A 243698-nucleotide genomic window follows, 5' to 3' on the forward strand; every position below is an offset into this window, starting at 1 on the left:
CCGTGAGGTCCCGAAAGGTAGGGAAGCAAGCTGATCAGTGAAGCACAACCAGAGCAAGGTTGCTTTTAGAAGAGTAGGGACAGATCAGGAATGACATGACTTTGGCCTGGACAGCTGCAAAACTATTATTTGCTTCGTGAAGGTGGTTCTGAGATGGGCGAGAGGGACGATGGGGATGTAATGATATGTCCTGTGGATCTGGTGTCCTGCAGCAATGTCTCTTCTCTGCTCTGCAACAGAATTCTGTAAGAACACCCATCTTTGTTATAGTTCACTGATTCAAAACCTAGTAAATTCTTTGGACCTTTCCATAAGCACTGCCACTGCTACAGCAGGAGCTACAGACTTTGAAGGCTCTGGTTTGCCTTCACTTTGCAGTCACCTACAAGTTATAGTGGAATTTGCTTCTGATAGCACCTTGATGAGTGCAAGGGCAAATGTGCTTTGGCAGTTTCCTTGCTGGTGACATTGTGCACTCATGTATTGCTTCCTGGAGCTGGGAAGTCAAACGTGAAATCTTGTCCAGCTGCACATGGTTTCTCTCAAAATCTAAAGAGCATTTATGTACTGGGTGTGTGGAAAAGTGGATCTTTTCCAGGGCATGAGACAAGTTCATGTCCCTGCCTTGGACAAAACAACAGTTTACTGGCTTCCTTCCCACTTAATAGCAGCTGAAGCTTGTCTGCTTCTGGGGCTCCTGTAGCACAACCAGCCCAGCAGCAGGGCTGTCCCTGGAGCTTGGGAAGGAATACTTCAGGTCCTAACCATTGGCTGGGGTAGACAACCTAGGAACCACCTGGACAGCGGTCTGTCAGGTTAATGAAAGTAAGACCGGCTTTTTAAGAAGGTCCTGCACCTCACCCAACTACTTCAAACTAGATTGTGTAAGGACTATGCCTAAAGAGAACATAAAATCTCCATGTTTTAGGGTACCTGTCAACCTTTACTAACTGGATTTTGGAAAGAATTGTTCTTTGCTTTTACAAAGTTTCTAGTGTTCTCCTTGGCATCATCTGATGTCCAGCCTGGCTGTAGTCATGGTGCAGGGCAGCTCTGTTGAAGCATCCTCTGCTGTTGCTGTCATCACCTATACACTATACCAGTGTAGCTGCTATTTGGAGACTCTAAATACTAATTTTATCCCATCAGCCATGGCCATGAGCTCATCAGAGACTCAACAAGGCTTCTTCTCTGCAAGCCATAATCTTAAATGCTTGTTTTGTCATAGAATCATAGAATAACAAGGTTGGAAGAGACCCACCAGATCATCGAGTCCAACCATTCAAGGTGTTCTTGTGTGCTTGTGTTCATGAGTTGGCAGAAAAATTGTATCCTCCAGGCCAGTACTAAGTTCATGTGGTTTCCAGCTCCCCTGTTTGTTGTGTGATCAAAACAATGCATGTGCTAGACTATTTGCAACTTGCTTCAATCCCATCCCTACCCTGTGTTGCCATATCATCCCACATTCCATAAATGTTTTAAAATTTGAAGAAATTGGGCATTTTCCCACAACAGGACTGGTCAGGAGACAACCCCAAATCCAGAGAATATACATAGGTTGTTGAATATGATGTGCATCAAATTTTATGCGCTTCCTTAGAGCTGTGGAGAGGACTCACAGCTAGTGGGATGTGTTGCTGTCCATGGAAGGGGGTTCAGAACTGGATGATCTTTAAGGTCCCTTCCAACCCAAACTATTCTATCATTCTATGACCCTTCAGCCTTTGAAAACACTACAACAGTGATTTTCTGGCATGTTACTGAAGGAGATCCATTTAGAAAGCCATATCCTTTTTTTTGGCTCATCTTCCTTCCATCTATCTCCACCCCCCATGCCCTCCCTGGCCTCAGTCCTTATTCCTTACAGCTGTTCTGGAGTTTGGCCCTGCAAAAATCCAAACTCATGATGTTAGGCAAACAATCATGCATAAACACAAACATGAATATGCTTTAATGTGCTGGGCATGGTATCCAGTTATTATTCACGCCACTCCCAGTGAGCATCTGCAATGGGGGTTTCTCCTCCCTTCTTTTCACTGATCCCTAATGATGTTGTAGTTGCATTCAACCCCCCGTATCTTGAGATTTTGCTGCCTCCAACCTCTATTTGCCTTCCTTTTAGTTTTCCAGCTTGTCTAATAGCCAGTTGAATTCTGAGATGACAAAGCTTAAAAGCCAGTCTGGGCTTAAGAGAGTGCTTATTTTTTGTACTTATTTCTCCGGAAGAAGAGGAGTAAGCAGAGAGAAAAGGGACTTGGGGATGCCCTGGGCTCCCAAAGTGACTCTGTAGTGGCAGGGCTGACTGATGGGCAGCAGGAGCTGTCTCTCAAAGGTGACCTGCTGGGTGTCAGAAGCTATAGACGAACTGACAGTATCAAGATTTAAAGATGTATAGGGGTAACCGTGACAGTAAATCAGTTGCTGACTGCATACTTGCTTTCATGCAGAATCAGATGTAGCTTGGAGGAGATGAGTTGGGCTCATTCATACACTCACTGCAGAAATGAGCTCATTTTATTTTTAGTTTTATAACATACAGAAGACAGTGTTCCTTTATGAACTTCCCCATTACATCATGCAAATAGCTGCTGCTAGATGCCTTGGGACACCAGAAGCATGAATGTGTTCAGCAGGCAAATAGAAAAAATTATGGAAGGATAGTCCACGAAGGACTGAAGCAGAAGCATGGGCAGATGACCTCTGGCTCAGGAAGCCCTCAAGATGCAGAATGGTGGCAGCTGGGAGACTGCAACAGGGAAGAGATCATTCTGGTGGCCTGACTCGTCCCCTGCATGTGTTGTTGTGGACTGGGCATGCTATGGCTGCTCTGCTGACCCACTCCTGCCTCCCTGCATCAACAAAGGCAGATCTGGGGCAAGACGGATCCTTACCTGGGGGCAGCTTCGGAAGTCAGAACATGAAGATAAACCGTTTTTTCTCTGCTTCTCTCTTGCCTGCAGAAGGACAGGGAAAAAGGCAGATGATGCTCCCGGTAGATAACAGCATGATCCACTGAATAAATCATACGCTTACACTAACTGAAAACTAGTTTCAATGGATGTTTCACCATTGGTAGTTTTTCAAATGAGGTTAGATTATTTTGAAGAGCAGCAGAACAAGGAATAAGCTGTGTTGCTGTCTCCTGCTCGAAAGCCACCTATGGCTGCCAGCCATGGCAGGGAGGACATTTCCCCATGCTGACAGACACACCTCAGTGCAGAGCAGCTGTATGAAACTGCATTCCATGCTTTTTCTTACTGTCTGGTACCCATGAAAGATAGTAGTAGATTCTGGTCAGATCACACAGGTGAGTACAGAGCCTGATATTACTCCTGGGGATGAATTGCCCACCAGTCAGCCACTGTATTTATACATCTACTAAAAACCCAACAGATCCTTGAAGATGTACGATAAATGTTGGTTTTGGTTTTTTTTTTTTTTTTGGAGATTCTGTAGATATAAAGGAGAGTTTTTCTGTTCTCCAGGAGGGGGTGCTTAATGCCATACCTGTGCAGATTTTCAGCTTCTTCAATGGTCTCAGGCAAAGTCTTTCCCTTCATCTCAGGCAGAAGCAAAACTAAACCGCCATTAATTAAACCAATCACAGCTGTAAATACAGAGCAAGGATCACAAAGAAAATGCAATGGTCATGATAGAGTTTAATTCCAAGTCACTACTTAATTCTCATTGAGACACAGCTACCTCAGCAGTTGAATAAGAATTCCTCAAAGTGATGATAACTCTTGGCTTTTCATCTATGTGATTCTTATTTTTCAGAGTAATTGCTGATGTTTCTGAGGTACATCTGAGGCCTGGAAAGCCATCGTGGGTCGTAGTCTTGAGGTGGTCTGGCTCCTTTGCTTCATTCACACAATGCAAAGGAAACAGGTTTCGTCTCTGGCTGCCTAGCGGACATGGAACTGGGATGACACTAGCTAGGTGGTATCCCACATTTGGCTAGATTTGTACATGCACAAAAGGTTGCTACCAGTCCACCTGAATAATTTCACCTGCTTAGTTTAGACTCAGCTACGATCATACTCAGGACAGAGGGTTCATGCAGGCATGTGTGCAGTAGCAGACATTCAGGCAGCCCCTTTTTTCAGGATAGCAGTCTTAATGTTAGGGCTGCATGCTGCTTTGCCGTCCTAAATTGCCATGGGATCCTTGACAGACTGGGCCCCCCGAGATGCCAGCAAGGAGTGGAGTGTGACTTTTGTGTAGGGAGATAGGAGACCATCCTGCTTGGCCCTTGAGTCCCGTAACCATATTCAGATGAGAGGGGCAGAACAAAAGACATTTCTCCCTTGGGAAGTGATCAACAGGAGGAAATCAAAGGATGGAAGAGTTGTCCCAAAGACATGAGGACCCCTCTGGTGTAAAAAGGGCTAAGGGGTGATTTTGGCACAACTTCCAAACATGCAGATGAAACAGACTTACCAAGCCATGCCTTCCATGTATACACACTTACACACATATATATGTCTCTTTATATTATGTGAAAGACAAGAAACAGACCACCAAACTAATTCATTTGAGCTGTGGCCAACCAACCCGTCTCACAGCTCTTACCAAAGATGACCAGGGGCAGTTCGTGCCAGAGCTCTGCTACTCTGTACACAAGGAAAGGTGTTATAATCCCACCAAAGTCACACATGGATGAGCAGACGAGGACTCCCAGGTTCCTACAAAGCAGGAACACACACACACACACAATGTCACTGGCTCTGCCTGGGGATGCTTCATGCAGCTCTGCACCCCAGTGCCCCTGCAGGACCCGCAGCAGCTGAGAAATACCACAAGATGAAATGAGTGTGGAGGAGAGAGTTAGACAAAGCTAGACATGAAGACCAGACATGGAGGAGAGATGTTAATAAGCGTTTATCTTCTCCTGGTTCACCAGACTGTGCTGGAAGGAGAGCCTGGAAGGTGTCTGGAAAGGTTCCTTCTATATCCCCCTCAGAAACCTGCTGCCCCAGCGCTGGGCTAAGAAGTGGGGAAAAGGGCCAGGGAAGGTGGTGGGCTTCTGCTGCGCAGCCCAGCAGCTCTCCTCCTCCTTTGCAAGGTGAATTTAATACAAGCAAACGCCTTTTCCAGGGCAACCACATGCACACCAGCTGCATCCACAGCCCTGAGTCGGCCTCTTGTGGTCTCTCCCAGAGAAACACCCAGTGCTTTTACCAGCTAACAGAAGATGGTGCACTTACCTGAGAAACGTTGGATACAGCTCGGGATTTACTATGCAAAGAATTTCATAGCACATGGTAATCCCCATCCTGCCCAAGCAAGCTGCAGTCATTTTAAGCCAATAAAGAGCTGGAAAGATATTGTGCACATTAAGTTTTCAATATAAACCTACATTTCTTTCTGCTCTTGGCGCAAAAAAGCATTAAATATTTAGTTTAAGGAAACAGTAAGTTTGTTGTCATGAGTGGTTGGGAGAACAGCATATGACTCAATAAAGAATTCATAATACAGTTGTCTTGTGATTCAAGCTTGTGATTCAAATTACCAAGGCTCAAGACAAGGGAGGAGAAATCAATGGTACGAAGTAGTTTGGATTATTCAATGCATTAACCAAAGCTTAAGCAAGACACAATATCTCTGCTGCTGAGCCTGGTGGGGTGTTAAGCCATGGGCTGAGCCAGGTAGGCAGCAGCATCTTCACCAGCCCAGCTTGTGCAAGCTGCTCACCCAGGCACTGCTGCTCCTCATTCCCTGGCACAGGGAGCGGTTGCTGGGCCGTGGGACTCCCATCCCTGTGCTCCCCCAGCAAAGCCCAGCTGTCCTTTCCATAGTTTCTGCACTCCACAGTTGCTTGCTAAAATTAATTTTCATTGTCTGGACATTATGATTTTTTTGCTTATGATGTTTTTCTGTAGCATTTTGTCCTTGTGCCCTCATGAACTGATAGCTGTCTGGCACTATTATATTTGTGGTTTCACTCTGGCTGTATTCCACAAAAAAAACCCAACCAAAACCCATTTCATTTGGTGTCCTTAAGGGACACATTGCTTTGAGAGTCTAGCCTTCAAGAGAATGCTTAGCTAAACAAAGACCAAATGCCTGTCAGCATGATTGCTCCATATCCTGTATTTATGGCAGCAGCACTGTTGATGTGTAGATACAAAAACCACTTACTGTCCCCAGATGGCATTTAAGTGTGTGCACGTGCCCATATATTTTTCATTTTCAGGAAGAAACCAAGAGGAGTTGAGCATGAAAACCCAGAATTCCGTATTCAAATCCCAATTTTAGGCCAGACAAAAATTATGGACTTTAACATGGCATGTCTCATGATCTAGCCTTTACAGACTTTCCATATGATTTGAAGCCACTTAAAAGATGTGATTCACCCAATTTTTCCAGCGCTTCATCAGCTGGTATAAATGCATTAACTTTTGGGACATGCATTAACTTTTGTGATATTGAGCTTCCTTGAATTCTTTTCAATGAAGTTTGATTATTGTGTCCAGTTCTGGAATCCTCAACATAAGAAGGATATGGAACTGTTGGAACAGGTCCAGAAGAGGGCTACAAAGATGATCAGAGGGCTGGAGCACCTTTCATATGAGGACAGACTGAGAGAGTTGGGGTTGTTCAGCCTGGAGAAGAGAAGGCTCCAAGGAGAACTTATAGCGACCTTCTAGTACCTGAAAGGGGCTACAAGAAACCTGGGGAGGGACTGTTCACAAAGTCTTGTAGTGATAGGACTATAGTGGAATGGCTATAAACTGGAGAATGGAAGATTTAGGTCAGACATTATGAGGAAATTCTTCACAGTGAGGGTGGTGAGGCCCTGGCACAGGTTGCCCAGGGAAGCTGTGGCTGCCCCATCCCTGGAGGAGTTCAGGGCCAGGCTGGATGGGGCCTTGGGCAGCCTGGTCTGGTGGGAGGTGTCCCTGCCCATGGCAGGGGGGTTGGAATTTGGTGATCTTTAAGGTCCCTTCTAACTCAAACCATTCTATGATTCTATGAATCACAATACTAACATGGGCCAGGTTAGCAAAGATTTTTTTCCCCATTTTCCAGGATAATAACCAAGAGACAGGGAGAGAATTCATTGACGGAGAAGGTTTGAATGACTCACTGTCTGGGACCAATGCTGTAACAAGACAAGTACTGCCTGCCACCACATTTGCTGCAGCCCAGGGGTAGCAACGACCAATGCGATCCAGTGTTAGCATGAGGATGAAAGCAGCTGGGAACTCGATGAGAGCAGAATATAAAAAATCCAGATACATGTTTTCAGAGGCTATTCCCATGTGCATGATCAGCCCTTGGTAGAGGACAGAGCTTGTGAACCTGGTAGAGAACAGGGTGCAAATGAAGCCAAACCTTTTGGGAGATATTTTATGCAAAGAACTGAGATTTTCAGCTGTTCAGGAGCAAAATAGCCCTAAATCAATGCTGACGATTTAGACCACTGAAACACACACCTCCATTTGGGCTGAAAAAGCCTTTCCTTACCAACTGTACATCAAAATTAACGTGTATTTTCTGATTTGAGTTGTCCTGACCAGGTCTAGAAATGAAGGTTTTGGCTTTTCTCCATCTTCATCTTCAGAGCTGAGGTTCTGGGAGCACAAGCAACAGAAGAACAAGAGATTACAGTGGGCAGGAGAGAAGGCAGTGAGCACGGCAATGAATATTTTCCTTTGGATTAATAGGAGGATGAGGGTTTTCATTTGCCTGTTACGTAACTGAGGGCAAAATAACATCTCCAAAGTGTTTTGGGGAAAGGAAACAAAAAAATATAATTATGAATAGTTTTCATGCCTGTGGAGCCTCATATATGAGGCTGTTGCAAAGGACATTCTGCAATTTTCAGTTACGAGATTTGATGAGTTAACTGTTGATTGATACTGCTTAAAGGAAGACTTCACTGTCTACTGGCTATTTTTGCAAGAGTCTTTTCCCAAATACGCTTTGCAAGATTCCTAGGCAGTCAAAAAGAAGAATACTCACTTGCCATTGCTGTAGAGAACTGCAGTGCTTCTTATCGCCAAGCTGCTCCGTACTCTAAACCCATAACAATCCCAAACTCATAGTATTATTTGCCCTGAGGTTTGCACATACTTAGCAAATACAGTGTAGTCACCTGGAAAGAGAGGGGCAGCTGCCTCTTATTTCCCTTGGCAATGTGCTTAATGACTTCCATAGCTTTGTCATTTTGCTTTTGAGCTATTAGCCACCTGGGAGACTCGGGCAGACACCTGCAACACATATAAGCATGACAGCTAAGGGAAAGGAAAATGCACCTTACTGCACATAGAAAATGAAAATGAAACTGAGTTTCTCGGGCTGGGATCCTATGATGTATATTGAACTCAGTGGTAGCTATGGGTGTCGGTGATTGCACTTGGATTTGTGCTCTACTTGAATGACAAAGTAGCCTGATTTTTAATGTTTGTTTTTCAGGCTAAGACAAGTTTATTATAGCTTGCAAACATCACTCAGATAAATAAACTGGAGCCAATAGGAAAGCTGGGGAGGGGCTCTTTATCAGGGATTGCAGTAATGGGTGAGGGGTAATGGTCTTAAGTTGAAAGAGAGGAGATTTAGATTAGATATTAGGAAGCAATTTTTTAGTGTGAGAGTGGTGAGGCACTGGCACAGGTTGCCCAGAGAAGCCATGGGTGCTCCATCCCTGGAAGTGTTCAAGGCCAGGTTGGATGAGGCTTTGAGCAACCTGGTCTAGTGGAAGGTGTCCCTGCCCATGGCAAGTGGGTTGTAACTAGATGATCTTTAAGGTCCCTTCCAACCCAAACCACTCCATGGTTCTATGACTCTACGATAAATTCTCTTGACATATTTAAGAAGTGGTTAATAGTCCACAGATATAAAGAAGAACAGTGGTAAACCTGATCCTTAAGCTCTTCCATGTTAATAAAAACCTTTGAAAAAGAGGCCAAACAAAAGAACGTATTCCAAATCTGTACCCCGGTTATAGAATTTTCTAAGGAGAATTTTCACACAAGTTTTTTGCAAATAGTCAACAAAGTGTGTTGATTGCATTAAAAACAAAAAGCCATTTTAATCAGTGATTAGAAAAACTCACTTCTCACAGTAGATCAAGTATTGTTCAAGAAATAATGACTTATCATTTTGTAATGGGTGGCAAGGACTCCAAACAGAAGCTTTACAACATATTGCGGATAGCCCCTTGCTTTGAGGTGATTCAGGCTAAACCCTTGGTCAGAGGGAACAGATCTTATCTGATGTCATCTTGGAAATCCCACATGTAATGCTACAGCTGATCTCTACAGAGAAATTTCAGCTCTCAGCTACAGTCTCCAGGTGTGGTTTGGTGTTGCTTGGAGCTGTAAGAGCAGGCACTTACCAATAGCAGAGCAGAAAGAAGACATTGGGCAGTGAAACTGTGAGCTGGAGCCACCTCCATTGTGGAAGTGCGTAAGCCAGGGCAGTGAGGACAAGGAGCCCTATGGTGAAGGCAAGCTGGTAAATGATGCCCACTGCCTTCCTATAGTTTGAGCCAACAATCTCTGCAACTGAAAGGACAAGTCATATGAGCAAAAATAAATTGGTTTGTATAGCCAGGGGAACATACCTCCCACCAATGAAACCATGTGGAGCCCCTCTGCTTAGCCATGCCCTTACATTGTGGTGTGCAAGTGTGGGTTTGGATGGGAAAAACAGAGGAGATCTGAGTCCCTGGTGTAAATCACAAGGTAGGTTCTGACCCTTCCTCCTCCGCTGGTGAGCTGGGGACTTTGCCCCTGCCTTTGAGAGGGTGTCAGCTCCCACCTGTCAACACCGGGAAATGGTTGCTTTCTTCCTCCCACTCCCTCTGTCTAAGTGGGAAGATAAAATAGACAGCTGGCACTTGCTTGCCCCCATCTCCCTCATCCCGTATGTCTTGGAAGCAGAATCTCCCCCCTCCAAGAACGTGAAACAGCACATCAAAAATTGTTTCAGCACCGAGAGTGCGAAACACAATTGTTATCACTCACAGCACCACTTGCTGCATTTCCTAGAAAAGCATCATATATCTTTGCAGCATTTTCAATTAGTTCTTGCCTCTAGACCCTGTCCTTCATTTTGGCACATGCCTCTCCAGGTATGAATGCTCCCTAGTTTTCACATCTGCCTCCTAATTATTCCATTTATGTCTATGAGGTGGTGCAAGCTTGGGTTGTAAACACATGCATTTAAGCAAAGAAGTGAGTTTAGCAGTGAATAGCCTAATGTCTGCTCTTGTTACACTGGTTCCTTAAAAAGTTAGGTGGCAGTGGTGGGGGCCAGTCCTGCTGCTAAATCAGGGGGTTCCTGCCTAGAAAGTGTAATTACAAGCTGCCGTAACTGAGGACGTAGCCTGTCAGCCAGGCCCCCTTGCTGACCAGCCCCTGTATCAGGCGGAAGATGACTGTCCAGGTGTAGCTTGGTGCAAATGCCATGAGAACCCCTGAGACCATATTGATAAGGACTGTGACCAGGAGACAGAGTTTGCGGCCAAACCTGCATAGGGAAACAAGAAAAGAGAAGAAACAGGCTCAGCTGCTGGCAGGGTAGTGTGGCAAACCAAAGGGTTTGAAAAGGCTGGAGATGGCTCCTGTCCTCTTCTCTGCTTGTTTTGAGTAGGAGTCTGTATATGCTCTTCCCTTTGCAACAGTTTTCATCTCAATGGAAGCTCAGGGGACTTTCCTGTCCTGTGTTTTCAGATTGTAGCTTACTTCTGGTTAATGACTTGGCTAATGAGCTCAATAAAGGATTAGATATGGCTCTTCAGCTTATCCTTCAAAGCTGCAATAGCTTTGTGATGGGGATCTTGTTCAATAACTGTGGTCTTTATTATTTTCTCACCAACCCTGGCTGTCTGTTGAGCTCTTCTTGAAGATGGTTTAGTACATCCCTGTAATCTGTCATTCCTTGTACCACCATGAATCACTAGTATTCAGAAATAAATTGTTTCCAAAAGAAACTAGCTTCCTGGAACACTGGAGAGGCATTTGTTTTCTAGCTGACAGATATAAATATATTCAGTTGGAAGTATGATTTATAAAAATCATTAAATAGTCAATGTCCACTTACAAAACCAGCATGAAAATAAATGCCAGCCAAAATAAAAGCCTTCTCTTTTCCACAACAGCATCAGCAGATCCCATCACTCAAACTTCCCTTGTGTCATAAGCCTTACGTAAAGATATTTTTGACTTGCCTCAAAGTGCAGCCCAAGAGAGCCTCTCCTGCAAATGCCCTTTCCTAGTGCCTGAGCTCTGAATGACAGAGGAGCAATGCTGCATGTTAGCATCGACCTTGGCTGCTGTCTAGGGAAACAAGAGTGCCATTTCCAAGGCAACTATGACTCTCAAATGTCAGAGTCAACATCTAGATAGGTGCCCAGGGAATGATCAAATCAATGAGTGGGTCTAATCCCTCAGAGAGAAGCACGTTTGGAAAGAGCTTATGAAGCCTCCCCTGAAGCACTTAAAAAGATTGCAGGAGTTGTCCTGAGTACAGTGGGTTGCAGCAATCTCATGCAGAGGAACACTTGCACTCTGACTTCACTCAGGCTGCGTGACAAGAAGTGTATAGGAATCTCAAATTCAGGAAACACAAAACTCATAGGCCTTTTTCCCATTCCCTCTACTAAATTTAAGGCTTCTGGGATTGATTTTGACCGAAGAAAAACTCTGCGTGTATGGGATTTTGCATTTCTCTTGGGTGCTTGCAGTGCTCTAGGGCTGCATTGAACTAGGGCAAGATGTCAGTGATCATAGCAGCAGAAAGATCCTCAATGCTGTGACGTCTGTGTGTGTTATCTTAGCAATGATATCCTACTCCTTCATGCCTTTTCATACTTTTGCTTGATAATAAGCTTTGGTAAAAAGATCCTTCAATATTTTGACACAGAGAGAGTGCATTTCAGATATAAATGGCTGTCAGTTTGAGAGCTCCGGTTTCTATTAGCTCACACAGCCATACACTGCCAAGAAATGCCATTGCTTAATCCACCTCTGTGCTGAAAAAGTGATCTGAAGAGTGGTGCCTGTGATGGGCATGGTATCTGCTTGCTGCTGTTTCATGTCCTGTCGAGCCTGAATGAGTGGCTGATGCACATCCACTCCTTTGCTCCCATGAGCTAATGCATCATTATCCGAGCATCTGTTCTGGGAAAAAGGATGGAATACTTTCAAATTCATTAGAAGACTGGCCAGAAAACAAGAAGCTGGGTTTAAGGGAAAGAGAGGATGAGGGGTTGAATATGTTTATGATGCAAAAAAGTACAATGGTACAATGACAATTGTAATAAAAAAGAAGAGGTGAGGGATAATAATGTCTAGATCCAGCTACTTGCAGAGCTAGCTGACAAAAAGGAGAGGAAATAAAATTTAGGAAGGAGAAACTTCTATTTCTGTATTTGAGAAAAACACTCCAATTCTGAAATTGATTTATGGCCATCTGGGTAATGTTAAAAAGGATTTGAAACAAATTTATCATGAAGATGGGCAAATAGTTCTTGGTGCATGAGTTAAAATTCCATCTCATACTAGGAGCTTGCGAATACTTGTGAATGTGCAAATTCTGCATGGAGCAACTGAGAAGCTGTAAATGTGGAGCAACACCATGGCATTTATGTAGATTCCTGGATCACAACAGCCTTTTAAAGTTGGGGCTTAGGAACCATCATCCACTCTTTTGTAAGTGACAAGCAGGCTTTTTGTATCAAGATTCAAGTGCAGTCATTTCCTCTCTGAATCGTGAATGTTTTTCAGCAATATGCAGAAAGTGGATTACCAGAGGAAACAGTTCATCTCACACCTGTCTACACACTACCTACCTGTCTGCTATGTAGCCAATGCTTATGGAACCAATAAAAAATCCAGCATTCACACATGACTGGAAGAGGTCCAGCTTCCAGGAGTCATCACACACCAGGTTAAACTGCAAGGACAGCCACAGTCAGAAGAGTGGAAACATTCAACACAAACCATGGCTTTTTGAGGAGAGATAATGAAATGAAACCAAAGACACACAACTAGAAAACAAGCTCCAGAAAAGAAATCTTCTGATCTCTTATACTTTCATCTGCAATGCATTTTGTCCAGATTTTCCCAGGCTTTGTACAAAAGTTACACCCTGGGAACTGATTGCACCATGCCACATAAGGAGAGTGGAAAAGGGAGAGAAACTTTGAGTGAACAAACTATAAAGTTCAGAACAGTCTCACCCTCTCCCTCCCAAGATCCACTTGAAGTTTGGAGGATGTTTGCAGCATTGCTTCTTTCTCAGATGCTAAGGCCTGTCTTTAACTGCATATTATCCCACTGTATGAAAGCAGGTGTGAGAGATGGCAGAGGCTGCCATGAGCCCTGCTGGAGGGGAACCAGGATGGCTGTCCTACTCCTCATTAGCACTGGGAAAATGCCCAGGGTTTGGTTGACTTTTCTCTGCAATGAACCAGTACTATGTAATTTGCTTTTGATTTACAACTAATGGGTTTCCAACCTGCACACGATGAGGAGTTAAAACTGGTGTTAACTTCTCTACAGCTGGAAATATTTGTTGAGGGATAACTAGACTTCAACCCAAAAAGAAACATGAATGTCTTTGGTTCTTTATTTAACCTCTTTCCAAGCTGGAGAAGTTTGTTGGGACTACACCAAACAGCTCAGATCTGTTTCCCTGGCTCAACTGACAATGAGGATGGCTGGCAGATCTCTTCTCTGCCCCAACTCCTCTCTCCCAAAGGAGAGTTAAGCAGAACTGCTTTGTAACAGTAATGATACAAAAAAAAAGAAGTAAATACCCTACATGAGGAAGCTGTGAAATATCCAGTATCACAGGCTTCTTATGAATGCATTACAAAAACACCTACTAGGCATGGTTTAGGTATTCTTAATAGAGATTTGAGGAGAAGTAGAGGAGATTTTTCTTGAGATCCTTCCCATGCTTCAGGTCTCCGCATGGCTTTTAGACTGTTAATACTAAATTGCACAGTTTTTCACTTTCTAAATTATTTGATTTAAATACTGTAAATTGGAAGAAAAGAACATCACTGTTGCTAACTCATTATCTGACAAATGTAGCCCTGCCGTCTGCTTTTTCATTGGAAGTGATTATATGTTTGGATTATCACCCAAATGTGCAGTTTCTCGGTTAGGGCTATGGGGTACTAACCTGAATTATGAGAATAGAAGTTGTGTGATTGATGACAAGCCTGCAATATTATCTCCCCAGGAAAAGCCATCATTTATCATTATTCATCCATATGAATCTTTCTTCTAAGTTCCTAGCAAGTCCTGATATCCACTATTCATTAGCAGTCAGGCTCAGACTGTGCATAAACCCAAACTTTACTAATTCAGCATCTTCTTGCTCCAAGCTGTGCAGGAAAGAGTGGTTTTGCTGGAAAAGCTGTGTCTTACCTCTGTCACGAGAGATGTCCCTGGGTAGTTGTAGACCCAGCCATCCTCACAGGGACCAAGGGGGATGGTGCTCTGGTTGACCACAAGGCTGCTGAGGGGGTCAGTGCAGCTGATGCCTGTCGCATTCCAATCCACCTCGTACCTCCTGCAGCGGCTGCTGAAACTGTCTGCGTGGTTGCCCCACTCTGGCACGGTGTGATTCAGCTGCTCCTCTAGGGTCCAGTGGCATCTGCGGCTCAGCTCAGCCACCCCAGGGCTATGACAATGATGTTCAGGAGTGAATCCCAGGAAAAAAATCCCAACGTAAATGGGAACAAAGGTAACAGAAAGCTGGCATAAGATAAAGAGAGCTTGTTTCTGGAAGAAATTAAATTCTCCAATCTGCTCTAAAATTTCATCCAGCATTGGCATCTTTGTATGCTGGAACTCATTAAAATATCTCAGCTGCTTTCCAGAGCTTTACAACTCACTGCATGTTTAAATAACAGCCAAAGTGTTTGCTGAAAACTCACAAACAAATAATTAACTTTGTCAATTGTCAAGCCATGCATCTCAACCTTTGTTTCTCAGTAGCCGTTTCTAAACACTCTTTGGCTCACCTGTTTTGGCCTCTGTTATTATTACATTTTGTATATGACACGCTTGAAATACAAAAGCTGATGTCTTAGATTATGGTCATTTTGGTCTGTCACTAAGAGTCTGTCAGTGCACAGTATGGGGTAGGCGATAATTCCTTTGTCCAGTATTTTCAGAGGTCATAGATATTACAAAATCAATGTTGTCGTCTCCCTCATATAAAGACAACTGAAAAAACTCGTACTTAAAATTAAACTGGTTATAAGTGACCACTTGTATGCTGCTTTGGTGATGTAGAAGCCGAAAACACAGAGAAGGCACAACATGGCAGATTTCTTTTAGGTTCCTAATAGCTAGAGAAAGGTTTTATGCCTCAAACAGGGAGCAGACCAGCTGATGCAGTATGAGTTGGCACTTCTGAATCAGAGGTACCCAGAATGAACTTGCCGGGGTTCACAAGCAGCTGCCCTGCACCTGAGGACCTCAGAGAGTCCCCCTTGCCCTCTGCCTCCTGCCCTGTGCCCTAGGGAGGCAACGTGCAGAGGCTGCCATAAACCACAGCCCCACCTCACAAAGAGTTTACAACTATTTCATGTGATTTTATTAGACAATGCTAATGTGTAAATGTGTGCTTAAGAAGTGGAGACATTCTCGGCCTCTTTTATTGAGGGAGATGGTTTATTTTATGTTCCAATAGCCGTGGTTGCATAAAGTCCTTTCACATGGTTCCCTATTTGCCTGCTCTGTACACAATTAGCTCGTGTCAAATAATGTAAGCAATGATCAAGAACTGGAAGACATTCAGTGCATCTGGACATCAAAAGTGTGGATTTGAGCAAAAAACCATCTATGTTTGCAAACTTTCTGCAGACAGCATTTATTACCCCTATTTCTAAGCCAGACTGTAACAACTTTGTGGCTTGCTTAGTGCTTCTGAAGAGAAACCCTGATGAGGCTGCTGTGACTGGGTTTAACTTCCTCCTGAGAGCACTTGGTGACCTCTCTGAGTTTTATGAAACACAAACCCACATGATGAACCTTGGGGGAAAACAGAGGTGATAAGTAATGTGATATTTTAAAGGGTTATTAATAACAAGCCCTGTCACTGACATATCTAGAAACTATCATGAATCATAAAAGGGTCTGCTACTTTGCAATACACACCTTTTACAGCTGAGAAAAGACCAGATTTTTGACCATTAACAATGAAATTATTTATCTGTATCTTTTTGGGTCTGGTTTACACCAGAATGAGGGGATGGACTACCCCACCCCCCGCTCACTGTACAAGCATCTTTTAAACTTTGCACCCAACTACACACAGACTACTCAGATAAATCCTAATTAGTGCAACAAGAAGTGCATAAAATATCCTGGAAATCTGCTTTACACCCTTTCCTGATTCTGTCTAGTGTAGTTTCAATCTGGGGAGAGTGACAAGAAAGACTGATTTGAGTATTGTGTTCAAATGCCAGTTATGCTGGCAGAAGATTGTATCTCTGCTTTTGAGGCAGATTATGTTCTTCCTCTTGTAAAATCTCCATTGTCACTTGGATATTCTGTTGTATTGCCAGTAAGCCAAGTATTGTCCTACAGTGGGAATGACTGTTCATCCATATTGAGAAATAAACAGGACTGTGCATGGGCTCAAGCACTGTCCCATATCCACCCTACTTAATCTTTACTTCCCTCCCTAGTATGGTTTTGCCTGATTCCTCTTAGTATAGGTGTTACAACACCCAGGCATGTCTGGGGTGGTGACACTGGGCAGGCTGTGTCTGTTAGGCAGAAGGGAAAATATGACTCTCACTGGGGAGGGTGTCTAGAGATGGTGTGAGCCATGCCATACCTGATGCCTCCAGCAATAAAAAATGGGTCTGCTCATTGTATTTATTAGCACAGATGCAGCACAACATCAATCAGTGTATAATGTGTAAGGCAGCCAGAGGAGCAAAGTAAACAAGGTTGGAGCACCTCTGTTAGGAGAGGGCGTCTGTGCCTCTGACAGAAGCCTCATATTGCCCTGCAGAAGCAAGTTCGTGAATAGTGTCAACTGTGACAAGTTTACTGTATATAATCAGTAATCCCTTCAGTTCATGGTAGTGAAGCATTACCATGCCTGCTTTAAAACATGTCACGCCTCCAAAAGCTGGGGTAAGCATTCCCATACTCTGACCTTCCTGAGCTTTAGATGTATACTTACAGGGCTGGAAGAAATGTGAATGAAGTGAAGCCTAAAACACTGCTGAAAAAGAATTACAGGTAGAAGACAGATATAATCCATCCATAAAAAGAATGCGTAATGATAATGATAGCATAAATAGCTCTTTGCAGTCAAAAAATAGCCCTAATTCAAAGATCTGAAAGCATCTCCTAGTGAAATCACCCCTGGGGACTGAGAAACTGAGGCAGAGATATCTAACAGGCTAGCTCTTCAGAGATACTGGTTTTCAGCAGTTTGAGGGTTTAGGCTAAACCGGTTTACTAGAGATGCCTCAGACACTCGTTTCCATTCAGGTACCCCCTGGGGTATTCTCCTACAAACCTTCCTGCACGAGTAAACTTCTGCATTTAATTCCTCCTAATGAGTCATTCTTCAATCCACACCATTTACTAATGATTTTGGTTAGGTGTATGGACCTAATCACATCTCTGTTTCCAAAGAATATAACAAAAGCACATCTGTTAATCAGGGAGTTTTGGGCATGATGCTCTCTGCCATAATCATGTGCTAACATGGACCTGAGCAGGACATGCTACTCTCAGAGGTATGTGGTGAAGAATCACTGGAAATACCCAAACCAACAGGGAGTTGCACTCCCACTGGGATTCACTGCCTGTTCATCAGGGCACAGGTACATGAGACAAGGTGAGCCAGTCCAGTTTCTTGGTGTGAAGGTCCTATTCTCCATCCCCTTTCTTATGACCATTCTGGAACTTGTTGGTCCTACAGTCCATAAATTAAGTCGACTCACTAAGTAGGCAGGGGCTGATCCTAGCAAATACCTGGATAGATTTACCCTGCAGTATTCAGTTGTAGGGGCTTGATGATGGCATGAGGAGCAACCACTGCAAGGGAAGGGACAGGACCACATAGCTGAGAGAGGGAAGAAGCAGGATGACCTCCTTGTAGTGGCGGGGAGACCTGCTGTCTTGTAGCTATTAGTAGGGCTTCACTTGAGCTAATGTCAGCCATACGAAAGTAGAGCATCTGGACTGAGCTAGTTGTCCACACCTGTTGTTCAGGCCTGTCCAGTCAACAGAGAAGGACAGGGATCACCTCATATATATCCAGATGTATAGCAGGAGCCTACAGTGGTGGTCAATAGTGGATCTGTGCACCCAGAGCTGTTAATAACAGGGCTTCACACAGTACGCAGCTAAACTGGACAAGGTGTTGACACGTAGGGACATTTCTGACAATTTAACCATGGCATAAAGTGCTGAGCACATGATGATGTTGACTGCGAGTGGCCAGACAACACCCGATCTTGTGTGAATCCTAGTGGAAGAAAGGTGCCCATGAAAAAAAGTTTAAGCAAATTTGAACTGCCAAAGAGTCTATGATACACCAGTGCTTTGTGTCACGGGACAGCACTAAGAGCAAGATATCTAAGAGCTGACCATAGAGGGAGCCTACACACCTTGTTTTTAGGCTGCTCAAGTTATTTCAAACAACATGTGTTTGCACTTCGTAGTTATTTGCACCATGAGAACGTATTTTATAACTGAGAGAAACAAAGTGTACTTTATTGTTGGCTCACATACTACTAACACATTTTTCTTAGATGATAATCAGACTGTATTTGGCAAAAGCCCTCTAGTTTTTGACTATTGATGTTTAGATCCAAAAGTCACAGCTTGAGCTCATTTCCTCTCTGAACACTAATTACCACGTAATATTGTGCAACCTAAAAATATCTCCCTTGATGACAATGTTAGTTCAGAGCACAGTCCTCAACTGGCTTTTGCTGTGGCATAGAGCATGACGTGTTGCTGGAGTTTGTTCTCGGAACATATAATTTCTGCAGTCATGAAGTGGCATGGCTTTTGCCCAGGGTGGGAGTGCTGCTGAGCCACTGTGCCACTGGCATTTGGGTCCATGAGCTGCCTGAGCACTGTGTAGGTTGCTTCTTAGGCCAGAGCAAGGGATACTCTAGCTGCCTGGGGAAAGGGCATTGGTGCTGGGGAAGTTTGGCTTGTGAACCTGTGCCATGGTCCCCAGGGTTCTGCTGCATTGCTCTGATTTCCCAAGGAGATGGCAAAGTCACCTCACAATGTACCTGGCGTTTGCACAGCTGGTCTTATCAAAGGGTGCAGTGATAACAATTTACCAAGGGGAAGAAAGGAGTACAGGCATTCCTGTAACTACTGTTACGGACCCTGGGGGGTGTGCTAGGCATTTCAGGGAAACCATGTAGTTTTGTCAAATGCTGATTAAAGCTTTTTCCTGAGTCCATCCACCTATTCAGTTCACAAAACTCCTCCCAGAGCTGCCTGGAGGGGGTGACTATACCCAGCAGTAGAGCTGAGGCTAGACCTGGCCAGACCAGCCTTCCTAGCTCTGGGGCAGTACAGCACAGGTACAGCACAGGCAGCCTGCAGTTATTGTCATATCTCAACCCAGCCTGTCGTCACCACCACTGACAAGACTGGGAAGCACACAGGCCCCAGAGCTTCAGCATCCTGGTGAGCAGGTGAAAAGAACAAGCCCCATCCCCAAGACCTACAGTTGAAGTCCTAGGTTTGTTATTTCTTTTGCATAGGTGAATCGCTGATACCCACTTTAAGGGTATCAGGATTCAACATGAAATGAGCAGTACAGACAATACAGGTATTATGAGGCTAGATCCTACATGAAGGACTTGATAAACAAATAGAATCATAGAATCATAGAATAACCAGGTTGGAAGAGACCCACTGGATCATCGAGTCCAACCATTCCTATCAAAAATATGGATGGAGTGAACCTGGGGACTGAGGCTGCAGCCTGACACGTTTCTGCTGGAGGTGAAGATAGGTTTTGCTGTCAAAGACAATGTACCAGGCCCCTGCACCTGCAGTTACCTGTCCACAGCTGAGAGAGTATCTATTCCACCATTCTCAGCCTGGGCATGGTCACTTTCTGGGGTGGTTTAAGCACATTGACTTTTTCTCTCCCACGTACAGATGCTCCTTATGACCTGGCAGCCCTGAAGGAGTGGGAGCTGCTCCACGTCTTAATAAGAGGAAAGAGGCCAGTTAAGTAGGCTGCAGGTGAAGCACAGCTTAAAGGAAGCTGGTGATTTTGAAACAGAAGAAGAAAAAAACATAGGAAAAAGCAAACAGGCAAGTAGAAAACAGGTTTGCCGTTAAGTTCTAGATTGCGCATATTAAACATGTACTTACTGCTGTGCTGAGACAGGATATCAGAGATACACAGCATGATGTGAGGCGTGGAGACACACCTGGCACCTTACTCCAGCTCAGAGCAAGGGTAAAAGAGGTGGCAGGGAGTGAGGCTGACCTGCCATTGGGGATCAGAGGAGGGGAAGCTCTCTTCCCTCCTCTGTGGGGCTCTACTACTAGCGCTGTTGCCCTGAACAGCCTGGGAGGAGACTGAAGATGACAAGGGAGCAGCACATTCCACCATTGTTTGTAGCACCAGGCTGCCCTGATCCCTGCTTTCTGAAGCCCTGCCCTGGCCTGTGCCTTTCTCCACCTCTGCACAGTGGGGAACCTTCCCAGCAGGGTCCCGCTGGGAACAGGAGAAGGGGGTGTTTCTCTGAGAGATGAGTGTCTGCGCGGAAGAGAAGGTGACTTTCTGTCTCATCAGACAAGGCTGCGCTCAGACAAAATGTCCTGATCCTGGGAACATGGAGAGGAACAGAAGGGCATGGGGAGAGAGTGCTCTTGTCCTTTAAGACCAATTGCTCCTCTTTGAAGACACCAAACCCACCTCCCTCACCTACCTCAACCTGTAGCAGAGCCTCCTGACCCTTTCTGCAGCTGCTGTCCTTAGCCTGACCTCCACTGAAATCCCATTCAATCCTTGAGTCAGCAAAATAGCATTACCTGGAGTGCTAGGTTGTCTCAAACCAATCCTGACAGAAGAAAAAGTGGTATAACATTACACGACCTGATTTTCTGAATTTCTGACAGCCCTTCTCCTTGAGTATCACCATACATATTAGAATTTCTGATGCGAATGCAGTCTAATGAGGGACAGGCAACTATTGAAATCCCCATCTATGCCATACCAGAAGACCTCAGCTTCAGTGTCATTATGCAGATTACTTTCGGGTTTCCTATACGGACCCCAGTTAAAGTACCATTTAATCCCTTCTGTGAAATGAATAAACACACTCCTCTCTTCTGGTGTGGTCATAAATTGCTTTTCATGTGACAGAAAGCCTGGAATCACACACAACGCTTATTAAAAAGAGCAGTGAACCAGTTAAAAATGACAGAAAAACAGTAACTGGGGATCAACTAATGTAAAAGATTTAGCGAACGACTATTTTACCTCTGAGTTTGAGTATATTTTTTCTGGATGCAAAAGGAGTTAAAAAATATTCTGCAAGCTCGAATCTTTGAGGAGTTAAGTATCATACACACAGAGCTGTAATGGAACTTGTCAGTGTTTGTTTACCTAATTGTTATCAGACCTGATATTTGTGCTTCTAAAAGGGCTTTCTGCTCAGCTGGGAATGAAGCTATTGCCTCTGTTCAAATTGCTTGTAAAATCCGCCTTTTTGTAGCTAGGAAACTGCACATTTTTCTGTGAGCTTCCATGTTCAGGTCTGTTGCCTTTGACACTATACAGATGCAAATGAGGTGCTTCCCAAGTAAAGCAGAACGTTTCCAACGCTACTTCTCAGGGTAGGCACTCTTAAGTCTTCCCTTCTGGACAAGCTGAGAATTCCTAGTCTTGAGTTTTATTTCCATATTTTAGACTGCACTGTAAATTTTTGAGTTTTGAAATCTTGTAATTTGGTTTTATGAACTTTTGGGCATCTATTTATAATTCTAGGAGATAAAGAAACATACCAATGGCACAAATCCAGTTATAACTACAAATGAGATAATGCAAACACAATCTCTCAGGGCCTGCAAGGGTTAAGAAAGCTGTCAAGGAGCAACAGCAAGAAGGCATCAGTATTTTAAGTCCAAAGGGAAAATATAGACCCAACATTCATGGACAAGTAGATGGTCTTTGGTGGAGAAGAAATTTCAGTGGGGCTAACTAGACTAAGAAAGGCTGGTCAGGGAAGTAAGGAAAGTCAGATTCAACAGCAAGGAAACTAGCTAGATTGAAGCCAAACATATACCATGTGGCATAGGACTTAGGAACTAGAAAACAGTGTTTTCTGGTTGAGTCTTGCACCGCAGTGGCTAATTGTCCTGCTTTGCTACCCAGCAGTCTTCGTTGCTCCTCTCCCTGGCACAGTTAGTGCCTTGATAACTGCATCCCGTGTCAGAAGTGAGACAATGAGTGGGCCAGGGATTTGCCAAGCAACAAGACAGTGATAGTCACCATTAGATATCCTGTTTGGGGCAATGGTAGGCGAGAAGAAATTGCCTACATGCTTCAGTGAGGTCGTGCTGTTACCCTTAAGCAACTGTAGGGTTAGTCGGCTCTTGAACAAGCAGCTTTTGAAGTGAAATAGCTATGGGAAAGCCTAGTCACTCTTAACAGTTAAGGGAGTGGGTGGAATGAGATTGTTGGACTTGGTACTTTGTATGGATGAATCATAAAACCAGTGCAGGTCACCGTTGGTCTGGAGCAGCTCTGCTCTTGAGTTAGAAGGAATTTGCTACGTGAAGGCAGGGGAGTTCCCTATGGAAGAGCCCTTTGAGTGGACTGAAACTAAGGCAGAATCAAGCATGTTCATTAAGTGACTGTGGAAGTCCAGCCTCTAAGTCAAATAAAGATAAAAACAAGGAGAAAGTGTAGGAAGCATTCACAGAATGAGCCACAAATTCAAGTACGGGAACAGCAGTGTGTCCCTGTGTGCTTGCATGGGGGTGGTGTGTGTACAGGAGGGTCTTGTGCTGAAAACAGCACATGTCCCACTCTGGTTCCCAAGACTGAGATGGCAGAGAGGGCAGTTTTACAGTGCACAGGCTATTCTCCAGGGAAGTATTTTGGACTGAGTGACCTTGTAAAATGTATGTCCTGACTCTCCTATGGAGCAAGCTGTCCATTCAGTACAAGAGATTCCCAATAACTTCTGAATTATTGGGCTGCTCCCATAAACACAGAGTAAGCGGATTATGAGTGTACCAGGAAATTGTGAGCCCACCTCACCATTAAATATATCTCCAGTGTCCCCAAGAGGGGAAGGAGGTGGGTCCTTAGTCATACCTGTGGGGAGCATCCAGGTGAGTGACTATTCTTACTCAAACATGCAATAAAGTACGTGCTATCACACAAACGATTGGGCCAGGCCATAGCTATATCACAACAAAGTTAATATTTAACTGCATCTGCCCCTCATTTACAGCAGAAGATGCAGTGACCTCAGCTTTTGCACCCGATTTCAGAGTATGCCTCTGCTGTGACCTGCATACTGGCAACACTAGTGCTGGTTCCCAGGTCACATAGCACACAAAGCTGACCTGAATCACCTGAAGGCAAACACACCTTTCTGTTGAATTAGTTCACATGACATGGGGTCTATGCCAACTTTATGCTTTTACATAGGTTTCAAGGCCAGCCCCAGGATGACAGGTGATATCCAAGCCAGCATACACCGAGGGCCCTCAGCCAGCACAGATACTGAAGGTCTTTTCAATACTTTCTGGACAAACCATAGTCAGCTGAGGTGATTTATGCCAGCTCAGTGTTCTGCATGATTCTTACTCAGCACTAGGAGCCTTGCAGCCACACTGATCAGATCTTTCATGCCTGTCATTGCTCCTAGTGGTGCATGGACCCTCCTGTGCATCAGGCATGTCTGGTGCCTGGATATGTGTGGCTCCACTTCTTGAGAAACATTGTTTTCTTGAACTCTGCAGGTACAAGGGGAATAGCAGATAGAAATGCAGCTTTCAAGGATCATACCCAGGAAGGAGAGAGCATCTGCTTCAATAAATTTGCGCAGGGTAGCTCCAACCAGGTATACAGACCTCAGCAGAGGCTGCTTTCCACGCTGGTGCTGGAGATGAGGTACTCTGTGGTGATTCACACACAGGTGCTCTGCTGGGCTGACAGGCTGCAAAGCTGTGTCCAATGCAAAGCAAATCTGACAGTTAATCAAGCAGGGAAAAAATACACTTCAGACTCCCAAACTCTGATCTTATCAAGAACATCCTGTAACACTCGTGTTTGCTCTTAGATAATTACAGGTGGAAACTGTTAAGAAAAAAAGCTTTTAAGTAAGTCAGATGATAGCATGCAAGAACTTTGTTTAAACTTCTGCCTGTACTGTGGTTATCTTGGGGTTTCCAGGCACAGTGAACTCTATGAAAAAATAATCTTAGCCTCTAGATCTGATAAATAAAGCTGCTTCATAGCAAGTGAGAAGCTGAAAAATGTTTGAAAAGTTTCAGAAGCTCCAAAGAATGGAGCTAATTAGCTAAGTTTTTCTAAGCAGGCAAAGGGAGTAACTGGGGATGCAGGATGCCCTATGGATGTGGTGGCAATTAGTTCTGCATTAACAGTCAATGATAATGATTTTCAGCATTGCTGGTGTGTACTTGAGAGTGACAGCCACTGGACAGGCAGTTGTGTTTCTCCTCACTCATGCAAATGCTTTTGACCCCCTCCTGGGGTTGTGCTTCTTTGCACACCTTTCCATTTGCCCACCTTAGATGGTTTCATGGTGCTTTAAGCAGAACATTTCTCCACAAGCTGCTCTTTGCTCTTAACCAAGTGTCCAATAGCCAAACCCACCTGCAGGCAGGGAGAGAGGCAGAGGCAGCTGCTAACACCAGCCTGGGACAAGGAGAAACCAAAGAGAGCTGATGAGGGTGAGCAGAGCCGGCCAGCCTGCCCACAGCAGAGCAGACCAGCAACAGACAATGCTGATATCCTCCCAGATTCTTTCCCATTGCCATCCTCATCCCCTCCCAAACAGACTACTCTGTTTGCTCTTAGCCCCTGCTCCTAATTCTTCTGTTTTTAGAGTGGTTCCTGGTATCTGTGGTATTACAGCATACAGTATAGCCTCAGTATTTTCTACCTGGGTCAGCGGTTCCTTTAAGCTACTACTTCTCTTTCATCATATACTTAATACTTCACTCTTCTGCCATTTCTCATATTGGTACCTTTTTATTTCTCATGCAGTTATTTTGTTTCTCTAGGTCAGCTCTGGCCTTTTGCCTGCATGCCTCAACATAGCAAACTAGACATGACAGCTGGGAGGTGATCACGGGTTAGTCTAGCTCAGGTGTTATTATCATAACTATCTCTATGGACATCACAGAAGTTAGGCCAAGGCTTGGTGAGCAAAACTACTGTGGTGCCACCAGAGCTTGCAGCTCACAGGAATAATTTTGTTATTTGACACTACTGTAGTGTTTTGGACACTCGCATGGTATTTTGTGACAAAGGCATAAGAAAGCAGAGATGAAGTTACACAAAATTTGTTTGTGTTTGTTTCCCAGCAGCAGTGAGGGGATTGGCTTAGCACAGATAAGGTGGGCTGCATTTCCTTGGAACTTCACAGGGAAAAGGAAATAGAAAATTGTCACAGACTGGTTGAGGTTGGAAGACACCTCTGGAGGTCGTCTGGTCCAACGCCCTCTGTTCGAGACTGGAGCCAGATGCCCAGCACCACGTCCAGACAGCTTTTGAATACCTCCAGGGATGGAGACTCTGCTGCTTCTCTGGGTAGCCTGTGCCAGTGCTCAGTCACCTCAGAGTAAAAGTGTTTCCTGATGTTCAGAGGGAATAATTTGTGTTTCAGTTTGTGCTCATTGCCTCTGAAAACATCGTTCCTAAGATCATGCTTTAATTCCCTCCTGGTAAAAAATCTGCAGCCTCTGTACACTGAAGGCTGGATACAGCCCGAGTCAATTAATGCCTAAAACATCTTGGCACAGTATAAACTATCAGGACTCGTAACCGGAACTGTGGTTGCAGGGTCCTAGGTCTCCTTATGAAGGTCACAAGGCCAGTGTTTCCTACTGGACTGATGGCTTTATGGAACAGGAGAGTAACAGGAGGAGGGATTTCTTATATTGTATGTGATGCTTATCAAATTTGTTGATTTGTCTGGGAGAAGACTGGATTTGCCTAAAAGGTTAATCCTCAGAGGAGGGAAAATCGAGGTGGAGCAGAATGAAATAAGAACAAGCAATGATGTGCTGGGAAAATCAAGGGAGAAAATTCCCTGAATATAGAAAAATCAGCAAAGGATTAGCTGGGAAGACCACAAAATTCCAGAAGATAAATAAGAGGCTTTCTTGCTGAAGGCTGACTTATCACTTAGCTAGTGCTACCCCGCCAAGCAAAAACTGTTAACAGAAAAAATGTGCATAAGATATTCTTAGTACTTTAAAATATTTTGTCATATTAATCATATTGTTAAAAGAAAGGAAGAGAGGGAGAGGAAGTTTTTTTCCATGTTAGTTGTGCCAAGGGTTCTGTCTGGTGCAAAATTTTCAGCCATCCCCTTGGAAAATGATTGTGAAGAGGATGAAGGCTGGTGAAGACGCCTTTAATCTTCCACCAAGGTTGGATGAAGGCTGGGAGAGTGACAGCCAGGACCTGCAAAGCATAAAGTGTGTGACAGACAGCTTTCCTCAAGTGGACAAACTGCTCTAATGCATGCATCACCTTGCACCCCAGCTCTGCCAGCCTGCGCTGGATTGGCAGTGGGATCAGGATGAGCTCGGGTCCCTCTTACCCCCATAGGAAGGTGGTGAGGCCCTCAGCCCAGCTGTAGATGAGGAGATTACGAGGGCCATGCTTGTGCCTGCTCGCTGTGCAAGAGCATAAAACTCTCCTTGGTTCTGCTGGCCCAGGCGTGGTTTGTTGTTATACAGAATGCTGGAGGGATGTAGACATTTGAATGATCAGGATAGTGCCAGCAGCTGCGCTGATTCATATATGGAAAGATATGGTAACATTGCTGTTTTCATTTATTAAACAAGCCCAAAGTAAATCCCTTTTGCTTTACTTCAGCTAACATTTTGCTAAAAATACTGTGTGAACTAATCCTCTAAACAACCTTCTCATAAAGCTCATCTTTGGACTAGTCTTCTAAAATGAGGTTTCAAGGAGCTGGCCGTTAGTTCAGTAACTGCTTGTTCACTGAAACTGGTCCATTCCCCATCGCCTCATCTGCGGAGGAGCAGAAAGGTAGGACTGGAAGTATTGTCTGTCCCAGGGGACTGATGGTGGGCCTGCACCCAGGGGAGACAACACCCAGACTTCCCACAACCTCACCAGTTCCCTATTCCAGTTCAAATGGCCAGTGTGAAGCTGGGGACAAAGCTATAGTCCCATCCCTTGTTAGTGGTTGATGATGTCCTTTTATCATTTGAGAGTCCTAGCTCTTGGCTACTGCATGCCTACGAGGGCTGAGTCAAGGATTGCACACCGTCTGCTGTGATCAATTGTCAAGGGGAGCAGCCTCATGGTAGGATGAACAGCCTTTTGCAGACAATGCCTTCCAGTTCTTGGTGCCCAGAGCTTTCCACCTGCTGCTGCCATACTTTGCATTTTGGTGACACTGCCAAGGTCCACCTGTCCAAGTTTCCCCACCTCTGCACTCACCTTACAAAGAGTCCTCTGTTAAGAGTCCTCTGTTTGACCTATAGACTCTGATGACTGAAAGCTCAGCCTAGGAATTACAGCAATCATCTTGGGGACTCCATCTTCCATGAGCATTATTTTTTCAGGTCCAGCTTCCCAAAAGGCGGGTCACTGCAGGACTATTTCATGAGGAAATGATATGGATGATTCAACCTTTTCAGACACACTCAGCTTGAACTGGCCTTTGTTTCAGCTCATCTGATTGCTCAGGATTTTAGGATCTTAGACTAATATTCCTTAATTTTCAAATGTTTGTTGAATCATTCCTGTTTTGCATCTCTACATCAGATATTTATGTCTTTGTATTTTTTTCTTAAATACATTCAGGAACATTTGCCAGGTAAGGGAAAATATAACAAATCCTGTTTAAAAAAAATGCACTGACATTTAAAAGCAAGTAAGCATTAAAGCAACTGAAAGTACTGAGCAATTGAAGTTCCCTGCGGTAGGTCCACATATAAAAAAATGCCCATTTTAAGTAGTATGCCAGGTGCTAGACTGTGAACATCAAGGATGTACACCCAGCTAGGCAACCTGATGAAAGTGGCCTGGTCCCTGTTCCTATTCAGAAAGCACACTAATCGAGCAAGAGGTGAGAACTGAGCTGTAAAGAATTGCTTTGGGTTGATATTGTCCAGCCACGACAAAGGACGCAATGTTATAGCAGAGATAAACTACAAAAACAGCGTCAACTATAAATAGATTGTTACCACTAAGGGTTTCCAAAAACAGCTACAGAGAGATTAGAGAAAGGCGCTGAGGAATTACTAGTTCCCATCCATTCTTCCAGGACAACTCAAACTTTTGCTGATGCATTTGGAGTGTACTAGGTCTCTGCTGCAGCTCTGAATTTAATCTGCTCCTGCACCTTTTTTATTTTCTGCAGAAAATAAAGAGCTGTATCTCACTTCCTTTTCAGTGGTGGTAAAAAAAGATGTTATTGTCTTGGAAATCCAGAAACTGTGGATTTAGCTGTGGCTAAATAATTTTCCACATAAATATGAGATGCATATTAATTCTCCCATGTGGAATGTGATCAGCTAGATATTCAGGCCCATGGAGTATTTTAAACCTGAATTGTCTTCTCTACTAAATCTTGTTGCTTCTACTCAAAGCTGTCTGTAAGATAGACAGTGTTGATCTGGGAGAATTGCTCTATTACCTTCTTCTCACGCTGACCAACTTAGTGGTCTTCAGGTCCTGAGAGTTCTCAGCAATAGAAATGATACTGTAGAAAGGTCACAAGAAAGATTGTTGAGAATATTTGAAATGAAAGTATAGAAAAAAGACTAATGTTAGAAAGTCTGCCAGAGGTTTTGCAGGTCTCGCTTCAGAAACAGCAAAGGAAGCAGGCAGCTTGCAAGTGGCACTCCCAGAAATCTTAATTATACAGACACCTCCCTTGGTACTGTTGAAAAGTTTCACACCTATTCACGCAAAACTGGGCTGAAACTTTCATGTGAAGCCCTTAATATTTAGAAATGTTTGCGTCCAAGTTTGAGGGAAACTGAGTCATTGGGGAGAGGTGTGCAACCACAAGAAATCACAAACAACACCAGGTGTGGTTGAGTGAGAAAGCAAGCTTGTGATTCACAACCGTTTGATAACGTGGAGGGATGTTTTTATTTTATCCAGGCTTTACACCCATCTCTGGAAATATTCCTGTTTTTTCCACTGTATAAAATAGCCTTTGGTGAACTCAGTTTGTCTTATCTCATGGCTGAAATTCGCAAGTGCCCTGACAAATGTGCTGTGGGATTATAGCTTATTTATCTGAACAGGAAAGCAGAACCTGATGCAGTGTTTCCACTGGCTTCCAGAGTGACCGGGTGAAGAGGAAAAGGATGAGGAAAGCCACATATAAACTATAAAAACGCATATGGGAACCCCTTTTACTCTGGCTGCCCTTCTTTCAGCTGGCCTTGGAGAAGCTGATGAGTCCTTTTGGTTCCTTGGCTTGTCCTAGGTACTGAAGTGAAATCCGGATGAGTAAGTGTTCCCAGATGTGCTTGCCAAAGGTTTCTGCTGCTTTTCCTGAGTGGAATTAAAGTCAGTGAGGAACGGACACAGGCTATCTGTGGGCACTCAAATGAGCGGCGCCTGATCTTCCCCAACAGGCAAAGAGGAAGAGTGTGTAAGCACCATGGTGGTGAAACAGCACTGGGTTTGGGTGAGAAAAAAACAGATCCACCAGGATCCCATTGCATTGTGGCAGAAGATGCTTTGCCCCAGAAAGGTCTTGTGCAAAGAGAGGTGTGGGGGAACAGGAAGGGAGTCCTCGTTGATGCCTGAAAGAGCCCTAGAGGCTGCAAACACATAAGCCCAGTGTGCTTCTCACCCTCTGCACCAGGGCAGCAGGAGAAAAGCAGCACAGGCTGCTTCCTCCCCTACTGTAAGTTTCTTTTTACCTACACACGTTCAAAATGACAGAGATATGGGCTGTCTCCAGTGTGGTCATGTTGTTCTGGTTTGGTTCTTTTCCTCTCCTGTGAGAAGAGAAACAGGAGCATCTTTGATCTGTTTTGCTTTTCCTTTTGCTTCCCACTTTATTTTTTCCTCACTAGGGTTTTCCCTTCTCTCCTTGTGTCCCAGTTTTCCTCTGCTGTTTCAGCTGCTGAACTAGTAATAAGTACAGATCCCCCTGGTTGTTTTACTCTACAGTTCCTAGAACTATATTTATTTATATTTGTTCTCAGAACCAAGATGGTAAAAATAGCCTAAAGGCCATGGAAATAGTGAGGGAGGGGAATATAATGCTTTGTGTGTTGCTTTCATGGATTGCCAAAAGATGGAAACCCTGTTGATTGGAATTGACTTTTCCCATGGCTCAAAGTTAGTCTGCATCTCAGATGATCTGAAGGCCTGGGAAAGGACATACTCCATTGAATAGAATTACCACCTTTTGGAAAGAAAAGAAAGAATCATAGAATCACAGAATAGTTTGGGTTGGAAGGGACCTTAAAGATCGTCTAGTTCCAACCCACCTGCCATGGGCAGGGACACCTCCCACCAGCCCAGGCTGCCCAAGGCTCCATCCAGCCTGGCCTTGAACACCTCCAGGGATGGGGCAGCCACAACTTCCCTGGGCAACTTGTGCCAGTACCTCACCACCCTCATTGTGAAGAAATTCCTAGTCTATGTCTAGTCTAAATCTGCCCCTCTCCTATTGCCTTATTGTTTATATCCATTGCCCCCAGTCCTATCGCTACAAGCCTTTGTAAACAGTCCTTCCCCAGCATTCCTGTGGGAAAGAAATGTGGAAGAAAAGAAGGGGGATTTAAAAGAAGATAATGAAAGTGGGTGGTGGGAGGAAGAAGAAATATTAATAAAGGGAAAGGATAAAAAAACAACAAAAACCCAAACACAAGAACTGTTATAGAAAATGCTACATGCCATTTAGTGTCCTGACTTGGAATGTGATTATACTATGTGTGGGAGAGAGGAGTGTAAACATCTCTAATTGCCCCATGAAGAGGCCTCACTCTGATCTCAAAAATCTGCTATTCATTTGATTTCTCAAACTGAGCTCGTGTATTCTTTCCGGGCTGGCTTCTTAATGGGTTATGTTGTAACACCGTGAGCCCTATGAACATGTGATATTTCTAGGGGTGGTGTCAGGCTTCTTCACTCATAGCATGGAAGACTTTTGCATGGTAAATGCACACACACAGGGTGCAGCTGGAAGGTGCATGAAAGGTAAAGTGAGTGGTGAAGAATGATGAAGGGCCCTGCCATCTCCTTCTGTGAACCAAGATTTGCCATTAAGATCCAGACAATGAATGTTGAGATACTACTGCCTGGTCCTTTGTGGCAGTCTCTGCTGTGGAGTCACCAGTTAGCAGAGGTACAGATAACCCTGAAATATGGAGCTGTGGGGATCCCTGCCCCTTCTCCTGGCGCAAAGAACGGAAGAACTGGCCTCAAGCTCCGCCAGGGGAGATTTAGGCTGGACATTAGGAAAAAAATTTTCACAGAAAGGGTCATTGGGCACTGGAACAGGCTGCCCAGGGAGGTGGTTGATTCACCTTCCCTGGAGGTGTTGAAGGCACGGTTGGACGAGGTGCTGAGGGGCATGGTTTAGTGTTTGATAGGAATGGTTGGACTCGATGATCCGGTGGGTCTCTTCCAACCTGGTTATTCTATGATTCTATAAATGCTTGGTGTAGGCATTCTCCTGGTCATAGGATGATGTGATACTGACTGGGCTGCACCTCTTCTGTTCAGGGCTATCTAGTCTACAGCAGATTTTTCTGGGGAGCAAATATTTGGTGCAATACAAAGCTGCATCAAGCAGCGAGATAATAGGGGCATGATAGCAGCTCAAGCTTGTTCCCAGGCCCTCTTTTATTTAACAATAGGTATATGTCTGTAGGAAGCCATACTTTTCTGCATAACTTCATCGCAGAAATGGTGCTGTGGTATAGCATGATGCCCCCATGTGTCTGCAAACCAATTGGTGTCACTGCCCAGGTACTTACAGTGCCCCAAAGGACTTTGAGGTTTTTTAGTGTTTGTCTGAAGCCCTGGAAAAAGTTATTCAGGTTGTTACAGTAAAGCTGTAACTTTGCAGGATTCAGTAAGAGCAGGTATTGATCCAAATGTCTCATGCTATCACCCAGACTTGTATAAATGGTAGTCTAGTGCTATGAGTGTACCAGGAGTGTATGTGTCTTCCCCTCTAGACTATATAGTTTTCATTCTGTTTCTGAAATGGCTATGACATTTGGACTTCTAAACAGACCTGCAAATGAAGATGCTCATGATTGCAATTTAGTTGCACCTCTATCTCTTTCTCTTCTGCTCCCCTTTCATCACCACTTCTGCCTCTACTCTTCCCTTGGCTTGCTGCCTTCTCGCTCTTTCCCCTCCCTCTCTCTGTTCTCTTCTCTACACATGTTTTTACTGCTTGTGTCTTCCTCATGAGTCAACATCTTCCCTGAGTCTTTCTTCCCTTGCTTCTTTCCCAGTATCAAAGAGCATATTTTTTTACTGTATGTATAGGACACAATGTTTAAAATGCTGGTTTGACCCTGGGATCTGTCCTCAAAGATTTAAAGGCATTCTTTCAAGATGTTACAGTTGCAAGCTTTGTATACAAACCCATCATCTTCCTGTCCTTGGATGTTTTCAGCTCTCACAGCATAAGGAGCCGAAATTCCAGGAAAAGCTCAAGGGACGTGGGGATTTTTCTGCTGTAGAATAAATGCATTAATGCACATTCTTATGATTCTATCACAGTTATTTTAGATTTCTTTGACAAACTGGAGTCTTGCAGCATGCTGATATGGTAGCAAATGTTGATAAATCATTTTTGGACAGAGAAATGAAAGAAAGGCTGAACACAGAGGGACTAAAGTCACTTTGATATCATCTATGCCAGACAGTTGAACTGATTTTTCTTCACGTGTATGACCAGAAGTGTAACTGTTAGGAATGTTAGGAAGACTCCAGGACATCCACTGCTTTGATATTAGTGCTGATCTCTCTCAGCTGCTAAGTTCTTTGGCTTCAGGTCTGGCAGACTGCAATGCACACGTTGTGCATAATGGATGAGATTTGTGTTGATAACTAGCTGCTAGACTATGCTTTCTTTTGGGAAAGAAAGTAGCTCCAGAAGCAATGCTGCAATAGTAAACTGAATTCTCACTCAACCAAATCTGGTCTAGCTCTATTAATTAGCTCAAGGTGGCTGACATAACTGCATCAATGGGTTTCTGAAACAAGTAAAGTGCTGAGCACAGCTACATTAGTACATAGGTTACCGGAGACTAACCATCATGATTGAGAGTTATCCCAATGGGGATAAAAGCAGCATTTTTTATTGGGGTAAGTCTTGTGAGCAGTGGAGGTTTAATATATCCTTAAGCAGAGCCGTGAGAGCATTGCACAGGCTGATTAGCAGGCTCTGTCCCCATTTATTTGTCTATGTGGTAGTCCCTACAAAGGCAATCTCCTCCTCAGTTGCTGGAAGCTGTCAGGGCAAATCAATTCACCTTTGATATCTCAGCATGATTGGCCCCCCCACTTAGCCCTTCTTCTATGAAACCAGCTGTCAGAGAGTGTGCCATCTCCTCAGGCACAGACCTAGACAAAAAGGTGATGTATGCACGGCTCTAAGTTTGATTACTGCAGAACAGCATAACCAGGAGTCAAAAAACCCCAACCAGTTAAAATCATCTTCTGATGCAAGCACAGCAGCGCACCTACCCAGCAAACCACGTTTTTGCTAAGATCATACCACAGCACCAGTCTTCATATCTGTCATAAAGTCTTTGTCAGATGGTCTGTACAGTAATCAAAGCCTTCCTTTGTCTAGATCTAACTGTTTTAGAAACTGAATTTTGCTTCAAAGCCATAGATATCCATGGTCAAAGCTGTAGGTGACCAGAGACAAGGGATTTCAGGAGATGTCTTTGATGGGTGCTGTCCCTGTGCTCCTTCTTGCAAAAGATAATTGTGGCCATGGACCTCACAATCCTGCACAAAGGGCAAAACACCTGTTATCGCATGTCTGATTTGATTCAGGGAGTTTTGCACATAGAATCACAGAATCATAGAATAACCAGGTTGGAAGAGACCCACCGGATCATTAAGTCCAACTATTCCTATCAAACACTAAACCACGCCCCTCAGCACCTTGTCCACCTGTGCCTTAAACACCTCCAGGGAAGGGGACTCAACCACCTCCCTGGGCAGCCTCTGCCAGTGCCCAATGACCCTTTCTGTGAAAATTTTTTTCCTAATGTCCAGCCTAAATCTCCCCTGGCGGAGCTTGAGGCCATTCCCTCTTGTCCTGTCCCCTGTCACTAGGAAGAAGAGGCCAGCACCCTCCTCTCTACAATCTCCTTTCAGGTAGCTATAGAGAGCAATGAGGTCTCCCCTCAGCCTCCTCTCCTCCAGGCTAAACAACCCCAGCTCTCTCAGCCGTTCTTCATAAGGTTTGTTCTCCAGCCCCTTCACCAGCTTTGTTGCTCTTCTCTGGACTCGCTCCAGAGCCTCAACATCCTTCTTGTGGTGAGGGGCCCAGAACTCAACACAGTATTCGAGCAGCGGTCTCACCAGTGCCGAGTACAGAGGGAGAATAACCTCCCTGGACCTGCTGGTCACGCCATTTCTGATACAAGCCAAGATGCCATTGGCCTTCTTGGCCACCTGGGCACACTGCTGGCTCATGTTCAGTCGGTTGTCAACCAACACCCCCAGGTCCCTCTCCTCCAGGAAGCTTTCTAGACAGACTTCTCCTAGTCTGTAGCACTGCATAGGGTTGTTGTGCCCCAAGTGCAGGACCTGGCATTTGGCCTTGTTAAACCTCATGCCATTGGACTCTCCCCAGCGGTCCAGCCTGTCCAGATCCCTTTGCAGAGCCTCCCGACCCTCCAGCAGATCAACACTTCCACCCAGCTTAGTGTCACCTGCAAACTTGCTAAGGGTGCACTCAATGCCTTCATCCAGGTCATTGATAAAGACATTGAACAGGGCTGGACACAGCACTGAGCCCTGGGGAACCCCACTTGTCACTGGCCTCCAGCTGGATTTCACACCATTTCCCACCACTCTCTGGGCCCGGCCATCCAACCAGTTTTCCACCCAGGAAAAAACATGATGTGGTTATGTGCACACAAAATGCGCCCCAGTCCTGGCTCCCCCTTCCTTTCTACTCCCACTCAAATGAATAGAATGGCTGAACAGAGAATTAAAATAACCTGTTTTCCATTCTTTATTTGAGGCAGAGAAACTGCTCATGTCTCTTACATATTCTGAAGACTTTGTGAAATTAAAATTAACAAGGTCATAAAAGCCTTGAATGGGTAGATCCAACTTTTAAAAAAATCCTGGATTTTGGACTGGTGCATGTTGTAAGCCTCACTTTATTTACACTACAAAAAGGAAAGATTCTTGAAAATTAGATCTGTGCAGATGGCAAAGTAATGCTTTGGAGAAGTAATTAAACAGTGCTTAAGTATTAATTTCCATTTGCTGAGGAAGACTTTATAAAGACTTTATAGCTTTCTTTGAAGCAAATTTCTTTCTGCCCCTGTCATCCCGCAGAGAGCCTGCATCATTTGCTGCTGCTTTTTTTGCAACAGCTTCTGTACTCTTTCCCATTTAACTCTCTGCTTTATGCGGGCACCTATTAATTTATTGCAGCTGGAGCAGGAGCTGGCATTTGTGGCTCCCCTATCTTCAAGGAGTTAACTGGGTTTATTACATAATCTGTTTAACATTCAGGATGAATAGGAAATGCACGCCCCTCCTCTCCTACAATATGTTTGTGCACTTTAAGTTGCACTCCTCCCCGGCTGTGTGTAAGCCCCACGCCACTTGACATGCCCTGAATCTCTGCGTGTGTGCTTGGGTGCGCACTTGCATGCCTGCCTGCAGCTTTGCCCCGTTCTGGTGCTGCTCATGCTACCAGCGTTGCGCACCCACATGTCCCTGTGTGTGTGTGTGTGCATGCACTTGAGAAAAGAGGAGCAAGGGGAGGTGAAACAGTCACATTTATAAGAAGCACCAGCAGTTGTTAAAGAAGTGTGAAAGTGAACTCTGCCGTCTCTTGGACTGCTCCGAGTGGACAGATCGCCTCACATAATGCCATCCTTTGATGAGGTTTTGAAGGAAGCTGGGGAATTTGGAAGATTTCAAAAGAGGGTCTTTTTCCTCCTCTGCCAGACAGGCATAACTTTTTCATTCCTGTTTGCCAGCGTGGTTTTCCTTGGGCAAGCACCGGACAGCTACTGGTGCAGGATTCCAGGGGCAGCCGAATTAAGTGAACGATGTGGCTGGACGCTAGAAGAGGAACGAAACTTCACGGTATTGCCCCTGCGTCAGGAGAATGGGTCCTCCAGTGGAGAGTGCGAGAGGCTGGACGTGGTGTGGGATACCTCTGTCAGCTGTGCCAGCCCACTCGCACACTACAGCAACCACAGTGCGGGTAACCTGCCGCTTGCCACGTGCCACGATAGCTGGGTGTACAAACAGCCCCACTTATCCATCGTCAGTGAGGTAAGCAAAATCCCTGTCCTCTAATCAGAAGCTTCTATCCCAGGGCAGAATTGCAGCAGTAAAATGGGATTGCTGCTGCAAAGGTCGTTGCTTTGGTGGCCAGTTTTCCTTCCCAGATTTGTTTCATTCCGAGTCACAAATGAATCCAGAAAATGAGTATGATCAAGTGTCAATGGCAAGCTTTTAGGGAAAAGTGACCTGATCTGAAAAGTGGCCTCTCCAAAGACTGATATCACTTGTTGATCTGGATGCTGGTATATTATCCATTCTCTGTATTTCTGGTACTGAACATCTAAGTCTCCAGGGAATAAAAAAAAAAAAAACCAACCCGGTGGTGGACTGCACTTCTGAGATCTGACAGGAGTCAGCAGAAATGATTCTGCTTACTAAGGAAAATAAAACCCCACACATTTTCACCCAAAGTTATCATTCAGATTTCCTGAAATGTCAGTCAGAGAACTGCAGACTGTTACTGCTAGTGGTAAGTGTTGGCAAATGGAGTGGCTTTTTAATGAGGCTGCAAAAGGCCATTTAAGATGTTTTCCTAGGTGATCCTCTGTGTTATCTGTAACAATGGCATAGATGTTCTGTGGTCTGGCTCCAGTACACAGGCTGCACACTAGGAGCAGGTATTTTAAGGTCAACCTGACAGTAACTGTCACCAATGCAGTTATTAAAAATATGAAGTGTGCTTAGAGAGGTTGGCTAGGAAATCAGCAAGGTGCACTGCAAAATGTGTCAACACAACCATGGGCTCTGGCTTCTGCCTCTCTCATGAGCTTCCTGCTGTGGTTTTGAACTGTTGCTAGGTCCTTGCATTGGAGCTGTGCCTTCTGAAACACAGAGCAAGCACAGCAGATGAAACCCTGAGCAAATCTGAGCTGAAAAGCAGTGCCTATAGTGACCTTTCAATTCACCACTTTGCCCCATCCAGTTGGGACCACTGGATCTGCCTACAGACTTCAGGCTCTTCAGAGCAGCAGCTTTGTGCCCCAAACACTGCATCTAACCTGCACAGCTTTAACCAGGATCTATGCTGAGGATAAGATAAATCAGAGTACCTGGCTCACCCTAGAGCAAAGCTTCAGAACAGGCTTTTGTGTGTGATAGGTGAAATCAAGGCTATTTGGTGTCATACTTTGTTCCCTGAGGATGAGGTATCCCTGCCTGCGGTGGCAGCAGCTGCCAGGGCTCGGTGGGCAGGAGGATGAATACTGCCCAGGAGCCACAGCCTGACTCTGGTGTGAACTACAGCAGAAGTCCAAGGTGGGAAGGTTATGCTGCTACCTCTGACATACCTCTGCTTGAGGACTGCAAGGGGTTAGGTCATGGAGTCTCTTAACTGGGCAGTTTGTGGTAGCCATTCCTCTCAGAGCTTAAAAATAAGAACATAGAGATTCCTTTTCTTCTGTTGTTTCCACTCCCCCCACACCCCCGCCTTCCACCTGTAGGTGAAAGCATGTAAGTTGTGTCCGTAAGATTGTGCTCAGAGTCCATTTATGGCAGCAGTTTGTGTATTTAGCAAAGCCAGTGTGATTTTCCAGCAGCCACTGGTTACAGCTAAGAGAAAATGAAATCAGTGTTTGTGTTACAGCAATGGGTGTGTTACAGTAAATGGACATGAAAAGTTCAATGTTCTCTGGCCAACACTTTGTCTATCTGCACCTTCTTCCTTCTCCCAGGGAGAACCTCCAAGGGCGGAGGAGGGAGGAGGGATGACGGGATGCTTGTGGAAATGCTCTCCACCTGTGTTCCCAAAGGCACGTATGGGGAAAGACAGGGACTAACACTCTGGGTGTAGCAGCAGGCTGTGATTCTCTGTCCCCTGTGCTGAGGCAAGTGGTCCCACCATCAGTGTCACTGCTGCTCCTGCTGGTCAGGGGCACCCCAGCAGGAGGGCACTCGTCTGTGGCTTGTGGCATTTGTGCCTTGCAACATTTGTGTCTTGCAACATTTGCCAGATAAATCATATCCCACGAGGCTCAGTTTCTTCATCTAAAAAGGAAGCTTGTGGCATGCACATCCTGGCTCAATTACTTTGAGATCATCTATTAAAAAGAACCTGATATCTTATTAATGCATCATACATCTAGCAAAGGCTATTTAAACCTCAGACTTAATTTAGTTTCCTTTTGCTCAGTTGAGGCTCTAACAAATCATGATTCAATTTAAGCAGATTTGTGCCCTATTTAATCAGCTCATGAAAGGCGTCTTTTCTCATGAATCTACTTGTAAATGCTTCATTTTGTCCATGTGTGCAGAAATGTTCCTGTTTCTTTCAACTGTCTTATGATTTCTGGCACTTTATGCCTGGCTGAATCAACAGTTGATGTTACCAGGCAGTTAAAAGGATGAGTTACTTGACAATCTGAAGAACATATGATCTGGTAGAAAGAGGAGGGGGGAGAGGGGAAATCATGGTCCTGGAGGAATTCTTCCAAGCCTAGGGCAAGCACGTATCTGGTGTGGATTTGCAGCATGGCAGGGAAGGCAGAGAGCAAACGCAGGTATGTAAAGCCTTCACTGGGAAAAGATGCAAGTCTTCTACAGAGCAAGTCTGGCAGCCAAACCACAGGCTATTGCGATCAGTTCTGAGTGCCCTGAAAAATCATATGGCTGAACGGACTGATTTATGAGGAGATGTGAAATGAATGGTATTGCTGTCTCTGACTTCATTGCTCTGATTTGTGCATGAATGAAAATGAAGCATGCTGCTTGCTGGCCACTCTCTCATCTTAGATAGACATCTTCTGCAAAGGTATTCACAGTAGCATCAGCAGAAGCAAGCAGAGGAAAAAAAACAGGAAAGGAGAAAAAAACCCAAACCCACGCCCACTGCTTTGTAAGCAGCACCTGCTGCTGCCTGGCTCCTTAGTCTCAGTGCTGGAGTACAGTGGGGTACATCTGGGTTCTGAAAGAATGTATGAGGACTTCCCTCCTTCAGGATTTGAGAAGAGCAAAACATATTGAGAAATCATCACAGGAGCAACACATGGCAAAGGCAGTTTGCTGGGTCTAGTCATGGGTGACAGAGTTCCCTTTTAAAAGCTCCCCTTTGAAAATCTTTCGATGTCTAACAGGCTCTGAGAAGAGGTTCCTACTTCTGCAGTGACATACCTAAGAGTCTTTCAGCTCTGTTGCTTTAGGTCAGGCTTTTCCATGAGGGCAATCCAGATACAGGAGTTGTCAACTGGTGGTGGACACACAGCCTTGTACAACAGTGCCTGAAGCACAGTTGAACAAATCAGAGCTTGGGTAATGCACAGGTTTCAAGATAACGGCAAAGTCCTCTGCTACGTGTAAAACTTGGCAGTGACCCCTCCAACGCAACGGTGTCACAGGTGGTGGATCTGCACAAAGGATCTTGGCCCGGCGCAATCTGCTCCCATTTAATTGAGTGGGTGTTGCACTGTTCCCTGTGAAACTGGAAGACGCAGCTGCGTGCGTCAGCGGCAGGACAGCAACCCAGTGGCTTCTCAGATTTTCTTGGGGAGGGAACCTGAGGGGGTAATTATCAAGCTAAATCCATGCCTGGCTCATGCCATCTGATGCTATCTGAAATGATGCTGGTTGTAGCAGGTGGCTGGCACTGCTTGGGAGGGAAGGCTGGTGACAACAGCACCTCTTATGGGAGAGAAGGGCAGGAAAGGCCAGCCCTTCTTCACAGCAGAAGGAGAAGGAGGAAGAGCAGGGGTGCTGGAGTAGAGGGGGTGGCACAGCCTCATACTCTGGCCTGAGGGTCTGGCAGTGAGCCCAGGTCACCCCCTGTGCTCTGTAAAACGAAGTCAGTATGTTGCCTGCTGTCTTCTGCTGGGTGAGCCTTGTGAGGGACATAGGTATCTAGGACATGCAGAAATAAATAAACATAATTTCCCCAAGAAATTAAGCTAAAGACTGAGTCACTGACCTTTAACACTGTGTGGCTTTGGCACTATGTAGTTTCGTCCCAGTGGAGAAAGCCCGGCACTCTGCGAAAGGGCAGCTGGTGATAGTTTGCAAAACAATAGTCATTTTATTTGACATTTTTGGCAGTGATGACTCCTAGAAGCATGTACATGAATTACAGTCATATCTGTAGGTCGAATGGTGGTAGATGAAAAGAAGAAGGCAGTCTACATGGTCATCAGCTACAGCACCGCTGACATATTTTAGGCTTATTAGCAGCCTTTGTTGGCAGGAGTTCGGCAGAAGGGAAAGACTCTGATATGCCCCGTCTGCAGCAAGTCTTCACATCATAGATGATGTCATTTTGAGACTTGGCAACAATTTGATGCCAGCGTGAGGTCTGAGGTGGACAAATGATCGTCTGAACATATTCTATTGCACCTGCTGGGGATAAATCTTATTCCTCTGCTTGCCAGCTGTCTCAGAAAATAAGTTAGGCAGCATTTACAGAGAAAACTGTAAGAAAAGTAATAATTGTCTCGCAATTTTTATAATTCCTCAGAGCATGAGATAACATGGTAGTCAAGCTCAGGGTGGAGAAAGCACAGCTGGTTCTTTTCCTGTCTTTCTCCAAGGCAAAAAATTCAATTCAGTCTCAAAGTTTCATTCTAGTGTGATTATTGTCATTGACATGACAGCACTTTGTATTATTTCCACCATAATGGTGGGATTAATATTAAGCAGTGGAGGGTGAGAGGAAAAGGGAAGAGGAGCAAAGGGAACAGCAACTGCTGGATTTCTTGTGAAGTTCTTAACTAAACTCTTACTGTTATGAGAGGGTCTGGAGCAGTTCCTGGCATCGTTATACCAGTGAGGCTACGTTGCTGTCTCTGCCATCAAGCCAGCTGATTCTGGCTGAGGGTTTGGGCTTTGTTTTTTCGTGTTTTTAGGACAACTACTGTTGTCTCCCCTTTAGGAGATGTTAAGTTTCACTTCCTCCCTCTTGCTTTGACCATGGACAGGCATAAGAAAAAAGGAAGGACAGAACAGGTCTTCTGTCCTATAAAAGCTCAATGAGTCCAGGTGATCTGAGTGTCAGGCGTGCAAAGTTACCAGATAGACTTTGATACCTGCACAGGAGAGATGATTTCAAAGGTAAGCTGTTAATTAGGCCTTGAGCTACAGTGCCTAGGGGCAGCATAGAGGCTGATCCCATTTGTTCTATTAAATGCTTACATTGAAACAAGAAATGGAGAAGGACAGTGTCCTTACTCAGTCACCTAGCACCCTGACAGAAGCTTTTACAGAGAAGGATAAAAAGGGTAATTTTCTCTCTTTCCTCTGCGCCCACTTGCAGTAAGGATGTGTGAAAGATAGCAGTCTGACAATCTAAAGGAGAAGAGAGATGGAGAAGAGCAACAGACCTCCCTGTCTCCACAAGTTTCCTTAAATGTTTGCCTATGAAGAAATGAGAAGTTGCCACAGCCCCCTTATTTCCCAGTCATTAGTTACGTATGAACATTTCTTCTGTTTCTATCTCTGCCAGTTTCCACTCTCTTCCATAGAGATTACTCCACTAGTGAACTACAGAGGCTCAGTGTAAAACCTCTTCCTTCACCCCAGAAGGTCTCCTTCAGGTGGTTTGCTGCTACTTTAGAGATCAGAAAAGTGCACCAGCCATACCACTGCTACTCTAAATCTGCATTGAGATTTCCTGTTGATGTTCAAGCCTCTAACAGGTTGGAAAACATTCACCATAGGGATGTATATCCAAGCAGGAGAGTATGGCTGCCCATGCTGCAAGGTCATTAGGGTAGAAGGGACTGATTTTTCCCCCACTCTATTAAGGACACTATAGAGATGGGCATGTCCTGGAGGAGCTGGTTCCTACTGCCTGTCTCTGTGGGCAGCACTTCACTTCTGCTCAGGATGGCAGCTCCTTGCCAAGACTAAGAGGACTGCAGATGTAGATTATTTACCAATTTGGGCAGTGCAAACTGTTTTAGTCAACTCCCTAAATGGAATGAGGCTGTATTCTGGCACACAGTGCTTTTAGTCATACAGTGCATAGAAATGGTGTGGGTGAGCACAGTGCTGAATGCAGAGATGAGTTGCAGGGTTGCGCTAGGTGCATGCACTTGCACAGTGAGGGGCTTAACAAGAAACACAGTAATGCTGAGGAAGAGGATGTGCCTGAAGCTGGACAGCTGAGCTACTTCACCCTCTTGATGTTTGCAATGAGGAGCCGGCTAGCCGGGTTTTAACAAGGACTAGGTATAGCCAGTGCTATACAGATCAACAAACAGGCTTAAGATCGGGGCAAAAAAATCCTAAGGGTTTTCCTTCCTTTTCCATATCCTCCCCATTGTCCCCACCCCCCAGCAGTAATTTTTTTAACAACTAAATTTCAATTCTATGGAGCAAAGGGGAATGAACACAGGCCATGGTGACATTCCCTTTCTGCCATGTTGTCCTGGGTCAGTTTATTCATGTGTTCACTTCATAGCATAGATATGCACTACGAGGACACTTTTTTGGACAGAGAAACCTACGAATTCACAGAAAGGACAGGACAGTGAGCTGTTCAGACTCCAAAATCTCCCAAATGTTCCTTCAGAATATGTCTCAAATTTTGCAGCAACGAGAGTGTTCTGTTGCAGTCACAGAAGTGATACTTTTGAAGTGAAGTCTCAGCTGGTTCTCAGTTTGCTGAGGGTTGTGTGATGCTCAGCAATGAGTCACTTGTCTCACATCTCTTCTGAAGCTTGTTTGCAATTGGTGTGGGCTATAGCTTGTCTACCCTGAAAGTGCCAAACTGGAATGTTTGGGAAGAAAACCAAGAAAACCATAGTTGAACAGCTGTGGTCTAGGCAGATAGAGAGCCCTAGAGTTTTTGATTCTTAATGTTACCAATTTTGGGAATAAAGTGAGATCCCAGGAAGGTAGTCTGTGACGTTTAAAGACCATATGCTGCTTTAGGTTTTTTTTTGTATGTTATAAGAAGAACATGAACTTTCAGGGAATGGAATCTCCTGGTGCACACAGTGGGAGATGGTTACTGATGGGGATAGTTCTTCTGCTCCTTTATGACACCATATATTTGCAAGGAAGTACTTCTGGGTGGTGAGCTCCTTTCAACGTGGACTTCATCTGCCTGGGCATAGAAACAACCTGTGTGGAGTGTAAACATCAGCTCACCCATGGACAGGCATACGACCAACATTCAGAAACAGGAAGGCAGAAAGGAGGCATCACTCCACTCCCTTTTGTGGAGGATGATAGCAAAGTATGTGGGAGATAATCTGGGGAACTGCACCCGTGCGGTTCCTTCCAGCCACACCACTGCTACTGCAAATTTGCACTGGGTTTTCCTGTTGATGTTCAAGCCTCTAGTGGGTGGGAAAACATTCATCACAGGGTTGTATTTCCAAGTCATATAGAAGGACTACTGGCTCACTCAAGACAGTCTGAAATCCAGGCTAAACATATTGAAGATGCTTCTCTTCCATGTGATGCAGATGGGGATAACTATCAGGCACAATCAGACCAGGTCGCAGCTGAAGTGGTGATGTGGGTCTGACATGCAGCCTGGATCAAAAAAAAGATCTCTGCAGGGTGTGCGATTCTCTTTTAAAGGTTACATTCCCCTCTAAAGGTTATGTTTGCAAATGAAAAGCAAGACATTAGCAGGGTGATGACTTAAACCCTAGGTGCTAGGTCAAGCAAACAGAAAAGGTCTGAGAATGCTTATGTGTACCAGAAGTTATTTAAATACTTGGAAAATAACAAAGTGTAGGACAAACTTGGGAGAGTATAGTTACCCCCTTGTCACTAATCTCTTTGGAAAGAACTCATAATTTCTTACAAGTTTTCTTTATTGTCCTATTTCTTAGAATAATTTAAATATTGGACTATATTGTTAGACAAGAGCTAGCTTCAGATGCCACCTAAATCATGAGAAATTGTTATTCAGATGAAAAAAATCCTCTTTGCTAAAGATGTTTCCCTTTCCGTTTCTGGCACACTTTCATTCTCCTGCCGTCTTGACAGCTTATTCCTTGTCTGCTTAAAGTAAAGAGGGATCCAACTATTTAAAAACAAAAAAAACCTTTGAAAAAGGATCAAAAGTATAAACCCTGAAGGCCAGTGCCTACAATGAGGGCTGGGGCAGGCTGGCTACTTGCCTGGGCACAGCTCCAGTGCTGCTCAGCACAGCCACCCACCACCACGCTGGGAGCTTTGGAGGCAGGTGCCCTTCCTGGGAGAGCAGCTCTGCAGTGCGTTGAGGGTGCTGGGCTGGCACCATCCCGCAACTGCGAGGGAAGCGTGCCTCGCCTCCCCGGGGGCAGCCTCCTGCCTGGCATTGCCAACAAATCCCTTGGGCTGTCAGGATACCCTCCTGGGTCTTGGGAAACCTGGCATGTCAGCTGGAGGAGAGCTGTCATCCCAATGCAGCTTATAGGGGTTAGAAATTTGGGGCTTGGTCTCCGAAATCAACAACAGAAATTAGGGGCAAACGGATTTTAAGTGATCTACAATGTGTTTTGTTTGTGGATTTTATGACTGTTAAAGCATTGTCTCATTCTGACATTGCTTTAATGATTTTGTTATTACGTGCACCTATTAATTTTGTTCTCGCATTGATTTATTGCTGTTTCTATTGAGGCAATAAATACTTTACTCTGTTTCTCATTCTCAACTCAACTATTTCAGCTTATGAAGGGGAATTTTTTGTCATGACCATCTTCTCAGGAACAATTCCAAGCATCAGAGGGCATTTTGCTCTTTGACTCAGGCAATCCTATGAAGGACTCAAGCCTGGTTGTGTACAAAGACCTCCCAGACCTCCCTGCTTATCTATCAGCCTGGTATTTCTCTCCAAGGTCTTGATCTTTTAAGGAGCTAAGGTGCTTTCAAGGTGATGAGTGATCTTAACCTTCACTGGGACATGACTAACTCTGAAGAAGTCATGGGCTTAGATCTCTCTGTTATTCCTGGGAGTTTCTGCTAGACAGGTGTGAAGGTTCCTTTCTGCCTCTCTGAGGAATGGTGCTTCCATTGTCACGCCACAATCATCTTCTGGAAGCAGAATGTAATGGTGTGAAAGTTCATGTTAGAAAGTGTTGAGAGCTGGAGCATGGATGTAGGTTGAAACTGACTTCTGTCATGCTCAGTAACTCTAATAAATTTTTGAAAAAAGGTGAGACAAGAAGTTATAGGAGTAGAGAAATGCCTTCAGCCTGGTAAGAGCAGGGGACAGTTTAAGGGGGCTGTTAAAGGGGACAGTTTAAGGGGACTGGAAGGTCGGTGATGTACAGGGATGCTGTGGAGCCTCCACCCTAGGAGATGATGAAAGCCTAGCTGGACAAGGCTTGCAGCAACCATCTTTGATGTGAATTTAGATGTAAGCTCAAAGCAGCTCCTGCTGTGAGTGGGGGTTTGGATCAGAGGATTCCAGAGGTTCCTTCCTACATAAAGTATATCATTGTTCCAGGAGATGTCAACAGAAGGAGTAACCCTAAGCAACAGGTGACTCTGTATTTGGAAGCACTAAGTGAAGTCACTGGATCAGTTCCCCAGTGCTGATTTTCACCCAGGCTGTGCTCAGCTGCCAGCATCTCCCACAGGAAAACACAAGAGGATTTTTATAGCATGGAACAGCTTGTAGTCAGCACAGCCCTCCTCTGAGAGCCCAGAAATGTGGCTGGGAAAAGCCAGCACATTGCAGCTCTGAGGCTATCAGTAGAAAAGGAGAATTTTGTAAAACAGCCCATGGTACTGGGCTATGAGCTCTCATTAGAACTGTCACTAGCACATCAGAGAATGGGTTCTCTCCTGCTGTCACTGGTCCTACAGGGAAGACTGCAGCTATGTGGTGAGGGAGGCAAGGAGAGTGGAAGACCTTTACTGACCTTTTTGGTCCTAGGCAGGCTGTTGCTACATGGTGTGAAAGTTCAGCTGAACAGCGACAGTCAGTACCTGAATGTATCAACTGCATAAGCTGGTCTGAGAAACCATGCCAGAGATCTGCTGGACAGGCAATGTATATACCTCTCCATGCATATACAAGTCCAGCACCTGTTCAGATGGTCCCCTTGGTGCATACATGGTGGGACCAGCACGTGCAGCATGGGGCCTGGCTGGGGGACTCTCACCAGACATGTGGTCTGTGCCATGTCTGGCTCAATACAACTCTAGCTCAGTCAGAAAAATTTCCTTAAGTTTACGTGAAGCCACTATTCCTGCTTTCCCTCTGTGCCTTTCTCTTCATGTGACTATTTCCTTTTCTGTTATACTTCAGCAGCACAATTTTGAAGCTGGTATTTTCTTGTATCTGGCTTCTAGCCCTCAGGTAAGCTTGACCCTGTTTAGCCCCCACTGGGCAGCAGCTAACACTGGGCAGTGTAGACTCAATTCCACCCCCCTGCAGGAAAAGGGGAAATGAATAAGGGTGGGAGAATTATGGGTTGGGGAAAAAAACTCTAAAACAGCTTTAATGAAAAAATAGCAATAAAAAGGAAAGATAATTATTGATAATACAATATAAAAATATACACAAATCCAAAATTGTGCTCCCTTTGTTATGATCACCTCATCATTGATGCTGCAGGGCAGGCAGCGGGAGAGTCGGGGATTGGACTCAGCTGCAGATGGGACTGGATTCAGGAACTGGATTCTGGAACACGTGGTTTGGGATGAAAGGCAGAAGAACAGATGGAGTCCTTCCAGGATACTGGTCATAGACGAAGGGAACTTGACCCTGGTGATCCCTCAGCTTTACACTGAGTATGACATATATGGAATGGTATACTTTGCTGGTCGTTTTTGGGTGACTTGCCCTGCCTGCTGCTCCCTGCAGGTGCAATCCTGTCTCACCCTTTTGACTTATGGCATTCCACTGACTTCAGCAATGGCCTCGGTTTCTATAGAAATAAGTATAAACAAGGGTCTTTCTGAATACCATTTATCCCGTTACATAGCACTAACTATAAATATTAGCTGTTATCCCTTCCAGAAGCAGATGCTGTCTGAAAAACATGTTCTTCAGCAAATGCAGTCACTTAACTGAAAATTTAGAGAATTAGTTCTGGTTTAGCTCAAAAGCTTTATCGCCTTGTTTAGGTGGCTTCAGATGCTTCTCTGAGGGCCCCGGCATCTACAATCAACAAAGACAATTGCACTGCCTTCTAAAATATATTAATAGTAATTTTAACAAAAAAGTTCTGCTTTCCAAAGCTGCATATTTTGGTACTCTTTGCCAGGGTTGTCATAGTTTCGAGAGGTTAAGCACTGTTTGAAGTCTGAAAGTGCTGCTCCATGTTCAGACTGTTTTAGGAAAACATTGCAATAGCCCTTGAACACGACAGCTCAAGACAGAGAAAGTTTTATTCCTCTCAGAGCAAGCTGAGGTTTCTGCAGCTCCTGCTCAAGATTTACAGAAGTGGAAACCAGATGCTGATGGTCTGACTTGGCTAAAAGCTGGCCAGTCAGGCTTCTTAGAGTAATGGGGTTGACATCAAAACCATGGATTTGTTTAAAGTCCGTGGGGTGGGATATCTATTAGGTTAGGGATCTATGAGATTACTAGACAAGTTTTTCTTAACAGCCGTGAGAGCTGGAAACCACAGTTCTCAGCCACAAAATTCCCTAATACGTGGCTTCAAGAAAATAAAAAAAACCACAAAAGTCCCCGAATCCTGGGCTTCCAGTAAAAGGATCATAATTAACAACAATAATTCTGTTGTAGTTACTGTCAACGACAGTGCTAATAGTACATCTGGAATCCAAACTGAGGAGTTTAATTTTAAAAAGTGAAGAATAGCCCATAGAAATGAGTGTGAGTGGCACCTATGAGGAGTTTAGAATATGGAAAGAAATGATTTCTTATGTAAATACATAAATAAGCATTTAACAGCATGCTTCAGGTTTTTGGGTCCAGATTCAGGCTCAGTGAAATCCAAGTCTGAGTACGCTCTGTATCTCCTGTGTAGGCACTTTGAGGTGCCTGCAAGGCAATATTCACTGGGCATTACAGAAAACAAATGGGCTAAGAGGGAGCAGAATCACAGAATTATTTAGTTTGGAAAAGACTTTTAGATTATCAAGTCCAACTGTGAACCAAACACTGCCAAGCCCACCACTAAACCATGCCCCCAAGTGCCATGTCTACCTGTCTTTCAAATTCCTCCAGGGATGGTGACTCAACCATGTCCCCGGACAGCAACAACCCTTTTTGGGAAGTAATATTTCCTAATATCTAGCCTAAACTTCCTCTGGCACAACTTGACACCATTTCTTCTCTTCCTATCACTCGTTACTTGAGAGAAGAGACCAACACCTGCCTCACTACAACCTCCTTTCAGGTAGTTGTAGAGAGCAATGAGGTCTCCCCTCAGCCTCCTTTTCTCCAGACTAAACAACTCCAGTTCCCTCAGCTGCTCTTCATAAGACTTGTGCACCAGATCCTTCACCAGCTTAATTGATCTTCTTGGTACATGCTCTGGCACCTCAATGTCTTTCTTGTGAGGAGGACAAAATTGGACATTATTTAAGGTGTGGCCTCACCAGTGCACAGCGGGGACAATCACTTCCCTGGTCCTGCTGGCCACACTATTTCTAACACAAGCCAGAATGCTCTTGGCCTCCTGTGCACACTGCTGGCTCATGTTCAGCTGGCTGCCAACCAACACCCCGAGGTCCTTTTCTGCCAGGCAGCTTTCCCAAGCTTGTAGAGTTGCATGGGGGTTTTGTGGCCCAAGTTCAGGACCTGGCACTTAGACTTGTTGAACTCCACATACTTGACCTCGGCCCTTTGACCCAGCCATGTCCAGATCCCTCTGTAGAACCTTCCTTTCCTCAAGCAGATCAACAGTGCTGCTCAGATTGGTGTCTACTGACTGAGGGTGCTCTTGACCTTCTTGTTTCATTAAAGCTGTTTTAATTTCCAACCCACTAGTCTCTTTCTCTCATTTTCATTTCTCCTTTTGGGGTGGCAAACTGGGAGTACAACTGCTCATATTTGGCTACCAATCATGCTAGGCCAGGGTGAAAACATGACAATGCACCAATATAATGTCATGCCAGGGGGTTATGGCTGCTGAAGTATAAGATATGAGAAAGCTTCACCAAGGAAATGCATATTCAATATGTCTGAAATTGATCTGAGGTTTGTTTTTATTTTCCCCAGAGACCATGTTTTTACTTTTATCTAGAAGGCACTAAGAAGAAGTATTAAACCATTTCTGCAAGCTGATGTTTTCATTGGCTAAAGCTGTATACCCTTATTCTGCACTAAACTAAGTCATAACTTTGCCTTGGTAACATATTTAACAGCATTGTTTTTGGTTTGCAAAAGAGCAATTTGCTTTCTGTATCTGGACAACTGATGTATGAGACACATCATCCTTCTGGCAAGGAGATTGCTCCCTCTGTCTTCATAACAGTTTGAAGAGTGCTTGCTATGTCTGTGCTTTCCTGGCCAGCTGGTGTCTGCTGTTGAAGAAGCACGTTTGATCTTCCTGTTTCTCTTCTGCTTCTCCTTCCCACCTGGCTTTATGCAGTTTTGATAATGTTTTACCCTCAGGTTGATGAATGACCCACCTGGGGTTTTTATGCCTTTCCCTTGTTCCCACAGTATAACCTTGTGTGCAGTAATTCCTGGATGCTGGATCTCTCACAAGCTATCCTCAATCTGGGGTTTCTGGCTGGTGCGTTCACCCTGGGCTACGCTGCAGACAGGTACTGTACAAGCCCCGCTGCCCTTTGATTTTTTCAGAGGTGAAATCACTTGTAGTGACCTGCAATAAGCATGAATCAACACTTTGGAGGTTTAGTTCACTTCGGATAAGCATCCCTGGCCTGGGTTAACAAAACACAGCCAATGTAATCTTTGTTTCCTTTTGGGCTGGAAACTTTGTGTGATCTTGCTGATCTTACTTACCGATCCTGTTTGGATGTTAAAATACTGCAAAAATAACTTGCGTTTTCTGATGTTTTATGTGCCTATCTGGACTCAGGAAGAGCAGAAGGACATAGAAATGAGAAGAAAGCATTCAGAGGAGTTTTATGGACTGGTGTTTAGTGGGAGACGTTTAATAGGTGTCATTGGTGAATAAAGCAGTTACTGGAGGAAACAAGGGAGGTATTCAGTAACTCTCCCCATTCACAGGATGGACTCACACACTTGCCATTGAGGTTCTAGCTCCCTCCAGACACTCCTCAGCTGCATGAGAGCTGGATGAGTACCAAGGAAAAGATGTGGGTGATAATCAGGCTTGAGTAGCTGATCTGCCCTTAGGCAGGGAGCTTCCATAATTTGTATCTTGCTCTTAGAGTGAAGGAGGGAGCCTCGTTTGTGCTTTGTTCTGAGGAACAATGGTAGTCAACCTATGAGTTGGCTGAGAGCACCACCAATGATTTCAATAGTGAAGAATATTTCTTCGGTTCATGAATTTTTTTCCTTCTGCTTGTTTAATTTATCTTTGGTATCTGTAATAGTAATAACAATAACTTAAAATATGATTTCTTTGTAGACATGAATACTTACAGAATTATCTGGAATGTCAGCTCAGATAACAAGCTATGAACTAACAAACAAAAGTACTGTCAAGGAAAGCCTCATCTTTCCAAGAGATATAGTAATAAGGGAAAAAACGAGGTGGAAAAATGCCATGACACTGGCTAGCTTAAGATATCTCTGCTCACTGTCTGGCTGGGCAGTTGTGATAGTAGCGCCTTAAGACTGTGTAAGAGTAGAGATATTACAGCAAATTATGCAAATAAAATAAAACAATAGAATATGTCTAGGAGTACTTGTGTATTAAGCATAATGTAGCTACCATAAAACTATGATTGTTGTACATTGATAGCACTGGGGAAATGTGCTGCAGCCAGACCAGTGGATTCCTGTCTCCTTGACAGCACTGATAAGAATGGACTTGGCTGAAAATATCTTGATTTTTGTCTTGCATAAATTCTTCACATAAAAACTTTTGAACAAAATGAACAAACAAATATTCTCTCAAATACTTTTTGATAAGACAGAAAGCTACATAAGTTTTCACAGTTTCTTCTTCTTAAAATAGCAACAAGAACAATTAAAATGGAAACTTTAGTTTTGTTCCAAGGGCACAGTTGCCGTGAAGATAAAGGGAGGTTTTGTTGTTTTGGTTTTTTTTTTTTTAATTATAGCCTACCTATCTTGGGCACACCTATTAATAATGGTGGATTTTTTTTTCTGGAAAATGAGATTCATGAATATATTAGGCAGACTTTGAAAAAAAAAAGTGATCTAAACCTAAACAAAAAACTGGAAAATCACATGAAGTAATTAAAGAAGAAATTACTAACTTTCACAGAGCTGGCTGTAATTTCTATTAGGAGACTAATAAGTGAAAACAGAAATCTCCAACAAAAATTGCCCTTTTTTCAACTGGTTCAAAAATCTGAACTATAGCATATGGGCCATAGTTTAGATACAAAAAGAATACACTCTTTTCCATTATAAAAGGGTGCCTGGTGAGCACATTACCAGTTTTAAAATTAATGACATAAAGGCAATGGTAAATACCACAGGAAAAAGAGTCTCATATCCCAAGGGTTAACCCTACAATGTTTCCGACAGCCTTCCTTTGGAACAAGGCTGATCTCAAAAAGGAACTTTCAGATCTAGCATTAAAATGAGGTGCCAGGAAAAAAACAAACCCTTTGGGTCTTTTAATGATTTTTACTTTGTTTTCCTTTTTCAACAGATACGGCAGAATCCTCATCTACCTGCTCTCCTGTCTCGGGGTTGGGATATGTGGTATCATAGTGGCATTTGCACCAAACTTTACTGTATTTTTGATCTTCCGTTTTCTCCAAGGTGTGTTTGGCAAGGGAACCTGGATGACATGTTACGTGATCGGTGAGAGCTGTTATCTTCTTTCTTTTCTGGTTAGAAATGAGGGATTTTTGAAGGACAGGAGACTGGTTACATCTGCTCTTGACAATGTTTTTACTTGGGAATAAAGCACTGGCCCTGGTATCAACAGACAATGAATAACCCAAGTCCATCCTAGTTATTGCATTTATCCTCCAAGACAAGGTACCTTCCTACAAATTGTAACTTGACATCATGTATGGTCTGGGCTCACGCCTGAACTGGATGTTTTGTGAAGGAGTTATTGGCCTTTGTCCAGACCATGCTAGGGACCTCTCCAGCACCTAAACAGTAGTGTTTTCTAACCTGGCAGTGTGTGCTAATTTCAGAGGTGGCCTCAGAAAATGGCAGCAAGGGCAAACTCTTTCTGATATTCAGCACTGATATAGGATGAAAATGAGCATCAGTGTACACGCCTGCCTGACATTATAGGATCCCATGGAGAAGCGTGAGGAACAAGTAATGCATGAGGGTAGACTAAGAAGAGTGACGTGTCCTTTAGAACATTCAGGCTCTCTTTTCATATGCATCACTGTGATACTCAAATATGCTTGTGAGCATTTTGCCACAGGCAATGCAGTAGCAATGAAACACTTTCTCACAATGTTATCTAAGAACTTTTACGGTTGTCTGTTCTATGAGCTCTAATGGAGAGGAACATAAATAATAAAGAGGGGAAAGAGTGGTATCTGTATATATGAATATTATCTTACTACATAGAAGATGACCAAGAGGATCAAATTCTACAGAGCAAGCCCTAGATAAACCAGATATACAAACAAGGACAGAGTTAATTTTGACAGAGTCCGGACATCTTCAGCAGATGCTCAGTGGAGTTTACTCACTGGAAGGACATCCACTTGGATGGTTGCTTCATTCTTTAGCTGAGAGGATTTGCTTAGTGCCAGGCTGGACACCACGGTCCACATCAGGTTGTTATTTCCTGAAAAGGGAAAAGGGAAAGGAAGCTTTTCTATAAATAGTATCAAAACATCAGGGATCCAGATTCTTTGATAGGTTATAGTCACAGCCCAACAATGAAGCTCCTCACATAGCCAGTTGCTTTTCATGAGAAAAGGGCATTGTTGTGGCATCTTGAAAGACTGCCAGGTTCAGAAAGGGAAACTCCTTTCTAGAGCATGAAATAACATGACATTGAGGAAAGCATCCTGCTAGAGATGAAACATTAAATTAACATCAAATTTACCTAAAAAAATTAAAAATCAGCCATTCAGTAATCTACTGTGATAATCCAAACCACTGTGATAACATCACTGCAAAAATTTGTACCCTCACTGTAATCTGTGAGGCCTGTGACAACTATTTTAAGCTCCTAGTCAAATTATTTTAACTCCTAGTAGAGTAAGAGTAGAATTGCAACCAGACATAAACAGTTCAAGTAAGTCCTGGGAACACTATGGTGATATACGCACAAACATACCTGCTTAGCCCACTCAGCATCAGAAGCTCAGGAGCATCTAAGTTTTTTGAGCAAAATTGTACTGCTGAGCAGCTCAGGTCCAAGATCCAGTGAAAGGGCCAGAAGCTACTTTTCCCCTTGCTTCCAAGCACATGGCCTAACTTCAGACTAAGATCTTATCCTAAAATTTTGGTAGCAAACTGATTTACAATATGCCATGGCTTCCTTAAAATGTCCGAGTTTTAACAGAAAGGAACATTTTGCAATGTTCAGATCAGATTACCTGACTTTACAGAAAGATTCATCCTGAGGGACAGCACATAACCACAGCCCTAAGAAAGGTGCTCAATTCTTAGAGAAAGTGATTCCATCTAAATCTCTTCAGGAATGTACTCTTGTGTCCCAGGATCACCCAACCTAGCACCTTTAAAGAGGCATATACAGATGATTGGTTTGATTGCACCAGGAGTACAGTTGCCGTTACTACATCTCCCGAGCTACTGATCTGTGCTTCAGAACTACAATAAGCTGCCACAAGAACCCAGCTCTTCCTGGGCCAGTGCTGAGCACCTACCTTCAGGCAATATTGTTGGTCCTGAGCCATGCAGATGTGATGAATAGTCAACAAAAACAGTAATGATGTCATATCTCTCTGCATTGCTAGCTGAAACAAATCCCTGTTGCTTATAAAATTGTGTCTCTTTTAGTAAAAATAATAAATAAATAAAAGAGAGTGATTTCTGTGTATTATAAACCAAGGTAAAACCCTCCGCTCTTACTCTGAAGGCTAAGTAGTGATGGTTGTTTTGAAACAAACAAGACATACTTCTTCATGCATTGCTCATCTCAACTATGGATCTCATGTCCATGAGATATTGCCTGAAATATGGGCTTACATGGGTTTCAGAACCGTCTAGACAAATTCACAATATAAAATATCCAATTTCCAACAAAGACTATGGTTGTTCTAGTAATTAAAACAAACTGTGGACCATACCTTACCCATCAGAGCAACCAGCATGGTATGGCTAAACTCTTTATCCCACAGACGCCTTGTCCATATTACCTGCTGGAAGCAGCCCCTGTCTGGAGGACCCTGTGGTCTGGGGCATGGGCCAAAACTGTGCCAGGGTAAGTGCTAACAATTTACCACTAAGCACGATCATGACACAGTCTCAAACCCCTGCTGTGGCCCTATTTAATTCATTAATTCACATGCAGTCAGAAAACCCTCTATCTGAAGAGCAGTGGGTGAATTGAGGAAGTGTCATCCATGCTTGCCCTGGAAAGCTTCAGTGACACACTTAGACTGCTGGAGGTAAGATGCTGGGGTAGACAGACTTGTGACCTGATATGGTACTATCCTTGGTTATGTTCCACCACTAATATTTTTCTTTCAAGCTAGGTTTGGTTTTGTGTTGTTTATTTTGACATTCTCTCTGCTCAGTGACAGAGATTGTTGGTTCTGACCAGCGGATTGTTGGGATCGTGATTCAGATATTCTTCACCCTGGGCATTATGATTCTCCCTGGAATTGCGTACTTGGTTCCCACCTGGCAGGGGATCCAGCTGGCCATTTCACTGCCCAACTTCCTCTTCCTGCTCTACTACTGGTAACATTGCAGTCATTGCCTTGTCATTTTTGCTGTTTGAGCACCTTGAGACTGCTGCTGTGGTCCCAAGTTTCCAGTGGGCAAGATGTTGTATGTTAAGAAGAAGATACTTGCATGTTGTTCATTTTGATAGTTTTAAGTCTTTTTAGCGAACAAACATACATTACTTGCCTTTTTCTGCCCAGGGTTTGCCTGTTTTGTCAGTCACAGCTGGCCCTTCACACAACCCGGTTCTGCTCCTGCTTAGCTCAGAGGTGGCTGTTTACCTGGTTAACTTGACCAAAGTTTGCTTTTCCTGTCAGCTATGGGACCTCACCTTTACCTCTAATTACGTACTTAGTTCAAGCCTGAACTTGCTTTACATGCCACACGTGTTGGGAGGTACAGCTAATGAGAGAGCGAAGCACTATGCTGTGCTGAACACCCATCCCAATGAAGTGTAGCTATCGCATGGGCTGGATCCAAAGAAACAAAACCACATAACCTCCTCCTGCACATTGTTTCTGTAAACATGGCCTGTTGTAAAGTTAAAAATTGTGAATCTTCTTCACTCCAGACTAGCAGAAGCTGAAACACCAATCAGTTGTAGCACTTCGCATTCAGTTTATAAAGTAGGTGTACCTTTGAGTGTGTGTGTTTATCTTACAACGACTCAGCTATCAGTTTCCTGATCTGCTGGTACTTGGTTTACGTGTGTTTAGTACCAACACCCATCGTTCCTTACTGTTCTACAGGCACCTTTTTTTGATTGTTGGTTATCATACTTTTGACATGCATTGTGCAAATGTAATAGGTATATTATTTTGCAGATTTGCAGAGTAATGATAGTTTTTAGAAGAAGATTCTTCTTTCTTGCCCACAAGCATCAGATATTTTACAGGAGACTGACTGGAAAAGCAGTCCCCAAAAGAGTTTCTGTATCCCAAAGACTGAAAAATCAGTGTATTGTGCATTAACACAGGCAAAAGGCAAAGGACTTTGGTTTTCTTATGATGTTATAGGGCAAAACCCCCTATTTATGACTTCTGTGTTCTTACAGGATGGTTCCTGAATCCCCACGTTGGCTCCTGACACGAAGAAAGGGAGAGAAGGCATTAAAAATCATGCACAACATTGCAAAACACAACGGGAAATATCTCTCACCACATTACTCAGAGGTACTCTCATCTGTCTGAGCTAGAGGTCTTTTTCTAAACTTTCTTTATCTTTTGAAGGTTCTGTTATATTAAAATGCATTCTCCTCATGTGATGGGCAACACTCTCAAAATGGCATACCAGAACAAGATTGTCAGTTCCATACCTACTTTGTTACTTGCAAGAGAATAAAAGTGACCTGGATGGAAAGACAATGGCTGAAAAAAGAATTTTGAAAAACAATGAATCAGAACTCTAACACTTTTAAACTTGGGAGAAATATCAGAAACTAGCCTGAGGACCAATGATGTTGCACAGCAGCTACCATTTAGCTCACCCAGTGAGTGTAGACAGCAGGATCCACTTCTCCAACTCCTTTGCTAAAACTTCTTTTTACAACTCAAGGTGAATATGATGCAGAAATTTGGAATTTAAGTATAAATTTGTTTCCTTTGCAACAGGGGGAAGGTATGCCCCAAAGTTCAAAACAGGGGAAGCACTACCTGAGATCACTATTTACAAAATAGGACTATATATATTAGAATTCCTGTCCTTTGTCAAGTGGTCTTGATGGAACTGAGAGGATTTATGCATTTAAAACTATACAGCCATGTCATTGCAGTGTTTGCCTTGTTCTTGCTGAGTAGCATTGCATGGCTCTTAGACCATTTTTATGAAGTTGGCAACAGATGTGGGCAAGGTATCTGATTTGTAATAAACCAGGTCTGGAGCCTAAATGCTAGCTATAGTAAAGTTAGTAATCTTTATTTGACCTGAGGAAAACACCTGCAAATTGTTAGCATACCGCAGCCCAGAGGTGGCATATAGAATACAGTACAAGTATTTCAGAAAGAAATTGGGATATTCTTATTGAAAATAAATTACCTACATAAAATATCTATCAGTATACAGTAGTATCCTTTACACCTACATATATGCATATGCATATACTTTATTTTTATCCGCATACGAATTTATCGTGTGATTTTTAATTAAATTTTCACTGACACTAAAAGTAAATACTTCGTGATGACAGTGTTCAGAGGAGACTGATGTGTGCCATCCTGTCAGGAAGGGGCATCATGATATGTCTGCTTTATAATAGGCAGCTGGCAACCTGTGTTCCCACAGTTTGGTATCTTACCTAGATCTTTCTCATTGCTCTTCTTTAGCAAGGTAGAATCAGATAATTTAGCCCTGCCTATCCAAAGAAGTGGAGTTGCTTCACCAAAATCCCAGAATATAATTTTGGACTAAACCCAAGCAGTAATTATTGGCACTTTTCTGAAATAAAATCATAGAATCATAGAATCACCAGGTTGGAAGAGACCCACTGGATCATCGAGTCCAATCATTCCTATCAAACACTAAACCATGTCCCTTAGCACCTCGTCCACCTGTGCCTTAAACACCTCCAGGGAAGGTGACTCAACCACCTCCCTGGGCAGCCTCTGCCAGTGCCCAATGACCCTTTCTGTGAAAATTTTTTTCCTAATGTCCAGCCTAAACCTCCCCTGGTGGAGCTTGAGGCCATTCCCTCTTGTCCTGTCCCCTGTCACCTGGGAGAAGAGGCCAGCACCCTCCTCTCTACAACCTCCTTTAAGGTAGTTGTAGAGAGCAATGAGGTCTCCCCTCAGCCTCCTCTTCTCCAGGCTAAACAACCCCAGCTCTCTCAGCCGCTCCTCATAAGGCCTGTTCTCCAGCCCCTTCATCAGCTTTGTTGCTCTTCTCTGGACTCGCTCCAGAGCCTCAACATCCTTCTTGTGGTGAGGGGCCCAGAACTGAACACAGTATTCGAGGAGCAGTCTCACCAGTGCCGAGTACAGGGGCAAAATAACCTCCCTGGACCTGCTGGTCACACCAGGTAGCTGTTCTCAAATCTGTAGAATTTTACTTACTTGGTGAGAAAGAGGCTTTTTATATCGTTTGGCCAGCCTAAGCAGCTCTGCTTTTCAAGACCATTCCTACTATAAATACAGGGCTTGCATGAAGTGCACACAAGAATAGGTGTGTAGCAACAGAAGAAATATAGAAATGTCCAGTTGAATTATACCAACATTCCATTATCTTTCCACTTCATTATGTGTATCTTAATTGCAATAATGACAGTCGTGGAAATTTAAGATTCACACAACAGGTTTCATAGAGAAGCTGGACCCTTAGCCTATAATATGCCTCTTAGGTTATATGACTACGGACTCTGTAAAGTCAAAACTAGACCTGTTGAGAGAGATGAGTCTGCTGAAACATACATTTCCACAGCCAGCTGCTTTATTCATAAGCAATTTGTTCAAGTCCCACAACATTGCTATAATGGTATTTCCGTGAATGTTAGAGAGCTCAGGGAGGCATATAAGAATTAATGACTGTGAGAATGTTTTGTCAAGTGAAAAAGTTCTATATAACTTCCTTGACCAAGGAACAGGATACACCAGATGAGACTGTTGTATGTTAGTAAAGCAACATGATGGAAGGAGTCTTGATGAGCTCTAACAAGCTGGGCCAGCAATTAGAGAATGATTTTTCTGATGGAAGTCAAGACATCTCTGTGATACCAGCCAAGGTTATCACCCTCAGATTTCCCAGAATGCAGAATGAGCTTTGCTAGTCACAATGGAGTAGCATCTTACACAAGTGGAGGACTGTAGCCTGAAACAGGTGGGAAAGAAACGGACTGCAAATACTAATGAGATAGAAGAGTGTAACTCCATTTATTGTCCTTGGTTGTGGCATATACGCTAGTGAGATTCCTTCATCCTGGGCAGCATTACCCAGTGGTAACGTCTCAGTGTGACCTGAGACATGTAGTAGAAAGGTTGTGAACGCCACATTCAGCCCTGCATTCCTACATCCACTTCCTCTCTCTAAACATCAATATTTTCAAAGCATCACATCAGAATGGTGATATGTATTTTTGCTTGCTTTTTGTTTTAAGTTGTATCTAACTTTTTTTTTCAGAACTGTCCCTGCTTATGACCCTAAGCCACTCACAACTGCAGCAGATTAACCTCCACACACTCAGATTCTTGCTGGATCTGTTCCTGGAACCTTTTTAATAGACAATGTCTGCCACTCTTGGTGCTGTGCCCAGAGGAGAGAGCATCTCCAGGAAGTGCATTAGTCATGGATCAAGTGTATTTCTCACATTAACTCAGATCAGGATTCATTTTCACAAAGCAACTTCAGAATTTCAGGCAAAGTCTTGCAGGTGTTAAGGGACAGGAATAAGAGAGAGGAATTATCCATCAATGCACTTTGGCTAAGATTTTCAAATAAGTATGTAAAAATTCCATTGGTGTTGTCACTTACATGGGCCTGGATCTAGCAGCATTGCGTTTTTAGTGGCATGCAGAAAACAGAGATGGCCATTGTGTGAAAACAGATAAACATTTGCTTCATTTGCTGTCAGTTGTGACACTGGTGCAATTCAGCTCTGTCCAGAACTCATCAAATTAATTGTAGATTATAAACTCTTCTTTTTTTCCAATTGCTTGTAATTATTCTAGCATGTTTTTTTTTCTCAAGCTAATTTTTTTTATTCTTGGTCTCTGTCCAAAAGTAGAATGAACTGCAACAGCCGAGGAAGAGTTGCTTCTTGAGACAGCTGTGGACCAACCCCCCTCTCTCTTTATATTTATTTCTGCTATACAGACATATGTAGACACATATATTTCTAGTACAGATTAACTTACATACATATGTATTATAGACACGCACAGATGTACTGTTTGCTCAGAATTAAGTATGTGCAGAAATGTATGTCTATGTTATGAGAAATCTTTAAAAATTATTGTAGGAAAATTGATACGTAATTTGATGGGACATAAAAATACTAGGGAAGCTGGTTGTAAAACTTCCTCCAGAATTTTCAGATATTGGATCTTTGGAAACATGGGCCCATTGAATCCCTGACTGCACTGATGTGAATAGCAAAGATATCCTTGATTTCAAAGAACAAAAAAAAGGACTTTTGTTTCCTCCACTTTACACTGTGATTTCTTCCTTCATCCATGAAACAATCACTTAGCTATACTTGGGGTTATTATGACTTTATTAAGACATAAAAATATACGGTAGCAGCCCTTCTGAATTTATCTTTAGTCCTTTGCAAAACTAAACTCATGTTTGTACAAAGTCATAACTGATGGTTGGCAGCCTACTCCTATAAACACAGACATGGTGCCTTTATAACCAAAGTATGAGAGAGTACAAGAGCAGTGCAGAAACCCAGCAATGTCTACCTGCCCCACAAAGGGTTCTGGCATGAAGCAGAAATGACAGTGCTTTGATGAAATCTGCTGGCCCTGATTATAGAAGAAAATCAAGAAGGAATAGAAAGCAAGTTCAAACAAACATGGGATTTCTCTGTCCACTTATAGAGATTTTTGTCATTCAGTTATGAAAAAGTCATACGTAAATACATCCAGCCTAATCTCACTGAAAAAAAATACCTGTGCTGTCTTATGTTGTGAAAAACAGAGGGTGAAAACCGTGCACAGCCCTGGCTGAGTTGATGAGATCCTAGGGCAATGCCTTTAGCTTTAGAATGTTCTCATCATGGATCTGCATGTCCTCATGTGCTTCTCCATCCTTTCACCCATGTCTCCACACGAGATGGAATCATTTCCTTGGGTTCCTGGGCCTGCAGTGGCACTGGGTGCTGTGGTTGTAGGGAGGGTTTACTCTTCTATTTGCTCTTAGGCTTCCTCTCAGGAGAGGGGCAATAACTGGGAGTCAAAGCAGCCAGGCTGCCTGAAATCCTTTTCAAAATGGTGTAGCAGGTTGAACCCCAAGTTTCCCTCAGCTGCTTTCAGAGCTGATGGCAATCCCAGCCACGGCTGCCATTTCTTGGGCAGTCTCGGGTTTTTTTTCCCTGCCTAAACCATCTTTGCCTTCTCTTCTTTGTCTTTCTCACCTGAACATACAAACAAAAGAGCTGCCACCAGGCTTGGACATCACAGTAAAAACTGCTGCCCACAGTTAAAAATGGCCTCCATAAATGCACCTAATCTCTTTCTGATCCTGAAAATATTCTGGCTCCACAATACTTTATGGCAATGACTACAATGTGTAAACACAGGCTGAGTGAAATCCTGCCCTTTTCTGTTATTGTTAAACACTCTAACTAGTGATTTCATTGATTGTCTTGTTGTGGTTGTATTGGAGGAAGCTGTGAACAGATTTACAATACTTTGTATGTAGTATGAGCACCATTAATTCATACTTCACAGGATTTTTTTTCCTTGGGTAAAAGCCATGTTCAGTATAGTGCTTATGTATTTTAAGACCCTCTGAATTTCACCAGTTGAATGTTTTGTAGCACCCAAGTACTTTCACAGATTTGCTTTTTCTCTCCTTCCTTTTTTCTTCCTGCTATCCAGCTGAGCCACCAGCCAGTTCCCAAGCCCGTTGATTGCTGCTTATCCCCTTTTTCCCTGTTTCCCATAGCGCATTGCTTTGCTCTTCCTTCCATGGTCTCCTTCTCTCTGTCACCTCTGGCAGAAGGCAACTCTGCTCCCAGTGACTGTTTACTGCCTCCCAAGAAATCCCAGGTCAACCACTCAGTTTATAATGAATAAATAATTTTTCCACTCTCAAGTTAAGATGGGAGGATTCTTTTCCCTGATTTTTGCACTCTCATCATTAAGGAAAGCCCACAGCTGTGTCCAGATATGAGCTGTTTCCCTTATTGGTGCACTGCTCTGGAGTTCTAAAAGCAGAAAGCTGACCTGTCAGCACATTCACTCGCTGGACTGGAACATTGCTGAGCACCATGTTTACATAGAAACTTTACCCCAGTTCCTGCTGGACCCCCAACAGCTGATTCTACTGCTTACTTTTCTCCTCAGATCACTGTTAACAATGAGGAGGTCAGCAACCCCTCCTTTCTTGACCTGGTGAGAACTCCTCGGATGAGGAGATACACGCTCATCCTGATGTATGCCTGGTGAGTATCCATGTCAGTTCAGCTTGTTACCAGAGTGTGGGGGTCTTGAAAAAAAATCACCCTTGTGATTTTTATGGTCTTTCCTGCTGTTTGTAGTCATTTATTTGCTTCTCAACTCTTTTTCCCCTTTGCTGTTTAGGTTCGCAAGTGCTCTGATCTACCAAGGGCTTGTTATGCGTCTAGGAATTGTTGGAGGAAACCTCTACCTAGACTTTTTCATATCAGGAGCTGTGGAGCTGCCCGCCGCTCTCTTAATTTTAGTGACAATTGATCGCATTGGCCGGCGCCTTCCCTTTGGAATAAGCAGCATTGTGGCAGGAATTGCATGCTTCATTACTGCCTTCTTGCCAGAAGGTAATTCCTCTCCCAAAGTCAGGCTCTTTAGGTTAATTACTTCTCTCTAATGCTCCTTAAACAATGACAGCCTCACAAAACTGTACATAAAAGTAAAAAGTATCTGATGACGTGAGCAGCATTGCAGTCATGGAACAACCTTCCTTGCTTATAGATCGTTCAGGAATATGTAATGGTCATATCTTTGATGGGTGGTGAGCAACAGCTGGGTGTAGGCTTAGAAAAACTGTGTATAAAGGCTATGTACTGGTTTTGAAGGCAAATGCAAGGGAAGAGGGCAAATACATTCCCTGACTTGGAAGACACTCAATGCTGTAAGAAATCATTGATTTAGCTGAGGCAGCTTGATTGTCTTCTCATTTCTAAATAAAATTATGCAAACCACAACACAATGTAGGGGCTGTGGCACACAATATGGAGCTTGTAGTCCTGACCTCACCCTCTCAGGGATCTGGACAATGTTAAGGGACTATAGGAAAGGTATGGCTTTTGATTAAGTCATTCTTATCTGGTTTCAAGGACAACTAAAAAGTCTGATATTGCACACAGGCTTCCCAGCACTCCTATCTTTTATTTAAATTGTTTTCCCTCCTCTGTATTTTTCTTTATCCCTGGAAAATCATTTGGAGGTGCTCGGAAGCGTGTGTTACCACGTCAGCATGCTTTGCCCTAGCACACATGGAGACTAGCACTGAAAGGGCATTAAAGAGGCTTACTCTTCCCCAGGAAATGTTCTTGTCGAAGTAAGGGACAGTACTGGACAGCCTCAGAGGTTTTAGTTCTTGAAGTTTTATTGTGGGGCCATCGTTTTCCTAGAGAAGAGCTATAAGAATCCACTTCGAGAGTATGATGTCCTCATGAAAACAGGTTTGTGGTGAGAGCAAAATTAAATTCTTCAAAGAGGTGTGTTGGTTCACCTCCATCTCATTTAAGCTCTGTTTAAAGGGATTCCTACAAAAGAACTTAAAATTAATACCATACACTTGAGGATCTTCGCTGCCTTAGTAGAAGTAGAAACAACAGGAGAGGGAAATGGAGAGGGAAGACCAACAGTCTGTTCTGGTGCTGCCGTGGTGGCTGTGTGATTGTGCCCTGGGAAATCCCTGTTGTAATTTGTTTGTATTTATCGGTTTGACCACTGAAGCCCGTGAGTACTAACTCTGCAGTGCTGGCAGATTTTCCCCAGCTCCCCACTGCTGTGTGCCTCTCAGAAGCGCCACCACATATCAAGCAGATACCAGCAGCCCCTGCTCCTGTGGCAGTGAGACAATGGCAATTCAGGCACAAAGGGCTTAGTCACCATGTCACCTGCTGATTTTTCTGGCATCGTTCTCTACCTGTTAAAAAAGTACAAAGATTCTGCTAGAACAGCAGGGACTGGGGACTTTTTGTCACGTGGAGCTAGGGCTGTTGCAGGATGAGGAAACAAAGAGTGACCCTGTGGAATCACTCCTGCAGGACTTCTGCTTCCAGCATATTCATGTAGTTTGGGGCCCACCATGTGCTAAGCACGGTGCAACAGGTCTGGGATAAGAACAGGAGCATTGTATGGGGCGGGTATGCTTAAGTGAGGGGCCCCCAGTGGCCTGGGGCCAGCAGGATGCTGCTACCATCCTGCTCTCAGGAGTGGTGAAGTGCTGAGGGGACCTTGTCCAGGTGAGGAGATAAGATTCTGGAGATTAGATACTCAAAGATAGGACACCTGAAGTCCAAGTCCTGCTTTCAAGAAAGGTTTGTTTATACAGATGGGAAAAGCTACAGTGCAACTTGTGACTGCTAGTTCATGCTGGGCTTCTCGCACAGTTTGAGTTCCCTGGAAGAGGGAGGAGGCACACAGACGTCACCCTTACCTTGTGGGTCTGATGGACTGAAGGGGTGCCAAAGAGACAACACAGATTTGTTTTGTTCTTTCCAGACTTTGCTTTTCTTACAAGTATTTGAAAACAGAACTTTTCAGGGCAAAGGCAGTGTCTCACAACATCAGATGAAATTTGATGGGGGTTTGTTTGGTTGTTTTGGAAGGGAAATAACCCCAAGCGTCTCATTTTTTGGTTTAGAGTAAGCCGAAATGTTTTCTCATTCTTCCTATTGACGTTTTGAGAAAATACAATCACTGCCAGAGCCCTCTCCAGTGGCAGAGCTCCCTTTCATGCCAGGTTCAGGCTTGTTGTTTCACTTGCCTCGCCATCTATCTGGTTGTTGTTAGACCATACAGGCGACTGTGCTCTCCCAAGATCATTGCAGAAGTGCTTATGATACTCCTCCAGAGGCCACTGGCTCTCCAGAGAGGGCAGTCAAAGTGCTGAGAGATTGTACATGGTGAGATGGGATGGCTCTGCCCGGTAATGTGGATGCGACCATTGCACCTTCTGCCATTAGGGCAGCATAAGGCCCTTGAGCCAGTCATGCCATGTACAAAGGCAAGGACCAGGGAAGGGAAGGGGGAGGATGGCCAGGAGTAGCCTTATTAGGAGAATTTCTAATGTGCAATGGCTAGGCAAATGATGAATTGTAGTTGACCTACTCTAAGGAGAGTTACCTTACCTTTGCTGCAGATACAGATGCACTTTTGGATGTTGCTTCTTTGTGGTCAGAAGGCTTCGAACAGTGACTCAATGGTGTTTCTTACAGCATAACATCCCTGTATAAAGAAATGTTCATTTCCAGAGCACAATTTGGGCATGGTCATTGAAGCTTTTACATTCATTCCCCCACCAATAGTTTTATGCCCTACCAGAATCTTGAATCAAATGACTGGAAGTGATTTCTGGCTCCTCAAAGCAGCCTCACATGACATTGGAAAGCAATCAACGTCAGTATAGATTGATAACTACAGAAGTGGTTTTTCAGTCTGATTTGCCACTGATCTAATGTTCACGTGACATAGCTTCTGCTGATAGATCCTGGGACTTTCAAAAATGCTTTGCTGGAGCAGCAAAGCATGCTTCACCTGGGTTTCTTTTTGAATGAACAGATATCCCATGGCTCAAAACGACAGTTGCCACAATAGGAAGACTGGGCATCACGATGGCTTTCGAAATTGTTTATCTTGTGAACACTGAACTGTACCCTACAACGCTGAGGTATGTTGAATGCTCCCAGCAATCTTTCAGCTTTTCCTTCCGCTTTTTCCCATTCTCCATTTCACCACTTTTTTGTAAAACTCGTCTTTCTCCAGAGTTTTCTAACTAAACAGCCATTACTTAAAGTTATTGGCATATTCTGACTGGATAATTTTAGAGCTAAGTCTATGTTCCGTTCCTCAAACTGCTGGTTCATCTGTTTAGTAGCACCTCTCATATATCTGGAACTATTTTTCTTTTGCAGAAACTTTGGTGTTTCTCTGTGCTCGAGTTTGTGTGACCTAGGTGGGATCATTGCCCCATTCCTGCTTTTCCGATTAGCAGCCATTTGGTTGGAGCTACCTCTAATTATTTTCAGTAAGATTTGATTTAAAATGTACTTTTGATTTAAATATACTTCTCCTAAAAGAGTTTTTCATTGTTGATGAACTATTTCAGATCAGCTGTCTATCTGAATGCTCTTTCCCAAGGATGAAATTTTATTCTGAATCACATAACTTATTTTGTTCATGGATACACAAAGTGAGTATTTCAGGAAAATCTCAATGGTCTCAAGGAACACAGAATCATCTGCATGACAGAGCCCTTGGAACAAAGGCATATATATCAAATATATATGAAATACTATCCTGGTTCCAGTACAGCTTGTATACACTTCCCCATGTGCACTTATCTCAGATTTTTAACTTCTAAGATTTCCCTTGAAGGCAATTGAGGGTGCAAATGAACCACTAGCCCTCAAGTTTTTTGCAATGTGCTAAATTAATGCAGCATAGAATCAAAGAATGAGAGAATGATAGAATAGTTTGCATCGGAAGGAACTCTTCTAGTCCATCTGGTCCACCCCCTCTGCAATTATCAGGGACATCACCAACTAGAACAGTTTGCTCAGAGTCCTGTTCAATACGACCTTGAATGTTTCCAGGGAGGGGGCTTCTTCCGCTACTCTGGAAAACCTGTTCCAGTGTTTCACCACCCTCCTAGTAAAATATTTCTGCCTTCTATCTACTCTGAATCTAACCTCTATTAGTTTAAAACCATTACCCCTTGTCCTATCACAACAGGCCCTGCTAAAAGGTTTGTCCCCATACTTCTCATGGGCCCCCTTTAGTACTAAGAGTATTTGATAAAGGTGTTTGATAAAAGTAGGGTAATCAGTGTAACGGCTGCTGCACTGTAAAAATCTCAATCTAAATAAAATTTCCTCAGTGGATAAACCATGAAAATAAGGAAAGTATTTCTTCAATGTCCATTGTAGGTATTCTCGCAGTTATCTGTGGGCTCCTAGTATTGCTTCTACCAGAGACAAAGGGAATCTCCTTACCAGAGACAGTTGAAGATGTGGAACAGCTTTCAAGGTATGATATGTATTTTCTTACATTTACTTTGATGAGGTTTCCTGAGGGTGTTCTTCTCCAACCTTGTCATCTGTCATAAATGACTGATATTTTCCAAGTGTCAAAGTAAATTCCCTGGTAAGGTTGATGTTATGGGTATATGAACTTTTCAATACCCGTAAGGCAGGTTGTTAAAAAAATGTGGAAGTAGAATCTCTATTTTTCTCATAGAGGTACAAAGTTGTCTTGTACACCTCTAGAAGCAGAAAGTAATGGTGTGCAGGAGAGATACTGCAAAGGATAGCCTGCAATTCTCTCCTCAAGAAAACCAGCCGTTACTTCAATCAAAGCATTTTATGAGGAAAGGCCCTTGATCATGGGAGCATTTCCATGCGCTACTTGTGAAGCCATTGTGAAGTCACTTACAAGATGAATTTATAGCTGAAGAGTTACAGGTCCAGCTTTCCCACTCCTGGCACACGGCAAGCCAGACTCTTCATTGTACTGCAGATGTACAGGGAACATTTGCAACTCGGCTTGCTTGGCAGTCAATTTCTTAAGGAGCTAGTGCTCTACATGAACATTTTAAACACTGGGTTTAGATATTACATCAACAACTTTTGCCTACTTCAATGTACAAACTAAAGAAAGAGGAAATTTTCCATACAGAAGGTAAATGTTTCACTGCTACAACTTGGACTACATTTTTTCCTGTTTCTTTCACCCTTATGCCCCTCTTCTCTTCTGTTTCTTTAGTGATTTTGGTAAATGTGTCAAGAAACAGAAACACCGAGATGCCAGCTCTTATATTTGACCTTTGAAGGAAAGCAGCAAGCAAAGAACAGTGTTCCCATGCTGGTAAATTGTTCTCCACCTGCACTACTTCAAAATTTACTGCAGAGAATGGTTTAAACTCCATGTTCTTCTTCTAAGCTTAAGGAAGTTTAAAACAAGCAGAACATTTTTCTATAATGTGGAATAAATTAATTTTTTCAGAATATGCTGTTTGCAGGAAGGAAAGTGCTGTTTGCACTCTATGGTTCTTGGTAGAGAACAAAGCAGCTTAAAAAAGATGCAGTATCCAGCTCAGTGAGCTTTTATTTATTTCTTTATGTATTTGAGCCATTTGTTTATTTCTATTGTTAGCATATATCTTTGGGTCTGGAGGGTTGGAAATGGTACTGCTTGTTTAAGATTTGGATGGCTTTGGGGAAGAGAGGATGAATATTTCTATCCATTCTTCTTTGTCCCCTGAGAATGTGGAAAACAGAAGATCTGGTGGCTTGGTAATGATGATGCTGATCAGGGCAGTCCTCTCTTTGATCAGGAGAGATGGGAATCACAGTCATACATCAGGACACCTGGTCTGCTCCTCTCCCCTGGAGAGCCTTTGCCACAAAAGTTCTGCTCCCTCCCCATTCAAGGGCTTTCTGAAATGTGTCAGCAGTCCTTCTCCGCTCCTTCCCAGGGCTTTATGTAGTTGGCACATCCTACACAGGGCATTAGCTCTGCAGGTCATTTTGTCCTCCTGCCCATTGGTGCCTCCCCAGTCCCAGCTGGGATTCATGTGTCAACCCACTGTCCTGTCCCCTGGCCAAGGACCCCCGTGTTTCCTGAGGGAAGGACTTCCGTTGGCTCTCCCTTGCTGGGTGCTTTTCTAACCCTCTCTTTGAAGATCTGATCTTTTATCTTCTAATACATGCTTTCTGCCATTACTAAATCTTCCTCCTCCCCCTCTCCTAGCCCCTCCCCCCCTTAAAAGCCATTCCTCCTCATCCTGTCACTCCATGACCTTGTAAAAAGTGCCTCCTCATCTTTCTTGTACACCCCCTTCAGGTACTGGAAGGCCCCTATATGGTCTTCCTGAAGTCTTCTCTTCTCTAGGCTGAACAACCCCAACTCCCTCAGCCTGTCCCTCCCTCAGCCTGGAGCAAAGGTGCTCCAGCCCTCTGATCATCTTTGTGACCCTCCTCTGGATCAGTTCCAACAGTTTAAAATCCTTATTATGTTATGGATTCCAGAACTGGACACAATACTCCAGGTGGGGTCTCACAAGAGCGGAATAGAGGGGTAGAATCACATCCCTTGACCTGCTGGCCACGCTTCTTTTGTTGCAATCCAGGATAAGGTTGGCCTTCTGGGCTCTGAGCACACATTGCTGGCTCATGTTGAGCTTCTCAGCAACTAGCACCCCCAAGTCCTTCTCTACAGGGCAGCTCTCAATCACATCATCCTCCATCCTGTATTGATACCATAGATTGCCCCAACCCAAGTGTAGAACCTTGCACTTAGCCTTGTTGAATCTCACGAGATTCACACAGGCCCACTTCTCCAGCCTGTCCAGGTCCCTCTGGATGACTTCCCATACTTCTGGTGTGACAACTGCACCACTGAGCTTGGTGTCATCTGCAAACTTGCTGAGGGTGCACTTGATCTCACTGTATATATCATTGATGAAGATGTTAAACAGCACTGGTCTCTGAGGGACACCACTTGTCACGGATCTCCATCTGGACATTAGACCATTGACCACTACTCTCTGAATTGGATTGTCCAACCAATTCCTTATCCACTGAACAGTCCACCTATCAAATCCATATCTCTCCAATTTAGAGAGAAGGATGTTGTGGGGGTCCATGTCAAAGGCTTTACGGAAGTCTAGATAGATTACATCCATTGCATTTCCTGTGCCCACTGATGTTGTCACCTCATCATAGAGAACCACTAGGTTGGTCAGGCAGGACTTGCCCTTGGTGAAGCCATGCTGGCTGTCTCAAATTACCTTCCTGTCTTCCATGAGATGTAGCATGTCTTCTAGGAGGATCTGTTCCATAATCTTCCCAGGCACCAGCCCTTGGCTCGGTACAGTGGCTGTGGTGTTACACTGTTGTGAGTGAGAGATGACAGATGAGGTGGTAGAAACAGAGGGGGAGCTTCAGTGAGGGAGTTTCCTGGGGGGAACCTGCTGCGATCATGCACACCACCAGACTGGCTGCTTGTATAAGAAGAGTTATTATAAATTCATGTGTACCTCAAACCACTTCATACATTGAATCTTACAGGGAAGTCCTACAAGCTTCTCAGGTGGCAAAGCAGTATTCTCCTAAACTGCATGGGCTGGTCCTAAAAGGGCTGTCAACATCCACTTCAGTAAGAGGCACCACTTCAAGAGGGGCCAAACATTTCCAGCTTTAGTTGTCTTGCGTGTGTTATATTTCAGAGTCTCAGCAAGAGATGTGATGTGCTTAGCAGACAAAAGATCACGTTAGTGCTGCCAAAGATATGTGTTCACCATGAATGCAGAAACCCAGGAGCCTGGGTTCCTGCTTGCAAAGAGATTCCCCAGACCAACAAATCAGTGAATGTGCTGTTTGGTCTAAATGTGCCTCTGTCACCAAATTTGCCTTTTTTCTTCATCTAGTCTGTGTCACTGGTTAGTGGTAGGTGGCAATTTTTATTGCCATTTACACTCTCATAGAAGGAAAAGATTGCAATTCACACATTTTAAGAGGTTATGAGGCAGGACTTCTGCTGTTACTTAGGTGTGCCTGGGCATTTCTGGTGGACTTGGCCATGACAGCAGTGGTGGATTTGTCTGCTTGCAAGCCAGGTATTAACCATGCCTGCAACAGTTCATGTTTGAGGAGCTTTACAAATCAAAGACCCAACCGCAATACAGAATTTCTGTTGTTGGGATGTACTGTGTGGATTTCTTGGCTGACTTAGTGATCCAGATTAATAGGCACGGAAAATATGCAGAAGGGTATTTGTGCTCAGTGAATCCCCCTAACCAGAGAGGTGGGTGGGGAATGTTCCTGCCTAGCAAGGCAATACCCCGAGATCATTGCTTCTTCCACAGACTCCCAAGTGTAGAAGACTTAAAAACCACCCTGCCATCTAACTCTGTTTTATAGCTCTTGTCTCCCTTTTAACCTGTGGGAGAAAAAAACAACTGCCAGGATGCAACCCATCCCTTTGTATGTACATGTATACAAAAAATAGAAAGTCAATCTAAATTAAATAACTTGCAGCTTGGCATGCTTGGAAGTGGACCTATGCACTGAAGAAAATGGGCTAGACAAATCCCAGCCCAGGAAGTAGCTGTGTTACTTTAAGGACACTCAGCACACCCTGGGGATGTAGGAAGGATGCCATGAAGAGCTGAGGTCCCCAGATGCCTGGGGGGTGCTCCCGGGCTAACATGCAAGGGGTGCAAGATAGGAGCCGTGGTTCGTAGTTGGCAAGTGTTTATCAGCAAGCACGAAGCAAACTTCCCTTGCAAAGCATTTTTAAAGGTCTAAATTTTCACTTCCTATAACCAAAAGCATATGTACATAATTTTCTTTTAGAGGATAAAAATGTACATATAATGGTTATATCATGACAAAAAGTTACATAGTGAAACAAATAGGTACTATGGACAACAAAATTTTATAATATGTTAAATGCATCATCATTACTTGCTGTAATGATTGACAATTTTTTCTCTGTCTTCACTATGGACTAACTTTAGGGTGAGACTATTTTTTATTCAGTGCTTTGTATGTTTGATGCAACATTTGTACTTTTGCTGACACACAGATTTCCATGTCAATAAAAAATAGGAAAATACAAACCAAATGTGCTTGCTTATTTTTTTTATCCCATGTATTTAATGCTACCAGATACATCAAATAAAACTTCATGTGCATATAAGACATGTACAATGAGCTTCTTCTTTAGTTGGCAACACTAAATTGATAATAGGGTCAGACAACTCATAGAAAATGAGGAGTATGCTCCTTTCTCTGTTTGTTGGAAGCATAGCCTCAGAAGAAAAAGTCATTGCAGAGCCTAATATAAGATTGAAATGGAAATGTCCAGTTAGCGTTGAGGTTGGGATTTCTGACAAGTATTTCAGAGATGGGTAAGTCTATTTTCAAACATAGCAAACCATGGAACATCTAGAAAGAGAGTAACGCATGATTAGTTTGGTTTCTTGGCAATAAGGGTTAATTCATAGCACTTTAAAATGGATGATCATATTTATTTTACTTTCTTATGAATGATCGTAGCTTTAATATTGCACTTGGAATCTTGTATTTCTAATGCGCATACTGCTTTCCAGAAGAGGGCAGTCCATACCCAGGATCAATTGTTTTCCATTACACTCCTAATCCAAGGAATGTAATTGGAAACTCGAACATAAACACCAGGTTTCATGGGTTGGGCACAGCCAAGGCCCCAGGAGGTGACTCCATGTTGGACAAATTTATCTTGGTTCAGACAGACTAGAGGTCCTCCGCTGTCCCCCTAAACAGAGAAAGAACATAATGATAACTTCATGGACGGTGTGCAACTGTGGCCTTCTCACAGGAGGCACAGGAACAGAAATACCTCTCAATTGTGAGGGCTGCACAAGTTATGAGAAAACACTGGAGCTTTATCCAGAGATTAGTTCTCTGTGCGTGCTGTTGAACACTTTTGTAAAGCCATCTGTTCCTATCACCCAGGTAACTAAATTTATTTTTGAAGTAAGGAGATATGGTGAAAAGGAATCTGATTGTCCTTAATAATTGCCTTAAGCTGTGCTTCCTCTATCAATCTCTTCTCTGAGGTCTTCACAGCTTCCTGTTGTTACTAGATGCTCCAAGATCAAGTCAACGCATGCATTCAAGCCATGTGCCTTAACACATAAGTGCACACTCCTCAGTGACCTGCTTGCCCATCACAATGCTTTTGCACAGGGTAGCAATGGCATTGATCTGCTGGCTGGGGCAGGTAGGTTGCTGTTTTCACATTTATTTACATAGTCATCTCTAGCTTTTCAGGAAGGGAAGTTTCCATCTTGATTCAGAATGTTAAGCTTTTCTAAGCCCTTTATTTAAAGAAGCTGTATTTAAAAAGCCCTGTATTTAAAGAAGCTGTATTTAAAAAGCCCTGTATTTAAAGAAACTGAAGAACTTAATTTCAAAACCTAGACTTCTGAAGAAAGCTTCATATCACGCTTGAGATATGAGCTATTGCCAGCCTTATTCTTCCTTTTCAGCAAAGGTAAGTGCAGCATGTGTTTTGCCTCACCCAACGGGATTTTCAGAGGCACTGACACTTGGAAAACAGTAGTTCCTTTGCCTGTATGACAGACTCCACTGCATTGTTCCTTGATTGATAACTGGGATGTCTCAGGCTGTCAACTGCGCTAGCTTGGATACTGGAGCTAGTCTAGTCGAGACAAGCAAAATGGTCTGGGAAAAAAAAAATCAGGCTGTTACTCATTCTAAGCTGCCTTCCATACACCTGTCTCATGCTGTCATGTATTACCACATGCTTTGTAGTTCAGGATTATTTGAAAAATTAGCTGCCTCACTCCTTAGCAGCCAACAAGGGAGCAAGAGAAGAGCAGAAATCAGGTGCACTTTTCAGTTTGTATGTCATGTGGCATCATCCCGAGGCTAATTCTGAGCCTCTAAAGTCCAGAAAACAGAGCACATGTGATTTGAATATGCTTACAATCAACTCTGACACTCAACAGACTTTCTTACCTGGCAGGTGTCTGTGCCACCATGAATATTCCCAGCACAGAGCTCATGTTTTTTGACTCTACCATTCAAAAATTCAGGGCGGTTGCATATTTTATTCTCAATTACAGGGAACCCAGTTTCCTTTAAGTAGCCATCACCACCAGTTCCTTTGCAAATAAAAACACAACGAAAACACAATTTATGGCAATGCTAAACTGACAGCTTCACAAAGCAAACATTGAGGTACAGATGAGTAGTAAGATAAGCACAGTCTTTATGCATTGTGCATATAATTTCAATGCATAATACAAAGTGATACCAAAATCAATAAATATTATCAGTATCATGGTACTTAACACCCTCTACTACCCATCAAAATTCACACTGCACTGGTTGATTTTCCTACTTCCACAGTATATCCATATGGATATCAGAACCCACTGATATTTGTGGGAGTCATTTCCAAGCCATTATGCACCTCTGTAACTGAGCTGTGGAAGAAAGGAAGTAGGAAGTAAACAGTTAAAAATGGCATGATGGGCAGAAGCAAGGAGGCAGAGAAGGTCCTGATGGTCTTCTCAATTAAGACAGTGTACGAGGTTTTCAAAATGTCAGTATATTTATATTTGAATGAAATCTGAATCAGGCTAGTTGAGAGCAAAGTGTTTCAAAAGCATGAGCAAACTTACCTTCATGTGATTAAGAAATAGCCTAGATCTAGAAAAAACTTTCCTACTGGCTGCAGAAAAGCCCACTCTGGAGAAAAGCAGAGTGGAAATACAGAAGTTAGCAGAGGTCTGATTCTCCTGTTCTAGTATTGGTTTAGGGGGCTTCAATTTACATGTCTCTAAGTGATTAAAGGAAATCTAAATCAGAGGGAGATAGTGGAAAGAATTGCAGTACCTGATGAATTTTGATGAAATACATATGCATGCAAGCTGGTGTGGGTTGTTTTTGGCACAGAGAAAATACACTTTGGATACAAGTATATACCAATCTCCAAACACAGAGCTTTAAGTTGTCTTAATGCCATCTCACCTTTTGTATCTCCCCAGCCTGTCACATAGCACTCCTCTCTTCCTCCTAACACAGAATTTTCTTTTGGCAAACAAACTGGGATTACATGATTATTGATGATTGCTGGACTGAAAGAAACAAACAAAAGGCTCATACAAGAGCAATCATTAGCACACTTATCCTTAATTTCACTTTCAGGTTTCTAAAAATGTTTTATTTACAGTCAGAGCCTGAAGTAGTTTGACTTGCCTTTGGGTGGACCTAAGACAAGGCTTAATTAAAAAGCCATATTAGTTCTGCTGACGCTGTGTCTGTTTTGGACCTGTGTTACAGCCATGGAAATAAAAGCACATGCATTTTATGTTCACAACTGCTTGCAGCAGTTTGGAAATGCTCTCTTTGGTTGCACCATGCCTAGGTGAGAGTTTCAGATGAATGAAAACAGATGCAAAAAGGGTCATACTGGGTATTGCATCAAACACCTACTGTTTGTCTGCACACTGGGCAGATCTGCTGGAGGCCTGAAGCTTTCAATCCTCATTACTTTATTGTGGTAGAAGCATGTAGGCAAAAACACAGAGTGAAAGCTCCTCTAGGCATTACATCCTCCTCTGCTGCCACTGCCTCACCTCCCGGCAGCTGTCACCTAGTGCATTGCCAGCCTGGGTCACTGTCCCTAGCCCTCCTCCTCTCCCAAAGCAGCCCTTTCCCTGTCTGAAGCCCTGCCCCTGAGTCACCTAAGTTTCCACTGGAGCTTCTGTAAAAAGGGAAGAAAAAGAGGGTCTTAAACTGCTGATTGAAAAAGTGCATGTATAGAAACACATTTCCGCAACACCAGCAACCAGTCTTTAGTTAAAATACAGACAGACCAAACTTGTTCAGTCAAAATGAAGGAGTGCTTCAGGTGAAAGGGTACCTGCTCAGTTTTAGCAGAGCGATGTCTGCCCTATGTGGCTCCTTGAACAATTTCTCAACATCTCGTTTTTGCACTGATGCCTCTAATGCTCTTTCTCTGTGTAATCCAAGGTATACTTTATATGCAGATGGCCGTGACGACCTATTGGAAATGATTGCACATGCAATGATAAGCACACATCCACAACGTAGACCACTTATGATCTTATTGGGCACCTTGTTCTGTCAAACTCAGAAAAATAAAGCAAGTTTTATCATAAACATAAATTCTTAGTCCCTTAATATGCCATATGAAATCAAGTTGGCAAAAGTTATCACTGTCACTCTTTGTTTCTTCAGTCAAAACTCTACTTCAATGGATGATGAATAGACTTGGCTCGGTTCTCAGCTGCTTGCAAAGTGAGTGGGGAGACAGCTCAGGTTGGCTATTTGACCCATTTTATTTCTTCTCTGATTTCCTAGCTAGTGTAAAAAATGCTAGTAGAGGCTATAGCAGATACTTACTTCTCTAAGCAGTGAGCAGCAGTAAGAACCCACTGTGGGTCTATCAGAGTTCCTCCACAGAAATGCAGGCCAAAACTGTAACAGAGCAGAAAAGCATGAAAAGGGCATTGGTTTAAGGCAGGAAGGTTAATTCTACTGCAGTTCATCAGGTAATCCTAACATGTATACCTTTACAAACTAAAGACCTTATTCTGCATTAGCATTAAGAATCAAACATTTTACTTCCCTTAGACAATAGTTTGTACAATGACAGTGGTGTTGTGTGGACATTTTTAGAAGACTTAGTATGAAAACACCTAGATCTTTGTTCCTAAAACTATTTCTATTATTGGAAAACCTTATATGCAATGACACATGCCTGTTTAGAGATCCTGTTTCTTATATAGCTCTGATCATAGCCAGAAAGCTCTGCAACTGGCCTTGATTCCTAATTTTGCTAGTAACTTTGCTAGTAGGTTCAAACACATAGGTATGAGGATCAATCAAGATCTGTAGTAGCCATACTTCAAGCTATTGCTTCTTCTCATAGGATACTGATTCTGCCATAGGATATAGCGACAGATTTAAATTCATTCTGGCTTTTAGTGAAAGGGGTTTTGAAATTAGCAGTTGCATTTATTCTATAGATATTTATCACAAAACAGCATTCTTGGTTGTCTAAATGACCTTCTTTAAGACTAGCATACATAACATATAGTCTTGACCTGTTTTTAAATTAAAATCAAGTTTAGAATGCTGCCCCCACATACTCTAGCACCCAGTGAGAGGCGGAGGTTGCTTGCATGTAAAATCTAATACAAGGGAGAATGGCAATACCTCGTTCGGAGACTGATTTGCCAGGGCCAGGAGTGTGGATGTGAAATACACCCAGCAACAATCCTTTGAGCGCACAGTTTTGGTCTGAACTTGGATTTTCCACACTCATACTGAGTAGGTGCTACAGAATAAGAAAAAGAAATCACTGCAACGAACTTCACCGTATTCGCTACATATTCATTACACACTCAGAAAACTAGAAGGTGATCCTGTTACTTTTATCAGTTTAGGTTTTGATTCTCTGCAGGCAATTACATACTATGCACTACGTATATCTTTCTAGGATACAATCCTCTGGAACACTTAAAAATGCCTGGGAAATTTCTCAGTGGTCAACAAATTGCATGTGAATAGATCTATAGATAAAAAAACAGAGGATAAGGACAAGGAAACAGAGAGAAATTAAAAGTAAATTCTCCCAGCATCATTAAATATACTCTTAATGACACCAGCAATGCAAAGCTGCACTGGTATCTGTATTCAAACTAATCTTGGTTGTACAACGCATGAAAATCAATCACTGTCTCTGTGGAATAAAATGTCCACTCTTATCTGGGGATCTTTTGATATTTCAGATGTCCTGATTAATAAAAGAAGGGTAGCTCCTATTTAGCCATGGGAAACTGACTCTTACCAACACGGAATTTAGAATCTGTTGTCAGCAAAAGGAACTAACTAATGAAATAAAAGACAAACCCTACATTGTCACTGTTCTTTAGCTGAACAACTGAACAAAAAAATATTAATTTTAAAAATAAATTGGATCTTCAAAATTCATACAATAGTCACGTGACAATGCCATTTTCCCCCTAAGAGTCACAGCCCAGCACTATCAATGCAGCAGTATTTTTACAGCTCCAGTATGTGTATGTTATAGTGCATCCTTCTTGTTTGTTTAATTTTGGGATTTTGATTAGAGCATATTTTCTGTTGCTCACAGCTGAGAGGATAAATGAAAGGATAGAGCAGCAAGAAAGTAAGTCATCGTTCTCTTGAGTGGAAAATACTTCTTGGCATAGATTTTGTTGTTGATACATGTGAAAGGACCAAAATGCAAAACTTGGTCATTGCACACCTCATCCAGAGTGTGGAATGGCTTGATTACTAGTAACAAAGACAAGGGAATTTGGTTAAATGTTTAGGGCCATATGCACTTTCCAGACATTTGATATGGTACAACATCAGAGGAGGGAAAATATAGTTTACATCCAGACAGAACCAGAGGCTCATGAGCAGGGTGTGCAAAAATTTTGCTGGGATAAAAGCATCCCTTGTTCAGTCTGGCCACACACAGTTATGCCAGGTGACCAGGCAGGAGCAGAGGACATTTCTGCAGGAATAGCCCTATTTCGAAACAGGTGGCAAAATCTCTGTGAGCTTCAGTGTGTGCCAGGTTCATCTTGTGCTGGGTTTGGGGCTTCTAAGGAATAAACACTATTCTTAAGACTTTACAAACAGATTTTGGACATCACTTCACCACAGCCTAAATTTCCAGTCTAAAGCAATTGCACTGTCTTAGATCAGTTTTTCAAATTAATCACTGAATGTCCTCCAGTTGTCATAACAGGTTGCAGGAAAGGGAGATGCCAGTCTTTAAAAGAATAATTACGGCACTTGGGAATGTCACAGTACTCCCAGGCTTTTCTTGGGTCTGTTGTGTAGCACCAAGGTCCGTTCACATCTCCATCAGGATTCCTGCAGTACTGTAAGAAAGAATAAATACACTAGCTATTAACCAAGGGACAAAAAGTCTACCAGTGTGTGTTTCAAAATAAAATAAAATTAAATTTGAGAAATACTTTTTTAGTTCCTTACTGATAAGTGATTTCCAATTCCTTTTGGCAAAATTTGTTTTATTCTTCTATTTGCTCCATGAGTTTAGGAAAAAAAAATTAAAAAAATTGAAACCTCTTCAACTGTCTTCATCCAGTGTTACTAGTGCAAACTTGAACCTCTGAGCTCTCAAAAAGTAGGAGATCTTGACCTATGATGGGGTTTTCTAAGGTGCTAAACTGTCTGCTCCTGTTTCCACAGCTGTTAGTAGGAGAAGTAGTGTCAGCCCTGATATATTTTGACACCCACTCTGGTTGCATGACTCTGTGGCAAGTGGGTATTATGTAAGCTGCTCTTGCACAACTTGGTGATGCCTATGAATCCCAAGGACAGGGGTGCAGTGTTCACTCTGATGGGTGCCCGGTTACCTGAATCACTCTCTAGGTCTGATTGGACATACTGACTTGATCTCTGCTCAGCACAGACACCTCGCACAACCGCATGCTACCAGATATTGTTCTAATTGCCTTCCCTACCCTGAAATATATCCCATGCCTTATGAAAAAGGAGAAAATATTTGCTTCCCTTCCCCAGGAGTCTCTGCCAAATGGAAGAACTAAAAAGTTATGGCAGACAGCTTTTTGGAGGGACATTCCGCAATCTAAGCTGGAATTAAACACAGATTATGTGATGCCTGGAGAAAAAACAGTTCCAGCTGGCAACATCAAACAAGCATTTTATATCAGATACAAAGTTTGTTACAAACCAGGCAAGTATTGTCTATGGGATGTTAAAAATCTAGAGAATTGGTGATGAGTACGTATGTCAGGACTAGGGAGCTGAAGGTTAGAGATGGAGAAAAACTTGCAGGATGGGTCAGAAGCATGTACATCCCTTTATGGTCTGCAGCATAAGTTGGAGGGCTGGAGGGAGAATTAGTAGAGGATGCGGGCTACAATCCATCAGCTGTATGTGTCAAGGAACTTGCATTGGGAACTTTGAACCCCTTGCCGCCTCATGCATCACTGTTACTACTGGAACCTATGACTCCAGTTACTCTTTCTGGTAGAGGAGGCACACACACTGCCCACAAACCAACTCAGGTTAGTCCTCACTAGTGAGGAAAAGCAAATACCCGTCTGAAGCCCCTTGGCTGTGCGGCAGAAGAATTCAACAGAGTTTCTGGGCATCTGTGTGTTCCGCAGAAGTACAGACCGCTCACATCAACTATTTGTACAATCAAGTTCCTGGTTTGAACTGAGGAAAATAAATCAGTTTACAAAGAATTGGCATAAAATGCTTGCTGAGAGACCATGAAAACGATGCGTACGGCTCAACATCAGCAAGTATTAAATGAACAGCTGCTTACATTTTTATCAAGACCTGCTCCAGGGTGAGTCATGGGAGTGAAGTAGTCATGGCTATGAGGTGTCTGAGAACTCCACTCCTGACAAGTCCTGCCTCTTGCTGTTTTTGCTACTGTGCCTCGATAATCTTTACCATTATCATTAATACAATCTGTGAAGAAAGAGGAAAAGGAAATGATTGTTAGCTGTGAGCTGTTAGGCCATGTCCATTCATGGTGGTCATGAAGCAGAAATAAATTTTAGGAAATACTACTAGGACATACACATCCTACATAATATCTATAAATATACCAGGAAAGAAGGACGATATAGGGTCAATGATGGCTAACAATTACATTTCATTTCCTTGCAGTTCAAATATTTTCTTCATGATCATGAAAGTCATAAATCAAATAAGGTTAGGTTTAGCTGACTCCTCATGACTCCAGAAGCCAGGACCACAAAATCTATGCACTCATAGAATTTTTTCCTTATAGACACTGATATGACAAAGGAAAAGATGTTTTTCTTGGAACACTTGCCAGGAAAATACCGTCACCTCTATATTTCCTGTCATTGCTAGTAGCCCTCCCACACTGAAGTGGAGGCAACTAGCCTCCTGTCCTTTGTGTTTCCAGTATTGCCAGCAGTAGTAGATAAAAGATGCTACATTAATCTAAAATTAAGTACAGAAACCCTGGTATAAAATTCTACAAGAAAGTTCAGAAAATGAAGAGAGTGGATACAGTGTTCCATTAAATTATCTAGAATTTCCTGTATTTAATCCTTGTTAAATTCTTGAAGTTTCCATTATAAAACGGCTTGCTGGTTATGAACGTTTCTGGGGGAAGCAGGAAATATTCTCACCAGGGTTTGGTTCCAGTGTTGTCTGAGGAGGTTTAGGTAAAGTCACATGTTCAGCACACCTCTTCAAGCTGCAATACTCCCATCTCACACTGGGGTCAGTGGTGTAGCACCATGGGCGGGTATCAGCATCTGGGTTTCTGCAATAATTCTGCCTCAGGTCCCTACAAATGTAAGTATGTTATATCTCCATCCATACCACTGCTCTGAGGAGAACTTGAAAGAACATTTTAGAAAGCAGATCTGCTGCAAAGTTAGCATGTATTGTTTATCTTGTACAGTGTGCAACAGAAATCTTCTTTCCAGCATAAAGAAATGAAGAAAAATAGGCAGACTATTTAAATACTCCAAATACTTATTCACTGGCTGGTGCTTATAGTAGAATACTGTTCTTACTTTTTCAAATCTGCTAATAGCTTTTAAGAGGAAATATTTTTTTTGTATTTCAGAATACATAAACAGCAAACACTAGGACTAAGAAATAACCTATCCCTTCCTCAAAGCTCTGACAAACTGCAGACTACGAAATGAAGACTTAAACTCATGAGTAAGCTCACATACAGAAATAGTTCATTTCAGTATAAGGAAAAAAAAATGCTATCTCCTAATTCCTTTGGAAGGAGGGTAGAAAAACAAAGTTAATTATTCTAAAGGACAATAGTCACAATTGTGGTTTGTTTCAAATAAGGTTAATAGAAAATGTTTCCATATTAAAAAAAAAAAGGAAAGGATTCCTTTTATCAAGTACACTCTCTTCCCAGCTTTAAAATAATTGCTGCATAAAGTTGATGCAAATCAAAATTAATGTATGATTATTGTACAGTAAACACAGAAATGGGAAATACACATACGCATTTGGGAACTGCTCTGCTGTTTTATTGTGTCGGTGCGGTGTCATTGAGCTCCAGGCTTGACATTTCTTTCCCGTGAGAGTGAAAGAAGCTGTGCCACGGTAAGTCACACCATTGCCGTGATAGCACTCCTCAGTAATTTGAGCCTGCTCAGGCACATCAACAGCTGTAGTGAATAACAGAAACCAGTCCCTTGCATCTTAATACTTTGATATTTATACATGAGCATAGAAAGCCAACAGAAAAAAGCAAGCCAAAATACTTCACTGACCACCACAGCACGCTCTCTGTAACAGATTCTGTCTTGGACTGTAGATCAAAAGGAGGATTTCCAAAAATGTTTGTAATAATTTCATGATATGCTAGATTAAAAGCACTTGTACATCAATTTCACTGTCATGCATGAGGATTTATTTCAGCTAACGATACAAATAGTTCACATGGGATCAAAACTTTTCCAGGGTAGGAAAATGTCTGTGGCTTTGTCACAGTTCTATGTGAGGAACAAGCTTGCCTTTTGTGAGGAGATTTTTCTTTTGATTGCTTTTTATGGAGTCCTGGTTCAGTGCTCTTAATTTATCTTAGGTTTTGCTTTGGATTCAGTTTTTCAGGAGCTGGCATGGAAAGCAAATTAACTTTTCCATGGACCATTTAAAAATATAGCGGTGGAGGGAACCACCCTGTGACTAAAGGAGAAGACATCTATTACTGCAATTTTTCCTGAGACGGGTCAGTAGGTGACTTAAAACCTTCTGCGCTTCTCCACCAGACTGAATGTAGCAGCCTGGGCTCCAAACCAGGTCCAGGGTATTAACTGATACATAGCAACACTGAGAGCGACAGCAGTGCTACAACTGAGCAGAGTCACTCAGGATTTTTCAAAATAAATCGTGATGATCCTCCCTTCAGATATCTCCTGTTGTTCTTACCAGGGGTCTCTGGCTCTGCCCCATCACAGGAGGGTATGGTGCAATATTCCCACCGGGCAGTTATGTTGGTGGTGTAACACCACGGCATCTTCTCACCATCGGGATTTCTACAGTAGTTTTCCTCTAGGCTCCTGAAACAGAAAATCTGGCTAAGGAAAGCCTCTCATGGAAACTTAGTAAAGGTTATGAACAACAGGGGAATGTACCTTGCTGCCTAGTTTGCTGCTGTATTTGCTATTTGGTTACTGCTGTCATTTACCGATGCCATTTACTAGATGAATTATAGCAATGTACTGTTGTTTTGGATATGCTAAACCTGACATCTGCTAGATTGATGGATGAAACAAGAGCCTGCATTTCATGTAGGACTTTGAGGCCAAGAGCAGCGCAGCAGAAACATAGAGTGGAAGGATCTAGCCGCGAGCAAATATCATAATTCTAACTTTCCTATTTCTCATTGCGTCACTGAAGCAACAATATAGTAAACCAATGAATTGGAGAGGGAAAATGTCAGTCAAGCAGAGCTTGAAAGTCAGAAGAGGAGACAGTAGTGTCCATGAACAGAGAAGTGGATATAAAGAAATGTGGGAAAACTTTGAAAAGATGGAATCCAGCAGGTGACAAAAGCTGGTGTAACCAAAGTTCTTTGCAACTTAGTTGAAGAAAAATGAGATAAGTCTATACCTTGATACTTCTCATGAACACGGAATAATGGAGAGGTTTCACTTACTTGCAGGGATAGTTTTCAGGAGTGCGAGCATGTCTGTGAGGAGATTGAGAACTCCAGTGCTGACAGGTATTTCCCGATTCAGTAATAGATATTGTGCCTCGATAGTCTTCTCCTCTTCCTGACAGACACTGACGCCCTGGTGCAGGAGGTGGCGGGGGTGTTGCTATTGCAGAAAAATTAACATTTTAAAAACCAAAACCAAAACAACAAGTACTTTGAGTTTTGTAATTAAGCAGGCTTTTCAGCGGTCTTCGCAGGTAAGGCTTAAAGACCAAAGTATTTGGAAAGTCCAAAAGGTTGAGAAAATATCTAAAAATGTCTTTTTTTCCTTCCCCTTTAACATATTCACAAAGAGTCAGATTGCCAGAAGAGCACTTGCATCTGCCCTTTTACAGAATCCAGGATACAACACAGCCAAGCACTAGCAGCCTCATCAGCACAAAGCTGGAGAGTGAGCAAGTGGTAATATTGTGAAGAAAACTGGGGTAAAAGTGGCTGGCCCATCCATGACAGGTACAGGTATATGTGCAGATATAAAAGAGGCATATTCTATCTAGTGAAAGCCAGAGACAGCAAGGATGAGGTCTGGTGAGAAGTCCCAAGGAAAAGTACTGTAGCAAGGACATGCCTCTGGGGGAAAGGGAATTGAAAAGGTGGAGAATTTAATCAGAAGAATAAAACAAGAGCCAAAAGATTTTCAGGAAGAGTCAAACTGTTTCACATCAAAAGAGGACTATCAGAAGAAACATCACAACCGCTGAATGCCTGGTCATGGAAAAACACATCAAGGAATGGAGATGTGTTCCAGGCAAAACCATTAGAAATGCCAGTGACAGTAATGTGTGGCCTCAAACGAGCTATCAGAAGTTCATTTCAAGGTTCATTATTTTTTCCCTTGGCATGAAAGTCAAGTCTTTTATTCTTTCTTTTATCTTTGGGGCCTCTTCTATTTGTTCTAGCTCCTTACATCACCCTGAATGGAAGCTATCTAGATTTCTTTGTGTCTAGAAGTCAGACTCACTGCAACGAGGAACATCACAATATTCCCAGCGTTTAGTTGGGCTGGTAGTGAAACACCAGGGCCGAGGTTCACCATCAGGATTACGGCAATAATTCATCTTCAAGTCCTTCTCTGGAAAACTGAACAGCAATCATAAATTAAAAAAAATGTTGCTAATGACTGAAACAATTATCCTGCCTGGGACAGAGTGGTCTTCAGGCCACTTCTGATGATAAACAAACCTTCACAGAGTTTGACTCACCTATCTGGGTGGTATCCATGAGAGTGAGGTTTCTGGGAGGCCCAGCTCTGGCACTCAAGCCCAGACACTGTTGTTGCAATTGTTCCACGGTAGTTTTCTCCACTGCAGTGCATGCACTCTACTGTAAGAACAGGATAGAATGAGGACAGACAAGAGAGACAGACATTCCTTGAGGAACTGCTCCATAAATACTTGTATCAGGTGAAACTCAAGAGCCTGACCAGCGCTCAGGGCTGAAGGAAAGTCTTTTTTTTGGGTCAAAGTGAAAGCTTATTTTTCTTGGCAAGGTGACTTCAACTAGCTGATTACATTCACAGTATTCCATTAAAAAAAGCAAACAAACCAACATTAGAGACTATAGATTTTAAAAGAGTTAAATTTAAACTACTAAGCTGTAAGTGAAAATCTATGCTGTCATGTTTTCTTGATTTTTGTACTATATTTTTGTACTATTTTTGATTCTATTCTAGGAATATGAGCTGTGAATACACCCATATATTATTATCTATGGAAGAAACAAGACTTTATATAGCTGATTTGGGAGTATTTTATTATATTCCTTGTTAATGTTGAAAACATCTTTGGAAAGTTTTAGTTTGAACTAAACTCAAGTATGGAACTAATATTTGATTAAAAATAAAACTATCTGAATAACTTCACATTCTTCAGCACACCTTCCAATAAGTTCAAGAAATTGACATAAGTATCCTGACCTTCACACTCTGGGATGTTACAGTAGTCAAATCTGGTAGCAGGATCTGTTGTGTAACACCAGGGTCCCTTTACATCCCCATCAGGATTCCTGCAGTAGTTTTCCTCCAGTCCCGCATTGGGATATTTTTCAGGTGTGTAACTGAAACGGAATTGAAATGGGATTAGAGAATAAGCAAAATGTCCCAGCTGTTCAGATGAAGACTCTAAAAATGAAATCTTTATCTGAGGATTATTTTGTAGATGCTGTTCATTAGAAGTTCCCCAGTTGCTACTGTGTGCCTTTGCTAAAGAGTTAGAGGTGCCATAGCTATAGGCCTCAGGAAATGTGGTGCCTCAAAGGCCAGTCGTATCTTTAATACTTGCATTTACTCCAGCTGCTCAGTTTCCAGCAATGTATGCTCTGCTGAGGTTCATTTTATCATGCAGAGGAAAATCTCCTCTGGGACATGTGCCCTGGGAGATGCAACGAGACTATATTTGCTGAAATGGGAGAGTTCTCTGTAACCTGAACACTAGCCATCTCAATATGAGTTTACTAAATAAACCCAGGGTGATTTCCTTTAAATACAAGAAATACTGCTCTGTTAATTTCCTGTGGATTCACTGATAAAATGATGTACTTTTACCTCATCTGCCAAATGATGTATCTTTGTTTCTACCACATTATACGTTTAGCCAAAAGAAGTTCTTGCCCTGAGGAGATTAGTGGAACATTCTTATTTCGGCAAAGCCAGTGTTTCCTTATTGAGCATTTTACTCATTTGAGAATAACAAAACTTAAAAACAACTGGCAAGTTTGACAATGTCCCTCTTGATCATGTAGCTGGCATTTCACATCTGTGAGTTACAACTCTGATTAGAGAATTATTTTATTCTAGTGTAGAAAATTATAAGGAGTCTTTATAAGAAGATTTTGAACACCAAAGAAATTGCTTATGAAACTAGTTAGCAGATAGAAATCCTTAGCAAAATTTCAGAAAAACATGAATGTATACAAAAAGGCCTTACTTGGGTTTATGAGGGGCAGTATCAGACCACTTCTGGCATGGCACACCTTTTTGGGTTTTAGCTTCTGTTCCTCTGTAGTCTGCCCCTATTCCCTCCTTGCATTCTAGAAGATAAACTGAAATGAAATATGCTTAATTAATCTGTATCATGAGATGTCCTTTGGGACATGTCCTGTTCCTTTGGGAATATACTACATATTTAAATAATAAAATAGGCTTTTAACATTTAAATATGCACTAGAAAAAAAACCCCAAACAGCCTGTTTTCACTGCCTTCTATGATTTTACTATAGTTACTCACAGTAATTAAAGTCAAACTTTGAAAGAGAATTCACCTGAATTCTGCTGAAGAAGATAACAAGACAGAATCACTGTGCATACACATAGACAGCATTTTACCAGCTTAGGTAAGCAAAATTGTTTAAGTTCCTATAAATGCTGGTGACGTTATTTCATTAAAATTCACTATGTCATGAATGAGACTGTTAAAACGATGAATCTCTGTTGTGCAAGACAGAATGAATGGTCGGTTGTGGGTGCATATTATATATGTCTTTTTATTCTCAGATTCTGGAACTTCACTGTACCTTCATGAAAACTGGAAAAGGACGAGTGAAAGAATTAGCAGTGAAATCCTGTCTTTTTGTCAGTCAAGAGGAATTTTAATGCTGAATAAGCCTGGGGTTTGTACTCGTAGCCTTGAAAATATTAAATATTTTAAAATTATTTATTGTTAAATTAAATGAGAACTGAAAGCTCAATGTTGTCATATTTTTCCCAGGAGGAGGGAGCAACCCTAACCTCATTGCAGCCTTTAAGATTATTCTCAGAGGACTGAACAATCACCTTTCCCAGCAAAGAGCTTGTGACTGGCAGGGGAGAGCAGGCTTTCAAAGATTGGCTCTGGCAAGGCATGGCTGAAGAAACTCAGACCTTGGGATGTTCTGTAAGAGCCTCTATATCTGCAGTTTAGGGACAGTCACATGTCGTATGGCTTAGAAAACTAAGCAGGAAACTCATTTAATTATTCTCTATGCATAGGGCATATTTCATCAGACAACTCCTCCTTTCTATCTGCAATGAGGCAATCTGTCTTCTAGGTCATGACCTGGTTTGTATCAATGTTTTAAGTAGTGTCCAAATCAGATATTTGTGGAGATCCAGTTTTGCATCAACTATTTTCAGCATCAGAGTTATACCAAACATGACGTACAAGCAGAAGATTAACATAAGTCTGGAGAAGTAGTGTCATTTTAGAGAGCTATGTCTTGTCAAAAGCAAAAAGAGCTAATATTTGATTCTGAAATAAGCTCCAGCTCTCCTGTGGGCCAAAAGGCAGTTTAGACCTGGATTTATAGTTGTATCTTTAGGCACATTTTTATTTCAATGTATACATATATATAGGTAAGTCTACTCTAAAAACTTAGTTGGAAGTCATTTGGATTCCTCAAGCACTTTTGCAATAAATTAACGTTAAAAACCCCAATAAGTGAACATTGAATCAGTCAAGTGCTGACTCTTTTTGTTTGCATAAACTTTTGACCATTTATATAACCTTTAGGTTTTTTTCTGTCTGAGGACAAATAACTAACTTTGATCCCCAAACTCAACCCATGTCCTTTTGGTTAACTATTTACAAACAGATGTGTGCGTAACAATTCCCAAATGCTAGCTTTAATTCTTATTACTTTTTCTATAAGCTAGAGAAGATTAGCTTTCTCTTTTATAGCACATACCATAGAAAAAAAAATTTAAAACTGAATTTTACACCACTTGTCTTCCTTATCTTTGAATGCAAATATAATGAGCAGTTAGGTGTCATCAAGTAATTGCTTTAATTGGAAAAAATAATGTTACTTTTAAGCAATAGTATTGCAAAAGAATCTGGGCATATTAAGTTCCTTGAAGCATCAGGATAGCAACAGCTGCTGGAGACAGCAATGTGATTTGCCCAAGTATAAGCTACATTTTCCTTTCTGTTCTGTGGCAATGGATTTAATTGATGTTATCATTATAATGGACACATAATTATTTGAATGGACACTTACACAATAGGCTGTGTTTTTCGTGTTCACGATACCTAGTCCATAATTTTTTCCTGTAGATAGATGTGCCGCTTCTTTGACATTTTGATCGTGTAAAATTACAGTTTTTCACACCTTTACTGGTAGGCTTCTGTTCTTCAAGAAAGTAAAATCCATGCCTATGACCTCAAAAGGCTTATAAGGATGTCACGACAATTCCTCACTGAATATTGCAGAACTCACATCCAGGTTCTAACCTCAGTGGATCCAAAGGATGTCTCAAAACCAAGCCAGAATCACAATCTAGATCCACATCACAGTATGGAAGTAAAATCAGTATGGATTATTTACATGTAAATTATTTGTTCAGTCTTTAAAATTTGTTACTTGCCAATTGATCTATTCGGTTTTCCTTCTACAAGAGGAATTGTAGAATTACTTAGCTTTACTTAGCCATGATTCAGGAAAATTCCCGCCAGGCTCTGGTTATAGTAAAAATACCTTATGTTCAAAACATCACGTTACTTATCAGTCACATACAGAAAAAAAGGCAGATGGCTGGAGGCTTCAGAAAAGGACTGTCAGTGGTCTTTGGTCCAAACCCCAGTAAAATTCATGGCCAGCTTCTGAGCTGGATGAAGCCAGTCAGAGCTCTGTCCAGACAATATCTGTAAGAGTGAAGGCTCCACAGCCTCTCTGGCCAGTGTGATTCAGTGCTTACCCACCTGCCCTGTGAAAACTGGTTTTTCCTTATATCTACAATATCTGAACAAAATCTCATTCAGATGCTCAGTGGCAATCCAGCTGAAGCTATTGAACTGTTTCATAAAATCTTCTTGCCGGTGTTATACACATAGCATTATTTTATCCTACAAGTCTTTGCAGGTCAACAGAGGAATAAGGATGTAGTTTTCTGGAGGTCATCTATATTTACAGTGCAGTTGTTTTGATTCTTGACTCTTGGTTAGAAACTGCTCTATTGAAACGACTCCATGAAGGAGTGCAGCAGCTGAGAGTCTGGTTCCTTTTTCCTCTGCACGCCCCTTTCTTTGTTAAAGGAGACTAACCTCTTGGTAGATACTATAGTTTCCAGTTTCTGAATATTCTCAAAGACATTAATGTTTTTTGAAAAGCTACCAATGAGCAAATGGTTAAAGACAATGTCCAAGAGGTCATTTAACATTGAGCAGTAGTAATTCAATTCAAAGTTTAACGCATTATCTTACTTGTCTGACTGATCAGAAAGGAGTTATTTTCTCCCTTGTGTTTTACTAAAGTCAGACAGCAACACAATGAAACTTATGTTACTTCAAAATTAAAGCACATTCCTTTTTCCCTCTTCACAGAAAGAGTTCAGTCTTGATTTTATTATTCAAAAATAGTCTTCAACCCCAGTCCTTTGCCTGCATCTGGCATAAGGTGATAGATTTTTAAAAGAGATGATAAAAAATCATATAGCTGCCATTTCTAGAAGACAGACTTCCTATTTTCAAAAAGAATAGGAGGTCAAACTCACTTGAGCCACATAACCCTCATCTATGACAAAATAAACATAAAACCCCCCCACATATAAAAAGGTAGAAATAAAACATGTAAAAAGTAGAATTAGAAAATACTTTTTGTCAATTAATTATATTAGAAATATATCTATTAGGATGAAATTTTCACCAAGTTCATATACTGAAGAGTATAAACATAATATAACAATATATATATGTATATACTACAAAAATAGATAATTTTTATTTGAAACATAGTTAACACTTTAAGACTTTTGACAATATACACAACTAAAAGAATGTTAATTTCAGCCCCATCCAAGTAAACTGTGAATTTTTTTTAGTGATAAAAAAAGAAATTATTTGGTAACTTCCACTGGTTTTCCAGTGGGCAAAGGTCTGTCTCAAAATCCATTGTAGCTCTTCCTAGTACTCTCAGTGGAGACAGAGAAGATGCAACCACGGGTTATTGGCTGGTTTAAAGGGAGAGGAGTTAAAGGACTCTTAAGAATCTCCATTGCTCCCAACACCTTCTGCCTTCCCTGAGGAACACTTGTCATTTCTGCCGTGTGAACCCTAGGATTTAGGTGTCAGGAAAGATGTTGGGGTACTAATCTGGGGGAAAAATATGGAACCACTGCTATACGAGCTATGTGGCAAAAAGTGTTAGGTAAGGGTTGACCTACCCACTCCGTCTGATCCAATGATGGCTTAGCCGCCATTTACAACAGGGTTATGTGAGTCCCACTGGAAAGTATATCTCAGTGAAATAATATATGAGAGACATAGACATAGACGTACTTCTTTTTTCATAAAGAACTGCATTCGGTCTTCTGAATATCACTGCTGTTTTGGTGCTCTCAGCCAATGTTAAACACTGTTGGTCTTTACTGGTGAATAAGAAGGCCCTGTTGAAATTAAGAAGAGAGAGCAACGTAAGGAACAATAACCAAATGTGTGCATTATTTTTCTAAACTACTTTTCTGGTATTCAGTTATAATTTTAGCAAGAACTGCACTTCAATGATATTTTAGACTGAGTAATGTTTCTCAAATCACTGTGTATCACAGCTCCCATTTTCAGCAGTGACTAATTCCTACGTCTTCATACCACACCTAGGTTGAAAGGGTGTTATGTAAACAAATTTTCACGAGGGATTAAAAAGAAGGATTATAATGTGTCATAGTCAAGAGTACGTGCCAAAAAATGATATATATGCACAAGGGACTTTGACATTATTTCAAAAAAGTTAGTCGTAAGTCAAGAAGCAAGATATTCTACAGTATTCAGCAGTTACCAAGGAACAGGTAAAACACAACATGCCAGGACCTTAAATTACCTTGTGATAACTGTTCTGAGTCATTGTATGTGAAGCAATGTACGCACTTCGGAAAACAGCCATTTGTCTTTTCAGCAAGTACCTACTCTATAGGTCTGCAGAACTGGAGCAGATGATGAAAGGGATCACCTCAACAGTCACTGCTGGCAATGGTGTCTATGCACTGTCTAGGGAGTGCTGGTTGCCTTGGTCAAAACAACACGGAGGGCTGCTCCCTCTAATCCAGGCCCAGCCCTCAGCAATGTTAAATTTACAGGTAGGGATGTAATGAATGAGCATGGTCGAACACACTGTAAGGTGATATAACAAGTCTGAATCTGAACTCATTGGTCTGAAGCACCGATGTAATGGTGCTGCAGTGCTGACTTGGTGTTAAAGCTCTGCCTAGCAGCCACCTTTCTTCACACAGAATTTTCCCTGCCAGGCAGCATCTATTTACTGATTTTAATAGATCTCACGCAATTGATTAAGGAGGCAATGACAAGACAACCCTGATGTTATTCCAGTGACTGCTGATGGTAGGCTCAGATCTGAGGCAGAGGCAAAGGAATGATATTGCATCTGAATATGCCTCCAAAGTGAACAATAATCCTCTGCAAACTGTAAACACTTAATCTGAATATATAGACCTGCCTCTCTTGCCTTCCTCCCTACTGAGACAAGTGCTGCTGAAGCTCTGTCCTCTCTGTGTGGTTTTCAGAGAGGGGAGCAGGATCAAAGGGAATGTGTGGTATTTCACACAGCCAGTCAGCAAATCCATCATTCTTATGGGTTACACCTCTTTAAAAAACATCTCACAGTCCCTTCTGATTTTTTTCTGATTGAAAAGTCATCACCAGGGTATCCTTGCCTTGAACAAAAGCCTGATGGAGAACGTAATGCTGGAAGAGCCCTGCACTTGGTCAGCTGAGTTCAAAAACCTCCCTGCCTTATATGTGAGGACAGCCTACCACCTCATTACTCCAGTTGCCTGCTGTACTGCTGAAGCTCAGCAGGCTCTGCCACTTTGGTACATAAGGCTCAGAATCCTTAGGCTAAAAGCAATAGGCTTCCTAAGGCAGGAGCCTGAGCAAAGGTACCAGTGGTACAGACTGGTCAATATCTTTCATGTTTTCTTGCCCCTTGGGCCTGGTTAAATGCAGGTGCAAAGAGAAGGCTTAACTGGAAGTAGGGTATAGGATCATCGACTCTTAGGTCTCTGTCTCTTTTGCAAAATAAATGTGTCATTTAAGTCCAAATTCCAGTAAAATTCAGAATAATGGATGTATCAGCAAGACAATAGGTAATACAATGAATATAAGCAATGCTATTATTGCTGTCCTAAATTTCCCAGCAAGTAATTATGACTCTTTATTGCAAAACAAATGTTAAGAGTTTTGATAAAACCATGCCAAGTTGGTTTTCAGTGTGCCAACCTGCGCATCAAGATATTACAATGTTTTCCAATGAAAAATCAACATAATTTCTCTGTTTCTGCTGTCTTCACCCATATGTCCCAGACATTCTGTTTCTATATATCTTTTGTTTTTTCCAGCAAACCTCAGAAATACATGCTCCTAAGGAATCCCTCAAAAGTTCAGACTGCTGATAAACGAGGCAAACTGCTTCATCATCTGCAATGAAAGATATATTTGGGAACCAGTGGAAATTACCTGCAAGGAAATTTACTTTCAGTTTCACATTGTTCTGCACATTCTTCTTCAGTATTTGTCTTATAAATTTGCTTCTTTGGGTTGAGCAGCCAAGCTCCCTCTGTTCTCACATAGCTGTCTAGTATACTTCCTTGCACTAAAAGGAAAAAAAAGAGAAAGGGTTGAATGCTAATACGATTTATTTCAAAATTATATGTTAAATTCTTTGTTATCTAGTTGAGTAACACCATGATTTAATTGCTGGGATAATTGGATTAATGGTAACAAAATATGGGTAAATCTCACCTTCCTAGAATGGTAAAGGATAGTGTCACTGAAAGCCAGGGTAAGTCAGGACAGAGAAATGGCTTGAACAGTGCTTTTTGTATCACTGTGAAGGTATAACAAGTAGCACATTCCTGCGTTATAAAGTGATGGGAGCAGAGTCAACAACACAAGAAGTGAAAAAAAAGAGGTGTTTCGGAAAGAAATTACTGGTCGCCCATACTTTGTAGGAAGTGGAGAAATGGGACTCAGGAAGTATGTGAAACGATGATTGTCCATTACTGATACTGACCCACATGGAATAACTTCAGTTTTATCAGCCACCCCATAAATGCCTCTTTTCGCAAGCTCCTTGTTCTTGCAAGAAACAAGCTATCCTCAATAACTGGGGCTATCAGCTGTGCTCATGTTTGGTTTATCATTATTCTAATAACTCTGTATTGAACTAAATTATTAAGTAAGTTAGCAGATGTTGCTGTCCATTGCAGTGAATTATCACAAATAATAGATAATGGTAGAAAAATTCACTTAACAACCCCTAAGACACAGCTGCACATGAAATATATAAGATGTTAAAAAGTAAAGATATGTTTGGTGGTAAACTCAAAAAATGTTGAAGTACATTCCTTCTTCTAAAGGACTTTGCTGTTTAGTATTTTCTTTTTCTCTGTTACAGCTGTGCATGCTCTGAGTGTTTATCAAACCTGTTTATCTGAGTGCTCCTAGAACTATGACTTTCATGACTTCCAGCTGCAGGTTCCTGCTGTTGCATGAGTCCTGTTATTTTTACAGTTTCTTTACCAGAGGAGAATATGACTCTAAACACGCAGCTGGCTCATGGCCTTTGCAACACATCTCGGTCCTTCGCTGTGTCCTGTTTTATGCCTCCCAGTACAGCTGTATCTCTTCACCTGAGTGCTAGCTCAGCCTGCAGTTGAGTGTTTTTGGTAAGATAATTACCCACCTACAGCATGGAACTGATAAAACAGGCACAAAAGCCAAACTGCTCTTCCCTTCACACATTTATAAATCCAGAGAAACTACTAGAGTTTTCTTTCAGGATATAGGCTAGGGAAGAGTTTGATCCTAAGGGCTGATAGTTTAACAGTATGGACGAAAGCAAAGGATAGCAGCTAGGAAAAAATAAAAAAGACAGAGCGAAAAAGGATACAATAAAATTTCATTTGACCAGCACAGGAATCACTGATTCCACTAGTTATTTTAAAACAAAAATGACATTAAGAAGAAATGGGTTTTGAGAGAAAACATTAAACTAGGTCAAAATAATATCATAGGGATGCTGTGACATTTTCCACAAGGACAAGAAATGCAAGTAAAGAATTCCTAGTGTGGTACAACTTCCATGCAAACTTAATTATGTTTTGTTTTGACACATTGTACTAATAATAACAGCATTTTAGATTTAAAATATTGACAGTGTCATCATTGATTTGAGTCATTAAAACATTTCCCCCCTTTTCTATTATTACCTGGCAGGGCATACTCCTTCAGGAAAGAAATAAGAAAATATATGCAAGCTGCATAAAAATGCAATAAATATTCTTGCTACCATTTTCCCTATGTCTGTAGATTTTTTTCAGTGTCAGAAAGATTTACTACTGCTTTATTCAGAATTGCAAATATTTACAACCATTTGATAAAGGATTTGCAAACAAAAGCCAAGTATTGCAGACAAAAGCCCAAATCCTATATTTTCCTCCCCTGTATATTGTGAAGTGCATTTGATTTAAACGAGGCTATTCTGCAAAACCAAAGCTTAAAAACCAGAATTAATAAGATGGTCATCCTTAACATTAAATAATATCTAGATTTTTTTGTGCTGGACCATATCTCCAGTATTTCTAGATAAAATCTAATCATTCATTTTTCTAATTGTTATATTTTTAATATTTTAAAATTAGATACGTGAAATTCTTGTGTATGTTATTTACGTTTTTTATATGTGGCACACTCATAACTGTATTTTTAACTGCAATCACAATAGGCTGTGTAGTCACACAGAAGGCCTGAAAGAACACATGCCATCTGATTCCCACAGTTCACTGAAATCTGAAGTTTTCAGGACAAAGACTACTTATTTGATATTTCTGTAAGACTTACAACCTACTAAACCCAAAACCATACATGTAAAGACCCTTACTCCGTTCTTGTGTGTTACAAATTGTTTTGTACTGTCTTCCACAAAAATTGTCTTGCAGCACCAAAAATAGAGCAGAAACTACAGCTGACCAGATATTGGCCTCCCTGTCACATGGAATGAAAAATATCCTGTTAAGTTTGTGGCTATCAATAAAGACTGAAACTCTAGAGTGCACAACAACTTTTCCTTTTCTTTCTGATTTTGTTTTCACGATGCATTTACAAATTTTAAAACAATCAAAATAAGCATCACAGTATTTGGCGGTAACAGGGAAAACAACCAACCCCAGGATGAAACCAGAGACAACTGTGTCTTTGTAGCAAGACTTTTATGGGCCAATTTCCAAAGAAGCCCCTGTTTCTGGCCACGGGACATGTTTGCAGGGAGCCATTAGTTCCCCACACGGACACCAAGGCTGTTGCTCTTCTGGAACCTCTAATGGGCACAACTCTGGAGCAATCACAGCTCTCACTTTTCCACAGCATCTCTCTCTGGACAGCAAGCCCCAAATCCATCATCATCCAAGTAAGAGGTGACACAGGGATTTGGGGACGGACCTTCACCAAGTGGAGCTTGCAAGCCCTCATTTCACCTACGTAAGCTTAAGGCAAAGGACTCTTACCTGAGCTGAGCCAGAAAAGAAAGAGAAAGGCGGCTTTGCTAATCCCCATTTTGGCCCAGGTGGCGGGTGCTGGAAGTTGTGTGTGTTGGTGCACAAAGTTTTATTGACTTGTACTGGAGTGAGACAGCATCAAACAAACAAGGCAGGTAGGTTAAGTTAATCATTCTCCTGTGCTGTGACCCCCTTTGCCGTGGCTGTCCAAACAACCTTGAATTGGATGTATTACTAAATCAGACTCAATCATTTGTACCGGATGCGAGGAAATGTGAAGGCACTCTCTTGTTTTGTGGGGCATGTTTTTGTTCTCAAATGTTTAGATCTTTCTTTGCTAGAGAACAAACAGGAATTGTGCTGCTGGAAAGCATGGGAAATCATGCATCCAGGCAGAACCTGAATTTCTCCTGACACTAGAACTCCAACGGTAACATCAACCAGGCATATCTGTATTGATTTATAAGGGCCAACTTCCATTTAATCACAGGATAAGCATGATTATCACATCCAGATAATATTAGCTACGTAAAATAGTTTACTGTTACTTCTTTATTAAAGAATTCCTTCTCTTTTATGTTTCCTTGACCTAGAGTTTTCCTGTTTTTCTTTTATTTGAGAATAATACTTAAGAGTTCATTTTAATTTGATGGTGTGACTAGGTTTAAGAAAGGATAGCTCTCTAATGTTCTTTCTTACCAGACATTTAACCTCACACTGCTTGAATAAACTCATCAAGTGAGGATGTCAGACTTTGCTCATCCATTTGTTATCCTGATTTCAACATCAGCTCACTCTGCAGTTCCCAAGCAGCCTTTGCCTTGGAAAGACTGCAATGCAGCATCACTTCATGGCTTCTCTTGCATGTTAGGTCACTGGTATTGCTTCAAAACAACTTGTTGACTCTAACGTGCTAGTGACTCAACAGAGATAGGAGGGGGCTGAATACTGGATGAGGGGAAGATGTTTGAATGGATGCTGTTGAGTCATGCGGTTCTGGCTTGGGCAATTTAAGGCAAAAAGTTCATAGAATAATGAGTTCCTTCTAAAACCTAGTGAGCTGATCCACTTCCTGTTGTTCTGCTTATTTCAGGTAGAAAATGCATTGTACTGAGGGCTTGGGATAAATCTAGGGGTGCTGGAGTAAACATCTAAGAGAGTCATTCTAGTATTGGAACCAGATTAGCTGCTGTTTTACAGATTATGTGAAAAATGTGGAGCTGATTGTGCTTGTAGTCCTCTACAAGTTTTTGTCCTGTTGGGTGCTGTAATACCATGTTATCAGGTTGTCTTCTGTGCTTGAAGCTGTTCAGTCCAGCTTGTGACCAACAGCAAAGTGTGGGATATCTGTAGAGTCTTGGAAGACGGCTAACTCTAGGCTAGAGAAACAAAGCAGATGGGCCCAAGAAAGGAGCTGATGGCAGCTGGACTCAGCTGAGGAAAACACTTCAGAGGTGACAGAGAGAAGCATTTGGATACTGTGCAATTATATGGGGGCCCAGGCTTATCAGTTTTTAGAACAATTACTCATTGAGAAATAAGGATAAAAGGAAGGAGCAGAATACAAAGCAGGCTACACCGGACCAGTCAACTGGGAATGAACACTATTTCCTTTACAAGAGCTGAGGGTTCACCAGCCCAGCTGAAGTGCATTTACACCAATGCACGCAGCATGGGCAACAAGCAGGAGGAATTGGAAGTTATTGTAGGGCAAGGAGATTATGATGTAGTTGCCATCATGGAAACGTGGTGGGATGGCTCGTATAACTGGAGTGCAGCTATGGTGGGGTATAGACTCTTCAGGTGGGACAGGAAGGGCAGGAGAGGAGGTGGGGTAGCCCTCTATGTTAGAGAGTGCTTTGATACCCTTGAGCTTGATTATGGCGATGATGGGATCGAGTGCCTGTGGGTTAAAATTAGAGGAGCCCACAAGAAGGTGGATACTGTGATGGGAGTCTGTTATAGACCATCCAGCCAAGAAGAAGCAGCTGATGAGCTCTTCTATAAACAACTGGGAGTAGTCTCAAGATTGCTAGCTCTTGCCCTTATGGGAGACTTCAATCTTCTGGATATCTGCTGGAAGTACAATACAGCAGAAAGGAAGCAGTCGAGGAGGTTCCTGGAGTGTGTGGAAGACAATTTCCTCACACAACTGGTGAGTGAGCCGACAAGGGAAGGTGCCCTCCTGGACCTGCTCTTTGTGAACAGAGAAGGCCTTGTGGGGGATGCTATGGTTGGAGGACGCCTGGGACAAAGCAATCATGAGATGGTAGAATTCTCAGTCCTAGGTGAGATGAGGAAGGGGATTAGCAGAACAGTCACATTAAACTTCCAGAGGGCAGACTTTGGACTGTTCAGAAGGCTGGTTGACAAAGTCCCATGGGAGACAGTCCTTAAGGGCAAGGGAGCCCACGAGGGCTGGGAGCTCCTCAAAAAGGAAATCCTAGCAGCTCAGGAGAAAGCCATCCCCATGTTCCAGAAAAGGAGCTGTTGGGGAAAAAAAAAAACCAGCTTGGTTGAGCAGGGAGATCTTGAGGGACATCAAAAAGAACTGGAATGTCTATGAACTTTGGAAGGAGGGACAGGCATCTTGGGTGGACTACACAGAGGAAGTGGGATCGTGCAGAGTAAAAATCAGGAAGGCTAAAGCCCAACTAGAGCTCAGCTTGGCCAAGTTGGTGAAAGATAACAAAAAATCTTTCTATAAATGCATTAACAATAAAAGGATGACCAAGGAGAATATTCAGTCCCTATTGCACGCAAATGGAAAAATAGTGACATGAGATGAGGACAAGGCTGAGGTGCTTGATGCCTTCTTTGCCTCAGTCTTTAATAGTAAGGAAAGTTGTTCCCTGTGTGTACATATGCAGGAGTTAGAGGAGCAGAACAAATCTCCCATGCTCCAAGAGGAGGCAGTTAGAGACTTGCTTGCCCAGCTAGACACCCACAAGTCTGTGAAGCTAGATGGGATCCATCCAAGAGTATTGAGAGAGTTGACTGATGTGCTTGCCAAACCCCTTTCCATCATCTTCCAGCAGTCCTGGCTGGCTGGGGAGGTTCCACTGGACTGGAGGCTGGCTGATGTTGTGCCCATCTACAAGAAGGGTCGCAGGGAGGACCCAGGGAACTACAGGCCTGTCAGTCTGACCTCAGTGCCAGGGAAAGTCATGGAACAGGTGGTACTTGAGTGCTATCATGAAGCACATGCAAGAGAACCGGGTGATCAGGCCCAGTCAGCACGGGTTCACAAAAGGCAGGTCTTACTAACCAGGTCGCCCTCTCCTGGGTGGAAAACTGGTTGCATGGCCGGGCCCAGAGAGTGGTGGGAAATGGAGTTAACTCCAGGTGGAGGCCAGTGACAAGAGGGGTTCCCCAGGGCTCAGTGCTGGGTCCAGCCCTGTTCAATGTCTTTATCAATGACCTGGATGAAGGCATTGAGTGCACCCTTAGCAAGTTTGCAGGTGACACTAAGCTGGGTGGAAGTGTCGATCTGCTGGATGATAGGGAGGCTCTGCAAAGGGATCTGAACAGGCTGGACCGCTTGGCAGAGTCCAATGGCATGAGGTTTAACAAGGCCAAATGCCAGGTCCTACACCTGGAGTGCAACAACCCTGTGCAGTGCTACAGACTAGGAGAAGTCTGGCTGGAAAGCTGGCCTCTTCTCCCAGGTGACTGGGGACAGGACAAGAAGGAATGGCCTCAAGTTCCACCGGGGGAAGTTCAGGCTGGACATCAGAAAAAAATTTTTCATGGAAAGGGTCATTGGGCGCTGGAACAGGCTGCCCAGGGAGGTGGTTGAGTCACCTTCCCTGTTGATGTTTAAGGGACAGGTAGATGAATTCCTGAGGGGCATGGCTTAGTGATTGATAGGAATGGTTGGACTCAATGATCCGGTGGGTCTTTTCCAGTCTAGTAATTCTGTGATTCTGTGTGAGAGCTACTTAAGTCTGATTTAGGCCCATGTGGTTTTAAAAATCTTAACCCCCTTTTCAATTTTCACCCCAGATCCTAGGTTCTCTCTCTCCTTCTCCACAACTCTTGACTCCCTTGGTCACTCCCTTGTCCCCAGACACAGCCAGCATCTTCTCTCCTGTCCCCATGCCTCCATCCTACTAGAAATTCTCAGAGAGTGTTTTTTCTTACTCCAATGCAAAATTTATTTTCTGTACAGTCCTGCCCTCCCTAGCACCTCTGGCACATTCCCCATCCTTCCATATCCTCCATTTCCACTGACATATTCACTGGGCTGCTGCATTATCATCTGCTGATTAAAGTGTAAGGAAAAAGCTGTGTATGTGGGTTACATGTAGCTGTTTCTCCTACATGGGAGAGGCTTGAAAAGTCTGAAGTTTTAGTTGAGTTTGTAAAACTCTTTGGTGAACACTGTATTTTAGAGATTTTAATCAGTTAGCTTTTCCCACAGTTTTTCAAAACCAAAGGAGCTAACTGGTGTAGCCACAAGTGTGCTAACATGTTCAGGATAGCCTGGGAACATCTATATGTAGCATATAAGCAAGGACTCTATTTCAAGCTTTCCTTGTGCTAAAGGCCCACACTTTTTCCCTCAGTTGCCACTTTTAACTTGGTTCTGGCTCAGGACAAGGTTCTTCTCTCAGTCTCATCGCTATTGAACCTGCTTAAAATGTACATGCTTCGGTGTGGACTCTCCTGATTTATCTCTGAAGAAAGGAAAGAAAACTTGTGGTACCATTTCTTTCAAAGGTGACAATGTAGATTTAGAGATACAATTTCCATCTCTATCTTAATGGATCCGATCTTGGAAAACTAGACTTGGGGATATTGTCAACAACTGATCCTCATACAAAAATGATGATTCTGTGTGTTTTCCACAAGAAAATGTCAAAAATGGAGAAAAGTCCGGACTGGCACTCCTCATTGCTGTCTTGTGGCAAAGATGAGACCTCTCAAGACATCCTGCTTGGAAGGATCTCTTGTAAACTGTTGACTTGTCTATCTTCTTTTGTGCCTCTTTTCCTTCATTGATCCACGTAGTATCTAAATCTTTCCCCAGTTCTGGTCTTGTGGTGTTTGTTCTCATTTGTTTGACCATTGTGAGGCCTACGATAGGTGGAAGTTTATCAGGTCTTATTTCAGAGTCAGGGTACATTAGTTAGCACAGTGGTTAAAATATAAACAACAGTAGGAGGCTTTTTAAATAGAAGTTGACCCTTGAAATTGGGTTTACTGTAAGCTCAGAAAAATCCCCTGCAAAAGAAATTGCAAACAATGTCAGAACACGAGTCACACCTTATTAAATAAATTCACCTAAATGTAATTTCCCTAAATTTCAGAATTGAAAAAGGCAGAAAACAACTACATAGATATCAGTTATTTGCCAAAATGAGAAAGGAACAAAAGTAAGATTCAGTAAGTTGAAGGGGAAAATCTCAAAAGGCAGCTCTAAGAGAAGGCACGGCTGCAAGACTGGAGTAATAGTGAACTGAAGGTGCTCATACAAGAGCCCCAAAGGGTAATGCTATGGCAGAGATACACGAGTTGCTGGGAAATAAGGAAGGTATTTTTCTTTTCAAAGACAACCAGAACAAGTGACAAAAGAGATTTACATAGTCCTGATTCACAGAGACAGAGGGAACTTTGGGCAGCGAAAGCAAAGGAATAACGTGGATGACTTCTAACAACAGGATGTGCTGTGGTAATGTGGGAAGGTGTTCAGGAAGGAAAAAGACAGCCAAGTTAAAACCAAATTCTGTCCCTGCTCTACGCATGAAGGCACTCATAGGGCAGAAGACCTGGTGGATAAGCTCATCTTTCTATGGCAGTTTCTGGCCATGGACACTAGTGTATCCGAGGAAAGGAAAGCAATTATGACAGTGAGGTAACACAGGATGTTTTTTCAGCTGTGAAAGTTTTGGGATTTAAGATTGTAATTTGTTCAGGCTTCTGCTAAACATAAGAAATCAGCAGCATAAAGTGAGACAAGCATATGAGAAGCGGAGAGGTTGGGAAGCGAGGAAGCTGAGTGTCATCTTTATAGCTGAAAGATCTAAAGAATTAACTACTTGTGTTTCTGTGTTGCTGAAATAAAATCTGAATAAACATGGACCATGCAATTGCCTTTAACAGAGCCGAGAAGAGCACTTACGCAATAGAGAATCTGCAGCCTTTACTACAGGTGATTAAGAGAAAATGCAGTCCTTTTCCAGCCTTAAAAGCATGGAGGTGAGGTGTGAATTCATCTGTAAATATCTAGAAATAATGCCCAGTTCAGGAGCCATGGTGTTTAGCACAATGTGTGCTAGAACTCTTTGTACATGAGGGACAAATTCATCACATCACCGCCAGGTAGGGTGGCAAAAGCTTTCTCCATTTCGTAGACAGAGAGCTTTGGAGAAACCGTAACTAAGTTAAGAATGGTTTATAGCAGCCTAACCTGGTGGGCAGCTTTGAGTCCTGCTCGAGTGTCCCAGCATGTAACGCCCAGCACTAGTGTAGTGCTTTAGGAAACGGTTCAGCAAAACCACTGCGCTGATCGGCTGTAGCCTATTCCATGTTTCTGTCAGTGGGAGCAAGTGTCTTGCAAGCAACCCTATTGTTTCTTGATTTTTTAATTCTCCTAATGTACGGCAACCACCACCCTGCCTGTGAGTGCTAGTCAGTCCTTATGTGTGGGACTGTGCAACTGAAATGGAAGAGCAGCACGCAACAGGGCCCAAATTCAACCGGTATGTCTATTTTTCCTTTTAATTAGATTTTCTTCTTAGAAGAGTCTATAAGATAGTGAGTGTCTGTTCAAAATATTTGGAGTTACTGGGGAGTCCTCGGATGAGGGTGATGGCTACTTAGCAGAAGAATGTAGAACAGAAGAGCAGAATAGCTGCTTTTCCACTTCTGGTTAGAAAAGCAGAGAAGAGAATTTGTGGAGAGAATTTGCATTTTATTCAACAATTGCCCAAATGCCCCCAGCAAATGCGTGGTGTTTGTTCAGTGCTGTTTTGGTATTTGTCAACACACTTAGACAGTTATGTACAACGATCCCTGCAGCAGCGTGTTGTTTACCAATGGTTACAGCTAGTGATGAAATGGCCTGTCTAGAAATGTCAGTGAAATAGGATGAACATTTATAGCTCCTTGCTTCTATGACAGCTACAGAAGAGAGGGAAAAACAATGTCCATTTTCCACGTAATGTATGTATTAAGATTGCCAGTGGAATTTCCATTTGTCACATACATGTAGGTTTATTTCTGTGCTTGTTATTAACTCAGTAACTTGTATAAAGGAAGGATGTTTTAACCAGTTTATTCTTACTGAAACAAAATGCTAAAAATGGCAAGGTAGCAATGATGCTGTTATATTCCATTCAAGGCTGCATGGAGTGGGATCATTTCAAGCAACCTAAGTCAATGAGATTTTCAACAACATGTCAGTGAGGTGAGAACATAACCTTCAGATCTACTTTAATATTTTGGCAGATTTTGTGTGTGTGTGTGTTCATGTGTGAGCATATGTGTTTATGTGTGCAAGTATAACGTACAATAATATCTTCTTTGTTGATGATGGTTCAAGATTAATAGATGTTATATAGAGATCCTTTATTCTTTAATAATTTTTCTGTACCTATGCAAAAAGACCTTGCCATTATATTCCGCAGCTTGTATTTTCTGGACACAGCACTGAGCTTGGATCAGGAAATTTTTCATTAGAAAACATGGAAAATTTACTGAGCAGTTTTATCAATTGCACCTGTTATGTCAGGTCCATGTCCCTAATTTCTATGACAATGTATTTACACAGTCCTAGTGAGTTGCACTGTAAATATAAAAATAGATAAATATAAAAATAGGTATATTAGTTAGACACACTGAAAGACTGAAAAATGCAACAATCCTTGCCACAAGTAGTGCATAATTACATGCCAAAACCATGCAGATAACTCATAGTAAATAAAGAATTCCCATGCTGCAAGAGAACAGCTAAAACTGCAGTCATTTTCTCAGCTGGAGAAAATAATGTGGGATTTCCAGACTGTATTCTCATCAAAGATAAAAAAAAACCTACCAAGACACAAAAAGACACCCAGAAAACACTCAAAACAACTGCAGAACCAGGTCAAAGAGAGTTTTCAGCCCCTGAAAACATCCTGTAGCAAGAGAATGTGCTGCTAATAAATCACATGGATTTTGAGGAAAGAAATGCAATTTCCAAACAGAATGCATGGTGAAACGAAAATTGTCATGTTTATTAGAGAGCCCAGGAATAGCTACCCTGATGGTCACCCCAAATCTATCCAAATAGTACTGACAGGTACTCTGAGAAGAGCATCCGAGGAGAATGGCCTTTTTTGAAACTTGAAATCAAGAACAATAGCCTTTGGTATATGTGAAACAGCAGCAGCATTTCAGTAACAAATGAGGGAGTTGTTGGGTTCCACGAGGAGTATGTAGCTGCACACATCTGTGCTGCTGTGATCTGTGAACCACAGGCAGACTGTACAAAACCTCTGCAGTCAATGGTCTCAGCTAGGTTGGCAGAACCACAGCAGGTGCAGTTCAGTGTCTACAAGAAAGGCAGTATCAAAACTGTGAAATTTCCATTTGGCAAAGCCTATAGGAACTGGAGAATGCCTTACAGGCACCAAGAGAAGCAGCAGCAGTTTTTGGATTTGGTCACTTATTACAGAGAATTTGTGCTAATGTTTTTCGAAGGAACAACGCTACTGGCAGAATTTACAAAAGCAATAGTCGATGAGGAGTAGAAAGAAAGTGCCAGATTGCAGAAAGCTTTTAATGTGCTCCAGGAAACATTGTGCTCAACAGGTTCCGAAGGTATTCAAGTTTGCTTTTTACACTCTTTTTCCCTTGCTCTGGGTGCCAATCAGGCCAGGATCTGTGGCTATATTCAAGGAGGTATTCATTCCCTATTGGATGCAAAAGGAACAATAGTGACACGAGATCACACCATTGCCGTGATAGCACTCCTCAGTAATTTGAGCCTGCTCAGGCACATCAACAGCTGTAGTGAATAACAGAAACCAGTCCCTTGCATCTTAATACTTTGATATTTATACATGAGTATAGAAAGCCAACAGAAAAAAGCAAGCCAAAATACTTCACTGACCACCACAGCACGCTCTCTGTAACAGATTCTGTCTTGGACTGTAGATCAAAAGGAGGATTTCCAAAAATGTTTGTAATAATTTCATGATATGCTAGATTAAAAGCACTTGTACATCAATTTCACTGTCATGCATGAGGATGTATTTCAGCTAACGATACAAATAGTTCACATGGGATGAAAACTTTTCCAGGGTAGGAAAATGTCTGTGGCTTTGCCACAGTTCTATGTGAGGAACAAGCTTGCCTTTTGTGAGGAGATTTTTCTTTTGATTGCTTTTTATGGAGTCCTGGTTCAGTGCTCTTAATTTATCTTAGGTTTTGCTTTAGATTCAGTTTTTCAGGAGCTGGCATGGAAAGCAAATTAACTTTTCCATGGACCATTTAAAAATATAGCGGTGGAGGGAACCACCCTGTGACTAAAGGAGAAGACATCTATTACTGCAATTTTTCCTGAGACGGGTCAGTAGGTGACTTAAAACCTTCTGAGCTTCTCCACCAGAATGAACGTAGCAGCCTGGGCTCCAAACCAGGTCCAGGGTATTAATTGATACATAGCAACACCGAGAGTGACAGCAGTGCTACAACTGAGCAGAGTCACTCAGGATTTTTCAAAATAAATCGTGATGATCCTCCCTTCAGATATCTCCTGTTGTTCTTACCAGGGGTCTCTGGCTCTGCCCCATCACAGGAGGGTATGGTGCAATATTCCCACCGGGCAGTTATGTTGGTGGTGTAACACCACGGCATCTTCTCACCATCGGGATTTCTACAGTAGTTTTCCTCTAGGCTCCTGAAACAGAAAATCTGGCTAAGAAAAGCCTCTCATGGAAACTTAGTAAAGGTTATGAACAACAGGGGAATGTACCTTGCTGCCTAGTTTGCTGCTGTATTTGCTGTTTGGTTACTGCTGTCATTTACCGATGCCATTTACTAGATGAATTATAGCAATGTACTGTTGTTTTGGATATGCTAAACCTGACATCTGCTAGATTGATGGATGAAACAAGAGCCTGCATTTCATGTAGGACTTTGAGGCCAAGAGCAGCACAGCAGAAACATAGAGTGGAAGGATCTAGCCGCGAGCAAATATCATAATTCTAACTTTCCTATTTCTCATTGCGTCACTGAAGCAACAATACAGTAAACCAATGAATTGGAGAGGGAAAAAGTCAGTCAAGCAGAGCTTGAAAGTCAGAAGAGGAGACAGTAGTGTCCATGAACAGAGAAGTGGATATAAAGAAATGTGGGAAAACTTTGAAAAGATGGAATCCAGCAGGTGACAAAAGCTGGTGTAACCAAAGTTCTTTGCAACTTAGTTGAAGAAAAATGAGATAAGTCTATACCTTGGTACTTCTCATGAACACGGAATAATGGAGAGGTTTCACTTACTTGCAGGGATAGTTTTCAGGAGTGCGAGCATGTCTGTGAGGAGATTGAGAACTCCAGTGCTGACAGGTATTTCCCGATTCAGTAACAGATATCGTGCCTCGATAGTCTTCTCCTCTTCCTGACAGACACTGACGCCCTGGTGCAGGAGGCGGCGGGGGTGTTGCTATTGCAGAAAAATTAACATTTTAAAAACCAAAACCAAAACAACAAGTACTTTGAGTTTTATAATTAAGCAGGCTTTTCAGCGGTCTTCGCAGGTAAGGCTTAAAGACCAAAGTATTTGGAAAGTCCAAAAGGTTGAGAAAATACCTGAAAATATCTTTTTTTCCTTCCCCTTTAACATATTCACAAAGAGTCAGATTGCCAGAAGAGCACTTGCATCTGCCCTTTTACAGAAGCCAGGATACAACACAGCCAAGCACTAGCAGCCTCATCAGCACAAAGCTGGAGAGTGAGCAAGTGGTAATATTGTGAAGAAAACTGGGGTGAAAGTGGCAGGCCCATCCATGACAGGTACAGGTATATGTGCAGATATAAAAGAGGCATATTCTATCTAGTGAAAGCCAGAGACAGCAAGGATGAGGTCTGGTGAGAAGTCCCAAGGAAAAGTACTGTAGCAAGGACATGCCTCTGGGGGAAAGGGAATTGAAAATGTGGAGAATTTAATGAGAAGAATAAAACAAGAGCCAGAAGATTTTCAGGAAGAGTCAAACTGTTTCACATCAAAAGAGGACTATCAGAAGAAACATCACAACTGCTGAATGCCTGGTCATGGAAAAACACATCAAGGAATGGAGATGTGTTCCAGGCAAAACCATTAGAAATGCCAGTGACTGTAATGTGTGGCCTCAAACGAGCTATCAGAAGTTCATTTCAAGGTTCATTATTTTTTCCCTTGGCATGAAAGTCAAGTCTTTTCTTCTTTCTTTTATCTTTGGGGCCTCTTCTATTTGTTCTAGCTCCTTACATCACCCTGAATGGAAGCTATCTAGATTTCTTTGTGTCTAGAAGTCAGACTCACTGCAACGAGGAACATCACAATATTCCCAGCGTGTAGTTGGGCTGGTAGTGAAACACCAGGGCCGAGGTTCACCATCAGGATTACGGCAATAATTCATCCTCAAGTCCTTCTCTGGAAAACTGAACAGCAATCATAAATTAAAAAAAATGTTGCTAGTGACTGAAACAATTATCCTGCCTGGGACAGAGTGGTCTTCAGGCCACTTCTGATGATAAACAAACCTTCACAGAGTTTGACTCACCTATCTGGGTGGTATCCATGAGAGTGAGGTTTCTGGGAGGCCCAGCTCTGGCACTCAAGCCCAGACACTGTTGTTGCAATTGTTCCACGGTAGTTTTCTCCACTGCAGTGCATGCACTCTACTGTAAGAACAGGATAGAATGAGGACAGACAAGAGAGACAGACATTCCTTGAGGAACTGCTCCATAAATACTTGTATCAGGTGAAACTCAAGAGCCTGACCAGCGCTCAGGGCTGAAGGAAAGTCTTTTTTTTGGGTCAAAGTGAAAGCTTATTTTTCTTGGTAAGGTGACTTCAACTAGCTGATTACATTCACAGTATTCCATTAAAAAAAAGCAAACAAACCAACATTAGGGACTATAGATTTTAAAAGAGTTAAATTTAAACTACTAAGCTGTAAGTGAAAATCTATGCTGTCATGTTTTCTTGATTTTTGTACTTTTTTTTTGTACTATTTTTGATTCTATTCTAGGAATATGAGCTGTGAATACACTCATATATTATTATCTATGGAAGAAACAAGACTTTATATAGCTGATTTGGGAGTATTTTATTATCTTCCTTGTTAGCGTTGAAAACATCTTTGGAAAATTTCAGTTTGAATTAAACTCAAGTATGGAACTAATACTTGATTAAAAATAAAACTATCTGAATAACTTCACATTCTTCAGCACACCTTCCAATAAGTTCAAGAAATTGACATAAGTATCCTGACCTTCACACTCTGGGATGTTACAGTAGTCAAATCTGGTAGCAGGATCTGTTGTGTAACACCAGGGTCCCTTTACACCCCCATCAGGATTTCTGCAGTAGTTTTCCTCCAGTCCCGCATTGGGATATTTTTCAGGTGTGTAACTGAAATGGAATTGAAATGGGATTAGAGAATAAGCAAAATGTCCCAGCTGTTCAGATGAAGACTCTAAAAATGAAATCTTTATCTGAGGATCATTTTGTAGATGCTGTTCATTAGAAGTTCCCCAGTTGCTACTGTGTGCCTTTGCTAAAGAGTTAGAGGTGCCATAGCTATAGGCCTCAGGAAATGTGGTGCCTCAAAGGCCAGTCGTATCTTTAATACTTGCATTTACTCCAGCTGCTCAGTTTCCAGCAATGTATGCTCTGCTGAGGTTCATTTTATCATGCAGAGGAAAATCTCCTCTGGGGCATGTGCCCTGGGAGATGCAACGAGAATATATTTGCTGAAATGGGAGAGTTCTCTGTAACCTGAACACTAGCCATCTCAATATGAGTTTACTAAATAAACCCAGGGTGTTTTCCTTTAAATACAAGAAATACTGCTCTGTTAATTTCCTGTGGATTCACTGATAAAATGATGTACTTTTACCTCATCTGCCAAATGATGTATCTTTGTTTCTACCACATTATACGTTTAGCCAAAAGAAGTTCTTGCCCTGAGGAGATTAGTGGAACATTCTTATTTCGGCAAAGCCAGTGTTTCCTTATTGAGCATTTTACTCATTTGAGAATAACAAAACTTAAAAACAACTGGCAAGTTTGACAATGTCCCTCTTGATCATGTAGCTGTCATTTCACATCTGTGAGTTACAACTCTGATTAGAGAATTATTTTATTCTAGTGTAGGAAATTATAAGGAGTCTTTATAAGGAGATTTTGAACACCAAAGAAATTGCTTATGAAACTAGTTAGCAGATAGAAATCCTTAGCAAAATTTCAGAAAAACATGCATGTATACAAAAAGGCCTTACTTGGGTTTATGAGGGGCAGTATCAGACCACTTCTGGCATGGCACACCTTTTTGGGTTTTAGCTTCTGTTCCTCTGTAGTCTGCCCCTATTCCCTCCTTGCATTCTAGAAGATAAACTGAAATGAAATATGCTTAATTAATCTGTATCATGAGATGTCCATTGTATTTTAGCATATACAAAATCGATTTTCATGCTAATAAATTTAAATAGTTGGTTATATTTTTACTTTCTTATACTATCCAAACTAGACAGCTCACATTGCAAAAACCTACTAGTTACCTGATGTCTAAGTTGAATTAATTAGCATCGAAAAATTTATATAAAAGCCAAAAAACTTCCAAATGAGAATTCCAGAGAAATAAGTGTAACACAACCTGTTCCTTCGGCAATATACAACGTATTTAAATAATAAAATAGGCTTTTAACATTTAAATATGCACTAGAAAAAAAAACCCAAACAGCCTGTTTTCACTGCCTTCTATGATGTTACTATAGTTACTCACAGTAATTAAAGTCAAACTTTGAAAGAGAATTCACCTGAATTCTGCTGAAGAAGAAAACAAGACAGAATCACTGTGCATACACGTAGATAGCATTTTACCAGCTTAGGTAAGCAAAATTGTTTAATTTATATTATTTATATAACCTTTGGTTTTTTTTCTGTCTGATGACAAATAACTAACTTTGATCCCCAAACTCAACCCATGTCCTTTTGGTTAACTATTTACAAACAGATGTGTGCGTAACAATTCCCAAATGTTAGCTTTAATTCTTATTACTTTTTCTATAAGCTAGAGAAGATTAGCTTTCTCTTTTATAGCACATACCATAGAAAAAAAAATTTAAAACTGAATTTTACACCACTTGTCTTCCTTATCTTTGAATGCAAATATAATGAGCAGTTAGGTGTCATCAAGTAATTGCTTTAATTGGAAAAAATAATGTTACTTTTAAGCAATAGTATTGCAAAAGAATCTGGGCATATTAAGTTCCTTGAAGCATCAGGATAGCAACAGCTGCTGGAGACAGCAGTATGATTTGCCCAAGTATAAGCTACATTTTCCTTTCTGTTCTGTGGCAATGGATTTAATTGATGTTATCATTATAATGGACACATAATTATTTGAATGGACACCTACACAATAGGCTGTGTTTTTCATGTTCACGATACCTAGTCTATAATTTTTTCCTGTAGATAGATGTGCCTCTTCTTTGACATTTTGATCGTGTAAAACTACAGTTTTTCACACCTTTACTGGTAGGCTTCTGTTCTTCAAGAAAGTAAGATCCATGCCTATGACCTCAAAAGGCTTATAAGGATGTCATGACAGTTCCTCACTGAATATTGCAGAACTCACATCCAGGTTCTAACCTCAGTGGATCCAAAGGATGTCTCAAAACCAAGCCAGAATCACAATCTAGATCCACATCACAGTATGGAAGTTAAATCAGTATGGATTATTTACATGTAAATTATTTGTTCAGTCTTTAAAATTTGTTACTTGCCAATTGATCTATTCAGTTTTCCTTCTACAAGAGGAATTGTAGAATTACTTAGCTTTACTTAGTCATGATTCAGGAAAATTCCCGCCAGGCTCTGGCTATAGTAAAAATACCTTATGTTCAAAACATTACGTTACTTACCAGTCACATACAGAAAAAAAGGCAGATGGCTGGAGGCTTCAGAAAAGGACTGTCAGTGGTCTTTGGTCCAAACCCCAGTAAAATTCATGGCCAGCTTCTGAGCTGGATGAAGCCAGTCAGAGCTCTGTCCAGACAATATCTGTAAGAGTGAAGGCTCCACAGCCTCTCTGGCCAGTGTGATTCAGTGCTTACCCACCTGCCCTGTGAAAAATGGTTTTTCCTTATATCTACAATATCTGAACAAAATCTCATTCAGATGCTCAGTGGCAATCCAGCTGAAGCTATTGAACTGTTTCATAAAATCTTCTTGCCGGTGTTATACACACAGCATTATCTTATCCTACAAGTCTTTGCAGGTCAACAGAGGAATAAGGATGTAGTTTTCTGGAGGTCATCTATATTTACAGTGCAATTATTTTGATTCTTGACTCTTGGTTAGAAACTGCTCTATTGAAACGACTCCATGAAGGAGTGCAGCAGCTGAGAGTCTGGTTCCTTTTTCCTCTGCACGCCCCTTTCTTTGTTAAAGGAGACTAACCTCTTGGTAGATACTATAGTTTCCAGTTTCTGAATATTCTCAAAGACATTAATGTTTTTGGAAAAGCTACCAATGAGCAAATGGTTAAAGACAATGTCCAAGAGGTCATTTAACATTGAGCAGTAGTAATTCAATTCAAAGTTTAACGCATTATCTTACTTGTCTGACTGATCAGAAAGGAGTTATTTTCTCCCTTGTGTTTTACTAAAGTCAGACAGCAACACAATGAAACTTATGTTACTTCAAAATTAAAGCACATTCCTTTTTCCCTCTTCACAGAAAGAGTTCAGTCTTGATTTTATTATTCAAAAATAGTCTTCAACCCCAGTCCTTTGCCTGCATCTGGCATAAGGTGATAGATTTTTAAAAGAGATGATAAAAAATCATATAGCTGCCATTTCTAGAAGACAGACTTCCTATTTTCAAAAAGAATAGGAGGTCAAACTCACTTGAGCCACATAACCCTCATCTATGACAAAATAAACATAAAACCCCCCACATATAAAAAGGTAGAAATAAAACATGTAAAAAGTAGAATTAGAAAATACTTTTTGTCAATTAATTATATTAGAAATATATCTATTAGGATGAAAGTTTCACCAAGTTCATATATTGAAGACCATTTGATACAGGATTTGCAAACTAAAGCCACGTGTTGCAGACAAAAGCCCAAATCCTATATTTTCCTCCCCTGTATATTGTGAAGTGCATTTGATTTAAATGAGGCTATTCTGCAAAACCAAAGCTTAAAAACCAGAATTAATAAGATGGTCATTCTTAACATTAAATAATATCTAGATTTTTTTGTGCTGGACCATATCTCCAGAATTTCTAGATAAAATCTAATCATTCATTTTTCTAATTATTATATTTTTAATATTTTAAAATTAGATACATGAAATTCTTGTGCATGTTATTTAAGTTTCCTATATGTGGCACACTCATAACTGTATTTTTAACTGCAATCACAATAGGCTGTGTAGTCACACAGAAGGCCTGAAAGAACACATGCCATCTGATTCCCACAGTTCACTGAAATCTGAAGTTTTCAGGACAAAGACTACTTATTTGATATTTCTGTAAGACTTACAACCTACTAAACCCAAAACCATACATGTAAAGACCCTTACTCCGTTCTTGTGTGTTACAAATTGTTTTGTACTGTCTTCCACAAAAATTGTCTTGCAGCACCAAAAATAGCGCAGAAACTACAGCTGACCAGATATTGGCCTCCCTGTCACATGGAATGAAAAATATCCTGTTAAGTTTGTGGCTATCAATAAAGACTGAAACTCTAGAGTGCAAAACAATTTTTCCTTTTCTTTCTGATTTTGTTTTCACGATGCATTTACAAATTTTAAAACAATCAAACTAAGCATCACAGTATTTGGCGGTAACAGGGAAAACAACCAACCCCAGGATGAAACCAGAGACAACTGTGTCTTTGTAGCAAGCCTTTTATGGGCCAATTTCCAAAGAAGCCCCTGTTTCTGGCCACGGGACATGTTGAGAATAGTACTTAAGAGTTCATTTTAATTTGATGGTGTAACTAGGTTTAAGAAAGGATAGCTCTCTAATGTTCTTTCTTACCAGACATTTAACCTCACACTGCTTGAATAAACTCATCAAGTGAGGATGTCAGACTGAAAAGATGTTTGAATGGATGCTGTTGAGTCATGCAGTTCTGGCTTGGGCAATTTAAGGCAAAAAGTTCATAGAATAATGAGTTCCTTCTAAAACCTAGTGAGCTGATCCACTTCCTGTTGTTCTGCTTATTTCAGGTAGAAAATGCATTGTACTGAGGGCTTGGGATAAATCTAGGGGTGCTGGAGTAAACATCTAAGAGAGTCATTCTAGTATTGGAACCAGATTAGCTGCTATTTTACAGACTATGTGAAAAATGTGGAGCTGATTGTGCTTGTAGTCCTCTACAAGTTTTTGTCCTGTTGGGTGCTGTAATACCATGTTATCAGGTTGTCTTCTGTGCTTGAAGCTGTTTCAGTCCAGCTTGTGACCAACAGCAAAGTGTGGGATATCTGTAGAGTCTTGGAAGACGGCTAACTCTAGGCTAGAGAAACAAAGCAGATGGGCCCAAGAAAGGAGCTGATGGCAGCTGGACTCAGCTGAGGAAAACACTTCAGAGGTGACAGAGAGAAGCATTTGGATACTGTGCAATTATATGGGGGCCCAGGCTTATCAGTTTTTAGAACAATTACTCATTGAGAAATAAGGATAAAAGGAAGGAGCAGAATACAAAGCAGGCTACACCGGACCAGTCAACTGGGAATGAACACTATTTCCTTTACAAGAGCTGAGGGTTCACCAGCCCAGCTGAAGTGCATTTACACCAATGCACGCAGCATGGGCAACAAGCAGGAGGAATTGGAAGTTATTGTAGGGCAAGGAGATTATGATGTAGTTGCCATCATGGAAATGTGGTGAGATGGCTCATATAACTGGAGTGCAGCTATGGTGGGGTATAGACTCTTCAGGTGGGACAGGAAGGGTAGGAGAGGAGGCGGGGTAGCCCTCTATGTTAGAGAGTGCTTTGATACCCTTGAGCTTGATTATGTTAGAGAGTGTTAGATCGCCTGGGACAAAGCGATCATGAGATGGTAGAATTCTCAGTCCTAGGTGAGATGAGGAAGGGGATTAGCAGAACAGTCACATTAAACTTCCAGAGGGTAGACTTTGGACTGTTCAGAAGGCTGGTTGACAAAGTCCCATGGGAGACAGTCCTTAAGGGCAAGGAAGCCCACGAGGGCTGGGAGCTCCTCAAAAAGGAAATCCTAGCAGCTCAGGAGAAAGCCATCGCCATGTTCCACAAAAGGAGCTGTTGGGGAAGAAAAAACCCAGCTTGGTTGAGCAGGGAGGTCTTGAGGGACATCAAAAAGAACAGGAATGTCTATGAACTTTGGAAGGAGGGACAGGCATCTTGGGTGGACTATACAGTGGAAGTGAGATCGTGCAGAGTAAAAATCAGGAGGGCTAAAGCCCAACTAGAGCTCAGTGCTCTTAATTTATCTTAGGTTTTGCTTTAGATTCAGTTTTTCAGGAGCTGGCATGGAAAGCAAATTAACTTTTCCATGGACCATTTAAAAATACAGAGGTGGAGGGAACCACCCTGTGACTAAAGGAGAAGACATCTATTACTGCAATTTTTCCTGAGACGGGTCAGTAGGTGACTTAAAACCTTCTGCGCTTCTCCACCAGACTGAATGTAGCAGCCTGGGCTCCAAACCAGGTCCAGGGTTTTAACTGATACATAGCAACACCGAGAGTGACAGCAGTGCTACAACTGAGCAGAGTCACTCAGGATTTTTCAAAATAAATCGTGATGATCCTCCCTTCAGACATCTCCTGTTGTTCTTACCAGGGGTCTCTGGCTCTGCCCCATCACAGGAGGGTATGGTGCAATATTCCCACCGGGCAGTTATGTTGGTGGTGTAACACCACGGCAACTTCTCACCACCGGGATTTCTACAGTAGTTTTCCTCTAGGCTCCTGAAACAGAAAATCTGGCTAAGAAAAGCCTCTCATGGAAACTTAGTAAAGGTTATGAACAACAGGGGAATGTACCTTGCTGCCTAGTTTACTGCTGTATTTGCTGTTTGGTTACTGCTGTCGTTTACCGATGCCATTTACTAGATGAATTATAGCAATGTACTGTTGTTTTGGATATGCTAAACCTGACATCTGCTAGATTGATGAATGAAACAAGAGCCTGCATTTCATGTAGGACTTTGAGGCCAAGAGCAGCACAGCAGAAACATAGAGTGGAAGGATCTAGCCGCGAGCAAATATCATAATTCTAACTTTCCTATTTCTCATTGCGTCACTGAAGCAACAATACAGTAAACCAATGAATTGGAGAGGGAAAAAGTCAGTCAAGCAGAGCTTGAAAGTCAGAAGAGGAGACAGTAGTGTCCATGAACAGAGAAGTGGATATAAAGAAATGTGGGAAAACTTTGAAAAGATGGAATCCAGCAGGTGACAAAAGCTGGTGTAACCAAAGTTCTTTGCAACTTAGTTGAAGAAAAATGAGATAAGTCTATACCTTGGTACTTCTCATGAACACGGAATAATGGAGAGGTTTCACTTACTTGCAGGGATAGTTTTCAGGAGTGCGAGCATGTCTGTGAGGAGATTGAGAACTCCAGTGCTGACAGGTATTTCCCGATTCAGTAATAGATATTGTGCCTCGATAGTCTTCTCCTCTTCCTGACAGACACTGACGGCCTGGTGCAGAAGGCGGCGAGGGTGTTGCTATTGCAGAAAAATTAACATTTTAAAAACCAAAACAACAAGTACTTTGAGTTTTATAATTAAGCAGGCTTTTCAGCGGTCTTCGCAGGTAAGGCTTAAAGACCAAAGTATTTGGAAAGTCCAAAAGGTTGAGAAAATACCTGAAAATATCTTTTTTTCCTTCCCCTTTAACATATTCACAAAGAGTCAGATTGCCAGAAGAGCACTTGCATCTGCCCTTTTACAGAATCCAGGATACAACACAGCCAAGCACTAGCAGCCTCATCAGCACAAAGCTGGAGAGTGAGCAAGTGGTAATATTGTGAAGAAAACTGGGGTGAAAGTGGCTGGCCCATCCATGACAGGTACAGGTATATGTGCAGATATAAAAGAGGCATATTCTACCTAGTGAAAGCCAGAGACAGCAAGGATGAGGTCTGGTGAGGAGCCTCAAGGAAAAGTGCTGTGGCAAGGACATGCCTCTGGGGGAAAGGAAATTGAAAAGGTGGAGAATTTAATGAGAAGAATAAAACAAGAGCCAGAAGATTTTCAGGAAGAGTCAAACTGTTTCACATCAAAAGAGGACTATCAGAAGAAACATCACAACTGCTGAATGCCTGGTCATGGAAAAACACATCAAGGAATGGAGATGTGTTCCAGGCAAAACCATTAGAAATGCCAGTGACTGTAATGTGTGGCCTCAAACGAGCTATCAGAAGTTCATTTCAAGGTTCATTATTTTTTCCCTTGGTATGAAAGTCAAGTCTTTTCTTCTTTCTTTTATCTTTGGGGCCTCTTCTATTTGTTCTAGCTCCTTACATCACCCTGAATGGAAGCTATCTAGATTTCTTTGTGTCTAGAAGTCAGACTCACTGCAACGAGGAACATCACAATATTCCCAGCGTGTAGTTGGGCTGGTAGTGAAACACCAGGGCCGAGGTTCACCATCAGGATTACGGCAATAATTCATCCTCAAGTCCTTCTCTGGAAAACTGAACAGCAATCATAAATTAAAAAAAATGTTGCTAGTGACTGAAACAATTATCCTGCCTGGGACAGAGTGGTCTTCAGGCCACTTCTGATGATAAACAAACCTTCACAGAGTTTGACTCACCTATCTGGGTGGTATCCATGAGAGTGAGGTTTCTGGGAGGCCCAGCTCTGGCACTCAAGCCCAGACACTGTTGTTGCAATTGTTCCACGGTAGTTTTCTCCACTGCAGTGCATGCACTCTACTGTAAGAACAGGATAGAATGAGGACAGACAAGAGAGACAGACATTCCTTGAGGAACTGCTCCATAAATACTTGTATCAGGTGAAACTCAAGAGCCTGACCAGCGCTCAGGGCTGAAGGAAAGTCTTTTTTTTGGGTCAAAGTGAAAGCTTATTTTTCTTGGTAAGGTGACTTCAACTAGCTGATTACATTCACAGTATTCCATTAAAAAAAAGCAAACAAACCAACATTAGGGACTATAGATTTTAAAAGAGTTAAATTTAAACTACTAAGCTGTAAGTGAAAATCTATGCTGTCATGTTTTCTTGATTTTTGTACTATTTTTTTGTACTATTTTTGATTCTATTCTAGGAATATGAGCTGTGAATACACCCATATATTATTATCTATGGAAGAAACAAGACTTTATATAGCTGATTTGGGAGTATTTTATTATATTCCTTGTTAGTGTTGAAAACAGCTTTGGAAAGTTTTAGTTTGAACTAAACTCAAGTATGGAACTAATATTTGATTAAAAATAAAGCTATCAGAAGAACTTCACATTCTTCAGCACACCTTCCAATAAGTTCAAGAAATTGACATAAGTATCCTGACCTTCACACTCTGGGATGTTACAGTAGTCAAATCTGGTAGCAGGATCTGTTGTGTAACACCAGGGTCCCTTTACATCCCCATCAGGATTTCTGCAGTAGTTTTCCTCCAGTCCCGCATTGGGATATTTTTCAGGTGTGTAACTGAAATGGAATTGAAATGGGATTAGAGAATAAGCAAAATGTCCCAGCTGTTCAGATGAAGACTCTAAAAATGAAATCTTTATCTGAGGATCATTTTGTAGATGCTGTTCATTAGAAGTTCCCCAGTTGCTACTGTGTGCCTTTGCTAAAGAGTTAGAGGTGCCATAGCTAAAGGCCTCAGGAAATGTGGTGCCTCAAAGGCCAGTCGTATCTTTAATACTTGCATTTACTCCAGCTGCTCAGTTTCCAGCAATGTATGCTCTGCTGAGGTTCATTTTATCATGCAGAGGAAAATCTCCTCTGGGGCATGTGCCCCGGGAGATGCAACGAGAATATATTTGCTGAAATGGGAGAGTTCTCTGTAACCTGAACACTAGCCATCTCAATATGAGTTTACTAAATAAACCCAGGGTGTTTTCCTTTAAATACAAGAAATACTGCTCTGTTAATTTCCTGTGGATTCACTGATAAAATGATGTACTTTTACCTCATCTGCCAAATGATGTATCTTTGTTTCTACCACATTATACGTTTAGCCAAAAGAAGTTCTTGCCCTGAGGAGATTAGTGGAACATTCTTATTTCGGCAAAGCCAGTGTTTCCTTATTGAGCATTTTACTCATTTGAGAATAACAAAACTTAAAAACAACTGGCAAGTTTGACAATGTCCCTCTTGATCATGTAGCTGTCATTTCACATCTATGAGTTACAACTCTGATTAGAGAATTATTTTATTCTAGTGTAGAAAATTATAAGGAGTCTTTATAAGGAGATTTTGAACACCAAAGAAATTGCTTATGAAACTAGTTAGCAGATAGAAATCCTTAGCAAAATTTCAGAAAAACATGCATGTATACTAAAAGGCCTTACTTGGGTTTATGAGGGGCAGTATCAGACCACTTCTGGCATGGCACACCTTTTTGGGTTTTAGCTTCTGTTCCTCTGTAGTCTGCCCCTATTCCCTCCTTGCATTCTAGAAGATAAACTGAAATGAAATATGCTTAATTAATCTGTATCATGAGATGTCCATTGTATTTTAGCATATACAAAATCGATTTTCATGCTAATAAATTTAAATAGTTGGTTATGTTTTTACTTTCTTATACTATCCAAACTAGACAGCTCACATTGCAAAAACCTACTAGTTACCTGATGTCTAAGTTGAATTAATTAGCATTGAAAAATTCATATAAAAGCCAAAAAACTTCCAAACGAGAATTCCAGAGAAATAAGTGTAACACAACCTGTTCCTTTGGGAATATACTACATATTTAAATAATAAAATAGGCTTTTAACATTTAAATATGCACTAGAAAAAAAACCCCAAACAGCCTGTTTTCACTGCCTTCTATGATGTTACTATAATTACTCACAGTAATTAAAGTCAAACTTTGAAAGAGAATTCACCTGAATTCTGCTGAAGAAGATAACAAGACAGAATCACTGTGCATACACATAGACAGCATTTTACCAGCTTAGGTAAGCAAAATTGTTTAAGTTCCTATAAATGCAGGTGACGTTATTTCATTAAAATTCACTATGTCATGAATGAGACTGTTAAAACAATGAATCTCTGCTGTGCAAGATAGAATGAATGGTCGGTTGTGGGTGCATATTATATATGTCTTTTTATTCTCAGATTCTGGAACTTCACTGTACCTTCATGAAAACTGGAAAAGGACGAGTGAAAGAATTAGCAGTGAAATCCTGTCTTTTTGTCAGTCAAGAGGAATTTTAATGCTGAATGAGCCTGGGGTTTGTACTCGTAGCCTTGAAAATATTAAATATTTTAAAATTATTTATTGTTAAATTAAATGAGAACTGAAAGCTCAATGTTGTCATATTTTTCCCAGGAGGAGGGAGCAACCCTAACCTCATTGCAGCCTTTAAGATTATTCTCAGAGGACTGAACAATCACCTTTCCCAGCAAAGAGCTTGTGACTGGCAGGGGAGAGCAGGCTTTCAAAGATTGGCTCTGGCAAGGCATGGCTGAAGAAACTCAGACCTTGGGATGTTCTGTAAGAGCCTCTATATCTGCAGTTTAGGGACAGTCACATGTCGTATGGCTTAGAAAACTAAGCAGGAAACTCATTTAATTATTCTCTATGCACAGGGCATATTTCATCAGACAACTCCTCCTTTCTATCTGCAATGAGGCAATCTGTCTTCTAGGTCATGACCTGGTTTGTATCAATGTTTTAAGTAGTGTCCAAATCAGATATTTGTGGAGATCCAGTTTTGCATCAACTTTTTTCAGCATCAGAGTTATACCAAACATGACGTACAAGCAGAAGATTAACATAAGTCTGGAGAAGTAGTATCATTTTAGAGAGCTATGTCTTGTCAAAAGCAAAAAGAGCTAATATTTGATTCTGAAATAAGCTCCAGCTCTCCTGTGGGCCAAAAGGTAGTTTAGACCTGGATTTATAGTTGTATCTTTAGGCACATTTTTATTTCAATGTATACATATATATAGGAAAGTCTACTCTAAAAACTTAGTTGGAAGTCATTTGCATTCCTCAAGCACTTTTGCAATAAATTAACGTTAAAAACCCCAATAAGTGAACATTGAATCAGTCAAGTGCTGACTCTTTTTGTTTGCATAAACTTTTGACCATTTATATAACCTTTAGGTTTTTTTCTGTCTGAGGACAAATAACTAACTTTGATCCCCAAACTCAACCCATGTCCTTTTGGTTAACTATTTACAAACAGATGTGTGCATAACAATTCCCAAATGCTAGCTTTAATTCTTATTACTTTTTCTATAAGCTAGAGAAGATTAGCTTTCTCTTTTATAGCACATACCATAGAAAAAAAAATTTAAAACTGAATTTTACACCACTTGTCTTCCTTATCTTTGAATGCAAATATAATGAGCAGTTAGGTGTCATCAAGTAATTGCTTTAATTGGAAAAAATAATGTTACTTTTAAGGAACAGTATTGCAAAAGAATCTGGACATATTAAGCTCCTTGAAGTATCAGGATAGCAACAGCTGCTGGAGACAGCAATGTGATTTGCCCAAGTATAAGCTACATTTTCCTTTCTGTTCTGTGGCAATGGATTTAATTGATGTTATCATTATAATGGACACATAATTATTTGAATGGACACTTACACAATAGGCTGTGTTTTTCGTGTTCACGATACCTAGTCCATAATTTTTTCCTGTAGATAGATGTGCCGCTTCTTTGACATTTTGATTGTGTAAAACTACAGTTTTTCACTCCTTTACTGGTAGGCTTCTGTTCTTCAAGAAAGTAAGATCCATGCCTATGACCTCAAAAGGCTTATAAGGATGTCACGACAATTCCTCACTGAATATTGCAGAACTCACATCCAGGTTCTAACCTCAGTGGATGCAAAGGATGTCTCAAAACCAAGCCAGAATCACAATCTAGATCCACATCACAGTATGGAAGTAAAATCAGTATGGATTATTTACATGTAAATTATTTGTTCAGTCTTTAAAATTTGTTACTTGCCAATTGATCTATTCAGTTTTCCTTCTACAAGAGGAATTGTAGAATTACTTAGCTTTACTTAGCCATGATTCAGGAAAATTCCCGCCAGGCTCTGGCTATAGTAAAAATACCTTATGTTCAAAACATTACGTTACTTATCAGTCACATACAGAAAAAAAGGCAGATGGCTGGAGGCTTCAGAAAAGGACTGTCAGTGGTCTTTGGTCCAAACCCCAGTAAAATTCATGGCCAGCTTCTGAGCTGGATGAAGCCAGTCAGAGCTCTGTCCAGACAATATCTGTAAGAGTGAAGGCTCCACAGCCTCTCTGGCCAGTGTGATTCAGTGCTTACCCACCTGCCCTGTGAAAAATGGTTTTTCCTTATATCTACAATATCTGAACAAAATCTCATTCAGATGCTCAGTGGCAATCCAGCTGAAGCTATTGAACTGTTTCATAAAATCTTCTTGCCGGTGTTATACACACAGCATTATCTTATCCTACAAGTCTTTGCAGGTCAACAGAGGAATAAGGATGTAGTTTTCTGGAGGTCATCTATATTTACAGTGCAGTTGTTTTGATTCTTGACTCTTGGTTAGAAACTGCTCTATTGAAACGACTCCATGAAGGAGTGCAGCAGCTGAGAGTCTGGTTCCTTTTTCCTCTGCACGCCCCTTTCTTTGTTAAAGGAGACTAACCTCTTGGTAGATACTATAGTTTCCAGTTTCTGACTATTCTCAAAGACATTAATGTTTTTGGAAAAGCTACCAATGAGCAAATGGTTAAAGACAATGTCCAAGAGGTCATTTAACATTGAGCAGTAGTAATTCAATTCAAAGTTTAACGCATTATCTTACTTGTCTGACTGATCAGAAAGGAGTTATTTTCTCCCTTGTGTATTACTAAAGTCAGACAGCAACACAATGAAACTTATGTTACTTCAAAATTAAAGCACATTCCTTTTTCCCTCTTCACAGAAAGAGTTCAGTCTTGATTTTATTATTCAAAAATAGTCTTCAACCCCAGTCCTTTGCCTGCATCTGGCATAAGGTGATAGATTTTTAAAAGAGATGATAAAAAATCATATTGCTGCCATTTCTAGAAGACAGACTTCCTATTTTCAAAAAGAATAGGAGGTCAAACTCACTTGAGCCACATAACCCTCATCTATGACAAAATAAACATAAAACCCCCCACATATAAAAAGGTAGAAATAAAACATGTAAAAAGTAGAATTAGAAAATACTTTTTGTCAATTAATTATATTAGAAATATATCTATTAGGATGAAATTTTCACCAAGTTCATATACTGAAGAGTATAAACATAATATAACAATATATATATGTATATACTACAAAAATAGATAATTTTTATTTGAAACATAGTTAACACTTTAAGACTTTTGACAATATACACAACTAAAAGAATGTTAATTTCAGCCCCATCCAAGTAAACTGTGAATTTTTTTTAGTGATAAAAAAAGAAATTATTTGGTAACTTCCACTGGTTTTCCAGTGGGCAAAGGTCTGTCTCAAAATCCATTGTAGCTCTTCCTAGTACTCTCAGTGGAGACAGAGAAGATGCAACCACGGGTTATTGGCTGGTTTAAAGGGAGAGGAGTTAAAGGACTCTTAAGAATCTCCATTGCTCCCAACACCTTCTGCCTTCCCTGAGGAACACTTGTCATTTCTGCCGTGTGAACCCTAGGATTTAGGTGTCAGGAAAGATGTTGGGGTACTAATCTGGGGGAAAAATATGGAACCACTGCTATACGAGCTATGTGGCAAAAAGTGTTAGGTAAGGGTTGACCTACCCACTCCGTCTGATCCAATGATGGCTTAGCCGCCATTTACAACAGGGTTATGTGAGTCCCACTGGAAAGTATATCTCAGTGAAATAATATATGAGAGACATAGACATAGACGTACTTCTTTTTTCATAAAGAACTGCATTCAGTCTTCTGAATATCACTGCTGTTTTGGTGCTCTCAGCCAATGTTAAACACTGTTGGTCTTTACTGGTGAATAAGAAGGCCCTGTTGAAATTAAGAAGAGAGAGCAACGTAAGGAACAATAACCAAATGTGTGCATTATTTTTCTAAACAACTTTTCTGGTATTCAGTTATAATTTTAGCAAGAACTGCACTTCAATGATATTTTAGACTGAGTAATGTTTCTCAAATCACTGTGTATCACAGCTCCCATTTTCAGCAGTGACTAATTCCTACGTCTTCATACCACACCTAGGTTGAAAGGGTGTTATGTAAACAAATTTTCACGAGGGATAAAAAAGAAGGATTATAATGTGTCATAGTCAAGAGTACATGCCAAAAAATGATATATATGCACAAGGGACTTTGACATTATTTCAAAAAAGTTAGTCGTAAGTCAAGAAGCAAGATATTCTACAGTATTCAGCAGTTACCAAGGAACAGGTAAAACACAACATGCCAGGACCTTAAATTACCTTGTGATAACTGTTCTGAGTCGTTGTATGTGAAGCAATGTATGCACTTTGGAAAACAGCCATTTGTCTTTTCAGCAAGTACCTACTCTATAGGTCTGCAGAACTGGAGCAGATGATGAAAGGGATCACCTCAACAGTCACTGCTGGCAATGGTGTCTATGCACTGTCTAGGGAGTGCTGGTTGCCTTGGTCAAAACAACATGGAGGGCTGCTCCCTCTAATCCAGGCCCAGCCCTCAGCAATGTTAAATTTACAGGTAGGGATGTAATGAATGAGCATGGTCGAACACACTGTAAGGTGATATAACAAGTCTGAATCTGAACTCATTGGTCTGAAGCACCGATGTAATGGTGCTGCAGTGCTGACGTGGTGTTAAAGCTCTGCCTAGCAGTCACCTTTCTTCACACAGAATTTTCCCTGCCAGGCAGCATCTATTTACTGATTTTAATAGATCTCACGCAATTGATTAAGGAGGCAATGACAAGACAACGCTGATGTTATTCCAGTGACTGCTGATGGTAGGCTCAGATCTGAGGCAGAGGCAAAGGAATGATATTGCATCTGAATATGCCTCCAAAGTGAACAATAATCCTCTGCAAACTGTAAACACTTAATCTGAATATATAGACCTGCCTCTCTTGCCTTCCTCCCTACTGAGACAAGTGCTGCTGAAGCTCTGTCCTCTCTGTGTGGTTTTCAGAGAGGGGAGCAGGATCAAAGGGAATGTGTGGTATTTCACACAGCCAGTCAGCAAATCCATCATTCTTATGGGTTACACCTCTTTAAAAAACATCTCACAGTCCCTTCTGATTTTTTTTTCTGATTGAAAAGTCATCACCAGGGTATCCTTGCCTTGAACAAAAGCCTGATGGAGAACGTAATGCTGGAAGAGCCCTGCACTTGGTCAGCTGAGTTCAAAAACCTCCCTGCCTTATATGTGAGGACAGCCTACCACCTCATTACTCCAGTTGCCTGCTGCTGAAGCTCAGCAGGCTCTGCCACTTTGGTACATAAGGCTCAGAATCCTTAGGCTAAAAGCAATAGGCTTCCTAAGGCAGGAGCCTGAGCAAAGGTACCAGTGGTACAGACTGGTCAATATCTTTCACGTTTTCTTGCCCCTTGGGCCTGGTTAAATGCAGGTGCAAAGAGAAGGCTTAACTGGAAGTAGGGTATAGGATCATCGACTCTTAGGTCTCTGTCTCTTTTGCAAAATAAATGTGTCATTTAAGTCCAAATTCCAGTAAAATTCAGAATAATGGATGTATCAGCAAGACAATAGGTAATACAATGAATATAAGCAATGCTATTATTGCTGTCCTAAATTTCCCAGCAAGTAATTATGACTCTTTATTGCAAAACAAATGTTAAGAGTTTTGATAAAACCATGCCAAGTTGGTTTTCAGTGTGCCAACCTGCGCATCAAGATATTACAATGTTTTCCAATAAAAAATCAACATAATTTCTCTGTTTCTGCTGTCTTCACCCATATGTCCCAGACATTCTGTTTCTATATATCTTTTGTTTTTTCCAGCAAACCTCAGAAATACATGCTCCTAAGGAATCCCTCAAAAGTTCAGACTGCTGATAAACGAGGCAAACTGCTTCATCATCTGCAATGAAAGATATATTTGGGAATCAGTGGAAATTACCTGCAAGGAAATTTACTTTCAGTTTCACATTGTTCTGCACATTCTTCTTCAGTATTTGTCTTATAAATTTGCTTCTTTGGGTTGAGCAGCCAAGCTCCCTCTGTTCTCACATAGCTGTCTAGTATACTTCCTTGCACTAAAAGGAAAAAAAAGAGAAAGGGTTGAATGCTAATACGATTTATTTCAAAATTATATGTTAAATTCTTTGTTATCTAGTTGAGTAACACCATGATTTAATTGCTGGGATAATTGGATTAATGGTAACAAAATATGGGTAAATCTCACCTTCCTAGAATGGTAAAGGATAGTGTCACTGAAAGCCAAGGTAAGTCAGGACAGAGAAATGGCTTGAACAGTGCTTTTTGTATCACTGTGAAGGTATAACAAGGAGCACATTCCTGCGTTATAAAGTGATGGGAGCAGAGTCGACAACACAAGAAGTGAAAAAAAAGAGGTGTTTCGGAAAGAAATTACTGGTCGCCCATACTTTGTAGGAAGTGGAGAAATGGGACTCAGGAAGTATGTGAAACGATGATTGTCCATTACTGATACTGACCCACATGGAATAACTTCAGTTTTATCAGCCACCCCATAAATGCCTCTTTTCGCAAGCTCCTTGTTCTTGCAAGAAACAAGCTATCCTCAATAACTGGGGCTATCAGCTGTGCTCATGTTTGGTTTATCATTTTTCTAATAACTCTGTATTGAACTAAATTATTAAGTAAGTTAGCAGATGTTGCTGTCCATTGCAGTGAATTATCACAAATAATAGATAATGGTAGAAAAATTCACTTAACAACCCCTAAGACACAGCTGCACATGAAATATATAAGATGTTAAAAAGTAAAGATATGTTTGGTGGTAAACTCAAAAAATGTTGAAGTACATTCCTTCTTATAAAGGACTTTGCTGTTTAGTATTTTCTTTTTCTCTGTTACAGCTGTGCATGCTCTGAGTGTTTACCACACCTGTTTATCTGAGTGCTCCTAGAACTATGACTTTCATGACTTCCAGCTGCAGGTTCCTGCTGTTGCATGAGTCCTGTTATTTTTACAGTTTCTTTACCAGAGGAGAATATGACTCTAAATACGCAGCTGGCTCATGGCCTTTGCAACACATCTCGGTCCTTCGCTGTGTCCTGTTTTGTGCCTCCCAGTACAGCTGTATCTCTTCACCTGAGTGCTAGCTCAGCCTGCAGTTGAGTGTTTTTGGTAAGATAATTTCCCACCTACAGCATGGAACTGATAAAACAGGCACAAAAGCCAAACTGCTCTTCCTTTCACACATTTATAAATCCAGAGAAACTACTAGAGTTTTCTTTCAGGATATAGGCTAGGGAAGAGTTTGATCCTAAGGGCTGATAGTTTAACAGTATGGATGAAAGCAAAGGATAGCAGCTAGGAAAAAATAAAAAAGACAGAGTGAAAAAGGATACAATAAAATTTCATTTGACCAGCACAGGAATCACTGATTCCACTAGTTATTTTAAAACAAAAATGACATTAAGAAGAAATGGGTTTTGAGAGAAAACATTAAACTAGGTCAAAATAATATCATAGGGATGCTGTGACGTTTTCCACAAGGACAAGAAATGCAAGTAAAGAATTCCTAGTGTGGTACAACTTCCATGCAAACTTAATTATGTTTTGTTTTGACACATTGTACTAATAATAACAGCATTTTAGATTTAAAATATTGACAGTGTCATCATTGATTTGAGTCATTAAAACATTTCCCTCCTTTTCTATTATTACCTGGCAGGGCATACTCCTTCAGGAAAGAAATAAGAAAATATATGCAAGCTGCATAAAAATGCAATAAATATTCTTGCTACCATTTTCCCTATGTCTGTAGATTTTTTTCAGTGTCAGAAAGATTTACTACTGCTTTATTCAGAATTGCAAATATTTACAACCATTTGATAAAGGATTTGCAAACAAAAGCCAAGTATTGCAGACAAAAGCCCAAATCCTATATTTTCCTCCCCTGTATATTGTGAAGTGCATTTGATTTAAACGAGGCTATTCTGCAAAACCAAAGCTTAAAAACCAGAATTAATAAGATGGTCATCCTTAACATTAAATAATATCTAGATTTTTTTGTGCTGGACCATATCTCCAGTATTTCTAGATAAAATCTAATCATTCATTTTTCTAATTGTTATATTTTTAATATTTTAAAATTAGATACGTGAAATTCTTGTGTATGTTATTTACGTTTTTTATATGTGGCACACTCATAACTGTATTTTTAACTGCAATCACAATAGGCTGTGTAGTCACACAGAAGGCCTGAAAGAACACATGCCATCTGATTCCCACAGTTCACTGAAATCTGAAGTTTTCAGGACAAAGACTACTTATTTGATATTTCTGTAAGACTTACAACCTACTAAACCCAAAACCATACATGTAAAGACCCTTACTCCGTTCTTGTGTGTTACAAATTGTTTTGTACTGTCTTCCACAAAAATTGTCTTGCAGCACCAAAAATAGAGCAGAAACTACAGCTGACCAGATATTGGCCTCCCTGTCACATGGAATGAAAAATATCCTGTTAAGTTTGTGGCTATCAATAAAGACTGAAACTCTAGAGTGCACAACAACTTTTCCTTTTCTTTCTGATTTTGTTTTCACGATGCATTTACAAATTTTAAAACAATCAAAATAAGCATCACAGTATTTGGCGGTAACAGGGAAAACAACCAACCCCAGGATGAAACCAGAGACAACTGTGTCTTTGTAGCAAGACTTTTATGGGCCAATTTCCAAAGAAGCCCCTGTTTCTGGCCACGGGACATGTTTGCAGGGAGCCATTAGTTCCCCACACGGACACCAAGGCTGTTGCTCTTCTGGAACCTCTAATGGGCACAACTCTGGAGCAATCACAGCTCTCACTTTTCCACAGCATCTCTCTCTGGACAGCAAGCCCCAAATCCATCATCATCCAAGTAAGAGGTGACACAGGGATTTGGGGACGGACCTTCACCAAGTGGAGCTTGCAAGCCCTCATTTCACCTACGTAAGCTTAAGGCAAAGGACTCTTACCTGAGCTGAGCCAGAAAAGAAAGAGAAAGGCGGCTTTGCTAATCCCCATTTTGGCCCAGGTGGCGGGTGCTGGAAGTTGTGTGTGTTGGTGCACAAAGTTTTATTGACTTGTACTGGAGTGAGACAGCATCAAACAAACAAGGCAGGTAGGTTAAGTTAATCATTCTCCTGTGCTGTGACCCCCTTTGCCGTGGCTGTCCAAACAACCTTGAATTGGATGTATTACTAAATCAGACTCAATCATTTGTACCGGATGCGAGGAAATGTGAAGGCACTCTCTTGTTTTGTGGGGCATGTTTTTGTTCTCAAATGTTTAGATCTTTCTTTGCTAGAGAACAAACAGGAATTGTGCTGCTGGAAAGCATGGGAAATCATGCATCCAGGCAGAACCTGAATTTCTCCTGACACTAGAACTCCAACGGTAACATCAACCAGGCATATCTGTATTGATTTATAAGGGCCAACTTCCATTTAATCACAGGATAAGCATGATTATCACATCCAGATAATATTAGCTACGTAAAATAGTTTACTGTTACTTCTTTATTAAAGAATTCCTTCTCTTTTATGTTTCCTTGACCTAGAGTTTTCCTGTTTTTCTTTTATTTGAGAATAATACTTAAGAGTTCATTTTAATTTGATGGTGTGACTAGGTTTAAGAAAGGATAGCTCTCTAATGTTCTTTCTTACCAGACATTTAACCTCACACTGCTTGAATAAACTCATCAAGTGAGGATGTCAGACTTTGCTCATCCATTTGTTATCCTGATTTCAACATCAGCTCACTCTGCAGTTCCCAAGCAGCCTTTGCCTTGGAAAGACTGCAATGCAGCATCACTTCATGGCTTCTCTTGCATGTTAGGTCACTGGTATTGCTTCAAAACAACTTGTTGACTCTAACGTGCTAGTGACTCAACAGAGATAGGAGGGGGCTGAATACTGGATGAGGGGAAGATGTTTGAATGGATGCTGTTGAGTCATGCGGTTCTGGCTTGGGCAATTTAAGGCAAAAAGTTCATAGAATAATGAGTTCCTTCTAAAACCTAGTGAGCTGATCCACTTCCTGTTGTTCTGCTTATTTCAGGTAGAAAATGCATTGTACTGAGGGCTTGGGATAAATCTAGGGGTGCTGGAGTAAACATCTAAGAGAGTCATTCTAGTATTGGAACCAGATTAGCTGCTGTTTTACAGATTATGTGAAAAATGTGGAGCTGATTGTGCTTGTAGTCCTCTACAAGTTTTTGTCCTGTTGGGTGCTGTAATACCATGTTATCAGGTTGTCTTCTGTGCTTGAAGCTGTTCAGTCCAGCTTGTGACCAACAGCAAAGTGTGGGATATCTGTAGAGTCTTGGAAGACGGCTAACTCTAGGCTAGAGAAACAAAGCAGATGGGCCCAAGAAAGGAGCTGATGGCAGCTGGACTCAGCTGAGGAAAACACTTCAGAGGTGACAGAGAGAAGCATTTGGATACTGTGCAATTATATGGGGGCCCAGGCTTATCAGTTTTTAGAACAATTACTCATTGAGAAATAAGGATAAAAGGAAGGAGCAGAATACAAAGCAGGCTACACCGGACCAGTCAACTGGGAATGAACACTATTTCCTTTACAAGAGCTGAGGGTTCACCAGCCCAGCTGAAGTGCATTTACACCAATGCACGCAGCATGGGCAACAAGCAGGAGGAATTGGAAGTTATTGTAGGGCAAGGAGATTATGATGTAGTTGCCATCATGGAAACGTGGTGGGATGGCTCGTATAACTGGAGTGCAGCTATGGTGGGGTATAGACTCTTCAGGTGGGACAGGAAGGGCAGGAGAGGAGGTGGGGTAGCCCTCTATGTTAGAGAGTGCTTTGATACCCTTGAGCTTGATTATGGCGATGATGGGATCGAGTGCCTGTGGGTTAAAATTAGAGGAGCCCACAAGAAGGTGGATACTGTGATGGGAGTCTGTTATAGACCATCCAGCCAAGAAGAAGCAGCTGATGAGCTCTTCTATAAACAACTGGGAGTAGTCTCAAGATTGCTAGCTCTTGCCCTTATGGGAGACTTCAATCTTCTGGATATCTGCTGGAAGTACAATACAGCAGAAAGGAAGCAGTCGAGGAGGTTCCTGGAGTGTGTGGAAGACAATTTCCTCACACAACTGGTGAGTGAGCCGACAAGGGAAGGTGCCCTCCTGGACCTGCTCTTTGTGAACAGAGAAGGCCTTGTGGGGGATGCTATGGTTGGAGGACGCCTGGGACAAAGCAATCATGAGATGGTAGAATTCTCAGTCCTAGGTGAGATGAGGAAGGGGATTAGCAGAACAGTCACATTAAACTTCCAGAGGGCAGACTTTGGACTGTTCAGAAGGCTGGTTGACAAAGTCCCATGGGAGACAGTCCTTAAGGGCAAGGGAGCCCACGAGGGCTGGGAGCTCCTCAAAAAGGAAATCCTAGCAGCTCAGGAGAAAGCCATCCCCATGTTCCAGAAAAGGAGCTGTTGGGGAAAAAAAAAAACCAGCTTGGTTGAGCAGGGAGATCTTGAGGGACATCAAAAAGAACTGGAATGTCTATGAACTTTGGAAGGAGGGACAGGCATCTTGGGTGGACTACACAGAGGAAGTGGGATCGTGCAGAGTAAAAATCAGGAAGGCTAAAGCCCAACTAGAGCTCAGCTTGGCCAAGTTGGTGAAAGATAACAAAAAATCTTTCTATAAATGCATTAACAATAAAAGGATGACCAAGGAGAATATTCAGTCCCTATTGCACGCAAATGGAAAAATAGTGACATGAGATGAGGACAAGGCTGAGGTGCTTGATGCCTTCTTTGCCTCAGTCTTTAATAGTAAGGAAAGTTGTTCCCTGTGTGTACATATGCAGGAGTTAGAGGAGCAGAACAAATCTCCCATGCTCCAAGAGGAGGCAGTTAGAGACTTGCTTGCCCAGCTAGACACCCACAAGTCTGTGAAGCTAGATGGGATCCATCCAAGAGTATTGAGAGAGTTGACTGATGTGCTTGCCAAACCCCTTTCCATCATCTTCCAGCAGTCCTGGCTGGCTGGGGAGGTTCCACTGGACTGGAGGCTGGCTGATGTTGTGCCCATCTACAAGAAGGGTCGCAGGGAGGACCCAGGGAACTACAGGCCTGTCAGTCTGACCTCAGTGCCAGGGAAAGTCATGGAACAGGTGGTACTTGAGTGCTATCATGAAGCACATGCAAGAGAACCGGGTGATCAGGCCCAGTCAGCACGGGTTCACAAAAGGCAGGTCTTACTAACCAGGTCGCCCTCTCCTGGGTGGAAAACTGGTTGCATGGCCGGGCCCAGAGAGTGGTGGGAAATGGAGTTAACTCCAGGTGGAGGCCAGTGACAAGAGGGGTTCCCCAGGGCTCAGTGCTGGGTCCAGCCCTGTTCAATGTCTTTATCAATGACCTGGATGAAGGCATTGAGTGCACCCTTAGCAAGTTTGCAGGTGACACTAAGCTGGGTGGAAGTGTCGATCTGCTGGATGATAGGGAGGCTCTGCAAAGGGATCTGAACAGGCTGGACCGCTTGGCAGAGTCCAATGGCATGAGGTTTAACAAGGCCAAATGCCAGGTCCTACACCTGGAGTGCAACAACCCTGTGCAGTGCTACAGACTAGGAGAAGTCTGGCTGGAAAGCTGGCCTCTTCTCCCAGGTGACTGGGGACAGGACAAGAAGGAATGGCCTCAAGTTCCACCGGGGGAAGTTCAGGCTGGACATCAGAAAAAAATTTTTCATGGAAAGGGTCATTGGGCGCTGGAACAGGCTGCCCAGGGAGGTGGTTGAGTCACCTTCCCTGTTGATGTTTAAGGGACAGGTAGATGAATTCCTGAGGGGCATGGCTTAGTGATTGATAGGAATGGTTGGACTCAATGATCCGGTGGGTCTTTTCCAGTCTAGTAATTCTGTGATTCTGTGTGAGAGCTACTTAAGTCTGATTTAGGCCCATGTGGTTTTAAAAATCTTAACCCCCTTTTCAATTTTCACCCCAGATCCTAGGTTCTCTCTCTCCTTCTCCACAACTCTTGACTCCCTTGGTCACTCCCTTGTCCCCAGACACAGCCAGCATCTTCTCTCCTGTCCCCATGCCTCCATCCTACTAGAAATTCTCAGAGAGTGTTTTTTCTTACTCCAATGCAAAATTTATTTTCTGTACAGTCCTGCCCTCCCTAGCACCTCTGGCACATTCCCCATCCTTCCATATCCTCCATTTCCACTGACATATTCACTGGGCTGCTGCATTATCATCTGCTGATTAAAGTGTAAGGAAAAAGCTGTGTATGTGGGTTACATGTAGCTGTTTCTCCTACATGGGAGAGGCTTGAAAAGTCTGAAGTTTTAGTTGAGTTTGTAAAACTCTTTGGTGAACACTGTATTTTAGAGATTTTAATCAGTTAGCTTTTCCCACAGTTTTTCAAAACCAAAGGAGCTAACTGGTGTAGCCACAAGTGTGCTAACATGTTCAGGATAGCCTGGGAACATCTATATGTAGCATATAAGCAAGGACTCTATTTCAAGCTTTCCTTGTGCTAAAGGCCCACACTTTTTCCCTCAGTTGCCACTTTTAACTTGGTTCTGGCTCAGGACAAGGTTCTTCTCTCAGTCTCATCGCTATTGAACCTGCTTAAAATGTACATGCTTCGGTGTGGACTCTCCTGATTTATCTCTGAAGAAAGGAAAGAAAACTTGTGGTACCATTTCTTTCAAAGGTGACAATGTAGATTTAGAGATACAATTTCCATCTCTATCTTAATGGATCCGATCTTGGAAAACTAGACTTGGGGATATTGTCAACAACTGATCCTCATACAAAAATGATGATTCTGTGTGTTTTCCACAAGAAAATGTCAAAAATGGAGAAAAGTCCGGACTGGCACTCCTCATTGCTGTCTTGTGGCAAAGATGAGACCTCTCAAGACATCCTGCTTGGAAGGATCTCTTGTAAACTGTTGACTTGTCTATCTTCTTTTGTGCCTCTTTTCCTTCATTGATCCACGTAGTATCTAAATCTTTCCCCAGTTCTGGTCTTGTGGTGTTTGTTCTCATTTGTTTGACCATTGTGAGGCCTACGATAGGTGGAAGTTTATCAGGTCTTATTTCAGAGTCAGGGTACATTAGTTAGCACAGTGGTTAAAATATAAACAACAGTAGGAGGCTTTTTAAATAGAAGTTGACCCTTGAAATTGGGTTTACTGTAAGCTCAGAAAAATCCCCTGCAAAAGAAATTGCAAACAATGTCAGAACACGAGTCACACCTTATTAAATAAATTCACCTAAATGTAATTTCCCTAAATTTCAGAATTGAAAAAGGCAGAAAACAACTACATAGATATCAGTTATTTGCCAAAATGAGAAAGGAACAAAAGTAAGATTCAGTAAGTTGAAGGGGAAAATCTCAAAAGGCAGCTCTAAGAGAAGGCACGGCTGCAAGACTGGAGTAATAGTGAACTGAAGGTGCTCATACAAGAGCCCCAAAGGGTAATGCTATGGCAGAGATACACGAGTTGCTGGGAAATAAGGAAGGTATTTTTCTTTTCAAAGACAACCAGAACAAGTGACAAAAGAGATTTACATAGTCCTGATTCACAGAGACAGAGGGAACTTTGGGCAGCGAAAGCAAAGGAATAACGTGGATGACTTCTAACAACAGGATGTGCTGTGGTAATGTGGGAAGGTGTTCAGGAAGGAAAAAGACAGCCAAGTTAAAACCAAATTCTGTCCCTGCTCTACGCATGAAGGCACTCATAGGGCAGAAGACCTGGTGGATAAGCTCATCTTTCTATGGCAGTTTCTGGCCATGGACACTAGTGTATCCGAGGAAAGGAAAGCAATTATGACAGTGAGGTAACACAGGATGTTTTTTCAGCTGTGAAAGTTTTGGGATTTAAGATTGTAATTTGTTCAGGCTTCTGCTAAACATAAGAAATCAGCAGCATAAAGTGAGACAAGCATATGAGAAGCGGAGAGGTTGGGAAGCGAGGAAGCTGAGTGTCATCTTTATAGCTGAAAGATCTAAAGAATTAACTACTTGTGTTTCTGTGTTGCTGAAATAAAATCTGAATAAACATGGACCATGCAATTGCCTTTAACAGAGCCGAGAAGAGCACTTACGCAATAGAGAATCTGCAGCCTTTACTACAGGTGATTAAGAGAAAATGCAGTCCTTTTCCAGCCTTAAAAGCATGGAGGTGAGGTGTGAATTCATCTGTAAATATCTAGAAATAATGCCCAGTTCAGGAGCCATGGTGTTTAGCACAATGTGTGCTAGAACTCTTTGTACATGAGGGACAAATTCATCACATCACCGCCAGGTAGGGTGGCAAAAGCTTTCTCCATTTCGTAGACAGAGAGCTTTGGAGAAACCGTAACTAAGTTAAGAATGGTTTATAGCAGCCTAACCTGGTGGGCAGCTTTGAGTCCTGCTCGAGTGTCCCAGCATGTAACGCCCAGCACTAGTGTAGTGCTTTAGGAAACGGTTCAGCAAAACCACTGCGCTGATCGGCTGTAGCCTATTCCATGTTTCTGTCAGTGGGAGCAAGTGTCTTGCAAGCAACCCTATTGTTTCTTGATTTTTTAATTCTCCTAATGTACGGCAACCACCACCCTGCCTGTGAGTGCTAGTCAGTCCTTATGTGTGGGACTGTGCAACTGAAATGGAAGAGCAGCACGCAACAGGGCCCAAATTCAACCGGTATGTCTATTTTTCCTTTTAATTAGATTTTCTTCTTAGAAGAGTCTATAAGATAGTGAGTGTCTGTTCAAAATATTTGGAGTTACTGGGGAGTCCTCGGATGAGGGTGATGGCTACTTAGCAGAAGAATGTAGAACAGAAGAGCAGAATAGCTGCTTTTCCACTTCTGGTTAGAAAAGCAGAGAAGAGAATTTGTGGAGAGAATTTGCATTTTATTCAACAATTGCCCAAATGCCCCCAGCAAATGCGTGGTGTTTGTTCAGTGCTGTTTTGGTATTTGTCAACACACTTAGACAGTTATGTACAACGATCCCTGCAGCAGCGTGTTGTTTACCAATGGTTACAGCTAGTGATGAAATGGCCTGTCTAGAAATGTCAGTGAAATAGGATGAACATTTATAGCTCCTTGCTTCTATGACAGCTACAGAAGAGAGGGAAAAACAATGTCCATTTTCCACGTAATGTATGTATTAAGATTGCCAGTGGAATTTCCATTTGTCACATACATGTAGGTTTATTTCTGTGCTTGTTATTAACTCAGTAACTTGTATAAAGGAAGGATGTTTTAACCAGTTTATTCTTACTGAAACAAAATGCTAAAAATGGCAAGGTAGCAATGATGCTGTTATATTCCATTCAAGGCTGCATGGAGTGGGATCATTTCAAGCAACCTAAGTCAATGAGATTTTCAACAACATGTCAGTGAGGTGAGAACATAACCTTCAGATCTACTTTAATATTTTGGCAGATTTTGTGTGTGTGTGTGTTCATGTGTGAGCATATGTGTTTATGTGTGCAAGTATAACGTACAATAATATCTTCTTTGTTGATGATGGTTCAAGATTAATAGATGTTATATAGAGATCCTTTATTCTTTAATAATTTTTCTGTACCTATGCAAAAAGACCTTGCCATTATATTCCGCAGCTTGTATTTTCTGGACACAGCACTGAGCTTGGATCAGGAAATTTTTCATTAGAAAACATGGAAAATTTACTGAGCAGTTTTATCAATTGCACCTGTTATGTCAGGTCCATGTCCCTAATTTCTATGACAATGTATTTACACAGTCCTAGTGAGTTGCACTGTAAATATAAAAATAGATAAATATAAAAATAGGTATATTAGTTAGACACACTGAAAGACTGAAAAATGCAACAATCCTTGCCACAAGTAGTGCATAATTACATGCCAAAACCATGCAGATAACTCATAGTAAATAAAGAATTCCCATGCTGCAAGAGAACAGCTAAAACTGCAGTCATTTTCTCAGCTGGAGAAAATAATGTGGGATTTCCAGACTGTATTCTCATCAAAGATAAAAAAAAACCTACCAAGACACAAAAAGACACCCAGAAAACACTCAAAACAACTGCAGAACCAGGTCAAAGAGAGTTTTCAGCCCCTGAAAACATCCTGTAGCAAGAGAATGTGCTGCTAATAAATCACATGGATTTTGAGGAAAGAAATGCAATTTCCAAACAGAATGCATGGTGAAACGAAAATTGTCATGTTTATTAGAGAGCCCAGGAATAGCTACCCTGATGGTCACCCCAAATCTATCCAAATAGTACTGACAGGTACTCTGAGAAGAGCATCCGAGGAGAATGGCCTTTTTTGAAACTTGAAATCAAGAACAATAGCCTTTGGTATATGTGAAACAGCAGCAGCATTTCAGTAACAAATGAGGGAGTTGTTGGGTTCCACGAGGAGTATGTAGCTGCACACATCTGTGCTGCTGTGATCTGTGAACCACAGGCAGACTGTACAAAACCTCTGCAGTCAATGGTCTCAGCTAGGTTGGCAGAACCACAGCAGGTGCAGTTCAGTGTCTACAAGAAAGGCAGTATCAAAACTGTGAAATTTCCATTTGGCAAAGCCTATAGGAACTGGAGAATGCCTTACAGGCACCAAGAGAAGCAGCAGCAGTTTTTGGATTTGGTCACTTATTACAGAGAATTTGTGCTAATGTTTTTCGAAGGAACAACGCTACTGGCAGAATTTACAAAAGCAATAGTCGATGAGGAGTAGAAAGAAAGTGCCAGATTGCAGAAAGCTTTTAATGTGCTCCAGGAAACATTGTGCTCAACAGGTTCCGAAGGTATTCAAGTTTGCTTTTTACACTCTTTTTCCCTTGCTCTGGGTGCCAATCAGGCCAGGATCTGTGGCTATATTCAAGGAGGTATTCATTCCCTATTGGATGCAAAAGGAACAATAGTGACACGAGATCACACCATTGCCGTGATAGCACTCCTCAGTAATTTGAGCCTGCTCAGGCACATCAACAGCTGTAGTGAATAACAGAAACCAGTCCCTTGCATCTTAATACTTTGATATTTATACATGAGTATAGAAAGCCAACAGAAAAAAGCAAGCCAAAATACTTCACTGACCACCACAGCACGCTCTCTGTAACAGATTCTGTCTTGGACTGTAGATCAAAAGGAGGATTTCCAAAAATGTTTGTAATAATTTCATGATATGCTAGATTAAAAGCACTTGTACATCAATTTCACTGTCATGCATGAGGATGTATTTCAGCTAACGATACAAATAGTTCACATGGGATGAAAACTTTTCCAGGGTAGGAAAATGTCTGTGGCTTTGCCACAGTTCTATGTGAGGAACAAGCTTGCCTTTTGTGAGGAGATTTTTCTTTTGATTGCTTTTTATGGAGTCCTGGTTCAGTGCTCTTAATTTATCTTAGGTTTTGCTTTAGATTCAGTTTTTCAGGAGCTGGCATGGAAAGCAAATTAACTTTTCCATGGACCATTTAAAAATATAGCGGTGGAGGGAACCACCCTGTGACTAAAGGAGAAGACATCTATTACTGCAATTTTTCCTGAGACGGGTCAGTAGGTGACTTAAAACCTTCTGAGCTTCTCCACCAGAATGAACGTAGCAGCCTGGGCTCCAAACCAGGTCCAGGGTATTAATTGATACATAGCAACACCGAGAGTGACAGCAGTGCTACAACTGAGCAGAGTCACTCAGGATTTTTCAAAATAAATCGTGATGATCCTCCCTTCAGATATCTCCTGTTGTTCTTACCAGGGGTCTCTGGCTCTGCCCCATCACAGGAGGGTATGGTGCAATATTCCCACCGGGCAGTTATGTTGGTGGTGTAACACCACGGCATCTTCTCACCATCGGGATTTCTACAGTAGTTTTCCTCTAGGCTCCTGAAACAGAAAATCTGGCTAAGAAAAGCCTCTCATGGAAACTTAGTAAAGGTTATGAACAACAGGGGAATGTACCTTGCTGCCTAGTTTGCTGCTGTATTTGCTGTTTGGTTACTGCTGTCATTTACCGATGCCATTTACTAGATGAATTATAGCAATGTACTGTTGTTTTGGATATGCTAAACCTGACATCTGCTAGATTGATGGATGAAACAAGAGCCTGCATTTCATGTAGGACTTTGAGGCCAAGAGCAGCACAGCAGAAACATAGAGTGGAAGGATCTAGCCGCGAGCAAATATCATAATTCTAACTTTCCTATTTCTCATTGCGTCACTGAAGCAACAATACAGTAAACCAATGAATTGGAGAGGGAAAAAGTCAGTCAAGCAGAGCTTGAAAGTCAGAAGAGGAGACAGTAGTGTCCATGAACAGAGAAGTGGATATAAAGAAATGTGGGAAAACTTTGAAAAGATGGAATCCAGCAGGTGACAAAAGCTGGTGTAACCAAAGTTCTTTGCAACTTAGTTGAAGAAAAATGAGATAAGTCTATACCTTGGTACTTCTCATGAACACGGAATAATGGAGAGGTTTCACTTACTTGCAGGGATAGTTTTCAGGAGTGCGAGCATGTCTGTGAGGAGATTGAGAACTCCAGTGCTGACAGGTATTTCCCGATTCAGTAACAGATATCGTGCCTCGATAGTCTTCTCCTCTTCCTGACAGACACTGACGCCCTGGTGCAGGAGGCGGCGGGGGTGTTGCTATTGCAGAAAAATTAACATTTTAAAAACCAAAACCAAAACAACAAGTACTTTGAGTTTTATAATTAAGCAGGCTTTTCAGCGGTCTTCGCAGGTAAGGCTTAAAGACCAAAGTATTTGGAAAGTCCAAAAGGTTGAGAAAATACCTGAAAATATCTTTTTTTCCTTCCCCTTTAACATATTCACAAAGAGTCAGATTGCCAGAAGAGCACTTGCATCTGCCCTTTTACAGAAGCCAGGATACAACACAGCCAAGCACTAGCAGCCTCATCAGCACAAAGCTGGAGAGTGAGCAAGTGGTAATATTGTGAAGAAAACTGGGGTGAAAGTGGCAGGCCCATCCATGACAGGTACAGGTATATGTGCAGATATAAAAGAGGCATATTCTATCTAGTGAAAGCCAGAGACAGCAAGGATGAGGTCTGGTGAGAAGTCCCAAGGAAAAGTACTGTAGCAAGGACATGCCTCTGGGGGAAAGGGAATTGAAAATGTGGAGAATTTAATGAGAAGAATAAAACAAGAGCCAGAAGATTTTCAGGAAGAGTCAAACTGTTTCACATCAAAAGAGGACTATCAGAAGAAACATCACAACTGCTGAATGCCTGGTCATGGAAAAACACATCAAGGAATGGAGATGTGTTCCAGGCAAAACCATTAGAAATGCCAGTGACTGTAATGTGTGGCCTCAAACGAGCTATCAGAAGTTCATTTCAAGGTTCATTATTTTTTCCCTTGGCATGAAAGTCAAGTCTTTTCTTCTTTCTTTTATCTTTGGGGCCTCTTCTATTTGTTCTAGCTCCTTACATCACCCTGAATGGAAGCTATCTAGATTTCTTTGTGTCTAGAAGTCAGACTCACTGCAACGAGGAACATCACAATATTCCCAGCGTGTAGTTGGGCTGGTAGTGAAACACCAGGGCCGAGGTTCACCATCAGGATTACGGCAATAATTCATCCTCAAGTCCTTCTCTGGAAAACTGAACAGCAATCATAAATTAAAAAAAATGTTGCTAGTGACTGAAACAATTATCCTGCCTGGGACAGAGTGGTCTTCAGGCCACTTCTGATGATAAACAAACCTTCACAGAGTTTGACTCACCTATCTGGGTGGTATCCATGAGAGTGAGGTTTCTGGGAGGCCCAGCTCTGGCACTCAAGCCCAGACACTGTTGTTGCAATTGTTCCACGGTAGTTTTCTCCACTGCAGTGCATGCACTCTACTGTAAGAACAGGATAGAATGAGGACAGACAAGAGAGACAGACATTCCTTGAGGAACTGCTCCATAAATACTTGTATCAGGTGAAACTCAAGAGCCTGACCAGCGCTCAGGGCTGAAGGAAAGTCTTTTTTTTGGGTCAAAGTGAAAGCTTATTTTTCTTGGTAAGGTGACTTCAACTAGCTGATTACATTCACAGTATTCCATTAAAAAAAAGCAAACAAACCAACATTAGGGACTATAGATTTTAAAAGAGTTAAATTTAAACTACTAAGCTGTAAGTGAAAATCTATGCTGTCATGTTTTCTTGATTTTTGTACTTTTTTTTTGTACTATTTTTGATTCTATTCTAGGAATATGAGCTGTGAATACACTCATATATTATTATCTATGGAAGAAACAAGACTTTATATAGCTGATTTGGGAGTATTTTATTATCTTCCTTGTTAGCGTTGAAAACATCTTTGGAAAATTTCAGTTTGAATTAAACTCAAGTATGGAACTAATACTTGATTAAAAATAAAACTATCTGAATAACTTCACATTCTTCAGCACACCTTCCAATAAGTTCAAGAAATTGACATAAGTATCCTGACCTTCACACTCTGGGATGTTACAGTAGTCAAATCTGGTAGCAGGATCTGTTGTGTAACACCAGGGTCCCTTTACACCCCCATCAGGATTTCTGCAGTAGTTTTCCTCCAGTCCCGCATTGGGATATTTTTCAGGTGTGTAACTGAAATGGAATTGAAATGGGATTAGAGAATAAGCAAAATGTCCCAGCTGTTCAGATGAAGACTCTAAAAATGAAATCTTTATCTGAGGATCATTTTGTAGATGCTGTTCATTAGAAGTTCCCCAGTTGCTACTGTGTGCCTTTGCTAAAGAGTTAGAGGTGCCATAGCTATAGGCCTCAGGAAATGTGGTGCCTCAAAGGCCAGTCGTATCTTTAATACTTGCATTTACTCCAGCTGCTCAGTTTCCAGCAATGTATGCTCTGCTGAGGTTCATTTTATCATGCAGAGGAAAATCTCCTCTGGGGCATGTGCCCTGGGAGATGCAACGAGAATATATTTGCTGAAATGGGAGAGTTCTCTGTAACCTGAACACTAGCCATCTCAATATGAGTTTACTAAATAAACCCAGGGTGTTTTCCTTTAAATACAAGAAATACTGCTCTGTTAATTTCCTGTGGATTCACTGATAAAATGATGTACTTTTACCTCATCTGCCAAATGATGTATCTTTGTTTCTACCACATTATACGTTTAGCCAAAAGAAGTTCTTGCCCTGAGGAGATTAGTGGAACATTCTTATTTCGGCAAAGCCAGTGTTTCCTTATTGAGCATTTTACTCATTTGAGAATAACAAAACTTAAAAACAACTGGCAAGTTTGACAATGTCCCTCTTGATCATGTAGCTGTCATTTCACATCTGTGAGTTACAACTCTGATTAGAGAATTATTTTATTCTAGTGTAGGAAATTATAAGGAGTCTTTATAAGGAGATTTTGAACACCAAAGAAATTGCTTATGAAACTAGTTAGCAGATAGAAATCCTTAGCAAAATTTCAGAAAAACATGCATGTATACAAAAAGGCCTTACTTGGGTTTATGAGGGGCAGTATCAGACCACTTCTGGCATGGCACACCTTTTTGGGTTTTAGCTTCTGTTCCTCTGTAGTCTGCCCCTATTCCCTCCTTGCATTCTAGAAGATAAACTGAAATGAAATATGCTTAATTAATCTGTATCATGAGATGTCCATTGTATTTTAGCATATACAAAATCGATTTTCATGCTAATAAATTTAAATAGTTGGTTATATTTTTACTTTCTTATACTATCCAAACTAGACAGCTCACATTGCAAAAACCTACTAGTTACCTGATGTCTAAGTTGAATTAATTAGCATCGAAAAATTTATATAAAAGCCAAAAAACTTCCAAATGAGAATTCCAGAGAAATAAGTGTAACACAACCTGTTCCTTCGGCAATATACAACGTATTTAAATAATAAAATAGGCTTTTAACATTTAAATATGCACTAGAAAAAAAAACCCAAACAGCCTGTTTTCACTGCCTTCTATGATGTTACTATAGTTACTCACAGTAATTAAAGTCAAACTTTGAAAGAGAATTCACCTGAATTCTGCTGAAGAAGAAAACAAGACAGAATCACTGTGCATACACGTAGATAGCATTTTACCAGCTTAGGTAAGCAAAATTGTTTAATTTATATTATTTATATAACCTTTGGTTTTTTTTCTGTCTGATGACAAATAACTAACTTTGATCCCCAAACTCAACCCATGTCCTTTTGGTTAACTATTTACAAACAGATGTGTGCGTAACAATTCCCAAATGTTAGCTTTAATTCTTATTACTTTTTCTATAAGCTAGAGAAGATTAGCTTTCTCTTTTATAGCACATACCATAGAAAAAAAAATTTAAAACTGAATTTTACACCACTTGTCTTCCTTATCTTTGAATGCAAATATAATGAGCAGTTAGGTGTCATCAAGTAATTGCTTTAATTGGAAAAAATAATGTTACTTTTAAGCAATAGTATTGCAAAAGAATCTGGGCATATTAAGTTCCTTGAAGCATCAGGATAGCAACAGCTGCTGGAGACAGCAGTATGATTTGCCCAAGTATAAGCTACATTTTCCTTTCTGTTCTGTGGCAATGGATTTAATTGATGTTATCATTATAATGGACACATAATTATTTGAATGGACACCTACACAATAGGCTGTGTTTTTCATGTTCACGATACCTAGTCTATAATTTTTTCCTGTAGATAGATGTGCCTCTTCTTTGACATTTTGATCGTGTAAAACTACAGTTTTTCACACCTTTACTGGTAGGCTTCTGTTCTTCAAGAAAGTAAGATCCATGCCTATGACCTCAAAAGGCTTATAAGGATGTCATGACAGTTCCTCACTGAATATTGCAGAACTCACATCCAGGTTCTAACCTCAGTGGATCCAAAGGATGTCTCAAAACCAAGCCAGAATCACAATCTAGATCCACATCACAGTATGGAAGTTAAATCAGTATGGATTATTTACATGTAAATTATTTGTTCAGTCTTTAAAATTTGTTACTTGCCAATTGATCTATTCAGTTTTCCTTCTACAAGAGGAATTGTAGAATTACTTAGCTTTACTTAGTCATGATTCAGGAAAATTCCCGCCAGGCTCTGGCTATAGTAAAAATACCTTATGTTCAAAACATTACGTTACTTACCAGTCACATACAGAAAAAAAGGCAGATGGCTGGAGGCTTCAGAAAAGGACTGTCAGTGGTCTTTGGTCCAAACCCCAGTAAAATTCATGGCCAGCTTCTGAGCTGGATGAAGCCAGTCAGAGCTCTGTCCAGACAATATCTGTAAGAGTGAAGGCTCCACAGCCTCTCTGGCCAGTGTGATTCAGTGCTTACCCACCTGCCCTGTGAAAAATGGTTTTTCCTTATATCTACAATATCTGAACAAAATCTCATTCAGATGCTCAGTGGCAATCCAGCTGAAGCTATTGAACTGTTTCATAAAATCTTCTTGCCGGTGTTATACACACAGCATTATCTTATCCTACAAGTCTTTGCAGGTCAACAGAGGAATAAGGATGTAGTTTTCTGGAGGTCATCTATATTTACAGTGCAATTATTTTGATTCTTGACTCTTGGTTAGAAACTGCTCTATTGAAACGACTCCATGAAGGAGTGCAGCAGCTGAGAGTCTGGTTCCTTTTTCCTCTGCACGCCCCTTTCTTTGTTAAAGGAGACTAACCTCTTGGTAGATACTATAGTTTCCAGTTTCTGAATATTCTCAAAGACATTAATGTTTTTGGAAAAGCTACCAATGAGCAAATGGTTAAAGACAATGTCCAAGAGGTCATTTAACATTGAGCAGTAGTAATTCAATTCAAAGTTTAACGCATTATCTTACTTGTCTGACTGATCAGAAAGGAGTTATTTTCTCCCTTGTGTTTTACTAAAGTCAGACAGCAACACAATGAAACTTATGTTACTTCAAAATTAAAGCACATTCCTTTTTCCCTCTTCACAGAAAGAGTTCAGTCTTGATTTTATTATTCAAAAATAGTCTTCAACCCCAGTCCTTTGCCTGCATCTGGCATAAGGTGATAGATTTTTAAAAGAGATGATAAAAAATCATATAGCTGCCATTTCTAGAAGACAGACTTCCTATTTTCAAAAAGAATAGGAGGTCAAACTCACTTGAGCCACATAACCCTCATCTATGACAAAATAAACATAAAACCCCCCACATATAAAAAGGTAGAAATAAAACATGTAAAAAGTAGAATTAGAAAATACTTTTTGTCAATTAATTATATTAGAAATATATCTATTAGGATGAAAGTTTCACCAAGTTCATATATTGAAGACCATTTGATACAGGATTTGCAAACTAAAGCCACGTGTTGCAGACAAAAGCCCAAATCCTATATTTTCCTCCCCTGTATATTGTGAAGTGCATTTGATTTAAATGAGGCTATTCTGCAAAACCAAAGCTTAAAAACCAGAATTAATAAGATGGTCATTCTTAACATTAAATAATATCTAGATTTTTTTGTGCTGGACCATATCTCCAGAATTTCTAGATAAAATCTAATCATTCATTTTTCTAATTATTATATTTTTAATATTTTAAAATTAGATACATGAAATTCTTGTGCATGTTATTTAAGTTTCCTATATGTGGCACACTCATAACTGTATTTTTAACTGCAATCACAATAGGCTGTGTAGTCACACAGAAGGCCTGAAAGAACACATGCCATCTGATTCCCACAGTTCACTGAAATCTGAAGTTTTCAGGACAAAGACTACTTATTTGATATTTCTGTAAGACTTACAACCTACTAAACCCAAAACCATACATGTAAAGACCCTTACTCCGTTCTTGTGTGTTACAAATTGTTTTGTACTGTCTTCCACAAAAATTGTCTTGCAGCACCAAAAATAGCGCAGAAACTACAGCTGACCAGATATTGGCCTCCCTGTCACATGGAATGAAAAATATCCTGTTAAGTTTGTGGCTATCAATAAAGACTGAAACTCTAGAGTGCAAAACAATTTTTCCTTTTCTTTCTGATTTTGTTTTCACGATGCATTTACAAATTTTAAAACAATCAAACTAAGCATCACAGTATTTGGCGGTAACAGGGAAAACAACCAACCCCAGGATGAAACCAGAGACAACTGTGTCTTTGTAGCAAGCCTTTTATGGGCCAATTTCCAAAGAAGCCCCTGTTTCTGGCCACGGGACATGTTGAGAATAGTACTTAAGAGTTCATTTTAATTTGATGGTGTAACTAGGTTTAAGAAAGGATAGCTCTCTAATGTTCTTTCTTACCAGACATTTAACCTCACACTGCTTGAATAAACTCATCAAGTGAGGATGTCAGACTGAAAAGATGTTTGAATGGATGCTGTTGAGTCATGCAGTTCTGGCTTGGGCAATTTAAGGCAAAAAGTTCATAGAATAATGAGTTCCTTCTAAAACCTAGTGAGCTGATCCACTTCCTGTTGTTCTGCTTATTTCAGGTAGAAAATGCATTGTACTGAGGGCTTGGGATAAATCTAGGGGTGCTGGAGTAAACATCTAAGAGAGTCATTCTAGTATTGGAACCAGATTAGCTGCTATTTTACAGACTATGTGAAAAATGTGGAGCTGATTGTGCTTGTAGTCCTCTACAAGTTTTTGTCCTGTTGGGTGCTGTAATACCATGTTATCAGGTTGTCTTCTGTGCTTGAAGCTGTTTCAGTCCAGCTTGTGACCAACAGCAAAGTGTGGGATATCTGTAGAGTCTTGGAAGACGGCTAACTCTAGGCTAGAGAAACAAAGCAGATGGGCCCAAGAAAGGAGCTGATGGCAGCTGGACTCAGCTGAGGAAAACACTTCAGAGGTGACAGAGAGAAGCATTTGGATACTGTGCAATTATATGGGGGCCCAGGCTTATCAGTTTTTAGAACAATTACTCATTGAGAAATAAGGATAAAAGGAAGGAGCAGAATACAAAGCAGGCTACACCGGACCAGTCAACTGGGAATGAACACTATTTCCTTTACAAGAGCTGAGGGTTCACCAGCCCAGCTGAAGTGCATTTACACCAATGCACGCAGCATGGGCAACAAGCAGGAGGAATTGGAAGTTATTGTAGGGCAAGGAGATTATGATGTAGTTGCCATCATGGAAATGTGGTGAGATGGCTCATATAACTGGAGTGCAGCTATGGTGGGGTATAGACTCTTCAGGTGGGACAGGAAGGGTAGGAGAGGAGGCGGGGTAGCCCTCTATGTTAGAGAGTGCTTTGATACCCTTGAGCTTGATTATGTTAGAGAGTGTTAGATCGCCTGGGACAAAGCGATCATGAGATGGTAGAATTCTCAGTCCTAGGTGAGATGAGGAAGGGGATTAGCAGAACAGTCACATTAAACTTCCAGAGGGTAGACTTTGGACTGTTCAGAAGGCTGGTTGACAAAGTCCCATGGGAGACAGTCCTTAAGGGCAAGGAAGCCCACGAGGGCTGGGAGCTCCTCAAAAAGGAAATCCTAGCAGCTCAGGAGAAAGCCATCGCCATGTTCCACAAAAGGAGCTGTTGGGGAAGAAAAAACCCAGCTTGGTTGAGCAGGGAGGTCTTGAGGGACATCAAAAAGAACAGGAATGTCTATGAACTTTGGAAGGAGGGACAGGCATCTTGGGTGGACTATACAGTGGAAGTGAGATCGTGCAGAGTAAAAATCAGGAGGGCTAAAGCCCAACTAGAGCTCAGTGCTCTTAATTTATCTTAGGTTTTGCTTTAGATTCAGTTTTTCAGGAGCTGGCATGGAAAGCAAATTAACTTTTCCATGGACCATTTAAAAATACAGAGGTGGAGGGAACCACCCTGTGACTAAAGGAGAAGACATCTATTACTGCAATTTTTCCTGAGACGGGTCAGTAGGTGACTTAAAACCTTCTGCGCTTCTCCACCAGACTGAATGTAGCAGCCTGGGCTCCAAACCAGGTCCAGGGTTTTAACTGATACATAGCAACACCGAGAGTGACAGCAGTGCTACAACTGAGCAGAGTCACTCAGGATTTTTCAAAATAAATCGTGATGATCCTCCCTTCAGACATCTCCTGTTGTTCTTACCAGGGGTCTCTGGCTCTGCCCCATCACAGGAGGGTATGGTGCAATATTCCCACCGGGCAGTTATGTTGGTGGTGTAACACCACGGCAACTTCTCACCACCGGGATTTCTACAGTAGTTTTCCTCTAGGCTCCTGAAACAGAAAATCTGGCTAAGAAAAGCCTCTCATGGAAACTTAGTAAAGGTTATGAACAACAGGGGAATGTACCTTGCTGCCTAGTTTACTGCTGTATTTGCTGTTTGGTTACTGCTGTCGTTTACCGATGCCATTTACTAGATGAATTATAGCAATGTACTGTTGTTTTGGATATGCTAAACCTGACATCTGCTAGATTGATGAATGAAACAAGAGCCTGCATTTCATGTAGGACTTTGAGGCCAAGAGCAGCACAGCAGAAACATAGAGTGGAAGGATCTAGCCGCGAGCAAATATCATAATTCTAACTTTCCTATTTCTCATTGCGTCACTGAAGCAACAATACAGTAAACCAATGAATTGGAGAGGGAAAAAGTCAGTCAAGCAGAGCTTGAAAGTCAGAAGAGGAGACAGTAGTGTCCATGAACAGAGAAGTGGATATAAAGAAATGTGGGAAAACTTTGAAAAGATGGAATCCAGCAGGTGACAAAAGCTGGTGTAACCAAAGTTCTTTGCAACTTAGTTGAAGAAAAATGAGATAAGTCTATACCTTGGTACTTCTCATGAACACGGAATAATGGAGAGGTTTCACTTACTTGCAGGGATAGTTTTCAGGAGTGCGAGCATGTCTGTGAGGAGATTGAGAACTCCAGTGCTGACAGGTATTTCCCGATTCAGTAATAGATATTGTGCCTCGATAGTCTTCTCCTCTTCCTGACAGACACTGACGGCCTGGTGCAGAAGGCGGCGAGGGTGTTGCTATTGCAGAAAAATTAACATTTTAAAAACCAAAACAACAAGTACTTTGAGTTTTATAATTAAGCAGGCTTTTCAGCGGTCTTCGCAGGTAAGGCTTAAAGACCAAAGTATTTGGAAAGTCCAAAAGGTTGAGAAAATACCTGAAAATATCTTTTTTTCCTTCCCCTTTAACATATTCACAAAGAGTCAGATTGCCAGAAGAGCACTTGCATCTGCCCTTTTACAGAATCCAGGATACAACACAGCCAAGCACTAGCAGCCTCATCAGCACAAAGCTGGAGAGTGAGCAAGTGGTAATATTGTGAAGAAAACTGGGGTGAAAGTGGCTGGCCCATCCATGACAGGTACAGGTATATGTGCAGATATAAAAGAGGCATATTCTACCTAGTGAAAGCCAGAGACAGCAAGGATGAGGTCTGGTGAGGAGCCTCAAGGAAAAGTGCTGTGGCAAGGACATGCCTCTGGGGGAAAGGAAATTGAAAAGGTGGAGAATTTAATGAGAAGAATAAAACAAGAGCCAGAAGATTTTCAGGAAGAGTCAAACTGTTTCACATCAAAAGAGGACTATCAGAAGAAACATCACAACTGCTGAATGCCTGGTCATGGAAAAACACATCAAGGAATGGAGATGTGTTCCAGGCAAAACCATTAGAAATGCCAGTGACTGTAATGTGTGGCCTCAAACGAGCTATCAGAAGTTCATTTCAAGGTTCATTATTTTTTCCCTTGGTATGAAAGTCAAGTCTTTTCTTCTTTCTTTTATCTTTGGGGCCTCTTCTATTTGTTCTAGCTCCTTACATCACCCTGAATGGAAGCTATCTAGATTTCTTTGTGTCTAGAAGTCAGACTCACTGCAACGAGGAACATCACAATATTCCCAGCGTGTAGTTGGGCTGGTAGTGAAACACCAGGGCCGAGGTTCACCATCAGGATTACGGCAATAATTCATCCTCAAGTCCTTCTCTGGAAAACTGAACAGCAATCATAAATTAAAAAAAATGTTGCTAGTGACTGAAACAATTATCCTGCCTGGGACAGAGTGGTCTTCAGGCCACTTCTGATGATAAACAAACCTTCACAGAGTTTGACTCACCTATCTGGGTGGTATCCATGAGAGTGAGGTTTCTGGGAGGCCCAGCTCTGGCACTCAAGCCCAGACACTGTTGTTGCAATTGTTCCACGGTAGTTTTCTCCACTGCAGTGCATGCACTCTACTGTAAGAACAGGATAGAATGAGGACAGACAAGAGAGACAGACATTCCTTGAGGAACTGCTCCATAAATACTTGTATCAGGTGAAACTCAAGAGCCTGACCAGCGCTCAGGGCTGAAGGAAAGTCTTTTTTTTGGGTCAAAGTGAAAGCTTATTTTTCTTGGTAAGGTGACTTCAACTAGCTGATTACATTCACAGTATTCCATTAAAAAAAAGCAAACAAACCAACATTAGGGACTATAGATTTTAAAAGAGTTAAATTTAAACTACTAAGCTGTAAGTGAAAATCTATGCTGTCATGTTTTCTTGATTTTTGTACTATTTTTTTGTACTATTTTTGATTCTATTCTAGGAATATGAGCTGTGAATACACCCATATATTATTATCTATGGAAGAAACAAGACTTTATATAGCTGATTTGGGAGTATTTTATTATATTCCTTGTTAGTGTTGAAAACAGCTTTGGAAAGTTTTAGTTTGAACTAAACTCAAGTATGGAACTAATATTTGATTAAAAATAAAGCTATCAGAAGAACTTCACATTCTTCAGCACACCTTCCAATAAGTTCAAGAAATTGACATAAGTATCCTGACCTTCACACTCTGGGATGTTACAGTAGTCAAATCTGGTAGCAGGATCTGTTGTGTAACACCAGGGTCCCTTTACATCCCCATCAGGATTTCTGCAGTAGTTTTCCTCCAGTCCCGCATTGGGATATTTTTCAGGTGTGTAACTGAAATGGAATTGAAATGGGATTAGAGAATAAGCAAAATGTCCCAGCTGTTCAGATGAAGACTCTAAAAATGAAATCTTTATCTGAGGATCATTTTGTAGATGCTGTTCATTAGAAGTTCCCCAGTTGCTACTGTGTGCCTTTGCTAAAGAGTTAGAGGTGCCATAGCTAAAGGCCTCAGGAAATGTGGTGCCTCAAAGGCCAGTCGTATCTTTAATACTTGCATTTACTCCAGCTGCTCAGTTTCCAGCAATGTATGCTCTGCTGAGGTTCATTTTATCATGCAGAGGAAAATCTCCTCTGGGGCATGTGCCCCGGGAGATGCAACGAGAATATATTTGCTGAAATGGGAGAGTTCTCTGTAACCTGAACACTAGCCATCTCAATATGAGTTTACTAAATAAACCCAGGGTGTTTTCCTTTAAATACAAGAAATACTGCTCTGTTAATTTCCTGTGGATTCACTGATAAAATGATGTACTTTTACCTCATCTGCCAAATGATGTATCTTTGTTTCTACCACATTATACGTTTAGCCAAAAGAAGTTCTTGCCCTGAGGAGATTAGTGGAACATTCTTATTTCGGCAAAGCCAGTGTTTCCTTATTGAGCATTTTACTCATTTGAGAATAACAAAACTTAAAAACAACTGGCAAGTTTGACAATGTCCCTCTTGATCATGTAGCTGTCATTTCACATCTATGAGTTACAACTCTGATTAGAGAATTATTTTATTCTAGTGTAGAAAATTATAAGGAGTCTTTATAAGGAGATTTTGAACACCAAAGAAATTGCTTATGAAACTAGTTAGCAGATAGAAATCCTTAGCAAAATTTCAGAAAAACATGCATGTATACTAAAAGGCCTTACTTGGGTTTATGAGGGGCAGTATCAGACCACTTCTGGCATGGCACACCTTTTTGGGTTTTAGCTTCTGTTCCTCTGTAGTCTGCCCCTATTCCCTCCTTGCATTCTAGAAGATAAACTGAAATGAAATATGCTTAATTAATCTGTATCATGAGATGTCCATTGTATTTTAGCATATACAAAATCGATTTTCATGCTAATAAATTTAAATAGTTGGTTATGTTTTTACTTTCTTATACTATCCAAACTAGACAGCTCACATTGCAAAAACCTACTAGTTACCTGATGTCTAAGTTGAATTAATTAGCATTGAAAAATTCATATAAAAGCCAAAAAACTTCCAAACGAGAATTCCAGAGAAATAAGTGTAACACAACCTGTTCCTTTGGGAATATACTACATATTTAAATAATAAAATAGGCTTTTAACATTTAAATATGCACTAGAAAAAAAACCCCAAACAGCCTGTTTTCACTGCCTTCTATGATGTTACTATAATTACTCACAGTAATTAAAGTCAAACTTTGAAAGAGAATTCACCTGAATTCTGCTGAAGAAGATAACAAGACAGAATCACTGTGCATACACATAGACAGCATTTTACCAGCTTAGGTAAGCAAAATTGTTTAAGTTCCTATAAATGCAGGTGACGTTATTTCATTAAAATTCACTATGTCATGAATGAGACTGTTAAAACAATGAATCTCTGCTGTGCAAGATAGAATGAATGGTCGGTTGTGGGTGCATATTATATATGTCTTTTTATTCTCAGATTCTGGAACTTCACTGTACCTTCATGAAAACTGGAAAAGGACGAGTGAAAGAATTAGCAGTGAAATCCTGTCTTTTTGTCAGTCAAGAGGAATTTTAATGCTGAATGAGCCTGGGGTTTGTACTCGTAGCCTTGAAAATATTAAATATTTTAAAATTATTTATTGTTAAATTAAATGAGAACTGAAAGCTCAATGTTGTCATATTTTTCCCAGGAGGAGGGAGCAACCCTAACCTCATTGCAGCCTTTAAGATTATTCTCAGAGGACTGAACAATCACCTTTCCCAGCAAAGAGCTTGTGACTGGCAGGGGAGAGCAGGCTTTCAAAGATTGGCTCTGGCAAGGCATGGCTGAAGAAACTCAGACCTTGGGATGTTCTGTAAGAGCCTCTATATCTGCAGTTTAGGGACAGTCACATGTCGTATGGCTTAGAAAACTAAGCAGGAAACTCATTTAATTATTCTCTATGCACAGGGCATATTTCATCAGACAACTCCTCCTTTCTATCTGCAATGAGGCAATCTGTCTTCTAGGTCATGACCTGGTTTGTATCAATGTTTTAAGTAGTGTCCAAATCAGATATTTGTGGAGATCCAGTTTTGCATCAACTTTTTTCAGCATCAGAGTTATACCAAACATGACGTACAAGCAGAAGATTAACATAAGTCTGGAGAAGTAGTATCATTTTAGAGAGCTATGTCTTGTCAAAAGCAAAAAGAGCTAATATTTGATTCTGAAATAAGCTCCAGCTCTCCTGTGGGCCAAAAGGTAGTTTAGACCTGGATTTATAGTTGTATCTTTAGGCACATTTTTATTTCAATGTATACATATATATAGGAAAGTCTACTCTAAAAACTTAGTTGGAAGTCATTTGCATTCCTCAAGCACTTTTGCAATAAATTAACGTTAAAAACCCCAATAAGTGAACATTGAATCAGTCAAGTGCTGACTCTTTTTGTTTGCATAAACTTTTGACCATTTATATAACCTTTAGGTTTTTTTCTGTCTGAGGACAAATAACTAACTTTGATCCCCAAACTCAACCCATGTCCTTTTGGTTAACTATTTACAAACAGATGTGTGCATAACAATTCCCAAATGCTAGCTTTAATTCTTATTACTTTTTCTATAAGCTAGAGAAGATTAGCTTTCTCTTTTATAGCACATACCATAGAAAAAAAAATTTAAAACTGAATTTTACACCACTTGTCTTCCTTATCTTTGAATGCAAATATAATGAGCAGTTAGGTGTCATCAAGTAATTGCTTTAATTGGAAAAAATAATGTTACTTTTAAGGAACAGTATTGCAAAAGAATCTGGACATATTAAGCTCCTTGAAGTATCAGGATAGCAACAGCTGCTGGAGACAGCAATGTGATTTGCCCAAGTATAAGCTACATTTTCCTTTCTGTTCTGTGGCAATGGATTTAATTGATGTTATCATTATAATGGACACATAATTATTTGAATGGACACTTACACAATAGGCTGTGTTTTTCGTGTTCACGATACCTAGTCCATAATTTTTTCCTGTAGATAGATGTGCCGCTTCTTTGACATTTTGATTGTGTAAAACTACAGTTTTTCACTCCTTTACTGGTAGGCTTCTGTTCTTCAAGAAAGTAAGATCCATGCCTATGACCTCAAAAGGCTTATAAGGATGTCACGACAATTCCTCACTGAATATTGCAGAACTCACATCCAGGTTCTAACCTCAGTGGATGCAAAGGATGTCTCAAAACCAAGCCAGAATCACAATCTAGATCCACATCACAGTATGGAAGTAAAATCAGTATGGATTATTTACATGTAAATTATTTGTTCAGTCTTTAAAATTTGTTACTTGCCAATTGATCTATTCAGTTTTCCTTCTACAAGAGGAATTGTAGAATTACTTAGCTTTACTTAGCCATGATTCAGGAAAATTCCCGCCAGGCTCTGGCTATAGTAAAAATACCTTATGTTCAAAACATTACGTTACTTATCAGTCACATACAGAAAAAAAGGCAGATGGCTGGAGGCTTCAGAAAAGGACTGTCAGTGGTCTTTGGTCCAAACCCCAGTAAAATTCATGGCCAGCTTCTGAGCTGGATGAAGCCAGTCAGAGCTCTGTCCAGACAATATCTGTAAGAGTGAAGGCTCCACAGCCTCTCTGGCCAGTGTGATTCAGTGCTTACCCACCTGCCCTGTGAAAAATGGTTTTTCCTTATATCTACAATATCTGAACAAAATCTCATTCAGATGCTCAGTGGCAATCCAGCTGAAGCTATTGAACTGTTTCATAAAATCTTCTTGCCGGTGTTATACACACAGCATTATCTTATCCTACAAGTCTTTGCAGGTCAACAGAGGAATAAGGATGTAGTTTTCTGGAGGTCATCTATATTTACAGTGCAGTTGTTTTGATTCTTGACTCTTGGTTAGAAACTGCTCTATTGAAACGACTCCATGAAGGAGTGCAGCAGCTGAGAGTCTGGTTCCTTTTTCCTCTGCACGCCCCTTTCTTTGTTAAAGGAGACTAACCTCTTGGTAGATACTATAGTTTCCAGTTTCTGACTATTCTCAAAGACATTAATGTTTTTGGAAAAGCTACCAATGAGCAAATGGTTAAAGACAATGTCCAAGAGGTCATTTAACATTGAGCAGTAGTAATTCAATTCAAAGTTTAACGCATTATCTTACTTGTCTGACTGATCAGAAAGGAGTTATTTTCTCCCTTGTGTATTACTAAAGTCAGACAGCAACACAATGAAACTTATGTTACTTCAAAATTAAAGCACATTCCTTTTTCCCTCTTCACAGAAAGAGTTCAGTCTTGATTTTATTATTCAAAAATAGTCTTCAACCCCAGTCCTTTGCCTGCATCTGGCATAAGGTGATAGATTTTTAAAAGAGATGATAAAAAATCATATTGCTGCCATTTCTAGAAGACAGACTTCCTATTTTCAAAAAGAATAGGAGGTCAAACTCACTTGAGCCACATAACCCTCATCTATGACAAAATAAACATAAAACCCCCCACATATAAAAAGGTAGAAATAAAACATGTAAAAAGTAGAATTAGAAAATACTTTTTGTCAATTAATTATATTAGAAATATATCTATTAGGATGAAATTTTCACCAAGTTCATATACTGAAGAGTATAAACATAATATAACAATATATATATGTATATACTACAAAAATAGATAATTTTTATTTGAAACATAGTTAACACTTTAAGACTTTTGACAATATACACAACTAAAAGAATGTTAATTTCAGCCCCATCCAAGTAAACTGTGAATTTTTTTTAGTGATAAAAAAAGAAATTATTTGGTAACTTCCACTGGTTTTCCAGTGGGCAAAGGTCTGTCTCAAAATCCATTGTAGCTCTTCCTAGTACTCTCAGTGGAGACAGAGAAGATGCAACCACGGGTTATTGGCTGGTTTAAAGGGAGAGGAGTTAAAGGACTCTTAAGAATCTCCATTGCTCCCAACACCTTCTGCCTTCCCTGAGGAACACTTGTCATTTCTGCCGTGTGAACCCTAGGATTTAGGTGTCAGGAAAGATGTTGGGGTACTAATCTGGGGGAAAAATATGGAACCACTGCTATACGAGCTATGTGGCAAAAAGTGTTAGGTAAGGGTTGACCTACCCACTCCGTCTGATCCAATGATGGCTTAGCCGCCATTTACAACAGGGTTATGTGAGTCCCACTGGAAAGTATATCTCAGTGAAATAATATATGAGAGACATAGACATAGACGTACTTCTTTTTTCATAAAGAACTGCATTCAGTCTTCTGAATATCACTGCTGTTTTGGTGCTCTCAGCCAATGTTAAACACTGTTGGTCTTTACTGGTGAATAAGAAGGCCCTGTTGAAATTAAGAAGAGAGAGCAACGTAAGGAACAATAACCAAATGTGTGCATTATTTTTCTAAACAACTTTTCTGGTATTCAGTTATAATTTTAGCAAGAACTGCACTTCAATGATATTTTAGACTGAGTAATGTTTCTCAAATCACTGTGTATCACAGCTCCCATTTTCAGCAGTGACTAATTCCTACGTCTTCATACCACACCTAGGTTGAAAGGGTGTTATGTAAACAAATTTTCACGAGGGATAAAAAAGAAGGATTATAATGTGTCATAGTCAAGAGTACATGCCAAAAAATGATATATATGCACAAGGGACTTTGACATTATTTCAAAAAAGTTAGTCGTAAGTCAAGAAGCAAGATATTCTACAGTATTCAGCAGTTACCAAGGAACAGGTAAAACACAACATGCCAGGACCTTAAATTACCTTGTGATAACTGTTCTGAGTCGTTGTATGTGAAGCAATGTATGCACTTTGGAAAACAGCCATTTGTCTTTTCAGCAAGTACCTACTCTATAGGTCTGCAGAACTGGAGCAGATGATGAAAGGGATCACCTCAACAGTCACTGCTGGCAATGGTGTCTATGCACTGTCTAGGGAGTGCTGGTTGCCTTGGTCAAAACAACATGGAGGGCTGCTCCCTCTAATCCAGGCCCAGCCCTCAGCAATGTTAAATTTACAGGTAGGGATGTAATGAATGAGCATGGTCGAACACACTGTAAGGTGATATAACAAGTCTGAATCTGAACTCATTGGTCTGAAGCACCGATGTAATGGTGCTGCAGTGCTGACGTGGTGTTAAAGCTCTGCCTAGCAGTCACCTTTCTTCACACAGAATTTTCCCTGCCAGGCAGCATCTATTTACTGATTTTAATAGATCTCACGCAATTGATTAAGGAGGCAATGACAAGACAACGCTGATGTTATTCCAGTGACTGCTGATGGTAGGCTCAGATCTGAGGCAGAGGCAAAGGAATGATATTGCATCTGAATATGCCTCCAAAGTGAACAATAATCCTCTGCAAACTGTAAACACTTAATCTGAATATATAGACCTGCCTCTCTTGCCTTCCTCCCTACTGAGACAAGTGCTGCTGAAGCTCTGTCCTCTCTGTGTGGTTTTCAGAGAGGGGAGCAGGATCAAAGGGAATGTGTGGTATTTCACACAGCCAGTCAGCAAATCCATCATTCTTATGGGTTACACCTCTTTAAAAAACATCTCACAGTCCCTTCTGATTTTTTTTTCTGATTGAAAAGTCATCACCAGGGTATCCTTGCCTTGAACAAAAGCCTGATGGAGAACGTAATGCTGGAAGAGCCCTGCACTTGGTCAGCTGAGTTCAAAAACCTCCCTGCCTTATATGTGAGGACAGCCTACCACCTCATTACTCCAGTTGCCTGCTGCTGAAGCTCAGCAGGCTCTGCCACTTTGGTACATAAGGCTCAGAATCCTTAGGCTAAAAGCAATAGGCTTCCTAAGGCAGGAGCCTGAGCAAAGGTACCAGTGGTACAGACTGGTCAATATCTTTCACGTTTTCTTGCCCCTTGGGCCTGGTTAAATGCAGGTGCAAAGAGAAGGCTTAACTGGAAGTAGGGTATAGGATCATCGACTCTTAGGTCTCTGTCTCTTTTGCAAAATAAATGTGTCATTTAAGTCCAAATTCCAGTAAAATTCAGAATAATGGATGTATCAGCAAGACAATAGGTAATACAATGAATATAAGCAATGCTATTATTGCTGTCCTAAATTTCCCAGCAAGTAATTATGACTCTTTATTGCAAAACAAATGTTAAGAGTTTTGATAAAACCATGCCAAGTTGGTTTTCAGTGTGCCAACCTGCGCATCAAGATATTACAATGTTTTCCAATAAAAAATCAACATAATTTCTCTGTTTCTGCTGTCTTCACCCATATGTCCCAGACATTCTGTTTCTATATATCTTTTGTTTTTTCCAGCAAACCTCAGAAATACATGCTCCTAAGGAATCCCTCAAAAGTTCAGACTGCTGATAAACGAGGCAAACTGCTTCATCATCTGCAATGAAAGATATATTTGGGAATCAGTGGAAATTACCTGCAAGGAAATTTACTTTCAGTTTCACATTGTTCTGCACATTCTTCTTCAGTATTTGTCTTATAAATTTGCTTCTTTGGGTTGAGCAGCCAAGCTCCCTCTGTTCTCACATAGCTGTCTAGTATACTTCCTTGCACTAAAAGGAAAAAAAAGAGAAAGGGTTGAATGCTAATACGATTTATTTCAAAATTATATGTTAAATTCTTTGTTATCTAGTTGAGTAACACCATGATTTAATTGCTGGGATAATTGGATTAATGGTAACAAAATATGGGTAAATCTCACCTTCCTAGAATGGTAAAGGATAGTGTCACTGAAAGCCAAGGTAAGTCAGGACAGAGAAATGGCTTGAACAGTGCTTTTTGTATCACTGTGAAGGTATAACAAGGAGCACATTCCTGCGTTATAAAGTGATGGGAGCAGAGTCGACAACACAAGAAGTGAAAAAAAAGAGGTGTTTCGGAAAGAAATTACTGGTCGCCCATACTTTGTAGGAAGTGGAGAAATGGGACTCAGGAAGTATGTGAAACGATGATTGTCCATTACTGATACTGACCCACATGGAATAACTTCAGTTTTATCAGCCACCCCATAAATGCCTCTTTTCGCAAGCTCCTTGTTCTTGCAAGAAACAAGCTATCCTCAATAACTGGGGCTATCAGCTGTGCTCATGTTTGGTTTATCATTTTTCTAATAACTCTGTATTGAACTAAATTATTAAGTAAGTTAGCAGATGTTGCTGTCCATTGCAGTGAATTATCACAAATAATAGATAATGGTAGAAAAATTCACTTAACAACCCCTAAGACACAGCTGCACATGAAATATATAAGATGTTAAAAAGTAAAGATATGTTTGGTGGTAAACTCAAAAAATGTTGAAGTACATTCCTTCTTATAAAGGACTTTGCTGTTTAGTATTTTCTTTTTCTCTGTTACAGCTGTGCATGCTCTGAGTGTTTACCACACCTGTTTATCTGAGTGCTCCTAGAACTATGACTTTCATGACTTCCAGCTGCAGGTTCCTGCTGTTGCATGAGTCCTGTTATTTTTACAGTTTCTTTACCAGAGGAGAATATGACTCTAAATACGCAGCTGGCTCATGGCCTTTGCAACACATCTCGGTCCTTCGCTGTGTCCTGTTTTGTGCCTCCCAGTACAGCTGTATCTCTTCACCTGAGTGCTAGCTCAGCCTGCAGTTGAGTGTTTTTGGTAAGATAATTTCCCACCTACAGCATGGAACTGATAAAACAGGCACAAAAGCCAAACTGCTCTTCCTTTCACACATTTATAAATCCAGAGAAACTACTAGAGTTTTCTTTCAGGATATAGGCTAGGGAAGAGTTTGATCCTAAGGGCTGATAGTTTAACAGTATGGATGAAAGCAAAGGATAGCAGCTAGGAAAAAATAAAAAAGACAGAGTGAAAAAGGATACAATAAAATTTCATTTGACCAGCACAGGAATCACTGATTCCACTAGTTATTTTAAAACAAAAATGACATTAAGAAGAAATGGGTTTTGAGAGAAAACATTAAACTAGGTCAAAATAATATCATAGGGATGCTGTGACGTTTTCCACAAGGACAAGAAATGCAAGTAAAGAATTCCTAGTGTGGTACAACTTCCATGCAAACTTAATTATGTTTTGTTTTGACACATTGTACTAATAATAACAGCATTTTAGATTTAAAATATTGACAGTGTCATCATTGATTTGAGTCATTAAAACATTTCCCTCCTTTTCTATTATTACCTGGCAGGGCATACTCCTTCAGGAAAGAAATAAGAAAATATATGCAAGCTGCATAAAAATGCAATAAATATTCTTGCTACCATTTTCCCTATGTCTGTAGATTTTTTTCAGTGTCAGAAAGATTTACTACTGCTTTATTCAGAATTGCAAATATTTACAACCATTTGATAAAGGATTTGCAAACAAAAGCCAAGTATTGCAGACAAAAGCCCAAATCCTATATTTTCCTCCCCTGTATATTGTGAAGTGCATTTGATTTAAACGAGGCTATTCTGCAAAACCAAAGCTTAAAAACCAGAATTAATAAGATGGTCATCCTTAACATTAAATAATATCTAGATTTTTTTGTGCTGGACCATATCTCCAGTATTTCTAGATAAAATCTAATCATTCATTTTTCTAATTGTTATATTTTTAATATTTTAAAATTAGATACGTGAAATTCTTGTGTATGTTATTTACGTTTTTTATATGTGGCACACTCATAACTGTATTTTTAACTGCAATCACAATAGGCTGTGTAGTCACACAGAAGGCCTGAAAGAACACATGCCATCTGATTCCCACAGTTCACTGAAATCTGAAGTTTTCAGGACAAAGACTACTTATTTGATATTTCTGTAAGACTTACAACCTACTAAACCCAAAACCATACATGTAAAGACCCTTACTCCGTTCTTGTGTGTTACAAATTGTTTTGTACTGTCTTCCACAAAAATTGTCTTGCAGCACCAAAAATAGAGCAGAAACTACAGCTGACCAGATATTGGCCTCCCTGTCACATGGAATGAAAAATATCCTGTTAAGTTTGTGGCTATCAATAAAGACTGAAACTCTAGAGTGCACAACAACTTTTCCTTTTCTTTCTGATTTTGTTTTCACGATGCATTTACAAATTTTAAAACAATCAAAATAAGCATCACAGTATTTGGCGGTAACAGGGAAAACAACCAACCCCAGGATGAAACCAGAGACAACTGTGTCTTTGTAGCAAGACTTTTATGGGCCAATTTCCAAAGAAGCCCCTGTTTCTGGCCACGGGACATGTTTGCAGGGAGCCATTAGTTCCCCACACGGACACCAAGGCTGTTGCTCTTCTGGAACCTCTAATGGGCACAACTCTGGAGCAATCACAGCTCTCACTTTTCCACAGCATCTCTCTCTGGACAGCAAGCCCCAAATCCATCATCATCCAAGTAAGAGGTGACACAGGGATTTGGGGACGGACCTTCACCAAGTGGAGCTTGCAAGCCCTCATTTCACCTACGTAAGCTTAAGGCAAAGGACTCTTACCTGAGCTGAGCCAGAAAAGAAAGAGAAAGGCGGCTTTGCTAATCCCCATTTTGGCCCAGGTGGCGGGTGCTGGAAGTTGTGTGTGTTGGTGCACAAAGTTTTATTGACTTGTACTGGAGTGAGACAGCATCAAACAAACAAGGCAGGTAGGTTAAGTTAATCATTCTCCTGTGCTGTGACCCCCTTTGCCGTGGCTGTCCAAACAACCTTGAATTGGATGTATTACTAAATCAGACTCAATCATTTGTACCGGATGCGAGGAAATGTGAAGGCACTCTCTTGTTTTGTGGGGCATGTTTTTGTTCTCAAATGTTTAGATCTTTCTTTGCTAGAGAACAAACAGGAATTGTGCTGCTGGAAAGCATGGGAAATCATGCATCCAGGCAGAACCTGAATTTCTCCTGACACTAGAACTCCAACGGTAACATCAACCAGGCATATCTGTATTGATTTATAAGGGCCAACTTCCATTTAATCACAGGATAAGCATGATTATCACATCCAGATAATATTAGCTACGTAAAATAGTTTACTGTTACTTCTTTATTAAAGAATTCCTTCTCTTTTATGTTTCCTTGACCTAGAGTTTTCCTGTTTTTCTTTTATTTGAGAATAATACTTAAGAGTTCATTTTAATTTGATGGTGTGACTAGGTTTAAGAAAGGATAGCTCTCTAATGTTCTTTCTTACCAGACATTTAACCTCACACTGCTTGAATAAACTCATCAAGTGAGGATGTCAGACTTTGCTCATCCATTTGTTATCCTGATTTCAACATCAGCTCACTCTGCAGTTCCCAAGCAGCCTTTGCCTTGGAAAGACTGCAATGCAGCATCACTTCATGGCTTCTCTTGCATGTTAGGTCACTGGTATTGCTTCAAAACAACTTGTTGACTCTAACGTGCTAGTGACTCAACAGAGATAGGAGGGGGCTGAATACTGGATGAGGGGAAGATGTTTGAATGGATGCTGTTGAGTCATGCGGTTCTGGCTTGGGCAATTTAAGGCAAAAAGTTCATAGAATAATGAGTTCCTTCTAAAACCTAGTGAGCTGATCCACTTCCTGTTGTTCTGCTTATTTCAGGTAGAAAATGCATTGTACTGAGGGCTTGGGATAAATCTAGGGGTGCTGGAGTAAACATCTAAGAGAGTCATTCTAGTATTGGAACCAGATTAGCTGCTGTTTTACAGATTATGTGAAAAATGTGGAGCTGATTGTGCTTGTAGTCCTCTACAAGTTTTTGTCCTGTTGGGTGCTGTAATACCATGTTATCAGGTTGTCTTCTGTGCTTGAAGCTGTTCAGTCCAGCTTGTGACCAACAGCAAAGTGTGGGATATCTGTAGAGTCTTGGAAGACGGCTAACTCTAGGCTAGAGAAACAAAGCAGATGGGCCCAAGAAAGGAGCTGATGGCAGCTGGACTCAGCTGAGGAAAACACTTCAGAGGTGACAGAGAGAAGCATTTGGATACTGTGCAATTATATGGGGGCCCAGGCTTATCAGTTTTTAGAACAATTACTCATTGAGAAATAAGGATAAAAGGAAGGAGCAGAATACAAAGCAGGCTACACCGGACCAGTCAACTGGGAATGAACACTATTTCCTTTACAAGAGCTGAGGGTTCACCAGCCCAGCTGAAGTGCATTTACACCAATGCACGCAGCATGGGCAACAAGCAGGAGGAATTGGAAGTTATTGTAGGGCAAGGAGATTATGATGTAGTTGCCATCATGGAAACGTGGTGGGATGGCTCGTATAACTGGAGTGCAGCTATGGTGGGGTATAGACTCTTCAGGTGGGACAGGAAGGGCAGGAGAGGAGGTGGGGTAGCCCTCTATGTTAGAGAGTGCTTTGATACCCTTGAGCTTGATTATGGCGATGATGGGATCGAGTGCCTGTGGGTTAAAATTAGAGGAGCCCACAAGAAGGTGGATACTGTGATGGGAGTCTGTTATAGACCATCCAGCCAAGAAGAAGCAGCTGATGAGCTCTTCTATAAACAACTGGGAGTAGTCTCAAGATTGCTAGCTCTTGCCCTTATGGGAGACTTCAATCTTCTGGATATCTGCTGGAAGTACAATACAGCAGAAAGGAAGCAGTCGAGGAGGTTCCTGGAGTGTGTGGAAGACAATTTCCTCACACAACTGGTGAGTGAGCCGACAAGGGAAGGTGCCCTCCTGGACCTGCTCTTTGTGAACAGAGAAGGCCTTGTGGGGGATGCTATGGTTGGAGGACGCCTGGGACAAAGCAATCATGAGATGGTAGAATTCTCAGTCCTAGGTGAGATGAGGAAGGGGATTAGCAGAACAGTCACATTAAACTTCCAGAGGGCAGACTTTGGACTGTTCAGAAGGCTGGTTGACAAAGTCCCATGGGAGACAGTCCTTAAGGGCAAGGGAGCCCACGAGGGCTGGGAGCTCCTCAAAAAGGAAATCCTAGCAGCTCAGGAGAAAGCCATCCCCATGTTCCAGAAAAGGAGCTGTTGGGGAAAAAAAAAAACCAGCTTGGTTGAGCAGGGAGATCTTGAGGGACATCAAAAAGAACTGGAATGTCTATGAACTTTGGAAGGAGGGACAGGCATCTTGGGTGGACTACACAGAGGAAGTGGGATCGTGCAGAGTAAAAATCAGGAAGGCTAAAGCCCAACTAGAGCTCAGCTTGGCCAAGTTGGTGAAAGATAACAAAAAATCTTTCTATAAATGCATTAACAATAAAAGGATGACCAAGGAGAATATTCAGTCCCTATTGCACGCAAATGGAAAAATAGTGACATGAGATGAGGACAAGGCTGAGGTGCTTGATGCCTTCTTTGCCTCAGTCTTTAATAGTAAGGAAAGTTGTTCCCTGTGTGTACATATGCAGGAGTTAGAGGAGCAGAACAAATCTCCCATGCTCCAAGAGGAGGCAGTTAGAGACTTGCTTGCCCAGCTAGACACCCACAAGTCTGTGAAGCTAGATGGGATCCATCCAAGAGTATTGAGAGAGTTGACTGATGTGCTTGCCAAACCCCTTTCCATCATCTTCCAGCAGTCCTGGCTGGCTGGGGAGGTTCCACTGGACTGGAGGCTGGCTGATGTTGTGCCCATCTACAAGAAGGGTCGCAGGGAGGACCCAGGGAACTACAGGCCTGTCAGTCTGACCTCAGTGCCAGGCAAAGTCATGGAACAGGTGGTACTTGAGTGCTATCATGAAGCACATGCAAGAGAACCGGGTGATCAGGCCCAGTCAGCACGGGTTCACAAAAGGCAGGTCTTACTAACCAGGTCGCCCTCTCCTGGGTGGAAAACTGGTTGCATGGCCGGGCCCAGAGAGTGGTGGGAAATGGAGTTAACTCCAGGTGGAGGCCAGTGACAAGAGGGGTTCCCCAGGGCTCAGTGCTGGGTCCAGCCCTGTTCAATGTCTTTATCAATGACCTGGATGAAGGCATTGAGTGCACCCTTAGCAAGTTTGCAGGTGACACTAAGCTGGGTGGAAGTGTCGATCTGCTGGATGATAGGGAGGCTCTGCAAAGGGATCTGAACAGGCTGGACCGCTGGGCAGAGTCCAATGGCATGAGGTTTAACAAGGCCAAATGCCAGGTCCTACACCTGGAGTGCAACAACCCTGTGCAGTGCTACAGACTAGGAGAAGTCTGGCTGGAAAGCTGGCCTCTTCTCCCAGGTGACTGGGGACAGGACAAGAAGGAATGGCCTCAAGTTCCACCGGGGGAAGTTCAGGCTGGACATCAGAAAAAAATTTTTCATGGAAAGGGTCATTGGGCGCTGGAACAGGCTGCCCAGGGAGGTGGTTGAGTCACCTTCCCTGTTGATGTTTAAGGGACAGGTAGATGAATTCCTGAGGGGCATGGCTTAGTGATTGATAGGAATGGTTGGACTCAATGATCCGGTGGGTCTTTTCCAGTCTAGTAATTCTGTGATTCTGTGTGAGAGCTACTTAAGTCTGATTTAGGCCCATGTGGTTTTAAAAATCTTAACCCCCTTTTCAATTTTCACCCCAGATCCTAGGTTCTCTCTCTCCTTCTCCACAACTCTTGACTCCCTTGGTCACTCCCTTGTCCCCAGACACAGCCAGCATCTTCTCTCCTGTCCCCATGCCTCCATCCTACTAGAAATTCTCAGAGAGTGTTTTTTCTTACTCCAATGCAAAATTTATTTTCTGTACAGTCCTGCCCTCCCTAGCACCTCTGGCACATTCCCCATCCTTCCATATCCTCCATTTCCACTGACATATTCACTGGGCTGCTGCATTATCATCTGCTGATTAAAGTGTAAGGAAAAAGCTGTGTATGTGGGTTACATGTAGCTGTTTCTCCTACATGGGAGAGGCTTGAAAAGTCTGAAGTTTTAGTTGAGTTTGTAAAACTCTTTGGTGAACACTGTATTTTAGAGATTTTAATCAGTTAGCTTTTCCCACAGTTTTTCAAAACCAAAGGAGCTAACTGGTGTAGCCACAAGTGTGCTAACATGTTCAGGATAGCCTGGGAACATCTATATGTAGCATATAAGCAAGGACTCTATTTCAAGCTTTCCTTGTGCTAAAGGCCCACACTTTTTCCCTCAGTTGCCACTTTTAACTTGGTTCTGGCTCAGGACAAGGTTCTTCTCTCAGTCTCATCGCTATTGAACCTGCTTAAAATGTACATGCTTCGGTGTGGACTCTCCTGATTTATCTCTGAAGAAAGGAAAGAAAACTTGTGGTACCATTTCTTTCAAAGGTGACAATGTAGATTTAGAGATACAATTTCCATCTCTATCTTAATGGATCCGATCTTGGAAAACTAGACTTGGGGATATTGTCAACAACTGATCCTCATACAAAAATGATGATTCTGTGTGTTTTCCACAAGAAAATGTCAAAAATGGAGAAAAGTCCGGACTGGCACTCCTCATTGCTGTCTTGTGGCAAAGATGAGACCTCTCAAGACATCCTGCTTGGAAGGATCTCTTGTAAACTGTTGACTTGTCTATCTTCTTTTGTGCCTCTTTTCCTTCATTGATCCACGTAGTATCTAAATCTTTCCCCAGTTCTGGTCTTGTGGTGTTTGTTCTCATTTGTTTGACCATTGTGAGGCCTACGATAGGTGGAAGTTTATCAGGTCTTATTTCAGAGTCAGGGTACATTAGTTAGCACAGTGGTTAAAATATAAACAACAGTAGGAGGCTTTTTAAATAGAAGTTGACCCTTGAAATTGGGTTTACTGTAAGCTCAGAAAAATCCCCTGCAAAAGAAATTGCAAACAATGTCAGAACACGAGTCACACCTTATTAAATAAATTCACCTAAATGTAATTTCCCTAAATTTCAGAATTGAAAAAGGCAGAAAACAACTACATAGATATCAGTTATTTGCCAAAATGAGAAAGGAACAAAAGTAAGATTCAGTAAGTTGAAGGGGAAAATCTCAAAAGGCAGCTCTAAGAGAAGGCACGGCTGCAAGACTGGAGTAATAGTGAACTGAAGGTGCTCATACAAGAGCCCCAAAGGGTAATGCTATGGCAGAGATACACGAGTTGCTGGGAAATAAGGAAGGTATTTTTCTTTTCAAAGACAACCAGAACAAGTGACAAAAGAGATTTACATAGTCCTGATTCACAGAGACAGAGGGAACTTTGGGCAGCGAAAGCAAAGGAATAACGTGGATGACTTCTAACAACAGGATGTGCTGTGGTAATGTGGGAAGGTGTTCAGGAAGGAAAAAGACAGCCAAGTTAAAACCAAATTCTGTCCCTGCTCTACGCATGAAGGCACTCATAGGGCAGAAGACCTGGTGGATAAGCTCATCTTTCTATGGCAGTTTCTGGCCATGGACACTAGTGTATCCGAGGAAAGGAAAGCAATTATGACAGTGAGGTAACACAGGATGTTTTTTCAGCTGTGAAAGTTTTGGGATTTAAGATTGTAATTTGTTCAGGCTTCTGCTAAACATAAGAAATCAGCAGCATAAAGTGAGACAAGCATATGAGAAGCGGAGAGGTTGGGAAGCGAGGAAGCTGAGTGTCATCTTTATAGCTGAAAGATCTAAAGAATTAACTACTTGTGTTTCTGTGTTGCTGAAATAAAATCTGAATAAACATGGACCATGCAATTGCCTTTAACAGAGCCGAGAAGAGCACTTACGCAATAGAGAATCTGCAGCCTTTACTACAGGTGATTAAGAGAAAATGCAGTCCTTTTCCAGCCTTAAAAGCATGGAGGTGAGGTGTGAATTCATCTGTAAATATCTAGAAATAATGCCCAGTTCAGGAGCCATGGTGTTTAGCACAATGTGTGCTAGAACTCTTTGTACATGAGGGACAAATTCATCACATCACCGCCAGGTAGGGTGGCAAAAGCTTTCTCCATTTCGTAGACAGAGAGCTTTGGAGAAACCGTAACTAAGTTAAGAATGGTTTATAGCAGCCTAACCTGGTGGGCAGCTTTGAGTCCTGCTCGAGTGTCCCAGCATGTAACGCCCAGCACTAGTGTAGTGCTTTAGGAAACGGTTCAGCAAAACCACTGCGCTGATCGGCTGTAGCCTATTCCATGTTTCTGTCAGTGGGAGCAAGTGTCTTGCAAGCAACCCTATTGTTTCTTGATTTTTTAATTCTCCTAATGTACGGCAACCACCACCCTGCCTGTGAGTGCTAGTCAGTCCTTATGTGTGGGACTGTGCAACTGAAATGGAAGAGCAGCACGCAACAGGGCCCAAATTCAACCGGTATGTCTATTTTTCCTTTTAATTAGATTTTCTTCTTAGAAGAGTCTATAAGATAGTGAGTGTCTGTTCAAAATATTTGGAGTTACTGGGGAGTCCTCGGATGAGGGTGATGGCTACTTAGCAGAAGAATGTAGAACAGAAGAGCAGAATAGCTGCTTTTCCACTTCTGGTTAGAAAAGCAGAGAAGAGAATTTGTGGAGAGAATTTGCATTTTATTCAACAATTGCCCAAATGCCCCCAGCAAATGCGTGGTGTTTGTTCAGTGCTGTTTTGGTATTTGTCAACACACTTAGACAGTTATGTACAACGATCCCTGCAGCAGCGTGTTGTTTACCAATGGTTACAGCTAGTGATGAAATGGCCTGTCTAGAAATGTCAGTGAAATAGGATGAACATTTATAGCTCCTTGCTTCTATGACAGCTACAGAAGAGAGGGAAAAACAATGTCCATTTTCCACGTAATGTATGTATTAAGATTGCCAGTGGAATTTCCATTTGTCACATACATGTAGGTTTATTTCTGTGCTTGTTATTAACTCAGTAACTTGTATAAAGGAAGGATGTTTTAACCAGTTTATTCTTACTGAAACAAAATGCTAAAAATGGCAAGGTAGCAATGATGCTGTTATATTCCATTCAAGGCTGCATGGAGTGGGATCATTTCAAGCAACCTAAGTCAATGAGATTTTCAACAACATGTCAGTGAGGTGAGAACATAACCTTCAGATCTACTTTAATATTTTGGCAGATTTTGTGTGTGTGTGTGTTCATGTGTGAGCATATGTGTTTATGTGTGCAAGTATAACGTACAATAATATCTTCTTTGTTGATGATGGTTCAAGATTAATAGATGTTATATAGAGATCCTTTATTCTTTAATAATTTTTCTGTACCTATGCAAAAAGACCTTGCCATTATATTCCGCAGCTTGTATTTTCTGGACACAGCACTGAGCTTGGATCAGGAAATTTTTCATTAGAAAACATGGAAAATTTACTGAGCAGTTTTATCAATTGCACCTGTTATGTCAGGTCCATGTCCCTAATTTCTATGACAATGTATTTACACAGTCCTAGTGAGTTGCACTGTAAATATAAAAATAGATAAATATAAAAATAGGTATATTAGTTAGACACACTGAAAGACTGAAAAATGCAACAATCCTTGCCACAAGTAGTGCATAATTACATGCCAAAACCATGCAGATAACTCATAGTAAATAAAGAATTCCCATGCTGCAAGAGAACAGCTAAAACTGCAGTCATTTTCTCAGCTGGAGAAAATAATGTGGGATTTCCAGACTGTATTCTCATCAAAGATAAAAAAAAACCTACCAAGACACAAAAAGACACCCAGAAAACACTCAAAACAACTGCAGAACCAGGTCAAAGAGAGTTTTCAGCCCCTGAAAACATCCTGTAGCAAGAGAATGTGCTGCTAATAAATCACATGGATTTTGAGGAAAGAAATGCAATTTCCAAACAGAATGCATGGTGAAACGAAAATTGTCATGTTTATTAGAGAGCCCAGGAATAGCTACCCTGATGGTCACCCCAAATCTATCCAAATAGTACTGACAGGTACTCTGAGAAGAGCATCCGAGGAGAATGGCCTTTTTTGAAACTTGAAATCAAGAACAATAGCCTTTGGTATATGTGAAACAGCAGCAGCATTTCAGTAACAAATGAGGGAGTTGTTGGGTTCCACGAGGAGTATGTAGCTGCACACATCTGTGCTGCTGTGATCTGTGAACCACAGGCAGACTGTACAAAACCTCTGCAGTCAATGGTCTCAGCTAGGTTGGCAGAACCACAGCAGGTGCAGTTCAGCGTCTACAAGAAAGGCAGTATCAAAACTGTGAAATTTCCATTTGGCAAAGCCTATAGGAACTGGAGAATGCCTTACAGGCACCAAGAGAAGCAGCAGCAGTTTTTGGATTTGGCCACTTATTACAGAGAATTTGTGCTAATGTTTTTCGAAGGAACAACGCTACTGGCAGAATTTACAAAAGCAATAGTCGATGAGGAGTAGAAAGAAAGTGCCAGATTGCAGAAAGCTTTTAATGTGCTCCAGGAAACATTGTGCTCAACAGGTTCCGAAGGTATTCAAGTTTACTTTTTACAGCCTTTTTGCCTTGCTCTGGGTGGCAATCAGGCCAGGTTCTGTGGCTCTGGGAGGCTTGACTAACCTGAGGGTGCCCTTTCTTTCTCTATCTGCCTGCCACAGAGCACACAGGTGCACAAGCTGACAAGCCTGATGAGGCAAGCAGTGGCACACTGGCACCTACCTTCACTCCTCCAGCCCCCTGAGACATCCTTGTCTCTTCTGGAAATAAGACCGGTTTATTTTAGCTTCTGAACTCTGTGTCAGGGCTGAACTGTGAGTGTCACAAGTGAGAGAAGGATTTCTGTGCAGGTGACTCACAAACATGTTAACTGTACCGTATGACATCCAACTCACCGTTTTGTTTGCTGGAGTGGATAGTTCTTTTTCCCATGCAAACGCCTTATCTAGGAAGTTTAGGTGATTGCACAGTGCAGCACAAATCTCCACTTCAGTGGCTAGAATGAGGAGAATTAACCTCAAGAAAAAGCAATCCCACTGGGGTTTCATGCAGCTCATGGAAGCACAGGCATGGTCTAGTTTGGTCTCTTCATACCCAAGGCAGCAACTGGGTTTGGTTGCTACTTTCTCATTCCTGGAGCAGCAATGGAAAGGAAACCAGATGCCAGTGATGGGTACAGGGGCAGGCCTGATTTGGGATAAAGTTTCTTGCATAGGGAAGACCTTGTACACAGGGATAGGCCAGCTGCTTGTACGTACAAAGGAGAAAAGCAGGTGTCTGAACAAAGAGAAAGACACTTTCAGGAGTGAGAGTATGTCTCAAAAGAGAAGGATGAAGTAGTGACTTTACAGCTGCTGCCACATGCAACATGGTTGACTTACCTAGGCACAGCACAGACACAATGAGAGACAGTAACAATCGGTCAACTTGGCTATTCTTTTGCAATAATTACTTGTGCTCAGGCAGTAATGATATTTATTGAAGATTCTTATGAAGAGTACAATTTTAAAACCATAATTGGAATGCTGTTTCTGACACAGGGGCTGCTTTACAGGAAAGTTATCCTGCATCCAGACTCAGTGGGCAAGCATTGCATTTTTGATCCAAGAAACAAAATTGGGAATTCGGACAAAAACAGGCTTTGACGGCTGGGTACAGTCCAGTCCCCAAGAAGTGACTCCATATTGAACAAATCTGTCCTTATCTCGGCAGACCAGAGGTCCTCCAACTTCAGCCTACGGACAAGAGAGAATAAAGTGACTTCTCTAGTGATGGAGACACTAGACATGCAAACAGTAAAATATGGGCAGGAATAATATAGTGGTAGTTCTGAAGGCCTCAAAATGTGACTGAGACAATTGCAGTAGAGAGAGAGGGATGACTTTTTTGTTATATCTGCTTGAGCAAATAAAATGTAGGGTAGCGAGGAAGTGGTTTCCAAGCATCCAGGCCATTCCTTTGGGGTGAACAAGGGGGACTCAACCACCAATCATGGATGTGGCAACATCCCCAGATCAAAGTGAAGCCAATTACACAAAAAAATGAAGTTTATCAGTTTTCCAGATCCTCTGACCTACTTGATCCTGGAAAAAATGAATATAATTGTTATAGTACTGTTTCTTAAAATCCAGGCATGACAGGTGATGAGTACCTACATCTAGAGATTTATGTGCCTATCAATGAATGCACTGTCCACACTCTCAAAGACATCATCTGCACTAGCAGTTTTGAACACCTGCTCAGACAGGTCAGCATTTTGTATCTGATTCTGTCATCAAGTAGCTCCCAGCTTTTTATTTAGAAGCTCTCAACATGATACCCTCCATTAAGAGAACAACATTCTAAAATTTTGTTTATATTCTTGTGAAAATTAGAAAACTGGAAGTACTTAAAGATTTTTTAAATCAAGAGATTAAACCAAGATGTGGTACAACTCCAGGCTGCTCCAGAAACAGTCAAGTGTTTCCTCTCTGTCTCTACAAACAAGGGGTAGTCCAGTCAGCAAATCATAGGCTTTATTTCAGATAGGATGGAGCGTTCACAACACTAGACTACTATAAGTAGGCTATGTCAACCAGCAGCTTTGAAAGGAAGGCAAAATTGCCCTATGGTATTTCCCTGCTATTCTTGTTGACCGTGTGAGTGAAAAAACACTATGTATACCTAAATTCTTATGCTTCCTGCAGAAGTCTTGACTTGCTGAAGTTATTTCAGAGCCTTAAAAGTACAAATTGTCATTTGACCTGCTTACATTCAAAGCTATATTATTCTCACCTCACAATTACCTATGCTTCCAAAAGTAAATCCACCACAAAATTCATTGAGCTTGACACTTCCATTCAGGAATTCAGGGAGATTACATATTCTGTTTTCAAGCACAGGCAATTCAACATCTTTTAATCTGTTGTCTGTATCAGTACCTTTAAGAAAAGCCAAGAAAATATGACAGTTATAGATGAGCACCGTGCTTCAGTGAAGCTACAGTAATGAAGGGACTGGGACCCATTCTTAGCTCTGCTATGGTCTCTGAGGTCTTTGAAGGACCTTATTAAATCTTCCAAAATTTCTGTACTTGGATCATATCTACCCTCAAGAATCAGAAGTCATTCTTCTTTGCAAAGTTTATCAAAATACACAAACCCCCAGATGCTAAGTATTCTGAACCCTTGTGTCGGTTTGTAGGCTCTCATTATGATGCAGTAGCAATGGCTTATTTACTGGGGGCAGGGGGAGAATTGTTAGCCTGGATTTACTTTAAATGACTTGAACTCTTTCAAGCCAAAGATATTTTTTGCTAAAAGAGAATTTTCTGGAAGCAAAGTTGGAATTTTCCCAAAATACAGTTTACTTTGATGTGGGGCTCTGGCTCTGCTCCTCCTCCCCTGCTGATTTCATGAACTAGTTGCATGACATGACAGGACCTTCTTTCTCACTGCTTAAATGCAACAATGGCCTGTTGATTTTTCCATCCTAATGCACTCCAGGAAGATAGCTTGCCTATATACCTTTTTTTTTTTCCTTGTGGCTTTGACACTAGAACATAGGAAGCAGCTGCCACCATGTGGTAGGCTGAACAAAAAATTTAAAAATGCGGGTTAAAAAAGGGAAACAAGATGAAAGCAAAGCCAGTAAATACTGTCTATGCTGAACAAAAGAGTTTCTTGGTAATGCTGATGAGTTACACTAATTATTTTTAAGCATTATTTTTCTGGCATCATTTTAGTAGCTAAATGAAAAAAAGAAGGGGGAAAAGGCACTGCGACATATTGTGGAAGGTTTTTACAGTGAAACAGCAAACCAGTGTTCTGTTCATATTTTTTTTTAAACAAAAATCTGTGGATGCACACACAAAGAAGAATTGATTTGCTTTATTTTATAGGTGGAGTATTAATAAGGTGCTGTCTGGCAAATGGAGTGAGAGAGGCATCCCTCGCATGTAGCTCAGCAAAGCCAAACATGTATGTGTCAGCTGGGATTGAATGAGATTAGATGCCAACATCACTGCTGGAAGCGCCACAGTTTACAGGATGCCATATATCTCAGATACAAGACCTTAAGGCTAGGTCTTGCCCGTATGTCCTGTCTGTCTAGAGTTAGTGTAGGTCCCTACAGAAGTCTATGTAGACAGTAATGTTTAGACTTCAGGAAGCCAAGTGCTTTTTTTTTTAAAAAAAAAAAATCTATCTGAAGGTCAAAATTAAATTTAAGGGTGTATTTCAGTATTGTCCTTATTTGTGCAAATACAGAGTATATCTAAGCTGAAGAAAGACCAAAACAGACAGTCTAATTCTCCTCTCTCTTTCCTCATGTTTAATAAATTCAGTTTATGTGAGCAATAAGGGGGAGAATCAAGCTCTTAGAGAAAGAAAAAAAAAGAACAAAGTTGCCTAGTAAACTCTCACTTAGTTAAATCATAAGTAAAGTGTTTTCCCATGAGTACACATATTTTGATAGAGGATTTGAAAACCTTCCTAGGTTTACCTCTTGCTTTTCCCCAGGAAGTTAGAAAACATACTGTGTTTCTTTCTACCATCCGTTTGGCTTCAGGCAAACAAACTGGTTTTACATGGTCAGTAATTGTTACAGGACTGGAAAAGAAACAAAGAATGATTAAAAGATCCTTAGAAAAAATATCATCAGCTTGTTCAGTCTTCATGCCTAGAGGGCTCTGCATGGAAATGGCTTGGGGAGAAGGCTGGAGAAGCTGATGGTGCCTTAGAACTGTATAGATGGTTCTAAGATCATGCCTAGTCACTTAATGAAAAAAGAGGTTACTTGCAGGAACTGAAAGTCTCTGGGATATGTTTGTGGAAACAGTCACAGTGTGAGTGTGTTTGCAGCACAGTGTTAGAGCGCTGATCTCTTGTTACCCCTGCAGTGTGTACAGGAACATGCACAAGCTCAAACCCAAGCCCAGCCCCTAGCAACCCTTGCAGGTGGAGTGAGCCTGACTTCTCTCTGATGCTCTTTGCCTCAGAAATCGTGGACATTTTCAGGGACTTCACAGGAGAGTGGAAGGATGGATGGATGAATGATTAAATAAGCAGAAATAGCTGAAATTGCAGAAAATTCCTTTCTGTTTTGGTTATGTGTGTGATATAACCGTGGGTGACATAACTGTGGGTGACATCATGCAGTATCTCGCGCATTACTAAATCTAACACCTCAGTAAAGAAAATACCTAAATAAAATTCATCACAGTATTGTGGCTGGAGGCTTCAGCAATGGAATGGAGCTCAACATGGATAGAGTCCTAGGAAGCAGTTCGGCAGAAGGTAAGAATGTTGCTTAGAAAGGTCTTTGCTTTGGACTGTCTGCTCCCTTATTGACTCTCGAATATAGATGTGAAAATATAAGGCATCTTCTGGAAGTTACATCACCCTAGGAGTCAGACAGGTGGAAACAGTCTTTGTACAGTGAATGTCTGAATAAACTGTTAAATGAGATCTACTGCTGTCAGGAACCTAGTCTGTGAAGGTTAGTTCTGATTGTGAAAGCCAGTAAAAGGACCCTTCTATTTGGTCCATGCAGAAGTTGGGATGTCCTCTGGCCAAAATTCAGTTGGAGCTCGCAGCTCTCAGGGCTAAGCATGAAAACTCTCCAAGCAGAACCTCCAGACACAATTCTGCTTAGGTTTTCCTCCACTCTCTCTGTTTCAGTGGAGCTGCCACTAAGTGGATGGCTATCCCTCCCATCTTAACCAGTCCTTGTCCTTCCTAAACCACGTAAAAATTTCACATCTTCTGCCAGTGGGGGCCTTTAGCAGGAGAGATACTCAAGGTTTACACTTGAATAGATGCTTATGCTCAAAAGGACTCACACTCTCCCATACCATCCCACAACTACCCTGAGAGTGAACTCCAGGCTAAGCTAATAAACGGCTTCAGAGTAAAGAGGTTAGCACTGGAGAAACTGGGACTGAAATAGTACCTGTTCAACTTCAGCAAAGCAATATCTGCTCCACTTGGTTCCTTTAATATTTTCTGAACACTTTGAATTTGCAGGGATGGCTCTGCTGCATTGAGATTCTGTATCCCAAGAAAGACTCTGTAGGAAGAAGGTTCTGTTGACCTGGAAGAAATAGCAGTGGCAAGGTTATACATCCATTCTTGCCGTCAGAAATGTTACATTTACAAAATTCAGTGATTTCCCTGAAGAACTGCAATTAGTAAGATTGTTGCTACTGCTTCTGACTATAGATGCCTGCATTTATTCTAGGGGAGGAGGAAAATGTGGGTTGATATAAACAGTTCAATTTTTTTCATTTTTTCCAAGTGCAATTACCGCCAGCACATCATTAGACCCCTTTTCAGCATGCTTTGAGGAGGGGGAGAGAGCAGATGACAGAAGTAACTTCTCTTCTGCTGTTTGACTGAGGCAGGAGCAGAAGATAAAAATCAGCTTTCTGGCAAAAAAGGCAGGAAATAAAGAGTAAAGAGTGTGCTTTATTTGGTACAGCTTGCTTCTCTGTTGATTTTCTCATACGGATTTTGGAAATGCATGTCATTTGTTCTAGGAGATACTCACTCTTGCAAGCACTGAGCTGCAGTAAGAACCCACTGTGGATGTATCAGAGTGCCGGCACAATGGTGCACGTTGGTACTAGAACAGAGAAGACAATCACATTCATCTAAGACTACGTAATTGATTGTTCACCTCCTGTGCTGTACACAATTTAAATTATTAGCAAACTAGCCATACGCCCCTTATTCAAGTCTTTTACCAATCATAGTTTGTCTTTTGCCAATGGCAAGAGAAATCAACCACAGATTTTCAATTGCCAAGCTTTATTTGCTCCCAAACATGAGACATAGAAAGAATTTTGACACCAAGGTGAAATTTTTGCAACAGGGCACTCTTGCTTGTGGGAGTTCAGCAGAAATAATTACATTTCCTAACAATGTCACTTATGATGCAATATATTTCTCATGACTGGCAATTCATAAAAGGATACATCCTTCTGCTTTGAACTAGACCTTTAAATAAAGCTTACTATGGACTTCTAACTTTTTCTGGGATAATATTTATTATGATGACTGCCAACAACTCTATAGCAATTTTCATTAGCCTTTCTCTAAACACTTCTTCATCTCCTGTTCAGCCAGTCTCATTGTGGCTGTGGAAAAGCTGTGCATAAACTTTTATTTTTTTAACTGGAAGATGAAGGTGTTCCTATTGCTTCTGACCATAGAAGTAGTCACAGCATCAATTTACATTTGAACCAGATTCCATGCTTTGTGAAAAAGGATGATCAAAATCCATTCATGCACATTGGTTGGTGGCTATATTACTGGGCTTAAATCCTCCACTGCAGAATACAATCAACTGTCATTGTTATCAATGGGAATTTTTCCTTCCTCATTTAAGTAGAAAAAGGTGTACCTAGTGACTGCAGTTCAAATTTGCTCTCTAGAGATTCAGGAGAAAGTGGGGAGTTTGGGATTAATGACCTGTGGACATTGTGATAAAGAAAAAATGTTTATTTTACGGTGCTAAGGCATTTTACATAGAAACCAAGGCCAGTCTCCAGAAGGATATGCATCTGTTCTACCATCTGTTCGCTGTGAAAACCTGACACACATGGATAGTGATACAGTTGGGAATACTAGTACCTCTTCCTGAGACTGATGTGCCAAGGCCAAGACCCTGGAGATGCATCACACATGCTATATTGCACACAGGATCGCTGAATTCTCATTGAGACTGTTCCACAGTCATGCTCAGAAGAAGCTACAGCATAAAAAAAAGGTACAGCAGAGAATTGTAAAGCAGTTCTGTAATGTCATCAACAGCACATTCAGATGAAAAGAGAAAGACATAAGATATTTTCTTATCTTCTGTAGGATTTCACTCTTTACATTGGTTAATAGAAACTAAGGGCAAAGAAACAACAAGAACCTTTAGACTCCATTATATTACGATTTAAACCTGGGCCTGATATTTCACATTTGACATGTAAAAATATTAATTTACCTGGAAAAAATGTTAGGTATGTAAAATATTTGTATGTAGTTAGAAAAGATAAGCAAAACTGCAATGAGTGCTACCCCTAAAGAAAATCTGTAGGGAAGTTCAAAGGAAAAGAGAGAAAAAGAAAGTGAAGAGTCTATTGCCAGGACAATAATAACAACTTCTAAATCTTTAGAAGATGACAGTCTACACCTTGGTTGAGTTCAAACAAATCCCTAGATTATTAATAAAATGTAGTCACTGTCCTGTTATCATAAAATATTCCAGTTTTACCCTTGCACTGCTCAATCTACTTTCTTGTTAATCCTGATGTCTCTGAATCTTTTAAATTGATTGAGCCTGGGTGCTCAGTAAGGACCCAATTAACTCTTCCCAGAGTTGCATACGGTGCTATGAATGTTAAATTTTTTAGTTCCAGTATGAAACAATTAATAAAATTGCATATTAAAACCTGCATCATTTAAAATATAAATTTTAGATATAAATAAATAAAACTGCATAATAAAAACATAGTAATAAAAACTGCAACTTCCCCTAAACCTTAGTTTAAAAATCTAGTGTCCAAAGGCAATTTTGAAGAGATCAGATCTCAAAGTGAAGGTTCACCAGAGCACTCTTAGGGAGCAGGTTTTTACAGCTGTGGTCTGTGTGGTTTGTATACCCTTCCTTATCTGTTTTGCCTGCAGAGCTCTTAGATCTAGTTGATAATGTACACAATAATAATGCATTGCTGCTTAGAGGAACACATTAGATGGTTGGCATGAAGAATATCACATACTCCTGAGGTAGTGAACACTTCACTATTTTATAGTGCTACATTGTCCAACAGAACAGGAATATGGCCTCTAGATGTTACCGTAGTAAAAATAACACACAAGATGAAGAAGAAATAATTTCCATATCCCTTCTAGACATATTTAAAAAAAAGAAATCTGTCAAAATTCTGGCAAGGAAGGGAAGAGCAAAGGAAATGAGATGGCTGCCAGCTGTGCCAAGCAGCAGTCCTAGTACATTACAGCTGTTATTGATGCCCACTGCCAGGGCACCACAACACGTACAATCTCTTTTGCTATTGAATTTTTGAGCAAATGCTATACCTGCTCAGTGTACTGATTACTATCCTAAAATAGAAAAAAAAAAAAAAGAATTAAGTAAATCTGCGTAAAATATCCAAGACCAAATTCACGCCCTATCCCAAAAGAAAGGCAAAATATCTAGGGTCACCTTATTAATATCCAGATCAGAATAAAAAGTAAGTCAACAGAGGAAAGGATGTCATCTCCAGTGCTCCCAATTAGCAGGAAATGTGTATGAGCAGGTTTTGGAGGCATTAGTCCTGCCAGGATGTGTATGGAAAGACTAGCATGAACATCAAGGAAACCCTCCTGTGTTTGAGGAGCCCAGGGAAGGAATACCTCACTTCACAGCTTCACTGGATATTTCAAATTCAGCTAGCAACACTGAGTGCTTAGCTTCACTTATGATAAGCAGCATACAGATTGTTATGAAATCTTACTGATGACTTGGCACCAGGGTATCTAAACTTTGGCTGACTGTTACAGATGCCTGCTTGTGTCAAACTTCCGTACAGACCTAAGTTCATATCTAAAGCTACTGCAGTTTTTTTATGGCTGGATTGAAAATATTTTGTAACTATCATAACAAGTTGCAGAAAAGGAGGACAGAAAAGTCTTTAAGGATAATTACAGCAGCGTGGGATTTCACAGTACTCCCATTTTTTTTCTGGGTCTGTTGTGAAGCACCAAACACCATTTATATCTCCATCAGGATTCCTGCAATACTGTAATAATTACAAAAACAAGAATGAAGACTCTGAATGTTAGCCACAGAATGAAAAAAAATGCAAATTTTCTCAAAAGTGTTAAACTAAAACTTTGAATTATTTCCCCCAACTACTTTTCAACTGGATGTTAAATGCTTTTTATTTCCTTTGGTTACAAAATATTTTGTTTCCTTTATCTGAAATCCATTAGATTAAATTAGAAAAATATTATAAATTTGCTATCTTCTTCTTAATCCACCAAGAGTCACCCTAGCTTTAAAGCTTTTTAAGGCCTCAAGAGAAGTAGTTTGACATAGGATGACTAAGTGCTTTGCAATAGAACATTTATTATTGCCCTAATTCTTCTTTACTTAAAGTCAGTGACAGCAAGTTAGTTCAGATCTGAGAATATGCCAGGAGCCTGTCTAGTTTATGACAAACAGCAAAAGGCATCACTTCGGGGTTTGCAGAAATCAGGGAAGAGCTGTATGATTGCTTTTGTGCTGCTTGCATGTCAGCATCAACCTCATGGTGTACCTCTGTGCGTGAAGTACTGATAGCCTAGGTGATGTAAAGAGCATCCTTCCCTCTTCCATACTATTACAGGTCTGGGCTATCAGTGTGATCACTTTTAAATAACCTCGTCTATAAAGACCAAACACGAAGTGTTTACTGAGAGGCCATGGGGAACGGAGACAATGTTCAATGATACCAATGGCATTAACAGCTGTTTACATTTTTATCCAGGCCTGCTCTTGGATGAGTCACTGGAGTGAAATATCTGTGGCTATGAGGTTTCTGAGAATTCCACTCTTGACAAGTCCTGCCCCTTCCAGTTCTTGCTACTGTGCCACGATAGTCTTTACCATTACCATTAATGCAGTCTGTGGAAAAAAAGAGGAAAAGGAAATTATCGTAAGCTGCTGAATCTGTATGTGGTGGTGGTGAGCAGAAACAAGACAGAACTTTGTTTAGGACTTGTATGCTGTCTGTTGTCTATAGCAGAAAGACAAAAATGTACCCTGTGATGCAGTCCCCTAGTTTGTCAAGATGAATGGTCCTCTTGGATGTGTAGGGTAAGTGAATTGGAAAAAAAGACCCAGGCAACTTCAGGCTAAATATTTTCTGCAAGATGTTTCAAATACATGAAAAGACTCCAAGAGTTTTGCCCAGTTGTATTAGTAAGCACCTTCCATGAGAGAAGCGTATTTCAGACCTAGCAGCCCATTACACTGAGACCAATTGTTGCTTTTGAGGACATTGCTTCAGGTACTTTCTACTAGTGCCCACAGGTAAGAGTACACAGCTCTGTTTAGGATTTTATATTTTATCCAACCCTGCCACCTTCCTTTGCAAAGTCACTAATCTTTGGCAAGCTTTACCATACATTCAGAAAAGTCACATCACTTTGACCAACGTGGACTATTAACTAAGGAAGCAATGAAGCAAAATTCCCATAAGAACAACATTCACTTTGATCACATTTCAGTAGCACACAGCTACAGAAAAACTGGTAATTTTGTCTATTTTCCTCTTGTTCCCATAAATGAAAAAGTCATCTTACATGACACACTGAAAAATTACACAGGCTACAGGGTATGAACTGAGTAAAGTGTACTTGCTGCAAAATTCAACCGTACAGATCTGAAAGCTGGAGGAGAGATATGAATTATTTTCTAGCATCACTCAGGAATAATTTTGACAGATTACTGTTTCATTACCTGTAGACTCCACAGGAGGTGACACTTGTAGCCAGCTGTTACCAGATGTGAGGGGTGTAGTTAGGCCAACATTTTCTGCTGTCCTTGCAGGGCGGTCATTTGGTGCGCGCTCGTGGGTGTAATCATCACACCTCTTGAGATTGCAGTACTCCCATGTCACGCTGGGGTCAGTGGTGAAACACCAAGGGCTGTTATCACCATCTGGGTTTCTACAATAGTTTTCCCTCAAATCTCTGTAAAAATAAATACAGTAGTCAGGCTGCATGAGTTGAAGCAATCATAAGAATATCTTACCAAAAAGATATGGATCTGTACTATGCAGGGACAAATACATTATTAATTATTTATTTCTTGCCAGATATCTTATTACCAGCATTTAGGGCTGTCATACTAGTGGAGAGTTATATTTCACATGTACATCAGAGTCATAAATATATTTATGCATAAGGAAATATAATACAAATTATGAATTTGCTTCAATTTTGCCTATAATATGACAATGTGCTAAGTAGCTAAATAAATGGCCAATATGCCAATAATTTAATTTCTAAGTACATATGTATAAACATACACAATTGTGTGAATATGTGAATTAGTAATAAATATGCAGGAAGATCCATACTGTTGGCAGTTACCAAAATTTTTATTTTTAAATATCAAAGGGTTCTTTCTTATAGTAAGAAGAACATCAAATAAATACTTATGCAAAAGATCCTCCCCATTCTCAAAAATCTCTGCTTCAACTGAGTTCAGTAGGAACACTCTCATGCCTGTGTTTGCTGGGACGGGGGGAAGTAGAATTCCTTTCTTCAATAATTTGCAGAGCTGCTGTATTTCCCCACCCTGAATCACAGCACAGTCACAGAATAAAAAAACTGAAAAAGCTTTTTTTTTTCTTCAAACATGCCAGAACACATTAATTCCACAATTTTGCAGCTCGATTTCAAAATTATAAAATGTTTTTGAAAAACATCGTCCCCTTTGAGGATGTTTCAGTTTCAATTCATTGGTATTTTTGATGCCAAAATACACCTGAAAATTTAAAAAAATAGAAAAGCCTCAACATTTTTCCTTACACTTGCAATCCACCAAGCATGATGGATTTCTTAGCAATTGTCATCTTGTTGCTTTCCAACCCTTACTAACAACTGGAACATTAGTAATTATGATTAGCCCTTTAAGTCATCCCTGGTCTAGATTTGTTAGTCTGAAGAAGACAAATCAAGGGGGGAAATTCAGTGTATGCAATTCTGGATGCCCAATTACAACTACAAGCAACTTTTAAATGGTAGTTCTAATCATTATATATATGACTCCATGTTTTGCACCAGATGAAATAAGTAAAAATCCACCACAAACCTCTCAAATTTATAAACAAAATGCATATTCTGGATACAAGTCTCCCAGATACATACGCGTCTGGGAATCTGTCTGGGGTTTTTTCATGCCTGTGTGGGGACATTGAGTTCCAAGCCTGGCATTTCTTTCCTGATACAGTGATGGAAGCTGTGCCACGATAACTCTGGCCTTTGCCTTGGTAACACTCCTCTGACAGGGGAACCTCTGCAGGCACATCTGCAGCAAAGAACAGAAACTTTTTTTGCATCACAACTTTATATTCTTACTGAGTAGGCATAAGAAAGCATCAAACCATCAAACATTCAGGACAACAAAACCAGATGACTCCTTTATACAGACAGCATCACCCTGGACAGTGAGAGCCTCATGACCAGCATGAAAAGCGAAAGGGCTTTCCCAAACTTACTCAGAAAACTTTCACAGACTATCCTCCTACTTCACTACTCATACCAGCAGTCCCTTGTTGTGTCCCATCACAGCTAGGAATTGCACAATATTCCCACCGAACGCTGCTGTTTACAGTGTAACACCAAGGCCTCTTCTCTCCATCAGGATTTCTACAGTAGTTTTCCTCTAAGCCCCTGAAACAGAAACACCAGTTTTAAACTACTTGTAGTAATCAAGAAGAGTTTTCTGCAATACTGCTAATAATTATTGCACTCAGAACTCATCTCAGTGGTTGCATTTATTCTTTCTTGACGTTACTTCATGCACCACTTTTTTGGTGCATCAATCAACAGATTTCGAATTTACAATCTAAATGCTTATGATCTATGAAGAACTTTTCCAATGCTTACACTTTCTGCTCTTCTTTATGAGGCCAATATATGGCAGTGAAAGCTGACTTCAAAAGGCAAACAATTGGTGTACCTGATCATTACAGTAAGAACCAGGCAAAGCTGGATGTCACAGACTGATCCTGGAAGCATGTGTATACAAGCACCAGTGCATGCTGCTTTCTGCCCTCTAATAATGGACAGGGTTGCAAACAGCTAGAAAAAGCTGCAGGGTCCATTTCACAACCTACAGGATAAAAATGCAGAGCTAAAAGCCTGGCTAGTCCCAGCTACCCAGGCCCATTGATAATGCTCAGCAAAACCAGCTCCTCTGACATTGGACCACTGAGATGTATAAGGTTGCCTCGGACTTTGGAAGATATCGCTTCAGCAGAGTAACTGAAAGTGTGCCAAAACACAGGGGATTTTTAACATAAAAGAACTAAACACTTATAAATACATATAACTGCAACTGGATCTGGAGGCAACAGGTGAGACAAGTACATGAGAATGAAGTATCTGGTAAAAAACCGAACGCTAAAAGAATGAAGAACAAGACCTGAAGAGTAGTAATGAGATCTGACAAAAGGCAAGAAAACAGCTCATTGACATAGCCACAGAAAAAATCTGCCACTTTCACCTCTGCATCTGGATCTATGAGGAATAACTATGTTCTTTCATATTTGTTGAAATTATGTGGCTAAGCATACTTGCAGGGATATCTGTCAGGAATCCAGCCATGTCTGTGAGGAAACTGTGTGTTCCAATGTTGGCAAGCATTTCCCGATTCGGTGATGGCTATCCTGCCGCGATAGTCTTCCCCTTTTCCTGAAAGACACTGGGATCCCAGGCCAGAGGCTGGTAGGTGTGCAGCTGTAACAGGATTTAAAAAAAAATAAAAAGGAAAAGAAAACAAAAGAAAAAGTACAGCTAGACAGTGCTTTCAAATATAGTAAAATCCCCTCCGTTTTCTGCAATGTTGAACATGCATTTTTTTCTTTCAGCAAAGGTGACATTGGTTGAAAGCCATGGCGAAAACAAAGTGTACATTTTCACAAGCAGTCGGTCTGCCAGATGAATGTCCTGTGTCTGCGCTTTTACAGCAGTCACTAAATAACTTTACGAGGTTGAGCCAGACTTTGTGCCTGCAGTCCCCTGACAGCAGAGCTGGAAAGGGAGTAAGGAGTCCTGTATTGTCTGGCAAAAATAATTGGGATGAATGGAGCACATTAATCTGATACACATGGGTGGGATGGAAGGGCAGAAAGGACAAGGACCAAGAAGAAATTGTGAGAAAAAGAAAAACAACCTTCAGAGGCTGACCCTGGGGAGTCAGTGAATTGGGAAAGTGGTGCAGATGGAGGATTAAGAGAAGGCAAATTGATCTGGCATGTGGGAAACCGCAAAGACATTGAGAGTAATGATCAGCAGCACAGAACCTGCAAAGGGCAGAGAGCATAGGGTGCATACCTATTTTATAGTCATATACTTTGTATATGGGATTCTCTGAAGAGACAAGTATCACTCTAAAAGGTTTGTCTGTTCCTTAATCTTTCTTTAAGTTTTAAGCACAAAATGAAGATGCTATGGTAAGTTTCACAGTTTAGTTTATTGTACAGAAGTCTCTAAATAGTCATGCTTCCATCTGCAACCAAGCGTGCTGAGGTGAACTACATCTAGCAAACACATGCTGCTACTCAGAGCACTGGTAAGTCCAGATGCATAAGAAAGCAAGCTTTAGAGACAAAAATACAATTTTTTTCTCAAAGTGCAATCCAGTTCTACAAACAGCAATATTAATTTCATTATTCAGTGCTTTGGAAATGTCCAGATTTAGTGTGCTTAACTTAATAGGTTGAGCTAGCACACTGGTAAGTCAAGTTTTAGTCCCGAGGGCCAAATTTGTTTCCCAGGATTCAACCCTTGCTAAGAAAAAGGCAGAACTGGCTGTGCTGGCCAGACCCAGTTAAAATATCACAGTGGGGCCATGTGGTGGTTCAGGTGTTCTCCATAAATTCAGGTCAGCCAAAAACTACTACCTGATTTTACCTGAATGCTGTGCCTCTCCGGTAAATTGAAAAGCAAGGTGGATGAAAAAAACCATGGGTTTTGTAACATCTCTGGTGTTATCACACTTTGTGAAACCTGAATTTTCATTGGCTTTACGTGATTTTATGTAACAGAAATTTAGTGAGTGGTTCTGTTTATTAATGTGCACCTTCCATGGTTCACAAGGGTTTCCTCAGGATACTCAGAACTGTGATTGTTGTTATTTTCCCCTCCCTGCATGATTTTAATGAGAATAACTACCCTGTGGAGTGATTGCAGGAAATCAGACTCACTGCAAGAAGGAATGTTGCAATATTCCCAGCGTTTAGTTCGGCTGGTAGTGAAACACCAGGGCCGAAGATCACCATCAGGATTACGGCAATAATTCATCTTCAAATCCTTCTCTGGAAAGCTACACATTGAAAATGAAAGAGAATGCTGTGAGTTGGCTATGGCCAGCTGTGTCAGTCAGGCTGTCTGCAGGTAGAGTCCCCCAGGCGCTGTGGAAATGAATTCAGCGTGGAGTATGACTTACTGTTTTGGTGTAAATCCATGCATATGAGGCTCCTGGGCATCCCAGAGCTGGCACTCAAGCCCAGACTGTGTTCTGGAAACTTCTCCATGGTAGTCTTCACCGTTGCATTGCATGCACTCCACTGTAGGACCTAGGCAGAATGAAAACAAAACAAAGTTTACACCATCCCAAGGATTCTGATCCAGACCTATTCATGGAAGACTACACTGAATGGAAAAGAGAGGTTTGCTCCAGCTAATGATGGAAGGAATCCAGAACACCCTGAATTACAGCCTAGCCAACTGAAGAAAGATTTAGGCATACATGTCATTCAGAGGGAGGACTTTGTCACATATCTGTATGTACTGATAGGAATGGGAGTTCTGTGTGTAATGCAGCATTTCAGTCAGTCTTTACTCTTGTTAAAACTAAATAAATTGCTAGGGGCAAGAGCAGAACAATGTCAGGAAATGATTAAAAATTTTAGTTCCTCCAAATTTACAAGATTACTTTGATAGCTCGAGCCAATTAGGAAAACAAACATTGTGTTGACAGCTTATTAAGTTCCAGCTTGATCTAAGTTCACATTTGAAACCGATCTGCAATAATAAAGCAAGAACAAACAGCGGGAATAATATTATCCTCTCAAACAATCCTCTGAAAAAATAAATATACCTTCTCCAGTGTAGGTGACCTGGCCCTCACACTCTGGGATGTTACAGTAATCAAATCTGGTAGCAGGATCTGTTGTGTAGCACCAGGGTCCATTTTCATCCCCATCAGGATTTCTGCAGTAGTTTTCATCCAGCTCTGCATTGGGGTGTTTTTCAGGTGTATAGCTGTAATAGTATTAAAATTGCATTTTACTTCCAGTAATATAGTGGAGCAGAAGGGAAATGTCCAACTTACTCAGCTAACTGTTCACAGTAAAAATGAGACAAACATTCTGCATTGTAACCCATAAATGAAATCTGAAATGCATTCTGTAACTACCATTATTAGTAGCTTCTCCCTAGGTCCCTGTTGAGAAAGATGAGTGAGCTTACAGCCTGCGAGCACTATGACAGTCTCAAAGGACTTTAATACTGCACGCAGCTGATCTAGTTAGCTCACTATGGCCTGTGGCTCTGTTATGTATTTTTCTTAATACAGCTACCTTAAAAGTTGAGTATTTCTAGAGATCATAGACCAAACCCAACTGCATCCTAATTTGAAGACCCTAGGCTTCTTCCTATATCAATCCTCACAGAGAAGACTAAATGGGTTTTAAACAAAGAATTTAAACAAGTACATCCAGGTTTCACTACAAAAACAGCAACAACAAAAAAAAATCCTTTCTAAACAAATATAACTCCAACATAGATCGGAGAAAACAGACCCTCTACTTCCACACTTGCTTCAGTGAGCCCAGTGGCAACCAGCCCTGAGAAAACTCTGCCTGGACAGGTCCCTTGGGCACTTAGATGCTTTGCTGGATATTTCTTCTTGACTGTCTCTGGATGGAAAGTAAGAGGTCATAGAGCTAGACAGACACCACTTCTACTTTTTTTTCCACACCTCATACAGCAGAAAGAAATCATGGTCTCACTGTTACCAGTGAAATTTTCTTCATGGGTTGATAGAGGGAGCATTTAATCTTCTTAAGAGGCCCAGCATTTAAGCACAATTTCTATAGCTAATGACGTAAACGTTCTTATCCAGAACATTGCAATTCACTGCCTATAGAGTCAAAAGTAGCAAACAGATGAAGATAAAGTTGTCTTTAAAAGTTGTCTGACAACTGGCTTTCATAACATGCACAATAAAGTTGTTTATACCCATGAAATTGGGGAAGCTTAGAAAAGGTTCAGAACAACATGCAAACAAATACAAATAAGACCGTACTTTGGCTTGTGAGGTGCTTTTTCTGCCCACTTCTGGCATGGAACACCCTTCTGAGTTTTGGCTTCTGATCCTCTGTAGTCCATCCCAATCCCCTTTTTACATTGTAGAAGGTAAACTGAAATGGAATTGGCTGTGTTAATTCAATAGTGCTACAAAACTTCATCTCTTGAAACTGAGAATCTACAGATATAACTCTGAAGTTCACTAGTTTATGATGAACCACGCTTTACCCATGTATTTATCCTCTTGTGTAAGCAAACAGAGATGTGATTCCATGAGGTATTTTAAAACAAGTTAGTTAGCAACCTCCATGCAGCTACAGAGGAAAAGCACTGAAGTATTTTTATAAAGCTAATAAAACCAAGTTAAGAAAACAGATAGAATAAGTTACAATAGATTTTGACATGTATGAAATGCATGCTTATATTGCTGTACATCTGGGATAAAAAGGGAAGTCTTTCACCAACAGATAGAGATTCTTTGAAATTTATTGTTCATAATCACATTTACAGTGTGGTTATCATGTAATTATCCCTTCAAACCAGAGTAATTTTAGTTAGCAGAAAAATTTTGCCACATAAGTGGTGCCCACACCTTTGATTCCTCTTAGCCTCAGGCTCCCAGGTACTTTCTAGTGGGATTCCAATGTAATGAGGACGCATTTAACTATGGACAGTCAAGAATATGGTCAACATACAGACATATAGTGTAGGTTGGGTAAAATGTGAGTGCATAGCATTGTGTGGCCCAGCCCAGCCAGCCAAACTCCTGTACTTACAAAAGGAGTGACTTTAAAGTAATTGTTGTGTACAGATCTTTTGCATCCAATCCCAAAGAAATAAGCTTTGGCAAAGACTGATGCCAGAGTAGCTGGCAAAGACTGATGCCAGAGTAGCTGTCATGAACTCCAGGGTCTATGTCAGGTGTAGGTGAGATTGTACGCTGATCATGAGCCTAAGGGAGTGGCAGAATCACTAAATGTCTTGAAGACTGTTTCCTCCAAGCAGAGCAGATCCCACCATATCTCAGCAGAAAGGAGTTTTAAAGCAGCTCTTTCCTGGTGCTGATGTGTCGTAGTGTAAATGGAAAACCTTTCTGAGGTTCTAAGGACACTAAATGACTTTATTTGCACATTCACATTCAGATTTGGTGATGTTAGCTATAACTAGGCTGCTTCTAGGAAGGTGAGTCACACTTTTACAATGCAATTTAACAGCCTTATAAGAAATACCTCTGTTTTGAGATGCATTGGGGCCATTACAGACACCAAATGCTGCTTTGGATTATCCAGAGACTTCACAAAGACATTGACAGTGGCTACCTGTCATTCCTAGATGGACTACTTAGTTTCACCCTGTGGAAAGAGAGCAGGTAACCATGTCTCTGTCCTGGGCCTGACACCTGGACTAGTGCCTCCAGTCAGGAGGACCCTCTGTCATGACAGGCTCCTACAGGCTGATGAGCTCGTTCCTCAGTGTAAGGAACCAGACACAGTGTCTCCTCCTGCAGTGGACTCTTGTGGTGGTCGTGTCCTGGAAAGAAAATCTCCACTTTCAAGAGGATGAGAAGAGAGGGCAGAAATCCATATCTGACCCTACAGTTTCAGTTAAGGGCAAAAAGTAAACAAGAGAAATCCATTCTGAAGCATGAGAGGGTGCCAATCAAGGTCTTTTTTTTCTGCAGGAAAAGATGGTTCTAATGGGGGTACGAGCAGCAGAGCTGAGGGCTCTGGCTAAATTTCTAGGTTATGTATGTTCAGGAAGGTCACTGAGATGAGCAGTGAGGCTGGTAGCACCCAGCTTGTCTTCCCAGTAATAGCAAAGGACAAGAAAGAAGTCAAGCAGTACTCTTCTTCTCCTGAGAGAGCAGGTCTCCTGGGTATAAAATCAAGACTTCTGCTGCTGAAAGGAAGGTCAGATGTGTCTCTTCATATATTTTAGAAGTTTGGAAGAGCTTGGACAAAAGTAAGCAATATAAAGGGGCCCTGATGAGTTAGGGCTATTGTCTTAATACTTAATAATAAAATTGTACCAATTTAAGCCTGAGTTATTGTCTGGCCCTCTGTGACAGTGTTTAATTAGGATCAATGAGAATTATTTATTCACTTATCACAGCTAATTTCAATTTAGTAATTAATGACTTGTGTATGTATCTATTTGCTTTCAACACATGCAGAAGAATTTACAGAACACATACTCCTCCTTTATCCAGTTCTGCCTACAAAGGAAAACATCAATCAATTTTGACTTCAGTAAAAAAAAAATCACATTTAAAATGTATCATTGGCACCACCCATTTTTTTCTACAGGTACTTCACTTGTGTCAGAGATTATTTAGGTGAACCTGCTCCAATATTCTTCTGAACTGGTGACTCAAATCAGTGGTCTATGAGAAATATGTGAATAATAAAAGTGAATAAGAACTCTCCATAGACTTCAGTCTTTGTGAGGTCTGTTACTAAGGCAGTGGAGAACATGACTGTAGAGCTAAAGTCTTTTAATCAAACCAACTGTAACAGAGGTTTTGCCTTTCAAAACAGGAAGGAATATGACCACAACAATCAAGAATCAAGAAGTAAGATTCAGATTCTAGCTTTTAAGGCTTTAGTAATCCATCCAAGCTAAACAGAAGTTGCAGTTTCAGTAAAACTTGTCATTAACTTTTAAAGAAGACACCAAGGAACACATATTTTACCATAAGAACAAGATGTCACTGGCTGAAAATCAGCTAGATGTTAAGCTATTGTTTACTGAAGATATCTGTTTCAGACTTGCAGTGGGTGCCATGAATCTGGCAGCCCATTATCCAGTCTGCTAGCAGAAGAATTAGGATGCAACTGTTTAAATGTTAACATTCTAGCGTTTTGATATGTTTGGGCCTGATCTACAGCAGAAGTTAGTTAATTCAGCAGAACTGTATCAGTTTATACTAGCTGCAAATTGGGACATGAACTTCTTCCTCCTCAAAATTTTGAAATGGCAAAGGGGACATGCACCATCATTATTCATGCAGTTTCAGTTTTCTGTATATCTTTTGAATGCTTCAGAATCATAAAGACACTGAAAATAATCATATTTTCAGATAAACTGAAATGTTCTCACAAGAAATATTCACAATTAGTCTTACATATCGATTATAATAGTAACAGTATCTTTCTGCTTTCCCAGAAGACATTGAAGTTAGTGTTTTTGACTGCATTAAGTTCCCACAAAAGATAGTCTAGTTAAAACAAAAACATTCTATTCAAAACTTAGAAAAGTATTAAACCCCAGCCCACTTATCTGACATACAACAAGAATTAAGCACAAACAAAACAGTTTACAAAATGTGAACATTTCATCATTTTGTTTTTAAAAAACAAATATAAACCAATACAACATTTCAGTCAAATAACTCTTGACTGAATTATTACACAGAAAATTATAGGAGTGGGTGCATGGAAGTAGACAATTCTGTGGTCTTGAAAATTTGTATGACTAAATACTCTACTAACTCCATGAAGCAGAGGACGTCAAATACTTAAAGGGCAGAGAAATACATGATATTTTCTTTCGAATGTTTATTCTGTCTGGTCCCAGTATACATGACTGAAGGGGGGAAACATGACTTCAAATGTAAGGAGCATTGATGCTTTATGTGAAATCCTCTGTCAGTTTTAGATTAGTTCACAAAAAGTGGAGGTCCACCTTCTGAAAACATCACCACCTGCAATGGTTTGCTCCAGCACTGCAGCAGAGAATGCAAGGATGTAGTTAAAATAGGCTTAATGTGTACAGTCTTACTATATACATACTTTTTTTCTCATAAAGAACTGCGTCTGTGCTGGCGAACATCACTGCCGTTTGGGTGTTTTCAGCCAGTGTTAAACACTGTAGCTCTTTCCTAGTGAATAGGAAGGCCCTGTTGATGTCAAGACGGAAGGAATATTTATAATTAAATTCAAATTATTCAACTTGTGACTATTTTTCTATTATAAAGCAATAAATTACTAGCATTGTCTTGTATCCATTTATATCTTTCAGATACTGCACTCAGTATTTCATAGAATCATAGATTCATAGAATAACCAGGTTGGAAGAGACCCACTGGATCATCGAGTCCAACCATTCCTATGTATTTCAGACACTGAGTAAGAGACTGACTATTTCTGCTATGCTGAAGTGGCTGAATTTTTCAGGGTGTATGACTACATGAATAAGTCGCTGTGCAGGAAGCTAGTTACTGCACTGGCAAAATATTATCAACAGCACTCTAGTTGCTCAGGTTAGTGCCTTTACCTACAACGAATTAGAAACGTCCCACCCTTCTTTTGTGAAACAAGGTAGAATCCAGCTAAGGAGAAGTAAGCAGCTTGCCAGGTAATATGGAATAAGAGCAGGAACCTGAGCATTTACTACAGAATGAGCAATACATGGTAAATCCACCCTTTACTCGATCTTGTGTTAATTTATGGGTGGAGATAAGCCACAAAATAAAGGCACAGGCAGAGCTGCAGCAGCATGATCGGTCTTGACCAACAGCAGGAAAATATCATTATATAGACACCCACAATGGCATAGTTTTAAGATTAAACAGAAATTACCTGCAATTGAAATTTCTTTCTGCTTCACATTTCTCTGCACATTCTTTTTCATCGTTTGTCTTGTAAAACTGTTTATTTCGAGTAAGTATCCAAACACCATCTGTTCTTAAATAGTTATCTAGTATATCTCCTTTAACTACAAGGGAAGGAAAGGAATCAGACATTAAAAATGACAATGCTGCAGTTAAGATCCGTGACTTTAAGTCCCCTGTTATATGTAGCATTGACAGGTGAAAGCATCATTTATTTTATGTAATTCTGGGTAAAACACGGTGAACTGAGGATATTTCTGTCTCCTGACACAACCACAGCTGTAGACTGGAATATGTTACAGGAAAAAGCAGTAGAAAAGATATGTAGAGAAGCAGATCTGAATGCAGTTATGTATGGGTTTGAAGCTGAGAACAAGAAATGTGAAACAAAAGTGAGAAGGACTGGAGAAAGGGTCCGAATGGAGTCAAATAAGCACCATTCAGAGAGAGGTGAAAGGAAATTATGTCAATACTAAAGTCCTGGAGAAGTGTGAATTGGGAAGAAGCGAGATTATGACCTCCCTTGTGTATGGTGCAATCACTACAGTTTTATAGGTCACTAAATAGTTGTTTGTCCTAAGATGTCTTGCCCTGGAGCAAGAAGCCCCAATCATAAGATGTCTATATAGTCTCTTACAATGTCCACTGTTATTTTTTTTGTAATAGGCTGAGTAAGACTTACTAATGGATCTGTCAGGCTGCATCTCTGTTGCAACAAATTAACCCGAGATTTTAAATCAGTAGATAAATTAGTATTATTATAGCTGAAAGCTATATGTGCATAAGTTGTATATTATGTACCTGCTAATACAGATAACACTTAGCTCCAAAATGTTTTTGCTTACAATGGAGTTTGCCATCTAATTGATTTTTATCTTTTACATCAATAAAGTTTCTGTGTTTCTGGTCCCAATTTCTGTGAAAGTTTAGTTCTATATCTAGCTCAGGTTACAAAGTTACAGAAATGATATAGTTTAATTATTTCTCTTTTCAAGCTAGGTTGTTATTGAAAGACACAGGAAATCTGTAATCTTGTACAGTGTTCTCACAGGTAACATTGTGAATCTTTCTTTTATGCAAACACCTATATTAGGCTCAATTCGCTGCAACACCACTCGATGACACATATTCATGTAAAATAAAAGGTATTTGAACCACTAATGAAAGTAACATGATAAATTGCTTGAGGGCAATCATCCATGTCTGTTTCCAGTGTTGGCTTAATGCTATAAAACCAACAGAGTAAAAATTTCTCTTGATAGGCTCATCAAATTAGTGTTTCCTTTCCTAACTTTTTTCTAAGCTAACTGAGGCCACTGTTACAGAATTGCTGGGGACAAGAATGGGAAAATATTGCTTTTCAAACTTTATTGGCTCATCTTAAAACTATATGTTTGTCCAAAGATCTCTACTTTGGATATCATTCCTTTTCAGTAAGCATTAAAAAAGTTTTATTTCAGTTGATTTAAGAATGAATGCATGAAATTTTAGATGACATGCATAAGATAAAAGACAGCACAAATTGGCAGAACCTTGGATAATAGAAAACAAAATGTGATGTTGGTTGCCTGGAAAACACCACAAAGCGTAAACTTAAAGAAGAATACAATAGATTAAAAAATGCGTCAAGGAATACATTAATCTGGCTAAAGTCCAAGAAAGCCAGAAGACGTTAAAAAAATGTTTAAAGGCACTTCAGTGGACCATCACATTAGACCAAGTGGGTTAGAGCTGATAACAACGAGCAAATGAAAATAAGTCTGTCATCCATCTTTCATAAATCACTACAATCATACAACGATACATCCCTGTTATTCTATCTATTAACTATCTGAGCAATTAGAAAATCATAAGTACTGTACTGATAAGTTTTTAACAGTACTATTTAAAAGTCACTTAATGACCATACAATGATGTGTAATGTTATAGTACTAGAGAATGAGACAACTGATTGAAATCTAATTGAAATGTATACTACACATGGATCATTGTGCTTAGCAATGTTTGACAGTTGAAACAACTTTAGCATTTTATCCAAAGCCTGCTGAAATTGGAGCTAGCTGTCTCACTGACCGCTATGGGTATTGAAATAGATTTTGGAGTTACTTACCAAGGATGCCCCCATTTCTGGCCATGGGACATGTTTGCAGGGAGCCATTAGTTCCCCACACAGACACCAAGGCTGTTACTCTTCTGGTACGTCTAATGGGCACAACTCTGGAGCAATCACAGCTCTCACTTTTCCACAGCATCTCTCTCTGGACAGCAAGCCCCAAATCCATCATCATCCAAGTAAGAGGTGACACAGGGATTTGGGGATGGACCTTCACCAAGTGGAGCTTGTAAGCCCTCATTTCACCTACGTAAGCTTAAGGCAAAGGACTCTTACCTGAGCTGAGCCAGAAAAGAAAGAGAAAGGCGGCTTTGCTAATCCCCATTTTGGCCCAGGTGGCGGGTGCTGGAAGTTGTGTGTGTTGGTGCACAAAGTTTTATTGACTTGTACTGGAGTGAGACAGCATCAAACAAACAAGGCAGGTAGGTTAAGTTAATCATTCTCCTGTGCTGTGACCCCCTTTGCCGTGGCTGTTCAAACAACCTTGAATTGGATGTATTACTAAATCAGACTCAATCATTTGTACTGGATGCTCTCTCGCTTTGTGGGGCATGGTTTTGTTCTCAAATGTTTAGGTCTTTCTTTCTCAGAGTGCTTGGCCTCACTTTGTGAAGACAAAGATGGAGATCATGGTGGTGGAAAGTATGGTAACCCAGGCACAGTCTAATTCAACCGTCTTGTATACTTATCTTTAGGTCCCAACAGTATTTTCAGTTAAAGACTTGCACTGCTTATGTTGGAACCACTTCTGATTTACACTTTCATGTAAGCTGGTCTCCAAAACAAGACCCTGATAACGCTAAATCTTTATCAACAATTGCCAGAGTCCTTCCTGGGGGAAAGCAGTTTCCTTTCCTCAGCTGTTTCCCCTTTTCTGGGTTGGGTTTTATTTGTCTGTGACTTGGGGGGCAGTGTTCACATGGTTCAGTGTATATGTCTTTGCTCTCCAGACCTACCTCCTGAAGTCTCAGGTCTGCCCAGACCTCAGTGTGTGCCCCATGCACTTCAGCAACACCACCTCCATCATATCCGTGCATCTCATCTAAGGCAAGCTAGGCATTCCCTGCCAGAATGTCCTCAGCAGGAGTTTCAAATGGTTTGCCTGGCAAGTTAGAATAGCCTTCAACTGGAGCCAGCGTGACAGAGTAGGAAAACAGTTAGGAGAAAGTTGGTAATTGCATGCATGCCCCTCTGTGCTGGTAGAATGATAGTTTTGGAAAGAATACATGCAACATCCACGTATCTGTGAGCACTGATGTTGGATGTCTAGATAAGTCAGCTAGGACAAAAGCAGTGTTCAGATGGTATGTGCCTTCAGGGCATGGGTAGGAAATGCACCCTTGGGCTCACATGGAGGCTGTGGGGAAGCAGCCTTGCTGCCTCAACTTTGAAACATTGAAGAGGGACCTCATTAGGGAGCCCTTGTGTAGCCTGCACTTAGGATGCACAGAAGTGACACCGGTAGGAAAACAGATGGTTGATCTTGGTAACTGTTTTGTGGTCAGTTGTGTCTGTGTACCACCACATCAACAGCTCAGCTGCATGTCTACCTCCACAGTCACTTTTTTAGCAAGTCATTCAACTTCTGCTACGCCTGGCAAGGGGATGGAACTCCAGTGTTCCTACAAGGCTTCAGAAAATCAGTGGCTGGACAGAGAAAAGAACCCAAAATGTGTTTTCCATAAAGATACTCATGGTGGAAGCAAACACCATTCATGTCTGCTTGGCCATTCAGCAGGTCTGTACCCCTCAAACAGCACGTCAGCACATGCATAGATGAATGCCAGAAACATCCACCTTGTACATATGAACTTGAAAGACAGCTCACAGTGAAATTATGGGGACATGCATGGGAAGACGCAGGATTAGACGACCATTTGGGAGTAAAGAGGGCATGGAGTACTTGAAAATTTGGGAGAGAGGTGGGGTCAACCAGAAGGAGGCCAGGCTGGGGCGGGGCTGGGGGAGGCATGACAAACAGGGATATCAACTACGTGGAGCCAAGCCTTGCTTGTGCTGCTACCAACAGCATTACTTGCCTTGCCCGCAGATAGCAAATACCGTAGATGGTAGATGTAGAACTCTGAAGACAATCTAGATCTGCTAGCAAACAGCATGGAGAAGTCTCTTCAGTTGTATCGCATTTAAATATTAGACCAATCAAAGGCAGAGAGATTCTACATATATTTTCTACTAGAAACAATGGAAGCTACATCTTTGTTCATGGAAACTATGCTGTAATCCTCACTGATTCTCTTTGGATTTTCTGGAGAAAGTGCTGTCCTGGTAATGTCCAGAAGAGTGCAGCAGGTAATACTTTTTTGACAAAGTGAGTGACACTGAATCCCCAGCATAAGCAAAGTGTCACTAAGCACTCATGATACATCAGCAGGAGATGTTTGTTCATAAGCTTGAAAAAACCTCGAGGGATTTTTTATTTCATTGCTGATACCACAGCACTAGCTTATAGAGAATATTTTCTTTTATAAATATACTTTAATTTCTCAGTTCCCCCTTTTCCTTCCCACCACAACACAAGAGGCTTGAAGTTGATTTGTTTGAACTTATGTAATATTAATAGGCTCAAAATCTTTATTTTCTCAAAGCAATATTCCATGTAGGAAAGACAGAATGCAATCATGAAATACAGAGGAAAAATAGAATGAGAAAGAGTGAGGGGACAAAACCCAAACCTAACAACACTGTAAGCTAATGAAAAACATAATAAAGGTTATGACACAGTGAAAAATAGAGGCACCTATTTGAAACTAAAATCCCCCCAAATCTTGTGAGACTGTAATGCAGATTTCATTATAATGCAGATGTGCCCAGCCACTGATTCAGTAAATTTTGTCAGTAGAATGTAAATATTTCTGCTGACTTCAGAAGGCTATTAGACAGGCCTTGTATAATTTTTAATCCTTAAAATCAATTTAAAGACTCTTGGGAAGAAAACGAATCCATAGAAAAGACAATAAATGCATCTCCAAACAAGTGAGTGAGAAATCAAATACCCCTCATTAAGTACAGTTCCTTCCGCAACTAAATAACAGAAAAATTCCTCTGAAACCCATCCCTCTTACTTTCCAAGCTCTATGAAATATAAATTGTCATTTCCTCATCAGATATTTTAGTATTTTCTGAAGAATCAGTTTCTAAAATACTTTGTACTTTCTCTATTTCCTAATAATCCTTTCACGGTAAAGGCACATTGATAAGAGAGTCAAGTAAGAGATCAGCCACCAGAAGTAAGAGTGGATGGTGAGCAGTGGGCACAGCTTTTGTATTGATTGGCTCTGCCCATTTCAGAAATTGGTGCATGTGAGCTCTTGGCTTCACATGCAACAGCCTGCTATTCATGTTTCTAACAAGCAGAGGGAATGTCTGTGAGAAAAAAAGATGTGAGGAAGGCAAGAATCTAGTGCCTTCCCCGCCTGGAACAATGGGTCTGCTTAACATGTGCCAGAAGCTCAGGACTGTCTTTGAGACACCTGCATGTTAATGCCTGTCCCATTGACAGTGTTGCCTGGACAAAACGCTGCAGCAAGTTTCCTATTTATAAAACAGGGGCAGCAAATACTCCACTGCCTATCTGCTGTGAGGTTAGTAAATTCAGGTTTATTTTGGAGTCAAAAGGAAAAGATAGTATAAGTGCTAAGCATAATAGTTCAACTGTGAGGCTTTTATGGTTCAAAATCTATAGGTAAGTATTGAAATGCTATAAATAATACTGACTTAAGACCTCATCCATGCATCTGAAAAAAATGAAATGAATCTGGCAGAGAAACTTCTTACTTCTCCCAAGTTAAAGAACTGCAAATCAGACAGAACTTGCTGTGAAGCAAGCAGCAACTTCCAGCAGCCACTGTCCCCACTAATGACCTTGGTTATATCTGCATGCTCTGCTCAGTTGGCAGGTTTCTGTTCAGTGCCGTAGATTGTCTCTTAGAGTATTTTATTTTCCTCTGGAAAGAGTACAGTACAAAATGCTTGACCTAGGAGGACTGTTTGAGCAGAATAACTGTCTTCAGAGAAAGAAGAAAAATCTCTTCTCCATACCACCCTGAGAACACTCAGAAATCTCTCAAAACGTCTCCAGTATGAGCCTACAAGCAACATCAATTCATGCAAGTGACAGCTCCCCCTGCTCAGGGCCACATTGACTAGAGTTGGTTTACCCCTGCTTTTCACAACATAATTGCAACTTCTGGAGTTGCCTCACCTTGACAGTTCAGGTTTTTTTGGCTCAAATGCCCTCAGCTATGATGAAAAATACATGCAAGTCAGACTTGTTTAGGCTTGATCTCCTGGCCTCTGCCAGTTCTACTGCAGCTGGTGACAGAGAGTTTGTGTCCTCCCAACACCCATCAAACTGGAGATCTGGCTCCCACCCAGCGGTCGCTCTCCTGCCTTAGGCTTTCATCCACCCAGCCTCTCTCAGCCTGAGCACCATGGGTGTTACCAGCACAATCCCAGCATCGCTAAAAGCTCTTTATTTGGACTAGCCAGATAACGAATTAACAGATAAAAAATTCTTCAGAAAAGCGTATTTACCTAAATGACCTTGCTAAGTAAGAGGCTGATATTCATTTTAGTCTGTACAACCTGCCCATATGGGTATATGATTGAGACACACCTGAAGGACAGAGCACTCTGATGGAGAAAATTTAGAGGAATGTTGTCCTTGTTAATAGTCAGAACCAGCTGGTTGTCTGGTCTAACTCCTTCCAAAACTGAAGGTCTCTATAGCTTGCTGCCTTTGAAGAAGATTTGAGGCACAGGCCTAGAGCTCATTTTCCCATTCAATTGTTTGGTCCCATATTTTCTTCTCCTGCATGTGGATACAAATAAACAAATCTTTAATTTGAAATGTACTTCATACACTCAAAGTGTAAATGTGTGCCCTTTACTATAGCAACTGAGGGGATGGAAATAGGTCCCTAGAAGCTGCCTAGCCCATCTCGCTTTCCTCAAATGGAATCAACATGGATGGATTATGTTTACATAACAAATATACTGGCAGTCTTTTTTTTTAAAAGCATTCAGAGAACTGGATGCAATATTAAGTTTGAACTACATGCAGAACACCTCAAGTAAAATGCATATAACTAATACATATTAATCGTATTCATATAATTAATACATATATGTATGAGTATGTATGAATATATATTCATTGATAATAAATCTCAGCGCTGCTAAAGCAAGGAAGTATAGACAGGAGTGTCTCAAAAGGCTGTTTTAGAACAAATAGCTGAGCTGACATGGAGACAACTGCTGTGTCTCATAGCTCTCTACTGAGCCATAGTCCTACGGCCACCCCTGTGCCATGTGGCCCAGACTGCTCCTCCAGTTGTGCTCTGATGGTAGCAGCCAGGCTGCTCCTTATTCCGGCGAAGCTTGTACACAAGAAATGCAAGAAGGGCTACATCCTTGTTGTTTCCCTCTTTGTTCATGTTTATCCTTCTCCTACAAGTGGTCCTAGATCACATTCTTTATGGCTGCAGACACAGCTAGACCTGCTGGTACTCTTCTATGTTAGGTGGTATATCCCCTCTTGGCAGGTGGAAAACCATGGGCAAAGGGCTCTCTTTCAGACATTTAGTTCAGGAAAAGACCTGTCTCAGGTTGGCTTCACATGATGGAATCTATCCTACTCCTGCTGTGAAAAATGTTTGGACAGGGCTGCAGAGAGCAGTTGGATGTAAAGTGTGGCAGCTTCTGAAGTTTGCTCAGCTTTGCTAGAGAGCTGAGGTGGTCACACTTGCAAGCCTCACCTGAACAAGACAGACACTTGGTGTGCATCAGCTCCTGTACAGACTCTGATTTACACCTCTTCCCATTTGGGAATCACTACCTGAAGACAACAAAAATGCGAGCAGGAGATTAAAGAGGAAGGCACAAATCCTTTCCAGGTGGCAATGACCATGGAGAAAACCATTCTGCTCCCTAAAGAAATCCCCATGGGACCATCAGGGCAGGATCTGGCAGCCAGGGTCCATCCCACACCTATCCAAGAGCCCATGGCAGGGCAGGACTGTGAGGAGGTGGAGACCAACCTTGCTGCAGCATCACTGGGACAGGGGGTGACAGCTCCAGGTGCTGGCATGGGGTCCGGGGTTGTGGGGGAGCCTTAGGGAGCTGATCAGGGACGGTCTGGACTAGGGGAGCCATCAGGGCACTGACAACTGCAGGCAGGGGAACCGAGGTAACAGGATCTTATTTCCCTGTATTGAACCCACACCATAACTAAGAAATCCCTCTGCTCTGCACATGCAGTTTCGTTATAAACACCACCTGTCCAGAAGAAGCCTGTTCAGTTTCATACCTTTTAAATCCCTTCCTGCTTTCCCTAGGCCAAGCTGGCATCCAGCACTGTGGGGAAAAGCGCTAGGAAAAATGGGAAAAATCTGCAAAAGCAGTCTCTGTCTATGAAAAAATGGAAAGTTCAGGACACTTGATTGCTTCTTATCTTTGTGCTCACAGATGCACAAATGTGGCAACAATGAGGACCTTTGCTCCTGATTTTTTTCCGTGCTTACGCTCGCTGTGACTTTTCCTGCTTGGTGGAGGGCTGGGAGCTGGACAGCCAAAGGGAGCACTGGCGCAATCACCTCTTACAGCCCTCGGGAAGAACTTACTCATTTACCAGAGGCATTTCAGTTAGCAAAGAGACAATAATCTTCTATGACGTCTATTACTACATTTTATTGGGTTTAAAGTAAATGTCAAAACTGAACATAAGAACACAGCAAGCTATAATGCTGGACAATATCTTACATACACAATATATGGGCTATTTAGTCCTACACTCACCTTTTTCCCTCCATATTTCTCAGGTATTATGTTGACATTTATTTTTCTGTCCTAAACCGGGCCTCCTTTTGAGGGGTATCTTGTTCCTTCTCATCTGAGGGGAACACTTCCCACCCAAAACTCTCCTCTCCCTTGACTGACATCACAGTGATCAGCTGCATATACTGCCACAGGTCACTTATTGGTGACCATAATTCACTAAATATAAATTTGCTAAAATAAGTTATAAACAATTGTGATGGCTGCATTCATTTAATTTAAATGAACTGCCAGCAATCAACTCAGAACACAAGTAGGAGCTAAATTTGTTCAGTAAAATGAAAACAATATATCCTTTGTAATACTAAGGTCCTGCTCTCCTGCAAACCTGAAAGTTAGTTTGTGTTGTTGGCAGCTGAACATTGTAGCAAAAAAAAAAAAAAAAAAGAAGCAGCTATTTCCTGTAAAAGTCAAGTTTTTAGGAAATCATAAGGGCTGAAACTGTTCCATCTCTAAAACCAGTTTATAATAGGTGCTTTTGGAAAAAGTCCCTTTTAATAACAGTTTCATTTTCCTTAGAAACAACTTGACATTAAATTCCTACAGTCAGAAGCTACTGGCCTTTATATAAGGACATGCTGGCGAACCCATGCTGTAATGAACTATTTTTATTCTCCTCTCTTTTCTGATGTGAGGTCATGCAACATTCTTCCCTGATGAGTTAGCAAACTGCTCCTCAGCACTATGATTCTCTGTCCTGTGTACAGCTGTAACCCAGGTTCTCCTGTGGCCTTTTCCCTGCTGCAGCAGTTTTAGAGTGTTGGATTTGAAGATTTCCTTCTGGAGACATTATGCTTTTTTCCTGGAGGAGACTGAAACAATATAATCTTTAGTTCTGCTGCTTCTTGGCTAGAGACACTAGGAGGAGGTATTTGTATAAAAAAAGAGTCCAAATTGGCTGTCTGGGGTGAGAAGAAGAAACTTGTCTGCCTAAAGTTGCAGAAAATGGATAGTTACAGGAAAGGTCCCACTCCTCTTTACCCACAGTCGTGACTCCATGTGAGGGAACAAAACCAAGGACAGAGCACACAAGCAATGATAAAGAAAACAGGAGCTCTACAGCCTAGCCCCTTAATCATCTGCAACACCTGCAGTCTTGAAAAATGTATTTTCAAGGTTCAGCCCTACATTTGCAACCTGAATGGATACTTAGGTATCCTGGGATAGAGGCCTTGATGTTCAGAGACGCTGTACAAATGAAATTCCTATTCTGCAGCTGAACTTCATTTTAAGAAAGCAAAACAAGCCCACTTGATCTAGTGAACTAGAAATGGATTTAGCTGTCTGTCTTGGGAATCCTTCCTGAAAGCATATTAGCTTTATCACCCTTTACACAGGAAGCTAAGCTATTACTTATGTATGACCTTAACTACTGCTAAGAAGAAGGAAGGAGAGTTACTACTTAAGCAATATCCAGGCTTTTGTTCAGAGTTAAGGATATTTGGTATTTTACTATGATAATACTCTTGACAAATAGAGCACTATTGTAAAACTATTTAAAATTCAACAACTCAGCTGCATGGCTTGTTCAACAAATTGTTCCTTGTACTGAGCAAAGACTGGGATTTATTATCCCCTTTTAAGGGACTCGCTTTTTAGTGGTCAGAATAGCAATTCATCTATATGCATCTTAAGCAAGAAGTCATAGGTAAGCTAAGGCTAGATCTCCTTTAGAAAGCTTTAACAAAGCCATGTTGGTAAAAATCCTCATAAAGGTACAGATGTAAGAGTAAAAAAATGCACACAGAATTGTAGCTTATGCTGGGAAGGGCACAGCTAGAATCTACATTAGAATGAACTCTTCCATAATCACATCTGCTTCTGGGTAATTTTGTCAGTTTGACTATATCAGAATGCTTAAGGTGGAAAAGTCTATCAGTTCCATTATCTTCTAAAGAGGTAGAAATAATTTTCTAGACTGAGAACACCTTGGAACAGAGTTCCACTCCATACAAAGAAAGGTGGAAAAGGCTCTTGTTTGTTCTTGCTGTGATGATGATCCAAGGGCATGGCCAAGACAAGATTTATAGGTAGAGGTTATATTTTCTGTTTGATCAACTAATATAGTCGGAAAAATTGGAAAAGTTTTTGCGCACCCAAGCCCTTCACTATACCTAAAAGCTCATCTAATTGTTCACACACACTGTAAGAGCATTTTTAGTTTGAAGTAAATCTGTGTATCATCTTACTCAGAATACTAAAATTTGATCTAGACTATCAATTCTATTTTATAATAAATCTATAGAGACCAGAATTGTTGACATGATTGTGGTATTACACATAATTTAGAACTACTTCAATGTTGGTTTAAATTCTCTTTTTTTCATTCATTTTCTAAGAAAAATAGAATTAGTAAGAGATTATTACTTTCCCCCTAATGGAAGTGATCTCACACACAGAACACTAAATTTCTGTGTGGATTTAATCCAAACTTTTCTAAACAAGAACATCTGGTTGAAAGAGCCTAATGCTAAAAATATTCTGTTTAAGAGGAAAACCTTATTTTGAACATTTTGTGGCATATGTATAATAGTTGCTATAGCTAAATCAGTAAAGTAATACGTTTTTTTAAGTTTAACTACTTTAAAAGTCATTGGTAACTTTTTCAAATTTTTATCAAAATATTTGCATATTTCACATTTAGAATCATGATAAACTAGAAAACATGGTTCACAGGCAAGGATGAGATTGAAAATACAATGAAATAATGAATAAAACCAGTTACTAATGCTACGGTATCCTTACTTCCACCATGGAGAAAGAGGTTATGAGGCAGGTATGAAATCGTTAACATAACACTTGGTGCATCAAATGCTTTTCTCTCCTACAGAAGATGAGAAACTATAAACCTTTGTAGCCTATGCCTTCTGAAAAAGTATATGGCAGAGAAACGTGTGGGCTGTTATAATATAGAGTGATGGCCTTAAAGGCAAAACAAAATGGAAAAACTCACCTGAAACCGAATCAGATTAGGAATCATAAATCAGTCTAGTTCTCTACTAGATTGTGTAAACTGATGCTAAAAACAGCCTGGGTAAGTAAATCATCCTTTGTCAAATTGTTCCGGTTTTCAAAATAATTTCTGTTTCTTTGAGTTAGGTTTTTTGTTTCCCTCTCTCTCTTTCATAGGATTTTCATATGAGAAGAAAAAAAAGGAACAATATCTATACACAGAGAGTCTTTGTTAATTAGATTAAATCTTCTAGCAAAAATGACAGATAGAATCAACGTAGAGATAAATTAGGTTTTTGAAAAACCCAGTTAAAAGTTTTTTCAGTTTCTATTACATACACATAAGATCATGTGCTTACCAAACCCCCTTCCATCATCTTCCAGCAGTCCTGGCTGACTGGGGAATTTTCACTTGACTGGAGGCTGGCAGATGTGGTACCCGTCTTCAAGATGGGTCAGAGGGAGGATCCAGGAAACTACAGGCCTGTCAGACTGACCTCAGTGCCAGGGAAAGTCATGGAGCAGGTGATCTTGAGTGCTATCATGAAGCACATGCAAGAGAACCGGGTGATCAGGCCCAGTCAACACGGGTTCACAAAAGGCAGGTCTTGCCAGACTAACCTGATCGCCTTCTATGACAAAGTGACTCGGCTGCTGGACGAGGGAAAGGCTGTGGATGTGGTCTTCCTGGACTTCAGTAAAGCCTTTGACACAGTTTCTCACAGCATTCTGCTTTGGAAACTGTCAGCCTCTGGCCTGGACAGGCGCACACTCTCCTGGGTGGAAAACTGTTTGGATGGCCGGGTCCAGAGAGTGGTGGTAAATGGTGTGAAATCCAGCTGGAGGCCAGTGACAAGAGGGGTTCCCCAGGGCTCAGTGCTGGGTCCAGCCCTGTTCAATGTCTTTATCAATGACCTGGATGAAGGCATTGAGTGCACCCTTACCAAGTTTGCAGACGACACTAAGCTGGGTGGAAGTGTCGATCTGCTGGAGGATAGAGAAGCTCTGCAAAGGGATCTGAACAGGCTGGACCGCTGGGCTGAGACCAATGGCATGAGGTTTAACAAGGCCAAATGCCGGGTCCTGCACTTGGGGCACAACAACCCTATGCAGTGCTACAGACTAGGAGAAGTCTGTCTAGAAAGCTGCCTGGAGGAGAGGGACCTGGGGGTGTTGGTTGACAGCCGACTGAACATGAGCCAGCAGTGTGCCCAGGTGGCCAAGAAGGCCAATGGCATCTTGGCTTGTATCAGAAACGGTGTGACCAGCAGGTCCAGGGAGGTTATTCTCCCTCTGTACTCGGCACTGGTGAGACCGCTCCTCGAATCCTGTGTTCAGTTCTGGGCCCCTCACGACAAGAAGGATGTTGAGGCTCTGGAGTGTGGCCAGAGAAGAGCGATGAAACTGGTGAGGGGGCTGGAGAACAAGTCTTACGAGGAGCGGCTGACAGCGCTGGGGTTGTTTAGCCTGGAGAAGAGGAGGCTGAGGAGAGACCTCATTGCTCTCTATCGAGAGGAGGTCGTGGAGAAGAGGGTGCTGGCCTTTTCTCCCAAGTGACAGGGGGCAGGACAAGAGGAAATGGCCTCAAGCTGCACCAGGGGAGGTTGAGACTAGATATCAGAAAGAAATTTTCACGGAAAGGGTCATTGGGCACTGGAACAGGCTGCCCAGGGAGGTGGTTGATTCACCATCCCTGGAGGTGTTTAAAAGATGGATGGATGAGGTGCTGAGGGGCATGGTTTAGTGATTGGTAGAAATGGCTGGACTCGATGATCCAAGAGGTCTTTTCCTACCTAGTGATTCTGTAATTCTGTGATTATTAAGCACAGCTCAAGTGAAACCATAGACAATCAGTGTAGAGTGATTAAGAAGAAAGAGGGATGATATTTTTAGAGGAGTGATATGGACAATTAATTTGTAAAGTCTTAATACATTAGGTTTCAAACCTTTGTATGTCAAGTAATAGATATGTTTCATTCTTATGTCTATGGGACAGTGAAGTCAAGACACTTGGAAAATTCGTGTTGGACTACTGCTACTCTTTTAATAATATGAATGATGAAAGTATAGCAATATCCAATCAAATGAGACAACCAGAGTCTACTGGTTATATCTGCTAATGCATATTATATATAAATATATATATAAAGCAGATACTTTAATAATAAAAACTGCAAGTTTGGTCGTTCAGTTAGAAAATGAACCATTGCAATGATATTCTCTCTGATATAAATAATCTACTCAGTTTTTGCCAATTTAATAGGCATGGTAACAATAGTTAGGGATTTATTTTGCCAGAAAACTATGCCATTATTCTCTTTTTACTGTACAAATGGTCATTTATTATAATAAATGTAATAACTTCTATACATATTTTTAGGGAATAGCAAATCAATTGTTCTTTTTCATCTGTACAGAATATTCAGCATGAGAAATAACTGGGAAATTTCTCAAAAGCTTTCTCAGCTCTACAGAACCACCAAAAGTAGCAAATGAGGACAGGGGATAAAAGACAGCAACATCTTAACTGAAAATATTATGCAGCTAACCTTGCTTTAGGAATAGGAGGAAACAATCCTACCATACATGTCATTGTAAGCAATAAAGGTTTTGTCATCAGAATTTACAGAACAGATGCTGAAGATGAAAAATAAGGGTCACTCTGGCTTTTGATATCTGTGTTGTCTCTGCAAGAAAATAAACAAAGCACACATTTTTTTAAAAAAGTTAATTAACGTGACAAACCGCAGGCAGCAAAATTCACTGCTCAAACAGTTTGAAGTCCTTAAAATTTATTTCTATTTTCTGCTCTCAGAGGAGAAGAGTAGGATGATTAGAGTCTTGTGCAATGGATATTTGAACCTAGTCCAGGATGCTTGTTATTTAAAAGCAGAGTGAAATCATTCCTCAGGCTATAAATGCAGAAGATTTTTTGGGTGTGTTGACATTTCTAGGCAGCTTGTCAGTCTTTTTCTTAAAGATGACAGTTCATTATGTTGTCAGAAAGAAAAGAAATGCTATTTGTGACACATTTTGGGAGAAATGGTATTGTTTGGCTACAGAAACAACCAGGATGGAATGGGCTACTGAAGAATGAATGTGCCAATGCAAAGTGAAACGTTGAAATATCTGTGCTGAAACCTGATGGTTCTTTAGTTTAGCATCATAAAGTGAAGACATAAATGACAAGCTTTTTTGTTTTCTTTTCCTCTGTTGCATGTCTTAAATTGCCATGGAGCAGTAAAACATATTTATGTATCTTAATATCTAATGGGAAACCCATTAACCTCACTGTGGTATAAACTATTTCCAAATAGGGCAGAAGACTTACAGCTGATCTGAGACTTGTTTAAGCAAAGCTTCTAATACCATTTTAGACTCCCTAGGCAATCCTTTGAGGGCTACAGCTCTCATTTCAAAAAGAATTGAATCTACTTCATATCCTGTAACTTTTCTGCCAGCCCCATTCACATGTCCCAAGAACCTGAAGATTTCTAAATCACCCTAGCTATCTATTTTGGGGCACTTAAATGCCCCAAACTCTGAGGCTTACACACTGAGACAAGGTGGATATAAGGGATTTGATAACATTTTTACTTTGCGTTGTAACCCATTGTCAAGAACAGTACTGAAGATCTCTGAAAACTTGCCTCAACCCGCCTGATGAAGAAGTTTTTGAGCTGGCCATTTCATATGCTACTGCACCATGCGTACTCCAGTTCTGAGGCTCAGTAGAGATTCTGAATTTGCCGCACACCTGGGAAAATCCTGCCTAATGCCTACTGTCAAATACAAGAAACTTCTAAAATGGAAGGGTTCTTTGCTGACTCTTTTCTTCTGACTGCATAGCATCTGGAGGAGAAAACCATCTGTGTGCTTGGCAATTTCTGTGAAGGCTGTTAGGTAAGTTCCAGAGCATGCAGAGTACCATAGCCACATACTGCTGTCTGAAAGACATTCACAGTCCCAAGTCCACTTATGGAGAACCTGTCTCCCACAATTCTGTTTGATGTCCTTATGATCCACGGGACGTCCTGAGAGAAAACTCGCAGTATGGCCATTATTAATACAGGAGGTCAGTGAAATTGTTGAAAGCACTAAAGACCTAGAACAATACAACCCCTATGAGAGACAGAAGTAGCTGTGAGATTCAGCTACACAAAGAATGGGATGTTTTGAATGCGTGCTTCACCTGTTTATATTGTAGAATGCGCTAGACTACAGAGCACGTTGAAAGAGGGAAGCAAGCTGTAAGTTTTGCCAGTTATAAAAATGTTAGTTTACGGTAATTTATAATGGATGCTATTTGTTTTTTCTATTCTTAAAATTTAATATAATTTTCACATGGCACTTGAATCTTGTATTTCAAATACGCATACTGCTTTCCAGAAGAGGGCAGCCTATTCCCAGGATCGGTTGGCTCCCATCACATTTGTAATACAAGAAGTCTAACTAGAAACCCTGATGAAGTCAGAAAGTGTATTTGGCAGGGCACAACCAACACCTCAAGAGGTGAGTCCATATTAGACAAGACTGTCTTGGACAAGACAAACTAAAGATTCTCCACTGCCTCCTTGAAGAAGAAAGAATGTAAATACACTAGTAATAGTGCATCAGTAATAAATAATGTATACAAAGAAGGCACAGAAATGGAGTAAATGTACAGCTGTGGAGCTGTGCAAATGAATAGCATATCCTGGACTTTGGCTAGGGAAGACTTCTCGCTATTTATTATCACACATAATAAATCTGTATGCTATAAAGCTATCAAAGCTCTAGAGGCAGCCAGGAGATAAGACCGGCCTTTTATTTCCTGACATTTCATTCTTAAATTAATTTAATTTCATTATTTTTCTTATTTTTATTTAATATTTTTATAAAACTTTATTTCATAATTTTATAAAATATATTTTATGAGGGGTTATTTCTGCAAACAGTATGTAATGAGTCAGACTGCTTTTTTAACCTTACAGTCATCCTTGTCCTCCCTCTACCAGTCTCTGTGTGAGTAACTCGAGAGAGCATTGAACTCTGCTCTGGAGTAACAAGCAGGGTAGCCACATCAACAAGATACAGCACTAAAGTAATTAGCCTTAACAGCATTTGGCACAGACACTCCTGAGATTGTCTGAGAGAGTATGTTCATATTATATTTCATTGTCACTGAAATCCACAGAAGTTCCTCTCCTGAGCTGGTGCAGCTGCACTAGTGCAGCGCTCAGCAGGAGTTAGCGAGTACTCTGCAGCAGCTCAGGTGCTGACATAAGCTTATCTGCAGCTATCCTCGCACTGCATTGTAATTTGCAGAGCAGGAGATCAATGTAACAAAAGTCATGGAAGGAGAAGGTGATTCATTTTATGTTTAAAGGAGCCGACTTTGCTCATTAAAACTCATTCTGTCATAAGCTTTTTTTGCCTACAGTTCTGCACCCACATGCACTCAAGCACTTCCTGGCACCGGACCTCTATGTGTCCAAGCGATCTGCACAGGATCACTGGTGGGGCACAAAGGACACGAGTCCAAATAGCTGAGCAATGCAAGATGTCGTAGTATTACTTTTTACTGACATTCATGAGAATATATATGTGACTGCAGAAAATATTATTTTTTTTAGTAATAATAAAATACCGTATCTTTCCCAAATAGAAGCTTACTATAAAATAATAATAATAAAAAATTCTTCTTAATTGTCAGAAATTGAGAAAACAACAGATTAGTCACTTATAAATTTTCTGTTCTAGGACCCATGAGTGTATAAGCATGTGAATTTGAGGAGGAATTCCTATCTATCAATAGTTCTACTGAATTCAGTGAGCATTTCCCCATAAGGATTTATACAATGAAGACTGGATGGAACAGTGAGGGGAATGGTCTTCCTCTCCCCAGGAAAGGAAGGAGCGCAATTAATTTCTCTGTCCTGAAACAGAACAGGGACAAAATCTCCAACAGTTTCACAGACAGAAACTCTTAACATACACACACCCACACACACTCACACAGACACAGACACACATGCACAGAAAATTGCTGATTTAAAAAGCGCAATTTGCAATGGAAGAGAAAATAAGAGTTGAGCTGTTGGCATATTGAAGATGTGTGGGAAGACGTAACAATATACTGGAAGGATTTGGGGAAAAATGACAAATGAGAAAGCTAAAAAGGACAGGAGTCAGTCAAATTAAGTATATTAGGCTTATAGCTTCCATTCTGGTTTACAACTAAGGGTAGGCTTGCCAGTCATTGTTATTGCTTTACCATATGAAATGCAACCCAGGCCACTGATAAATGTCAAGCTGTTCAGTTCTTCCATCTATTACTCTCTAAAGTACTTCAAAGGCTATTGCAGCTCTCAAATATTTATAAAAGGACAGTTTTGGAAAGCAGACAGCTATTTTGCCCTATGTCTGTATGGCTGTTCTTCAACACGTTCTTCTGAGTAATTATAACTCCTGATTTTATAAGGATAATTTAAAGGTATGATCTTCATTTACATTTAGTTTGCAATTTGAGTTTTGTGAAAAAATAACTAAAGGCTCACTTTTAATGTTTGGACATAAAAAAAATTTTATCAAGCACATTCCCTTCTACTTTTAAGCACTGTAAAGCAACTCTGTGGAAAGTAAGAGCAACAGGCTAACATAACACAAAAAATGCAAAACAAGGACACACATTAGAGAAATCCCTTGCTGGTCTGTTGTGACAATGTTGCATCACCATGCTCTAGACTTGGTATTTCTTTCCTGTGACAGTAGAAGATACTAAGCCCCTCTCTCTTGATAGCACTCCTCTGGACTCGATGACTGCATTGATATATCAGCAGCTGTAATGAACAGCAGAAATCAGTCCCTCAATTTCATTTATATGTTTAAATAAATAAATAAAAAATACTCACAACCTTCAAGAAACAGGTGAAAATTATTTAGAAAAGTCAGACAGATTAGTAAGCAGTCATGGGAATGTTTGAGAATAAAGACCAGACAGCAGTTGTAGGGGTGTCTGGAACAACTTCATGCACCAGATGGTACTCAGTTAGAGCACTTGCATTTCAATTCCTATTTCAATTCTGCATGCCACATTTGTTCATATTAGAGACACAAACCTTCACACACAGCTCTAAAATTTCTTCAAATGTAATTTTTCATGAGTTAGATTTGGGGGATTAATGTTCAGGATTTAAAAAATTGATTGTTATCCTTTTATTTATTTTTTTCTTTCATCCTTATTTTCACTTTCCTCCACACTGCCAACGCATGCAATAAGAGACGTGGTGCCCTATATTTTGATTTTATCATATATTTTTAATTGTGTTTGTTTCTGATATGTTCTTGTATTTACTTACATATGAAAGAAATACTAGAACTCTCTAATTTGTCACTCAACAGACTTGAAACCTTCACTGTCAGTACCCTTCTGTTCAAAAGGCCCTATTGTCTACCCACGACTGCATAAGCTTTGCAGCATGCACAGATCAATAATCAATCAATGGTTCTGAGCAGAGTTGTAGTAGAGATTTTTACAACACAAATGACTGCCATTCATCGTGTTTTGTGCTTTTGTATCACAGCTGTATCCTCTCTTTCTTCCCAGTGGTTTTTGATGCTGTATCTGGACACTAAGCAGTGCCATAATACTGCCATAGCATCATGTTTGTGGGGGTATAGCACCAGGACCTCTTCTTAGTATTTTGCTTCCTACAATAATTTATGTCTAAACTCCTTTAATAGAAATACATAGTGAAAATAACAGCATTCTGGAAATCTGAAACCAGCTGTTGTATGAAGATATAAAGTATTTTCCTGATCCATTTAATATTAGTTTTATTTACTGGAGAGTCATCGTCACAGAAAAAATCATCATCCCATACATTATTTCAATAAACTACTGGTTTGGAAGTGATGAGCAAAGCCTGTAATAAACATTCTTTCGCTGGCTGATACATGATTAGATTTTCATGCTTCAAGTTGTCTTCTTTACACTTGCAGTAAAATACACTTACTATAAGTTATGTGTACTGGCTGCTCACTAGTGCACTAAGACTGGCTTATATTCAAAATGATGACTGGTGTCAGGTTATGGAGAGATATACTCTGACTTTTGTCGGGAGAATTTTAACTTTGTAATAATTTTTCAAAAGTAATAAACTTCTTAAGTGTGTTCTGCACTTCCTTTTAACACCAATAAGGCAGAGTTGTGACCAAGCTGAACATGATCCCGGTCCACCAGGCTCAAGAGTGTCGCATAGGCAGGTGAATGAGTAGCAGTACTGGAAAGAAAAATGTGAAAAGTCAACTGGAAGAACGAAGTTAGAGAGAGCGGGGAAAAGTGAGGGTAAGAGACAAGAATAAGGTGTGAGGAGAAGCATTACAGGGTACAGAGAAGTAAAAGAACCCTGTCCAAAGGAGAAGCCAAACTTAAGTCCATTCTTCTGTGCACAGCTACTGCACTTGATCAAACTGCAACATCTTAGTGTCTGGGCTATGCCACATGTTCATATAAACAACTTCAGCCTTATCAATAAAAATCCTCTAAATTCACAGGTAATGCAAACCCCTGATTACAAAAAGAAAAAAAGCCAACACTTGAAGAATCTGAATATTCTCTCTTATGTAAATATATCTTACAAAAGGAAATAAAAATCTTGGTAGGGAATATAGCAGAGATAATGAAAGGAAGAAACATGCGTAGTCTGGCCTTTACACTCTGGGATGCCATGGCAGTCTAATCTGATAACAGGTTGGTCATGAAACATATTAGTCCACTTTTATTCCTTGTAGGATTCCTGCAGTAGTTTTCTTCAAGCCCCATATGAGGGCAATTTTCACATGTAAAGACATAACAGCAAGAAAAATGCCATTACAGAAAAAGTGGATTTCCTTTTTTACCAGCGTTTTTGACTCACTTCATGCAAGCTGAAAGCCAAGAAAATGGATACTTCTCATGTAGAGCTAATGTGTCTGCCCAAACATTTTTCCATAAGACAAACTGTCCTAAAAAAGTCTCTCCATCATCAGTGGAATGCCCTGAAGAACCAACAGTCTCGTGACCATAGTTTACAGGAAATGTAACAGCCTCAAAGGGCAGCTGTACACCTCCATATTTCCATGCAGGTGATCTCTTTGACTTTTGTTGTCATATCTATTATTTCTAACCTACAAGGTTTGAAAGAGTAATAGTTCACAGAAAGATCTATGACATTTTCTTTGGAAGATACAGAGAGAGGACGCTGATTAAACAACAGAGGGTTTCCAATAACACAAATGTCATACCCTTGTGAATCTACCTGAAAAGCAGATAGACTTTCTTGCACACTTCTTATAAAGCAGCAATAACATATTAGCAGCAGAAAGACTCGCCAATTTAATAATACTAATTCAGTCTCATTTTTTACCTACAATCTCTTACCTAAATAACAAAATCTTGGCCCCATTTAAGGAAGACATTTTCATTTTGTTATTTTTTTCCATATGAGTGTTATTTTTTTATAATGAGTGTTTTGCTTGAACAAGGACCACAAAACCTGGAAACATATGAATTCATGTTAATCGCAATAGGACAAATTACGCAGTGTCTTAAAAGCATATCTATATCTTGCTTAATTCTGTGGTAAGTGATAAAACCTAAGTGAAAGATATGTGGAATAAAATATCAATTATGAATTAACCCCAGCAATAAGTAACTGTCTTTGTTAATCTATGATACAGAATTGCTTAAAGAACACTATTAATAGTTCAGAAAGGATTTTTCATAGTATTTAGACAAATATGAGAAGACTGAACTTTGATGTGTGGAATGTGCTACACACCCACTTCTGACATAGCACCCCCTTCTGAGTTCTTTTCTTTTCTTGCACTCTAGAAGATAAGCTGAAACAAAGTACACTGCTGATGAATTAATATCACTTTATATATGCCTTACCTAACTGACATTCTGCACTTGTTATAACATATTTAGCAAATTTCAAACCTCAGTCCTACAGAAATGCACATGTAATTTCACTATCATCAATGAAAGAAAATTAGATATTAACAGGGTCCTCATTAAATAACTGTTCTGTTTTCAAAAGGAAGGCCCTGTTGAAACTGGGATGGGTCAGGGTATGAAGAGCAATAGGTCATTTTGTTCAAGTTGTCCTCCTTCCACTGTTTCTGACAGCGTGACTCCAGCTTCCCATGTAGTATTTGGTTCTTTCTTTCATTTGTATTAATGGTAGCAAATGTAATAAAGTTCACCCTCCTGGAATGGCACAGGTAAGTGTTGCTGGAATATGCAGTGAGGAACACAGAAGAAGGTAGGGCAAAGATAGAGCCTTCCGCAGTACAGTGTATTGCTTCTAAGTACAAATATTAACTCAGAACATAAGAGAGAGGTTTTCCTTGTTCATGCTGAGACTAGACACTATTCCATTTTAGTTCTCACTTGTAATTTTCTTGCATGTTACCTCCTTATATTGTAAATGCCTCATTCACAGAGGAGTCACAAGGATAAATGCAAAGTTATGAATTAATCAAATGTGATAGCAAGGAGGACCATAGAAGTACAGAGACAGTGAGACAGAGCACTTCTAACCCCTCCTTGCAGAATTATAAAGCAATGATTTTTGAGCTATATGTGACTCTTTCCATTTCTAATCTCAAATTTCTTGTGGTATTTAAAATGGTTCCAGCTACTCATTCATTTTGCTTATGAAGAAATGTGCATTCTAGCTGATTCAAGCTGAACAGGAGAGAATTTGTGTGACATACATATTCAAGTGGGAAGGACACTTCAATGAATCTCTAACCAGCAGCAAGAAAAGGAAAATGTGACAAATTGTCTAATAAGGACTTTAAAAAATTAAAAACTGATTTCAAAACATAAGCAATATGCAGCATTGTGGTTTGAAGCCCATTTTGTTATAAGCAGAGGAACAGCACAGGAAAATTGACTGGGAAAATCATAAAAATAAACAGATCTATTTGCTTTACAGACACTTCTCTTAGAAATGAACTTGCATTAATCAAAAATACTTAACAGGTAGCTTCACTGAGGCACAACACTGCATTACCTGGAAGTAATAAGGATGGTCAGATAAAATAACTCTTTCTTAATAAACGAATGTACACACAGCACATTCCTGCTATATTTTATCTTTTTTCTATACATTTGTCATACGGTGTTTCTGATTCCTACATCTTTGTACAAAATGTATTGAAATGCTTGTTACTGTATCTTAAAGTGCAGCTGCAAAAATAAAATAGGCTTACCAAGTGTCTAAATGAAAACACACTAACATCCTAGATGTTACATGAAAGATAATTGTATACTGTGTTCACTGAAACGTGTACTCCAGGTGCACAAAGCTTTTATGGATAAGCTGAAAAGGAACATAAATCTTTTAACAAGTTTACTGTATTGCTTAGCATTTTGTAAATCCACCTATATTTCCTTGAAAAACAACTCCTGCAACATCCAGGCAAATGAAAATTATGTTTTAGTCTGTTAAAAGCCTATTTTGCTCATATTTTTATATGCAATAAGAAAGCCTCCTGAACATGTATTTATAGAGAAGAGTGAAGGCTCTGTACCATTGCTCATGATGCTTCTTAAAAGTCTAGATTTTAGAAAAGAAGGATTAAAAGTAGGGATACTAAATCATGAAATATTTCATAGGAACAGAGGCAATAAGCAGATACAGGACCTGATCCACATATCAATGGAGTTTAATAGATGTTTTAGCAGAAATGAAATACAGCGTTTTTTGTAGACTTTTAATATAGTAGTTTCCCCAGCCAGCAACAATTTTCTCTTCAGCTTGAGTGTAGCTTAATTTCTCAAAGCTGGGACTGTGTGTTCAGTTCTCACAAAAAGAAGTGTCATAGTGATAAAGTGTATTAGAGCAGAAAGACAGAAGACATTTATCAGGTAAAAATAGACATTATATTATATAATTTTGAATGTTAAATACAATGTAAAGTGTATAACATTTATGCCAAGAACCTAGATAAAGCTGATTTGAGGACCCATGAACTCCAGAGGAACTGATATCTTAAGCAAGACTCTGGTTGCAAGTGTTACGGTTGGAACCAATGCATTTCATGCAAAAACCAGCTCAGGAACTTCCACATCTCTGAAAGTCTGGAATATCTGATACCCAGCTGGTATTTGAGTTCTGTATCTTAAGCCCATTCCTAAATCAAATAGAATCTTGCAGCAGCTCATTAGGAGTGTGGTACCCATTTTCATGCCTATGCCAACCCCTGTAAAAGATACTTCTCATGGGCAAGATGAGAGCTATAGATTCTGTTGATTTGATACAGGCCTTTAATGTGGCCAAGTTACTAACATTTGTGCTTTAAATATACATATCGCCATTTTCAGATGATAGTGAGACATCCGAATAAAGGTCCTTCATTTTTTTGCAGTCACCAGATATCCTTGATCTGATGTTCTCACAGAGATCGTGAAAGTTGGTCAGCAAATCTGAAAATCACAGCCTGATTTCACAAACTTGATTATGAAAATACTTTGTTTTAACTTTACTAAGTTAAATGTAAAGCAAAGAAATCTTGCCAGAGCATAGAAATGCAAGAGAAAGACAGCTTTGCTAATTTCCATTTTGGCCCAATTGACTGGGTCTGGAAGCTGGGTGTGAATGCATGAAGTTTTATTGATTTCTACTGGAATTACACATCAGCAAATAAATGTGGTAAATGAAGTTAATAATTTCCTCAGTTCCGATATCCATTTTTTAATCTCTAAACATGACCTGGAATGTAAGACATTACAAAATAATATTTGAATGTTTGTACTGGGTGCTGGGAAAGGTGAAGCTGCTCTCATCTTACTAGATATGCTGTTATTCTGAAATTGCAATGCCTCATTTTGTTTAAATGTAGGCAATATTGCATAAAATCATGGACAACTCTGAGGAAAATCATGGACTCTAGGTGTCCAGTTGTCCATGCTATGGATAAACAGTGCAAAATGAAGAAGAGGATGCAGGGACTTTCCAAAATACAGATAGATAGAGGTACTTTCTGAAATTCATACCTCTCCAGATCCTCATCATACAGTCAGGTGAGATGGCAGCACCATTCCTGGCGAATATAGAGGAAAATAATTTGGTGTCCTGCTCCTATTAGAAAAGAAATGCGGAGTGGGATTCAATTGACCTAACTTAAGATAAAGTTAAGATATGAGGCAAATACTGATTTGTAACTAGTCTGTGACTAATTAGTCACCCTTCAGATTTGTTTTCCAATCAATTGAGGGATAAGTGTTTGGAAAGAGTTTGCCTGACTAAACATATATGTCTGCTCCAGGATGAGCCACATCCAGGGAATTCTAATTTCTCTCTTTGACTGCAAAAGTAATTTAGTGTAATGAAGTTGGCAGGAGACATCTACGCTGTAGATCTCTGCATTTGATCAGATAAATCCACCTACAGTGTACATAACAGTCCCACTGCGAGAGAGCTTGCTTCATTTCCATCTGTTCTCAAGAATATGCTGAGCAAGTTCTTCCACTACAACATGCTCATCATTAATGGGAATGGAAAAATAAAGACCTATTAGGCTTTTTTAATTAATCTTTTTTGCTCTAGAGAGACTACAAGAGAGAACTGATTTGTCATCCAGAACCTCATACGGCTGTGGTCAGGGGACTGTGACCACACATTGTTTTGTCGGACAAAGTAATCAAGTATTCTCTTCTGCCATAATGCAATCTTTTATATATGACCACAGACTCTTCTGTTCACTACTTTTTTATTTTTATTGGTTTTTTTCTTTCTTATACCTTGGTAGCCTTATGTTTGGTCATTTCATTAAGTTATGACGGGACAAACAGTGACAACCAACGGTGGCAGAATTCAGCCGAGTGAAAGTGAAGTACTTTCCCTTGCTTAGAAAAGGAGGAAACCCTGGGGAAGAGAATTTTACCAGAGTGTAGAGAGATTTTACATTCTAGACAGGAGTCAACCAACTGGTTGTGGAAAGCTCCAGAAGCTGCTAAAGCTTCAGTATTTTGACATTTTCTTGAAACAAGACAGTGCATTCCTGCGATGGATTCTATGATAACCTTTGAGGTTATGGTGCAGATTATTTTTTATGATGATTGCAATTCCTAAGAAGCTTTGCCTCTCAAAGTCTTTAGTCAGGATGTGCAATTGATACAGCATTCTTTTATGCGATTTTCCGTGCTACTGGCACTCATACTTACCTTTAAAGAGTTTGGTCATTTTTCGTATACTGATATGTTCATACTATTGTAACAGGGGGTTTGACCTTTCCATGTCATCATTTTATTCATTTTATTGTTAAGTGTTTATTGTCATATTATTATTTGGTAAGAATTTCTTCCCTCTGCACAAACAAACAAGAATATGTTAAGTGGACAAATAAATGAACAACTACTATAATTCATTCACTATGTACAGAAAATGAGATAATCAAAGTACTGCTGTAATCAAGGGGAATGGACACAGACTTCAATGGACCTAAAATATGATCCTCAGCAGCATGGTACAGACAGCTGAGCAGACTTTAAAGTGTACACATTTCAGGAAAAGAAACTGAATAACACCCTATCTATTTCCAATGTTATATAAATATTCTCAGTTCATAGTAATGTAACTTTTTTACGCTTCAACAAAAGCATTATTATGTGTCCACTAACAAAAATACTCTTTTCTCAAGAAAATATGTGCTGCTTAAGGTATGGCAACCAAGCCTAAGCTCATGCACATTTGTAAAACTCAAGTTAGTCCACCGAGATCTCTTGGACATTATCATCCATCATTTGTTTCTTTAGAATAATAGTGTACAGTGCTACTACTAAGAATATATATCCTGATATTAAAACAGCTAGTGCATTATTGATTTTCATTTTATGGACAAAGTTAGTTTATCTGTATTTCAAGATGTCTTCAGTCACTCTTTACAAATAAGACCACTGAAAGTGCAAATACACCCATGTGTTCATGTCTTTTCTGCAGCAGACAGCATATGAGGACTATAAGGAAGAAGATTGTCTTTCAAGGAAGCACGTCTCAACTTAAGGCTGCATAGGTATGGCATTAACACAGACATGATTAACTTCCACTGTTACTCTTTAATTTCAGCAGTTATGCCTTTTTTTATACCTATTTCAGTTCTTTCTCATGCTCACTGTACTTGTTTATTACTGAAGACAGCAAGGACTGAAAATCACAGCTCAAGAACATGTAACAGCAATGAAAACCTCTCTTTCTCCACAAATTGTTTAAACTTCCTCAGGGAAAAAAGCAAAAATGGCAATAAAATGCATGTACCTTCCACGTACCTTCTAACTGATTACCCTCCAATTTACAAAATATTGTACTGCAGTTCCAATTAACTGAGTGTTTATCAGAAATGTGGAAGCCATTTTTTGTCCTCAGGCAGCAGAAAGTCATATAGTGCAAGTATATACATGTGATCTGAAATTATACTTCAATTTGGGCAGAAAATAATACTGAATCTGCCCTGATCTCCAGACCAACCTAAAGGATGGAAGTTAAAGTAGGCTTTGTTTTTAAAAGCATTGGAACTGATTTTTTGCTGATCCAATCCATCCTTTGACCTTACTCCATAATACTACAAATTTTCTCTGAAAAACTGTTCCGTGGATATCTGGAAGAGTGCTGCATATGACATTTTTCTTGAGAGAAAGGCATAACAGTACAACTTCCAAAATTGTAAAGATCCTAGTAAATACGTTGTTACAAAGGCAGGAGGTATTTGGTTATTGACTGAGTTAATTCACAACTCCTTTTCTATTTCCTTGCCCATTCCACTAAGCTAAATTTATATGGAAACTTGATTCCAGACCTTTCTCTTTTCCCTCTGCTTCCTTCTCCCTTGTTAAAATGATTTAAAGGACCAGAAAGGAAAATAAGTGATTCAAGATTGAAATGTCAGTGCTTGCGGAAAGAGAGGAGAGCTGTGCAATGGAGAATTTAAACATGATACCCAGAGACAGACTTTGACCTGTTTTCATTTGCAAAGTCACAGAAACATTGCAGAGAACTGTAGCCATTATTTCCAGAGCTGGATCACTCAAATAGCACAAAAGGTGTCTTGCTAATTTGAACCAGTCTGCAACAATAAGCCGAGTAATGACGACAAGGAAGGTCCAAGTAAAGGTAAGAAAATTCAAGGTCTTTCTCATACCTTGCGTCTTGGAAGCCATATATCTAAATCACCGGCACTTTCTTTCCTTTCTAGGAAAGTAATTGATAGTTGAAATGAGAAATGCTCAGGAAAGCTTTGCCTTGAATTCATCCTACTCTCAAGGGTATAAAATTTTGATCCTAGTAAATGTATTGCTGCATTCCTGCTTCATTAACAGAGGTGAGAGAAGAGGAGCAAACATGAAATAAAAGATGGAAGACTAAGTAATTAGGAAAGCAAAGATATTGACAACAAAATAAAGATCTGAAATAGAGATAAATCTATGAAAATGCTATGAAATGCATTTTAAAAAGCAAATGAAAAATTAAGCTTTCATGCTCATTTGAAATAGAAGACCTCAGTACCTAAGAATTAGAAAAATTGCATTAACATTGTATTTAATGTGCAAACACATTTAATGGGAAAAAAGTGGAGGTAATAAAGGAGCCTCATTCTTAAAGCTTGCTTGCAAAAATCTGGCTCTATTACAGTAACTGCAGCAAGTTAAGAATGTGAGGCATATGATAAGGCATATCATAGGGAAAGATGAAGATTCAGAAGAATTTATCTATAAAAGTATTATTCAGCTGTCTTTTACTGACTTTGAACGCATACCTGCATACTTTTTGTTGAAGTTGCCAAATGCACTAGCCTGCCAGAGCTGCTGCATGTCCAGCCTGTATTGAGGCTGAGCACATATTCTCAACAAGGGCACAACCACATACACATTTGCACGTATACATATGGCCAACCACATGACTGTGGGATTTGTGTGTCCTCCTGGAAACCAGCTCTCAGCCTCTCTGAGCTATCCAGTAACTGGGTCAGTTTGCTTTGATAACTAGCTCCCAAGCCTCTAACTTTACTGGCTGGTCAGGGTTGATATTTGCTGGTGACCACACACTAACATACATGCTCACACACATACACTGCTCTCTCTGTTTGCCACTATAACCCATGGTTTCACTTTAGCTGCTGCACTTAAACTTCCATACACATACATGAACACAATAGAGGCTCCCTCACCCATAAAAACAGAAACAGAGTTTTATAGGAAGACAGGAAGACAGCACTGACCAGATACAGCGCATGGCTAGACAACTGTACTAACTACCCATCCATTTACATGCTACCAGCCCCTTTTATCCCCTTTCCCCTCTATATTCCCACACTTGTTCCTCCCCAAAGAATTTTTTCACCATGAGGGCAGTGAGACACTGGCACAAGTTACCCAGAGAAGTCAAGGATGCCCCATCCCTGGAAGTGTTCAAGGCCAGGTTGGACGAGGCTTTGAGCAACCTGATCTAGTGGAAGGTGTCCCTGCTCATAGCAGGTGAGTTGGAACAGGATGATCTTTAATGTCGCTTCCAACCCAAAACGTTCTGTGTTGATTCTACGATCCTTTGCTTTTGTTTCCTCCCCTAAACATCCCCAAATAAGCCAAACAATCCTAAGGGGTTCTTCCCCTGCATCCAACCATGGATCCCACACCCCTAGACAGTAATTCCCTCTCAGTCCAAAAGTGTTCTTACCAGACTGCCCCACCTCTCATCTTGACAAGTTTCTCACCTGGCCCATGATGCCTGTAGCTGCCCTGCAACAGCCCCTGGAGGAGCTGGGGTAGAGAATCCTTTTCCTTTACTGAATTATTTGTCCACATACCTGAAGACAGCAGCAAGGATCTATTTCCAACAGCTTCCATGGACTTTCTGTTAAGCCTTTTGTTATCTGGTGTGCATGCCTCAGAACAGAGTAACAGGATACTGAAGGAAAATTAGTGTAGGGAACATAAAAGGAAACAACAGTATTTTTGAGACAAGCACACAGAAAGTTAGACATACAGCTTCCATTCTACATGTACTTTGCTAGGGTAGGAAAAATAATTTCAATGCCATCTCTTTATACATTCTTGGGCTGACTTGTTATATGGATCCAGCTGCAAGCTATGGTCTCTGTGAAGTGTGACTAATCGCACACCACCCTTCAACCATGCACATATACACAAGCTCTTTCCTTTGCTACTCTGCATTTTGTCCTCTGATATCTGATGTTTCACATTCCTCCACTGAGAAGTATATTGTATTGACATTAAATAAGGAGCATGATAATGGTCACAGGGAGTAGTGTAATAGACAGTAGGCACAGTGTTGTTCACAGTGTCACACTGTTCACTTGTTTTCCAAAGTGAATGAGCTTCGTGACCTTTAAGTCTGTTTCTGCTGCTTCTGCAGTTTGTTTCTCACCCTCTGCCACTCCACCCAGGCCACTGGACCCCACCATATGTTTGGAATAACACAGTTCTGGAAGAGGCCATTATATATATGCAGTAAGTAGAGAAGTTTTCTTTAATCTACTGTGTTTTACCTTTTTCTGCATTCCATTCTTGCCTGGGTTTTTTGATTGCTTTGGTAGCTCTTTTTTTTCTTTTATAATACCAGATAGCACATTAAAAAGAATTGTCTCTTATTAATTATTACTATCCTCATGATCAGTATTGCAATGAGTTCTCCTGGCAGAACCTGAGACTGAGGGCACAGCGCCATAGAGCCGAGCAGGCCAGGAGAAAGGGCCCTGGAGGTGAAATGAGCTCTGAAGAATTAAAAAAAGACTTGACCACTGTTAGGGGACAACAGAATAGCAATGTCAAAACCCTTGGGCACTTACACTCATTGCAGAGCACTGCCCATTTTTCTCACATAGCACTTCTTGAAACTTCATGCCACTTCTCTCTCCATCTCGAGCGGGAGAGCGTGGAGGAGGCAGAGGGGACCTGCCACCCTCTGTGGGCACCCCTGGTCCAGGCATCGCTCTAGGGTGGCCACTCCATTGCGGGATGGTACCCCTTATTCTGCAGTGCTTAACCCTTGCACCTGATGATCCACTTTGGGTAAAGCAGTGCTTCTGGTCCTTGTGAGTAAAACAGGGGTGACAACCTGTGCATATCTGCTTCCTTGATTTATGGGTAGCAAATTTGTGCTTGTTAACATCTTTAAAATGAAAAGCATTGCCTACCTGCTCAGGGTTATGGCCACATAAGTTACTGGTGAGAATTGAGGAGTGTTTCTACTGAACATGAAGGGAGCTGGTATTTTAAATACCTAATCTCTATGGTTTTGTCCATATCACTCTAGGATTGAGTTTAACTTAAAAATAAAAGAACCTCTGTATTTTCGGTAGAAAGTGAGCTCTCCTTTTTTCTGGCCAGGAAATGTGACTTTCTGCTTTTTCATGCTTTCCTAATTTCTGAAGCTCCAGTGATGTGGTACATTTCCAGGGGTGCTTTAGGCTCAGCTTCTTAGGGGAAGTCAGACAATAATTTTGTTTCTTTATTATTTCTTTCCTTCCCTGGTGTTTGGGATGTGTATTTGTGATCCTGCAGATGAAAACTAACAATCAGGATGGGTCATCTGAAAATTTCAGAGTGCCCTCTGCATCCTAGAAAAACTGAAGTGCCTACATATTATTACTGTATGGTACTGCAGTCACTTAAATAAAGTTAGTAAACCATCAAGCTTAATTCAGCGCAGTTAGAACTTAAATAATTTCTGTGTTTTGAGAGGTTTTTGCTGGCAAGTAAATCCAATATGATGGTCTGCTGCAGCTTTTCTGAACTATACATATATATGATATATATGATGTATAGTGTATACATATATATATACACCGTATATTTATACACACTATATATACTATAGCATATATACTCTGAAAATTTGAAATTTGTGCAGATATGTGAGGGCAAACATCAAAAAATCATTCTATATTCACAAAACACTCAAAATACATTCTGCATTTCTAAAACTACTTTGATTATTAAAACATTCCTTTTACAAGTACATAGAAAATTCAGATAATCTGGAATTTAAAGTGCTGAACAGGATGACTTAACCTTCACAATACAAACAGGCCTTGGTGCTTTAGGGTACTACTACCTACATATGACCATCTGTTTTCAGCTGTCTGCTCCGAGGGATCACCCTCCTAAAACAAGCACATGATCTGAACATGTCAGCCTCTAGGCAAAGTTGCTTCGATGAGTTTGAAAGCTCACATCTCCTGTGGCTCAGTCTAAGATAACTGCCCTGTGTTCAGACAAGCAACTTCTGAGTGAAGCTCAGTTAGATGGGCAATAGTTGCCCGCAGAAAAACACTGCATTGCAAAGGATGGCTGGGAAATTGTAACATTTTAAGCCATCACAGCTGTTTCCAAATAAAATCTGACTCAAAACATGGCCAGATCAAATGTTTCAGCTGTCCTCGAGATTATTAATTCACATCATTAACCCGTCCCTCCATATTCTGCCATGAACAGGTTGGTTTGTTTTCTTGTTCACAAAATTTCACAGAATGGAAAGGCTGTGCAGTAAAAGCACCAGCATGATAAAGCAGAGATGGCAATCTTTTAATCCAGTTTATCATAAGAGTTCACCAGACTTCCTTTTACAAAGCAGATTGAAATGACTAAAAGAACAGAACAGACTGAGTGGTGTGACTTGCAGCAGTAGCAGGCATGAGTAGAGCTGCAGTCAGCAGCTGCAGCAGGTACCCGGCTGCATGACTAACAGGCTGACAGGGATGAGGCCATTCTCTGATGGTCAGAGGTGTCACTGCTTCCCACACCTCGGCTGTGGGTGCTTGTTCTCTTGCAGGCTCGTGTGAGCTCCCACACCTCTTGCTGCATACCAGCAGTGGGTATGTGAGTGATCTGCTCACACTAAACCTGAGGACTTGGTTCAGGCCAGATGTGTGGTTTAACTGGGATGCCTGCTGCCAGAGGTGCTCTTTGGCAGGTAGGAGGGTGGTGTGTGCCAAAAGGCAAGCGAGGTGAAGTCTCCCCAGCCCCAAAGACAACCCCACAGCTCCCATCGATACTGAGGAATGCCCTAGAGCGGCTTTTGTTCTCAGCAGGTCATCTGTAATTACTCTGGTCAGAAGCCCAGATAATGTCAGAGGCAAGCCTCATCACAGGTCACCTCTGAGTCACCTCGCTGAGTCACCTCTGCCTGGCCCTGCTGCAGACTAGCGTGGGAAGGAGCAGTCTCCTTTCTGTAAATCATCTTTACTCCACTGTCCTGCTGCTGCTGGTCCCTCAGCTTCTGCTCCAGCACATCTTGTGAATGGCTGGCCCAGCCACCCAGTGGGTGTCTGTCTGTCTGGGGTGGCCCAGCTGGCTCCCTTTGCCCAGGAGGGCTGCTGCCCATACATAAATCAGGTAATAAATCATTCCCCAGAGAGTGACAAGCAATCATACAGCAACCCTGGCTTTCCTTTGGCTTCTGACAGGGTCTGAGGAAAATGACTTTTCCTTGCCATGCAATATGTTCAGATGGAAGCAGAAAAAGGTGCAACTTCTGGCTTGGGTGCAGAGCTGCAGCACTCAGAGCCGGCCAGAACCCTCTGAGCAGCCAGCATGGGGGGAGTTCGGTGGAGGGCTGAACCAATAAGACCATCTGTTTCATCCATAGTCAAGAAAAGCCTTTCATTCAGACTGCACTGCTGGTGCTGGTTCTCCCTCAGGACACTCCTCCCCAGGGCTAAGCACCGAGGAACAAATGGGCAGGGAACCAAGAGGTCTAACACAGACAATAAAAATAAACAGTGCAAACACTTCACATATATCAAGAGCCAAAGAGAAGGCATCTATGCCTTCAGCCAGTCTCTCTGGGCCATATGGTCTTACTGCAGTGAAAAAAAGAAGTGACAAAACAAAACAAAAAGGGCCCATAGAATTTTTTGAGAGCCTCCTCCTGCTGTTCAAGCAGCTATTTAGTTTCACAGGTAGAGGAGTCTCTTAGGACACACGAAGGGCACTACAAGCAAAGAAATCTGTTAATAGAAATAAAATGATCTTGTGAACATACTGCAATGAAATAAGAAGTCCTGCCTCCACATAATGCAATTTTTCTTTTGTTATAATTGTTGTCTATCCAGAAGAAGTCCTTTTAGCTTCATGTCTTTTTAAATCCATTCCTTTTCTTTGCAGAACAAGCTGGCATTCAGCACCATAGGAAAAAATCCAAGCTCAGAGGCGTCTTTGTAGAGAAAAAACTGTGAACACAGTTTCTCTCAAAGGAGAAATTGAGTGTTCAGAGCACTTGGCTAACTGTCATGCTTGTCACTACAGATGCGCAAATGAAGTACTAGCAAGGACCTTTTACATATTTTTTTCCATGCTTACGTTCATTGTGACTTTTCTTGCTGGGTACAGGGTTGGAAGCTGGACTGACGAACAGACTGTGTATTATTATAATCACATTTTTTAAATCCTCTGGAAGACCATGTGGGGTTTGCATTTCACTCTAAAGCATTTCATTGGGCAACTGAGTGGCATAATAGCAATTACTATTTATAAAATCTCTGTCTTTTTTGTAAAATGACAAAGCTACAGAACATACAAATATCAAAAATCTACAGCCAAGTATTTTTCAATTTTTACATCTACTTTGCAGTATGCATATGTATATATATCAGCAACAGGCTGAAAAAACTCAAGTTGAAAAAATTCTTACTATTATTTTTGTAGGTAGTCTTGAAAGAGTGGTTTCCCAGATAGCTGGTGTGAGTATTGACTGAAAAGCAGGCTTTCACTTCTACAGAGCTAGATCCCATAGAAGGACAGAAAAATCCCCTTTTTTCTCTTGTGGGACTCAGGCCCATTTGCTTTCCAGTGTGTTTCTACTGAGACAGATTGCTGTCCCTGAGGAAAGGTGGAAGGTGAGGAGGGAGTGCAGCTTCTCAGGTGGCAGAAGATCTTTGGAGGAACTGATGCAGAAAGACTGTTGTGGCAGGTCACATTGCATAGTTATTTGCATAGTTCACTTTGCATATCATAATTTCTAAAATCAACTGGATAAAATTACTTGGCAATGTGCCCTAACCTCTCTGTGATACACTAATGGTGTAAACTGGAGTGATTCTAAGATTCTATCTCCCTTATAATCCAGAACAATGGCAGCTGATTCCTGAAGAACACTAGAGAGATAAAAATTAGGGATGGTTCCAGTTCTTTCTTGTACATTTCCAATGAAACTTTCAGCTCTATTGAATAATGTCCAAGAATCTGCCATAGAGGAGCTAGCAAAACATTACACATCTAGCCACATTTGGCAAATACAGCATACAAAACACCTTTACCACAGTTTTCAACCTGTTAATCTTTATATTCATTACTAGAGTTGCACATGGCAGTTTATTTTACAAACATATCCTATTAAGGTATATGCAACATATTCATATAGGTATGTACAGATCAGAAATGTACAGATAGCAATAAATAGCTCAAATAACACAACATATGGTGATGCAAGTTTATAGAGAGGAAGGACATATAGGAATTCTAGGCAGAATAAGTCACTTGAAAATCAAAATGAGACATGGAGGTGTTTCCAAAGCAATAGTGCTTGCACCCAGGCCAGTGTTTGGTAATATTGCTCTGTTTTATTTTTGAGTAAGAGTTTCACACAACAGCTCCCTGTTGTGATTGCAGCAGTATACATAATCTTTTTATAGTCTTTTCTTTGGTTTTGGGTTAAAGGGATTTTTTATTCTGTACTGATCAATACAACAACAGATCCACCTGTGGTCTGTCCTATTCTCTTATCTAGCACATAGGGAGCAGCTGGTGCCCTGGGGAGGTGCAGCTGTGACTGGCTGGCTCTTGCACAAACCACATCAGGGTGAGAAGAGGCTTGTTGCTTCTCTGAGTAAGGGTTGGCCAGGTTCTGATTTCAGACGCTGACGTTCATTGGACTGGAGGAGTTTTAAGGAGTTTCTAAAGTGTTAAGATGTATATGTTAGAAGGCATGTTCAATGAAGAAGAAAACTCATCTGTACTACTCCATATGTCAGCTTTCAAACCCTGTATTCTGGAATGAGGAAGTCTCCCAGGTACAAACCCAAGCAAATTGATGTCCAGTATTTCATATGCTTCATATTATAGCTTTGGACATAACACTAAGACTAGGAATTGAACAAAATTGTTATTTATTTAACACTGACAACATAGCAAATGAAAACCAGGTTATCCACTGTTGTCTTAAAAAAAAAAAAAAAAAAAGGGAAAGTGATGGTTTCTGTCCCAAAGAACCAACTGTACAAAAGATAAGACATATGTGAGTGGATAAGATCAACAAATAAATCAGACTGGGGCAGTGAAGAGCAAGAAATGCAGGGAATTGGTTAAGGCTTGTCTGTTCTCAATCAGGAACACTTTCCACAGTTTTCCCATTAATTAGCTTATGAGATCTCAAGTGTGGTTTTTTTTTTTTAATTTTAAAAGGAAATGAAGTTTTGCCAGGTGAAAGTTCAATCAATTTGAATACTTTGCTTTATGCATTACCCTTAAAGGACAACTGATAGAAGAGGAGGAAGAGTGCCTCAAAGCAGTTCCTGTCAGTTTCTGTCACAGTGGAGCAGCAATAATAAAGAACTTCAGGTTCAAGAGGCAATGCTGCACACTGATCTTTGTGGACATGCCCTACTAACTGCCAATGTCTGTGTTTCTTTTTTTGCAGCTTAGCATGGCTTTTACCAAGCATAAATATAGCTGCACAAATAGCAAGAAGCTATTTTTGAACATTTTGGTCACTGCTAAATACAGAATTGCTAACCCAAGCATTTAGAAGTCATGATTCAGGTCGCCAGAATGAGAAGGCTGGCCTAAGTATGTAGATACTTTTTTCTTTGCTGTCTGCTTGTTTTCTATTGAAACTTCAGAACATTTCTGGATCATATCTTCAAACATGTTGCTTCAAAACTGAAGATAGAAATTTAGCATAAGTTTATATTCGCCTCTAATTCATATAGCTCATGGAGCTGAGACTTAAAAAATCATTCTAGTGCTCTGAGGAAAGTTGGAAATCTTGCGAAACATTGTAAAATAATTTTTTTTCATCATGGTCTCACCTCTTGTCTGCTCTTTCAGAAGAGCCAAGAGACTGTCTTTGCTTATCTGCCAAAGTGCATGGCACAGTGGTAGCTGAAATTTCTTTAATCAATACCAGGAATATCATCAGTGAACAGAGAAAGCAGCAGACTGAGGCACCATTCATCCCCCACCTTCCTTTGTTTTCAGAACTTTGATTTAAGGGGAGCACAGTGCCTCCTGGTACAGAGGTGACATTAGTCAACCCACAGCAGAACAGGAGTAACCTTCTGAGAGAGACATTGCTCATGCAGCATAAATACATCATGAGTGTCACACAGCACACAAATATCATGGCATAAATGTCAAACACTCCAAGGAATACTTGCAAAAGGCATTAGCTCAAACTTGCTTGATGAATGTTTTGTACAAGTAATTCCAATTTGTGATGCATTTGGATGGGTTTTTTTGTTTTGCAATTTTAAAAGCTGTTAGTAGGCAGCTCATAAGCAGAACAAGGATCTAACTCTGTGCAGTGAAATGAAAAGAATATATTATTTGTCCAGTTGTAATCTTAAGCTCTATATGATTTAGTACATCCTCAGCTCCTAGTCTCCAGCAAATTTTAAACTTGGCCAATGTTGCTAGCAACTGAGATTTCCTGCAAGAATGGTTTATTGTCCTCCTCCCCTTGAAACGATCCGTTTTTAAGCAATTGTGTCATAAGAGCTGGTGACTGTATAATTTCTAAAGAGCACTTGAAAATATATTTTTGTGGATGAAGCACCCTTTATTCATTATTGTATTTTTCCTGGACACACCTCAAAACCAAATTCATACACAGGGAATACAGTTTTCAATAGCAAAGATTAACAAGCTTCCTTCTATAAAATACTTCCAGCACCCTTTTCTATTGAAAGACTCTCAAATGATCTTTGCTGAAAATTAACAAACTTGTTGTAGCACCATAATATCTGGTTATTGGGTCAGTAGCCATTCACTAAACACCTGTTCTGTCTTTCACTTGCTCTTGTGACCATGTTTTGCCTTACAGGGCCATCCTTTTGCCTGAATAAATTAACTAACTGTATTTCTGTACAAATACCATCGCAATGTCAGGACATTTTTGTCTGTACCGCTCAGAAGTGGTTTCGTGCCTCTTTTACCCTCCCTCCTGCTTAAAAGCTTCAGTCTGCTTGACATCTATGAGGGAACAAATAGTCTTACAGGGAAGGGCATGGGCAGGGCTTGCATCACTATGACCCGTTCTTGCTTGTTGAGCCAGCCAGGCAGCCCAAGTCAGAGGTTACACCTTCCCTAAACAGGTGTAACTTGAATACTCCTCCAATTGTACTAGAGAACTGAGGGGAAGCATGGGGGGGGAAGTGCAGGGAAGAACCAGAGTCCCTGAACAATTTCTTCTGGGTTTTCCTCCTGTTGAAGTCCAACCAAGAGGTAAAGCACCTTCCTGGTCACATCCTTTTGTGCCCCTACTCTTGCAGATATCATGCAGCGTGTTGCATGGTTATGACTCACACCACAGTAACCTGAAAGGCAGGTCAGTATGAGCCATGCACACTGTTATTACCTGTGCAGGTAAAAGAATGGAGCACTCAGGCAAGGAAGAGAAGAGCAGAAGCTCTGCAGTACAATTCCCTTTCAGGCTCATGGCAGGACAGGACTCTGTAGATCAGGAGCAAGGAGGCCTGAAGCAAAACTGAGCTGGCCTAGAACATGTCTGGCCTTCTTCTGTGACCTCCTCCTCCTGCAAAGACACAACTTTTTTTTTTTTTTTTTTTTCCAGGTCACTCAGCTGAGTTTGCACTCTTAAATTTGGCAAAGGTTTTATTTAAGATTTAGCCCAAACAAAGGCAGTTTAAATGCAGACCTGCATACCCTTGCAAATGTGTTCAGAGATACCAGATTACAATTCCCTCTGTGCCTTTCCATTTTACACAGAAAATGCAAAACAGGCCAGCCTGGTTTAAAGATCTTGAACTAAACTGAAAATGTTAATATTCATTATCTTACATGGATGAAGGCTGGGAGTTTGGAAAAATTTCTTTCCTTATCTAGCACTTTAAGGAAATATGAATCTCAAATATCAAGGGTTGCTGGTGGCAATAAAAAGAACATCCAGGCTTTTCTTTATAGCCAAGGAATCTGGATACAGACAATATATTTGGCAGATGAGGAGCATGCAGCTGGATGAGTATTCAACAGCTAAACTGTGCAGCCTATTCCTTAGGGAGTTCCTTGTCCTTGGCCAAGAAAAACTACATCTTTCTGGCACTGAAACTGGAACTTAATTTATTGATACCAATAAACTTTTTTCCTACTTATTTGCAAAATAAATGAGACTTTCACAGTAAGTTAATGATGGGTGTCTATGGTGTATGCCAGTAGCAGCTCTATTATTGATTTAGTTATACTAGTAAAAAATGCAGACTTTATTATTGTTCTGTGCTGCAATGGGAAGAGATTCAATTATGCTCATAAGCAATATTGGAGCTGTATTTATAGTTCTACCAGTTTTTCTCAATATAAATACACTTTCATCAGCTAGGTAGATTATACAGAAAGGAAAATCACTCTGAGTGAGAATGCTTTGGAACAAAGTGCCATGTAATCCAAGCATGTGGAAGCAGAAAAATCAAGCAATCCATAGAGGTGAGAAGCATCGTTCATAAATGCATCACAATAAGTGACATAAATTAAACCTCAGTTAGTTATTTTTAAGGCAGACTTCTTACTTTGAAACAAAATCTGCTAGATTTAGTGCAGTCAACCATTGTTAAATGAATAATTAAACCAGGTTAGTCTAGGGCTCATGCTACACTAGAAAGACAGTACCTACAACATCCTCTTGTTTCTGTTGTTCCATCCTTCCTATATCTGTTGTGTATAACTCCAGTTACTAACAGGACCTACTATATCGCATCTGGATGAGCTCTGTCCATATTATACAACAGCAATGTTATGTTTCTAAATTAAAATAACAAAAAAACCCACAAATTATGAAGTATGTTAAAAAGAGGCAGTTAGAAAGCCTAGCAGACTTGCTTTGTGACATCATGTAGGTAAGCTGGCTGATTTGTTATGCAACTCTGAACACAGACACAGTACATTTAAACAGTATTTTTCACATTATGAAAATAGCAACATTTTCATCATAATCTTCTAGGACTCTGATGACCAAAATGAGCACAACTGTTTTATGTTGACTTTTCATATTTATGCATGAATATAAGGCTCTTTGGATGTCAAGGTAGTGACCAGGTTCAGTAGTGGTTTGCACTAAAAATTGCAAATTTTTATGAAGACTTAAATGAAGAAAAAACTCTTCATTTAACATGAAGAAAACTGGTCAGTGCACTTTAGTTACTGAGCTGTGGACCAAAATGCTGATGATCCACTAGGAAAAAACATTCAACAGCATATTTAAAAGGCTGCTTGCTTGTTACTGCTTTATCAGGCAGAAATGTTTTAAATTCAAATAAAGGTCATTTGACCTTATAGTTCACAGGAAACTGGACTCTGTGATGATAACCCTACAAGCTGTGAACTGTGACACCTACAACCTGCAGCTTTCTAGGAGACTAATACTGACTGCATTACATCAGAGAGTAATTTTGATAGCTCTGCCCTTACCCTCTTTAGATAAGTGATGAGGCAGGCGAAACATCCCTTCCTGGAGTCTATGTAAGTTCGTTACCTCAGGGAGAGACATCCATATATGGCTAAATCCTCTTATCCAACACTCTGGTGGCAGGCTGCTGTAGATATGACAAGGAAATCTGTAACAAATGTAGCATGAAATCTAATTCTGAGACTTATTGATAATGTAAATAGATTTTACATACTGGCCACACTAAACATGTTTACAGTCTATTTTCAATACAGGAAATGAGATAATTAAAATATATCAGAAACTCAGTGAGGTGCAGTACCATGAACGGGCAGGAGTACAGAGGCAATTCATCTCTTGGTTGGCAAACCTGACATGGCAAAAATAATATTGAAATCAGAGGAGCCTAAGAGTTTCAGAATCTGACTTTGTACAAATAAATAAGGTTGTCACAGTCACTTATTGAGGAACCGTAAATCTGACCATATCCAAATAATGACAGGCTTGGTTTATTTGACAAGTAAAATGCAATGGTTTATCATTTATACAATTTGAGTATCAGGATTTTGTATCTCTTCAGGTACAAAAGCAAAAGGTGTTGTTAATGTAAATTGTTCTTTAAAAGCTTCTTAAAGCAATTAACACATAGTCCAAGCATAAAGTTCGAGAAAAGGTGGCAAGGTCGGCCTGACTGTAAAACTTCAGTAGTAAGAAATGACACAACTTTGGAAAGGAAGAGAAAAAGGACTTGCTTACAAAGCTGTCTTTATATCCGCATAAACATTCTTTGTGCACCTTCTTCTGAGAGGAAGTTACAATTTATTATGCAGAAGTGGCTACTTAACAGCAGTGTGAATGATACATTTTAGAACAACTTAATTCTTACCTGCAATTGTACTCTATTCAAAATCCATAATTTAACACCCCCATGCCAATTTGTGACAAAATTATAAATAAAACCAAAAGTTTTGCAGTGATACGTGCTTTTAAATAGTTGTATTTCCTAATGAACTTTCTGTATTAGAGATTTCTTGTAAATCAAAAGTATTTGTGAGATCAATCACTGAATGGTTGAACTGGAAATGTTTCTCTGGAGATAAGCTCATCCCAGTCCTCTGCTTAAAGCAAGGTAAGACAGAACAGGTTGCTCAGGATCACAACCAGTTATGTTTTGAATATCTGCCAAGGTGGAGACTTCACAACCTCTTTGAGAAACTTATGCTATTATTTGACCACCCTCATGGTAAGTTTTTCTCATGTTTAAACATAACTTCATGTGGTTTAGTTTGTGGTCATTGCCTCTTGTCCTTTCAGTGGACACCACTGGGAAGAGCCTGACTCCATCATCTTTACTTCCCCCCATCAAGTATTTATACACATTAGTATAATCCTTCCTGAGACTCTCTTGTGCTGGGGAGCCCAGAACCCAGTCGTCCCTTGTAGATATCCTATAAATGTGTAAATATTACATTTTAATGCAAAAATTTTAAATGAATTATTATTCTTGATATTTTAAATCCAGATATTAGTCCTATTCTTATATTAATCTTAACTGCCCCTTTAGAAATATAGTAGGTACTAGAGTAATACTCCATAGATTGCAGAATATTTATCTTCTCACTCCATGGTTAGTCATCTATGCCTAATGTAGACCATAAGACCACCTCAGGAAGATGAGCTATAGCTCAAATATCCATGTAAAGAGTTAGTGTCTACATAAAGAGTTAGTTAGAAAATAATTCTGTAATGTCATCTCAGACATATTACTGTTATGCAACATGCGAAGTTTCGTAACTGACCTATACTGAATCCTTCTAACAGGTGAACAAGCAAGCTTTAGTGAGCAATCCTCCTCCACTATTATCAAAATAATAATGTGTGCTTGTCCTATTTAAAACTGGATGCTGAATCTGCAGATAAGTATTTTTTCCTAGCTCTGTATGCTGTGACATCCATGCATCATTAGAAAGCCAGTATCTTCAAAGTGAGTTCAGTACATTCTATGTGAGAGTCTTAATGTCTAGGCTAAATAGTAGGGATTATAGACTGGTGTCTCTGCTGGGATTAATGATGAAGAAAAGTTATCTCTCAACTTCAGACTATCTATAGTTAAACAGCAGAACTAGGGCTGAAACATACCATAGCATTCAGTCTGTAAGAGAGGAGCAATTGGGCAATGACAGATCCTCAGCTTCAACAAAGTTATCCCACCCTCCACCAACACACTACCTCATCCTGTTTTCCCTGATTAGAGAGAAGAAATAACAAAATTTTGACACTTTTGTTTGTATTTCCTATAATCACCACAGCTGAGAGCAAGTACTGTGGAACTTAATAGCTTCAGAGTGCAATTCAGAGTTGAAATATGTACTCTTAAAAAGCCATATTTCATTGTATCCTCACAGTCCTAGTGAAATCCACCCAAAGGTGCAGGTAGAAACCATCTTTAAAGAAACAGCATTTTCAAAAGCATTCAAAAGCATTCAAAGTGCTAAGAAAACCAGCATAAAGTTACAATTTAAGTTGGGGGTACATACTTTAACATCAAAATTGGTTAAAAATCAGCAACATAATTTGAATAGAATCATAGAATCATAGAATTACTAGGTTGGAAAAGACCCATCGGATCATCGAGTCCAACCATTCCTATCAAACACTAAACCATGCCCCTTAGCTCCTCCTCCACCTGTGCCTTAAACACCTCCAGGAAAGGTGACTCAATCACCTCCCTGGGCAGCCTGTTCCAGTGCCCAATGACCCTTTCCATGAAAAATTTTTTCCTAATGTCCAGCCTAAACCTTTCCTGGCAGAGCTTGAGGCCATTCCCTTTCGTCCTGTCTCCTGACGCTTGGGAGAAGAGGCCAGCACCGTCCTCTCCACAACTTACTTTCAGGTAGTTGTAGAGAGCAATAAGGTCTCCCCTCAGCCTCCTCTTCTCCAGGCTAAACAACCCCAGTTGTTTTGTTTATCTCAAGGAAAACAAAGTCATGGTATAAGTGATACCATTGTCATATATAGATGAGACTAATTGTATATCCATGAAGATAACAGGAACTTCATCTTTTAAACCAAAACTATAAACATCTAATGCTTGTTAAGTAACACTGCTCAGATTATGCTACTGAATTTTTCTCTGGCAGATGCACTGGAAATAATTATTTTCTTCATATTCCGCTCTTTCCTGAACAATAGTATGGTAGTGACTGCAAAGCAGTAACTGCATTGACGTTAGACCAAAGTGAATTTTTACTTGGATTACCTACGTATGCATGGTTATATAGGCAAATGATTTTTTTTTTATATGCTCTTTGCCTGAACTATCTTGATGCCACTTCACTGGGGTTTTTGGAGTATCAATTTGTAGGAAAAAAGTAGGAAAACATTACATAATGTTTTTTCTTAGGGATGAAAAATATAAGTGGGATTCCCAAATGTTAAACAAATTTTGGACAAATTTTGACAAACCCCTTTCTTGGATGGAGTCTGAATCTGGAAATTATTGGTTGATTGTGAGGATTTTTGGAAAATTATGACCTTAGGAAAAAAAAGCGAAATAATGCAGCCACTCACTTCCACTAAGGTTGTTGCTATGGTAATAAAAAATAGTTACATTAAAATAAAATCTGACAGTGTTTTTCAAATTTTGCTAGAATTTCTCTTCCTTTTTCAAAAACATCATGGTTACGTGAGTAAATCTAATTCACATGTTACCCAACATGGTAGAAGTAGGTTATATTTCATTTTTCTGTAACATAATTTCTTGTCAACAACTAAAACTGTTATGCCATGTGCAGGATAATGGGATTATGAGGGATATACAAAATTCCACGGGGTGTCCACTGGTAAAAGGCAAAACTTCTTCAGGTCATGTACAGTGATAGTTCTGGTTCTGTTTTGTTTCTGCAGCTGTGATCTGTGCACACAGCATTATTTAGGCAAATGGGATAGAGGAAGGAGGATGGTAGAAAAAGGAGTAACTGCAGTGAGATTCATGCTCATTGCAATTAGAAATGTCTGCAAAGCTGCATAAGAGGATTCTACAGCCCCAGGTAAAAATAGGAATTAAAAAATCTGATTCCTTGTGTTTATACCAAAAACATTTGTTCTGGAACAATTTTTTTCCCTTGAATTCCATGGCAAATGTTAATATTTCTCCTCTATGCAGCACATTCTTAAGCGATTTGAGTTTTTTGTTTTCGTTAACAGACAGTCTAATTCAAAAGATGCCAATGCTGAAATAGTACAGTTACATATTTAATGATGAAAAGGTGGGAATTCTGAAGTCAGAAGTCACAGGATGCTTCAGTAACTTCGGTCATGGTTCAGACACCCAGCTTGGTATTGCTTTCTAATCTGCCCCATGCTATTTGAACCTATATCCACTTTTAGGAGAGGTCAAAATGTAGAGTACTTAATGACGGGTTTCAGGAAGGCAATGAACACAAATATGTTTGATGGAGCATCATTTTTTACTCACAAATGCATAAAGGCCATGCTGGATAAATTTTGAAACAGCTAGAGAGAGTCTGCATATGCTATGGATCCTACACGTAATAAAGTTCAGACCACCAGGATTATTAATTTTCTTTTATTTAATCCATCCTCCTATACTTCTGGTACCATAGGAATGGTGAGATCCTCCAAAAGACCTTCTGCTTGGGCTCTTCATTCTCAGACAGGCACAAGCCTCCCTAAACAACTACAGAGAGTCTCCTGGCTAATGAGATGAGCAGAATGCTGCTTAGGCTGTCAAGAGGAAAAGTCAGAGGAAAATGGCTCAGATACCTGTCTCAGTGAAGAAAATAGACAGTCATAACACATTGTCTTTAAAATTTATTACCTAGACAAAACCAGTATGTATTAATAATATACCCAGAGGTTCTGGAGATCTCTCATCTTGGCCAAAGGTACTAAGTAGGGCATCCAAATGCTGCCGCATACCTGCAGATCTGTACTCTGATTCTTTGCAGGAGTATGCGTGAAATCCATCATGCAAAATGGACAGGAAAAATAGACTCTTCAAAATCCTGTAGGATATAGACGTTTTCCTTGGTTGAAGGTCTCTGTGGAGGGAAGAGGAAAGAAGGAAATACAGGGGAAAGAGATGTTAAGCTTTACTGTCCAGATTCTCATAGCTCTTATAGAACTTTTAGCGCTGTCCTTTCTGGTTCTCCATAATTTTTGTCCAGGAAGATTTCAGAAGTACTGTCATTCATAACTAACATCCATGTCTCCTTCAGAACTGCCTCATAGAGACGCTAAATGCACGGAGGCTACATCTTCTGTAACCACTCAGCAGAGAATGTCACAGAGATCTCAGCTCCCTAATACAAGGGTCATAAACTGGATTCCTCAGCTGGCTGTAGCTGGACAGACGGCTGCTGCCAGCAAAGCAGATTAGCTCACATCATTAAACAGTTATTTCAAGTGCTGTGTGTTGTTTCCTAGCATGGATGTGTCTTAAAAAAAGCATCAGTACCTTTGAAGAACAGAAATGCAAAACAATTATAGAAATGATGACGGGGGCCAATAAGACTCCAATGAGAGTAAAAAACTGAATGCAATGTAATGACGAACAGTAGGTGATTATATCTTTGGAGTGTTTTATACTGTAGGAACTAAGTAAGTCTTAACAAGGATGAAAATAATTATGTTCACAATGAGGTAACAGCTTTTTTTAAGTAATGAAGAGGACAGAAATTAAGGTGTAAGAGAAAACCTGAAGTGCTGCAGAAGTATAGACAACTAGGAGCTATGGAATGCGTTAATATCTTGCTATCCACTGACTGGGGGCATTGTGACAAGTGAGGAATATCTTAGTTCTTATTGCTGTTCACCAGAACCAAGCCATCAACAGGATTATACCGTGAAACTCACCTTGCGAACTTCTGGGCGTTAAATTATTCCAAATGATTCAGAGCAGAAGGAGGAAACGGATCCTACAGACATTTATATACATGAGTAATTGTTCTCCTATGGTTGTCCCACTGATTTCGGCACACCTGTTATATAAGTGAACTGATGGGTATGTAAGTGTTTGCAGGGATTAACATTAAATGAAGATTAACATTTTCTCATGGCTTCTTATAACTCCATACAGCTGACACAACAGCGAGGAACTGCTTTTCTGTGACTACTCTCACTTTATAGAAAGAATGGTCAAAAGGAGGAAAGGTGGACAAGAGCCGCAGTAGATATCCCTTGGCAGGGAAGTTTGATATACATGTCACAGCTGTTTTCTGCTGGGATAACGCAGCTGCTGTAAGGCAGATATAGACAGAATCTCAGATGCACAACCAGATATTTTAAAAGATATGGCCTGGAATGTTTTGCTTTCTGGGCTGACAAAAATAAATAGCATCACTTTAAAACTTCTAACATAAGCAAGTGTTCAAACTTGCAAAATGCTTGGAAACAGAGCATTGCATGCAATGATGCACTAAATTGCAGTCAGGCGCACAGAGGAAACAGGTATCTGAGTATGCTTTGGATCTACAAAATGTGGTTTCAGAGGATGGGCCCCAACTCTTCAGTGGAGCTACTCTGAACATGAAATTTCTATATTGAACACATATGCAAACAGGGACCTCAATTATCTTGGTCTTGTTTATAGATATCCCACAGCTAGTCACTGAGTATGTCTATTATACAGAGAGGGAAAGAATTATAGTGCGATTTAGTAGGAGCCAAGCTAGCTTTAAGCAAGTTTTCTCTGTTGTTGATAATCAAGTTCAAGCAGCACTAAATTCAGCTCAGCTTGTTTTCACAGGTACAAAGTCAGTTCTTAGGGAGATGTAAGCTACTGTAGCTAAACCTTCAATACATGTGTTGACTCAGAAACATTCTCAGTATCTTTATATCCAAGGACAATCCAAGGACAACCATTTCTATGTCCCGTGGCCAGGTACTACCCAGTGGTTTTACCTATGCCCAGCTTTACAGACTATAAGCCCAAAGACCAGCTTTACACAACAAAAGCATACAGCTTTAAACACAACTGAGGTTCACACTTCTCTTATATGGGTCATGACATTTTAATAATGGTGGAGGCCATACTACATACAGTTGCTTTTTAGGACAGGAAGTGTCAAAAAAAACCCAAACCCACCCAGTTGAAGTGATAAGATAATAATTCCAGGAATGTTTCTGACCTCTTGTTACTCTTCTTAACAAATACCCTTTTAATAGTGATGAGTTAATGATATGACACCCTGTGTGATCCAACATGCAGCATGTGAGATCACAGTGTTTAGCCAGAAATTTTCTATCTCTGTCAAGGTAGACGGCTCCTATTACAGCATGAGCGTTAAACCATGCTGCTGAACAAGCTTTGGCAGCTATCATGCGAGCTTCTGAAGTGAATGAATCACAGCCGTAACGGGTGATTGAACCAGGGTATATACAGCGTGACTACTTAATTTCTGTCGGTGGTTCACAGTTCAAACCAATTGCAGCAAAGCTCAAATTATATGCCTCTGAAAACTGACTTCTGTTTCTTTTCAAAAACCCCAACCTGGTCTTCTGTGAAAGCAACAAAACTGTAGATGGATGAACCTGCAAATTTCCAGGTAGAAATACATCTTGATATTTTATTTTGACTCTGGAGTAGCTAGTTGCAATAGCTAGATAAAAAAGAAATCCTGTCAGATTGTCTTCTAGATATTAAATGCAAGTATTGTCCATGTTTTACTCTTCATTTTACTGCAGAAGACTTCTAATCTGTGACCAAGAAAAAATGAAAATTGTATCATTTAACTAGATCCAGACTAACTATACCTAACCGGCTGCTTTCCAGTGTCTACTGATGAAAGGGGGGCTATGTCTAATTAGCTTTGCTTTTACTTAAAACAGCTTTTAATGGCATTAAAATAAATAATTTATTGGAAAGTAAAACTAAATCTACAAAGCTGTTTTTGTTGAGAATTTCATTTTTGCATGCAGTTCACAGGGAAGAACCATCTGATTACTATGTTTCATTGACTGTGTTAAATAAAGAACAAGCTCTGCCTCATTCTGCATAACATTCATAAAGTGAAATAAAGGTTTGGCCTTGTGACAGGTACTGGGAGAAAAAATTTGAAAGGTATTCTTATATTTAATTATCTACACAGACTCAATCTTTCTTTTTCTTCACTAGTATATTTTTTATATGGAAAAAAGCAATGGAATTCACAAATAACAGAAGCACAGCTGCATGTACAATCATAGAATCATAGAATCATAGAATGGCTTGAGTTGGAAGGGACCTTAAAGATCATCTAGTTCTTCTTGGCTGCAAGCGTGCATTGCTGGCTCATGTCAAGCTTCTCGTCAACCAGTACCCCGAAGTCCTTCTCTGCAGGGCAGCTCTCAGTCATCCCCCATCCTGTATTAAAACTGCAGATTGCCCCGAACCAGGTATAGGACCTTGCACTAGGACTTGTGGAACCTCATGAGATCCACACAGGCCCACTTCTCCAGCTTGTCCAGGTCCCTCTGGATGACATCACATCCTGCTGGTGTGGCAACTGCACCCCTCAAACTTGCTGAGGGTGCACTCAATCTTGCTGTCTGTATCATTGATATTGATATTGATATTGAACAGCACTAGTCCCACTACAGACCCCTGAGGGACACCACTTGTCACAGATCTCCACCTGGACGTCGAGACATTGACCACTACTCTCTGAATATGACCATCCAACCAATTCTTTATCCACTGAACAGTCGACCTATCAAATCCATCTCTCTCCAATTTAGAGAGAAGGATGCTGTGGGAGATCGTGTCAAAGGCTTTACAGAAGTCCAGATAGATCACATCCGTTGGTTTTCCTGTGTCCACTGATGTGGTTACCCCACCACAGAGAGCCACTAGATCGGTCAGACAGGACATGCTCCTGGTGAAGCCATACTGGCAGTCTTGAATCACCTCCCTGTCCTCCATGTGCTTTAGCATAGCTTCTGGGAGGATCCTGTCTGATACTTGTGATGAAATGCGGAGAAAGAAATAACAGAATCTATGCCTTCAGAATAGACAGAAATTTAAGAAGTAGTTCCAGTAGAAATTTTAAAACTAGTTATTTGAAAGACCTATTTTCGCTACTAGGATGCTATTGCCAGCTCTTAATTTTTTATTGCAAGTTCTAAAACTGCTGTTGTAATAAAGGGCATGCTGCTGGAATAGAAAAGGAATTCCTAAGCAATCACAGGATCTGCTAAAAACATAAATCTGCATGGTTGCTGCAATAAAGAAGAAAATTAATCCTAAGATTTCCAAAACCAGAAGTTAAATGAGAAGAAGTTTGTCTATTTTGACAGTTGCCTGTTTGGTTTTTTTAAACCTAGAATTTTAGGGTCAGGATTTTACCACATCAGGCAATAAAAGCCATTAACATTAGTAATGTGTTATGTCAGATTTCTGACAGATTATGGCATAATTTATTGCAGTGGTGCTGTTTCCTGTAGTATCAGCGCCACATATTCCTCCATCTCTTCTTTTCCTTCCAAGTTCTCTATAGACCATTCATACACCTCTCCTCTTATAATTTTCTCCTTGATGCCAGGAGCTATGTTGCTCACTATGGCCTACTGCAAACAAAGAAGTGCCATTGTATCAAACAGACTGGCTTCGCTTGGCCAGTTATCTGTAGTTTCAGCATATTCTCTACGGTATACCACAAGAATGTGATACAACCCAGTACGGAAGGTTGCCCTAAAGGGAAAGGGGAAAAGGCATGCATGGGAGATTATTCTGGATCTCCTTGCTTGAGAGGTTGCAGCGAACTCCAATTTGCTTCTTAATATTTAGAGAAAGTAGTGGCAGTAGGCACTTTCCATTTCCACCTTTGCCAAGGGATGTTTGCACATCCACACCATCATGCTGTCACATCTGTGGCAAAAGGCAGTATCAGATTTTTTCTTTTCTAGTTAATGAAAACTCTGTAGTTCTAACATATCATTACACTAAATGTTTCAATTAAGGAAGCAAAGAAGCTGAAAATTTTTGCTGCGATTGTTAAATACACAGATTTCTCTGTCATGCAAATAGCTGAAGAGATGGTGTCAGATGATGATCTATAACATGGATGAAAAGAACGCTAAAAGAACGCTATGCAATTTTTTTCAGCGACGACATTAAACCTTTGCTGTCTGCAACCGCACTAAAAAAAACACATACTGTGAAACAAGCAGCTTTGCTTCAAATTTAGAGAATGTATGTTTTTATGGAGATGACAAGTAATTTATTAGGTTAGCACTTCAGAATTTCTAATGTTGACTTTCTTCATCTATAGTTTCTAGATTTTGTTAATGATGATAGAGTAGCAGGAATGTCTTGTGTGTTACCTGCCTTCAGAACTGCATTTTGGTTTTGGGCTCAAGTATTTAACCAAAGACCGTTAACATACTAAATAATGCTTTTTTTTCCCATTATACAAAATAATCTTAAGTGATAATTCTGCATGTATATGCCAATTATCTTGATGCCTAAATGTCGTGATTGTCAGGGTCCTGATGATCCATGTTGGGTTTTTTTTTTGACCTGTAGAAAACAGGGAACTGGCTTCCCGCATAACGTTATTAATCTGGTCACACATTTTAATGCACTTCTTTATTAAGATGATAAGTCTATAGCAGAAGCATCATTTGCATTTCAGCTTATAAAAGTCTTTTTCTTTTTTTTTTCAAAGGGCCTGTTAAAATCAATTTGTAGAAACTTCTTTTCTTAAACATGGAGAAAAGCATGGACAACTTTATATCATGAACAGTAACTTTACAGCTGAACTTTAACATCAGGCTAGAAAACTATGTAATTTTCCCGCAGAGTTAATTTACTAAGGGAACACTGAATGAAGCAGAATCTAGCATTGATTCCTGTCCAAGTTCAAGAAATAACATACACTGTTTGTCTGCACGTTATTGATGCCAGGGCTTGCTGCTCTGCTTCCAGTCATGTAAAACAAAAGATGAATCTCTCTCTCACCAACAGTGACAATTAAATAACTCATGGCATTTTCTGCCTTCGAAGGGCGTTAACATGGGTATT

General features: G+C 40.8%; 3 protein-coding genes and 1 long non-coding RNA gene across 5 annotated transcripts; 1 reads left to right on the plus strand and 3 right to left on the minus strand.

The window, feature by feature from the left end:
- Positions 1-2306: 2306 nt before the first annotated feature.
- Positions 2307-14838, minus strand: LOC138717478 (solute carrier family 22 member 2-like). Its single transcript, XM_069850993.1, has 11 exons — positions 14391-14838; positions 12803-12906; positions 10325-10479; positions 9344-9512; positions 8102-8216; positions 7471-7577; positions 7091-7305; positions 5208-5316; positions 4573-4685; positions 3508-3607; positions 2307-2954 (listed from the first exon to the last, which is right to left on the minus strand). Exons 1-11 carry the CDS (start codon positions 14799-14801, stop codon positions 2888-2890), a joined length of 1665 nt encoding a protein of 554 aa, XP_069707094.1. The 5' UTR covers positions 14802-14838; the 3' UTR covers positions 2307-2887.
- A 21160-nt stretch (positions 14839-35998) lies between these two features.
- SLC22A3 (solute carrier family 22 member 3) lies at positions 35999-71866 on the plus strand. 2 transcript variants are annotated; one of them, XM_069852196.1, is made up of 12 exons: positions 35999-36714; positions 50234-50337; positions 52350-52504; positions 55387-55552; positions 56592-56709; positions 62536-62633; positions 62773-62987; positions 65962-66070; positions 66315-66427; positions 67329-67428; positions 68164-68265; positions 70628-71866. In XM_069852196.1, exons 1-11 carry the CDS (start codon positions 36301-36303, stop codon positions 68219-68221), a joined length of 1650 nt encoding a protein of 549 aa, XP_069708297.1. In that variant the 5' UTR covers positions 35999-36300; the 3' UTR covers positions 68222-68265; positions 70628-71866. The 2 variants fall into 2 exon arrangements, with proteins under 2 accessions (XP_069708297.1, XP_069708296.1); XM_069852195.1 differs by lacking the exon at positions 70628-71866 and having other exon boundaries at positions 68164-69119.
- A 173-nt stretch (positions 71867-72039) lies between these two features.
- On the minus strand, positions 72040-194391 carry LOC138717357 (apolipoprotein(a)-like). The gene is made up of 59 exons (XM_069850873.1): positions 194205-194391; positions 192063-192198; positions 191274-191380; positions 187481-187595; positions 186272-186435; positions 185618-185747; positions 185376-185494; positions 183744-183906; positions 182708-182838; positions 182314-182473; positions 180899-181131; positions 179962-180061; positions 150397-150539; positions 149683-149803; positions 149442-149560; positions 148427-148589; positions 147697-147827; positions 142142-142256; positions 141133-141272; positions 140419-140539; positions 140178-140296; positions 139157-139319; positions 138427-138557; positions 137610-137663; positions 128681-128749; positions 125634-125769; positions 123447-123553; positions 118922-119036; positions 117913-118052; positions 117199-117319; positions 116958-117076; positions 115943-116105; positions 115213-115343; positions 109658-109772; positions 108649-108788; positions 107935-108055; positions 107694-107812; positions 106673-106835; positions 105943-106073; positions 105126-105179; positions 96197-96265; positions 93150-93285; positions 90960-91066; positions 86637-86751; positions 85628-85767; positions 84915-85035; positions 84674-84792; positions 83653-83815; positions 82923-83053; positions 81994-82159; positions 81146-81306; positions 80302-80450; positions 78769-78862; positions 77160-77280; positions 76344-76418; positions 75841-75981; positions 74946-75052; positions 73929-74074; positions 72040-72699 (listed from the first exon to the last, which is right to left on the minus strand). Exons 1-59 carry the CDS (start codon positions 194380-194382, stop codon positions 72538-72540), a joined length of 7623 nt encoding a protein of 2540 aa, XP_069706974.1. The 5' UTR covers positions 194383-194391; the 3' UTR covers positions 72040-72537.
- On the minus strand, positions 189503-190219 carry LOC138717479 (uncharacterized). Its single transcript, XR_011336868.1, has 3 exons — positions 189955-190219; positions 189650-189796; positions 189503-189619 (listed from the first exon to the last, which is right to left on the minus strand). It is a non-coding gene; the product is annotated as an uncharacterized lncRNA (long non-coding RNA).
- Positions 194392-243698: the final 49307 nt, after the last annotated feature.

The sequence above is a fragment of the Phaenicophaeus curvirostris genome, chromosome 2 (assembly GCF_032191515.1).
Source record: "Phaenicophaeus curvirostris isolate KB17595 chromosome 2, BPBGC_Pcur_1.0, whole genome shotgun sequence".
NCBI lineage: Eukaryota > Metazoa > Chordata > Aves > Cuculiformes > Cuculidae > Phaenicophaeus > Phaenicophaeus curvirostris.

Bases quoted from the DNA above. Each gene is read 5' to 3' on its own strand.
- LOC138717478 (XM_069850993.1), bottom strand. From the start codon at position 14,801: ATGCCAATGCTGGATGAAATTTTAGAGCAGATTGGAGAATTTAATTTC. The intron at 10,480-12,802 runs GTAGGTAGTGTG...TTCCCTATGCAG, and splicing joins ATTGGCTACATAGCAGACAG to GTTTGGCCGCAAACTCTGTC. The intron at 7,306-7,470 runs GTAAGGAAAGGC...GTTCTCTACCAG, and splicing joins TTAATTTTGATGTACAGTTG to GTTCACAAGCTCTGTCCTCT.
- SLC22A3 (XM_069852196.1), top strand. From the start codon at position 36,301: ATGCCATCCTTTGATGAGGTTTTGAAGGAAGCTGGGGAATTTGGAAGA. The intron at 62,988-65,961 runs GTAATTCCTCTC...TTGAATGAACAG, and splicing joins TACTGCCTTCTTGCCAGAAG to ATATCCCATGGCTCAAAACG. The intron at 66,428-67,328 runs GTAAGATTTGAT...TGTCCATTGTAG, and splicing joins GCTACCTCTAATTATTTTCA to GTATTCTCGCAGTTATCTGT.
- LOC138717357 (XM_069850873.1), bottom strand. From the start codon at position 194,382: ATGATGATGGATTTGGGGCTTGCTGTCCAGAGAGAGATGCTGTGGAAA. The intron at 140,297-140,418 runs GTGAGTCAAACT...ATTGCTGTTCAG, and splicing joins CATGGATACCACCCAGATAG to TTTTCCAGAGAAGGACTTGA. The intron at 76,419-77,159 runs GTATTGCCATTC...GCTCTGTTACAG, and splicing joins CAAATCAGTCTCCGAACGAG to TTTTGGCCTGCATTTCTGTG.